The 288,358-nt window shown below is 39.9% G+C and overlaps 2 protein-coding genes, 2 long non-coding RNA genes and 1 other non-coding gene across 12 annotated transcripts; 2 read left to right on the top strand and 3 right to left on the bottom strand.

Annotated features, from left to right (window-relative positions):
* Nucleotides 1–2,208: 2,208 nt before the first annotated feature.
* DCDC2 (doublecortin domain containing 2) lies at nucleotides 2,209–57,972 on the top strand. Of its 4 annotated transcripts, none has more exons than XM_064703403.1 (11): nucleotides 2,209–2,265; nucleotides 9,397–9,448; nucleotides 17,334–17,348; nucleotides 21,936–22,012; nucleotides 22,132–22,263; nucleotides 26,707–26,850; nucleotides 27,664–27,718; nucleotides 29,179–29,374; nucleotides 44,339–44,439; nucleotides 55,337–55,675; nucleotides 56,933–57,972. In XM_064703403.1, the coding sequence occupies exons 1-11, from the start codon at nucleotides 2,231–2,233 to the stop codon at nucleotides 57,038–57,040; spliced, it is 1,254 nt and encodes a 417-aa protein (XP_064559473.1). In that variant the 5' UTR covers nucleotides 2,209–2,230; the 3' UTR covers nucleotides 57,041–57,972. The 4 variants fall into 4 exon arrangements, with proteins under 4 accessions (XP_064559473.1, XP_064559475.1, XP_064559471.1 ...); XM_064703401.1 differs by lacking the exon at nucleotides 2,209–2,265 and adding an exon at nucleotides 4,762–5,077; XM_064703405.1 differs by lacking the exon at nucleotides 17,334–17,348 and having other exon boundaries at nucleotides 2,212–2,265.
* An 11,821-nt stretch (nucleotides 57,973–69,793) lies between these two features.
* On the bottom strand, nucleotides 69,794–78,180 carry NRSN1 (neurensin 1). 2 transcript variants are annotated; one of them, XM_064705170.1, is made up of 3 exons: nucleotides 77,943–78,180; nucleotides 72,382–72,579; nucleotides 69,794–71,382 (listed from the first exon to the last, which is right to left on the bottom strand). In XM_064705170.1, exons 2-3 carry the CDS (start codon nucleotides 72,568–72,570, stop codon nucleotides 70,984–70,986), a joined length of 588 nt encoding a protein of 195 aa, XP_064561240.1. In that variant the 5' UTR covers nucleotides 72,571–72,579; nucleotides 77,943–78,180; the 3' UTR covers nucleotides 69,794–70,983. The 2 variants fall into 2 exon arrangements, with proteins under 2 accessions (XP_064561240.1, XP_064561242.1); XM_064705172.1 differs by lacking the exon at nucleotides 77,943–78,180 and adding an exon at nucleotides 77,284–77,419.
* Nucleotides 78,181–110,288: 32,108 nt separating this feature from the next.
* LOC135444058 (uncharacterized) lies at nucleotides 110,289–237,629 on the top strand. Of its 4 annotated transcripts, XR_010439159.1 has the most exons (12): nucleotides 110,289–110,336; nucleotides 145,865–146,133; nucleotides 166,450–166,618; nucleotides 167,470–167,521; nucleotides 168,354–168,457; nucleotides 187,664–187,727; nucleotides 188,891–189,091; nucleotides 200,516–200,563; nucleotides 214,510–214,598; nucleotides 214,717–214,832; nucleotides 214,923–214,963; nucleotides 235,903–237,629. It is a non-coding gene; the product is annotated as an uncharacterized LOC135444058 (long non-coding RNA). The 4 variants fall into 4 exon arrangements; XR_010439157.1 differs by lacking the exon at nucleotides 214,510–214,598 and having other exon boundaries at nucleotides 167,470–167,525; XR_010439158.1 differs by lacking the exon at nucleotides 214,510–214,598 and having other exon boundaries at nucleotides 235,883–237,629.
* Nucleotides 172,842–177,380, bottom strand: LOC135444057 (uncharacterized). The gene is made up of 3 exons (XR_010439155.1): nucleotides 177,287–177,380; nucleotides 174,396–174,499; nucleotides 172,842–173,270 (listed from the first exon to the last, which is right to left on the bottom strand). It is a non-coding gene; the product is annotated as an uncharacterized LOC135444057 (long non-coding RNA).
* Nucleotides 204,427–204,499, bottom strand: TRNAK-CUU (transfer RNA lysine (anticodon CUU)). Its single transcript has one exon. It is a non-coding gene; the product is annotated as a tRNA-Lys (tRNA).
* Nucleotides 237,630–288,358: the final 50,729 nt, after the last annotated feature.

Below are 288,358 nucleotides of genomic sequence, written 5' to 3' on the forward strand. Positions count from 1 at the left end.
TAGTTATATAACTTCATTAATATTCCTACTCTAAGACAATCATTGATCATCTCTGCTGAGCTCTACTGAAAGGAATCCTTAACACTCAAATCAAGATGGGAAGGGTATGGGGTTTCCAAGCAGTGTAACTGGTGTGCATGATGGTCTCCACAGTTTCTTGAACAAAACATAAGAAATCCAGTGACTTCTTGGTGAAGTTTCTGTGGCTGCACATTTTAAACACAACACTCCTAACATTGCTGTACCTTATACTTTGCTTTTTTTCTAGCTGTAATCATAACTAACTCTTTTATATGGTTAAATCAATTATATTATCAGAATATTTATAACAGCTCCTTTTCTTTCCTGCGCAGATGACCCATGCATTTGTATGTTTGTGTGTACATACATACATTAACATACATAGATGAGCCTCTGTTCCAAGTGGATTGACATGCACAGAATCTGAAGGATGGTTTACACACACCTTGCATAAGGGTCACCGACCTCACAAGGAAGTAATTCAATGAAAAAGTTCCTATGCAGTTATGGACAGCATGGATATGTAGACTGAAGCCATCAGATGTTTTCAGTTAAAGGGTAACCACACCTGTCTGCAAATGTTGTCCCTATTCATACTTGAAAAAGCTGAAATCTACTCTAAATGGAATATTTTAGCTCTAGTTTTGGTTCATCTCAGCAGGTGGCAGTATGTGCAACACTAATTTAAACTCTAGGATGTCAGAGATACTTAAAATTTGTAAATAGCAGACAGCACAGAAAATACCTCAGGAAGGCAGGAAAACAGCGCACACTATTGCTGAAAATTAATGGCAGCTTATATTGGCTCTGCATGTTGGAATGCAAAAACTAGGGAAGCATCTAAAGGATAACTGCCAGAAATTCACATTTAATGAATGTGCAGTAAGTCTTACACAGCTGACATTTCACACTCTTCAATAGAAAGGGAAAAGCTGCTGGGCTGATCTATTTGTTTTCCTTTGCTCATCTGTTTTTCTGGCTGCTAAGACAACAGAAGTATTGGAAATAACATTATGTACTTCTCACTGAATCTCTACTGTTACAAACTCTGCACTGTACAATCCAGCAGGCCAAAGTACAGGTAAGCACTGGCATTGTGTCTCATCACAGCTGCATTATCAGCCACCACTGTGACTGTCTGGAAGGGCAGACAATAGCCAAGTGTCACCTCTGTCTTCAGAGGTGAAGGCAGCACATGGGTGTGCACTGGCAGCCCGGGACAAGTCATTAAGCACACACACAATGTCTGACTTTACACTGCTGCTGGCAAAAGATAACTGGAGATCTAGAATTGGCATCTATTTATTGTAGCTCTAAATACCAACAAGCTGCTTGTTGATTCCGCTGTCAGGTATCCATCCTGCAGTGCTGACCTTTGGGAGCTGTTTGCTGAATCTCATCAAAGAAATAGTGGGCCAAGCTCATCTGCTATCTGCTGTTTGTTGAAGAGCTCACTGACAAGGACGGGCATGATGGCTGTTCTTCATTCAGCCTAGAAGAAAGGATAGCTCCAGCACAGGCTTGCTTAGTCATGAAACTGCCATCCAAACCAGAAGCTATTTGTGAGGTTGAATGACACGAGCAACTAGTTGCACTGCCAGCTGAATGTCAGCGCAGACAGGGGACTGCTCTGATTGCAGCCAGGCTTTGTGCAAAGAAACACCAAGGAAACACCAAGGAAAAACACATTGAAAGAGAAGGAAAACACAGGTATCATCAGAAGGGTCCTTATAAATCTCTGCAATAGAAAAGCTCAGAGAACGTTTTGGTAAAATTATGGTAAAAAGGCATCTTGGTCTACAGACAATTCTCAGTTTATAACTTGTCCATTTGATCAATCTTTTTTTATATACAAATATATGCCTGTACCTATGACCTGTTTCTTCTCCTAAAAGAAATGTGCAATTTAATTCACATTGAGAAAAAAAATAAAAACCAGAACAACAAACAACAAGCCAGATTAACAAAACACCCTACAGTGTTTAGTGGATGATGAGGGCTACACAAGAAGAGAGAGATAGGAAAGACCCCATAGGAAGACTGCCAAAAAACCCCACTCAGCTTTACAGTAATTGCTCTCACATGAATGAATCAGGAATACCCAATTGATAATTTCAGGTCCCTTGATCAAAGGTAGCTACAGCAACACACTGAGAAATCTTTGCTTAATAAGGATGACTTCACTTCCATTACTCTATACCAAGACCACATGGAAGGTATCTTTCAACCTTTTCCTTTCTTAAGGTAACCCACTGGAATTTGTTGTTCCATGGAGAACCATTTCCTTCTGTTCCTCTAAAGGTTTGCTAAAGCCTTTTCACTGTGTAATCCTTCAGCATCTTGACTGCCTCAAGAATACTGTTGGACAAGACCTGTTTAGTCAAAAGCTGTGGCTTAAACTGTGATTGTCAAAAGTATTTTTTAAAGCAAAACTACTTGATCATGGTATTCTAAGGAGTTTTTGATCTGGCAATTGAACAAGTAAATGTATTTGCTACAACATGGGCTTTAAAATTCACAAATGCATCGGTATTTTACTTCTAGTGTGTGCATGTGAGCTGAACCACCTGGTATTTATGTGCTCTAAACTGCCAGTGCAGACAGTCTGGCTACTCCAGACTTACAGCTGGGAATAAAGTAGCTATGGCTTAGTCTGATTTTCTGATAAGCTGCACAGAGTTATTAAGTGTGATTCTCAGCACTGTGTGCAATAGAATAAGCTGAATTTTATTCTGTGTTTAAAAACATCATCCTTTTCCATTTTGTCCATTTTGTTGGTCTTTTCTTCAGCACTAGGACATTTCTGCCTTCATGACTTCATGTTTTGCTGTCACTGAGGATAGCTGGCAAGGCCCTGCAACAAGCTGCAAAATCTTTCCTGGTTCTGAAATAGCAGAGACCTCACGACATTCTGATGCAGAAAAAGTGCCCCTGTTTGATGTTACACTATGCCATGGCTCTACTCTCATCACATTTCCCAACATTACAGTACGTTATGCTCCTTGTGTGACCTCAGGGGATCCTGACACAGGACCTGACAGACTTCATGTCATGCACCAACCTCATGTAAGATGAGAGGTCTGGTGTTGCTCCATCATAAAGAGATTATGTGTCTCTGCATTTATCTTACTCATGCCAGTGGGTTCAGCAGCTTGACTCCTTGGTGTTGAGAATGTGATAGGAGATTGCATACCAGGTGAAACAATAGTGGGAATAAAAGGTCAGACCTTGGAAAAGCTAGGAGGAACAAATTGTCATGGTTCAAGGCACTGCTATTATGGACCTTTTCTTAGCTTTTGGTCAGTCATTGTACTTAGGTGAGATGGAAAACAAAGATTTTGTCCATCAATTTTAGGCTGTTTTAAGGCTAGCAATGCTTTGGTACCATTTAAGGGATATTTTTTTGCAATCTATAAAGTGATTGTAACTACTGTGGCCATAGGTAAAGACCAACAGTATTTTGAAGTATCAAAAGCGTCAAAATGGGCGCACCAATAAAATATTCAGTGTCTTGCTCCTATGTCAAAGATGTTGTGTGACTACTAATTGGACCTAAGATCACTGAATGTGGTAGAATCTGGTATAAAATAGCAGACAGTTGACATATCACTACTTGAATGCAGAGCAGTGTGAGGGTCATCAACATTTTTAGTTTTTACTCAAAAGCATATCTTTGATAACAAAAATTTCCTTCCAGGTTACAGTAGTTCAATGTTAAACAGCATTACTTCGAGGATGGTAAATGCTTGGTTCTCCCCGTTATTAGTCAGAAGGAGACCCGCAGCGAGTGGGGAACATTAGCTGTTAACCAATAACAGTAGCATGTTTGACTGCCCTCACCCTGAAATTGCTCTTTTTGTAATGGTTAACTGCTCTTTTGTAACTCACAGCAGGGGGGTAATTTTCCCATCAAAGGAGAGCTAAAATAAAAGGAAAGAAAATTCTTTCCGTCCCGAGTGTTAAAAACCCATTTGAAAAGACAATCATTACTGTACACTACAAAAATTCAGGTAGGAAGGTCTAATGCATTTTTAGACTCGAGGCTATCGGCGGGGGAAAGAGGTTGATTAAAGGAATTACATTTGAATTGAAGGCCCTTCTGTTTTACTTTCAGGTTTTACGGCTTCTTGTCCCCAGGGGGTGCCAGAGCGCGGGGCGGGCGCTGTGCCGCCAGGGCAGCTCGGCCGTTGGCCCGGCCCTTGTGGGAGCGGGCAGCGGTCGGGCAGGAGGAGGCCGAGCGGGGATTTCCCTGCCTCCCTCGTTCGGAACTCGTTCCCTCTGCCCCCGCGGTCCCCTCTGCCTCCTCTGGGCATGCCGCCCCTCTCCCTCCTTTCCCGGGGGCTCCGGGCCGGGCAGGCTCCCGCCAGGTTCCCGCCTGGCAGCCGGGCGGGGAGGCCGAGCACACTGGGTTAAGTTTCCCGAGGAAAGCCGGGCGGCAGGGCTTCCCGTCACGGCAGAGCCGGAGGATGAAGGGGCCCGAGGCTGCGGTCCCCGGCAGTCCGTGTCCCGGCTCGGGAACACGAGTGCTCCGCCCGGCTTGGCGTTTCCCACACCCGGCTCCCGGAGCACGGCGCTGGTTGCCGGGGAGGAGCCGCTGTGTACAGGCTCCGCGGGGCCGTGCCAGGCCCCGGCGGGCCGCGGTCGCTCCCGGGAGGTGTGCCCGTGTGGGCGGTGTCAGAGCCAGAGGGGTTCCCCGGCAGGAGCTCTCCCGAGCACACAGGTGCGGGCGGCTGGGGCGGCACAGGGCGCACGGAGCCAGCAGCATGGCCAGCCCTGGCACAAAGGCGTCGTGGCTCTCGCAGCCGAGCGTGAAGAGCGTGCTGGTGTATCGCAACGGGGACCCCTTCTTCCCGGGGCGCCGCATTGTCATCCACGAGAAAAAAGTGTCCAACTTCGATGTGTTCCTGAAAGAGGTGACGGGCGGGGTGCAGGCGCCCTTTGGAGCGGTGCGGAACATCTATACCCCCCGGGGTGGGCATCGTGTCCGGCAGCTGGACGAGCTCCAGAGCGGGGAGCAGTACGTGGCTGGTGGCAGGGAGGCCTTCAAGAAGCTCAAGTGAGTGGCTGAATGTAAGATTTATACAGACATGAGTATCAGCATTTGGGGTTTGGCACGGTGGCAGTGCTTCAGACGACCCCTCACCCTGTCCCTTTTATTTATTAGTCATTGAGGAAAGAGAGCTTAGAATCTGTGACCCAGGGCAAAAGGAAAAGAGCTTTAGAGGTGAGCCCCAGAAAGGGTATTCGTACCATGAGTCACGCAGTGGCAACTCCTTGACATGACGGTAGAAAAGGAGAAACAGCCCCTGAACCCGAAGGACATGCGGGAATGACATGTTGTTGTGATGTCTGTGCTTAGCTGAAGGGCCAGTATCTGTATTTGTGCTCAGGGGTAACGTGGTGAAAGCAGTAAAAGGTGGAGTGTTGACATTCCTGCCACAAAGTTGATGAGCTTGGGAATTCAATACCCAATGCTTCCTTTCTTGTTGATTTTTTAAAATTCTAAAGTATTCTACCCAGTTATCTGTGTCTCCATCACTTCTGTTCACTTTGGATACATATATAGCCTTTTAATGTTTCTCCTGTTATTTAAAAGATGACCATGTACATTCTTTTTCCTGTCTGGACCCCAGGAATTAAGCTGCCAGTTTGTCTGTTTTCTAGTGAGTCACTGGGAGAATAATGCGAAGGAGGTCTGGGCTTTTAGGTGTGTTTTCAGAGTGGCTCTGCGTGTGATCAGTAATTGTTCTTAATTCCATCAGTGAATGTCATGGTCTCAATAGACCATGCTGTCATTTTCTTTGTCTTTGTGGGCATTTTTCCTACAGTGGAATTTATGGAAATGAATCTCAAAATTAACATCCCCTTCCCAGAGATGTTTGAGAATTCATATCATCAACTAAAACCTTTATAGTGTCTTCCTCATCTTGGTTCTGTAGAGTTGAGGACATTATATTTTTCAAGAGAGCTCATTAGTGGCTCATTATGTTTCAGGACAAAATTCTCTGTGTAATGAACAGGATCTCTATCATCACCCTTACCATTTCTGTCACTGGCTGCTTCTAAAGATTTATTGAAGCTTCTTGCACTTCAGTAGGAAAGCCAGAGAGAAAGATGTATGACAGGCTAAATAGTACTTACTCTCTTCTGTGTCAAATGAAGTGCTCAACTCTAAGAGATATCTACCATTACTTTTTCATATTAAATCCTGTGATTCTGTGGATGGCTTAAAATTGTTAAGTTATCAGCACATCATGTTACACCTCCCTAAATGTGTTTTGTGTTGATAGGCTACAAATAAGTAAGTGTTTGGCATTAGCACTCACTGTTTAGAGAATTGAGCACTCTGGATTTGTGTAGGGAGAAGTATTTATTTTGGTCAGGCCACACTATATTGGTCAGAGTTTTATGTGAGAAACTTGAGAGAGAAAGACTTTTTCAGACTTTATGGCTGCAACATGTAACAAGGTACCTAGATATTTAAGGTCAACAAAGATGATATTGAAAGAAAAGCAAGCCTAAGGGACTGGGTAAAACCAGGCTGTTTTATATATCCCTTGATATTATGTCCTAGGCCTGTGCTGTAGAGAGGATAAATGGGATGACTTGAGATCCCTTCCATTTCTGCATTCAGAATTGGAGTTGTTCACTTATTAGTATTTGTTTACACAGTGCTGGAAATGTTGGCAGTGCTTTTATGAACATTAAAAAGAAGCTGAAGGGCTTAATGTTGAAGTTGTTCTTAACTGGGTTGTAGACAGAATGGTAATTAGGGAGATATCTTAGACAGAAAAGTCAGAGGACAGGAAGGGTTAATTGGAAGGAACAGTTTTCTGGAAGGAAGTGAAGGAATTAAAGAAAAATGTGTATGTTTGTGTAAAGTGCCACAGCTAAACAGTTACAGTGTGACAGACCAAAGCGTCTGCCTTAAGGGATCTGAATCTGGTCTGATGACAGCAAGAAGGGTTTTTTTGTTGTTGTTGTTTATTTGTTTGGGGTTTTTTTAATATTTCTTTTTATTTTCTCCCAATGATTCTTATTGGACATATTAATTGCTATGACAGACTATGCAGGGCTGAACTCTGAAATGAAGGCTTGTGGCACTGATGTGTAGGAGCTGTGGGAGTGTAATGGAGAAAGTATCCAAGGAGTAGCAGAAGTTGAAAGTGTCATTGTACAGCTTCAAGCAGTGCATTTGTTTCTTCTCAGATGCCTTACACTGAGAAGTGAATCTCTTTCTTTCTTGTTCACGGTGAATTCAAGAATAAACTGCGCTCACCTTTAGCACATGAGCCAAACCCTGACTCTTAACATTTTGAGGTTGATAGTTCTGAGGGAATATATTCTAGATAAACTGCTGAATATTTTTTTCAAATTAAAAAAAAAAAAAAAACAAAACAGTATTTAGAAATTCTGATTTTAGAAAAAAAAAAAAAGTAGGAATTTTCTTCAATGGAGGAATTTTCAGTCAATGTTGGCAATTTTTGTAACATATGACAAGTTTTCCAGCTTGTTTTGTTATTTAGTGGTGTCCTAAGTTTTCACACCCATTTTTGCTGTATATGTGGTAAGGTGTGTTGTTGGTATATTGGAGTTGTTGCAGTGGTGAGTGAGAATGCACACATAGGCTGCATCCCTGTGGAGTTCCTCTCCAGCTCTCAGCTCTCTGAAAGAAGACTGTCTATGCTAGAGCTGGTTTCGATTTTTAGCTTTTTTTCAGCATGCTACTCCTCCATCCCCCTTCTTTTGCCCATGTACTTGTACCTGTGCTCATTCATCAATGGTAGATTGTCCTCTTTCCAGCTGTGTCTTTCTAAGCAGTGCTGTAGTTTCAGTGCTGGCTTGGCTAGCCATGGGTTGGGAGCATTTCTGTTTTTTTAGTATGTGAGAATAAATTTGTAAAATTTTTGGTCTTAGTGGTTTTTTTTCAGTGTCATTATCAAAAAAAAAAAAATATATATATATATATAAAATAAAGCCTTTGCTCTTATTTAAAACTTTTCAGATTTGCAGGCCCTTGAAATTTGATGAATGAATGTCCAGACTTCTGCACAGTGAATTTACGCCTTTGACTAGATACTTGCTTTGCTTTTTCACTTTTCTTAGTTTTTGGTGAAGTAATTCACAGGTGCTTTGAAAACAACAATCACAGTCAGCAGATACTGGAATCATTTTGCCTGAGGCACTTATTTCTTTTCAATCTTGCAGGCTGTAAGATTTCTTGGTTTTGGTCTAAAGAGAACTTGTTCCTTTTTCTACCGAGAGCTTGGAACAGTTGTTATTATTACTTGCTTCTAAACATGAGGCTTGTAAAAATGTTATCCTATGTTGCTACACTTACCTCTTTCAAAGCATTGGCATGCGCTTTCAAGCATGGCCTGGCAGCTTTGCTGTGTCTTAACTGCCCCCTCGCAAGGAAGTCTTCAAATCCCTGTGACCATTCTGTGTACCCTGATAAATGATTGCTATTCCTTCAAAGAAAGGAGGATGTTTTTTCTTTGTTTTTTTTTTCCTGGTTTTGCCCCTTCATTCAAGTCCCATGAATGCTTAACTTTGGCCAAGTAGGAATGTTTCTTCTGGCAAATGAATCTAATCCCAGTCATTAACTATAGAGAATGATATTACTGAAGGGCTGCAGATGTTGTGAGATCTGAGGTGTTATGGTGAACTTGCACTGGTGCTTGGCTTTAGGTATACCTGACTTCTCAAATAAGGTCTTCTAGTCTGAAACTCGTGGTAAAGCACCTTCCCACTGGAAGTGAGATCAGGGAACATCACAAGGAGAACATAATATTGTCCAAATAGATGTATTTTTTTGCTTGTACAGTTGAGGCATGTATTTTATCCATAAAATAATTATGACGCTATTATTGGTTCATCCAGCCATGAGAAACAAGTGTTTAGATATGCCCACATTCTATTGAAACCCAAATGGTATAGATCCTTTTAAACTTCAGCTGATGCCCTGAGTTAAGAGGTGTGCAGGCTAGCCTTCAATCTATCAGAGACTTACTGTGAGAAACCAAGAGGCAAGATGATGACTTTGAAAACTCTGGTAAGGTGATACTGTGCTGAGAATTATTGATCCACCTCACAGCTGTATATGAGCTTCTTTCTGACAAGAGGGTCATTGATGGTCTGTTCTAATCACCAGTGACTTGAAGGTAGGTGGTTTGTTCTCCCTTGTCTTTTACATTAGCCCAGAGAGTTAGCCTGAAGATTTATATTGTGTTAGTTAATATTAATAATTACTTACTTTTTCTGTTATTTTGAAGCATAAGCTTTAAAATCTTCATGTGTGAAAAAAGTATAGAATATTGGTATTGTGTAAGTCAGATGATCCTGTAAATAATCAAACCTGTTTTCTTTCTGCAGCTATTTGGACATTGGAGAAACAAAGAAAAAGCCTGCTGAAGTCAATAATGAGGTAGGATGGCTGAAATACTGAAGAAATAAACCTGAAGTTTATGTTAGTGACAGATCTGAATTCAAACCTGATTTTTTAATATACATTTATTCTATTTAATTTTATAATAATACAGTTATCTACCATTCTGCACATATTTCTTCAGTGCTTATTACTCTGGTTGCTCTGAGCATGATATATTGACTGTCTTCTGCTCAGCTTTCTAAATTGCCACATCTAGCTAAAAACTCAGTAAGAAAAAAGATCTCCTGTTGTCTTTCTTGAATCTGGTCATAAACCTAAGGGAGATTTGTAATTGCAGAAAAAATGGCAGGAATCAGAATTTTAGGAGTTTTGGGCCAGGAAATTTTCTTCAAAACTTGGTATTTCCTCTGAAGAAGAGACATTTTTGTTTGAAAAATGCCAGTGTAAACTTTTAACTAGATCTAGTCCATAATTTGCCAAGCTCAGTTGTTTTCTTCACCAGTGCTTATGCTGTAGTTGAAGGAGATAACTGCAAGCTTCAAAAAGCATCATGAGGATGTGTGTGAGATGCATGGCTCTGCATTATTTTTACTGTTTCATTGTGTGTGGAGGTAGCAGTGACTCCCAACAAACATTTGAGTTCCAGCTTCTGCCTCACAAGAAGCATCAGCCTCTTTGTCAAATTCTTTTGCCTTGTGCTCTTGGGCCACGTTTGCAGCAATTTATGATTTGTAAGCAGGTATCTTCAGACAGTAGGACACTAGAAGATCCTCAAAATTGCTCTAATGACCTTTAGTGTGATACTCAGGTACTTCTTTTTCAGAAGATATGCAATACAGCGCTTTTTAAATTTAGCATAACGTGTCACCTGTATTTTTTTGAATGGGCTCACTAAAGAGGAAGATCAAGTTGAAGATTTGATATGCTGCTGCTACAGCTACCCTGTAAATTTATTCTTAGTTGAATACTTATCAGTACAACTACAGCCTTGCTTTTTAAAGGCTGGTTTTAAGGCTGATTATTTTGCTGCAAATCCTTAGAAGATTTTTGATATAACAGAAAGTCCGTGCAGTTGTAGAAGTAGTTGTAGAAGTTGTGAGGTTTTTTTTACTTACAGTTGCATGTTTGATAAAAGAGGCTTTTATTATTTTGTCTGGAATCAGTGCTCATTGTATATTATCTTAACACTTTCAGCCATGTCTTGGGGCTTTGAAGTAATCCAGTATAAAACCCTCCATTATCTCAGCTTTCTTCTCCATATTTGACTTATGTTTGCGATCTCCACTGTCTCCCTGTGGAGAGCTTAAATCCCTGTGCTGAATTTAACTTAAACATGATTGATTTATTTGGGGAGAGGAGTCATAAAAATGCGATGAAACATATTGGTAGTCTACAGATTTTTATCTGGGCTTATGAATAACACAGTTGTCTTTATGCCCTAAGAATTTAATCGTGGTAGGGAACTTTCAGGGGACTAGTAACAGAAGTTTTAATGCCCAAATTAGTTTTTAAAATTATATGAGGCAGCAAGCCCCTAGTTACTTTTCTTTTCAGATGTTCACTTAGAAATCAAAACCCTAGATTTGTTGTAGGACCAAGAGAGGCAGCACTATTTCTATCATGCTTAACTACAAGGGTATAAAATCTGATTGCTTCAAGCACGTGTAATTTGGCATTTTGTCCACTAAAACAATTGCAAATACCTGATTCTGGTTAGTGTTCAGGGAGTCAAAATGAAGAAAACTTTATGCAGCAGCTGTACACTGTGTATTTGTATGCAGCTGTGTTTCTTTTGTGTTAGTTAAACTGCCAAATGCTTGACATCTGCTTTTGGGAGCACTTTAATGTTGTTCTTGCAAGGCAACATCTCCATTACTTTAAATTTGCAAACAAGAAAATGTGTGTCAAACTAGAATTAAGCAAAAAAAAATTATGTTCAAGATATGGTGTAAATCCTCTGGCAGAGCCATCATGCTTTAATAAAACATCTCAAAATTTTAATGGTTGTGTTACTGGTAGGCAAAATAGTAAAAAGATTTCATCCTGACCCAAGCAAAAGCTTTGTTGCAAACTCTTTCTTAGGTGTGCTTCCATCCCTCACTTCTTTTGGCAGCTGAGCTTCTTGTTTTTCAAGAGAGATCCCTTTTGTACCAAAGCTGATGTGCAAGTCCAAATGCACGTTAAATGATGTGCTTGAGGAATCTAACAATTGATCTCTTGGGAAAATACAGATCAACAGAGTTACCAGTTGTTTATTATAAGCTTAATTGTTTTTAAAAGGTACCGAATGTTATTTTCCAATTATATGAGGAAAGCCTGAACATTTGTATTTCTCTACGCACTGTTTGATCTAAATGGTCTCTCCCTCTGCACTCAAAAGATGAATTTTACTTGCCATTGGTGCTGGGCAAGCTGAAGAAAAATCAACTTTCATATTTGCAAATCCTGTAGGCAGCTATTTATTTTAAACTCTCTTTGCTTCATAAAAATAAGTTCAGCTGGAGCCTCCTTTCTTCTTTGATTTCTTCTGATCAGCTACTCTTTGAACACACTGCAGTAATGAACTTTGCCCTGTGATACTGTAACAGCGAAGAATTACAGGTACCCAAGAAAAGCAGAAGTGTTTTGATATTGAAGAACCAGTCTCTCGCAGCTGAGAGAAAAAAGGAAGGTTCTACTGTCTGTATGAAACAGCATCTGTTATCAGAAGGCCATAGCAGGCCTGCAGTAAGCTACTCTGCTGTTGATACCCTTGCCCTTGGTTGATCTTAGGTAGTAAGATCATTGAATTTTTTTGTCTGCACTTCACTTTTTCTCCTGGACTTCTAGGACAAGGTGATTTTGTGGGCTGCTCTGACACAACTATGTCACATTTTCCCAGTTTTCCCAATTACTTTTTCACTGTTTTACCTTATTTTATTGTTCCATAACTCCTTTTTGATCGCAACTTCTTGTTTTATAATTTGGTTTAGGTGTGGTCACATTTATAGGAGTATTTGTTAAATGGAATAATCAATGTTTTTATGAATGATTCTTCAGAGGACTAGTAAAGATTCCTCAAAGCTATCCTACATGTATGACCTGCATATTTGTATCTGTAACACCTCCAGAATGTCTCTCCCAGTGAAAACACTTACTAATCACAAGGACTTGAGTGAATGTCTAAACATTTTTATAATTTTAAATTTATTTTTCTGATCCAACTGCCTATCACTTCTCTCATTGGTCGCATTCTGGAAGACACAGACATGGGCTAGGACATGGAGTAAAGTGCTTTTGCTTTCTAGGGAGCTTCACAGAACGCGTTTGTGCCTGTGATGAAGTGTGACTGCACAGTGAAAATGTGACTGGCAGAATGTCTTCTACCAGTGGTCTCCAGGTCCAGCCCATCCCTCAGCAGCTGCTGGGGGGTCTTGTGGACCAGGCATAGCTGATTGGCAAATCTCAGTGTAGTGGTGGCCACTACATTCTTGGTGAGGTCCTGGTCGCTGTTGTCCAGTGCTGACAGAAGAGACAAGCACCATGACAGGGGAGTATGAGGTAGAAAATACAATTGTTGAGACTTGGTAGATATGAATTTAGCAGTGACATTTTCCCCAAAAGCATTTAAGATGATGCTATAAAACTATTTTGAAGACTTGCAAATCCTGCATTTCCCTCTGTTCCTCCATGTTTCAAAATTAAATTATTCTAGTATCATTTATGGCAATTGTTTTTCCTTATCATTTGTTGCTTGACAAAGTCACCACTCATCTCTCAGCAGTGGTATGATTGCACTTATCTGCAAAAAATACATTTTGAAAGTCTATGATGTTATCTTGGTTTCACAAATTATTTTGGTATATTCATGCTGGGTATACCTTGTATCTAATTTGATGTGAGTCATTCATTTTCAAGTACCTTCTCATGAAAAATCACAGTAGTTATAATTATTTTTTATTTTAAAACTACTGTTTATCATGTTTGACAACATACATGTTTAATCATCAGGAAAATCTTGTTATTTTTCAATTATTGGGTTCTTGATTCACTTTAACATCTAACTGTCAGTTAGAAATGACTGTTGGATATTTTCTCTGTACAAAAGATAGTTTTGTAAAAGGGACTAAATAGATACTAGAAATTATCCCAGGCTGTGCAAATTACAGCTTTTTGATGTCAAAACAATGTAACTACATAAGATATTCTTTCCAGATTCTTTCCTAAGGATTAAAAAAACTCAAACATTATTTGTGCTACCCAATATTGCTAAACACAAAATACTGTTTGGCTGGTAACAAGTCATGTATAAAGGTTCACTTTATATTCGTTTGCCAGAATGCAAAACTATAGGTTATAGGTTGGATATTAGGCAAAAGATTTTTATGGAAAGAGTGATAAAGTTCTGGAATGGTCTGCCCAGGGAAGTGGTGGAGTCACCATCCCTGGATGTGTTTAAAAAAAGACTGGATGTGGGACTCAGTGACCTGGTTTAGTTGAGGTGTTAGGGCATGGGTTGGACTCGATGATCTTGAAGGTCTCTTCCAATTCTCTAAACCCTCTTGCTAATCCATATTTGACCCATTTGATTTCTTCTACTGCTGGCATCACAGACTGGGCAAGATTTTTTTTTATTTCCTCATGCTAAATTAATTAATAATTCTCCTGTAAGTGTATTTTAAGGAATAAGACTATTAAAATGTGAAGTTTAAAAAAATGTGATCTATATCTTTAATCTCCTTAGCAACATCTTTAATGGTTAAATGTGATATGCCATTGTTTGGTATTTAGTATCCTGGTAACATAATTAGCACAACAAGGCATACAAAACAAGTACCCTTCCTGAGTGTTCACAGCCTAATACCAGGAGGAATTAAAGACGAACTGCCCAGACATCCAGTTAGAACATAAGCTGTGCCCTTTTCTTCCTTACTTGGACTATGAATGAATAAAACTTCTCTTTATATACTTTTATATTACCTGAACTGGGCAGTTTCAAGTATTTTGACTAGCAGCTTGCTTATTTAATTTTATTAAATTTATTGAATTTTTGAGCAGCAGAAAGACTTTGGTTCATGGTACAGGAGAATTCCATGGTCTGTATTGAGTTTGATCTGAAACTTGAAAGTTATTCTCTTCCTTGATTAAGACCTGCCTTGTTTAGTTGAGTAGCCAGTCTTCCTGGCCTGTAAGGAGGCCAGGAGCAAGTGAGGAGGTGCCAATACTGAAGATTTTAATGAGGCATGTGTTAGTCTCATTAATATTTGTTGCTGTATTTTAAATTGACTAACTTGAAACATTAACAGCTTTCACCTTTTATTAAAAATGGTGAAGAAAAAAACAAAGATTTTTTGGGGGAGTTTTGTTTTGTTCTTCAGCTATTTGACTGTTCCTAGCTTCATCAGAAGGACCTGAACTTTTGATTTAATTAGTCTAAGGAATCTGGGGAAAAGACAAAATGTGAAAGGCAAGACCAGCCACAATCATCACTATCAGGTCAGAGTCACAAATTAATATCAGGCTCTATTTTACTTGAATAAAGTCTCTTACTGATCCCATCATTGTGTGTGTTGTAAGCAGTGTGAATACAGCATCATGCAACTCAGAGAAGAAGTGGGAGCTATTCTTGGGATCCAGAGGGAATGCAGATATGATCTATTTTGGAGCATTGCATAGGCTGTGTTCTGGGCAGATAAGGCCATGCCATTGTTTGACTTGTCCCAGCTGAATATTTGGCCACTGGTCCAATGTCCCAAAGTCATGGCAGATCCAGACTGATTTTTTTTTTTCCCTAGGGCTTAAACAGCTGAGGTGAGATGTACAGAGAATATAAACTCCATTTCACTTACTGTGCCTGAAAAGGAGGACAATTTTCCTTGGAGGTGAATGGTTGGCTTTAAACACTCTGGGAATTTTGTAGGAACTTTGCAGGCTAAAAGGCTCCCTTAGTCACTACACAACTGTCTGCTGTGGAATAGCTCATTTCCAGCTCATCTGGGTTTTATGCATGCTGAGAAGTTTGTGTGCAGTTTGAGCATTGCTTTATATCCACAGCAGTAGAAAGGTTGGTAGTTTCTGGCCCAAGGCTGGTTTGTACTATCCAGAGCACCATCTAGCAGTGCAAAGTAGCCAGGGAAGTGTGGATTATCCAGGTTAGCTACTGCATAGGATGACTGAAATGGTTTGGCTAGTACAAAACACCTCAGTGAGTTTGACTCTGAAACTTGAGTCAATGTGTAAAAAATGTCCATTAAAAAAAAGTCAAGTTTCTATGAAAAAGATAACATGTTTCCTGTGTTGTAATAGCTTTAGGAAACTTATTGTTCTAGTTTGGTTTTGATCACTGAACCTTGAACATTCCTTTCTTTTACATCACATGGTGGTGATGGTGTGTATCAGTGGGGTTTTGGTTCTTTTGACCCCAGTTCTACCTCAGGGAGATGTAAATATTTGTTCTCAATTTTCCTGGGCACATTGATTAACAAACAGGCCATTGTAACAAACTGGCAAGGCCATGGCTCATTGCATGAGCTGATAAATTTGGAATGTGACACTGTGTTGAAATACTTAAAGCTTTGAAAGGTTAGTTATAAAGTGACGTGATTAATGACTGAGATGTTCATAGCACCCAGGACCACATTGGTAGCCATAAGAAAGGCCAGCTTTTAAGCCTGCACAAATCAAAGGAGCACAGAGCATCTACTTCAGACACATTAAATTTTTTTACTCTTGCTTTGTTGCTGTCCAGTGTGGCTTTGTAAATACATGTTATCCTGCAAATCATGCAGCTGTTTAATTGCCCCCTTTGATGGGGGGACATTCCTGGTAAGGAAAGGCAGTAGTGATACCATTTCTTAGCTATGAGTAACTGGTGTATGTATTCATGGCAGCACTGTGAAAGTGCTGCCAGATGCCTGTATTTAGCATATGTCTAATTATTTAATGACCACTGAAAGGAAAAGTGAAGATAAGAACAGCACCTTTCTATTTGAACCTATCCTCAAGTGCATAAAAATCACCTTTTTAGAAACTGAGTATGTAGACTGGTGTGCAAGAGGCCAGTTAAAATACTAATTTATTAACTACATCCTTTTCTTGTATACAAGGGTTGACTCTGTGAAGTGTCATGTGCCTCTTGCAAGTCCCAAGTAGCCAAGAGGAGATTGGGTAGTTTTCAGAGTCTGTCCCACTTTCCAGTCTACATTTTTATAATAAGTGTTGAGAGGTATAGTGCAGCATTCATAGAAGCAAAAACTCTATGTGTGGGGATCAGCAAATAAGTTCACACCAACCAAAACAAATAAACTTAATTTTGATACATCTTTATGTTAGAGATTAATGTTTATTATCTTTTACTGGTTAGCATGTGTCTGAAGAAAGAAGTGAAACCCATTAATTTTTATCTGTATACTTCAAACCAATGTGTGCATTGCTCAGAGTCTTTACATGAATAGCCATTCTCAATGATGATTTCCATTTAATGCCATATGTGTGACATTCTTTCCCAATGTCATACTTCTTGGAGTTAGAAAGATTGCATAAGCAAACCCATTCCTAGTGTTCTAAAAAGGAACACTAGGAATGGGTTTAGTTATTTAATGAGTTTGACTCTGCATCTTTTGTCGTTGTGTATAAAAACGCCTGTAAAAAAATGTAATGTATCTATGAAACAGATCTTTCCTGTGCTATAATGGCTTTAGAAAACTTACTCTTGTAATTTGTTTTCATGTAGTGAGCTAAACATAAACGTAAAAGAATTTTTAAAATTAAAACTGTGTTAAAGTGTGTATATATTTATGCATACATACATATTATATTCAAAAGTACTTGTGGATATGCACAGGCTAATTCAAAATGGTTTTCCTATAAAAATATGACAGTATACCTGAGGTAATGGTTTGGCTGCTCATCATTAACTTTGTTTTTGGTTTTTTTCCAACAGTCAACACTGGAAGATGTAAGTATCAAAAGTGGATTGTGCAATGTGTTGTATGTGTTTCTTTAGTGTTGTGTTTGTATTTGTTAAATTTTGTAAATATTTAGAAAATAGCTATGTTCAGCATAAAAGTGAAAAATATATAAGATGTTGTTTAAACCAAACATCTGTGAGGGCATGGATTTTATTACCTGGCTTCAGTTGGATGCTGATGTGCTGTGTGTTTGTATTTACAAAAGGCTGTTAGGAGACACTCAGAGCTAATCACACGTTCAACCCCAGGGTGTTATGACCGATGAGGAAAGCTGGATTCCCAAGAGACTGTAAAAAGTGTTCTGAGATTCAAGTGTTTACAGAGTTCTCCAACACTGCACAATGATTCCCATTCCCAGAGCCTAACCTGTGCTGAGTTTAGTTGTTTTGTTTTCCCCAGACTTTACAAAGTGCTTTGCAAAGTCATTTCACAGATGGTAATTCCTCTCTCAAGTAAGGAAAATCCATTCTGCTGTAAGAGGCTCTGTGTGAAATATCTTTTGTTTAAAGAATAGAAAACTAAAAATTGTAGTGGTTTTGAGTGTCTGTGATCCCATGGTGTATTTCCAACTGTGTAACTCTTGTTGCCTTGCAAATTGTCATTGGATTGATTGCTTCCAGCTTACATAAAATTTTCTCTGAGTTCCTCCTTCCTCCCCTGGACACTTTGTGCTGCTGTGTGTTGTCGTGTAATACCTCAGATAAGCATCTCATCACAAATTATGAATTGTTGGCAATGTTTGTCAGTGGGAAACGGAAGCTGCCCTTAAATGAGTCTTTCCAAACAAACTGAAAATGTACAAAATTTAAAGATAAAATCATAATGGGGTCAGACCACTGATTGATGTAAATCTGCTTGCAGTTGCTGACGTAAATAGGAGAGTGCTGATGTACATCATCAGAGAATGTGGCTGGTGAAATGAAAAGAAAATAAAGGGGTTAGGGGGCTAGTGATGCTGGTCTCTTAATGTAAGCACAAACTTTCACCCAGGACCACTTTGTTGTTAATATGTAACTCTGCAGTGCCAGAGGGGTCAGGATATTCCAGACACTGCAACAATGTGGTGCCTCCTACAAACATAATAGGAGCAGAACTATGTATTCTTTAATTAACCCCTGGACCAGGTTCTTCCACTGGCATGGTTTCGTGGAACTCCATATATCTCAAAGGAAATAAATTGATTTACTGTGGCTGGGCACTTAGTCTTTTATTAATGTATACTTCTGTGTTTTGAAGTTAGGTGCTGAGCTTTTCATGACCATAAATAGTTTAACATTGATCAGCCAGAAGTTATCCTAAACTCTACAAACAGAACAGTCAGATTAATGAAAAGAAACTTTTATAGAATAGGAACTAGTGGGTTTTTTCTTACCTTTTTTTTTTTCCTTTTTTAATCACAGTGTAGTGTGATCTTTATAAAATATGACTTCAGAGCATACATCCTTGCACTGATTTTTGTAGTTTCACTTTATCACATGTATTATTGCACTAACATATTATCTTCATTTTTTTTTTAATACAGAAGGTACATTGATTTAAACGGGCTTAGGTAAATAGTGCAAGTTTATATTTTGTTGTAGTTTAGGCCATGCTTAGGTAGAACAGACAAATATTTAGTCTTGGCCCAAGCTGGTCCCATGTTATAATCCCCTGCAGTTTATTTGTTTAATAACAAGCCTAAACTAGTAAGGGGCAGAAGGCTGCCAGAAATACTAGCGATCTTCAGAGAGCAACTCAAAATACAAACTTCCAAGCTGATGCTTCAGTACCTACCGGGGCAGAAATACAATTCTTCAAATAATAAATGGGCTTGTAACATCTGCCAGGTTATTGTTTTCTCCAGGGTCTGGTGACTGTGCTATGTGCAATCACTTGATGCCTTCTGAGGAGCCTACACCAAAATTAATGGTTTCATCAGCCTGCAGGAGCAACCAAGTAATAGGACACCCCTAGGACTATCCTAAAGGGCTTCTTTATGCTTAGCGAATGCTTTCTAACTGTTCCAGTGAAATGTGGAGCATTGGAACCTGAGTGTTGCAGACTGCATCAGAGAACTTAATTTGATGGACTGTGTGGAGAGACTGAGGGAGAGCTTGAGCAGCATAAGTGAGCATCAGGAATGGATGTGAAATCAACTTTTAGACAAAGTGATTTATAATTTTACTATTTATGTATTGGATATTTTATAGGGGATTATCCTGGCAACCTACCAGCTACAAAGAAAGGTGTAAGGGCATCCAAGGTTTAGTAACTCTCATTTTGTGTTTGGAGCCTAAACATTAGGATCTGATGCTATGGAAATAAATCAGTATTGTCTTAGCCTCCAGTAGCATAACCTTTAGAAAGTTACTTTTTTCCCCCTGAAAAAAGCTGAAACTCATTATTAGATAACTTACGCTGAGAAAACAACCCTTTAATGGCTGACAGCAGCAATAGAAATGTTTTCAGATGTTGCAGTTTAAAGTTTATTTTCATTTTTTTCCAGTAAATTTTCATTTCAAATTTTGGTGACATAAATGACCAGCTATGCTCTGAAGAGTATGCTTCTAATGTTTCTGCAAGCATGGCTGAGCTCCTAAGTTACTTTGCAGTTCTCAAGACGTCTTTGTCTCCCCTAATGAGATATATGATAGCAACTTCTTACTCTCTTTCCTAGCCTGTAGTAGTAGGTGTGAATCTTTCACCTGATTCAGATCACACTGGAATTGACAGCAAGACTGTGAACTACAATTACCTTAAGCATTAGTGCATGTACAGTCTAGTACAAAATTTCTCTTTGAATGAGGCCAAAACAAACATGCATCTACAAAACAGGTCTGAATAAATACAAATGGCTTGTGAATTTCTTGCTTAAAGGGAAGGTCCCCAGCCATGCCAGGAGTCTGCTTCCTAGTCTGGTCCGCAAGCAATGCTGGCACAATGCTGTAGTAACATCTTCCTTGCTGTCCCTCCTCTTGTACATGTCTCTGGCCAAAATATCCCTTTGCACTGACTTTCAAATCACCATGCCTTTGTGGGTCTGGTTGCTTCTGTTTAGTCTTTTTAGTCTTTGGAGCTCTGCAAAGGTTGATTCTGCCTTTCTCCATCCATAACCACTGTGGAATTTTATGTCCTCTGAGTCTCTCAAAACACAAATGTTTGAGAGGGCTACACAGCTCACAAGGGCCTTTGAAAAACACAACAAGTTGAAGTGAGTTGAATTCAGAATAAATATGCTTCTTTCTCAGCAGACATTGAAAACAGATTTTGTTCAACAGACTTACCTGCTACTGTATTTTACTGGAAATGATTGTACGATAAGGAGTGCCATTACTGCTTTTGTTTTGTTGGTTCCCTTTCTCCTAAGTTTGCTGTCTCACCTCCAGAATTTACATGCTTGGTGCAGAATTTGCTGTGTGACATTCTTTGACCCATGTGGGAAGTCAGATTTCATTACTTTAATAATAATTTTTAGCCCATTGGGAGTATCTACTAGGTTGAGCACCTTTGTTTTCAGTGCATGCCCAAGAAAGGACTGGAAAGCATTCTAGTCGTTACTAAATGAGTTTGTGTGAAAATCCAAGCAAAGACTAAAAGCCCTGGAGTTCAGACCATTTCCCACAAATTAAATGAGAAGCACTGGTTAAGTTAGCACAGAGTGTGATAAAACTGCAACATACTGTGTCATTAGACTGCTTTACATGGTGATTGGAAAATTGCCAGTTTAAATAAACTTTGTACATCTATTTGAAAGCATGTCTCTCTGCACAACAGCTATTTAATCCTTTAAGCTTCTATGTTTTTTTTTTTTTTTTAGAAATGTAGTGAACTTGTAAATGCATGTACTATAACTTTTGAATATTTGTTTGGATTTAACACCTTATTTTGATTTGTTAATGATGAAGAATTAAAAAGAAATCTTCCTGATTTTTGAAAGGCTTTATCCTTTTCTTCTTCTTAATTTTCTGTTCAGAATAACAACGTTAATGTTGATCTCAATGCAGTGTCTGTTCAAAAGAGTATAGGGCATAATTCTGGGAATTAAATAGCCTATGTATTATTCTGAAGGCTAAAACATGCAGTTCACCTCACTTTTGAGTCATTGCTCTAAAATGAGCAAAGAATTCAGGAATCTTTATGAATTACTGACAGATTTGGATTAAAGGCCTATACAAGACCAAAAGTAGTTATTATAATAGCAGAGGGATCTAGCAATGTCATTTACTGCTAAAAAGAGGAGATAATTAAATTGCCTGCACCATGGTTACAAGCAATAAAGACTAAGGCAGCAAGAACAGCATTTGGGAGTATTTCTTTGGGTCTGTAGAACACCAGAGATGTCCATACAATTCTGTCACCTCAGTGCCAACCATGTGTTGTGCCATGGTGCACTGTGGGGTGCTGTGCTGTGGTTGTTACTGGGAACATATATAAACCTGCAGCAGTCATTATGTGTGCTATGTAGAAGGGGAGGCTGGAATGGAATAAAATGCATTCTTTATAGACATGCTGTCCCACTTGCTGATGGTGGTCAGGGTAAACTTTTTCTGACTATGAGGACTGTGTAACTTCTAATTCTTCTTTTGTTCTTGAAGGTCAAGCCAGTTACTCACAGTAGGATCACTGTGTCAGCACGGTTTCGAAAGCCTCTCCAGGAGCCCTACACTATTTTGTAAGTAGAATTTTCACTTAGTGGATTGCCATTTCAGGGGTGGTGGTGCTACTGTGTTCACTTCAGGTGAGCTTTGTTTAAAATGCTCCTCCAAGTTATTTTACTTTGCTTTATTTCAGCCTGATTGCTAATGGAGACCTTATTAGCCCTGCAGTGCGCCTCCTCATTCCCAGGAAAACACTGAATCACTGGGACCATATTCTTGAAATGGCAACAGGAAAAGTTACTCTCAGAAGTGGAGCTGTTCACAGGTATAAGGAAGACAAATACTTGCAAGATACATTTTATATGCCTAAATGTGTTTCTAAAACTCCATAGGTAGATATAATGGGTCATTCCTATTTTATCGGAAATTTCACTGTAAGAAAATTGAAATACATCAGAAGGCCACAAAGTGGAAATACGTTGACTCTAAGTAACCTTCACATTTCATTTCTACTGCTAATTATAAAAAGAATAACTGCAATTTGCTTGAACTGTTATATATTTAAAATTAATATTTATTAATTTATTTAATTAGCAGGCCAGTAATAATACAATAATATTGCAACACATTTAGTACTAATAAATAAGTTATGTGTCATAATGAAATAAATGAGCATGGTAAAGTTGGTGAAGATGTTTGGAATGTGAGGTACGTGATGTGTGTTACTTTTAAATTTTGATAGTTCTTTAAATTCATTGGGGCAAACAATTTCAAGAAGAATATTATAGATTCTCTGGGGTTTGCATATCTGGGGCAAGACAAGGATGTGCTTCATATTCAGCCCTCAGCCTCTTAATAAAAACCAAGGCCAAAGTTGTTGTTGGGGTTTGTCAGTTCCAGTATCTCAGCTGGTCTGAGTTGTTGAGGTATCCAAGGAATAGGAGGTGACCTCTTGCATAGGCAGGTTTCAGTCCCTTAAGGCTTTTACAATGTAAAATAAGTTACCTAAAATGTAGTAGTTTTTATAAGTTTTAGAGCCAAATGATAGATGTGATGTCCGTGAGAAACATTGCAGTTTAACTGTGCTCTCAAGGTGTGCAAGCAAATTATCAACGTTCCAGCGTGGCCCCATGCAGAGCACATTAGAAATCTCTTCATCAGGTGGGAAAGGACCTTTTGTGGAAAATCATTCTTCACAGCCTATGCAATGTCTGAGGCTAAGCTTGCAAAATCTTTCTCAAAACAGTGCAGATAAGGTAGTCTTTTAGTTCTTCTGCTTGCTTTCCCGTTTGATAAGGGTGAGAGAAGGTTAAGGTAATGCTGTTGAATATTAGCTCTCATCAAGCTTGTTCTCTCGGCCCTGAACTTCTTTGCTCCTATTAGCTAGCTGCTAAGGATTTTCACTTGCTGTAAAGTAAACCTGCATGTGTTGAAGCTTTCTGGGTCTGTTTCTCCACTAGTGTAATTCAGAAGTGAACAAAGCAAGAGAAGACATTTACAACATACCGATTCTTTCTGCTCTCAGGTTGTTTAGCCATTTAGAAATCTTTCACATTTTATTTTCATTACTTGGTGTCACTCTGGTGAAACTGAATGTTGTACATGAAAGCATTCAATATTTAACTAAGATTCCTTTTGCAAAGTTCTCTTCAGTGCTCATCTTTAATCCTTCAAAAATAAGATAATGTACATGACATTTTAAATTATTTAATGTTCTCCCCTTGCTGGTTTTCTTTTAACTCAGTTTTCATTTTCTTTTAAAATATTAGAAATACATATTAAATCCATTAGTAAAGTGATCATAGTTCTCTAGTAAGTTACACATTACTTGCTGGGGTTTACTGAAACTATGTTAGCATTAGGGGAGATCTGGTAAAACCACTGACGCTGGAAAGATGTAATTTCTCATTAAAGAAGCATAAGTGGACTTACAAGAACCTGCATTATATACAGGGCAGCTTTTTCTTTTCTATGTTATTAAAAGACTTAAAAAGCTACCAAGTCTCACAGTTTCACATGGGGCTTTTCAAAAAAGAAATTATTGATCACCCTGATCAGAATAGAGATGCAAGCATGAAATATGAGAGGGGAGATGATGGGAAAGCAGCTTTTCTGCTGTCAGATTGTTGATGGGGAGGGGGTGCAGCAATCTGATGGGCAGATACTTGGTGCATCAGCAGCTGGGAATTTGGGGATATTATCCCAGAATTGTGTCTTTGCTGCCTTTCTCAGCCTGTATGCTTGCTTTCTTTTGGCTGTCACTTTTTACCTTGGATTCAGGATGGAAAGTGGAAGTCCATTGACATCTCACAAGGCAAACTTAGGTCATTCTCAGAAGTAGTGACCATTTTTGTTACATAATACAAGCCAGAGAGAGCCTAGCTGGTTTGTGAATGGTTGTGGCAAAGTGGGTGGGTGAAAATTGTGGCTTCAAAATTCCAAAATTGTAAAAAAGTAGCTTCAGAAATTTGTGTCACAAAATTGTGTGTGCTTGTTAAGGCCATTTAATTAGTTATTTGTTTCAAGATCCATTTTTGAAAAAAATACATTTTTGATTTTGCTTTCATCTTCAGAGACTGATTATGTTTGATTTTGCTATTGTGATTATAATTTTCAGGGTGAGGAATGCAATTAAAGATTAAACTTGTGCACTTTAAATATAACATTAAAACACAAGCAAAATTAAAGATCAGGAACATAAAAACCCCCATTATTTTGTATGTACCCCTCTATATCTGCAGCCCCATACAAATATATAAGCAATTCTTAAACTGTGGTACACTGATTTGCTGGTTTTTCCCCTGAGTTCCCAAAGTGAAGTGCAATCTAGCAGAACACAGTGAGATTAATTCAGAAATAGGCTTCCTGCTGATTTTCTGATAGCTTGTTTTATTTTCATTGTTTGTGTGTAACTGATGTTGACTCAGTGGTAGTGAAACATAAATTGCTCTTTGAATTGCTGGCGTGCCTGTAGAACGTTTGTTCTATGAAATAAATATGAGTAACACAAACGAGGTGCTCCAGAGTTAGCATACCTCTTCTCAAGGAAGCAGCAATGTGATCTAGATTTAAAATAGCTGCAATTTCACCTTCCAAAATTTTCAGTGTTAGCACTTGGAAATGTGTTCCCATATGGCAGAAGACACACAAAAAATTAGGGTACTTTTATGAGGGTAATGTAAGAAAGAAATGGATATGCAGGAACAAGTGCAGCAAAGGGCCACAGAGAGGAAGGGCCTGAAGATACTTATAGTGTGAGGAGAGCTGGGACTCTGCAGCGTGAGGAAGAGAAGGCTCAGGGGGATCTTTTAAATGTGTGTATATACCTGGTAGGAATGAGTGTAGAAGACAGAGCCAGGCTTTTCTCACTGGTGCGCAGTGATAGGACAAGAGGCAATGGGCACAAAATGAGAGAAGGAAATTTCACTTGAACAGAAGAAAAAAAACTTACAGTAATGGTCATTATATATTGGAACGTGTTTCCTATAGAGGCACTGGAGTCTCCATCCTTGCAGGTGTTCAAAACATAACTAGACACAGTTCTGAACAACCTACTCTAGTTGCTCTTGCTCTGCAAGGCCTGATTGGACTGGGTGGTCCCCAGACGTCTTGTTCAACCTCAGATATTCTGTGATTCCTGGTTCAGTAAAGTGCATGATTTTCTTCTGTGTTTATTCAAGGTTATGCCACTACATGTATCAATTTTAAAAGTTCTTTCTCTTTTAAACTGAAAATTTTTGCACATTATAAGTCAAGGGTGTATTCAAGGTAGCCTCCTGATATTCTTCCCCAAATGTTCATATTATGGTTGTGTGTATTTTTTTACATCTCCTTGCATTGTGTTGAAATTTATGACTATAAATTCGTACATAGTATAGCTCTAGTATAGCTAGAAGGCTTCTAGAAGGGCAGTTAAGATAGCCATTCAACATTCCTGCAGTTAAGACTTTAATGAAAGTTGTTATTGCTGACTTTTAAATTAAATATAAATATTGTTGAGTTTTGAACCATGCTTTGTAGGAAAGAGCTAATTTATTATTGATTGTTCCTCCTTACTCACTGTTTTGACTGTGCTAAAATAAAATCAAAAATTTGACAAGGAAATAAATTCCCCCCAGCAGTCCCAGATGCATTTCTTTCTTCTCAAAAAGAAGTCATTATGGTAAAAATCCACCTGTTGTAATAGACATAGTCATTATTGATATGTGCCCAGGATACATGGCTTCTTGTTTTAATATAGTGCTGTATTTCCTATTGTTCCTGTCAGGTTCCAACCTTCTGATCTACACAATGTAACAATATAAATGCAATGTTATTGGCATGGTCTGTGTTAGGAGGACAGGACTTTCAGTCATGTTCTTCCCGGGCTACTGCATAGTTCCCTGAACACACATAGAAGGTGGAACTTGGTAGGAGAGGGGGTCAGGAACTCATGGAATGGATTCCTTCCAAAATGACAGGGAAAAGGTATTGAAGACCTTAGAAATACAAAGAAATTTATTTTTTTCCAGAAATTAAGTATTTCCTCTATTATAGCACTTCATACTTCATTAGTTTAAGTAATTTTTTTTTCTTTTTTTCCTTGGTTGGGTTTTTTTTAAAAACTGTGTTGCTGATCATTTTATGGTGTCTGCTGTACTTTATTGGGTTTCATATCTGGAAACTCAACATATATTTAGTGAGTTTAGATTAACATAGCTTTCAGTGCTCTTAATGCAGCTAACTGAATGTTAAGGTTTATTATAATAAGCCTTTTCATATTTTTCAGACTCTACACTGTAGATGGAAAACTTGTTCAGAATGGGTCAGACTTGGAGAATGGGCAAATTTATGTTGCAGTGGGTAGAGAAAAGTTTAAGAAATTGCCATATGGTGATCTGCTGTCCAAAGCTACAATGAGAAGGCCACAGGGGTAAGTTCTAAAAGTGTGTGATACACTCCTGTGTGTTTGTGTGTGTCAATAGTAAAGTAAAAAATTCTTATTCTAAGAATGATGCATGAGTTAGTATGGATGCAAAACTTCACTGTCAGCTTCTGAGAAAGCTGAGATAAAAATAACAAAAGCAGAAATAGAAATTCAGGAGAACAGTTCATCTCATAAGCATTCCCTTGATCATGTATCACAAAATTAGCATCCAAGAAAAATTAATACAAGTCAAAGGAATACTAATTTTTTTTCCTTAGAATACAAGTGTACAGCTGAATGAGATTAGGTGCAGCTACAGCAGTTTAGGTCTACTCTTGGTTAGTAATGTTTTGTGCAATATATACTCCCTTAAGTAAGATTGTTTTATGTTTGGGTCTATTTTTTGTAGGCTAGAACAATCACATAATAGAGTGCTAAATTGAGTGTGTGTAAGGAGAGACTTGTGCTTTTTGTACCTTTGGAAAACATGAGAATTTGGAACCATTTCATTGAAATAAGAGGAAAGAAATGAAAATTGTAAGGAGAATTCACATAGTAATGCACTGGATACTGCTCTGCAAGGTTTTGGTATATAAAGTATGCATTGTGGGGTAATGCACTTGTTGAATAAGTTAATGATTATGCATTTAAACATAGTCTAGTAAACAGAACAAGTGATGCTTAGTGAAAACACACAGTGAAAAAAGCAATTATCTCTGTTGCCATAGACATCTTGGTGTTATCTGCCTTGATTATAGATACATAGTGTCTGTGCCAGGGACAGGTCACACAATTCTAATATATGGCTTATTCCTGCAGTTCCAAAACCTCTGTACTACCTCCAGTTGTGGGATCTCGAAAGTCTAAAGGCAGCGTAAGTATCAAATTTCTAATTCAGCTAAAATCTGGCAGATGGAAAATCCCTGTCCTTTGTGTCTTAATTAAATCTGAAGAGAAAAAAATTCACAGCCACGTGGTGGCATGTTTATTAAAGCCTGATGAATCTGTAGCTATTTGCAGTGTCAATTAGACAGAAGAAATCTGAGAAAATATTGTTGTGATTAGGGCTGCTTTGTTTTTGATAAAAGCCTTCATAGCAAAGATTAGCTGCTGGGTTGAGGTCTTTCCTATAAACCTGATAATTTGTACATTTATTTATTTATTCATTCGTTCATTCAAGTTATATACCTTAAGGAAAAAACACAGAACCTTTCACAAAGGTTGATATGTTTTGATATGTTTTGATATGTTTTATTCTAGGTAACCACTACAGACAGAGCTTGATCCTTCACTGCTTTGTATCCTGTTTAGCTATTTATATGTGTACAAAATGAGTCATCCAACCATTAAGGTTGGAAAAGACCCCCAAGGTCATCGAGTTCAATCTCTGACCTATCACCACCGTGTCGAGTAAACCATAGCACCAAGTGCCACATCCAGTTGTTTCCTAAATACTTTCAGGAATGGTGATTCCACCACTTCTCTGGGCAGCCTGTTCTAATGCTTAATCACTGCTTTAGTGAAGGAATCCTTCCTTATGTCCAACCTGACTCACCCTGGCATATCTTGAGGCCCTTTCTTCTTGTCCTGTTGCTTGTTGACTGGGAGAAGAGCCTAACCCCACATTGCTACAGGAAGAGTCCTCTGTGGATTTAATTTTAGTGCCAAAACAGAATATAAATATCTGTTTTCACCAGTTCTCCACAAGTGCAGTTTGCTGTACAAGACAGCAGGGAATCAGACTCACAGTCTGTCATTATAATTGTGGTAGTTGATCATGTCTGTTCACTCTTTACAAAACAAAACAAAACAAGTCTCTGGAGCCACTAAAAAGAAGTAAGCAATAAAACATACAAGTTTCTGTTCACATTCCACTGAATGTGTGACTGCCCTGTGAAGGCTGTCATTCTCCTCCAGCTTCTCTTGACACTTAGAATAATGCCCAGGTTTCATTTACACAGAAAGTGATATATTAACAAGTCCTATTAATGTGTTATATCTTGTGGCTGTCTACACTTATGGATGAGAGATAGCTGCATATAATATGCATGCATGCATAGATTCATCTAGCCATTCTTTTCATTAAATGAAACAATATTTTCTTATAATAAATATGTGATTTTTTCTCCTGGAAGCTATTGAAAAGGTAATTGGTCAGATCATACAGTAAGTTCATAAGATAGTTATACTTCTCTGGATAATTTAAGGTATCACTTAAATGTACTAATTGTAAATTATTACAGATCCTTAACACCTGATACCAGTCCTTAATGAAATTTAAAAAAATAAGCTTTTTAATTTGCACCACTGATAATTATGTCCTCTTCTTTTTAGGGAAATGGTGGGCAGTCTAAGTCTACAATTGGATCTGGTGACCAGGGAGAAAACAGTTCCTCGCCTCAGCTTCCCAAAAGGAAAGACAAAAAAAGCCAGAATCCAGAGAATTCTGTGTTCAGACGACACTTTTCTAACCATTCTACAAAAGTAAAACAGACAGTAAAAGCTTCCCCAGGAATCCTTCAGGATAATGGTCAGTACTAAGATAAACACTGTTGTGGTAAAGTGGCTTTTGGTCATCAGTTAAACCAGTGAAATAGTAGAATAACATGCTTGAATAGTTATTGAATTGTCCATTTACTCTGGGAAACTGGAATCGCCAAAGTTCTTTCTGCTTAGGAAATGCACCTGAGCATCACCACTGCATTCCTGGCTTCATTTGCAGAGCACAAGAGGCAGTGTATGATTTTTAATATACCTTGGAAGTTAAGCTCATATGGTTCTATCATTATGTTTTTGGTAAAGGAAAATAAATATATTTTCACCATTTTCCCACTGTTCTGCCCTGCAATAAGCTGAAGAAAAGGAGCTGGTGTTCTCAAAGGACCCCTCGCTGTCCCTGAAAATCCCTGATTGCCTGCCTGGCTCTGTGTAACAAAACAGCTGGAGCCTGGGGGAGGAACACAGACAGAAGCTCCAGTTAGCTGGCAGCTTCTGTGACTAATCCTGCAGCAGAGCTGCTGGAGGCCCTTTCAGAATTTGCCCTTCTCTGTGCTGTAACAGCAGTGGCAGCAGTTTGCAAATTTAGGCAAAAACATCCTCTTTGAGAAACTGTTATTCTTATCATATAGTGTGATATTCCCTTTCCCCTCATTTCTCTAAAGAGCTAGAATATATTAAAAAAATTATATATGTATGTATGTACAGCCATATTTGATAGATAGAACATGAATAGAGAAATATTTATGTCTCTGTATGTAATGCTGTTGCTGCTCCACCTGCTGACAGAATTGGTTGGAAAGCCTCTAAGTTTATTGAAGGACTGTTTGCTTCTTGCTTCAGCTTTTCTATGCTTTGTGGGTCTTGTGTAACTAGTTGAAGCTCTTCAAGGCAGTGGATTGTCTAGTATGAGCTCAAGTGTACTTTTGGAGAAGCTCTGTGATCCTCTATTTTACCTCCATATATAAAGACCTGTTAGTAAAAGTGGGAATGGACAGCTGTAGCCAGGTGTGGTTCAATCTCTTCTCTGAGGTAAGAAGTAACAGGACAAAAGGAAGTGGCCTCAAGTTGCACCAGGGGAGGCATAGATTGGCTATTAGGAAAAAATTTCATCACAGAAAGGATTGTAAAACATTGAACCTGCTGTCCAGAGAAGTGGTGGAGTCACCATTCCTGGAAATATTAAAAAAAAGTAAGGATATGGTACTAGAGAACAAGGTTTAACGGTGAACATGATGGTGGTACTGGGTTGACAGTTAGACTTGATGATCTTAAAGGTCTTTTCCAACCCTAATTGTTCTATGATTCTAACTCTTGAGAAATTAAAGACTTTTCACTCACCTCTGACTCAGTCACTCAGTGGAGTGTGGGAGCTCCACTGCAGTCAGAGCTTTGGCAGCTTGTAGGGAAGTGGTTAAAAGAAAAGGTCCTACAGTGACTCTGAATGGTCACCTCCTGCAAAGCTGTTGTCTTTTGTGCATTCTGTTCTGATCACACCTCAAGATGGAGTGACCTGAAGCTCAGGCCAGGCAGGCTGTAGGAGCTGTGAGCCATGCTGCTGTGGGAGTATCCCTTGCCCTGCCAACCCTCATTGTCAAAGACTGCCCTTGACAGAAAGCCAGCATTGCAAAAGTCCTCATTACACCATGGTCCTTGTCGTTTGTCTATCTCATATAATACAGAGGGAAGCCTTTTATCCCATCCAGATGCATGAAGTGTAAAGAAGCTTATCAACAAATCATCACATGTTTCACCATCTTGTTTGCTTGGGGATAATAAAATTAATAATTTCATAATAATATGAAAAATTCCTTTTTTACCCTCCTTTCTGTCCCAGTGCTGTACCATCATGCTGGTCAGGAGTAATCCATCATCAATTTGTGTGTAATCTGGAACAGGAAGACTGGAAAAGCAGTTATAGAGCCCTGAAATAGCAGCTTTGGCATTAGTATACCTGCTTTTAATGACAGCTAACAGTCCAGATACCAATTTCATTCCTGTCAGTTCATGTTTAAAACCATTTGATGTTGAATAAATTTTCTCATTCTTTTCAGGCCTCTTTTTGTGGGCCTGAATGATCAAATATTCCCATCAGGCAGTTGCCAAACTTCTCCTTTAAAGATATTGTATCCTGAAGTATTTTCTCCCTGTTCTGTGACTGCAAGAGTGCGTGAGGTCCATTGTCTTTCCCCAAGTAAACATAAACAAACTTTGGCAGTAAAACATAAATTACTTTGTCCATTAAATTCTGGTGCGTGGGCCCCATTTCTTTTAAAATGTATTGCCTAATTTCTCAGCATCCATTGGGGTGTTCAGTGAAATTTGAGCTCCTGTATCAATCATGTATTTCAAAGGGTGTTTTCTAGGCCTACTGGTAAGTAAATTGATAAGCTATAATGCACCAGGTGATAAAGCCTAAAGTTCTCCCAGCACTTAGTGACATTTTTTCTTTCTCTTTTCCTCTCCTCAAATGGTTGCAGGTATGTTTTTTTCTGTGAAAGCTTTTGTTTTTTTCACATGTCCCCCTTGCACTCTTTTCACTAAGTGTTCTCTGGTTGTTGCCTGAGAGCTGCATAGGGAGTACCTAAAGCTACTGCTGTCCTCCACAGCTCATTTTGTATTGAAGATGGAGGGAGAAGACCCACCTTTCATTGATCCGCATCAACTCCGGTTTATTCATCAATCAGTCACTTTTTATAACCATGCTAATTAAGTTCATGCATATTGCAAAATCTGAGCTCACAATAGGTCAGAGATAACATACCAACTCCTCCTTATGTTTTCAATACCAAGATTTGGGTTCTCAAAATTATTTTTGCTTTCCCAAAACAGCCAAAGATAGAACATCCACTTGTTATGAGAAAGCTGCCTGAGAACTCTGATATGCAATGTTCTCAAAATGTTTGTCACTTTTACTTGTAATTAAAAACAACCTGAGAACCTCTGCTGTTTACAGAAACAGGCTGTGAGAACCTGTCCCCCACAGCTGCCTTCCAAGCCATCCCTGAAAAAATCTCCAACAATTTTGCTTCAGGGGTGTTTTGATCCTTCTTCTGTCTCAGGCAAAGTATGTTTAAAAGTCCTCACCCAGCACTCAGGAAGTCTTTGCACTTGAGTTTTTGGGCCCCTCTGAAAGACCCAAGTTTGTTCTCCAGGATGGAGTTTCCCAGCCCATTTCCCTAGCATGGTTTACTGTGTCATGAAAGAGTCTTGCCCAAGAGGAAAGGTCATCTTGGGGATCTTGTAACACTTCACTATGTGTTACATCTCCTCTTTGTCTTGTCTTTGTCTTCTCTATTTGGTCTTGTTACCCTACTGAAAAACATTTTAATGTTATCAGGGCTTCTTTCAATAGAGGTCTTAACATAGTAGGATTGACTTCTGCGGAGATTGGGATGAATCCGTATTGTGTCCATACATTACCTTGTAATAGGGGTGAATATTTCATGAGATGACCACGTGGGTATAGAAGCTGGTCCTGCACTTTCCATGACCTCTGTTCCTCCTGCCCAAAATGCAGCCCTGCACATTATTGAATGGGGTTGATTGATAGGCTCAGTCCTAGGTTCAATAAGACTCCTGGCTCCCAGTATCTAGCCTTATGGAATGATTTTATCTAGCATTCAAAGACTACTGAGCTCTAGATGGACATATTTTAACAGAATGTTCCTTATGATACAGTGAGTAGTGGTCTAAATTAAGGGGATGGTGTGTGCAAATTTCAGCATATGGAAGTAGTAAATTACATATTTTGGTCCTTTTCTCATGTAGAAATTTAGGTTGTAGGAAAGGAGAGAAGTTGAAAGAAGATTTTATTAAGACTCTGAGAGACCAAGCATGCCTTTTAACGGAAATAAAATTAAAAATATAGCAACCTTGCAATATTCAGGAAAATTTAATAAAATCAATGTAATAGTTATACTTGTGCCTTTCCCTACTTGAATGTTTATGCCTCTGTATGCAATATCTGTTTTATCAAGTTGAATTACATCAGTGTATGAAAATGTTGTCAGGGAGTCAATATTTTACCATACGACGTCCTTTCTTTGCAGAATTTCTTAGTTCTCTATCTTCTCCTACTCCTTCTCATCTTCAGCCCTGAATTATCTGGTAAAGTGATTTTTATCAGGAAAGGACAGCCCAAGAAAATTGAGAATTTTTAGAGTAAAATATCTCTTATGATTAATTTTTCCCCAGGAGGATTTTCCTAGATCCCCCAGTAACATCACAGGGAAAAGGAGTCTCCCTCTTCTCTTCTAGTTGGCAAAAATGGACAGACAGTGCATTTTTCACTGATCCATACCTTCACTTCCATCCAGCAATATTCTACTTGCTCCTGAGAGACTTACTCTCAACAAATCCTCAGTCTCTGACTTCTCTGGTTTTCATCCATATTTTTCCTGTATGTTTGCCACTTGCAAGGCATCCAGGGAGTAGTTCTGACCATCGTTTTTTTCTGACCTCCTTGAGGTCCTTTGAACACTTCAGTCTTAATTACGGGTATAATTTTTAATTCTAGAACCTCTTCCTTTTTAGAGGAGGACCTAGAGGTTCAGTCATTTCATCAGAGACTTATTCTCCCTCATCAGCATTTTCATCAGGGTTTTCCCAAATACCACCACTTCAATCCTCAGGTGATTCATTTTTGTATTTTTCTAACAGCTGGGGGATTGGTGAGTTTTAATGTCAGCTCTGATTTTTTCCCCCAAGGTTTTTTGCTTTCCTTTGGATTCTTTTAGCTGTTGTTTTACCTTGTCATTTTGATACCATAAAGACAATTTTTCTTTCCTTTATTTACTAGCTCAGATGCTTAGTTCATTTCATAATTTGTTCACCTTATTGCCATGCAGCCTTTAAGCATAGCCTGCACAACTGTAGTGTGCTTAGTATTAAAATTATGGAAGTGTGTTGAGAACTCAACAGAGCAAAGAATATTGGTTTGGGTTTTTTTTTTTTTTGTCTTTTTTTTGTATTTTAAGCATTCATTACAAGTTAATGTGAATGCTGTGCTACAGCTGTGGAACAAGAATCTTTAATTTAGTTAAAAGGAAAGAAAACCAACAGGAGAGAAAGCCAACAGGCAAACTGGACAAATCTTGTTAAAAAACAAAGAGCTGTTTCATTTCTAACAAAAAAAAACCTCCACTGAAGTTAATGTTTAAAGATATTGGGCCTCTGGGTTTCAGAATACAAATAAGTGGGCATGGCTTCCTCTGGCAGCGAGACATGGTGTGTGCATACTTGTACTTACCCTGTGCCTTTATGCTTTGTTTGCATGTCTGCTGAGGACCTGCCACACTTCCCTTCGGGTTTGGAAGGACTTATGCTGCTGGGACAGTGTGTTGGGATCCAAAGGACAGGCGAAGGGTGCATTCCCTTTTCTGGGGGCACTGCTTCACCTGTTGTTTTCAGTACTTCTCCATACACTGGAGAGCTGCACTAACACCCAGTGCAGCTTGAAAGGGCAGAATACAGGCTGTTGAAGCTTCTCCTAATGTGTGCTTTTAGTGCTCTGAAAGTCTCCCTGTCAGCAGAGAATCTCCCTTGCTCTGTCCTGGTTTGTCATCTTGTCTTGGGGTGAGACAGACCCCCTCAGTGGCTGTGTGACTAGTGGGGCTGCTGATGAAAATACCTTACAAGCTGGTATTCAGGTTGGTTTGTTCTCTCAGCTGACAGTGAAATTAGAAATCTAGTTTAGACTGGGTGCTGAAGTACTGGATATATGAAGTAGGTATGTAATTGCTGCCTTGCTGCCTTGAATGATGACATTTTCAGGTTCATTTTAGTGTGAGGAGTCTTATTCTGAAATGGAGATTTACTCTTCGTGGAGAACCCGAAGTCAGCTCCAGGAACACAGTGATAATGGTGACACCCAAATGTTGTTTTGATCAGTACAGCTCCACTGTCTATTCTGAAGGCTCATTGCAATTCCTAAATTGGCTTTGAAGTTTATTCCAAAACAGTCCTTCAAACTCAAAGGTTTTGAATTGAGTAAGGGAAGCATTTGTCACTATCTTGGGAATTTTATTTGATTTTTATTATAATTTTATTTTTTCCTGATGGACAGTAAAAAAGACTTTGGCATTTTAGCTGGCTGCATTTGGCTGTCACTGATAAGTGATTAATTAATTTTAATCTGACACCAATAAACTGCATAGTGAGTTTACACATGCATATTTTGGGGTGTATGGAAATAGATAAAAAGAAGACGTTCATAGTAGCAAATGTATCCCATATTCTTTGCTGTCCTTTCCCCTTCCAATTTAGCATTGCATGGATTCTCTCTTGAGTGTTAGACTGTTTGAAAGTGATTGTTTCCTGGTTCTTAATTCTTCTGAAGAATTATGCCCAGTGTATTTAAGTCTTAACCTAATCTTCCAACTGAGTTTAGTTGGGCTAGCTGTATATTTATTTGAATTTATTTTTTTAATACACTGAGAATTTCACCAGCATGACATTTATATTACAACTGATCCATTTCATAATCCTCTTCAATCAAGATGATTAAAGAATTTCTTAGAGTTGAAAGCTCTGTGCAAGACTTACATTCACCCCTTCTCAGGGCAAATCCAGTAGATTGTGAGCTGATGCTTTGTGTTTGTAACCTATGAGGAACAACATTAATGCTATGATCAGGTTTCCACTGCACTCACAGGCACCTTAATAACATTAAATATATTGTATGCAACAGCAATTGCAATTAGAAATGTGAGATTTAGAGCTTAGACTAGTGAATCTGGTTCAGAATTCAGCAGAATCTGAGTTTATGAAAGTGACACCAAAGGTGTATTTAATTATCAGCAGCTTGTTTTGAGGTTTAAAAAAGACAGCAAACCACCAAAAAAAACCCCAACCTATTAATTTTTTTGTTTGTGCCACATCCTGTAAAGAGTATGTGTAGGAAGTTGATCAGGAAAGTAGCAAATTCAGAAGTGTAGCAGAAAATTTTTGGTGGGGAGAGCCCTTATTTAAAGCCTGTTCCATTCAAATGCAATAGTTTAATTGTGGTCACATGGCTTGTGAAGTAACTCTCTACGTAAACTATAAAAGAACTTAGAGAGTTTGAAGTTCTAGAGGTTGAGATGGAGTTTGAGTTTTTTCTTTGATTTGGACAAGTCATAGAGTGGGCATGGGCTGACCCATTCCACAGTTTTTCAGATCTATTTTTGAGTATTATGAGGTCTTAGAAGTTAGTTGTCATCTCAGTTTCCTGGGTTTGTTACTGGCTAAGGAAAAGGAAGAAAAAGGCCAACCCTTATTTATAAGGAAAGCTGCACAGAATCCCAGGTATTGCTGTCCTGCTCTGAATTGGTTTCAGTAAAATTATGAACTTGCCAAAGAGTACAAACCTGGGCTGCTGAATATCCACTCTGCATTGTGAGCTGAAACTGTTGTCTGTGTTTTCCGGCTGACAATTTTTAAGATTAAAAACCTATCTGCCATTAAAACACAGACCATATCATTCTGGTATTGTCAAAGCAGATGAAAAGACTGCTGAAGAAAGAGAGAGCTCCTCATTTGCAGAGATTTTACAAGACCTGCTGGCTTATTCCTTGCATAGTAGGAGATAAATCTGTATGAAGAAATGAGAACCCTTTTTGCTGTAGGTGTGTGTTGTTACAGTGCTGGATCGTGGTAGCCAGAGCATTCTAATGCCAGTGTGGAATTAAGATGATGATAAACCTTGCAGTCATTTTATTCAAACACACAAGTTTCTTTGGGTTTGCTTTTAGGGAAGTGAATACTTCACAAAATGTTAAATAGGGAAATACAGATTTATCAGCAGGAAAGCATGCTGCTTAATTCCTGGTAGGAGGGTGTAAACGTTTGGAATGATGGGACCAGGACAGACATTTCAGGGCTTTTGCATTTGTTTAGTGACAGTTTAGCCCCTAGCACTCAACTGTACTCAAGAGAAGGCTGAGTTATGTAACAGGCATGGAATTTGTAAAATGTGGCTGAATGACAACTGCTTTCTTAATTTAAAAATGCAAATGGCCTTCCTTAATGATCTATAATTTAAATCAATTAATACATTGGATGCTTAGAAACATGGAGAGTAAGTGGGATGAAGGGCCAAAACATGGAAAGGGAAGAAAAAATCCTTATATTATGACAGTCAGTCCTTTATTTTTGTAGCTGTTGATGTGTAAAGATGACTGAGCTATGGCAGCTTTTCCCTTGCTCCAGCATTACCATATTTCCTATCAGTAAGGGAGAGTGCTGCATACAAGGGCAACGCCTAGAAGCACCTTTTGCAGTTTCTGTTGAGGTAATCAGATGTCAGCATTCTCTAATGGCACCAAATTATACTACAGATTTAAAATTTTCAAAAGAGAGGAAGCAATTGCTTAAAAACTTGAGGCCGCAATAGTATCAAGGAAAGAAAACTATGTACTTTTTAATATTCTCAACAGTTTCATATGTATATTGCTAGCAGGTTGTTTTCAATTCCATTGCATTTTGATGACAGGAGTCACAGGCATGAAGACACATGCAGAACTATCATGATGGCAGTGGCTCCTTGTTGGAAATGGATCTTGTTCAACAGAGATACTTTTAAATTAAATAAACCCCAAAACACACACAAAACAAGAATATAAAATTATGTTGTATGCAGGCATAAACAGATGTCCTCCTTTTTGCTCACAGCAAACTATTCAATTTTATGAGCCACTTTTTTATTTTTTACATTTTGTTTTTAATTTTACTGCTTTTATGATGCAGCCTCTGTTGTAAGTCACATTATTTTTTTTTATGGTCACATTAACTTCCTTCCTTACCTATAGGGCTTGCACATAGTAAATGCCTCAGATTTCCACAAAATATTCAGGGCAGATTATTATTACAATGACTTTTAAAATTTCTACTACTAAATTTCAATCAGTTTAAAATTTGAAATGCATTAATATCGCTATATTTTTGTAATTTTTGCTGCAATAAATTCTTCATAGTTAATGATGTTTATGAAAGGAGCTTAAATAAAAGCTATTTATCCCTGTGCTTAATTATTTTAAAAGTACAGATTTCTTATCAGCTAGTTTAATATATCATTTAATTGGTGTTTAATAAAGTCATATAACCTTGTTTATCAAAGTGTAGAAAAAGAATTCCAGCTGAAATACTGAATAGCATCAAACAGAAAATGATCTTCCCATTTTAGCCAGGACTTGCTTGCTTATACATGCACCAATTTGTGGTTTCTTTCTCTACATGCTGAACTGAATGCACAATACACTGAACACTTCTGTGTTGAGACAACCACTAAAATGTGACCAATGAAATGTTGCTAGTCGAAATCTTTTGGGCATTTATAAATTTGCTCTTACTGGTAACTTACATGTTCTGTACCTATCAGGAGATCAGGAAGTAGAAAAGATCTAGAAAATAGCTGGAAAATTCTCCTGAATGGGCAGCAGAATCCCTTTCACACAAATGAATTCCCCAGGGCTGCAAAGCCAGCAAGAGCTGGCATGGGTAAGGGCCAGGACAGAGTAGGTAACTCTCAAAATGAAGATCTTTGACTTTTAAGAGTCATTAGGAAGTCTTGAAATTGTCTTAAATTGAATCCTAAATTGAATGAATTGGTTTTATCAGTCCATTTGCAACAAAGAACTGAAAAGCTCTGCAGGAATACAGTACCACCTTCTATCCTTGTTGAAAGCAGCTGAGCACTGAGCTGCTTACTTTGAGATAGACCTTGGCCAAGTACAAACTCAGAAACCTCACCCCCTGTTTCCAGCCATTATCCTTTCCAAGGTTCTCATCCAAACCTGACCACAGTGCCTTCCTCTCACCTGTAGCCTCTGGACCTGATTACTAAAAACTAAGTGTAGAGGTAACATCCTGCTCCTGTAATTTCACTGCCTTTTTCAGCTGGAAATTTCTCTTGTTCGTACTCTGTGTGGCTTCCTTGCTCCCAGCCGTAGCAGTTGGCCATAAAGTAGGTGCCAGTGTTCCAACACCTGTATCATTTCAACTTACTTGGGGCAGGTTGAGTTGGTCCACGGCTGTTTTGAGGCAGTAGTTACCTTTCCTTGGCAGGGCTGTTACCAGGCTCCAAATGTTCCTTTTTCCTGGTAACACTGACAAAACTTCAAGGAATTCAGAGCTTTAAGCCATCTGGATCCCCCTGAGATTTCATCATTCTTTCTCTCTGTGGGATTATGGAGCTGGAGAAGAGGCAGGAGAGAGCACAACTCTTGAAGATACTCTGTAGGAGGGCACTTATGGTTGCAGTTTTTGTTCATCTCTTCAGCGTGAAACCAAAAAATCCTGTAAGAACTCTTTCCACTCTCCAGAGTCTTAATAAGTATTCCTTGTTGAAGAAATAAATATGAACAAAAAATCAGTAAAAATATCTGCCTGAAAACAAGGAGCATTTTTTCATTGCTGTTTTTTTTTGCTGCACTTCTGTGTGCGTGGTAACATCGGAATACAGACATTCAATACCAGGTAGTAGTCCAACAGCATTCCTCTTTGCAGGTTTTCCTGAAGGAAGATTCTTTTAGGAAGCTTAAATTGGCTTGGATACCTGCTGACTTGGTATATTCCTCTCCTCTCATTCTTTCAAGCTTCTACTCTTCTACTCCCTAAAAGCCATTTTTCTGCCTTCCAGTCAGTGCATCGGACCCTGTTGCTTCCCTTTTTCTCACCAGTATTTCCTCATCTTTCTATTTTCTCTTACACAGTTCCTCATTCCACATATTTTTTCTAACATCATTGTGCCTTCATCATCTCCATCAGTGTCTCTATCCTCCAGTCTCTGCATATTCTCTCTCCACCTGGCTGCTCCTTTTGAATGATCTGTTTTTTGCCCTTCTGCAGGTTCTTCTTCCCCCTTTTTACCTCAATTGCTGAATATGACCCTACTTTAAGATAATCAGAAATAACAGGAGATGTTTTGGTTACCTAGCTCTCTTTGTTTAGGGTATAAAAAATAGTGCTGATTTTTGGCTCAAGGTAGTCTATTGACACTCAGTGACTGACAAAACTTGAAAAACTCCAGTGTCTTCTTTTTGTCTGGACACCATGGAAAAATATCCCCACAAAAGATCACGAAACTTTCAGTAATATTTTGCTTGGCCTCTTGACAGAAGCTGCACGTGTTGTGGCATGGAGAAGCGAGGACCTAACTGAAATAAATCCTCTGTTTATACTTACCAGCAATGCCATGGGGAGACACACCTTCCTTTCTTACCCCCTTTCAGAGCTCTTCTGCCCCAGTGTTGCCATGGCCCTGTCTGTGGTCAGTTCTCAGGTAGTTTGAGGCACAAGAAAATCAGAGCTGACTCATAAAAGAGGAGCATGTTTAATCTACAATTTTTTAGGAACTGTTTGGAGTAGTCATAAATGTCCCATTTAATGGAAGTCCTGGAATTTTTTTTGGCAGGGTACACCACATATTTCTGCTTCAATAGAGATTGCAATAGAAGCCCATAACAATAGAGGATGAAGACTTGCAGAAATGGTTCTTCATGTAATTTATGGCATTTTCTAAAATACTTTCTTGTTTTTTCTCACTTAGAGACATGTGAAGAAACTGACTAATGATTCAGACACAGAGATGTGAAATATTGCATCAATAAGATTTTTTTCATAGTTTTTTTTCCTAAACCAAAAAGCATTATCTATAAAATATGAGGCAAAGTTACCCAACTGAAAACATTTCCTTGGAAGTAACTCAGAGCACCGATAATTGTGATTAATGTGGCCTGCAAACTCCTGTTGACAAGATCTTGACACGGAATCAAACAAACAAGAAATGTGTTGGTCTTTCACTAATCTTCCATCCTCCAGATATTTGTAACTTCACATGCAGAAAGTGTAAATACTTCTGGCTGTAGCTTAGCAATGCTAATAATGTTAACATTTTAAGTTATTTTTATAATGCTCCATTTATTCAAATTAATTTTAGGTAAATTATTTTGCAATTTTTGTCTTTCACTTTTTATAGCATAAGACAACTCTGTGTGTCCTAATGTAAGCCTAATTGCATTCATTGCCATTTCCTTTGGAATTTTTGGTTCAAGTATTACAACTTCCCCATTTTTCAGTTAGTGTAATTTTTTTCTTCATCTGTTTTGGCACATTTCAGACCTAAGTATTTTAATTCTTTCCCTGACCGTACATGTATTTTGGACATCTGTCTTCTATTCTCTTATGTTTGTGCAGAGGTAAATAATTAATTTCACTTTTTTTGCAAATGTTCTATTTTCCTTAAATAATATTTTCAGTCTGTGGAAGAACAGGAGTGCTGTTTCTCTTGAGAATGCTTTCTGTGCAAGACAATGAACAGTGGTATCCCCGAGAGATGCTGCAGTATTATGCAGAGCTGTTTTCAACTAATATGTTTTCATTTCTGACCAGCTTTCTGAGCAAACACCTGCTAGAAAGTGCTTGGAGGAAATTCCATGGAGATTTCAGATTTTGCTTATTGAAATCCTGCTGTTACTACCTTTTTGGACACTCTCTTTTAAATGAGAAATATGATTCCTTACTGAAACTTACAGTCTTCTTTCCTCTCTCTTGCTCCCTCCTGGTTACATGAGTAAGTTTTTTCAAAATACTGTGTAAGTGTGTCCCTTGGGTTATTCAGCATAGCCCTGAGCCTGATCTGCTCTTCTAAGAAGAGGTGCTTTAAAATTGAGAATCCTCAGCTCTTGAGTGGATTTGGCCTCCAGGGGTAACACATGTTCATCTTCCTTGTACTCCTCCTTTTGCCCTGGAGTAAAAACCTGATGAAAATTGCCCCTGCACCCAAATCCTTTTTACCTCTAGAGGCCACACAGTCCCCATTTTGGTTGAAATACTTGGGGACCTTGAAGGCAAAGGTGTTATTACAGAGCCTAAATGGAAGGATAGTGATATTAAATACAGCTCTTTCAGACACTGAGTTGACTTTCTGTAGTTCAGTGAGCCAAGGAATCTAGGGCAAGGCTATTTTCTTACACACTTAAGGGAAAGCCTTGAAATAGGAGAGTCTTCATAGTGGCTTTTAGGGAACACATCACGTTTTCCTCTCAGAATATGGTGTAAATCTATAACTCAAGTGCCTGTGATGAGAGGCAGCAATGATAATACCAGGTAAGAGAAACAGAACATTCTGTCTCTTAGAGAGCTCAGAAAAATGGGAAATGTGAAGTGCATTGATTCTTTGAAAAAGTACAAGTAGCATCTGTTCAGATGCATTTTCTTGTTATCCTCAGCCACTCCATGTTTTTATTGCTGATTTTGTCAGAAAACCCATACAAGTCTTGTGTCAAAGGGGATTTGTAATGAGATATATACAGGTATATTGTCCAAGATTTATCATACTGCTATCAAGTATTGAATGTCCTTTATTGGTTTCAATGGAACATACATGCACATGCATCGTATTTAGTAAATCCCAAAAAAAGGAAGCCAGAAAAGAAAATTATTATTTTCATGTGAATTACAAAAATGAGGTCTTGAAAAATATGTGTGAGTTATTTAGGATAGGAATCCAAGCAATGATGCTAAGACCCCTCTGGTATTTCCAACAGGGATACTTTCAGAGGACGTAGTAGTATGGACCTTTTGGTAGGGTGGGGAGGTTCCAGCAGGATTGATGCCTGGGTATTCAAGGTGCTCTGTCCATCAGGAAATCTTTCTCCTAAGATGCACCCAGCAGTACCACTTTGGAATTTCACTGTGATGTGACATAGAAACCCCCATTTCTGCCCCTTCATTTCTGGGAGAATGGCCTTCACTTCTGGTCCTCTGGGCAGTGGCTGTCAGGCCACTGTCCAAGGCCATGTGGCACTCCCCTCCAGTCAGCCATTTGCAGCAGTATGGTGCCTCAGAACTTGTTCCCAGGGCAAACTCTTCCCTTGGCTCTCACAGTGATGAAAAAGTAACTGAAAAACTACTGGAGTAGTCAGTGCTGACTTTTTACATGGATGGACTCTGGATTTCCCTAGGTTTTGGGATTTTATTAATTCCTTTTCCACCAAAGTGGCTCTGTGCTACACTAAAGCTGTTCATTTAGCAGCATGCAGCAATGCAGATCAATTTGCATGGCCAGTTGACATTAGCAAGGAAGAACTAGGAGGCAGTCAGAAACAGTGGAAATACTTTTTTGTCTTTCTTACTGTGGTTACATATTATGTTGGATATGGGCACATCATATTTCCTAGATCAATGGAGAGAGATGATTTGGAGTAACTTGTGCCTGGCCTTTAGTTTCTGGCCTTTAGTTTAGTTTTCAGTTCAGGGGACAATACAGACGATCGTGCATCACTTGGAAATTGTTTTCTGTATGTACCTATATTCACTTTCCGAATTAGCTGATATCATAAGACTTGTGCTGGAAACTTCAAAGACCCCTAGTTGCTTCTTATACTCAGGGAAAAGAAATTACTTAAACTAAATGGTGTGAAACCTCTGCAAAATGTAACTGTTAATCCTTATTTTCCAGGAGTACATGCCTTTTAATGTGGATGTGGAGTTTCAGCCATAGCTCTACATGCATGTGCCCAGAGTTGAGGAGTAGAGCTAATCCAACTGTTTCTCTTAATTTTTTAACCCTAACCCAATTCAGCATGTTTGTCTTTGATTCAGAGACTGAAATTTTTGATAGATGTATTTTGTAATGCTTATTATTAAAGGATACTATAATTGGCTGTAGAAACAGAAGTATTATGTTGTTGTTGTAATGTACCTAGTTCAGATTCACTCTTGACCTTTGCCCAGAGTGAAGGAACTTCAGATCCAGGACTTTGTTCAGCTCCCTTTCCCTTTGGCTTTTCTCCTCCCTTCCCCAAGTGGCGTGGTATATAAGTATTTGTTGTTAAAAGGAAAGAAAAACCAATTGACAGTAATGGGAGACTGAAGACTTGAAAGAACTGTATGGGGAATGATGGGTCAGCTCAGAAAGCTGTTCTCAAGAGCAAAATTGAATGTGCAGTTCAGCAGTTGAGCCACACTGTGTCACTATTGGACTTCACTTCCTTCCACTTTATCTTTCCCATTATAGGTGAAGATATTTACAAAGCCAGAGAAGAGGGGTCTGAAATGTGGGGGGCAATTGAAGTGCAAGAAGATGAAGATACTCTTGTGGAAGTTCCACTGGACCAGGTAGTGATCAAGTTTTAAATAAATGGTTTTGCTTTTTTTTGTTTTTAAGGATTACAGATTGTGTGTTGTTTCTCTTTCCTCCATTTCTTTCAAGTGTACAGCATAATTCTGTGGGGATGACTGTAAGCTCAACAATACTGCTTCTTTTATGGCAGCTTCAGCAAATCTCCCTTTCTGTATTAATGTGTCAAATGTCAGTTACCTTTTCATGAGCTTCAGAACTGTTCTGAGAGCTCTGACAGAGCCTTAGAGAATCAGACTCCCCACTGTTACATCCTACCAAATAAGTTCACCTGAATTGCAGTCTCTTTATACTGGTAGAGCAGTATTCCTCCAGTCCTGGACCACAACAGGTGCAGATTTATCTGATTTTTGTTAAAGCTGACAGCATTTTGTTCTGTTGGAGCAACATGGTGCTTTGTTGGCCAATTTTTTAATCCTAAGATTTATGTGCAATAAATGGGTCTTGATAACTTAATATAAGATTATATCTCCCTTTTTGTACTTTGTACTCCTGTGGACTGAAATAATACAAGGACTAGGTAAATTGAATCTAACAGTAACAGCAGTTACTGTCCTTCATCTTGCTTTCAGTGTAGACTTCTGTATTTGTGTAGGAGAAATTGGAAGAAGTGTGGTAAGTATGGGGAGGAAAATATCCTTAATGAGGGTGGAGACTGGATTTGTGGGCTAAAAGGTAGGTAAAAAACCTGCTGGTTTGGTGAGATTGAAAAGGTCAGCTGGTTGAGATTTAACTGGCACCTATTTACAGATGCTGGTCCTCATGGTTCGATACTGTATCTGAGACACTATAATATGTTCATGGGTCACACAGATGATGGCATGGGACACAGCCTTAGCCAGGCCCAGCTGTTGTTATCAGGTGAAGGCAGGGCTGTCTTTCAGAGCAATCTCAGCAGCTTGAGGGAATAGGGTGACTTGAGCCTCAGAAGTTCGAGAGGTACAAAGTTGGGCACCTGTAGTGCAGTTAACTCTCAGTGCAGTCTGGAGACAGGTGGGCTAGAAAGGAGCTGCAGAAATGCCATGGAGCTCCTGTGGCTGCCTAATTGAGTTGGTGGTGCTCCCTGTGGGGATGAGGTGGACTGTGCAGGCTGGGCTAGTAAAAGCACAGCCAGCACATCAAGGTCACTGATTATCTTTCTTGACTTGCCATCTCTGAGGTTGCATCTAGAGTATTTGTCCAGCTTTGAGTCCTTCTCAGCAGAAGAGAGGTATTTAGAAGATATTTTGGAGAGATATTTAGGAGAAAGTTCAGCACAGTGACAAACGAAAAAGTTTATGGGCTAGAGCTTATGACAATATTTAATTGCTTACTGAATAGTGTTTACTATTTATCTGGCTGATTTTTTAAAAAATTATTTGTATTGTGTAAAAGAATACTAGACATATATACCTTTAGCTTGTGTTCTGCTTTTAAACACAATACCTGAGGGGAAATAGATGCTGTATGAACTTATTTGCCACTTGGAAGACCGACACGATACCATCTAAAAAATTTTATCTTAGGCTCCTGTTGCTAAGAAGGATCATTCTCATTATTTATTCACTTCAATGGGAAGGAACATTGCTCAGCTATTTTATAGGCATTGTTCTTGAAAACCCATGAATCTGGTGATCAAGGCAACAAGAACAAGACTGTCTTGGTCCCTGATAGAAGGAATGCTACAGCTGTGTCTTCTCACAGCACATACCTGCCCCAGCCTCAGAGTCTTATAGGATGAACATCATAGGGCTCATCAGCCCTGTTAATTTGGTTGTCCTGGTGAGGTGCAGTGATAATTAGGATGTGTTGTGTAATATTGATAGCAGTGACATTGGGGAAGAACATGCCAGCTGTTGTCTTAATCTTTGTTTCTTATGACATCCTGAAGCACATCCTACTCTGGTCTTGACAGTGTAATAATCAAATTCAGAAATTATTAGCCTGTTTATTGGCCTCTGGAGGTGTGTAAAGAATTCCTCTGGGTAGTGTAGAACATTTGGCTGTGTAAATTGGGTTGTCAGGCCTTAGTTTTTAGGCTGACTGCAATTCATATGAAATCCAACCCTGGAACCAGCTGCCTTACTTCTCCACAGAGATCCTATAGCACAGGCAGTAGCTCTGTGTGTCTCCCCAGTTTGCCTCTGCCTGTGGGTGGTGACCATCCGTAGGGAGGGGAAAAACTCTCTACTACCACTCCTCTGTTTGGCAGTAGAACTGTTCACATAGCTGCCAGTGAGCATCAGATGTGCTGGCAAGCTAGCGATGCTAGGAACTTGCTGAATACCTCTGAGATCATCTACCAAGGTCCATTCATCATGTTCAGATGGAAATATTTTTCTACCAACAGATTTTGCTATCTGGACAAGGAATTGCAAGCAGTTGTATTCGAGGGGGAAAAATATTTAAAAATCAGTCATGCACGCTACAAACAATCTGATTTTCATGTTTCTGTAAAAGCCAAGCAAAGCACCAACATTTATTGCAAAACAAGCCATGGTTTATATATAATGTTAAAACTTCATGTATAGTTTCCTTGGCAATCTCACAAGAAGCCATGTCCTTCTGAGTATCACAGAGTACTTTTTATTCCCAGATAACTAAGGTCACTCTAACCTTAGAAGCATTCAGCATTTTGCATGTTCAGGTTCATATTAATGACCATTTAAAATTGTTTTAAATTCTGTCATGTAAAGCTTTTTAGCTTTTTCTTATCTGCACTGCAGTGTCTGTTATTGCTAGAAATATGGGAAAGGACAGCCAGCCAGGGCTTGACTATCTTGCATAATGCATAAATATTTACATGCCAGCTTTCACTAGAATGCTGACACTTGTGATAGGCTATCATTTCCATCAGCCACATAAATGAGGTGGTGAAGATAGAGCTTAATATTTTTTTTCTTTTTATGCACCTACTCTGTCTTGCTGTTTGAAATACACAGTTGAACAAATGCCAGATTAGCCATTAACTAAACCTAGTGTTATACTGGCTAGACTCTCACTTATGTCCTGTTCTGTAAAATGCTGTCTGCCAGCTGAAAACACATTAAAAGAACAGGGTTTGCTTTACTGCAGACTAGCTGACAGTTGTAATTGAACATCAAGGAAGAAAAAATGAATATTTTGCCTTAAACCAAACCAGACCTTTCTGTTCTATATTCTTTACCAAGACTTCAGCTCCCAAATACAAAATTATTAGTTTCTTCTTTTGACATGCAGGCTTACTCCAAGTTGGTTGTTTGCATCACTGTGTCAACATTCATAGGGATTGATGACAGACTATGAAATCAGTTGTGCAAATAGCAAGGGAACAAGGTGGTTCTTGACAGGGAGGCAGCAAAACAATAGTAGTTTCTTATTGGAGATAGTAATTAAGTGTGTTACTTTGAATTTGATGGTAATAATGCAAATATATTCAAAGTAACTTTGAGAGAAAAATTTCTAACTTTTAAAGCTTTCAGAAAAACCTATTCTTTTTCTTTCTTTCTCTATAAGTTCTAAAATACAAAAGCAGCAGTTTCTAGTGATAATACTGAAATAACACTGCAAGTTTGCACTTGCAGTGCAAAACAGTTTATCCATTTCCATAAGCATGGTTGTTCTTCTCCCATGCTGAGCCCTTGGGAGGTGGAGAAAGCAGGAGAGTTATGAGACCTGAAGTTATCCAGTGCATGACCCCAGAAGCAATTCAGGCATGTTGTTGTGCCAGCCTGCTTTGCCATGGGGTATATGATACTGGCTATTAAGATGTGATGTGGAAAGAACTCCATTTGGGTTTTGGTTTGTTCTTTGGGTTATTTTCCCCCTCCAGATTCATCATCCCCATCTGCTTCTCTCCTGTGTTTATTTGTAAAAATTACTTGGTGATAAATTTATCTAATAGGCACTGGTTTGGAGTTTTTCTGTAGATGTTCACATTCTTGGTTCTTTCATTATCCATTTGCTTTTCAATTTTACAGACATGTCCACTGATTAATGCAGTGCTCCACTCATCATTTCCCATTTCCTGGGCTTTGATGTGATGAGAGATTGTATCTCTCCTAGGTGAGCTGGAGCTGGAGTATATCATCAGTAGCAGAAAATTTTCACCTTTCATTTGCAGTTTTCATTATAGAATACACATTTTGCTTTAGAGACCCAAGATTCACCTCAGTGAGCAGAATAAAATGTTTATCTTCCCCATGGCCAAAGGCAAAATGTTAAAGTTTATGTTGATTCAACATTACAACAGACCGACTGCTTGAAGAGACATTCTTTGATTAAAAAGGCTACAACTTTTCACAAGAAAACATTTTGCACTACATCAGTAAGGATTTCAAAATGCCTTTTGGAAAGAACACATGCAGAACTTCTTAAGCTCAAATTTCACTACAAATGATGCAGCTGTAAGTTAAACCTTATGAATTTTGAGTGCTGACAAGCCAGCAGATAATATTTTCCACTGCATGTTCTTCTTTCAGCTCCACTGATTTACACTTAATGTTGTTATTGTTTGCCTGTGTGAGACAAGGAAACTTACTCTGAATGGTTCCTTGCAGTTCAGAATGAGAAGGGAGATCCTTCCTCGGTTTCTGTGGTGCCTTGAGAAGACTGACCTAGAACAGAGGCTAGACAGAGTTAAAGAATAACGTTTTTGTTAAAAGACCTTAATGGATACACCTTGGGCAGTACAAGAGCACCTTCTCAAGGCATCATCTGCATTGGGTAGCTGTGATTTATGAAGCTGTAGTAGCAATGCCTGACCTTGTCTTTAGAGGCCTCTGTGGCCAACAGTTGAGGGCTTTCACTTCTGAGAGAAGCTTGGGAGTGTAAACCTCTTGTAAAACTAGTTTTGACACCACTTTGAAAAAAGTTTCCTCTGTGTAACCCTGTTGTCAAAAATTTCAGCAATCCTAGAGTAGGCAGTTTCTGAAATTGCATAACTTACTTGCTTTAATTTGTATTTTTGCAGTCTCAGTAGGACATTTTTTAAAATGCTTAACAATTTTCTCATTATCTGCAGGTATGCTCAGCAGATCATACTATATTATAGGAAGTGAAGTTTAGGCAAATTTTATTGAAAATTTTGCATACAAAATATTGTGGGAAAAAATAAACATTAAGTGTCACTGAAGTAGATGGAAAAAGGTATTTTTGGCTTAGTAACATATTAGAAAATATTTTTCTAATTTTATTGTAAGATTATCAAATCTTTGAATACTTTAGGTTGAAAAGGACCTTAAAAATCATCTCAACCCCTCTACCACAGGCAGGGACACCTTTCACTAGCCCAGGTTGCTCTGAGCCTCATTATCCTGGTCTGGAACACTTCCAAGGATGGGGCATCCACAGCTTTTCTGGGCAACCTGTTCAAATTTGTCACCACCCTCACAGTAAAGATCTTCTTCCTAACAGCCAATACAGCCCTGGCCTCTGTCAGTTTGAAGTCATTCCCCTTGGTCCTGTCACTACATGCCCTGCTAAAAGGATCCTCTCCAGATTTCACAGAGCCCCCCTTCAGGCCCTGGGAGGTGCTGTGAGGGGTCTCTGCAACCCTCTGAGCCTGTCTTCATAGGAGAGGTCCATGTCCCTCTCATGCTGGGGGCCCCAGAGGGCAGTGCTCAAAGATGCTGGCTTCTCTATCATGGCTGCATTATGATTAAGGAAGGAAGTATGCTTCCAGTCAGTAGACAATGAAACCAATGAAGGGAGCTTGAAAAGCTGGTTTTTTTCTACACCTCAAGTTCTTTAGTTTCCATTCATTCTGGATGCTGTGACATTATGAAAAATTAGGCACTGTGGATTCAGGTGCTGTATGTGTTGTAAAAAAAAAAAGTAACGGCACTCATCTCATGAAAAAGTTGGAGTTTAAATGTTGTAGGGATAAATACTCTTTGCTTTCAGGAACAGTGCATTTTGTGCAAATGTAGGAACTATGTGGGAAGTGTAAGACAGTTGAACCTTAACTATTCATTTGCTTGTTTTCAAGAGCCTGGGTTTTGTAAATGATGTGGAAGAGAAGAGGGCTGCTGTCACTTAGCAACACTTTCTGGTTCAGGAACAAAATGTTTCGCTGTTGGAATCTATGCAGTGCTGCTACAAAATATTCCTGAGTAGGAGCAGGGGAGCTCTGTTCTGAGAGCTTTGGTGCAATTGAAGTCAAGTGTTCCTGCTGCTGCATTTCTGAGATGTATTCATGCTGCTCTTCATGACCATTAAGATTTTTGTTGTGTACCTCATTGTTTGTCTGCTGTGACCATTAGCCAAGTAAACATTTCCAAACGACTTCAATAACACAAAATTATGTTTTATATTAATGGTACAAAATAATTTCTGCCTTAAATGATTTTTTCATACTGCACTTTTCAGTATCAGTCATGTACAAACCTTTTGAGAGGTTTGCATTAGCATCCCTAGAGGAAAATAAGCCAAATGCTTCAATGTCTGAAGATTTCCTGACTTACTGCTGTTGAGTGATGATGGCATTTGGTAATGTAGCTCTTAATGAATGATAGCATGATGAGTGTAATTAGAATATGTCTTTCTTTTTTAAACACTCTGTTTTTGCTGAGATTAAAAAGACTGTCAAGCAATTCTTGAATGCAAAATGAAATTGGCTCTGTTTCTCATCAACCTGTTAGTTAAGTCAGGAGGTTTCCAGAAGGTGAGCTGGGTCTGTATTTCCAGCAAGAAGCTGAGAACTGCCTCAGTTTTTCTGCATGCCCTTGGTTGAATATGCTTTTCAATGCACATATACAAGTCTTTTGCCAGTGACTCTTTTTATTGCTAGTCCATGACAAGCAAAGAACTCTTCTCACATTCACACAGGTATGGTTTCAAAAATAGTTATTTTAAGTGATGTGCTTTCAAGCATGAAACTGCAAAACTATCACCTTTGCTTAGAAGATGAATCCAGCAATGCAAAAAGGAAGGTTACTTCCTATTTTCTTTGAACTATGCAAAAGGCAAAATTACAAACCTTATTATGGTTAGTTCTGGCTATAGGAGGAATGGGGATAATCTAGCACAGTGACTGGAAAAGCTCCCTGCTCTAGAATTCACTTGACTGTGAAAATTACCTTAAGGAATAGGAATGCTTCTCCAGTCCAAGTTCAAGTTTTGCTGTTGTTTTTTGAGGTGTGTAGACGGGAATAAACTAATGCAGGAACATTTATTCTGTAGTTCATTACAGTATCCATGTTCAGTTACACTGGGCTACAACTGGCTGGCTGCTTCCAACATGAATTTTTGATGTGACTGTTGTTCTCTGTTACAATCCTTGATATCCTTTATGAGAACTGTGTTACATAGAGGTGATAGAGACCCTCAGACCTGGAGATATATCCAGAGCTGTTTCTCTGGATTTGAGATGCCCTGAGCTTTTACAGGAACCACAGGTGTGAGGGACAGTTCCTGTGAGCCAACACAATGGCTGAAGGCTGAACTCTTGGCTTCTGAGCAACAAAAAGAGCAGCCTCACCTCTGTCTGGGATACCAATCCAATTCATTCCATACAGGAAGTTCTGACTGAGAATATTTTGATTATTTAAAAGGTGACTGATGAAAAGCTAAAAACTAAGATGGGAAAAGTCACTGCTTCCTCATTAGTATACGAGGTCGGTGCTGACTTGAGTCTGACAATTTCTGCAAGGATAGGTAGGTCTCATTCAGCATACCTGTTTTGCTTTCAGTGTGCCCATCCTGGTTTATTCTGACCGAGGGAGCACAGTTTGTGGTAATTTTGGTGCATATATAATACGCAATTTGTGCGGTCGTAGGTGGAGGTATGGCTGGACTGCATCGAATTCAATGAAAAGGTTCCCAATGACTCCAGGGGACTTTAAATTACACCCTGACCTACCAAGTACTTTAATGTAAGCTTTAGTTCAAAATTTCAGGATCACTGCTATCACTGAAACTGTTCAAGAAGGTAAAGTTAAGCATGTACAGCGTTTACAGGCTTTGCACTATTAAGACCTCTGGTTTTCTCACTTTTTCTGTTTTCTCCCCTGCATGTATATATACAGATAAACATTCTCTTTCCCTAAATATGAAAAATCCAAAATTTTCTTAGTATACCTCTTTCTCAGTGAAGAAAGTGTACTTAAAATAGAGAATACTAATTTATGCATAGTGAGTAGGTCAGTAAGATCTCAGTAGAAAGTATCACACTTTTTTAATGTAAAGAGCAATATCCTATTTGGTGGGTGATTTTGGCCTTCAGTTTCCTCCCTATAGTCCTGTCTTAGGTCTGCTGTGCAGTCTGAAATGCACAGTCAGTGGTCATATCCACATTTGAAAGGCTACCTTTGACTCTGCATGCAGAGGGAACTGTACTACATTTCAGATTACCTTGTGAAAAGTAATGAATACTCTTGTATAACTACACAATTACCTTGTGAAAAGTAATGAATCAATGTTGATTTTTAACTTGTTTGAAATGTCCATTCTTATGTAGTGTAGCTTGAAAGGAGATTTAAATTAAGAATGTCTTTTGCTTTCCAATTAGCTGAAAACATGGCTTTTTATTTTTGTCTGTAATAATAATGACATTGTAGTAATATGCTCAGCTAACTTGAAATTTTCAGTTACTATAAGAACATTATACTTGCACTGATGGGAGTTGTTCTACTCATCTTGGTTTCTACTATTATTTTTCCTGTAATTTAGCTTGATTGATCAAGTTAAATTAGTTGGAATTGGAATGTTATTTCATGCCAGTACTATTCTCTGTGAGCTTTCAGTGAGTTTCTGGGCACAGAAATGCTGAGTTTATATTCTATGTTGCTCAGATTTAACTCTTCAAAAATTTGCATCCACATCTATTTGAGATAGATAAGGTGAAATGAATCTAGCTAGCATAGCACTTTAGGAAATCACTGTCCCTCAAATGTCCACTGTGCATCCATGCCAAAGATTGCTTCCACAGAGTGAAACCAGTTAAAGCATTGGGATGCATATGTTTACAGCATGGCATAAAGCTTACACACTTCTACAGTCCAGAACGAGCCACCATACTAAAGCCATGCAGGCAAGAGCATACATTCACTTCTGCTTGTACCCACTACCAAAAAGCTGGAATTGTAATGTCTTGGATGACTCCAACAGTTAACTGAGAAAGTATGTGTTGACTTTTCTCATCCTCTCTTCATTTAGTGTGTGTAATGCCATGGCAAGCAGATGTCATTAAGTAAAATGAAACACATTTTTAGTTAGTGGTGTCTGGTAATTTGTCCCACGCTCTCCTGTTTCTGGTCAGAATTCAGAGCTGCTAATTTCCTTAGCAGAATGAAAAAAAATTAGTAGATAACATGTCTAAGAGCATCAGGTAACTTCTGAGAATTTATGGATCTACAGATTCTTTGCTATTTTTGTGTGCTGCAAGTTATGAAGGTTGGATCAAGTTTGCTTTAGATGGTACCTTCTTTGAAGGTTTCTGTAAAGACTTGGCTTGTTAAAGTTTTATTTTAGTGGTAATAAGGACAGTTTGATGTTACTAGATGAAAGAGAGTCAGAAAGGCTTGAATAAAAAACACATAGAAATGACTGTACTTCAAAAATCACATATGGAGCCACTGTTTACTTGGTTGTGTACCCACGTAGTATTCCTGGTAATTCCATATTCTGTGAATTATTGCAACACAATAACTTGTTCATTTTGCAGCTGTGCCAATAGGGCATTGTGCACTGGCATAATAAAGTTGTCTGATGTTGCTACTTAGATATCAAAGGAACATCAAGATGTTTCATCAAGAGGCATCAATAAATTCTTGATCTTACTGAACTGGCTCTTATTAATACGTTGAAGGTGATGAGAGAATTCTTTTGAAATGTTATGATTAATGAGAAAAAGAAATTTTTAGAAGACAACTTCTCTGTTGCAGATAGCTGCTTGCATAAAGGAGCTACTAAGGACAGTAAAATTCCAAACAGTTTTGATTAGGAGATATAATCTATTGCTTGTTTTCTTTTGATTTAGAGTCTGATGAGGCTGGGTGGGAGGCAGACATCTTGTCACTCCTGTGGGATTTTTTCACTTTATTTTTATTTATACTTCAGCTCAAGTGTGTAAGTAATCTTGGCAGATGGGAGCATTGGTAGACTGAATAGTCAGGTGAAAAAAAGCTGAAACTGGAAGGCAAATGACAAAGACCAGACAATTTGTGCATCCATCTCCCATGAGATGGATGCACAAATGTCATGAGATGATGCTGCCAGCAGCTTTATCCATAGTGAGTTCCTGACAACTCTTCTACAAGGTGAGGCAAGATCTTGTTTCTTCTGGCTGCTGGTTGAATTCTGTGTAGGAAAAAATTGCTGCCAAATGTCCCGCAAAACCTAATCAAGGCAATGTACACAGGGATCTGTGGGAAGGGAATGATGTCCTGGAAGTGACCAGTGGTAGGTCTACCTCATCTCTCTAACCACTTTTCTGTGTATTCAAAGAAGGCGAGACTGATGGTCATGGCATGGCCTGGTCCACAGGTAAAATGCTTCTAGGGGAACAGCTTATAGGCTTTTAATACATTATATTTTCTTGTCTTGACAGGACTTTATAAACAAGTATGTACTAGATACTAGAAAGTCAGAGAACCTGGAATAGATGGAACAGAGTAAGCTGTTTCTGTATCAATTAAATTTAGCTCATTCCAATTGTTTTGAGTGTAGTCAAATGGATTAAACTCTATGTAATAAATTAAAATCTCACCAACACATTTTGGAAATGAAGAATAAAATGGCATTATGGGGTGTAAGTACAGGAGTATAATTTGCTGTCCATGTAGACAAACCTCAAATTAGCATACTTACTTCTCAGTAATGATGTAATTGTGAATTTGATGTCCGTCATATTTTATAATTGCACGGAGCATTCTGGTTTAAAATGCCCCCTAATGCTTCTGTTTTTCCTTTCACCAGAGACCAGCAGAAACTGTAGATGAAGAAGAAAATGTAGAAGAGGAAGATGACAGGGGAGAGGAGGGATATGAAGGAGAATATCCAGAAATGAATGGAGAGGAAAGTGGGGAAACTGTTAAAGAAAAAATTGAAGTGGAAAAAAATGAAAATAAATTAAATGAAAATTATGAAGATGAGGCAAGAGAAACAGAGAATGTTGACCAAGGAGAGGAAAAGGAACTTATCCATTTAAATGGCAAAAACAATGAAGGAAATGGTGAGGGAATGGAGCATTTGAACTACCAAGGTGATCTTCAGCCTGAAGAAGAAATAAAAGAGGATTCTGGTAGTCAGAACCAGGTGAGTGTTTATTTTTTCAAACTTTCTTATGGTATTGTTCCTTATTCATCTCAGCCTTATAGTTCTTATCTGCTCTCTAAGTAGTGAGTTTCTGATAAAGTCCTGAGACCATTTATGAGAACTTTGGTTTGTGGAAAAGTTGTTTTTCATCTGTATAGATCAGCTACATCAGTAATTACATTATATGCCCTCTGACTGAGAAAGCAGATATTTCTCACTATTTGATGAATCTGCATCTCCTACTTTCCTTAGAATGCTGATTTTGAAAAAAAAGTAATGAAAAAAAATCTTGCAGTTTCCAGAAAAGCAAAATCATTATATATTTCTACACTACTTTGTCTTCTAGGACAGAGCAGAAAGGTGTGTTGATGACACCAGTGCCTCATTACTTTGATGAATTGACTTTCACAAAAGTTACATTTCATAAAGAGCTTTTGCCATTGTTTTGTGGAAGTTTCATCTCTTTTTCTTAGAAATTGAAAAATACAGTAGATATGAACAAGATCCTTCACAGAAAGGAGCTTTAGTCAGTTTAAAAGCAAATATCCAGTAATTTAGGATACCTGGTAACATGCTTAGATGGAGGGATGCAATCCACATAAATAAGAACTCCCCTGACTGTCAGATGAACTGACCAGCTCACAGAGTGTGGGAAACAAAGTGTTTTGTTTGATGGGGAGAATCCAGGTCTGGGAAGAGTGGGATTCATGAGTGTCAGAAGCAGAGCAAATTGCTGCACATTCCCCACCTACAGGCTGCTGAAAAAGAGTTTCTTCCTCTGCTTTCTGTGACACTGGGAGTGGTTTCTTGAACTTTGCAACTGGGCTTTCTTCTGTTCCTGTATGACACAAAAGAATATTTTTCAGTTCAGAGAGTTGAGTAACATGACATTTTCTTGGGCTCTGAATTTATTCTGTGCTTCATATATTTGAAACTTTTTTTTTGTTTTAGATAAGCTGAAGTTATTTATGGAAAGGGAGAAAGTGAGTGAGCATTCACTTTAAATGCATATGTGGGTAACTGGATGCTTAATGAAAAAACGGTAGGGGGGAACCTCTAATGTGAGTGCTTTCTCCTTTGGAAGATATATAAGTATAAAATAAATGAAAATTTTAACATGCTCACTCTTGGAAAATATGTTTTTCACATTAAGATTATCTTGTGGAAATTTTAATATGAGGTGCTGAATGCAGTATTGAAATGAAGTGAAATCTTTGGTACCCGATGACGGTAACAGTGCCTGTCCTTTTTCCCGAGGTTGATCCTGGTCTTGAAAAAGCATCCACAAGTCCAAGGGTGACAATCACCAGCCCACAAGAAAGTGAAAAGAACGACCAGAGCAATGACTGTGCAGCAGTTGCATAAAGAAGAAAAACATCATGAGCAGAAAATGAAAAAGGACAACACTTTAAATATAAAGCATGTAATTTTTTGTGATTGCTAAGGAAGGAGGGTTGAGTAATGAGTGGAGAGATGATGATGCTCTATGGACTGATGAAAAACAAGCATTTATATCTACTAGAAGAACATAGAATTATTTTTACAGGGTGAGATTTTCTGATAGGATTAAGGCGGGGGGGAAATACAAGAGAACTTTATAGTAGTATTAGAAATAAATGAACTATTCTGTGGTATCAGATAGTTAGCAGCAATAGACAAACCACAAAAATTACACTGTTCCAGGGAAAGGAAAAGAGACCCACCCAGATTCAATGTCAAAACTTCTTTGTCAATTTGTTCATGAAAAGAAACTATTTTTCACCTTTTAACTAAGACGTGTATTTTTTCCTCTAAAATTCCACATGATAGGTATAATTTCCAGGTATAACATTAGGATAGAACTAGAATATGTTCCGCACCTAATGGATTTATGCTCACAGAAAATGGTTTACTATAGAGAGGGACCAGTTCAATGTTACTAAATAGTCTATTTTCAGTGCATTAATTAGAATTATTACGTTTTGCATGCATAAACAGCACTTATTTAGCACTATGAATACATGTGGACAGCTTGCAATACTGCAGCTTGTTTCCATTTAAAACAGAAAATTTTGTTGATTATCCTGCACTGATTCACTAATAGTGAATTATTGTCATCATGAACAAAAAACGAAGAGTACATAGTATATTAGTTTTAAATTTTGAATTTGGATGGATTTGTAATTCAGTGAAAGAGAAGCTTAATTTCTTAATGAAATAAAAAAAAAAAAGAAAAAAACCACATGCCTAGATTTGGACTGAAATTTCCATGAAACCATTGCTGTTGTTGGAGCCATTTTAATATGTGAGACATCAGGATGAACCCACCCAGCTTTCTGTAAAAGTCAGGAATAATTATTGCATTTATGAACCCTTTGCATAGCCTTAATGGTTGGAAATGTGTCATCATCCTTTTGAGCAAGCTGTCTCCTGATAGGCTGTGGCTTAATATGCTTTAGTGAATAAGGCATTGATCCACAGTATTAATTCTCTTAATGACACTGATTCCATTGCTCTTATCATTTCTCTGTTAGTAATGGGAATAATTTGTAGTTCGTAGAAATACAGCCCTGAGCATAATTTTATTAATTATACAAAAGAAATAGTGGGTTTCCTTATCATTAATGCTAGTAAATTATTACTACAAGAAACTCAATGTCATTTTTGTTGATTTCATGCCATTAAGACAAGAATTACATTTATGAATAAATTGAAGTTGAAGCACTGTTTAAGGAATGTGAAGAGCCACTTGTCATAACAGAAACTCAAACAAACATCTTCCCTTCTTCTACTAGTTATTAAGTATATTTTTCCAATGTAATAGAAATTTGTGGAGATCCTTCAGCATATTTCTGTGTTTTGGCAGTGTAGGTATAAAAGACATGTTAAAAAATGTATGAACAGGGTTAGAACAGTTTGCCCTGTCACATCTCTGAATTGTCTGTGAAACCTTGAAACCTTCTGTCTGTGAAACCTGTAGCTTCTGTTGAGCTGTCTGACAAAGATCGAAGGGAATATTGCATTTGTGATCAGTTCAAAATAGGCTCCTCATTTAGCCAAGCTCTTAAGCAAAGTATGCATGCTTCTCTTTTTTTTTTTTTTTTTTTTTTTTGTGATAGCAATTAAGCCTATGCTCAAATAGATTTGATTTCTCTGGGATTTAAAAATACATTGTGGTGGTTTGACCAGGAAGGAGTGGGAATTCTGGGATGCTGTGGTCAAACCAATGGATGTTCTGATTTCATACTGACACCTGGTGTAGCCAGTGGGTTTGGACACACCTCAGAATACACAGGGGTTAAAAAAGCAGGGCTCTGCCCCTGGCAGGCTCTCTTGGGACGTCGCGGCGAAGAGGTCAGATCTCTCCCCCGCCAGCCGCTGCTGCTGGGCGGGGGAGAGGCAGCCACGTGGTAGGCCTGGGCCTGGACAGAGATGGGAGGTGAGGAGGCCTTCGAGGATGGAAGGGTGGAAAGATCCCAGAGAGTCAGCCCTCGGGCAGCCATTCCCCCCCCCCCCCCCCCAGAAGAGAGAGGGAGAGAGAGAGCTGGCGACACCGAATGTGATAGCAGCCGGCCCAGGAGGAGAAGGGGGGGGGGGAAGAGTGCCCGGCCGGAGCGGCAGCGTGTGGGCAGCGTGTGTGGGAGTGCCGCAGCTCCGGGACAGAGACTGAAAGTTTTAACCCCTTTCTTTCATGATTGGGGCCTTGCAAAAAATGCTAATCCTCCTCGAAGCTGAATAAGAAGGGAGATAAGAGATGAGATGAGACAAGGACCTGGCCCGAAGAACGTGGAGATGATTGAATGGGGAGAGATGATTTGGAGTGGCCTTCTGGCTGGACTTTTCTTGTGGCCATGGACTCAGTTGTTCCTGTGACACAGAGACTGCACTTAGGGGGAAGCAGTGGCTCAGAACCAGGAGGGTTCATCGTGAGGACCCCTCGGCCCCAGGGGGTTGGAAAAATATGGGGGGGACAGATGTCCCAAACCAGAGACTGTGCCTTTTTGGAGTGAGACAAGGCATCCTTGAAAGACAACCCTAAAAGCAGATTTGGTCCATGCGCGGTGGTGAGAGCACTGGGCATGGAAGGAAGATGTCACAAGCGGCAAAAGGACTTTTTTCCGGGCGGTGCCGAAGTTACAGGAAAGCACACGAGGTTTCAGTGTGTTTCCAGGGGAAGCCTATGGAACAAGAAGGACTCCTTTCCTCTTCATGAACTGAAGTTTGAGTATACTAAAGTGTGGTGCCAAGGCTGGGCAGTTGGTGATTTGGGAGAATGTATCGGACTGAGGAAGTCAGGTAGTGGGGAGGAGGAAAGTGGTTTTTTGTAAGGTTTTCAATTTTTTTCTTTTCCTTATAGTTTTTCCCTATTTTCCTGTAGTTTAGGTAATAAAGTGTTCTTTATGTTTAAGCTAAAGCCTGTTTTGCTTATTCCTGGTCACATCTCACAGCAGACACCAGGGTGAGGGCATTTTCATGGGGGGCACTGGCTCTGTGCCAGGCTCAAACCATGACATACATTTATAGTTAAGCAGATGTAAAAACTAACCAACTCTTCCTCCCCCCCTCACCAAAAGCCTGAAACAGAATGGATAAAATAACTGTGGATGATAGTGAGGTAAAATAACACAGGCACAGGTGCCTTTATTGTTGGTTTCTATTTATAGCTTCTGAGTGCCAATAGTTTCTGTCATTTCTTTCCCCAAAAGTTTGGTATTCTCCATGCTTAAAAGACTAACAGATATCAATAAGAATAATTTAAAGGATTAAAATAAATTCTAGGGAAATGTAATGTTATTATTTTTCTTCATAGGAACATGAAATTCCCATGAGTGTTACTCAACTTTGAAAATGTTTTCCCCTCTGTTCTATTGTAAGAAAGACAGGATATATTTCTTCAGAAAAGCAAATCAGACAGTTTGGAAATAGAGATATGACCATTTTATCATTCAACTTGCAACACTGACAACATGAATTTTGTATCAGGTTCTTTTATTTAGGGAAACTAGTTTATGCCTAACAAATAATTCTAGTAGAAATTAAACTGGAATGATACAGATGATCTTGCTAATAGTTTCTCTGTCGTGATCGGCTGTGTGTGATGGCTTACCTCAGTTTTACCTGAGAGATACATTATTTTGTAAAGTTTATGTAATGTTATTTTATTAAGCTTATGTACAACAATTATGAGGGTTTTTTAAAGAATTGTTTTCTTGTTTTGCTTTTATTTTTAAAAATAATTTGCTATTAAAGAGAACTGGTACAGATATTCCTGTGTTTTCTCTCACATCAAGGCCTGTTTGATGTTAAAACTGTCTTTGGGTTACTGACTTTATAAATTTGGTGATTTTGCATGCTTGCTCATGGGGATTAGACTTTTTCCCTACAAGAACCTTCCCCAAAAGTATGATTTTCTGTGGGGAAACTGAAGCAGAGGACAACTTGGATTAAGACAATATGAGACAATAGAAACAAAGTGTTATGGATGTCTGGGTACCTTTTTCTGGGCAACATAAGCCCGAAAAAGGACACTACAGGTTAATAGAGGATTAACCCTTAAAAACAATAAGCTGTTGTATATTCATACCCTTCATACATTATGCATAAATTCCATTCAAACACAGGATTCTGCCTAGTCAGTGTCAACTTCTTCCTCTGAATCCTGACGGCATCTTCAGGGCTGAATGAAGTGGGAAGGAGTTCATTTCTCCTGATAGGAGAACAATAAATTCTCTTTCTCTGAAAGATTTAGGTGTCCTGTGACTGCTATCTCGGTGCAAGTCCTCTGTTTAAAAAAAGGTATCTTACATAGCATAGTTTCTATTTTAACATTTTGTTATAACCTAAAACTATATTTAACACACTACTTAAGAAAATTAATATAGCATAACTTTCTAACATAACACATATAATATTCATTGTGATATTTGCAAGTAACCAATCATAAAATAGGCATTTTTCACACCTTGGTGAGACAAGGGCTAGGATTTGCATCCACTATTTAAAAGTAGTCTCCTTCTGCAGTGAAAGAGGCATGGGTAAAGACTATTTCTCCTTTTCATGCAGCACAAGGCCTAGTTCAAGATGAGCAAAGAGTTCATAGTTCAAAGTATCCTGACGCTGTGACTGTAGGTGGCTTATCCCAGGACAAGGAAGGCAAAGTAGCTGAGCCTCCTGGGTGCCTCTGGCTGGGGGCCTCACCCTCAGGCACATCTGATGCTTGCAGATGGTCCTGAGTGTGTACAAAGGGAGGCAGACATCTCTTGTAGTAGCATTGTGCTTGCTCATGGGGATTAGAGCCTTTCCCTGGAAGAACCTTCCCAAGTATGATTTTCTGTGGGGAAACTGGAGCAGAAGTTTTTTTGCATAAGGAGTGGGTTGTTTGTTTGTTAGTTTGTTTGTTTGTTTGTTTTGGTGGGGGGGTGAGTAGTTAATCTCAAAGGCCTTAATATTGGTGTTAAGACTTTTTTCACTCACTTGCACCTCTCTACACTTGGATGTTCTGCTGCTGTCCTGAGCTTGGCTGCTGGGGCTGGGCAGGTGCCAGCAGTTTCCTGGCTGGTGCGTGTGGGAAGCAGATCATGGTTTGCTGAATGACCTGGCGGAGCTTGCCACTGCTCTCAGACAAATGCCTGCTCCTCTGGAAGCTTCAGCAGGTGAAAAAACTACACCCAGCACTGCCTTGAGTGCTCCTGTACCAAAAGAAGTTGAGGTCACGTGTCAGTGGTGTATGTCTGTGGGTATTGGGCTCCTGTGGTGCTCCCAGCAGCTTTGCTTTTTTAACTGCTCATCCTGCATACAAGCAGGTCAGTAAACCATGGCTGGATTAGTTCCCTTACACACGGAATGCAGGCTACAGTCCTTGACACCTCTGTTCTCTGCACTTGCTGTGAGTGTGCCTCAGTACAGGCCTGATGTGCACAGGAAACGTGGCCAGCCGCCTCCCTTACAGAGCAGCTCTGGAGATACTTTGGTGTATCTTCTGCACTTTGAGTTTCTTCTACACCTGCCCCGGTTCCTTTGGGGCAATCCCCCTAAGCCCTATGCCCCCTGGTAGCAGCAGGCAGGCAAGGAGAGTCCAACAGCTTCTGAGGGTGCTGATTAGATGAGGGTTTATTGGGGTCCCACCCCCAGGAGCAGCATGGTTCCTGAGGGAGAAGGGGGAAAGGGGAAGGGAGGGGGACAGAGGGAGAGCCTTGGGAGAGAAGGGAGCAAGAGAAAAGCTTCTGTTTTCCGTTCTCCCTTGCACAGTTTATCAGGGAGATTCAAAGTGGGCGTTGTTATGAACAAAAATTCGGTTAATATTTTTTTTGTGAGAAAGAGTTACAGGGACGCAGCCAGATCTGTCTCTGCCAGGGTTCTTAGTGCTTTGTTATTGTAATACCGGGTCGTTGAGGCTTATCTCCTCTTTTGTATTAGTAAAAGGCCTGGCTGGGTGGGGTGATGGCCCTTCCCCGAGGCAGTGCGCTCTTCCAACATAGGGAAGACACCTGAGAGGGTGGGGGGGTTATGCAAAGCGACTCCAAAGACCAGAATGCTTTGTGGGACCCCGACTCCAAACCCACAGAGAAAAGCCCAAAAACAACGAGCCAAATAAGAATTGAGAGACTAAAGTGATGTCTGGACATGAGGAGCCAAGTGCTGAGCCTGCAGAGATGCGGAGCCCCTCTCGCCCTGAGCAGAGAGTCATCCCAACGCCGGGACCAGGCAGCTGAGACGCTGAGAAAAGCAACATCTGACGGGGACATCACGCCCCAGAGGCTCCCACGAGGACTGGATCCCCCGGCTCTGCCCCTAGTGGACAGAGCTGCGCATATCCTCCTCCTCTGAGTTGCCCTGGGAGACGCGACGGGGACTGCAGCCCTGCCGAGCCGCCCAATCCTGAGCTGATCACTTTTAATAAAGGCATTAAAAAGGAGAAGAAGTCTCCTGGCCCTGTTTATTTCAGGCGTGGAATAAGACTTGGGCCAACGGGATTACAGATCCATGGTACTGCAGGGGAGGATCACAAGGGAGGCTTGGAATAAACTGTACATTTTTGAGGGGTGAGACAGAGCATACCATTTAACTAAAATGTAACACTACATACACCAACATCTGTGTGATCCACAGCTGAGTGTTTTAAAGATGAGGACTCGATGGGCTGGTCTGCACTTCTCCTGGAGAGAGGTTTGGGACCTGCCCTGTGTATGCCTGCTTGCTGGCTTGCTCGCACACAGCCTGTGTGAGGAAACTTGGCAACACACCAGACAACTAAAGACCAGAGCCTTCTCTACACAGATGCCATGAATGCATCTGCAGAGACAAAACAATCTGGCTATCAGGTCTGGAGTTGCTTTTGTGCTGGGGCCTTCAAGGTTTATGCCAGTGGTTCAGGCAGGTGAACTTCTGTGCGAGCTGGAGAATGTTTTCCCATCATACTTTTGAATAAACACACATGGTGCCTGTAGAGCAGGAAGTTTAGTTCCCAGAGTCTTGCTGAGGCACTCCTCAGAGGGCAGCCACTTCCTCTGCTGCTGGAGGGGCAGAGGAAGAGCAGAGGACTCAGACAATGCTCCATGTCAGGGCAAAGATCTGTCTACATCTCATGTAAGACCTACGGTCAAACACAAGACACATTTAAACCAACAAACTCAATTTATCACTTTCCAGTTACATGATCACCTGGAGGTCAGAGCAAACTCTTTGCCATCCATTCTGTTGTGATTTTAAGCTAAAGACAGGCTGGCTGCATGTGCTGCAATCATTTATCTTTAACTGGTGCTCACTGCAAGGGACCAAGCTCTTACTGCTCCTCCTCTGGCATAAGATGGTGATGTCTCCTGTGGAATCCTCTGACTCCTCCCCCTCAGAGAAATCCCCAGGGCCCTGCCTTGGAAGGCTATGGTAGAGTTTTCCCCACCTAAGCTGATAGAGAGGACTTAACCCAATATGCTCTGCAGCACTACTGCCAATCTACAATAGATTGCCTCCCCCATTGGCCAGCTGACACTGATGTGAGAAACAACTACTCACTTTGAAAATTTGAAAGGTTTAATAAACCTTGACAAAAATACAACAAAAGGACCACATAAGGAAAACCTTACAGCACAGGGAACTGCCCTCCTGGATACCACCTCACCAGTTCCTCTTCAAGATGGATGCTCAGTCTTTTATACCTTTGGGGGGTTGCATCAGCCAGCCCTGGCCCCTCCCAAAGTCTGTCAGTCAGCTCTTCTTTGCCATTTATCAGTGGAGACTGCTTTCTTGTAATTTGATTGGAGATCAGGTATTGCCATGCAACACCCCCTAAGCGCCAAGCTTTTCCATTCCCAACTGCCCCAGGTAAGGGACACATGTGCAGCCTTCTCTCTACCTGTCCTAGACAACCCAGGCTGTCTGATGGCAGTGATACAGAATGGAGGGAAAAGGGAACCATGCGGAGAACAGAGGAATCTAAACTACAATAACATAACTATACATCATTAAAGTTTTTCTTAACATTCACACAATAGTCATCCCTTAATTGTGAGAGCAAATCATCTCACTGTCTACCTGTAACACTGCCCATCCCAATTGTTCATCCCTCATCCTCCCTAGAGGTTGCTGCCCTTTGCCCGCCCCTGTGCCCCCAGGTCATTGCTCACTGACCCCACACTTAGGTTGTGCAGAGCATATGGTCTGGTCTTTTGTCTCTGGTCCCTTGGGAGTGGTGGATGCAGTAAAACCCTCGCTGGAATATATCATGCAAAGCCCCTTCCTGTCTTTCCTCTGCTGAGCTATCTGTGGCGTGTGCATGGACTGGAAATGGCTGTTCCCGTGGCCTTTCTCTGAGCAGCTTCTGGAGGAGATGCCTCAAAGAAGGTTGCAGCATTTCTACCGCCCTGCCGAGCTGCACGAGTCTCCCTCTGGTGAAATCTTAGACCTCGGCTCTCAGGGCACAAGGGAGTTCACATGGCTGCTATGGTGATTTATGGAAGAGTGCCGGAGCTGCCTCTGCCCTAAAAGCTCAGCTACAGGTCAGCTAAAAGCTGTCACTGCCCTCTGTGGCTGTCCTGGGTCTCAGTGAATGCGTCTGCTCTGATTTGCATTGATGTGTGCCTTGCTCAGGGCTTTCTCAATCACCTCTGATATGCAAGGGGAAGTGCAGATGAACCCACTTATTTGTGACCTTAAAAAGCAGGGAGCCACAAACCCAGTCAGCCTGTACATGAGGGATACTGGGGCACCCTCTGATTTGTGCTCCCTAGAGACAGTGGCTCTGTTCAGCAGGCTTTGAAGTGAGGATTTTCGGCTGGGCACAAACTTGCTCCAATTTCAGAAGAAGTGCCTTTGCAAGGGGTCATTCAAGAGCTGAACCCATTCTGAGCAAAAGCTACCTGAAGAAATTTTTCTTGTCATAGTATCCTAAAGGGAAAAATGTGTCCTCGCGTTATAGATAATGCACTTGTCCAACAATAAGGTCCTCATGCTTGTCCTGCACTCGGGGCCCTCATGCTTTTCTGGCCCTGGGGGACAAAATATTGCTGTCAAAAGTTGACTTTGTTTTTTTTAAATATCTACTTCCATGGAGATTTTAGCCATTGCACCTATGTTTTTCTGGTCACAGGTTTTAGACCTGCAGCAAGTTTTTCTATGCTTTCAATATTTACTGTCTCTTCTGATATTCATTGACAGATGACTACAACAACACCAACACCAACAAACACATCCTTTCAGCCTCAGGCTGAAGGGTGTCTTTAGCAAGGAAATGGCCTGAAGTGATAAGTGCCATAAGTTTTTTGAAATTGCTCGAGCAGCATAACATACATTGTTAAATTGACTGGCTTATTAGCATTGTTTAAAACTGATGTCCCATCTATATTTGCAGAAGTCCACGAATGGAAAATTACAAGGAAAAATGAGTGCCTTCAAAAATCAGCTGTAAATAATTAGGAAAAAAACAATAAAAGAGGTCATTTGATGCTGGCTCTTTTCTCTGAAGGGCTGTTAGAAGTACTTGCTTCACCTACTGTCAATATGCAGGGATTATTTTCATCCCAATACCTCTGTAAATTATCTGACAGCAAAACTGAGTTTAATGTGCATCAAGTGAACTGATGCAGGAAATGCACACTGTGTGGTCTGCCACACATCCAGATAAGAACTGAAGAAAAATGAGGGGGTGGATGGATTGTTTGCCCAGAGACCAGAAGGCTCCAGAAGAATGACATATCATCTCTCAATATTGGAAACAGGAGAAAACTTGGTGGATCTTCCCATTTACAATTATTTTCCTCTGGGACAAACTGTCCCATGGGGATGAACTGGCAAAACACAAGCGTTGTTTCTCTAAGAGGGGCATGGCATTAACCCCAGATAACTGGTGCAGTGTAATGCTCTGTGGAGATGTTTCTTCCGTCAGCTGTGTGAGGGGTAGGACATGGAAAGGGTGAGACTGTGCCTCTACAGCCTGCTCATGCACCTTGTATTTTATTGTCTCTCTACCCCTGACATGCAGTGAGCGGAGAGGGCATCCTGCTGTGTAATGGCAGGATGACCAGTCACTGCTGAATAATCCCAGCTGCTAATTCCTTTCTTTTACCAAAATTGTTCCATTCTTAGCCCTTTTAGAAAGCTGCTGGGAAAGTGCATCCAGCTAAGGTACTTGCAGTCTTTTGCTGTCTCCTTTGCATTTCATGTCCTCAAGGGCTGAGTGGCCTCCCTGGTGTGCGGGTTGTGCTGCTCCCCCCCTGCCAAACCTCTCTCCCTGCAGCCTCCCCATTCTGCTGCTTCTGCTTTCATGAAGAGCTGTTTGTTTGTACTTGTGCATGATTAAAAGCCTCATACTTGGAAATGGCAGGCTGAGGCTGTACCTGAAACTGGGAATTAAATCTGCTTACAGGCAGCTCAAGAGGAGGAATGTTTCCATCTCTGCCTTTTGCCTGTGATTCACCATACACTAGGAAAAAATAGAAAATAAAGGGGTCAAGACAGCCTGGAGAGTGGGGGACAGAACAGATGCTAACAGAAGCCTTTTCTGCACAGTGTGCTGGAGAAGCAGAGCTAACCTTCGGAACATCTATTATCCAAAATGAAGCCAGTAATTGCCACTCAGACGAAAATTGTAATTTCTTTCACTACAATTGCAGAGAAAATGGTGTTGGGCTGGGAGGGATTGCACTGCTATTTCAAGCCAAATGTGGGTAGAAGAGGGGCAAGAAATAAGGTGAGCATGAAGAAACTGAAATCAGCCTCTGGAGCAGGGAGGTCAAAGGGTTGAAGAAAGAAGAACTTGGCTGCTTAAGCCATTTCATTTGCACTGGGATCTCCATTAATGTGTCCTTTGGAAAGCTGATGGCAGTCAGTGTTTGGAGGGGAAGTCCCAGGCAGTCCCATAGGCAAGTGTGTGCTGCAATTTAATGGGGATGGGAGGAGTGAAAAAGTTACCTGGTAGGGAAATTGATACGTGCAGGGACAGATTGCCCTCAACCTGACTAGAAATTTCCCAGGGAGCCTGACTGCCTCTTGCTAGTCCCCATCTGGAGGCCATGTCACAGGCATTTTCCATAAGAACAGCACACAGTACATTTCCACTGCCTTTTCCCAATGCTTCTGTTCCTCCACCAAAGACCGAAGGTTACAAGAAAATGGATCTTAAAAATGTTCCTAAGGTGTCCTAATTTTTCCAGTGTGTGGTTTCTTAATAGTAACAGAGCAATTTTCTGCTCAATATTTCTACAAAAGCTGTGTGTGGCACTGATTCTCTGCTGTGAAGGATTGCAGCCTCTGGAGGTCTCAGTTCCAGAAAAGCTCCAAGCAACCGAAACAAGGGTTTAATGAGATGAAACGCGTGTGGCAACGTTAGCCATGACAGCATTATCAGCTTTGCTGCTGCTGCTAAATCCCAAGTGCATTTCCTATCCCAGCAAGCTTCAGTAAAATCCTCAAGGGCATTTCTTTTCTCCTAGCACCTGGGTAATGCCATGCCATGACTCATCTGCTTTTGTACTGTCAAAGCATGTTCAGTTCTCTGCAATGTGACTGAGCACCTGATGTTTGGATCCGCTCTGTCAATTACCTGTTGGGTCATTTGTCCTCTGGATGAAAATTTTGTGACACTTGCACATGTGGTGGAGTGTGTTTTAAAGAGAACTGTGCACCCATATAGCTAGTTTGGGTGAACTACCCCAACCTCTGCTTTCTTTTCCAGCTGGATTTTCAGTCAAACTTCCAGTACACTGTTAACAAAATGCAAGTGAAGGGACTCGGCTACAAGAGCCCTCACGCTCATCTCCTTCTGTGAACTTCACTGTAAAACTTAAAATGTCACATTTCCTCCATGCACAATTAAAGAGTCTCAGTTGAAAAGGCCAGAACAGCTTGACTCTGCTGCCCACACACTGATAGCCTGACAGCAGTGAAAGCCAATGGCAGTAAACAACAGTCCTTGCAACTCGGTCAGGAAATGCTGGGGACCCTCTCTACCTGGAATAACATACAAACAGCAGCAGTGACAGCCTCTCCATGTGCTTTGTGAGTAATCAGTACCCCTCACCCCTGTGCTTGATGGCTTTCTTTATAAATATGCATCTCACCTTGCCAGTCTTACATTGTTTTCCTCTTTAGCACTGCTTCACCTACTTCTCCCCTGAGATTACAGTCTTATTTTGAAGTACTGGGTGCAACGTGCCTTTGCATTTCCAATATATGGGTGCCAGTGAATTGCCAGATGCCTTTACACCTTCTTTCTTCCATCCTCTGTGACCATGTGTGCATGTGAAGAGCTCTCGACAGTCCATCTTTTCAGTGCTAATGCTTGCACTCTGCAATTGTGTTGCCAAGACGGGAACTTTCTTTGCAGAAGGAAATTTTACTTCCCATGGTACTGTCAGCCATGATAATTACTGCGGATTCAGGCGAAATTTCCAAACACATACGATCTGGCTTATTGATGTTGTAAGCCTGAACTGAGTGTCACAGACCACAAAATGTTTTATGAGCAAGGGAAAGAGCACAGCTCTTATCAAATACCTGCCATTATTGTGGCAGAATCTCTTTGATTCAGCACCAGCTTCCTTGCTGCTGTAGACTGCATTAAGGGACCAGTGAGTTTCAACTGCTGATTTCTCCTCTAAGCAGTTCTCTTAAATTTTTCTTACTAGAAAGAAGCTTTTCACAAAATCCATGGGTGGCTCACGCCTAGAATTTTATTCAATCCATTCAAAAAATAGACAGAACTATAAGGTGGCACATATTGTCAGAGAGTACAAATGTCACATCTTTCTTTATACACTTTAATTTAAATTCATAGATTAAGACAGTAAAATAATTGCCCTGGGTGAGAAAATAATTAGGGGTCTTCCATGAAAGGACAAGTCTTTAGGTAAGCATTTACACAGATGCATCTGGTTAAGCATAACTTTTTCTATTCTCTATAAAAATATAAACAGCATTTCAAAATGTCTTTAGATATGTATGTTGAGATCATCTAACATGGCATTGATGTACTGACAGAATACAGGGCCTGGGCATGTCAAACCACATTTATTCACTCTCACCCAGACAGAACAAAAACATTCTGTATTAGCCTCAACATAATAATCTAATGAATGAAACAATATCAAAGCAAAGACACACAAGTATGATGTTCCTCCTCCCACAGGAATTCCTTAACTTTGTAGTTTTTGCTAGCACAGCAATGACTAAGACAGAAGTGGCACTTTAGCACAGGTTAGTTGTAACTCAGGATCAAGTATAACTTGCGTTTCCCAGGAAGTTACATTGCTGGGAAGTGCCAGGATCAAATTAAGAGCTCTCCCTGACACATATGTTTTACCTGTGCAGTATTACTTTGATACAGACTGTAGCATATGACAGGATGACAAGTGCAAATTACAAGGGCAGAATCTTGGCTTCCCAAGCAGCAGAACCAGGTGGAAAATGTAAGACTGAACAGTATTTTAAAGGCAAAAACCCATAAAAATTAAACAAATTAATGAAATTGAAAAAATAGCAAATTCATCTAAACTTTAAATAGTGGGATGTAGAGTGCTCCTGGTACAGCTTTAGTAAGTGCACCTTAGGTTTCCCAGGGATGCAATCTGATAAGCTAAACACCTAATAATTGTTGCAAGAACTTACTGTACCCACACAGATTAAAAGGTTCAAATGTACTGAATATATTAGTCACAGGTCTAATCACATAATTTCCTTTTTCCCAATCCTAAATTTTTACCAGAGCAGCTCCCCCATCAGCTGCATGTTTATACAGCAGAGCACTCGATGCTTTACTTGACTAGCACAGATGCCAACAAGGGCTGATATTTTCCTCTTAAAGTGATCTACAAGAGAAACAAAACCCAAGGGAAGGGTCAGGTTTCAGATGAAGGCTGGACATTTTGAACTCTGGACAAAGTGACAGGTATCTTTGATTCTCCTGGTGCTGGCGCTTTTGTGACTGGGTTTGCATGGGCTTTTATATCAGCTATTCTCTCTTTAAATCTTTGCTGGAGGTACTTCTCTTCTTTGGAGTAACTTTTAGCAAAAGCAGACATCAGCAGGCACGCTGCCACAGTGGACCCTCCAACACAGAACAAGATTGCTCCTGCCAGCTTGCATATATCGAGGGACCCATTGAACTGAACAGCACGGGTATCCACAACAACAAAATCATCCTTCCCAAGGGCTTCTATTTTTGGTGGCACAAGAAAACCCACTACAAGAACAGCTACACCTATCAGCATAAAAGCCGTCCCAGAGATGAGTCCGACCTGGAAAACAAACAAAGAAACAAACAAAACCCCAATTAATTTCCAGTTTTTCCATTTCCCTTTCCAGTTTTCAGTTGGGAAGTGCTCCTAGGAGGCATTTATCTTTCACTGTGTCTTGCAGATACAGTTCTCTCTCTTAGGAGAAAGTGGGTATTTTTCTTTTAGGATATATGAGGCCCTAATAGAAGTAGAATATATGGAAAAATGTTCCTTTTACAACTCATATTTATATAATTGAGAACTCACATTTCTGGAAACAATGGAATATGCATTACTATCTTTACACAGCATTTCATGTTGAAAGACCCCATCAGAGAGAGGATCAGAGTTCAACCCCAGTGCTGTGTAACTGATTATTTCTTTAGCTTTAGCTGGTGGTTAGCACCAACTGCTGGCAGTCTTGTCATATCCACCACTTGCTTTTACTTAATGTCATTCCGTTGCAGGGATTAGAAGGAAGTTGCTACTGCCATATGAGCAGATCACAGTGTTTATAGCACATTTCAAGTGTAAGTACAAAATTTGGTTCACCCAGAATGTTCCTGGGATAGGCATGATTGCGGGGTAGGGACTGCATGGCCTCACAGGCCCCACCCAATCTCTGCTCTTCTCCAGTTCTCTCAAATTCCCTGACCTTAATGGAGATTTTTTTGGTTTTCTTGATCCCTACATCACACTCTGCTCTTAACCTACCAGTCCTGTTCCCAACAATCTGGAAGGACTTCTATAGGTACAAAGCAGAGGTAAACTACACTTTAAAGATGTACAAGGGTTTCCCAGACAAGACTTTGGTGTTTCAGTGACACTGGCACAGAGAAACTACATGATCCAAGGACCCCAGGGAGCTGACATATTTGGTAAGAATGTTCTGCTTTCAGACATAGTTATTTGGCCACCTCAGGCAAAACAGAGCAACAAAAAAGGCCATTCTGGATGAATATTTAATACGAGTAATTACACAGGGAGTGTCTCTCTCGAGGAAAAAGCAACAGGCAGTACCTTCCAGAATACAGAGCTCCACCTGCTCGGCGATCTCTGGATCTGAAAATCATCCTCATACTCCCAAATTGAAGCTGTGCAGTCCTCATAGAACTGGTGCAGGTAGGACCGAACTCCATAGCGTTGGTACCCTCCCTCGGTGCTGCCCTGCGCCTGCTTGGAGCCGCAGATGTCAGCATAGGAGCTCATCCTTCCTACCTGCAACGAGAGGTTCCACACAAAGCAGATCATTATTGGTGTAGTGGGAAGACCAAAGATGGCTGCAAACTCTCCAGATGTGATGGGAAAAAAAAAAAAAAACAGCCCAGGAGAGAGCTTTCCTTCATTTTTTTCCCAACCGAGAAATGAGCTGGGCACAGCTGCATGCAGTGACTCAGCCTGACCGAAGCAGGGAACTCAGTGACTTGGCACAGCACAGCCCAGAGGTGCTGCAGGGAACACTCGCTCCCGTACACAGGGTGCTCATGCCCCATCTTTCACACTAATGTGCTACTGTGTTCCCATGGAGACTGAAAAAGGCAGGATGTGCCAGGTAACAAAATCCAGCATCCCTCAAGGGCTCATGTTGCCTCTCCAGAGACTGTCTCTGTCAGTCTCTAGAGTTTGCCACCCTATGAACTTTCCAAACTGCTGCATAAGAGAGGCTTGTTTAAAAACATTTTAAAATGTTTTTTTCTGAGCTTTTGAAGTGCAGGACTAAGCATTGATATACCATTCACAGCCATGGAAAACAGAGGCAAAATAAGTCCTAGACAGATTCAAAGAGTATATTAGTTGTATTTAAATAGGAATAATTTAAAAAAAGTAAAAATGGGATGCCTTAAAAGCATCAATCTGCTCACTGAGACCGAAATGGAAATACTAAGCTTACAGCCAAGTACTGCTCTCTTGAAGAAGTCAATGCCCAAGCTCCTGCTGACTTTATTAAAATCAGAAATTTGACTGCTATGAAAACTATCAACAAAGTTTCTTACTCTTTCCATTTCATGTAAGTTCTCCTAACACAAAAAATCCATATTTAACTATGCAAGTCCAAGGCCTGAACTTGCTTGTGCGAGCGTGGTGCTACTGAATTCACTGAGATAATACTAGCCCCTAAAAATAACTTGAGCAATAGCTCAATGTCACTTAGGCTCATTGGCTTCTCTTTAAAGAAGTTCAAAAAGCCTTAGTCCAAAGGGAACTGTTAATCAGAACTTGCACCTGAAAGTCATGGCTCAATTTATATCAGCTTCAAGCAGAATGTCAGATTTCTGCAGCAATTTCACTTAGAGGGAGGGAGGTTGGATGTGCTCATGGCAGCTGGGACCACCCAGTTTTGCAGCCCTACAGACCTTTGCCTTTGGGAATGAGTGATCCTGCTAAGTGTGAAATACCTGAGAATACAAACATTCAAATTAAGGGGAATCCAGCAAATATTGATGGGTATATAGCAACAGTCTGACTGAATCTTTTGGCGGGCTCTACTAGAAATCAGGGCTGGCATAAACACTGAACTTCCAGCCTCTGGGAATCTGTTTGTGTTCTTGGCTCAGGAATAGAGGGGGATTTGCTTTTTCTTCTTTACAGGAACCATTATCTTGGAGTTATATTTATTTTGTGTATCTAATATGCATTTAGTTTGGCATTTCATGACATCAACATCTTAGAGTTGCAAATATCTCTCACACAACCCAGCGATGAGGTTTCAAGGCTCTCACAGAAGCCATGGCCCAGTGGAGGAGGCAGCCCTGGGACACCTGCCAAGGGCCAGAGGGAACATTGCTGGTGACGGAGCTCTGCAGAGCAACAGGGGCAGCACCAAGCACAGCTACTGTCAGGAGCCCCTTCTATAAACTCCTAACTGCCTCTGTACTCCCTGCAAGTTTTAGGAAATTAAAGAAGTGCTCTCCAAGTCTGTGGATGGGCTTGCTCTCTGCTGATAGTACAGCACCAGTGTCCATCAGAGTGTGCTCAAGGTGCTGGCCTTCCAAGGAATGGTGGAAAAACAGGCATGGTGGAGAGAGACCTTGAGACAGCAGGAAACTACAGGGCAGCACCAGCTGCTCACCAGGTGAACTGGGAGAGCCTGGCCCTGGGGCCACTCTGTGTCCTGTTGTACACAGCTAACACTGATGTTTCAAACTACAGTCAATATACTGAAAAACATGGTTGTGTCATGGTTTAACCCAGATAAGCACCTTGCAGCCACTTGCTCATATCCACCCTCTACCCTTCCATCATAGTAGAATAGGAAGAAGAATCAAAAGCAAAGCTTGTAGGCTGAGATAAGAACAGTTTAATGATTGAAACAAAATAAATATATAAATTAATATAATATATATAAAAATAAAATATAATATTATTAATATTAAATAAAAAAGAGAGATAAAACCCAAGAAGTGATGCACAATACAGTTGCTCACCATCTCAACCAATGCCAAACCTTGTCCCCAAACTGCCATCATCCCCTTCCTGGTAACTCCCTAGTAACTGGTCATTATGGTCTATGGTGTGGAATACCCCTTTGGCTAGCTCACATCAGCTGTCCTGGCTGTTCTTCCTCCCACCTTTTTGTGCAGCTCCTCATTGGCAGAACATGAGACACTGAAAATGTCCTTCATTTAGGGCAAGCATGAAGCAACAACCAAAACATCAGCGTGTTATCAGCACTGTTCTCATAGTGAATCCCAAACACTGCACTGCAATGGCTGCTGAGAAAGAAGTGAACTCTATCCCAGTCGAAACCAGGCCAGTTTGTTGTGCTTTTTTTATCATGCTATGAAGTTTTGAACACTATCATTTTCTGAGGTACAAAAAAAAAAAAACAAAACTGTGATATGTATAAGTATATAATCTGGACTATTGTGGGGAAAAGCTGCAAGTTATTTTACTTTTGGAGACTCTTTTTGTTTCCCTAGGAAAACTGTTTATTCCCTACCCAAAGAAAGGGAACAAGAAGTCCTCTTTACTCACTGCCACCATTTCTTCAACAGCTGGCTGCCATGTTTAACAGCACAAGCACTGAGAAGTTCTCATAAAACCAGAGTTCTGCCCACCTCATAAACATACCTCAAGGGGAAAGGAGAAGAGGAAAAAATTGTGCAGTTGACCACAGCTGCTCCAGCTCTCTCATGCAGGGTCACACAGCCTATACCTAAATGTTAAGAACACTTTAAATCCAACCCCCTCAACCCATCTTTTGGTCAAGCAAAGATTCCATCTCACATATCAGAAACAGAATAAAGAAGTCAACTAAAGTTCTGCAGAAACTCATTCTCTTGGGTCCTTACTTAGATCTTTATTCTCACATCAACCCTACCTTCTTAATAAATTATGCTTAACTTCTGACTAACTTAAATCATCAAGGTAAGCAAATTTAGCTCCATGTAATGAGCAGAATGGTAGGTATTTTCCCCAGGTGTAAGTGCCTTCATAAGGTCAACTCAGGCAAGAACCAGAATTAACATGACTGGATAATGTGGCCTGCCAAAGCTTGCTTGTAATACTCCAGCTGCCACCAGCAGCATTCAGAAAGGAGGTGAAGCACTTTGCTGTGTCTGAACCAGCAACTTTAGTTATTGTGATAAATTTAAGAGAACTGAATGTGACATGACAGAGACCTGTATAAACATGATCTTGCTTGCATTCATTGCACTGTCTATAGGATTAGTCAAGAGAGAAAAAGGAGGATGCAGTGTTTCTAACAGCTTGATGAAGAACTACCTGTAAGGACCACACAGCTTGACACTTAGATTCTTTTTGCCACATGACACTTAGATTCTTTTTCTATAGCAATGTAAAAGGCTAATAGGTGGTTATGGTCAGGTATATGAGCAAAATGATAAATAAGAGCTGGGAGATGAAACAGAAAACAAAAGAATGATCTTATGCTTGAAAGAGTTGTGATACCATCAAGTAGTATGACCTTTTAAAATGGAAGGGGAAAAAAAAGGACTGTAGGAATCATTAATTCTTTTCAAGCACTGCATAATTTTAATTCTACTGAGCATTTCTTCATGATCAGACTCTTTCACTTATAAATAATCTATCTTTTGAAAAATATCTTGCCCCTTAAGAGAGAAGGCAGCTCCCCAGCCCTATATGAATCCAGGCTAAGATGGTCTCTTTTCTCAGCTGCAATGTAGATGTGATGTTCTTGCCACCTACAGATAGGGCACAAGAACTGAACAGTCAGAGAGAAAACAGTTCTCCGTAAGTGAGAAGCAAACGTGTGTCACAGCACCAATTTACATTGGATGAATAAATACTGCAGTAGCTATCATCTCTTGAGTGCTGATGTGTATTTGCATGCCTTGCCTTCAGGGCTGAGAAACTAAACACTGAAATGTTGAGAAACTTTTGCTAAAAAAGAGAGGCGCTGTTACGCAAATCTGTGTTATCCACAGTCTGAAAACATACATCCAGGCTGAAAGAAGCAGCTTAATCATCAAGTTTTTCAGTGCCTAAACCCAAGGTGCTCAGGAAAATGTGGGATGTAGGATCACAGCTTCAGAGAACACCACTGCGTAGTAGCAATCCATCCCCTAGCAACTTTTGTTTCCATGGCAAAAGCTGTCCTGTTTACTTTGAGCTTTACTATCCTCTGCTGATCTGGGGAGATGTGATTGGATTGGTGAGCAGACATATTAAAACATGAGCAAGCTCCACGAAAAAATACCCCCAAAATTTTCCAAATACTTTGCTTTATTGTACCAGGGTCGAACACATTAAATAAAAATTAAAACGTAAGGAATTGTCATTTAAGAAGCAGCACAAAAGGAAATATAGATGTGTCATTGCTCAGTGACACCACACTGCCACCGAATGATGACGGTTGGCACAGGTGAAGTCGCCCTCTCCATTCTTCAGATTTACACACTTTGACCCTTCTGTTTGAAGAGCCGTGTTTCCAGTCCTTACCTACAGAGAGCGTTCCTTGTCGGGGGGAACACTGGCATGTACAGCCCGCCTTTGACAGCAGTCTCCGGGCTGTCCTTTCCGATCCTCCCGAGCTCCGGCGCCTCCCGGGCCGGCGGCGGGGCCGAGCCGCGCTCCGCCCGTCCCGGCGCCCGTCCCTGGCTCGGGGCTGCGGCGCTGCCAGGGGCACCTGGGCCGCTTCCCTGGGGACAGCCGGCTCCAGCAGCCTCCGGCAGCCCGCTCTGCTCCCCGGCCCTGCACGGGGGGTGCGAGCAGCATCTTCGTCCGTGTTCCCGGGGGGCGGCCCCGCCCGCTCGGCCGCCGCCAGGGGCCGGAGCGGGATGCTCTCTCTCCATCTCCCGTTTCCCGGCCGAGCGGAAGAACTCCGCAGCGCCCGGACGCGGACGAGGTCTCGGCCCCCACGACCCTCCCGGCCCGGCGGTGTCCCGCTGGCAGCGGAAATCCCGGTCCGGCCAAGCCCTCCCCGACCCCGGCACTGGCGGCACCAGCCGCGTTCCCCCGAGCCGGGAGGAGAAGCCCGGGGCAGCCGGTGCCTTCCGCGGGACGCTCCGCGCCGTTCCCCCACCGGCGGCCACGGACGCCCCCGCCGAAGTGCCGAGCCCAAGTTTTCCGAGGGGCCGGAGCGGCGGCCCCGCGGTTACCTGTCCCTCCCGGCGCTGCCCTCGGCCGGCGAGCCCCCGCGCTGGCGGCGCTAGCTGCGGCTGTCCCGGCCCGGCCCCATCTCCGCTCTGCGCCGCGCCGGCCCCAGACACCACGTATTATGTACGGCCCGGAGCGCCGCTCGCTCGCTCGCTCCCGCGCCGTGCCTGCGCACTGAGCCGCCGCCGCCGGGCGCGGAGCGGCGCCGGGCCAGGCTCGCCAGGCCGCCCCCGCCTCGCCACGCCGCCTCCGCACAAGGGCGGCCGGAGCTGCCCGGCTGTCGGCCCTGCCCCGCTCCCGGCCCTGCCCCGCTCCCGGCGCTCGGGGTCCCGTCGGGCAGGCCCGCGGGTGCACGCCAAGGTCACGGCGGTGCCTCCGAGGGTGTCGGCGCTGAGGCCTCTGGTCGCGCCCCCCACACCTCCTGGCCCTTGCAGTCCGCATGGCAAACGCGGTGCTGTGCTGTCTGTGCGGCCGAGTGGATAGACGTGGCAGAAAGTGTCCTGCCAAGGACAGGGCGCTGAGATCTGGGGGTTGGGGTCTGGGAATCTCTGCTGGTCAGAATGACTTTGAGATGCATTAGAAAGTCTCTTTTCCCAGCTCAGCAGTCGAAGAAGGAGTCAGAACTCTTCTATTCTTGTTTTCAAGGTTGTTCATTGTTTCTTATCTATAAAATTCTTTTTCTGACTCACTGAGGTTTGTCTGGCAGGTTGGGTTGGGGCACACTGACCATCTCTGGGGTGGTGTTATCTTTTTGTACTAAAAGCTACATGTACACTATTTACAATAACTTCCTAATACCTATCACTTTTGTTAGACAGTGAATTTCTACTTTAAACCAATCTAAAAATGCTAACATCACCCAGAATATGGATGCTAGGAAGAAGATGGAAAAAGGACAAGGCATGCCCAAATGCTTCCATCTTGGGACTTCGAGCCCCTATTCTAAAAACTTCAAAAATCTATTTTTCACCCCATGACAAACTAACTATTATTCTACTTAAACTTTCTTGACTTGTAATTCTTCATACAAGGTTGATAATTGTTTTTTCCAAGGGCTAAATCAAAGGCACAGGCATCTTGGGCTTTGTGCCAAGGTCTCTAAGCCCCCCAGTCAGGGGCTCGAGCCCTCCAAGGCAGCCAGAGGAATTTCCTGGGTTCTGACATTGGGAAATGAATTGCTCGGCGTGAGACCCTGGGGGACTCCTCAGGGAGACACAGTGAGGCTGAGGGCCAAGGGTTGGCGTCTGCCCTGATAGCAACAGGTTGGTTGTTCAGTGGGAAAAGATTGCAAGAAAGCAAGTTTGGGGGCTAAGGAAGCTACTGAGGAAAGAGCATGACAAGACATCAAGAGCTGGAGATGCTAAAGTGAATCCCACAAAAGTGTAGTATGTAATTCCTCTGAAAAAATAATGAGAATGCAAAGGTCAAGAGTTCTAAATACTCATATCCGTATGGTGCACTAAAATGTGCACAGAAATAGAGTGTTGTTGCATGCAGAAGAAGTGCATTAAAGCAACATGGGGTAGTACTAGCCAAAGGAAAAACAAGGTATTTCCAAGGTGCCTTAATCGCTATAGTATATAAAGAAGAAGGTGAGAGTAATGGTTTCATTAATAGCCCTCTTTGGAAGCTTCTTTGGAAAAAGCCCTGCATTTCATGACGACAGTGAGTTTGGGTAGTTGCAAACTAGGAATCATAAAAATAGCTATTAAAAAGAGAGCAAGTAAGATGTTAGATTTGGAGGAAGAAATGTTGGTTTCAGCGCATTTCATCTTGTCCTTCCAAAACTGTTACGCCTCTCAGGCAATGAGTAATGCAAAAGTGTTCCCCTGACCTAGCAGAACTACTTCACAGCAGTGTGCTGTTCAGTGAGTATAATAAGCATACCCCAGCCCACAGCAGCTAGCACGTAATAAACTGACAACTATTTGTGAAAAAAACAGGAAGATACAGTGAGGTGATAAATGAGAAGCCAGATGGGCTATCAGTCTTAAAAGAGATTCTGTGATTAATTTTCCTGTTAAACTAACACCAGATTTACATGTAGTATCACAGTTACAACTGAATGGTGCTTTATCCCAGATCAGGAAGATGTCTTCTATAGAAAAAGCAATTAATCTACATGATGAGTCCTCCCTCTGTTTACAAAGCTTCTTTTGCTTACTTACCTATTAACAAAAGCAACAAATAAAAAGAACATTAAATACCTGTGTTGGCCCAGTTTTAACACAGAAGTTACATGCTCAGCTAACCAAGATAAATTAATGTTTTGGCAATGAAAACATTTGCAGTAATGTTGATCTGTGAACTCCAAATTCGTAACCTTAAAGGGGTTACCAAGGGATCAACATTGGTGGTATCATAGGTTGATTTTAGTGCATTAGGAAAACTTTAAACTCAGCCTGAAATCAGAGGTGTTCTTGAAGTGCAGCTGAGCTTGGTTATGAGAAACATTGAACAGAAGGGTGTAAATGCCCTGTTTAGCCTTGAAATAGGTAACATCAATGCAAAGATGTTTTAAAATAGCAGGACCTATAGGTCATTGTGGGATTCAGGGTTTGAGGTGCTGGTATATGAAGGAATATCCAAATGTAGGTCTTTCCTCCATTACCAGCTTTCAAAAAACTTAGACTATGTTTATCCTGAGGGCTTCAGCTGGTAGAGGCATGGAGAGGAAGTGCAATATTCTACCTCAAGCTGTATATATGGTTTATTTCCCCCTGTGGAAAGGAAACCCAAGTCTAGTGCTTTTTTTATCTTCCGTCTGCTGTTCTAAAGGTTTATAATGGACAGTAGTGAGCATGCCAAGGAAAAAAATCCTGTCAAGAACTTCTGTAGGTGGTGGTGTTGGTTGCCATAGAGTTTACAGGCTTCTCTTTTACTGAGAGTTGGAGTGATTTTATCAGCTGGTTTGATGCTCATGGTTTAGGTAGCTTCTGAGAGCCTGTGCTGAATTGGAAAAATTACAGCTCCTGTAAAATACATTTCTCCTGCAGCAAAATGCAGCAATTGGTATGAGACTCAAGTTCACTGAATTGCAGATGTCTGTTCCTATTTGCTTAATGGTGATGGCAAGGTTCCAGAGGCTGTTCTTGTGCTTCATGTGTTGTGGCCTGAATAGCTCTGCTGTAATGACATTATTGACACAGTTGCCTGTCCTTACTTTCCTAATGACTGGCTCACCTTCATCTGGAGAGCAAGGCCCATAAAGCTTCCACTTCTGGAAAACCTGCAGTTGACACAGATCCACAAGGAGCAGGACTAATGACTTATAGCTGTCTGCCCTTCTTCTGGCTTGGAGTCTCCTCAAGGAGCTGTCCTGCCATTAAGGGGGTGATCTTGAGAGGCCAGAAATACTGGGGAGGAATGTGGCAAAAAGGTGAGGGTCAGTTCAAGTCTGTAGTGCTGTTCTAGAGCTGGGAGGATGTATTATAAAGAGTATGTTATTTTTCAAAGCTTGTGATGCAGAGCATGGTTTATGAATCAAAGAGATGGCTTTTTCAGACTCCAGATATGCTGCCAGCTGCTGCATTCCTGTTTTACATGAGGTGGTTTGCTATTGTTCAGAAATCAGTGCCTGGCTACTTGTTTGTCAGACATTCCTTTCTCAGTGCTTTGTTCAAAGTGTTCTAGCTAGCAAAAATGATTAATTGTCATAATTTGTCACATTCTGCCATCACCATCTTTGGATATAGATTTGTTCTTGTCCCCTGAGCCAGAAATACAGAAGATGCTTTCTTGACAATCAAAATCATAAATCTAGGTGTCTTTTTTTTTTTCTGTCTTACACTGAAAATATATGGGCTGGGAATTGTTTGTTCTCTTTTTCATTCCTGTTGGCGTTTGGTGAATTTTAATATCATTATCCCTGGAAATATTTAGGAGCTTTGTAATCCAAAATGCACATACACAAGTGATAGAAGATGTGACAGGGACCTCACATGAGTCAGTGTGCATTTGCCTGTGAAGGGATGCTGAGTGAAGAGGAATAGGCAATAGGAATTAGAAGTATTTCAGTGACCCATCTTCACTCAGAGTCTGCTTCCATTCATCATGTTTGTGTTTCCAGTGTTCAGTAAGAAACTTTCATGCTCTCAGGCCTAGCTTTTTCCAAATAAGCTTTGCAATTGCAGTGTGTCAACATGGTTTAGAGGGAAAAAAGGCCTTAATTTTGACCCAAATGAAACAGCAAAATATCAAACCCACCATTTTCTGGAAGTGTCAAGTGTTGGACAGCAAATGTGTGCAGCAGAGAGTATTTTCTTTGCAGCAGCAGCTACTACTACCGCTAGACAGCCGTGTTGTTTTAAGATGAAGATCAGTGCCTGGGAGCTTGGGTTAATTTTTCAAATTTGGTTTCTTAAGGGAAGAGGAATTCAAAGCCATGGGCAGGGGAGGGGAAACTGTTCAGTCATTCTATGAAATTCAGTTTCTTCCTGAGGGTGTGTGGTGTAACGTTCAAGTACAGAGCACGCCTGCCAAGGGAAGACTTTGCAGAGTGCTCTGCTCCCAGTGGCACAGCCAGCCAGGGGCTGAGCTTCTCATCAGGTTGAGCTGTGGCTGCTGCCTGTGTGGGTTACTGTGTTTGAATGGGTTAGGACACATCAGATGATTTTCTCTCTCTTCTGTATTCCTGTGGGCCTGTGAGGAAAAATGTTTGAACCAAAAAGTCTTTTGGTAACTCTCACCTGCCTGTGCATTCTGCTCCCAGAGGTGAGGTTGCTGAAGTTGCTTCATATGCACCAAGTTCTTCTGTGTTTTGGTGCCCACATAGAAATGGGAGGAACCGAAAACTTGACCTCTGCTGTGAATGCTGAGAGTCATGAAAATGACATTAAAAACTGCTCTCAAAATGCCCTGGAGTCTTAATATTTTATCTGTCTGATTTCTGTTCCAGAAGCCATTATATTTTTTCCTATCATCTTTTATTAAACTGGGTGGCTTTTAAAAAGCAGCCATTGAAGTTTACAATGCAACTACTCTGGGGTTGGTCTCTTTTGCACCATTATGTGTAATACAAATCATAATGTAGGGCAGAATGAAGATAGTACACAAATACTGTGTAATCAACATAAAAACAGTTTTTAAAGACATATTTTGATTGCAAGAGCAAAGATGGGAAGGACAACACTGAGCTGGTGCTGTTGCCCACGTATACTGGCAGTGTCTGAGAGTGGCTACTGTCAGGCAGGAACCACGTTGCCTGGAGGATGCTGTGAAGACCTCTGTGCAAAGGCATCTTCTGGTTCAAGGAGTTCTTTGTTTTTGTTCACTGAAACAGTGCAGCCACAGTGTTTTTGTAATGTAATTAGCCATTATACCAAGCGTCAATTGCCAGGCTGTCACTGACTGTCTCTTAGTCCATATTTCTTCTTCAGAAAATGCTGCTAGATTTAAGCAATAAAAGTCTCTCCAAACAATTACTTCCCAGAGAGCAGTGAGAAGGGTAAGTGCCATCTCAGCTTTTGCAACCAACTATGTATTTATATACATATATACACTGATTGTTCCTATGATTTATACATGTTATGAGAAAATAAACATCTCGGATCTATCCAAGGTGTTTGAATAGAGACACAAGGAAAATGTTGTCTTCTTTGTAGCCAGTCCAACAGAAATTTCATTCCACCTTCGATCCCAATGCACTTTTAGAGGGCATGGGATTGGTGGGGTTGCAGGTAGGTGCCATCAAGAGACCATTCAAGAGAACACTCTTATTTCTGAACTAAAAAACAGCCAAAGTTCTGTGGTGACACTGTCCACCTTAATTCACTGATGATGTTCAAAAGCAAACAGACAACAGTCACAGGCAGACAAGTTCCACTCTCATGCACACCTGAGAGTGAGAAGTGTAATCTCTTTGATAAGCCAGCAAGGTTCCAGTGTCAATATCATCCTTTTGACATCATCCTCAGACTTCTGTGTGGGACAATGTTTTTATTGCTGCATTTGTGAACATGTACCAAGGACAGATTGGTGGATGCAAATCTTCTTCTTGTGCCTACAGAGTTTTAAAACCCTTTTGATTTGTATGACCATGTTTCACTGTGAGTGTGGTGCTCTGTAGTTGGTAGAGGTAATTCAGCAGAGCTCCTTTTCTCTCCAGGATCTTTGACCTCATAACAGTTGTGTGCAGACTTCATGAGGAAATAGCACACAACACCTACCAAAATATGTTTCATTGTCTGTTCTTCTGTTTGATTGCTTGGTGTTACATGATACTAGGTTCTCTGAAGAATGAATTTTTAACTGGGAATTAAGCCACTTTTTCATTCTATTCCCTTTTTTAATAGCTCAGGACATCTGATCGTTCTGGGTGTTTGGTGCTGAAAATATGGAAGATTAAGGGACAAATCTTCAAAACTGCATTGGGATCTAGTTATTCAGGCAGTAGTATCTCATTTAAAAGAGCTAAGCTGTTTTAAATCAATGAGATGTAGTTATCTAAATAATATATTTGAATGCCTTTTATTTAATCCGAGGAAATTAATGTGGTTTTTATTGGGTTTGTTTGTTTGTTTGGGGTATTGTTTGTTTATTTTTGTTAGGTTTTTTTTTTTTTACCAATCCATACTTTAAAGTGAATTATCCCCAGTGATTTTTTTACTTGATGGTAAGATGATCATGGTGTAACTGACATGGTTTGGTGGGTACTGACAAAGGCTGGAAGTTTCACTGGCTCACCAACTATGCCTTCTTATTAGGGGTTTTGAGTGCAATTTGTATGCTCTGCAGCTAGAAGTGGAAAAATTAGGATCTTCCATTCAAGATCAATATACCCAGCATACAAAGAACGTTCTCTAATTCTTTTTGCCTTGGTTATTTATTTCAAGGCTGAAAGATACCATTATACTGGGCTATTCAACATCTCTCATACCAAGTGCAATAATTCTGTTCTCCAACTCAAGAATTATTTTTACCTATTCTATAAATGAGGATGTTATTTTATTTTGGCAGATTGTAAATTCACTGAAAAAAATTCTTCAAGAAGATTGGAGAAAGAAAATTTCTTTTTGTTTGGTTCAATGGAGAAAGGAAAACATGGAAGGAGAGCCGAAAGATTTTGAAAAAAGCATTTTGTTAAAGCACTTGTCAAAATCAAATATTTTGAATAACAATTGAAATATCAAAGTATTTCTAGTTTGAACCTTAATCCTTTGATTCTTCCATTAAAAAGAGTTTGGTTTGGTTTTGTTTAATAAATGGACCAAGACAGAGAGAGAAAAGGTAATACAAAGAAATGTATTAGTCTCAAATGAAACAAAACATCTAATTTTGTTTCAGTCCAAAATAAATGTTTGTGTTTTGTAATGGAACCCAAAACCCCTTTTTTCTCCAGCTATAGTGGGGTTAATGAATTTCCTGGTTACTCATTCCAGTGATTAAATGGTTTTGCTGTTGTTAGGGTGCATCTTGATCATAACCTGTTTAATTACATTGGATAGACTATGGTGTTTATAGGGGAGAATTTCAGCTGATTTATAGCATTTTCATTGCTGTAATCAACACTGTGGCTGTTGTAGTAGAGGCAATTTCTGGTAGTTAATAACTGTAATTTTAGAGAAAATAATGTATTGTGATAAAGGTGCTCAAAATTAATGCAGTGCTAATGCAGGCTAGAAATGAGGAACATGGTTCTTACTGTAACTAATTGTTTAGCAAATTGCTTAGGAGTTTGCTAGATTCTTCTCTGTCCAATTTCATAATCAAGATTGGCAGTCTTTTTGGAAGATGCCCGAGTCCACAAGAAATAACAGGCTTCATTCAGAAGCTGTCTGAAATGGTATTATTATTGTATTTTCTGAATCATGCAGAAGACAAGAAGACACTTTTATGCTTTTAAGTGTTATCTTAAGAGACAGTAACAACTCTTATTACCTCCTGGGCAACAGTATAGTTCCATTGGAGTCAATGGCAAAGTTCCCCACAATGTCAATAGAGTTCACATTTCACCACTGACTCAACCTAAAGTGCTTCCTTTAGCTTAGGTGGCTGTGTGGAATAAAACCTTTCTTTGAACCTTAATTGTGTAGGTGAGATGATAAAAGTGTTTTGCCAAGAAATTGGGCTTCCTTCCTGAGTATTGTAGTAATGGCATCTAAATGCAATTGCAGTTCAGTTATGAGGAAGAATAGCATTGCAGCACTCCTCAGTCTCAGACTCCTTCAAGCCTAAGGCCAGGGGCATTTTCAAATGCCTCCAGTACCTGTTGTGCTGAGGGAGCTTACTGTAATGCATTTAGAATTGCTGCACAGAGATTAGGTGAAGTGAGGAGGCATTCCAGACTTCCCTTGGCAGAGATGTTAGATAGTTTCTTCAGACCCTTCCCTTAACCACAGCAGGGTTTTGGTGGTTGGGGAGGTATTTTTGATTCATTTTTGGGGTTTTCTTGTTTCTTTTTGTTCGCTTGTTTGTTTAAATAATCTTAGGCTACATAATAAAGTAGCATTTCAAAATAAGACTAGTTTGTTTCTTCCTAAATCACAAAAGAGGAATTGTCTCAACAGAAAACCCAATTAAAACATACTACTACCATGGCTCAAGCTGCTGAATGCACAGTGAATACTCTAGTGCCCTTTGACTTCTAGTTAGTAGGTATTTAATCTATTACTCTCTTTAAACCCAGCTTCAGGAATGCTCCATAATGATGATTGCTCACATGTGTTGTGTGGCCTATAAAAGGAAGAGAAACTCAACTTCTTTTTTGGCCAAGTCAAAGGGAGGGCTGTAGACTGCAAACTAGTGAGTGTGAGATTGTTGGTAGCAGCTCTTTCTGTTCTTTGGTGTGTATTGACTTCTCAAGCCTTGGCTTAAATTGCATGTTGCCAAACAAAAGTAAAGTTACTTACAAGAGCAAGCTTAGTCCCTGAGGATGCTGTAAGGAAGGAAGCTCATCTGCTGGTTGTGTGAGTTGGCTATAAAGTACTGCTGCACCCTGTTTGTTCACTTTACAATGGTCCCCCCGTCAAGAGAATTTTATTTTATTGCAAGTTGACCATTATGTTCATATGCTCAACTCCAAAAAAAAAAATTTTCTCAAAAATGCCAGAGGAGAGAACAGGGCCTTGCCAGCATCTTTAATGTTTACTGCTGCCTCCATCTGCTGCTGCTATGATTTCCTCTCTTGAGATCCTGTTTGTTTTGACTCTTATTCCCCTTGTATGTTAATTATATTCATGCTGTGCTCTTATTGATGAGGAAAAATTGATATATGAAGGTCAGCAAAGAACTTGCTCTTTTTTATTTGTATCTGCTTTAGTAAGCGGGGGCATTTTTCTGTTTTAATTTTTGCATGTTTCTCTGTGATCTTGACCTTGGTAACTATGAGGTAAATTAGGAAATGCCTTTACTGAGTTCCATTAATGCTAAGCCAAGTTGGAGTTTGCTATCAGTTTTTATTTAATTGGACCAGATATTTGTATACTTCTGGTGTCCTCTGTCCGCAGAACACATTACCTGTTAGATTGTATGCTTACTTAACAAGGCTTAAAGGTGTTTTGAAAGAGATATTGGGTTCTGTGCTCTGAAGCAGTGGGGGGCAAAAATAATCTGAGGTGCTTGACATTGATGCCTTACTGTTTTGATTGCTTTGTTTGTTAGAGGCACATCTTTGAGGGAAGGGGCTCTCATACCCACGGTTCGTGCATCTGAGAACTGTGGAATTAACTGAGGGAATTAATGTACTTCTCAAGAAGGAAGATTTTTTCCTAACTATGTGTTCATACATCACAGTAGACATTTGACTCACTAAATAGCCATAGGTAGGGTACTCACTGACTTGGGATTACAAATTGGGAAAAGATGCAGCTATTAGATCTTATTTCTTAACATTTTGGGTGCCTTAGCACATGTCCTTCAAAAATACATTCCATCCTTTTGTAGTTTGTGGCATACAAATATACTCAGCGTCTGGTACATTTTGAGTGAGATGGAGCTGGAAATTAATAGAGACAGTGATAGAAATAGGACTAAGTGGTTGGATACCCATGGATTTGGAGACCTGAATTGATCTACCCTTTGTTAAAGTACCTGATTGCATACTGTAGTGATTTATCATTACATGTTAGTAACTGTACAGCTTTATAGAAATGTGTGTATGTTATTCTGCAGATATGAGAAACACTGTCCAAAGCTGAAGTTTTAAATGTTTCGAAATCCATGGAAATAACTCAAGATTTTTATATTCTCAGTCCAGGCAGTGACTGAAGGAGTGGAAAATGGCTGGTAGGTTTATCAAGGTCATCTGAGGTGACAGTTATTATAAGTGGCATGATTTATGTTCAGCGTTACACAGGCTTAATCAATTCTGTTCCTAAGAAATTATTCTAGTCTGCTTAACACTGACATTGAAGGTTTATGGTCAGTTTTGGTAATCCAAACTTCCATTCAAACCTATTGCTGCATTCTAGTGAGACACAGCTGTCTTCAAAGTATTTGGAATGTACTTGTTTCACTTCTATGTTCAAAAACAGTTCTGCAAGACACGTTTCAGGGTTTGGTGATCACATTTTTATATTCAGAGCATTCCTTTTCCTGGGTTTGTAGATGCCTTGCAAAAAAGGAAACTGCCTACATTCTATAACTCATTACACAAAAATTGCTCTCAAATGTTAGTGAAGGTATTTTCAGCTTGGTGCTTTTAAGGAGAAGTGTGTAAGGATACCCAGCAAGTTAAGCATACAATGATGTCCTAATACTAGAATCTTTGTAGCTAACTCTTAAAAACATATTTTTTTTTCATGTCTGTTTCATCAGGGAGGAGTCCAGAAGTACTCATTTGTATCATATGCCTCTTTTGAGTAAATTGATGGGTATGCTTGAAGTTAGTAGAACTGTGATGAATCTCATCTTCTGGGACCTGTCGTAAAGCCAGAAATTCACTGAAATTTGAATTGCATAGCAATACCCTTCATCTTGCAGAGAGGCTTATGATTCAAGGTGATTGGACTTTGAGTATTGCTTCAGAAAAACATAGGCAGCCAGGGATTGTCTTGGACTACTATGTAATTGTTACATCTCACAGAACTAAAATACAGCCAAAAGTTAGGAAAGACCCGTAGTTAAACAAAATTTTCAGAACATGACGTCGATGTTGAGTGTGTGTGTAGCATTAAGTATCCTGTTTGGAATGCCTACCCAGGAAGCCTTTGCTAGGGAAAGCTTGAAATGATTGAGAGAATATGCTTTTAGTAAGAGACTTCCCTAAAAATGGTAGAGTGTGACAATACAGACAGCTACCCGTTTGGTCACTTTGTTCTTGTTCCAGCTGTACCCCAAGCAGTCTTAACCACATCAGAAAGTTTGTGGAAGTCATCTCATCTCATACCAAACAAAATACTGCTTCCCTCGCTGTTGGAACACTCCAGGGACCTCATAAGGAAGGGCTGGGGATGGGCAATGCTGTTTGACTGATGTGGCTCATCACAAGCAATGCCATCTCTGTGAAGGAGGAACCCTTGATCAAATTTTCTTCTTGCTGTGTCCTCTGGTACAAGGCACTATATTTGGGAATTGCCTTTCCTATCTGCTGACTCATCCATGTCAAAAATAAAAGGACGTTAGGCTTTTATTAGACCAAGGAGACCATTATAATTTTTATAGAACTTGTCATCTCTTAGTAACAGAAGCAATTGTCTCTGCAGTTCCTAGCCATTCTATAAGGTAGTATAATGCCCTTCCAACCCTGTTCATTCACAGGTACATGTTTATCAGTAAATAAAATGGTCCAGGTCCTTTACTGTGTGGTCTTGAGGGCAACTTGGCCTGGCTTTTGTCTATAGGGCTACATGCATGTCTATCCCTATTTTCCCCCACTATTCATGCTGCATGTGAGAAGCATGTCTGTGTCCTTATATTTTCTGGGTGATTCCAAATGGGGTCAGTGTGACAACAAGCAGTGCCATGTCATCAGAACATGAGAAGGTGTTCATATCCTTGCTCTATCACTGTTATAGACCTAGCTGTGGCGGGATGGCAATGATGTTCCAGGTTCATGCTCCAGAGCCCTTTGTTCAGTGACATCCCCTTTCTGCTGTTTTCTGTATTCACATCCACATCTTCTGTCTGAATCAGAAGGAACTTGACTTTCTCTGAGCCCTGAGCCTAGAGGAACTTATCCATCAGCTGTAGCTGGAGAAGATAGCCCTTGTGGTCAGAGGGTATTGGAAGGAGTCTTGAAGGGCTCCAACACTTTTTTGTTTGATGAAATGTTGGCCAAATGAAGGAGGAGGATGGTTTGTCTCTTTGCATACTTTATTTCTTTACCAGTTAAACAGAGGAGGTGACCTTTGCCTCCTTAAGATGCTTACAAATGAATCCTGGTCTGAATTAATAGACCTGAACACAACTTACTATGTTATGTACTCCTCAATTTTCTCACTTTGTAGAAACCCACACTTTTGAATTTTCTTCTGTCTCTTGTGCTTGTTAAATTCATTGCTAATTGAGAAATAAATTGCCTAATTACACCAAGATTCTGCCTGAGTCCTGAAAGTATTGAAGTTGTAAATTATCTGGTCCAGGCCACTGTGAAGTTATAATTGCATTTTAAGAGCTCAGTAGTTTACCACAGAAATGTCTTTTGTTAGGCATTAACACCTTCCTCAGGTGGTGAGGTCACAACAGGGCATTTCTCATTGCTTTCCTCTGTCTTTGCTAGCTGCTCTTAGATTCTGTGCACTTGAATTTTTCATATGGGCTAATGCATGTACAGGCATACCCATTTACTAATCTTAAATAATATGCAAGAAATGTAGTTTTCTTTTGACATTACCTATACTGGGTTGTGTTAACTTTTTTCTCCCCTAGATGTGAGAGAAGAATATCTAAGAACATTCACCCTGTGGCTTAGTGCTTATCTTATGTTTTGTGTGGTTCAGTCATGACTACAGACCTTACCTGGGCTAATGTGGAAGTTCCCATTTCCAATGGTTCAGGAGATATGTGGCAAAATCTGGGAGCTAAGTATTGTAGTGTTTGTACATCAGGAAGGGTGTGTAGCCATGGTCACTGAGGACCTCGTTTCCAAGACATGAAGCTGATGCCAGTGAGCCTTGATAAGAACAGGGTGGCTAGTCAAAAACTGGGAAACTGAGATGGATAACCAGGGTTGTGTCTGGCTTGAGTGTACTTGTATGACTGCAGTCACACCTTGGGATTGTAATGGAGCATCTACCATGGAATAACTCTGTTCTCAGAAGTGTTTTTTCAAGGATAGCTGCTTTTCAAAAGGCCAAATCAAGTTCCTTCAAACTCAAATATTTTCATATTTGAGTGGGCAAAGAGTGAGTCAAAGTAGGTCTCGTACCATTAGCAGCTACCTCATAAAGATTATAAGAGGATGGGTGTCATCTCAGAGAACAGACAAAGCATGTGTTTGAGGCCTGATTTTTGAACAGTTGAATAAAACTGAAGAGAAAATGAAAATAGAGAACCTGGAAGAGAGCTAACACAGACAAAGCCATAACTAATCAGTATGATGTTCTTTCACAGGGAAAATGCCATTCCAAAGCATCTGCACCGTAGAGGTATGTAAAAGATAATATTCCTCTTGGCAATATTGGGGCACTGCTGAATTCTTATGATTATCCTGGAAATATCCAGAGTGAGTGTGCTGGAAATTCAGAAGTAGTAAAACTAAAGCCTAAATATGTCCTTCAAGGGAAGTGTGGAGGAATTTTTCTCTGTTTAAAGCAGTAACTGAAGCTGGGACATAAGATTTCAAGACTGTTACAAAAATGGGGAAAATCAGCTGCCTGCTAAGACTGCAGAGAACAGGACATAACTGCAGAGCAAGAGTTTGTCTTTAGTTAAATATAGTTGTTCTTAAAATTATTATTCCAAAGAAAATCTTTTACATAGACCCCCTTTGTCAGGTTTTATTCTATAATTAGTCCTGTCCTACATTTGTTTTTCATGACTAACTCACACAGGAGCTATTGGGAGGAAGGCATGCTTGAAAATCCCCTGAATTACATGCTGAGCTGCTGATCTGTGAAAGCTCATACATGATAATGGGATTTAAATGCTTAAGATACCCCTGAGAAATCTGAGTGTGAGGCCTTCCAAGGTTTTAGAACAATTACTGAAGAGCCCTGAATTTGAGCATAAATTGCTCCTTTGTTTTCTGAAAATGGAATTCATAAAATACTGAATATCTCAACAGGCTATTCTAGCCCCTTGAGATCCACCTCTATCTCCTCAGACACTGTCCTTCCTGAGGCACAGGTGCCCAAATGTCTGATATGAGGTTCTCAGTCCCATGTGCTGGAATAAATTGATGTATGAACTCCGAAAAGTATAAAATTTAAGATTTGTTGATTGTTATACCTCATGGGTGCCTTCTGAAAATATTTTCTTATTCCTTCTCACAGTGAATTTTAGCAGAACAGTCAAGGACTCTCCAGTTCCTGCTCAGACTGGACTAGTTTTGAAAATACTGGTTTTCTATAAGATTATTGTCCTGTTCTTTTGGTTAGTCAGCTTTTAGAAACGTGTCCTGCAGTAAGAAGTTTTTTCTGCTCACAGCAAAGATTTTCTTGAGTTGATATTCAAGCACGTTAGTATTTAAATCTTGTGGGTTTTCTTTATTCTCATTATTCTCAATAAAGGCTTTTAGGAACAACATTTTTCTCAATAAAGGCTATTAGGAACATCACCAATGCCCTTTTAATACCAGAGACCCACTGCATTTCAGTACTTGCATACAACTTGCTCAGCCTTCTATGTAAATCTTCCCAACCCTCCCAGCTGCTCTGCATCAGAAGATTAATTATTTCCACCACAGAGTGAATGGCTTTGTGATACAGGAATGAGACCTACAAATCTGAAGGCTTTTGATTTTGAGCTTGGAAATCTGTAGTGTAAGAAATTAGGTTGCACACAGCTTTACTGTGATGGTTTTAGGGCTCACTGGACCTGGAGAAGGATGGATGTTGCTCTACCAGCACTCCATGACCTCTCTTGCACACTGAGCCCCTGTGGACCAGGGAGTTGTACTTCTCTCTGTTCCTTTTCTGTGAGACACTTGAAACAATGTAAGTGAAATATGGAAACAGGCCTTGTACAAATCAGTTGATAGAAGGCTATATGGATATGAGGGTATCAGTAGTAGCAGTCCCTCAAAAGCCATGCTTCCTTTCCTGCTTTTCATGCTTTAAGCAACTGGCTTCCCCCTTCTCAGGTGATAGAAGAAAAATGTGAATTTTAGTAACTGTAAGTGGCTACAGATCTGTGGCCTTTTGAAAATTTAAGCACTGAAATCTGGCAGTGCCTGACCTTGATCACTGTGAAGAGAATTTTGAGACAAGCTTTAAAAGTGAAAGGAGAATGCAGTTTTCCTCAGCAAAGGAAACGTAAGGCTTTTGTGGGCGTTCAGGTGTTTACAGCTACAATGCCTTTGGGATAAAAGATGCCAAAAATGATGTGATGGATGCTGCAGTGAAGGTAGGCACAGCTTAGTCTTGAACTGCTTGAGGCTGGGTTTAAGATTTCTCATGGAGCAATACTCTCTGTGGCATAAACCATGCTGTCTCCATCCCAGTAGTTTGGAGGTGTGTCCATGTTTCACCTCAAGTGCACGGTAAGGAGTGTGCACATCCTCCATCAAAGTCATCTGGCTGGTAGCCTCTATGTTCTTGGTGATTAATCAGTCTTGTGTGCAGCAGGGCCTGCCTCAATCCCGGACATTTTCTATTGAAGAGGCTTTTAATGGAAAAGGTGTTAACAGGAAAGGGCAGAAACAGGAAAGGTGTTTACTTGCAATTTTGTGTTTTGAAAGTCAATGGGACACATGCTTCTGCTGTATTCGCAGGAAAAACAATTAATAAAGTAACCAAAATCAATTATCTACATGATAGCTGTTCCTTAAGTTCGAGGTTAAGTGGACCACTTTCTAAATGTAAAACAAATGCATGCAGCCTAACCCTGATGAAAGGGTAGGTTGCAGACTGCACAGTATATCAAGAACTTGTAATTGACTTGTTTTACATAAAATAACACTTAAAATCCAAGTCCAGATGGTTAAAAGTGCTACTGAGTTTGTGTTTGCTTTTATATAGATATACACATGATATATAAATATATATAAATGAATTTAGGAGTTATACTGAATTCCCAACTGCTTTTGAGAAAGAATACCCAGGAGCAATTTTTTTTAAGTACTGCATCTTATTCCAAGGATGTTGGTTTTATAGAAACCAGTGCTGCTTCTATATTTTTAAGATATTTAATTCACTAGGATAATTTTCAGTTTCATTGCTAGCTTTGAAAAATGCAATCATAAGGCCTTCTCTTTCAAGCCCAGTAGTGAAACTCTGTTGCCCTTTATTGCTGCTTTCTCTTCTTGGAACTTGTAGAGTATAAGATTAATTTTTGTCATGATATTCTGGTTCTGTTACATAGTGAAAATCTCATCTGACTGCTAGGCTTTGTTCTGTAAAATCATAAGAGGCTAGATTCTTGGAAAAGCATGAAATTGATATTTTAATTATATCTTTTAAATTGTACTTGGATATTACCCCCCCCACACTCCAAAACGGCTAAAGAGATTTCATGTTCTTAGAGTCTTTATGCTCTTCAAGGAAAATGCTGCAGTAACATTAAGCTGTGTAAAAAGGTTCTGCTTCATTACCTAGACAGTAATTAGGGAAGTGCTAGTAACTACTTTTTTGCTCCCTTGACACTACAGATTCTACAACTGTTTCTAAGATGGTGGTGCCCATCTCACTGAGCATTTGGAGGAAACCAGTGTGGTTTATGTGAAGCTTGTAAGTTGAGGCAGTGGTGTGGTTAGGACCCCTGTGCTCTGCCTCTACTTGCTTTCCTCTCACAGCTGTAGCAGCAGTGAATGAAATAGAAGTTATATTTAGTTCTCCTTGGTGAGTCAGAGGCTGTTAAGAATGGCTTGAAGGAAAATAGCTGAGAATATTGAATTGCTGACCGAGCACAAACTGGTTATAGTCCTGTGACTTTACAGCACTATAAAGAATGACTGACTGTCACAGGACTGACAATACAAGTGAAACCACTGCTCTGCTACTGAAGCCCTCTCTATCATTTCACTTTCAGGATAAACTCTGTATATTGGCTTGGAAGAGAGCACACCACCTTTCTGTGATGCTGTGTTGGAGCTTTTTACATCCTAGTCAGAAGTTATATGTCCTGGAAAACATGCAATGAGATAGTCAGTTTTTCTTTTTTGAAGTGTGACAATGCTGTGGATTGGATAAATGCCAGCACCTCACATTTTGTGATGGAAAATCTCCTAATTTCCACTGAGCAATGACTTGATGCTTCTCACAAGGAGGGGCTGATGGGGAATGTGAAACTCAAGGGGAGCCTTTTCTGTAGTGACCATGAGATAGTGGAGTTTGAGATCCTTAGGGCAGCAAAGAGGGCACATAGCAAGCTCACTATGCTGGAATTCAGGAGAGGAGACTGGCCTTCTGAGGGATCTGTTTGCTGGAGTACCATGGGATAAAGCCCTGGAGGGAAGAGAGGACCAGGAGGACCACTTTGGATGCTTTTGCATCTCCCAACAGGTGAAGGATTGGGCCTCGAGGAGTGAGGTATTGGCCTAGAACACTTTGTCTTTTGGCAATCCTCCAGGTACAGCAAACCTGAGGGTTTGCTGGCTCTGAGAGGTGTCCTACTCAGAGGAGGTTTGCTGGATGCAGCCCACTGCAGTCCAGGAGAGCTCAAAGGGAAATGTTGGACTACTGTTTATAGGGTTGCAAGAGAGTGGGCTTTGGTCATAATAATGTCTCATTCTAGCCAAAGTTTGGGTGAGCACTTTGAAGGTATGAGAACAGGAACATTATGCCATTCAGGCAAGAGGAATATTTTGTGAGGCTGGTCATAGGAAAACAGCTGCTTGTTCTGGGAGCAGACAGTGTTTCTGATAAGCTTGGAACGAGCTGAGTCTGGGTGTTGTTTTCAAGGCCAAAGCCTTACAAGCATTTCTCAGATCAAACTGCAGCCTGGAGAGGAGCAAGGGGGAGTGTACCAGTGCAGTTGGTGACAGCCAACACAATTTCACTAAGGACAAGTTATGACTGACAGGTTTGGTGGCCTTCATTGATGAGGTGACAGCATTAGTGTATAATGTAAGAAAAACTGACATCACCTACCTGGGCCTGTACAAAGCATTTGACACTGAACCTCATGTCATTGTCTGCAAACTGGAAGAGCATGGATTTGATGGTGTCATAGTTTGACACTGGCCAAATGCTAGGCACCCATGACAGCCACTCACCTTCCCCTGCTGCAGCTGGGCTGAGGAGAGAAAAGAAAAAATTAATGAAGGGTTCATGAGTTGAGATAAGGGCTGGGAGAAAACACTCCAAGGGCAAAACAGATTAAACTCAGAGGTACAAAGCGAGTCTACTACTAACAAAATCAGGGGAGGATAATGAGAAGTAAAATAAGCCTTATAAAACACCTTTTGTTCCCACCAACCCCTCCCCTTTCCCACCGACAGCTCAAGGAGACAGGGCATAGGGGTTTTGGTCAGTTTGTCATCTGAGCTTTTCTTCTACTGCTCAGGGAGAGGAATCCTTCCCCTGTGAGACTGTTGGGTCCCTCCCATGGGACACAGCTCTCTGTGAACCTCTCTAATCTGGTTCCAATCTCAAGAGCAGCAGTCATCCCAAAACTGCTGCAATGTAAGTCCTCCCATGGGCAAACAGCTCTCCCAAAACTGCTGTGGTATGGATCACTCTTCCAGGGGTGCAGTCCTCCAAGGACAGGCTGCTCCACCCTGGAAACAGGGACCCCCTCTTTCCCACTGGGTCTCCCACTGGATTGCAGCTTCCTCCAGGAATGCACCTGCTCTGGCATGGGCACCTCCCCCATGGGCTGCAGGTGAATCTCTGCATTCCCTGTGGATCCCCATGGGCTGCAGGGGCACAGCTGCTTCACCATGGTCGTTAATCACCACGGCCTGCAGAGGAATCTGGAGCACCTCCTCCCCTTGTTCTTCACTGACCTTGGTGTCTCCATGTTGTTTCCCTCACATGTTCTCACCTCCTCCTCTTCTCTAGCTGGAATTAAAACTGCACCCCCTTTGTTTTGATTTTCTCCTTGATTACCACAGAGGTGTTTACCATCACCTCCAATGGGCTAAGGCTTGCCAGGGACATGTCCATCTTCAGAGCCATCAGGAATTGGCTCTGCCAGACATGGTGGAAACTTCTAGCAGCTTCTCACAGAAGGCACCTTTGTGGCCCCCCACCACCAAAAACCAGGCTGTGCTAAAGCAATGCAGATAGATGGACCACGCAATGTCTAAGGAATTGGCTGGGTGGCTGTGCTCAAAGAATTGTGGTAAATGGCTCCAGGGTGGTGCCAAGTTGCATTCCTTAGGAGTTTGTGTGGAGACCAGTGCTGTGTAACATCTTTGTTGGCAGTATGGACAGTAGGAATGAATTCATCTGGCAGCAAGTTTGTTGATGACACCAAGCTGTTTGTTGCAGTTGACATGTGTTGCGGTGTTGTTGTGGGTCCCAGAACAAGTTGAGAGATGAGAATTTACTCCAAGTTCTTAGAAGGCTGATTTATTATGATATGATATGATATGATATGATATGATATGATATGATATGATATGAAAATGATATCCTAAAATTATACTAAAGAAAGAGAAAGGCAATCAGAAGGCTGGAAAGGAATGAATAATAAAAACTCATGACTGACCAGCTGGACTGGGATTGGTCATTAAGTTAAAACAATTCACATGGAACTAATCAAAGATGCACCTGTTGGTAAGCAACCTCCAAACCACATTCCAAGCAATGAGATAATTATTGATTACATTTAATTTCTGAGGCTTCTCAGCTTCTCAGGAAAAAAATCCTGGTGAAGGGTTTTTTCATAAAATATCAGTGACAGACATGTTAGAGGGAAAGGATGCCATCCAGAGGGATCTTGACAGGCCTGAAAGGTGGGCCCATGCAAACCTCATGAAGTTCCAATGAGACCAAGTGCAAGGTCTTCCACTTGGGTCGGGGCAATCTCATGCACAAATACAGGTTGGGCAAAGAATGGATTGAGAGCAGCCCTGAGGAACAGGACTTGGGCATGTTGGGAGATACAAAGCTCAACATGAGACAGCAGTGTGCACTCACAGCCCAGAAAACTAGCTGGAACCCCCAAAACTCCCTTTTATGGATTCTACATTCTACCTGGAGTACTGCTTTCAGCTTTCAGGTCCCTAACATAAGCATGTGGTCCTGTGGAGCAAGTCCAGAGGAGGGCCATGTAAACAATCAGAGAGCTGAAGCATCTTTCCTATGAAGACCAGGCTGAAGGATTTGGGGTTACTCAGCTATGAGGAGATCTTATTGCAGCCTTCCAGTACTTAAGAGGGACCTACAAGAGAGCTGAAGAGGAACTTTTTACAAGGATGTGAAGTGATAGGATGTGGACGAGGGAAGTGGCTTCAAACTGAAAGAGGGTGCATTTAGATTAGAGGGTGCATTGGTGCATTTAGATTTTGGGAAGAAGAGGGTGCATTTAGATTTTGGGAAGAAATCCTTTGCTGTGGACCAGATTCTCCTTAGAAGTTATGGATGCCCCGTCCCTAGAATTGCTCAAAGCCTGTCTGGATGGGGCATTGAGCAACATGGTCTAGTGAAAGGTATCCCTGCCTATAGCAGGGAGGTTGGAACTAGGTGAATGTTAAGGTCCTTTGGTCCTTTCCAACCAAAACCATTCTACTATATGAGCAATTACATAGATGTAGATAGATTAGATAGCTCTACCCAACCCTATGTGAAAAATTAATGGGAAAATGTAGTTTTAGGTATGTGTGCAAGTTTTACACTGTTGTGCTATACCAGTTTAAATTCATACCTTGGATTATACAAACCATGTTTATCTTGCATGTTTTGGGGAGCTGAAAATAAAGCCTCCTAAGTATTGGTGATACTGTCAGCTATGGTAATCATCTTGTTCTGGTGAGCAGTCTTGAATGCAGTAATGTTGAAACACAGCCATTAGCAAGTCTCTGTGATAAAAGCTTTTGTACAAAGCTTGATGCATCCACAGGCTAATAACCTATAAATTGGTAGGGATTTAGAAAGGAGAAGTATTTTTACAGGTGACCAAGCATTCCAGGTAATAGTAGAAAGCATTCAGATGAAAATAAGTAACATGAAGGCAAAGGCTTTTCAATGGCAGCAGAGGTTAAGTTAGGGATGTGAATCTCTGTGTTTTGGGGAAAAGCTATCTTAAACTAATTGAAGGAGAGGAGAAACTGTGTAGTTGAGCATGAACATGTAGTTGAGCTCAATGAAGTCCATGCCTGTAGCAGCCAGGCATGGACTTCATTGAGCATTTCTCTAAAGTGCATGTAGATCTGGACTTGATTCCCATGCACATCAGGCTATTTCTCTGCTGCATGCCAAATGTTTCTCTGTCCCTGTGTGGAACCTCCTAACAGCATGCATATCTGTGTTTTATTGCATTCAATGTTTTCTAGTCCAATTATAGTTTCATTGCTTCCCAAATAAGTCTGGCTCTGCTACTCATTCTGATTCACCACTGTAAACTTAATTATTTGATGTTCTCAGTAAACAGACACTCTGGGAGACAATTGGTGATTGTTTTAAAAGAAATCACTGCAGGATTTCAAGCTATCAACATTATTTCTATGGAATATGATTGTGTCATCCTTCATCCCAATTTCATACCTAAAGTTACTTAAAAATTTACAAGTAATCCCCCTACACCCAGATTTCGTACTGGTAACTGCTGCAAGTTTGAAATATCCAGCATGCATCTTCAAAATTTTCTAGTGTGAAACAGTTTGTGTGTATTCTTCATCACGAGGCAGACTGTTTGTTGTACATATTTATCACAGTCGCATCTTTGACAGCAACGTGACCCACATGTTATTTGATGGCTACAAAACAGGTAACTATTTTGTCTAATTTATAGTCTTAGAATCTTTGAGCATGCCATTAAAGGCCATTCATATGCTTATAAATATAAAAAGGCAAGACAGGCAGTTTGCCATGTTTACAAATTGCTCTGGCTACCACAACGTGCCAAGGATCTGCAAAAGAGTTAAAGAAGAGCTGTTGTGCTTTTTACTTCTGTGGAACATCTTATATTTGTGATAAATGTTGGCAGGTTTCCATGGTTAGGGAGCTGTTCACGGCCACTGTCTAGCCCAGAGCTAATTCTATGGATGTTACCATGGGCACTGGTGGAAGAAAATTCATATTGAATGAAAGAGAATCATGGAAAAAAGGCAGGAGGCAGAAAAGGAGTGACAATTATAATTGTGTTAGAGGTCAGGAAGGTCTTGTAACTGTGCAAGAGCTGTGAAACTGTGTTGGCATCATATAGTACAGAAATATTCAATGTATGTATGCTGTGGCTATGGAATGTATCAGGAAATTATGCTTCCAGCCCAAGAGCAAGACTATGGCTGTTGTCCTAATCACCTAGGAGCTGTGACTCTTAAGCTCACAGTGCTAGAATAAAAAAAAAAACACAACCCTTTTGTTCTCTGTAGACAGTGCAGAGTGAATGTGTGTCCCTAATTCTCTCCTTTAGGAATATGCTGCCCATATAGATTATCACATTTAAGCAAGGCATGGAGCATGTCATCTTGGAAGCATTACAACACCCAGGCAACTTCATTGATGTGAGCAGCTGTCTTGGCTGAGATATGGACAGCACATTTCTAAATAAGAAATAAGATTAAAAAACCCCAAAACCACTCCCTCCCCCTGCAGCCCTCCCCACCTCCCCCAAACCAAACCAACCCTATAAGACCCAACACCACACACACACACACACAAAATCCATATTCTTGCACATTCCTTTGATCCTGATGCTGCTATGTGTTTTTGATTTCCCAATATAATTTAAACCACAGAGTTCTCCCAGTATTTGGGGTATAAGGCATCGAATCCTTATGGCATTGGACCTTGGCAATTCCCTTGGGCACCAGAGATTCTCTTGGGATTGGGTGTTATTGAGAGGATTAAAGCCACTGAATAGGGTTTCTGATGTGCTCATTTTCAAGGGAAAAATTCACATCAGCAAGTTTTAGTTCCAAACTGTCTCTGTCTTTCATGGCCAGCGTCTCTTGTGCCATCGGCTTTTCCAGTGCTCTCTTCCTTGTTTCCTGACTCAAAATCAGTTTGCAGTTTTTTGAGGTGTCAGGAATAAGAGCTACTTTTAATTCTTCCTTCTTGAGCACCTGAGTTAAGTTGCTGTGAAGAACATGAGATATCCAATGAAGAATGCTGGAAGCACCTGCCAGCGTGGGTGATGTACATGAGGAAAAGCTGGCATGAGATCCAGACACTATATGTTGGGAAGAGTTTGAAAATTATGTTCTGCGGGGGAGAAGTGGCAGATGGCCATCCTTCACCCTCATGCATTTTCACACTTCAACCACCTTCCTTTTGTTCACAATGGAGGAACCTGAGTGGTGTCCTGACTCCTGTTTTCCTTCTGAACACCTTATAAACCTCATTGTGTGAACTGAGTGGGCCTTGTTTGTTGGGAGTTCTTGGACACTTGACTCTGTCTCCTGCCTTTTCACCAGTGGCGGTTGACCTACTGCCAAAGGCCTGATGAAAGACTTGGCAGGGGGTAATTAATGAAATGATTTGCAATGCTCTGAAAAGTAATGTTGAGGGACTAAAAGTTGAAGTTTTCCAATATCTTTCTGCATATGCCAAAATTATTTCCCCAGCTTTTCAATACATCTTCCCTACAAGAGGAATCGTGTCTTCTTTAATAAATATTGCTTTAATTTGAAAGTTTAATGTTTTAATATGAAATCACAACAACTTTTGCACCCTTCAGTGTAGCATCTTTTTGTTTATTTCTTTTTTGTCTTGATAAGAAGTATTTTTGGCATGCTGCCCGTCTTTGAAGTTTCCAGTAGTAGGAGCTAGTCAGTATGGACAAGTGCAATGTTTTCCTGATGAAATCAAGTCATGGCTTTTTCTCTAATTTATGTTGAGAAAAAGAAAGGGGAGAAAAGATTGTTCTTCTAGTTGTAAACTTTATTGTGGCATCTTAATGGGCCAAAGGAAATCAAAATAACATTTGTGTTTACTTTTCTTGTCTGAGTTTTCTCAAGAAATAAAATGATTTAGAACTCTTCTGTTCAACAAGTATCATTCTGTCTGCACATTGGGACAATGAATGCATTTTCTGCTACATTTCAGTCCAAGGGAAACTGGGGAAAGTGAATAATTTTGCCTTGAGAGGTGTGAAGTGCCACTGTAGCAAGTCTCAGAGCTGTAAAATGAGGTAGTTATTCTCAAGGTTGTTTTCAGGAGAACTACAGACTTCTCATGTTAAGTGTTTTTCTTTGGTTTGTTTTTACTTTTGGTTTGATTTTACTTCACTTCATCTTTCTTTATTGCCTCTTGTTTTTCCTGTCATATATGCTCATTGTCCCCTGTATAAAACTGAATTTTGAGATCAAGCTGCCGTTCTCAAGTCACAAAAATATGTGGAAGGAGAAAAGAGCCCAGATGTGTGTCTGAGTGCATGTGCAAGAAGTGAGAAAGTGACATTCTTATGATTTCTTTTCACACCAAGACACTTGTATCTGCAGACCAGTAAGAGCTGGGGCACTAAATATTTCCCTCTACGTGGGAAAACCAGTCAATGAAGTCCAGTGCTCTGTGTACGCAAATGCACCAGTTACTGGATGATCTGTGATGTGGGCAGCAATTCCAACCTCTTGGGTCCTAGGCCATGGAACATTGGGAACCCTCTGGGAAGTTTCTGTTCTGCCCCATCACTTTTAGCACTTCATCCCACATTGAGGTTGGAGATTAGTCCTGGCAATTTGCAACTTACAGTGGGAAGCAATAACTGCAAACATGTAATATGCTCCAAATTTTATATGTTTTCAAAAGAAGTAGGCTGCTGGGGTGGGGGCCGCTCTATCCCTTGTTCCAGCTCCCACAAAGGAACTTCCCCCTCCGCTCAGGTGAGGCTCTGCAACTCACAATGGATGGAAGGATTTGCTAGGAAGACTTCGGGGTGGGAAAAGTTTTGTTATATGATGCTTTGATATAAGATGCTTCATATGCAACTTATAGAAACATCTTTTAATAAGTAATAAAGGCCTCTGACAAGAGGGAATCAGAAGAACCTTCTTAAAGGATATGTTTTTAAGCTAACTTATCTGCCAATTGGTTTGACCATTGACGAGGAAGTACCATGCCCTGGTGTCCCTTTCCCCTTGGGCAGGTCAGTACCATTTCCTCAATGGGTTGTGGCTTCTTCCTCGTCAGGGGGGGATAATGGGCTCCTATGTTGGAGCCTGGATGTTGGGCAATGTCCTGCAAAGCAACTGTCCTGAGACTGTAATGACTTCCTAATTCATAGTTTCCATATTCAGGCAAGATTAGTGATTTACCTATCCACCTATCTATGTTGAAAACTGCACTCCCAAAACTTCACACAGACCATGGCAGCTTTGGTTTTTTTCCCCCTCATTTATTCACTTATTTAAGAGGGGCTTAAACTTTAACAAGACTTTGGACTCACTGACTCAAAGCAGTTTCCAGACCTTTGTTGCTAGAAATGTCAGATCTCTTGTTTTTCTTGCTTTGTTGTGTGCTGAAATATGAATTAATATTTCCGTTGGTTTTGGCTGATAAAATAATTATTGGAATTGTAATCAATTCCAATAGGTAGGGAGTAACTAGATACCTTTTTTCTAAATTATTATTTTTTCTATTTGGATTTATAAGGGCCATAATTGTTTTAATGAGTCCTTCATGTGATCTGCTTCTGGGTCTGAGATTTCATTGTGTTCAACATCAGAGGGAATGGTAACTACAAAAGATGCTGTATGTGCTGCTGGAAGAGGTGCTAAACACTTGGAAAATGTGTAGAGATGTTCTCTTAGTATTGGAAATACAAGTAAATATGTTTTCTTTTTTTCCTTTGATTCTGTAAGTGTAGAGCCATATGTTATCCATTTTCTGCCTCCTACAAATTAATTAGAGCATGACTGTTTCCTGACTAATGGGGCAAACACTCTCATTTAGGTTGTTATGTGGAAAGGTTTCTGTCACTGTACAGATTTTTACATGGCAGCAATAGCATAGAAGGAGCTGCATTAAGATCAGCAAGTAATACACAGTGCTAAACAGGCCTAATTGAGCATTAGAGGTTTTGTAAACACAAACTCATTTACCTGGTGGTGCACTTCTGTTGTTACTGGAATGTGCTGTGATGTTGGATCTTGGGTTTTGTTTATTTGCTTATTTTGTTGCTGGTTTGTTTTGTTTGTTTGTTTTGAATGAGAAATCTTGATATGTTTGTCTTTTTTATTTTCTGTCCAGGATCTACTAAATATAGACTGCTCTGACGGGCAGCCCTTATATACAGGCCTCTTAAAACTTGTGGATTCAGAATGCAGGTTAAAAGGACTGCAGAATATTCCTTTCCTTTACTATCTGCCTTTTTTTGATGTCCCAAGCTTCTTGGGAAGAGAGGCTTTTGTCTTACTTTCATAAATGGAGATCAGCTGCAGTGGCCCTGGAGCTGGCAGTACAGGGATGTTCTCAATTGTGGTGGACTAATATTGTTTGGTTTGCAAAGGCCACACTGCAGAAACTGCTTCATGCTACCCTTATGGAAGGTAGATGTACACATGGTACATTTTCAGAGGACATGTGATGTATTTGTTGGTTTTTTTTTCCTTTCTTTCCACAACACTTCCCAGTAGTTTGGCCTGGGACAATAGCTTTGGGAAAATGACTTCATTTTCCTTTTACAGTATCAAAATTTTCTTTTTAAATGTGTCTGTGAAATATTTTGTTTGTGCTTTTATGGTTGTATCTGTGGGACAGTGCACTGTTGCTCTCTGTGTTGTGAGCCAGCCTAGGTGCTGTCAGCTTCTCATTCCAAAGCACACTGTCCCCTGGAAATGGCCTCAAGTGGCACCACATCATACACCTCTGAATTTTGGCAGGTCCAAGAGAGTTGGTTTATACTTGAGCATCACTTCCTCCAAGGTCAAGACTGCTTGATTCCTTACTCATAGGCATGCACAAATGGGGTAGAAAACCTGTGTGACTTGGAAATGAGATCATGGAAGGACAAAGGAAGTTTACAAAATGTGGAAAAAGAGGCAAACAACTTAGGAGAAATACAGTAATATTGTCAGGGTGTGCAGGGATGTGACAAGGACAACAAGAGAAGCTCCTTTAAGTGCATTGGTAGCAAAATAAAGAGTAGGCAAAATGACAACCTCCTGCTGAATAAAGTGAGTGCCCTGGCAACACAGGAGATAGGGAAGACAGAGTTACTGAATGCCTTCTTTGTCTCAGTCTTTACTGCTGAGGCTGGCCCTTGTGAATCCCAGACTCTGGAGGGAAGGGAGAAAGTCTGGAGAAAGGAAGACCTTCCCTTGTTTGAGGAGAATCAGGTTAGAGGTCATTTAGGCCATTAGACCTGACCACCACAAATCTATGGGCCCCAATGGGACCCACAAATCCACATGCCCCAAAGGGATACACCCATGAGAGCTGAGCAGATGTTATTGCTAAACCATTCTTTATCATCTTTGACAGGTCATGGAGAACTGAAGAGGTGTCTGAGGACTGAAGAAAAGCCAGTGTCACTCCAGTCTTCAAAATGCAAGAGGAGGACTCAGGAAACTACAGGTCAGTCAGCCTCGCCTTCATCATGGTCAGGAAAGGTGATGGAGCTAATTATGGATGTCATCTCTAGACAAGTAGAGGAAAAGATTGTCAAGGTCAGTCAGCATGGATTCACCAGGAAAAGTCATGCTTGATTTCTCTGAAAGCCTTCTAGGATGAAATGACCGGCTGGGTAGATGGGGAAGAGCAGTGCGTGTTGTCTACCCTGACTCCACCAAGGCTTTCCACACTGTCTCCTGTAACATCCTCATGGGTAAGCTCAGGAAGTGTGGGGTGGGTTAGTGGACAGTGAGGTGGAGTGAGAAGTGGCTGAATGGCAGAGCTCAGAGCGTTGTGAGCAGAGGATGCAAAACTGGGAGTAGTGTCTGACACACCGGAGTGCTGCACTCTCATTCAGTGGGACCTGGACAGGCTGGAGAGTTGGTGGAGAGAAACCAAATGAAGTTCAACAAAGGCAAGTGCAGGGTCCTGCATCTGAGGGAGGACCAACCCCAGGTGCCATGACAGGTTGGGGTCTGACCTGCTGGAAAACAGCTCTGTGGAGGCAGACCTGGGGGTCTCAGTGAACAACAAGCTGTCCATGAGCCAGCAGTGCCCTGGGGGCCAAGAAATCCAATGGCATCCTGGGGTACATTAGGAAGAGCATTGCCAGCAGGATGAGGGAGGTGAATCCTGACCGTCTTTTTGCCCTAGAGAGGCCACATCTGAGTTCTGTCTCCAGTTCTGAGCTTCCCAGTTCAGGGAAGAGAAGAAACTACCGGAGCAGGTCCAGCAAAGGACTGTAGGATGGGGGACTGGAGCATCTCTCTTATGAGGAAAAGCTGAAGGAACTGGGCCAGTTTGTCTGGAGAAGACATGACCAAAAGCGTGGTATTCACATATTCTTTGAACAGAGAGAGACACAGACTTTCCTCAGCATTTTCCTGGGGAAAGTCTGTGAAAAAGCTCAGACAAAGAAGAAAAACAATTCTTATCTTCACTTGCTGCATCTGTTGTTTGGCACATGTGGAATGTGTTATGGAGATTGATTACCAAAAGGGATTTCTTAACTGGACATTGGTGATGGTGTTTTGGATTGATTGACCAATTAGATCAAAGCTGTGTTGTGACTGTCTGTAAGGGTCATGGGTTTTTCTTTAGCATAGAAGAAAATACATATACATACAAGTATTAGTGTAGTATGTAGTATGATATAGTATAGATTATTAAAGTTTTTCAGCCTTTCATTTGTTCAGCCTTCTGCAGTCATGGAGTCAAGGCTCTTTATTCTCACGTTGGGGATGCCCTGCCACAATACAAAAGGGGATCTTATCAGTGCTTATAAATATCCTAAGGGTGGGTTTCAAGAAGAGGGGATCAGGCTCTTTCCAGTGGTGCCCAGTGATAGGACAAGGGGCATAAACTGAAACCCATTTTCCTGTGAGAGTGACAGAATCTGGAACAGGCTGCCCTGAGAGGTGGTAGTCTCCTCTGGAGATACTAAAAGCTCACCTGGATGTGAAACTGCTTTAGCAGGGGGGTTGGACTAGATGCTCTCCGGAGGTCCCTTCCAACCTCAACCATTCCGTATTTCCATGATCACACTTGGTTAGCCAACATGGTCTTTCAGCAGGCTCTGTTTTTACAGTGTGTCTGGCAATACCCCAGCTTGCCTCATCAAATTTAGGATGATAGCTTTTGACATTTGTCTTTCAAAAACACAGTGATCTCTTCAGCTACTGTTCTTTTTTTCCCCATGTGCTTGGCTTATGTTTCTCCCTGTTTGTGACTTTTTCAGATGTCTCTTTTATATCTCCTATTTAGCAGTACTTTCCAGCTACCCTCTTAACATATTAAAAGGGAATAAAACCATCTATATAACAGAGAGGAAAGTTACAGTTAATGCCCCTGACAGGTGTACTTGCTTTTTCCTCCCCCCTATCTCACCTGGCACCCTCAGTCACCACTGTGTGACACTGCTTCCTAGGACAAACCCTGGCTGTGTTCCCTGAAAGCTTTGATTAGTTAAAGAATAATCCATGGAGAAGTGTGCAAAGTGCTTCTGTGAGAGAGTCCTTTGGTGCTGCCACAGAGCTTTCTTGTGGAGAGGGAAATGCGTCACAGAGGCTTTTGGCAGACTGGAAACCTTTTCACCTGATGGCAATGAAGAGTACTGGGCTTTGATGTGCCATTTGACTCAGATCTGTCAAATAAAAGTGCAGTCAGAGAGAGTGTCTGTATCCCCTTCCAGTACATCTAGTGGAAAGCAGCTACCACAGAGGTCTCATCCTTTTCTGCACTCTCTGGGAGATGAGGATTGTCAAATTGAACAGAAGAATCATAAAATAGTAGAGAATACAGTTAATTGGGAAGATTTATAGGCTTGTTAGCTGGAATGTTTCTTAATTTAAAATGTCATGTATTCCCTGAAGGGAGACATTACTTCTAGTTGAAGCCTTAATTGGAATGGGCTAATTTTCAGTGCTGGGACTACTACTACTACTGAAAAACCCTTTAATCTTGAACAGAGAGAGAGCTATTTAAATTTCACAAGCTGTAAAAGTGTCAGGAGCACCAGTTTTAGCTTTCTCTCCTGAGGCCACAGAGGAGACTAAAAGGTGAACAGCAGCACTGGGCAGTTGTGAGAAGATGTTTTCTTCAAATGGTTTTGCCTAGAGCTGACTTGGAAATGTCACAACTTTTTTTCCCCTTTTCACTTACATGGTGATGCTCATGGTCTCATACTGGAATTGCTTTGAATAAGTGTATCTTGGTAGGTTGCAGTTCTAATGCTTACAGGCTGGGCAAAACTGAGATATCTTTCTGAAAATTGAATTGTCTACTTGTATGAAGAATAATCAGTAGTATTATTTTTTTAAAATGTTTTCAGATATCACCTAGGGTCAATGTCTGCAACCAGGTCATGCCGAGGGAAGTACTCTATATGACTTTAATGCCCTGCATTTGTTGTGATGGTATAATGTACTCTTTTCTCGTATTTCTTCCAATACAATTTCAGATTCTTATGTTATCTAACTTATTTTAGGCACTTGTTCCTATCTGCTCTACTAGGAAAGAACAATATTTTTCATGTGTAAATAGATGTATGATCCTGAAGTGGAGAGTCTAAAGTAGAAGCATAGGTGCCACAGAGGAAAAAAAGAGGAATAATTGTCGCCCATTATGCAGAGATTTTCAGCTGCAGAGATTTTGCAAAAAGCATCTAAAGCGTCATGGTTTTGTTTTAGGTAGTCCTGCAAAGATCAGGGAGTTTGACTCTGATCTCTATGGGTCTCTTCAAACTCAAGAGATTCTGTGATTGTGAGCTCAGGTGGAGTGTATGCTTCCCTGTGCCTCTCAACATTTTCGTGGGGTTGGTGTTTTAGGAGGAGTCTTTTGGAGATTTTATATTGCTTTGTTCTGGATGCACCTTATGAGCTGTCACTGAATTGTCTCAGTGATTTGCTCTCCCATGAGAATGAGTAGTCCTCGGATATTATTTCTCTTTCCTTTCTTCAGGAACAAATTATTGTTATTTATTGTTAATTCCTACTCTCTCACTAGCATGGGAAGACACTAGTTTCTCTGTTTACTTCTTTGTTATTAAGCAATGAAACACAACTTTGGAGGTCTGAGTCCATGAGAATGTAAAGTGGCAGAAGATGTTCAGTCAAGTATCATAATCTTAAAAAATAACTTTTCTTGACCTTCCTATGGCTTGGAAGTGCCAGACAGGGTTAAATGTGCTCCAATCCTGCTAGCAGCTGCTGCCTGCCCAAAATGAGGGACCCAGGGAAGCTGTGACAAGCAGGGATCACCGGGGATGCAAAGGAGGATCTGGGATGGGAGCAAGGCAGAAAATGGTGTTGCGAGATTTCCATGGCAACAAGGTGTCTGACAATGGGTCATCTGTGACTCCAGTGCAGAAATAACTCCTCAAGCCTTCTGTAAATAAATAAGTGCCTGGAGCTTGATCCTTCACTGGTATAAGTTCAGACTTGTGTGGTTGCTTTTGATAGATGACTCATGCTGTGAACATATAGCTTGTGGAAAGAGAAAAAATAACTTACAGTTCCCTGGTGCTTTTTTAATGCTTTTAGAAAGTCTGTCTCTTTTTAGTGTAGATTATTTTTTAAAAAATATAAGCATAGGTTCCTGAAAATATTATAATTTTTATAACAACAGTTTGGTTTATGATGTCTGCTAAGTCTTCTATGAAAATCATCCATAACTCTACAGTTCATAAGAGCAAAGGTAGAAGCTTATAAAGCCCAATGGTTTTGATTCAAAAATTCTGTCCTCTGGAGAACATTCCCAAAGTCAAATCCTATTTTGCATAATTTGTGATGCTTTAAAAACATCCTGGACTCCCCTGCTTAGAATTAGAATGAATGTGTTTGAGCTAACTGCTGTGTTTTGAAATAAAGCTAGAAAAATGACTATAAAGTGGTGTTGACAACCAAACCAAGCATAAAGCTATAAGTATCTGATAAAAAATAAAATGTCAGTGGTAAGACAAAAAGGAATAAATTCTATCTAGTTCTCTTTTCTGTACTAAGGCCTGACGTAGATTTTAACTAACTTGTGGCACCATCTTTTCATGGCAAATGTTTCTGAAGGTTCCCAGTGTCATAAATAGTATCCATTAGCATCATCCCTTTGGTTTCCTTAGCAACTGAGACAATCAATTCTATGATAGTTTTATCTGCACAGAAAAGCACCAGCTGCCAGAGTTATGGACAGAAGTACATAAAGCAGGTAGGCTGGAATCTATTTGTCTACAGACAAGCTTTATTTCTTTCTTTGCTTCTTTCTGTTTTATGAATTGCAAGTCTTTAATCACAAATTAAGCACAAATCTCTTCAAACTGTGCTGTGCTTGTGCGTCAGTGATGGTTGATGCTGACTCTAAGGGATTCTCAAATCCATTCAGCTCAGCTGCAAGAAGCTTGATATTTTACCTTCACAGCCTGAAAACCTTCTTCGTTTTCATATTATGGATTGGGTGTGAATATATCACTTTTTTTTTCAAGTATTAATTAGAAAATTGCAACATTAAGGCCGTGCTGGGACTTGTTTCAGTGGGTAAAGGAAAGGGGCCTGGTTGCTGCTGCTGTTTTCTTCATTCCTTTCCAGTACAAAAGGGGTCACATGCAGTTGGTGTTTTCTGTCATTCATATCCATTCTGAAGAAGAAATTCGAAAGCAAAAGGCATAAATTGTTCTTCAGACTCCACTTGTAAAGGATGATATGGCTGGGAGAGGTATTCCTTTAAAATATATATTATAAATATTTTTATTTTCTGGAGTAGCTTCTTTAATGTCCTGCTGAAGCTTCAGTCCAACTCTGTATGATTCTGTCTGCAAAAAGGCTTTCTTCTGTTAATTTGCACTGCATTGTCAGTACCAAATATCAATAGGGAGGCAAATAGTGCTATGATTGTGAGTTATTGGAAAAACTCTATACTATTTACAGAAAAGGTAATTTTTTTCTCCTTCTTTAATTTTTCTTCATTTCTTCAGAGTCTGACAGCTGGATGTATTCTGAAGAAATACAGCACCTTAGATGAAAACATTACTGTGTCAACTGCTGTTCCTGAAACACAGACAAAAGTGCTGTCTTGTTACTTTTGTTCATTTAGATACTTAATTATTAAAAACAAAGTTAATATCAAGCCTCTTGAAGTAGGTGCAGAAGGTCCCTTTGGTTCCTGTGGGGACTTCCCAAGCTAACCATGAAACATAAAAATTTATTAAACAATAAATTCACTGCATGCCTGCTTAGTTCTGATGACTGCTGCTCCTAAACTCCAACAGTTTCTGTAACAGTTCTACCAATGCCTAAGCCCACTGTCATGAGTAAGATTCCATGCAGGTTTCTGAGTTTAGTGTTGGAAAAAATCAGGTGGCCGAGTCAGGCTTGCTCACTGTCATGTGTACTGGGAATAGTGCTCACCCCCTGAAGTAATGGGACACAGTAGGATGACTCACTGGCTTTTTTGGGATTCTGCTTCCCCTCAGACACTTTGTGATTCAGTTCCTATAGTTGCCATGAAAGAGCTGCGACAAGTTCAGACTGATGGCCACAGAGAACTGTATTCCAACTTAACTGAGGCCATGAACTTTTTTAGAATGTAAGAATATCTTCATAGTTTCACTAATGTAGGGCTTGGAAGCTGCTCAGCAGTCTTTCAGCACCATTCCCTTTTTTCCAGTGGAACTTCAATGTGGCACTTGCCTGTTAGGATTCCAGTGAGGATATAAGCTCATTTGATCTGAGTGGAGGAGGAAAAAGTCATGGCCTCTTGGACATTTTGGAGTTGTTGCTTGATATCTCATGTGAGTGCTGGCATTTGTCATCAGTTTTGGTTTGGCCATGGTGTAAGGTAGAAGTACTCAGTGTGCATGCAGACTTTTTTTCCCCCTCCCTGCATATAACAGATGAATTTGCATCTAGCTGTCATGACCATGTGTCCCTTTTGGGACTGTGTAAGCATTTTTCCCACACACACCTTCTTTTTTTCTTCATCTCCCACCTTTTTTTTTAATCACCTTGATATTGTTGTCAGAACTCAGCACAACAGATCTGAGTTCACTTCTTCCTGCTGGTCAGCACTGGGATGAGCAGCAGTCGCTCAGGGTATTGCATATTATGGATTTGATGTTTGTATGTTCAATGAACATGTTAAGTGCAATTGCAAACAGGTTAATAGTGTGGATCCTTGGCTGACAAATACAGGTATCCCCCTACTAATTACCATTCCCAGAATTAGATTTTTGGCTTTTGCAAAATCCCAAGATGCATTTGCAGATCTGATACTTAAAACTGTTATTATTTACTCGATTCACAGTGTGTTTGGTGGGGGTGTGGAGAAAATGCAATTTCAACACTAAACTAAGTGGGGTGTGAACACAGATATATAGGAACATTTGAAAATTTGTTCATGGACAAACTGCCAGGTACTTGAAAGACCCCAAATAATATTTGGCTGAGCCACTTTCTGAGCAGTCTCTCAAAATTCAGGGAAACTGCCAAAACCTAATAATTATTTTGAGATGAGATGTCCTTATCTCCATGAGCTTTAACCAAAGCATGGTAGCCACCAGTGACACTTTGGGTTTCTGCACTGTCCCTCTTCCATGGTGACAGGGAAGTGCAATTTATAAACAGTTGATGGAACAAGGTAATATTGATGAAAGCAGTCAATATATGTTTTCACTGGGCATACAGATACCATAATGATGGTACTGTTCAATGGTTGGCCTAAAAAATTGTTAGGTATGACTTAAAACAGGTCTTGAGCTTCAGTGCAATCCATATGCTCAGTTAATACTTTTTAATTGCTAATGCAAGTAGAGGGTGAAAGTGTGAGCAGCATAGGAGCAAGCAAGTCATTCTCTATTGACCAAGTGACTTGGGAATGTGTGTGTATATCTTTGTGAAAATAAAGGCTACAGAAAAAACTTACAACCAAATCAATTAAACTAATTTTTTTTTCTTCATTCTTTTCAAGAAGTGGTTCATGAATCAACTATTGCAATACTCAGGACTTCTGATAATTAGGACAACCATGGGAGTTCTGCTGTGTTTAGATAGCTACTGACCTGGAAAAGAATTCAAAGGATCCAAGCAGAAATGAAGTTTAACGGACCCTCAGGGCAGGAGAAAGAGGAGAATTTCCAGAAATGCTTGTGAAAACAGCCAGGACAATTTCAAATGTGATGGTCCCAAGTCAAAAGCACTTTTGGAAAACAGGAGGAAAAATTTCTGCTGAAGAATTGATTGAACTGTTTGACTTTCATAATTAATGCTTGAAAACATCTTCTCTGTAGAAGCTTTGTACAATATTTTATTGCCCTACATTATAAATATTTATTATATAAACAACTACATACCACATAAAATCAGGGCATATGCAGTAAACCATTTTTCAGGTGGTTTTCCCTCAAGGAAATAAAATGAAATAATATTATGACACATAAATATTACTAAGGATATGTTAGGTGTGCAAGGCCTTCAAGAATTGAAAGTACATTTTCAAAATGAAATCTTTACCCAGCAAATTAATCTGCAAGCACAGTTACATTTGCTGTAACTAAAATGCTGTGTGAAAGCATCCTATTTAGAAATACTGCATCAAGAGATTTCATTGGCATTTCAGAAACAGGAGGAATGTTGTTATTAGGTTTCATGTCTTGTTCCACTCCACCAGCCTTTGTAAGCTACTTTGTATGGCACTACTTGTGTCAAACACCTCAATATAGATTTGGTATTAAAGCAACATCAGCCTAAGTGCTTTCAGCAGTCATCCTTATCGTGAGAGGATCTGTTAACTATCCCGTGAAATGGGCTTGTTGGAAGCCAACAGCCTGGAATAGGGAATGAATTACTTGCCTGCCATCAGCCCTCCTTTGACAGTGTACTCAGACTGAGTTCTAGTCTGGCAAAGTGTGATAGAAATATACAGCTTGCTCATGTAAAAGTGTTCACAGCCACTCTTCTATGCAAACAGCTCTGGTGGGGAACAGCAGAGCAATGATCCTGCAAACAGCTCTTTTCTTGTAAGGCATCTCCCATGTTCATCTAGAAAACAGTTTCACTAAAAAAAGTTTAAAAAGTGCAGTGCATTTAAAAATAACAAGAAACAACCCCCTTTTTTTTTTCCCTACTAGGAAGCCATTACCTGGCAAAAATGGGAGTCATTGCATTCCTGCTGTTAAGAGCCTGAAACATATTCTGCTGCCAGGTGAATGAGCTGTGCCCAGGTATCAGCAGACATATCTTCTTATTCCTGTGCTCTCCAGGGGTGGCTGTCTTGCAGTAAGACAGTAATTTTCTGGGATGTGTCTGCTTATAGCTTTCATGGCTTCCATTCTATTCATCCTGAGTCTGAGTAAAGGTTTCCATATACCACCCTGATGTGCTTGGGGAAGGACCAACTTTTCTTCTCCGCTGTCTCCCTCCTCCCTGTGGAACATAGTATCTGACACTTTTACAAGCACAGAGAAAACAGAGCCAGGACAGTCCCTTGTTTCAACTTGTCTTGCTGTCAAAATGGGTTTTAAAATACCCTGTCAATTAATCTCACTGAAATGACTAGTGAAGGTTCTAACTCTATCCTTGCAGCTGTGTGATTAATTCATTTTTGATTTGGAGATAGGTTAGTAGAAGTGGCAGTGGCAGATTGCCCTCCTATCACTGCAACAGAAGTTAAAATTAGATGATGCCCCATATACTGCAAGCTAGGTAGTCTTCTGCTAAAGAGAAAACAGGATACTTTAAATTAGTGTTTTGTCCCTTGAAATCTGCATGCCGTATTAACAGGGTGATTTCATTGCCGTCTATACACCACCAGCCTGGTCTGGAGTTGATTACTCATTTGACTGGCTATTTGACTGGCAGGAACTGAGCAGGGAGACTTTCCTTATATAATATTGGAAAAAAAGATGACATTGGTGAAGCATTCAGGCTGCTAATCCAATACTTAGTCATTGCAAGAATCATCTGTTTTGGTTCCAGAGACCCTGGTTTCCTATGATACTGCTGAATTTAGCATTCAGCCTAATTCCATTTTCATTCACCTTCAGCCCCCAGTGAAATATCATTGCCCACCTACAGGTTAATTTGACAGCATGAAACAGCAAAATGATCCCTTTTCAGAGTAAGTATTTTAATTTTAGATTGCTAATAACCATAGCACAGTCATGATGTGGTGATGTGGAAGTGCCTGTGGTCTCAGCAAGACACAGAAGCCATCAGTGTTTTATGAGTTTATCAGAGTGCTAACCTTTCCATAGGAATTTCCTGCTCCCTTCTTAGAATGGGATTTCAAAGAAGACAGGTACTAATATTCAGAAACAGCCTGAGAATGAAATGTTCTTTCTTGGGCTGTACCAGGGTTCATTCATGCTTGTGAACATCAGGGGCTTGGTTTGCAGAGTAACTTGAATGAAATGAGGCTTTTCCCAACAGAGCTTCCTAACAGTCCTTTCTGAAATAAATGGAGTGGCTGATGGCTCTCAGAGCTGCAGATGGTACAGAGATACAGTGTGCTTTAGCTAATGCAGTGATGGGGCTTGCCTTTTTTTCTACCACAGATTATCATCACACTGAAGTATTTTGCCAAGAAATACTTAACAAGTTTCACAAACACTGTTTAATCTCCCCACCTTTCTAAAGAAGCTTATATTTGTTGTGGTTGTAAAGAGTGGCACTTGAACTGGCTGATGTGCATGGATGTTTTTGACTAACAGAAGAAACTTTTTTTTATTGACCATTCTTCTTTAGCTTTCTCCACCACAGAACCTAAGATGTGTCTACATGGAAACTTTCTGTGAATGTAATATGCACTTTTAGAAAAAGGAACTGGTAGCCACCTCTTGGCAATTGCCTTTTTTAGTGTTGAATTAATTATCTAACCTCAAGTCAATTTCAGAGCATTTTTCAAGAGTATTAAACCTTGCGTTGCAAGCAGTTGCATAAGTGCACCCTTGGAAAAACAACATCTGTTGCCCTTTGTTTTGTTGCCTGTACATCTGTAGCACCCAAGAGGCAAAGGTGTCTCCTGAGGGCCATCTGACAATGCACTATCACAGGCATGCACAAACATGACACCCTCGCTGTGCATTTCCTCATGGCGTTAGACACAACACTAGAGCCTGAAGAATGAAGACACTTCTAATAAAATAAAGTATCTTTTTTTGGTCAGAGATGTGGGAGATGATGTGTACACTTCTGTTAACTTTTATTCTTGATACAGAGCTTTGTATTATTTATGTAAAACCTAGAAAACTCAGTTCCTAAAGGCTCTGATTCCACTGCACCACGAATTTGGGTTACAGTTGGTTTCCATATAGTTCCTGCATGTATTACCTCTGTTTGTGCATTTGACATCAGGTTGGTAGCCAGGAAATCAAAACAAGATAAAATGCAACCTGGTAGGTCGTACAGGAAGTGCCTCAGTGTATGGGAGGGCCAAACCATATCCTGTTGGACAACACTGTATTTCATTGTGAATCTCTTTCCCCACCTCGAATTTGAGGTTAAGAGGACAGGTCTCTTTTGTGAAGTACTGATTAATATCTACTAATGAAAGAAATAGGATAACACATAGGCTGCTATAAACTTAGGAGTGAAATTGTGCCTCACATTAGAAGTGTTTCTGTTGACTTACTTGCCTAAGTATACCAGTTGGTTCTGCTGAGGCATAAGCATCTTTCAAGGAATAGATATGATAGATCATTAATTGCAAAATTGAATGTCCCTGTTCAAATTTTTTTTTCCATTAGCCAAGCACCTAGTAAACAACCAAAATGTCTTCTTGAACAAATGAGTTCTTGGAAATTTTCATGTTGCAGTCAATGGATTTGTACTTTATTTCAGAAAGGAACAGCAAATTGCATCTCCTGAGGCTGGAAAAAAAAAAAAAGCAGAAAAAAACCCTCTTTAATTGTTTGTTTGGTGTTGGACTTCAGTCTTTTTTCATGGTGTAAAAAATGGCCCTAAATATTCTTTAGGAAAATTTTTACTTTGTGTCAGAATAAACAGAATCTTGATCTCCTATATAATTGTGGTGGTTTTATTTTTATTTATTTGTGGGTTTCCTGTCTGTACTTGGAGGCTTTTTGGTTTGTTTTATTTTTTAAAGCATAAAAGAATTGGAGTAAATGATATTTTAATGCACAGAAAATGGAATTTTAAATACTAGGTTGTCATAAACAAATAATATGAAAGAGGAGTCCTCATGTTTCCATCAGAAATCTTGACTGACCTAAGCCCTTATTTCTTTAGAGATGTTGGAAATTAAGTTATAATTAAGCACTCATAATGTTATGCCTGTGAATTGTATCTGATGGAATAATTTACAGGTGAACAGTCTTTAGTAAAAATAGCTACAGAGAATTGTAGTTAGAGTAGCTGAGAGGTAAGAATTTTTTTCTACTAGAGCTGTTAGGGACAAAAAGAAATCAGATTAAACATGCTTATAATAAGACTTTCATCAGTGTTTTTATAAAGCTACAGCAAGCAATGCAAGTGTGACACAAAATCACAGCCATTTCAGGTTGCTTATGCAGGAGCTCTGAGCAAATGCAAACTTGGAATGCTTATTATCAGGGCTTATTAGAGGTTAATTAATGTTAAAGTAGATGGATGACTTGTTTTTCTTTTGTAGGTTAAAGAAGCACAAATACTGACTTAGGTCTTATTGCAATGTTAGGGTTTTGTGTAGCATTGCTGATCTGTTTTTGTGTATCAAGTATTATTGTTTTCAGGCATTTCCAAGGAAAGATTTGATCTACAAGTGATGTTTGGAGGATATGTAAATTCTGATGTCCTTAATGACACTTGTTTAGCTCTGTTCATTCTTTCTGCATTCCACCAGCCTCTGTTTCAATATAGTATTTTAATATATAGTGGGTAACCCCCCTACCTCTGCCTCATCTAACCACAATCTGAACTGCACTTTAATCACTCAATGCCTGATAAAACTTGACAGTATGTTGGAAAGTTTTTCTTTGAGTTTTCATGTTATTACTTAGTGAAGTGTTCAATTCTCTTTGCTGTTAAGCAATGGTAATAGTAGAAGACTTAAAGTTAAGAAACTACTCCAATTATTTTTGGAGCATTCTGGGTCCATTATATATAGAGGATATAAGATTGTTAGATTCTTTATAGCATAATATCTTTTCCCATCAGAAGCTCTGGAAAATAGGACAGTTCTGGCAGTGCACATCTTGCACTGAGAAACTGTGAGGATATAGAAAAGAATTGTTCAGAAAATGGTACCTAATTTTAAAAAATGTAATATTTTTCCCCTAGGCTCTTGTAATGGTATCTCCAGGAACCAGATTTTTTTCTTAACCCTTTTTCCCCTATTCTTTCTCTACTTTGATGTTTTTTGCGAGTGTTGTTTTAGACAAAGTTCTCAGTCATAAACAAGTCACTTTTTAATGTAGTTTTGCTATTTAGGTTTCCAAAAGTGATTCATTTTTTGTCAAGACCCCAAATATTCTCCCTATGTCAGAGGGCTTGCACTCTAGATGTTTCACTTTTTGGGGGTTTTTTTTTTGGTGTTTTGTTTTGTTATTTTTTTGTTTCCTTTTTTTGATTTTTGGTTTTTTTTGTGGTTTTGGTTTTGGTCTTTTGCTTGGTTTTTAGTGTTTTTTTGCAGTTTTTTGAGAGGCTGGAGAAGGGGGAGGAATTTCATTAAGCTCTCTCTTCAGATAAATCAGGGAAAAAGAGACAATCTTGTAATGTTGCCCCATAAAATGGGATCTGGATGTTCTAACTCATTTTGAACCCTTAATTAGCAGTAATTTGATGAGGATTAGTTGCCATAAACAGACTTTAGGATTTTCTTATTTATCTTTTCTTTGGGTGGTATCTTTTCAAACATTATAGCCAGAACTGACTGATTAAATGAACCCAGTTGTCCCAAACATTTGGCCCCATCCTAATCTATGACCAACATTACACTAACAAAAGCATAATTAATTTTGGTTTCTATCTCTTTGGAATAAGGGATAAAATATTCTCATGGCCATTTAGTAAATGGCAGGACAAAGATAGTAACATAAATGTACTATCTTATGTTATAAATATAGTGATAACTGTGGTGTGTGGGAGACCCTGAATGGGAAGAGGACACCACTGAAGAGGTATATCTTGGCTTAAATTAGGTGTCTACATGTTTGGTTCACAATGACCAGACTCTTGGTTTACTTTCTGGGTTTTGGATGTCTTATTAGATAGCATGCATTAATCCTTTCTATTCAAGTGTGAAATGTTTGTGGTTTTCTTTTTTGGTGTGTATTGTTTCTGGGGTTTTTTTTGGTTGCTGTTTTTGGTTTGGTTTTTATTTTTTTTTTCTTTTTGGTGTGTGGTTGTTTTGCCTTTTTTTTTTTTTCCTTAGGAGAATTTTTTCCTTGGCACCTAATTCTTCAAAGATTATGCCTATTCCAGCTAAGAGGGTAAAAATGTTATGGGCTGGGGTGCTACTCTTGAAAAGTATTTTTAGGCTTCTGGCATGGAAACAGTTAATTATTCAAAACCAGAATTTCACTGAAGAAATTCAGATAGAATATTTTATTTACTAACCCAGATTTCCACAGCTCTAACTTTTTGGAGTTAAAGTAAGAAACTGGGGAAAAATGAGAAGCCAGGGTTTGAGATCATTGCAAAGCAATGATAGTGCAAGATCATCCTTGTTACCTTATTTTTATTGTGCTGGGAACAATCTGTTCAGTTATCAGCATCAGGTTGGCTGTGATCTGTCATGAAAGTAAAATTGATACAGCTGATAGGACACCTCTGTGCTTCAGAGTTAGAGACATGCACAGCTTAGTGCTAAGCATCCACTGGTCTGCTTTTGTGAGCTGAGCTGGAAATTCTGCCCCTTGCTCTTCTGTGTCCTGTAGAACAACTTGCTCCCAGAGTACCCACAAAGACAGGGCTTTGTGGTGCAGCAAAATTAATCTAAATGCAATTTAGAAAAAACAAAAAAAACCCCAAAAAACAACAACAACAACAAAAAAAACCCTGAAAGAAAACATGGTTTCTTGTTTTTAGGGGTTTTTTTGTTGTTGTTTTTGGTTTTGGTTTTTTTTTTTTTTTTAATACAAAACAGGCTGCAGTAAGCCTGCTAAACCAGAGAAAACTTAGATTTGTATGCATGAGCAGTATCTGCCATTTAGCTTCCAGCCTGTAGAAAGGAGATAATGAGAATCTGTGGCCGAGGGGGAGGATGGGAGAGCAAGGCCCCTTTTCATGGCTTAATGCTACTAGACTGTCAGGTAGAGGTAAAAAAAATTGCAGCTTATCTTCTTATCTTGGTGCTTTCTCCATCCTCTGTCTCTTAGCAGCTCTGACACGTCATGCTCCAAGAAGGTCACAAACTGAGGAACTGGCCTTGGAGCAGGGCTTTGTTTTTGGGGGTTCTTTATTATTATTTTTATTATTTTCACAATGCCAGTTTTATCCTCATACAATTCTTGCATGATTTAGGGGTGTGTGTGTATCAGAACTGTATGATAAAGTGCAGGCTGTGGGACTACATGATGATTGTCTTCCTGGTAGCAAACTTTGTCAGGGAGAGTTCCAATACACATGTGGATATGTTGTGGTTTAGGAATGGTATTGCCTAATTTAGTGTTCCCATTGAAACCATTCCAAATTACACACCGGCTGCTCATGCCCCACTTCCTTTCCCTCCTCTCTCTGGCACAAAAGGTAAAAATCACGAGTTGCTGTAAGAACAATTTACTGGAAGCAGCAAGCAGCAATGAGATAAAAAACCAAATAGGAACAGCGACAATATTAGTGACCTAAGTGTACAAAATGCAAATTTTGTACTCACCACAATGCCATGCAGAGCCTGACAATTCCTGACTGCTTCCATGTACCCTCACCTGTGCTCCCAGAAAATGATATGAGATGGTGTTGAAAACCACTGGTTCTTACCACCCTCCTGGCTACTGGAAAAACTAATGATCCTGGCTGGAACCAGGACAGGATATTATTTTTCTGCAAATAGATACATAACCTTGCCTGATCTACTAGGTTGTCTGAAATTGCCATATCTAGTGTCACCAGGGTTACATTAGAAAAGGCTGGCTGGCAGACTTCTGTTTCCAGAATCATAGAATATTCTGAGTTAGAAGGGACCCGTAAGGATCACCAACTCCAATTCTTATGTGAATGCCCCATATGGAGGCCAAATCTGTGATCCTGGTGTTATTAGCACTATGCTCTGACCAGCTGAGCTGATCTCAGGGTCAGCTTTCTCCTTTCCAGCCCAAACCATTATGTGATTCTATCATTCTGTAACAGCTTGGAGTCAGAAAAATCTGGGCTTCTCTTTGCTCTTAAAAAGAGCCTTAATGTCTTAAAAAAAATCTGATTTCCACTGTTCCCTGGTGGTGATAGCTTAGAAAGCTTTCTCAGAAATGCTCTGTATTGGGGTTGCTGAGCAGCGATTCCCACAGCTCAGCAATGACCACCCCCTCACTTTAGGGAGATGGGAAAACTGGCTTAGTTTCTTTTATGGTTCAACCAGTAAAAACCTCCTGTCATGTGCAGTATCGGGTAAAGTCCCCCCAAGAAATGTGAATACAGAGCTATGGAATTTATGCTCACAGTCAGGGAAGGGAACTTTATTTGCTACAATGCCAAGATCTGTAATTGTTCTGTATCCCTGAGAGTATCCCAGGAGCAATGCTATTGACTTTATGGTCCTGATCTGGGAGCTGGCCTTTCATTTTGGAACAGCTGTTTGTTTCCCTCACCTTCATGAGAGCTATAGGTGTGCAGAGAAAGTTACACCAGAACTGTGCAAACCAGAGAAAAATAGGGGCCGATGTCTAAAGAGGGGGGGTAAAAAGCTCAATCCCCCTTGCCAACTTCTCCTCAGATTTTCCTTAAATTGTTTGTTTTTCTGATTGTCTTCAGTCAGAATGGAAAAAAGGCTCCAGCTGCGGGAAGAACTGGGGATTTCTAGGCATTTTATACCAGCTGAGCTCATGATGCTGTTTTAATAGCCTGTTGGAGATGACTCAGCCAGCTCAGACTGTGTAAAATCATCAATTATTTATTTCTAATTTTTGTGCATTGCTGGTCTGTGGAGATCATTAATGTCTGGATAAAAAATTACTGGAGAGAAGTGGTGCCTTGCTCTCTTGCAGCATCACCAAAATTTTCAAGTAAAGGCTGTAAACAAGGATGCTTCTCTAAAGCAATTGCAATATGGGCATTTAAGGGACTATTCCTAATTTAGTATTCTGTGTTCTTTCTCTCTGCTTACCTAGCCAAAGAGCAGAGCTTGCTGTCGCAGTTGAAAAGACCTAAATTCATCCACACGTAAATTTTTGTGCTGCGTATTACGGTGGCTTGGTTTCCTTAATGATTCTTCCCTGCTGCTGCACAAAATCATGTTACTCATCTATGACTCACTGGATAGCTGTTCACGTGTCATTCTGCTATTAGAACTTAATTGGGATAAAATGGGGCATTCTCTCTCCTATCCTCTGGTCCAGGCACTGTTGTGATTTGCAGTTTTTAAGAGATGATATTTTTTTTTTCTTATTTTGGTAGAGATTTTGCAGTTGCAGATGTGATGTGTTTGGTTAGGGGTTTGTAAAAGTGTTACACTTTTATTTAGCTAACTGATGCAGTTGCAGAAGCCAGTACTCTGTTTTCTGGGTGCACTGAGTCGTTCTACAGCATCCACAAAAGCCACAATGTAGGTGTTAGTAGCTGCAGAGTTTTCTTTCGCTGACAAAATTCATTCAAGCCTAGAACCTCTAAAATGAAATCCATATATGCAGGAAGTATATGTGATATCTGTCTCTGTGTTCTTATCTGCAGCTCTTTTTTTGTGTAATTTTGCTTTTAACAGAGCAAAAATCTCATGTGTAAATGCAGGTAGAAATTTGATTTTAATTAAATGGGAAGCAATCTACTTAGTGATACCCAGTCTGTGCCAGATCTTGGCATTACAGCTAGGTCTTCAGAAACATCATCTGCAGTCCTTTACAGAACTGTTTTATCATTAGTTCTTGCACTCCTACCAAAGATTTTAGTTTGTCTCTAACATTCATATTGTAGCAGGCAAAAATACAACAGTACCCAAAAATTATGCTCATGGTTTCAGGATGGTACAGAATCTAAAGCTATGCTTCAGTAATATCACCATGTGGGACAAAAGGAAAATGAATTTAAAAAATCCTAAATTGGAGATCTGGCTTATTTTTGACTATATCCAAGATGAGTAGTAGATAACTCAGCCATCAGGATGTATTTTATTAATTTGGACGCTAAGTTTGGGGCCAAATTCCATTCCCATTATGTAGCATTAAAATGATACTTTGCCTGTGCTACTTGTGGATGTTTGTAAAAAAGAAGCTGTCTAGAGGATTTTATAGTACCCTGAGATTGAGAGACGTCTAAATAGGGGTATGTGACTGATGGATTTGAAATATGAAGGTATTTGAGCTGTAAACTGGTAATGCTAATGCCTGGAGTGATTTCTCGTGTACTCTTAGTGTGCTCCTAAAAGGAAAAGGCTTTGTGCTCTACAGCAACTTTATAGCTTCAGTCAGGCTTGCCAGAATGCATCTTGGTATTGTCCAGGGTTGGTGAATGTTATAAGTGATTTCAACCCTACCTTTGAATTTTGACACTGGGAGTTTGACTCTCCAAAATTTATCTTGGATAAACTGTGAGGCTTTTTCACAGAGAATAAATCTGACTGTTCACCTTCCCCTTTTCCCTCCCTCCTTAACTTACACTACTGAACTTAAAAGCAATTCATATATGGCAGAAGCTGAAAGACAGTAATAAAAAACTGATTATCCTAAAATGAATGGAGGGACTTGTGAAGGTGAGAATAACAATGTCAGAGAGGAGGTATTTACTTTCTGTGTATCTGCTTTTTTCCCAAGCCTCCACAGTGAAAAAAGCTCATCAAAATGTGCATAATCAAGCACTTCCAATGAATCATCAAATGCCATGAAACGTCATAGTAAAAAATTATTCTTGGGCCACTTGCTGAAAGTGCTATGCCTATTGATTTCCATGGGTAGGCATGAGGCAGGACAGAAACATGATGTGGAACTGCAGAAAATGGAATTCTACCTTGTGTGACTTCTGCTTCCCCTCACTTACATCTTCCAAGGCATTACTGTCTAACAGGAAGAAGGTGGTGCTGTCATAACTTGTTCTTTCACTCTGCATCACTGACCCTTCAGGAAGGCAGAGAAGGATCCCAGAACTGGGATCCTCTTAAACTGATTTGTAGGAGAAGTTGAGTATTAATACTTTTACACTGATGCAAGATTGATGATGTTTCACGTCATGGCCCAGATGCATAGGTTGTTGCTAATAATTCACAAAAGGTTCACTTATTAGCAAAGCAAAATATTTCTTCAGTGACTTACAGAAAGCTCCATGTCATTACCTGCCATATTGCTCCCGTTGTCATATTTAAAATCAAAGTAATTTCAGCAGAATGTACCATGTATGTGATTTCAAGGTCTCTCCATTTAAGTTGCATTTTGCTTGATTATAAATAAGACTTACCCTATGACACAATTCATTGTTTGCTTTTCTCTTATTGGAAAAACAAAACCTCAACACTAAATGTAATCTAGCCAGAAGGTCAAGGATTAGGAACATCAAGGAAGAATATAGAGGGGACAAACTATGAAGATGGTTTGTTGGTCCAGCATGGGCAAAATTGATTTTCCTGGGGCTTTGCTGCTGGAATTTCTCATCTTGTTCTCTTTGTCTTTTTGTGCTTAAACTAGTCCTCAGAGACCTGTGTACTTGTACAGTGAGTGGCACATGTGCCATGATCTCCAATATTGTCAAGTTTTTTGCAGTGCTGTGTGTTTAAAGAATAGAGTTTTCCTTAAGTGCTGCAGCGTGGCAAAGAAACAGGGCTGTGAAGGGAGAGTGGAAACCATGAGAGTGGAAAGCAGCAGAGTGACATTTTTCGTTTTCATCATCTTTGACAGCTGCTTCATAGTGAGAGCAAATAGGAGTACCAATGGCAGTATTTCTAGCTAATCCAAGTGTGGCAGCTACTTTGGGGGAAGTTCTGCATCACAGTTGTTCTTCTGCGAGTTTTCTCCCCTCAGACAATCAATAAACAAGTGATACAGAGGGAGGTACCTCATACCTCTCTAAATCTGACAGCTTTACAAATGTAAAGCAACACCTGTGTGTTCAAAGAAACCATACACATCCTCCAAATCTTTGTGAAATCCAGGCTGTGTACATAAATGCCCAAGTAAAATGGCTTTGCTTGCAGTGTCCAAACCTCCCTGTACCTGTGCTCTCTCTGATCACCAGTGCCTGACCCTGCTGCCTGAGGCAGGTGCTGGCAGAGGAGCTGACTGGGCAGCCTGGAGCCTGCTGGAGAGCAGCTGCATTTTATCTTCTCTGTGTTGCCTCTTGCTTCAGCTGCTGCAGCATTTTAAAAGGCCAGGCTTAATGAGCTGTAAGGGGGGGGTGATATTCAGGCAAATCTTGGTAATACGCTTTGATTAATTCAAGAGCTGAAGGTAGCTGAAAAACCTTTTTTTTTTCCTTCCCTCAGAGTGGGTATAAAAACAAGCAAGCAAAATACCCAGCATAAACCAGTTGATTTTCCATTATAATCAGTTTGGGAATTGGGTGCTTTCCTGAGGTTTATAAGCTCAAAGGGAATTCAATTGTGTCAAGTATTTTTTTCCATGTAATGTTAAAAAGTACATTAACCACCCTCACCAGTTCCAGTAAGAAATTAACTGTTACCTTTCATTTTCTCTTTCCTGTTCCATCCTCCATTATAATTTCTTGCTTATTTTTTTGAAGTGGTGAGGTACACTTTTCCCTTCTCTCAGTAGGCCAAATCCAGAGACAAATGGGAAAAAATGAGCCCACATTTCTCTGTGACATTATATACTTTTATTTCACTCTGGGATGACTTCTTTTCAAACTTGGTCAGACACAGAATTGCTCTTACTCCTCTTGTACTGTGTGAGTAGACTAAAATATTTCTGGATCTATATGTCCAAGTCTTGTTTGTGGGACCAATGTTTTTAGTGATTTTTTTGTTTAGGGATGGCTGGGTGTCTGTTTGTTTCTCTTGGGTGCTGGGCAGTACCCTTCTATTTCCAGTAGTAATAGCAAAGCAGAAGATTCCTCCTGCAATCTGAATGTCACCACAGTGGCTTTAATTTGTTTTTGTCTTGGTCAGTCTTTTCCCCTTCATTTCTGTTGGGTTTTTTGGCTTAACCTATTTGGCTTTTTGGTGTTGCTTCAGTCAGTAGCTTTGTATAATCTGAATGAGGGTTCAATTTTTGTTCTTTAAAATACTTAATATTATATTACTTAATTATTACTTAATACTAAAAAGAAAGCAAGCTGCAATGAACTATTTTAAGGTACTTATAAACTGTGGAGCCATGTGATGTCAGCTTGCCCATGCTGGCCAATTGGCAAGCTGCTGATTTTTGTCTCTGAGCAGTCGTTGCCTTCCAAGCAATTATTGCCAATATAAATGCTGACCCTTGCTGCTCTCATTCTGCATGGCCATGTATAATTCCTCCTTTGCTTTGAGAGCTCTGCTAGAGAGAGGCAGGGATATGTGACCATAGAAATTGTGTTAAAGCTCAGATTATGTTATTTTTGAAAAAGCTTGATGCTTTAGTGGAATTAAATGTAGCCAATTATGAGACAGAGTCATCTGAATTTTTTCTGGATTTTTTTCAGAGGTTCACTCATGCCCTGAATAATATGAACATTTCTGCACTTTTCCCCAGCTACTGAATGCAGTTTTGTGTATTCTTATTATAGTTATATAACTTAACTGAAATCTTCTAATTCTTGACTTCATTGATATATTTTGATTTATCACCATTTTTTTAGATAAATTGCACAACTTTCCACCTTGAAAAAATCAGAGATAAATGATTGTTATATTTCAGCAAGCTTATTCTTCATGCTTGCTTGAATCCTGTAATGCCATTTTTTGGAACTGTATCATGTCAATTTTCTATCAACATTTAGAAAGCCATAATTTTTCTCCTTTATGTGTTTGTGGAGCATGTGGGGTTTTCTGTGTTGAACTCTATACTTTGAAGAGAATTTGTGTAGAAAATGTGTTTCTAGCCAATTGCTAGGCTAGGCACAAGACGTTGCATTTGCCTTCAGTCAGTAGCTTAATGTGTGTCCTGGCAATGTCTCAATCTGTCTATACCCAAATAACACAAAAATCTTTAATGTGTATTTATATTCAGTCCTGTGGGAGGAGAGCTTTAAAGCAGGTATTTTGGTTAATGAAAAAGTCTGTGTTATCTGGGTTCTGTGGAAGGATGATTTGACTTTAAAACTCAAAGGAAAAATTAGCACACCAGAAAAAGTGGGTCCAAAATCTACACCTCTGGGATTGAATCCCAGCAAATAATGCTGAATTAATGTATTTGAGTCTGCAAACTGACTCAGGCAGTCCACTCTCCAGCTGGTGGCAATGCTATATGGAAAAATGTATGCCTACCTTCAAATTGCTGTAAAAACCTGAGGATGAAGGTACCATGGGAGTTTAGTTGAGCTACATTGGCTGTTTTCAGAGCTCATAATATCTCAAGGGTAGACTTGTTGAACAGAGTATCCATGACAGAGATTGTGTCAACATGCAGCTACAACAACAGGAGGTGGTGAGAGGGAGGGATGCATCCCTCAGTTCTGATGTTCTCCTTGGATTTGCAGTTACCTTTACTGTAGGGATGCCCTTCACTTCATAATAAACTAGCATGCCAGAATTAAAAGCAATGTGGATTTTATTTTTTTTTTTGACTGTAACAGTCCAAAGCTACTGCCTTTGGGTGGAATGCTTTCAGGTACAGTGAGAGACTGTATACCCTGGTTTGCATAGTTAAAAGAAAACAGCAAATTTCACGGTGGGTGCCTGTCAAGTTTCTCATCCATATTTATTTAAATATCAGAAATTAAAACTTCGTCTAACAAGTATTTCAGAACATTAATTAACTCAGGCCATGGTTTTCAAGTAAATATTTACAGATAAATCGTGCTATGGTATTATGTTATGCCCCTGAAGGGTTTCTGTACTAGTGCCATCTGGTGACCAAAAGTTACTATGGAGCCTTCCCTCCTGCAGATGGAGGGGTGCAGGATGGATTTGGCCAAGGATTGAATTCGAGAATCAGGAGAAACTCCTCAAGAAGATGCCTTGGATCTTTGCATGGGGGTTATTGTCCACTTCTGGTAAAAACAGTGCTGAGACTGACACTTAGAGAGGCTGCGACTTAATTTTAATGCTTGAATGATTATCTGAACTACTGCAGCTCATGATTTGTCAGAACTGAATAAGCTGGCTTCAAGGTAATTTGGGCTGAGGCAGCAATACAGTTTTGTAATCAGTGGTCATCACCTTGAATTTCAGCCTTTTGCTGTAAGGCACAAGGTTTAAAGAATGGATTCCTTGCTACACATTTGCAGTATGTTTTTGCCATAGGAGACAACTCTCCAAGCCCTTTCAGACTCCTTCCTTCACTTGTCAGTTATTAATGTACTGTCCTTTTAGTCAATGGCACTTAGATATGTTTTTCTCACTAGCTCTTTGCTAAAGTCATTTTAGGGTTTTGAAGAAAAATTTTGAAGAACAGTTCTTTCCAGAACATGGTCCAGGAATGGTTTGAAATAGTTTTAAAACAGGAGGCAAACAAAATCTCCAGTTTCCCATCCTCTATACTAAAATGCTGTCTTATATATTTTTTCCCCTTAAGTACTTGTTGCAGAAAATAGTGTTCTGTCATCACATTGCAGTGATGGCTTGGCTCATGGCACTTCAGCATGCCCACTAATTGAACCTGTGATTCCTTAGTGTTGTTCTTTCTGTCTTTTCCTGCATTTTCCTGCATAAAGGCCGGGGAAGAAGAGAAAAAGGTACCTGGTGAATTAACAGTCTAGCAGGAAATGAAGAACATTATACATTGAGAGGGAAAACAGTAACATCTTCCTTCATTTCCAGCGGTGGAGTTTCATGCCATATCCTTTGTCACAGTGCTCAACTAACAGCACTGGTGGTCAGTTCTTGCACTCTTGAAACCCAGAATTGCCCCTTCAAAGGTGCTAAGAGAAGTAATCTTTGGGCTAATTTTACCTGGTTTGGGTCTGAAGTTGAAACTGGGTGCAAAAAACCAAACCAGCTTGTTTTCACAGGATAACTGAAACCCTGCACGCTTTGCTGGACAAATAAGAGACTGGGGTTTATTCCAGCTGCTTTGTTAATCCCTTCTTATTGTCTAGAAGGAAAATAACTGATTTTGACAGCTCCAGGAAAATAAAATATATACGTGGAAGATATACATATACACACAGATATGAGTGTATGTGATAAAATGCTGATAAGAAGTATCTGCTTTATTACTGTGAAACTTAACAATATATAGCAAGAAGTGACATCTCTCTCCATTAAAATTTTGAGAATAGCAATTTCTTCCTGAAAAAGTACTAGTGACTTTATAGGTGTGTGTTGTGCAAGTCCATGCATGACTATGTGTGTGTATGGACACACACAGACTCCTAGAGAAAGCGCAGAGTTTCTCAGAAGAAATCATGGCCTCACTTGTCAAGTGTGGATGCTCAGTGCTTTTTGTAAACTGCTTCTTTAAGTCACTCAAGCTGAAGAGTCTTGGTCTGCAAGCACTCACAATCCCTGTGCATCTGTGGAAATTTATGGCTACATATCCATAGGGTCTGTGCCAGAAGAGAAATTTTGAAAACCATACATAGAATGGTTTGAGTATGAGTAGTTATGTGTTGCTTCAGCAATATGGAACCAAAATGGAGCCTGGAAAAGGTGTTGACTGAAGAGGATTCTCCCTTGTGTGCTGAGTTCAAAATTAGAAATGTTCATTTCCAAATCTAGGTTGACTGTAGCCTGGGATAATGCTATGACTGCACTAGGTTTCCTGAATTTTAAAATCATTTTATGCTAAAATTCAAAAGAGGTTTCTATTAGTTTTGTATGGTGTTTTTAATAAATTTTAGCAAATGAGTGAGAATGCCACTTATCCAAGAGTAATAGACTAAGTTTCTTAGTTACAAAAGAGAATACTTCTCTTCAGAAGTATGTAATCTTCCATAAACAGGGCTTACTGGATTTAATCAAAAAGCATGACTTAAACAATGCATTCAAGTGTGCTGGTTAAGGGATTATAGTAGAACTTTTATTACACACTCTATATCTCTGCTTTGTCTGGTCTTAATTTGTTTGTCCTCCTGGCTTTTTTGGATTGAAGAGAGATAGAGTCATCAGGGCTTGAATTTTGGGAGTTATTAACTGTTGTGTTAGCCATACACAGCATTTGTTTTTCAAATGTACCTCAGTTCATCTTCACAGAGGCAAAGAAGATGTAAAAGTGGGAGAAAGGCTGTTGTTCCCACAGAGGCAGCCACCCCTGAAGCACCATTAATCATACCCACTATCTCCCAGTGGTGGCCACCAGAGCTGGCTCCAGCTCTCCATGCAGTCTTGATGGGCAAAAACAGTTCCGGGGCTTGTTCTTCAGACAATGGCCCAAGCAGAAGAGTAAGCTGCTTCCAGGGTAGTGGAATTATTGTGGAGGCAAGCCTGTGCAGATGCACAGTCCTTAAGATAAAGTCAGCTACAGCTAAATAAGGTTAACAAAGGGAAGAAAAATACATGTTTAGCCATACTGATATGCCTGAGACCTCCCTCATACTCCCACACCCTCAGCACTTAAACCGTGGAGACTCCAAATTCACAAGATTATTTAAATGCAAGTCATTAGGCACAGGCTGGGCTGTCTAAATTTGGGCTTTTGTGCAAATGCATCTGTTCCCTTCAAAAAATATAGGAATTTCTTGGCTGATGGCCAGAGTTGAAGACAAAGGACAGCACCAAGTACCTGTGACATTTTGGATTCAGCTGTGAGATTCACCTGCCAGCCTTTGGGCAGGGATCAGTGGAAATGCTACTGAAGTCCAGAGCTGCTCCCTTTCTTAGCCTTTGCATCTGGACCATGGTGTTCTTGAGGGTAAGTAACTACCTGTTTATCCAAATAACAAATCTCCAAGACGGTGTGTGGAAATGGTCATGAGCAACACTTCCTCGTGTCTTTTGAAGAGGAGTGGGCAAAATCTTCAACTTGCTTTTATCCAGACTGTTTGAACCTTACTAGTGGAGAACAAACAAGCAAACAATTTTTTTAAAAGGCAGCCTCCTCAGCATTGTTAACTTTTTAAAATGTCTTTGTCAGGCTGACAAATACGTGTGACTACCATAAGTATGAGTGCAAAGGAGTGACTCATTAGACCCCAACATCTTGTGGGTCAGACTAGATGAGCTGTATTTTCAAAGCATTTTCTTAGAGCCGTCTTTTTTTTTTTATACAGGCCTAAGACTTGAAAACTCAGACATTGAATCAGAGGATAGTTTGGGTTGGAAGGGACCTTAAAGATCATCTAGAAAGTTTTATGCATTTGTTTATTTCTAGTTTAGTGCTTGATGACATCTTCATTCAGACAGGCTTGAACTTTACTTGTGTGTTGTGTGTGTGAATGGAGCTGCTGAAAATGACAGTCAGGAGCAAGAGAGTATGCTGCAACTATGAACTTTTCTTAGCTGGCACATCTAACAAGGGGGAAATTCTTTACTCAGAGTTTGCCCAGCAGTTTGTAAGTTATTTTCCATGGCCATTTTATGAAGTAGGGACTTAGGATGTTGATAGCCTTGTGTGAACATTTCACTTGAATGGGCTATATCCCTCATGCTTCCAAAGGTTCTTTGGGAGGAGAGGAAGGTGCTTGGCTATGCAATCATACAGTTGTAGACTCAAGGTCCATATTTTAACCCAGCAAACTGGGAGGTAGGATGTTATTTTAAACCATATATGGATAGGATGCTGCCTACTGGAATAACCATTCTCTGACACTTATCTTACATATAAAAACCAATTTTCCTCTTGCACAAATGAAGACCATGCCTTTTACACAGGGCTTCCTTTTGCTGTGGATCACCTATCGGATCAAGATGACCCCGTGGCAGGGAGAAATGATGAGGAGGACTCCATCTTATCAGAAGGTTAATTAATTACTTTATTATACTATATTATTCTATACTATATTACACTACATCTAAACTGAGTCTGCCAAGCACTCAACTGCACTCCCCTGCACAGAATCTTGTTATTGTCTGCTGACAGTCCCAACGCACCCACATGGATTCAATTGGTCAGTGAATCAAAACACTCACAACAGAATCCAATTACCCATTCTCTTCAGGTAAACAATCTTCCACAATGCATTCCACTTGTGAACAAACACAGATGCAGCAAATGAGATAAGAATTGTTTTTCCTTTCTCTGAAGTTCAGAAAATATGAATCCCAGAAATTTCTTGGGAAGTTGTGTCTTGCTTTTCTCTGTGAAGAGAAATGTGACAACAATTACCTTGTTCCCATCTGCAACTGCCTAAAAATAAATAAAGTGGAGAACTCTTTACATCAAAAATGAGTTGCTTGTGAAAGGAAATGGACTGAGGATATACAGAAAGCTGTACTTGATTACTGATAAAGGCTAATTATGTATAAGGTACTTTCCTTTATTTTTTCTGTCCCCCCTTCCAACCCCTTCCCACTGCAGGATTTACAGTCATTCTAATATTATGTGTCTTCTTACTGACCGTGGATGAATGCAGAGGATGCCCTTTCCCTTGTGCACCTCTCAGCCACTACATTTTGCTTTTATTAGGCTGTGTTTGCTGTGGCAACATGGGATGCAGCCTGTGTCTGTCAGATGAATTTCCTTCACGGTTCCCTGAGGAACCATCAGGTCAGAGTGAGCATCTGTAACACTGCCATCCCTGCCGCGCTGACTCACCCCCACTGCTCGTCAATGGAGAGCTTCAATGACAGTCAAAGGGGCATGGGGAGCTCTTGCTATTTTTAAATATTTGCAGTATAAGTGAAATGTATGAATAAATCAATTTTTATACAAAGAAAGAATGAGAGCAAGAGTTTCAACCCCCCAGTATTGTATGTATGTCCCATCCTGGATTTATTCTTCCTTTTATCTGTGCATAGCCAAATAACAACAAGGGGAGAAGCTCCAACAGACAAGAATGAAAGACACTTTCTGCCTGACTCTGGGCAGGTGTAGAGAAAAGTTTTCTGTGGTTAAAATGCTGAAGTTTAATCCTGTTGCCTTTATCTTGAGGGCCAAGGGGTTTGAATTTCCCAATGCTTCTTGGTGATTCTCCTCTGTGTTACTAGGTGTAGGGCTGCCTCTCATACCTGATAGGATATTTTGACCAAAGACTCCTTTAAATCCAGAACACAGGAGACTTTTGTTTTTGGCTGAAGCCTTCAGTGGGTTTCAGCAAAATGTGTAGCTGGATAGAATCCTCCAGCCTTTCTGAAAGGATAACTAGATCTGTAAGTCTACAGACAAATTCTGCCTTCTCATAAAAGAACAAGTTTCAGCTTAAATTCAGAAATATGTTGTTTGAAAGGGCTGGTTTTTAATCTGTTAAAAAAGTATAGTTTTATGATGATTAACTCAGATCTACTTCAGAGCAATTTCAAAAGAGGCAGAGTGTGGGCAGGTACCAATTACCTGTCACAATTAGTGTGCATCTTATTGTACATATTTAAGAAATTAATGACAGTAGGTGGTTAGAGCTGTCTCATTGCTACTAATTAATGTGATAAATCTTTAGTAGGCCATTGGCAAAATAAGATTACCAATTAAATGTGATGTCAATAATTATTAATTATAGGAGAACAGATATACTTCAAGTCCAGTAACAATAGTGGGAAGCTGTTCTTTCTTTCAGAGACATTTCAGTGCATCTACTACTTGAAAAGCAGTGTATACTTTATCTTAAATATTTATTTAATGGAAATCATGCCTAAGAAGTGCATTCAGTTGTCCTTGAATACTAGAAATTGAAATTTTGTGTCTGCTCGATAACTTTCTCATCATCCTTCTTGTTTTTGCACCCATTTAATGTTGTTACCAATAGGATGGAATAGCTCGTATGGAGAGTTTGTGTGCCTAAGTGTCTAGTTGATATAGACTAAAGATAATGTTTCTCAGTAATGATCTCATCTTCTTAGTACTTATCTCCTTTTTCCCTAGAGTAACAGCTATTCAGGGTGGAAGGAACAGACAGTTCTTCATGTGGACTTCTGGAAAAGTATTGTCGCAATATGACATGAAATGAACGATATTCACACACTGAGATGTTCAAGGCAAATAAGAGTGTGTGTATTTTTTGACTTTGATATTTATAGAATTCCAAAGGTGACCATGGATTGGAGGATGAAATTGCTATCTCTCCAACCACACTGGTCAAACTAACAGTCTATCAATTTGCTTTTCTTCCAGAAAGGAATGCAAAACAATTATTATTTACATGAAAAGTGTGTGAGAAACTCCATTACAAAAATGTAAACATCAGAAGGCTTAGAAGAATTTTAGAAGAACAGGGCAACAGAGTATAAATACAGATTATATAAATTGACCAAATATGATGAAATTAGTACAGAAATATTTTAAAAAAGAGTAAGAACAAGGATGCTAGAAAAAAGACATCTGCCTGATGTTTACTATTGGTTCCAGTTTGCACTTGCTTAACCAAACCTGGTGGTTTGAGTCTGCTTGATACGATGGGACTCAGCATGGTGTCAGGCACTCCTACTCAGGAGGAGTGTCACAGGGTAAAGTCTCCAGTGTTTGCTGGAGCACTGCCCTGGAGTTAGGGCATGAAGCCCAAAGGAGCTCCAAAGGAAGGACACAGCCCTACAGGGTTTGGGACAGAGAGCTGCCCAGGGCCTCCAGCTGAAGCCAGGGCAGAGGGAGATGCTGTCCCTGCCTACACAAGGTGTGCACTGATAGAGGACATGTGTCACTACTCTGAGGTCAGTCTGGAGGAGGTCAGCTAATGTGCACCATCAGGGAAGAAGTAAAAAGAAATTGAAGGGATCCTCAGAGACCCTGCAGAGAGGAGAGCCTGAACTCCCAACTGCACAGAGGAGAGGCAGCCAGAAACCACATGGTTTGATGGAGAAAACAGGAAGCTAAATCCTTTGTTTTTGCAGCAGGAGAGTGGCTGGTTCTCCAGCTACAGGTCTGCAAGTAGTAGACACTGCAGGGTAGTTCCCATGTCCTGCTGGCTAAGGGGAGGTAGAAAGTCACATCTCAGTAAGTACTGAAGTCACCTGAGACTGAGCCAGGCAGAGAGGCAAGCACTGCCAGTAGATTGAGGGAAGTGGTTACCCCTCTCTATCAGCATTTGTTAGGCAAAACCTGGAGTCCTGTATACCTGCTGCACCTCAGATATAAGAAAGATACTGAGGAACTGGAGCAAATTTAGCAGGTGGTCCTCAAGGTGCTGGAGCACTTGTCCTGTGTGGCCTGATAAAGAGAGGACTTCATGAGGACTCATAGCAGCCTGTCAGTACATCTGAAGAGCTTATCAAGAGGATGGACACAGGATCTTCTGTAGTGAGTCACAGAAGGACAATAAAGAAGGATGTAAACTGACTGGAGACCTCCTGATATCTCTTCTGATCTTAATTTCCACAATTCATTTTCTATCATCATAATGAACTTCCCCTCACTGCAATGACCCATCCTTGATGTAGTGTGAGTTTTTAACTGAGCCTTGTGCTGATGTACAGTGAGCAATGGTGGCTTTGACAGTGTAAAGGTAACTGCTGGTTTGGGACAAAGGAGGAGAAATGTCAAGGCAGGAACAGAAGGGTGAAATATGCTGTTGTAGGGAAAGAACTTTCAAAGTGTTCAGGAGTGGAGTAGTTGAAAGCCATCCAACAAGGGAAGTGTTCACAGAATTCTCTGGGTTGGAAGGGGTTCACAAGGATCATCAAATACGACTCTGAAGTAACTAGTCTGTAGAGGGACTGAGCCCACAACCTGGCTTTGTTAGCACCATGCTTTAACCAACAGAGCTAATCCAAATGTTTCCTTTTGAGGAGTAAATACTGCCAAGAAATCCTTTGGTCTATGTGAGGGTCATAATAATGTCAATTTTAATATGTGAGACTGCATTATTAGTATTCTGCTGGATGCAAGTGATTGAACATGAAAGAAATAACTCCAAATAATATTTCCTGATGGAGGAGGAGAAGCTGCCCATAGAGCTGTATTCTGGATGGCCTTCCAGATTTTATGGGGGTGTTTTTTCACATAATGGGGAGACTTTGGGATTTTGTCAGCTTACTTTGTAATTTTGTTTTCATGCAAGAACCTTCCATTTAGCTTGGTAGCAGACTAACAACCTTTCCACTTGGGTTTCTTTCTGCATGTGGTCTTGAATGCTGCTGCTCAAATGCTGCTGCCTCTTGTATAGAAGAGATTTCTGCTATGAGGGCAGACAAGGTGCTTTTTAGCATTTTATTAATTGTCAATCAGGGAAAAAACTGGTCTTTTTACAAGGGGGTCAATGTACCATTCCTTTTCTGTTTTAAATTACAGCAAATTGTTATTGAAAGAGGATCAACACTCTCCTCCCAACATCTCGAAAAATTTTCTTTACTGCTATGACCTCAACTACCACCCTGCATTTGAGAGATTTTAAATGATCAAGTTGTTGCACCACTTTGACTTCTGCTGTGTTGTCTTCAATTTGATGGCTGCAAACATTCCCAAACCCTTGTAACACAGCTGATGCAAGTGGTTTCAAGAGAGAGAAGCAGTGAAAACAAGACATGATTTATTTAGGGTACAAATTAGAGAAAAAGACAGATTATCTCTTCTTCCCGTGGCTGCCCTTGCCTGTCTGAGCTTCTGAATGTAGTTCAAATAAAGATATCAAAGGTGGAAAAGTATGGCATGGCAACTGTATCTTTTGGGATCACTGTGGAACTTCTTTCGTAGTGCATGTAGTGGGGTAGTATCAGGAAGCAAGGCTGGATGCACAGAAATTCAAGCAGAAAATCCAACTCAGCTGAAATTTTATCTTAGTGAAGACAGAAGCCAGTGGACAGCAGGACATGAAGCAGTCAGTGGACAGCAGGAGATGAACAGACTGAGACTCCAGAAAATATTGTGCTGTTGCTACTCTCTGGATCAGCTAGAAACCAAGCAATGTTTGCTGAAGTCTTTTGGCTTTTTTCCTTATTTCCTCTCTTCTCTTCCACATGCCTTCCTCCTCCTTTAACTAATCTGGTATTTTGAATTTCATATCCAAACAACACTTGGGTATGATTTTGAATGATTTAAGACATCGCTTTTGGGGTGATTAACAAATGTTCTTTTTTCATTAGAACTTTATTTTCTTGTCAGCTCAACCTCAAATACTTAGACTGAGCTTTAAACTGGCACTGAACTTGAAAGATGATAGCAAAAAAAAATAATTTGGGTAAGAACTTGGGCATGGTGAGTTGTTTTTTCTTTTCGGCTTCTTTGTTTTGTTGGTTTTCTTTGGCTGGTTTGGTTTAGGTTGGTTGTTCTTCTTAATTTTTTTTAACCCTCAAACTAGAGATTTGTGCTTGGAAATTTGATTTTGTCTTTAAATTATATATATGAAATTTTATTTTTGTTTAAATAGTCTCAAATAGTTTCTCCAGAGATTATATATCTCTGAACAATACTATCACATAGTAGGTTCAGAGATTATATATCTCTGAACATACTATCACCTAGATTAATAGGATTAATCTATTCTATATAATTTTAGTGTACATTTTTCTGCAACTCTTGTCTTATGAGTCTGCAGTGATAACTCTTCATGGTGTTCTTCAATTCACCCTTCCTCCCTTCGTCCTTACAGCTCAATGCATTTTCCAATCATACTTCATAGTCACTTGGGTAGACAACAATGTATTTGGGAAAGGGCATTTTTGTGTCAAGACTGTCAAATGCATTATAAGATGTTTCTGTGCAGTAATTTGGATGGGTAGCATAACTATTTCAATTTTTAACACTGTCTAATCACAGAAAATACCCAGTAGTATAAAGTCAGAGACAGTGGTACCAGGGAAATTCAAAAGAGGTCTTGGTTCTCTCTTGGAATTTTTTTCCAACTTTTTGGACAATAGTGTTTGGAATTTATGGCTCTTTTAAAAAAACTTTTATTAGGGAATTTAGCACCAAATGCAGTTACACAGACCCAGCAATTGTCTGGGCTTACATTAATTCACTGCCAGTGGGAGGAGAGTAGCTGGTAGCTTCCAGAATCTTTAAATATCAGACTTACTCAAGAAAGTGGAATTGTGACTGTGGCAACTGAGTCAGAAGAGGAACAGCTCCCCTGGGTTTGAAGGGAGCCAAAGCCTACAGATGTTACCAGTCAACATGTATCAAGCACACCTGCATGAGTGGCAATCAGGTTTTTATGTCCCTTTCCCTGGCCAGGGAAAGATGAGAAAAGCTTGTACTGAAGCCAAAGGAGAGGGAGGCTTGGCAAGTGACATGGGAACTTGTATTACTACAGATATGGAGACACCACTGTGTTATCACTCTGTAGAGCTGGCTGAAACAAACAGGATTTCTCTTCTGGGGAGGGGGATGATTTCAGGAAATGATTTCTAGTCTGGGAAGGTGAATGTGTGATAAGCATGTCTAGCTAAGTTCAAGGCCATACCTGGAGAAGTGAGAGAGATGCTTAGTGATGGGACAGGCTAGGGGAACATCTTCTTTTCTGCTTGAGGAGAAAGAATGAGATCAGCTTCTCCTAGCAGCTGGCAAGCTTGAGATCTTGAAAAATGATGGGGAGTCTGGTATAGACACAGGTGCTCCTGAAAAATGAGAAAACTGTTTGCATATTAATGCCACTCACAACTCAATCCCAATTCACTGCAGATGGTTCTTTGAAATTTGAAACTTGTTTTTATGCTTTCCCTCTTCTCTGTAGTTTAACAGATACTCAGGATGAACTTGTAGGATAGTTACTTTAAGAAGAACTTTTCCTTCTCTGTTTCTGGCTCAGAGTGGGAGGTCTGCCAGTCTGTTGTATTAGTGCAACTACAGCTTCTAAAGAGTGTTTGTCATGCTGTATGAAAACTGTACCAGAACAACATTGGTACCACCAGGCTTAGCTTCCCTGGGCAGCTCTGCTCTGTGCTGCATTTGTCACTCTGCTCCATTTGTCACTCTGCTCCACAGTCCCACCTTGGCTTTGTCTCCCTGCATCTTTCCTGCCTTTTGATTTTCACTGTACCTGCTTGAGCTACAAAGACTGCAGACACAGCAATGCTACAGGGTACTTAGTCCTTCTTGTTGCCTGGAGCAGCAGAATTTTCTCTACAGTATTAAAAAATCATCTGTGTGTGTGAACAACCCACACAAGTAATGTCTAGTGCTGGCAGGACCTTGACCTCCTGTCAGGACATGTGCACACACAAACTCTGGGTCAATTGTGAGCCTCTCCTAGAGAGATCCTTCTAAGAGGACTTCAATGAATGTATTTAATGAAACTTTTTCTAGCACTACACAGTATTTTCCCTTATTCATTAATTAAATACTTGCTGCCATCTACCTTTCGTCACCGGGTTTCTTAATTTCCTGGTATTTGCTCATATAAGTCAGTTTGAGCTCTGTTCTGTTGTGTGAATTATCTTCAAATTATTGTAAAGCCTTTCCTGTGTCTGCATTTCTTCTGCTTTCTCAGAAGGTTATTCTGTTTATAGGCTGAGTTCTTAGAAGTTGCCAATGCTCAGTCTGACTTGAGCTTTCAGTATTTTGATTCTTAATAAAGTCAAGCCCACGCTAAATGTCTAGCTAACTTGTCCAGTGATGCATTATATTTTCCATTTTATAATGTAATCCAGAAGCCTTTAATCTATTTAGCTATTTGTACTGATAGCCAGTAAAAGATATCCCTGGTTTGCCTTTTTCTCAATCTTTGCCTCCCTACACAGTCTCGTTACTCTCACTGAATTGCAGTGCTGAGACTCTGAATGCTTTTGATCCTTGCATCCTATTATTTTGTGCTTGGATGAAGCTATTTCTTTCTTAATTTTCTGGGTGATTAAAATAAAATATTAGGCTGGCATAAAAATGGAATCATTATGTTAACATTAGCAGTAAAAAATCAGTTTTTAAAAAGCTTTAGAATACCTAGTGAGTTTGATTGCAGGGAAGTAGATGACATTATTGGCTAAAACTTGGAAACTTCAAGTGCCTTACCTTTGGCCTGCACATCTAGTGCTTGCCTGAAATTCCTGAGTACCTGATAGGACATAAGAAACTTAATCCACTACAGTCTCTTTTCAACAGCACTGTACTCCAAGTGTTGGAATAAATTTGAAGATTAATCTAAAAAGCATTAGTATTCTGCATGATATTAGCTAGTTAGTGTTGTTGTCAAATCCTTCTGTATCTTTTGGTTGTTCTTTTGGCATCGCATTCTGTTCAGAAGCTCTTTTAACTTCTCCCAACTCAAAATGTTCTGTGAAGGGCAAAACCTCTCATATCCTGGGCTTAACACTCCCCTCAGCAATTATTCACTGAGCAACTCTTGCGATGGGGATTGGGGTTAAAAAAGCACTTAAACATTATTCATATGCTTGACTGCTTTCCAAAACAAAAGCTCTCATCATGAGCATCTGAGCTGAGAAGATAATCTTTGGTTTGCTGTCAGCTGTCAGCGCTCCATCAGCGCCCCGGCTGTGAGGGGTGTAGCTGGATGCACGGTTGTGTGCTGCTGGCTGGGGAAGGTGCAGCCTGGCAGCTGCCTCCTTTCACTCCCCAGGCTCACAAATATTCGCTGGTGCTAACTTGAATGATGGCAGACATGGCAGACGTGGCAGAGAGCTTGGCCCTCTGCTTGCTGCTGGGAATTCATCAAGGCACATCTGAGCTCAGTGGTGACTGATTTGCCCAAGTGATCCTGCTGAGTTGGAGGGGAGAGGCAGGGGTGTTATCTCCATGCTGACAACACTGAAGCCAGGACCAAGTGTGTGTAACTGGTTATTGGATTCATATGGGTGCAGAACACAATGCTTGACAAGATTAAAGTGCTCTGTTCCTGGAAGGCAGCTGCTCTTAGTACAGATATCAGAATCAGCCAATTTAACCTTTTCTTAGGGAGTAAGACCTGCAAATGTGGACAAGTCAACTAGAAATCCACTTCACAGGTGATTACATATTTGTCATTGTGAATCACTGGTATTTGTGGCTTCCTGAAATGATAGAAGACTGCTGGAGTCACTGTATCATTGCCAGCCATTTTTAAGAATTATACTGTAGACATACATATATTAAAATTCAATGTCCAAATTATCTTCATCTGGTGCTGTTACTTTTCCCCCTCCTCTTTCCTTTTATTTTGTTCCCTAGGAAGAAGTATGAAGTTCCCAGAAAAGTAGAATGAGATCAGGGATAGGGCAAATCAAATTCACTCTTTTAATCAGGAGATGTCAGTCGCTTCTGTATAATGTCCTCTCTTTTTAAAGCTAAGATTATTAAGTGCTAAAGTTTTCTAGACTCTTCTAACTTGGTGCATACTCTTTCTAGACTGAAAATAAATAACAGACAAAGAACACAGTCTTCATGCACATGATTGACCTCTATTTGGTGTTAATTAAAACTGGTGACTCAGCTATTGAAATACTATAGCTTATAGTAGCTTATATGTTTATATAAGATTATATAACTATAAACAGATATATTAGCTTTAAAATATATGCTTATATCAGATAACAGCTTATAACAATTATTGTGAATTAAGTATATAGTTAATTCCATTAATCTGTTTACACTAATAACTTTGACTTCTATACTCATAAGAGGGCAGAAACAATTAAACTTCTGCATAAATAGTAGCAATTTCTATGTGAGCACATATACAAATTGTACAATAGAAGTTGTGTTAATTCTGTGTGCTTTTAAAAAAATCTTAACCTAGGAAACTTTGTACAGTAGAATGGGTGAGTTGTGACTGAATGCCTTTCTACCTTTATTGTGGCATCCACAGATACTTATTCCTCATAATAATAGCATTTCTTGCACAATATTCCTGATATATATTCAAAAGTACTAGAGGAAAAATGATTGTTGTTCTGCCACATAAGTATTACTAAATAAACAACAAACAAAACACAAAAAAAAAAAGGAGGAGGAAAATACAATGTTGTTAAAGTAGATGAAATATCTGCTTCGATAGATTAGAGAGCCAATAACCTTTCCAAATGAAATTATGTTCCTTGTTCTGGTATATTGCACCCAACTTGACTCACAAAGGAATTTGAAGAAAATCTTCTGCCTGGCAAGCATTTGCAAGATGGCTGGGGAGGCATGACAGAAAATGGTGGCTGCTGTTGCTATTTTGACAGGAGGAGCTTAATATTAACCAAAATCCATGGCAGCTCTGGGCCAGGAATGGCTTAGTGGCAGTACATAGTTTGCTGAAGGTCTCTTTGCTCCTGACATGTACTGTACATGCTGAAAAAATAGAATTCTGTTTCAAGGGAGCCTTTAGCTCTGACTTCTCAGTTCTTTTATTTGTCTTTTTCCCTACTAAAAGCACAGAGGAGGAGAGGTGGCAAGAAGGCTGCAGGCATTCAGGGAGAAGCTCCTTTGGCTCACCCTCCTGCAGAGGACATTGTGTTTAGAAGTATTGCAGTCTGTGACTTTCATTGAGAGCTTTGTCCTTGAGCAATCCAAATACACCTTTCTGTTGTTTGAAGTAGTACAGAAAACTGTTCAAAGTACGCTTTCTTACCCAAAATATGTTTTTCTACCAGGGCATATAGTCTTTTATTAGTGTCTGTTTGTAAGTGACATAAGGCATTTGTTTTTACTGGAGGCATCCAGAACATGATTTTTTTTAAAGCATCTACTCCTGTAACAGTAATTCCCCTGTGTGCTATATAACTCTTGTTTAGGAGAGATGGAAAGAATGTAAAGTTACCATGGCAGAGAAACCCAGCCTTTCCTTTGTTCAAAAAGAATGTGCTTGTTCTCCAGGTGGTGCTGCTTGGGATAGATCTGCATGTTTGTGGCTGCCTACCCCATCTTTGTCCCAAAACGTTGCTTCCCTTGTGTAGTGAGGGTGGAACTAAAGTTTAATCACTTTTGTTTCTCAGATTTTGAAAACTATGTTTTATTGCTCTGGGGACTGAACTTCTTCAGAGACCAAGCCTGAAAAAAAACCAGCAACTGGAATTGCTGCATAAATCAGAGAGAACTAGTTTTGTTCTCATGCCTCAGTGTACTTCTTGGTAACCTTTTTTTTTTTTTTTTTGTAATTTCACCTTTTCTCATATTTTACTTCTTCTATTCTGCAATTCTCTGTTATGTTTTTTTTTTGTGGCCTCATGCCTTTCTTACTCAGACCATTTATCTTACCCTTCAATATTAGAAGGAGGCTGCATATTGTTTGGGTATATTTGAGCATATATGAAATGACAGATGTCTGCAGAGACAGACTCTATCATATGGGAGGACTTAGCAGAGCATCACACTTGCCCCCCAACTTTTATTCCCCACCCTTACCTTCCCTTTCAGTGTCACTGCTACTGCTGGTGGTACTTGTCCACACATTTGGGATTAACTAAAACCTTTAATTTTACTTTAAGGCTTTGCCACAAGCCACTTCCATTATAGCAGTGTTAAGTTTCTTCAATCTGGCATTTCTTTAAGCACACCATGTGTGCTGATGGAGCTAGTGGAATAACTCAGGCTTCATTCTCTTTATTGTACCAGATATGACATGCTTGTTTGACTTGCCTTGTCATGCTCAGGTCTAATTGGATGCCATTTTAGAGTCCTCCTCCAGCTTCAGTACAGCCTCTGTGGCTTCTGTTACTCAAATTACAGTTATATGGTCATGTGTTAAAAGTTGGAGTTTCAGAGTGATTCCCCTGCCAGGTCTGCCATGATGGGAGCTTCTCCTGCTCATCCCTTTTCCTCACTCCCTTTTGCACTTGTGAGACAGGCTTCTAAGCTCTATAACATTTTGTGTCTGTTTTGTTCTTATCTGCTTTGTGTCTCCTGCAAAATGATTAGTTTTCTTATAGTGTGCAGTACTCAAATTCCTGTAATTCTGCTGCATAGTTTTTTACCTCTTGCCTGGCTTGAAAAGCTATTGAGATAAACAAGACAGAGCAGGCTTTATGCACCAGCTACTATCAGAAATTAATTTATCTTGGTTTTGTTTTTCTTCCTGCTTAAGGACACAGCACTGCTCTCAATCTGTTTCTGTTGTCCTGCATGCTTTCAGAGACCTTCGACTCTCATGAAGCATTTTACTGCTCAATTACTCTAATCAAGCTGTTTCCCTGGCTGTGCCTAGACTCTGCAGCAGGAATATCCCTCAGAATCTGCCTCTCAAAGGGAGCCTGGTGACATGACATCCTTGGCCTGGAACAGGAGCTTTTCCCAGCTCTGAAAATAAAGAACTGGGGAGAGGAAGATATCACCCACTCCTGAAGGCGAGGGTAGCTGAGGTTGTTGGTTAATAGATCCCTTGAGGGGCAGATTAGAATGAAATAACACTGAATTACCTGTGTTTGTGTATTTATATATGTATATATATATAAGTGTATATATATATAGAGGAAAGAAAGAGAAAGGAAGGAAAAGAGTGGCTAGCAGAGAGGAAAGACACCACCACCTTCTGTTGGACTGAGTGATGAGCCAATGGTTGTCATTTTCAAGTCTGTTGGTTGAACCAATGGTTGCAGTCTTGCTCTGTCTCGGATGAGGGAGGCCCATGAAACATAGAAATCTACAGGTTAATATAGGTTCCCATTCAGGTGGGAATGCCCAGGTTCCTCCCCTGGCAGGGGCGGTGTGTGTTTAACACTCTTGCAGCATTGTAGTTCATGCACAGTCCTCTGGCAGAAGGCCCCAGCAATAAGTCTGGGTGTGCTTTGGAGCTTTTTGATGGTTTAGGACATCATCAGTTGTCTATCTACATCTAGGATGTGCAATTTACCCCCATCCTTCCTGCAGCAGCCCTTGTGCTCCCTGGATCCCTTGCTGACCTAATCTGACTTGCTGAAAGGGCAGGAAAAATACCTCTTTTTCCTCTTCCTCACAGCTCAGTTGTAATTAAACCAACTGCTGAGTGGAAAGAGAGGGGATGATGAGTAATGCGCTATCACCATATCTTGCATCCTCTGCAGAGAGTTTCATTTCCAAAGAAGTGAAGAACAGTGAGAAAGCATATGCACATAATGGCATAGAAATTTTTTTTAGGTTATGAGACCAGTTTTCCAAGAGTTGTGGTATTTAAAGTGGTTTAGCCTAAATTTCAAAATTTTTCTCACTTGTGTGTTTGCAGTGACAAAATTCTGTGGTCATGTACCTTGTATTCTGAGGCCTGCTGTCTCCTTCAGTGCATAGAACAGGCTGGGTGAAAGAGAACCATGGTACTGCTGCTCTTCCTACTGTAGTATCTTCCTGCTGGGTATGTTTTTGCAGACTAAAGGTAGATTCAGTGCAGCGTGTGAACAGAAAATATTACCAATTCTCCTTACTTGCATATAATTTGCTAGTGTATAATTCTGTTAATAAATAAATAATGTGTTAGAAATGATCAAAAGCAAACTTGACATTTGAATGGTAAAGGCCTTTTACAGATGTTTTGTATTTCCTATTTTCCATAAGATCATTTTTATATGAATGTGATATGTGTAAGTATTTCAAAATTCTTGAATAAGGTTCATTCAATGTCTCTGCTGTTTCTAGTTCTTATGCAGTTTTCCAAAAGGAATGAACACGTTTGATGTTGTGGTGTATTCAGGCTTGATTCTTCTGCTTTCTCTTCTTATTTTCATGGTTTGCCTTTTAGGTGTCTGCCTTCAGAAATCATGGCCCAATGCCAAATGTCTGTTTTGGTTCCTTCCCCACTGCTCTTGTGGACCCTTTTGCTGGCAGTGACAGAATCAGCTACAGAGATTACTTCACATCTGCCCTGGAGGCCTGGTCATTTCCATTTTCTGTGAATGCTTCCTGCATGGGAGCTGCTCCAAGCCATGTGTTACATTGATGCTCAGAGTGACTCTACCAGAGCACACCTTTAAAATTTAGGTATAAAAGTTACCTGAATCTAGAACACAGGTAAGAGACAAGTTCTCTCTCTCTCTCTTCCTAACTCTCTGACTTGCTGCTGTTATTCTTCATTTCCCACCAGACAACTTCTGGCCCTGTTCCTCCTATATCCAAAGCAACAGGAGGAGGAACAGGTCAGGCCTTGATCTCCCATGATGTCCTCTTTGCTTTTCTGTCCCCAGCCTCCCAGCAAAGTGCTGTTGCTGTGCCTGGATCAGCAGCAATGCCACAATCTGATGTTTTAGTTGAGTCAGGGATGCTGTGTAGAAGATTGGAAGCAGTCTGTGGCTGCTTCCAAACCATGGGGGACCGCTGGGGATTTATTACTTCCTTTTGCTAAGCAGAAGCTCCTGGTGCCAGAGACTCCATCGTTTCCTCACTGGCCTCCTGCAATGCATCCATGGATGTTGCACACTGCTACTGGAATTGGGCAGCAGGTGCTGAATTAAAGGATTCATCTGCCAAGAAGAAAAAAAATGTTAGGTGTTTTTTTTTTTTTCCCCTATTCCTTTGTGTTTGGTGAGAAGATGCAGCAGGTGCTAAAACCACTGTTGCTGCCTTGGGGCCTCTCATCCTGCTTCTGTTCCGGCCTCTCTGTTGTCACCTTGTTCCTGCTGCTTATACAGCAGGGCCTTGTGCTTTGCTAGGAAACAGTCTAACACATATTTGGGGGTGGAGAGCTGACAGTATTTTGAAGCTGACTAAAAGGCAAGAAGGGTGGTGGCCTTCCCTTGTTTCTGTTCTTTTTTGGGAGTTTTTTTGTGTTATTTTGTATTTCTTTTCCCCCATATGCTTCCTCTTTTTGCTTTTATTGTCACCAGACTGTCTCACACTGTCCTTAGCCAAATTCACGTTCTCTTAAGATTTATCCATCCAGACATAGTAATGCAACTGAGAAAGGATTCTTTATAATATATTCTGCTTTCTCTCTGAATTGATATCTAAATGCTAATATCAATGCTGATGTTAGATTAAAAAATTAAATTCTCTGTTTTTCACTTCCTCTTCAATGCATGCTTCTGCCAATGTTCCCCAATATTCCAAATGCTGTTTCTCTTTTCCTTTTTCATCTCTGATTAAGCTAATGGTTAAATTTCTGAATTCCTTCCTATCCAAGCATCTCCACTCAGTAAGAAGACTGTCCAATTATTTTGGCTGGTGATAGTTATAATTATATTCTGTGGTCACAAGCAAGTGTAATTAGGTTTCTAGTTTCATGGTATAAGTTCATCACCACAGCAATGAGGGAAGACTTCCTATGTGTAGGGTGCTAGGACATTGATTAGAGTACTATTTTATTAAATATTTAAATGTGACAGATCCTGTCCTGTTGTTATAGCTGTGCACACATTTATGTTACATTGTCAGATGCAATAAAGTTTGTGGTAGCATAGTCTCCAGCACCATTTTGGAACCCCTTTAATTGCTACCAATCATTTTGGATCGGGATTTTAGGCTTTGCATTAATTGATGTCTTTCTAACATCATCTTTCACAGGACTTTATCTCTGATTAGTAGCCCGTAGAGAAGAAACAAAGTATATGTGTGGGTCTGGAGCAGAAAGATGGAAAATGACAGGAACTTACATATCCTTTGTACTGTACAAGCACAACTTTTCCCTTGTGCAAAGACAGTCTGGACTTGACACAGCCCTGTAGGCCTCAAAAATATAATGCGGAATTAAATCAGACCTTCAAATAATTCAATAGTTCTAGGATTGTTCTAGATTTGCACATCAAAATCCCAGTGATAATCACATGAAGGATTCAGCTTTTTGAGTCTAAGGACAGCACTCAAAAGCAGTTGGTCGAGTTCTTTTTAAAATTAAAAGTAAAATGTAATAGCTTTGTAAGAACACTATTTTTTTTCCCTGTCTTTGTTCTAAGTGTACCTTTGCACAACACAGCCCTTGCTTTTCTTCCACTAATTTGAGACTAAAATATCCTTTGAAACATCAGGGGAACTTTTCTAGTCTTCATCCAATGGAAAGACAGAGGAAATATTTCTGAGCCCTCCAGCTTAAATGCAAGGCAGTCTGAAAAGGGGTAATATATACAAAATATTTCATTTATTTTAGATTTGTTCTTGTTTTAGTGACAGAAGTTTTTAAACTTAGGAAAGTGTAAAATTAGCCCTGAGAAAAATAAGACCTCTGTTTCTCTGGTGGGATGAAATTTCATGTTTTTTTTGGCATTGGTTTTACCAAGGTAATTGTTCTCTGTGTAGCTGTGTGATGGTAAAATGAGGAACCTGAAGCCCTGCCTCTGGAGGCTGGTGAGCCTGGGGATTTCCTCCTATTGCAGTGATATTGTTTCTTATCTATTCCTGGTATAATTCTTCAGAGCTTTAGCGTGCCAATGGTAGTGAAATTAATGGCTAATGACAAATTGTATGCATGAAGGATTTGTAAAGCCCTAGAGCATGATTAGACAGATTGTTAATTTTAAGAATACAAAGTGATCTCTTGATATAAATCTACCTTCCACTGAGAGGATCAGTGAAAGTAAAATACCTTTTGGCTTAATTGTAACCAGTTATACCCAGAGGAAATTAAAAAAGAAAAAAAAAAAGAAAAAAGAAAAGTCATTATGAGAGCCCCTGTGGATCTGTGCCTGAGTACTGGGGTCTGCTTCAGCATTGCTCCATGCTTTCTGAACAAGATAGATGCCAAGATGTGGGGACAACGGCAAGAACTGCTCCTCCTTTGCCTTGCTCCAAGCTACCTTGACCAGCTTTGCTTTAGTGGATTCAGGGAAGGAGGTGCTTAGTTTGGTTTAGCAGGTCTGCTCTTTAGCTGTGTGCACTCTTCAGCTTAGTGCACATTTCCCTTTACCCACTTACCCAGTTGTCCTGGTTTAGGGCAAATTTGGGAGAAAGCCTCCAAAGGGGGCCCCTTCAGAAAGCAAACCCACACCTCCCCTCCTCTCAACCAGTTTGGGAAGGATTCCTTGGAGACAAGTGGAAATATCCTGTTTATTTAACAGGCACAGCACTCCCCAGCACACAAAATGAGCAATTCCAGATGACACCACTCTTTCACTGCTCTGAAAAAGACAACAAATTCAGAAAGTCTCTCTTGGGGGTGGTTGCTGTGTTATCAGTCCCTCTGGTGCTAGGGCAGAGTCAAAGTGCAAACTCTCGGCGTTCCCAGGTCCCAGTCTGGAGCAGGTTCAAGTGGTTCCAAAAAAGGGAAAGGAGAAATAGTCCAGGAAAAAATTCAGACTGCTTAGTTAAGCTAACTAATGAGCAGGAGCAAAATACAGGAGCAAAACAAGAGCAAAGCAAAAAGCCAAGCAAAAAGCAAAAGCAGCACTATGTACTGCCTCGTCTCTGTGTCCCACCAACCGTGGGGGACCAGGATGATAACAAAACCAAAACTAAAACAAAAACAAAAGTTTCACTCTTCAGAGCCAGTCTTGAAGACACAGAACATAATATCCGGCATAAACGGAACACACAAATGGGGATACAAGCATCATAACGTCACCCTAGGACACTAGTGGATAAAGGCAAGTGTTGATTCCCATCTTCCCTCCTGATGCTTGCAATTGTGCAAGTTCCGTGGTGCTGCTGGTGGCTGGAGATCTGTTCCCATGGGCACTGGATGAGGGAAGGTCACCTTGAGGGAACTCCTCCTGCGTGCAGAGAGAGCGCAGAACAAAACAGAGTACAAAGCAGCCACAAAGAAATCACTTCATCAGAAAAGAACATTTTGATTCAAGAGTTTTCAATGGTCTGCCATTGAAAAACCTTCCAACAGTACTGAGCTCATCCACACGTGCTGAGGATGGCATTTATCCTCGAGGGTCAGAAGTTTTCATAAAACCTAAAAAGTATGTGGATCATATCAGTCCAAGGAATAGGAATCTATGACAAGTTCTCAGAAAAAAATGTCTTTTGTTGTAAGCTTAATATTTTTAAACAGTTTCTAGGAAGATTTTTTTATTTTAGATTTTTGTTGAGAGTGGAAAGAGAAAGGTCTTTTAGGCTATTCATCTGCACACCTGTGACAAGGAGATATCAAAAAAAGCTGATTCATTCAAACATGGTGGTGATGTGGGATGAATAAACAAAAGAATCATCCAACTACAGGAAGACATATTTGGTTTTGTGGTAAATATTCAGTATTTTCTCCTGATTAAATATGTTATTCCTCCTGATGTAATTTTATGTAAAAACAATAAGCTGGAGTTAGCCCCATGTTAAATAAACTAAACTACAGAGTCAAAGAGAAACAAATCAAATATAAAAGATATAAAATTACTTTAGCCACCTCTCAGTAGAGGTAAACTTATCATCAAGGAATAAAATTCCTTAAGAAGTCACTTTTGATTGATTAAGACACTTGCAATTTTATGTGCTACTGTAACAAAATTTAAGAGCACAATAGATTGTAAGGAACAGATTGTTGTTCAGTTTGTTGGCAGTTCTGAAAAAGAGAAAAAAACATTCCGGAAATGAATATTTCAAGTGCATTGCAATTTGTTTCAGGTCCATCACCACTTCTTTTGATCTGACATTAATTTTTTTTATTCTGATTTTTCTCTTGAGCACTTCTAAAAACAAAAAATGAGGTGCCTGATGTGAAGAATTTCATTTTTTTGACTGCTTTTCTTTTTTTATATGGATGATTGAACAGAATACTTGAACTGTTTACTTTTCTCTATTCAAGTGTATAAATGTATTCTCTGTTCATTTGCTTCTGTGAAGGAAAAAGGTGAAGTCCAAGTGAACGTGACGTAGTGGTGCTTCATAGCAAGTGTTCATGGATGATTAATTTATTCTGTGATGGCTGTGTAAAAAAAAAAAAAGACAACAAACAAGAAAAAAAGTATTCTTAGGGGTTTTTTTGACCTGTATGAGGGCTGTTAAACAATGCCATGTGAGGATATATTGAAAGGATCAAAGTAAGAAAGATAGACAAAGACGACTGTGAAAGAACTCAAGGGTTTTAACAATGCCAGAGGGAAATCGTCTCACTAGGACAGTGGTTGTCACCATCATATTTTCTGAAAAATCTCTTTGCCCAGGATTTTTCTCCTGGGAAGCTGAGAAGCCTCAGAGAAAAAGGAAAACAATATTGTCTCATTTGCTTCTCCTGCTTTGGAATGTGCTTGGAGATTGTTTATCCAACAGGTAATTGTTTCATTGGTTTCATGTGAATTGTTTTGACTTAATGACTGATCACAGTCAAGCTGTGTCAGGACTCTGGAAGGAATCACAAGTTTTCATTACTATCTTTCTAGGCTTCTGTAAGTATCCTCTCTGTATTCTTTAGTATGGTTTAGCATGGTATTCTTTATTATAATATAGAATCATAAAATAATAAATTAGCCTTCTAAGAACATGGAGTCAGTTTCCTTCATTCCTTCCTTCATCTGGGAAGCCTGCAAATACAAGACAGTTGTCACTAGTGTTAGGTTTGCAGGTTAGTGTTTGGCAGCCAGGGAATTTGGTGTTTGCTCCTGAAATAATTTGAGACAGCAATCTTTTACTGGTGAATGAAACGACAACAGTCATATTTGTGTATATGTAACAATTCAGCTTATTTATACTGCTTTGGTTTTAGTTCGGCTTAAAAAACCTCAAACAAACCATTCGTTTTCTTGGCTTACACCCTCTTTGCTTATGGATGTCTGTGGACCCTCTGTGCTTATGGATTTTCTGAGACCTCCAACGAAGGAAGGAAAGAATGAATCTGACTCCATGTTCTTAGAAGGCTAATTTATTATTTCATGACCTATATTATATTAAAGAATACTATACTAAACTATACTAAAGAATACAGAATGGATACAGACAAAAGGCTAAAAGATATTACTGAAAAATTTGTGACTCTCCTCAGAGTCTGACACAACTTGGACGTAATTGGTCAAAACAATTCACACGAAACCAATCAAACAATCACCTGTTGGCAAACAGTGTCCAAACCACGTTCCAAAGCAGCAAAACAAAGGAAAAGCGAATCAGATAATTATTGTTTTAATTTTTCTCTGAGGCTTCTCAGCTTCCCAGGAGAAAATCCTGGGCAAACAGCTTTTTCAGAAAATATGGCAGTGACAGATGTCCCATTTCTCAGCTAGACTGCCCAGGTTAACTGTTCCTGAGCTGTGAGTGCCATGGATGTACCTGTAGCAAATTTACTTCAGAGCTAGAAGGGTGTGCAAAATAAAGTCAGTAACATTCACCGAAGTATCCATAATCTATTGGAAAAATATTTTCTGTAGTTTGTAAGACAGAAAATGCATTCCTACATGGGTTATAAGAAGGACATGTTGATAACCTCTTTGTATGATTTGCCTGTTTTGCTCATGCCTGTAGCACTTGTGTCTTATTAAGCAATGGTGAGTCATCCTGTTCCACATGGCCATTAATTACATCTTCGGAGAGCTGTGCTCTGTTACAAGAGCCATCTAAAATATGAACAGCTGTATGACTCCTTCACAGAGCCTACCTTAGAAGCAAAAATAGTCAGGTTAGCATAAGTTATGTAAAAAGAAAAAAAATATATGGAATATGGTGGAAACTTTGGTAAGTCTAAGTGGTCTTAATTTCACTTGACATATCCATTTGGATAAAATGAAATCTCAGCTGTAGCTTTGAGTATATCTCTTCACATCTCTCTGGAAGACAGAGGAGGAGAAGAAATTAATCTCCCAGAATGTCTGCTCAATGAAGAAAAGGAGGAGGAATTGGTGGATTTGTAATTGTCCTGTCCCTAAAGGGTGCTCATATTGCACAAGTTAGCCTGCATGAGCACATTTATACATATTCACACAGAGTCACCCTTGGTATATATATTTAAAAATGTACTTCAATTTATTCCATTTAAAAATAAACCATTTTTACAACATGATTTCAAACAGGCGAATTATACTTCATTGTGTTCAGTATGTCAAGTAGAAAATCATGGAAGTCTTCTGATATGTCAATGTTACCAGTAGTACATAATTTCTCCAAGGAATTTGTGATTTCAGATGCAGGCGTTGGGAAGAGGGGGATCTTTCACTGGGATTCTAGGGACAATCTTGTGCAACACTTTTAGAAAAGAAGGAAAAAAAGGATCATCCCACTGTGTTTCCTACACTATCCTTTATTTAAAGGTACTTGCAGATAGTTAATCATTGATATGTATTGTTTTAAAACAATATGTAATACATGTACTGAAAGCTGTTTTTTCTCAACTATATTCTGTGACATTTAATTTAGAAACAATTTCAGTATAATTATTACAGATGTTTAAAGTATATCCCTTGCAAAATTGAGAACAGATACAAGAAAATGAAGTTAAGTACTGCTATTGCATTTTCCATTTGGTTGAAACTTAGCTGTGTGCATTACTCCCATGGGAGCACAGTAAATGGAGTGGAATTTTCATTTCATTTGTTATGAAAGACAATCAGTTCCTCAGATACTTTTCAGTCTACAATGTCTTTTGTTTTACCAGTTGGAGCTACTTCGTTTCTAGAAATAGTGTATTTCTTTTGTACTGTGCAATGCAAAAATCATACTTGAGGTCAAACACACCACTGCTGAAATGATGTTTCTCTTAAAATCCATTCTCATAATGAATCCTCTTTCTCCCACAGGGTTTTAAACAAAAGCTTTAGAACAATTTTGCCCTGAAAGTTGAGAAATTTCCCTACCTGGCTTTTGCCATGACAGCCTCAATTCCAAAGAAGACAACTCTGTATTAGCAGGATGAGCATTTGTCCTTTTTTGTCAGGCTTTAAGTTTAAATTGTGAAGTTAAATAAGAATGTTGTTGCATTGGGAAGAAATGCTGGCAGTTACAGAATTTATTACCTTCGTTACTCTAAGTGGTACATAGCCTCTATAAAATGGATTCACACTCCAGCTACCTTTGTGTGCTCTAATAGCTCAGATGAAGTGGCATTGTATAGATGCTGTACCATTGCAGGAACAAAGCACTTTCCAGAGACAATATTATTCTGTACTAATGGAAAAGTTCTCAAAATTCAATGGGAAACCTTTCTGAAAGGTTATTTTGTAACCAATCTTTTGACTGAGCAGAGGATTTTATCTTTTCCGTGGAAGGGCTCCAAAGATTTTTTTAAAAGGAATGAATTCTGCATAAAATGCTTAACCCTTGGTTAATACTTTTATCCCAGTGGAACTTCATTGTCTTCAGTGGAGTTATTTGTTATTTATGTTGTGATAGGGATAACATTCTCAGAAACCTTTCATTTCTGTGCAAGGTGATTAGTTACCTCTTTGTAAAACTTGCAGGGCTTTTCCCTAAGGTGTGGAGAAAAGGAGAAGGAGAGGACATTAGTAACTCTCTCTCACACTTGCACTATTAAGATATGATACTCTCAAGAATATAAAAGAAACATGTTCTGCATGTCTTCTCTGCCTCAGAAAAGAACAACTTCCTCTGCCTGGCTGACTGTGACTTGCCTGGGTCAACAATAGCAAGAAAGGACTGATGGACCTGGATAGATAGACAGACAGACTGGCATGATGGCATTTTAACTGCCTTGAAATATAGACATTTTATTTCCATTTTGTGTAGAGAGTGTCTGGATGCAAAATGAAAATAATTTGGCTGATACCTCTTTGGTGTTCTGGCATGTCAGTGGTGTTAGTTTTTAATGTGAGAAAGGGAAAGATAGTGATCACAGGAAATGGGTGCAGCCTGATAGAGTCCCTCACTGTCCATCTGACAGACAGTGCAGGAGAGCTTGCTGCCTTGCAATGTGCTTTTTTGGCTCAGGTTTGTTTCTGATCAGTCACTGACCTCTCCCATCATTTTCCTAGTGAAGAATAATTTAACAAGCTGAAATCAGTGGGAGCACAGAGAGAAAATGGGCTGGAAGGCAACTCAGTGGCTCCTGGGTAGGACTCCTGAATTTGCAAACTGTGGTTTTAAAGCAACTGTCCCTTATCATTTGCTCTGTTTGCTATGCCTTAACCTCACTGGAAGAACCACAAGCTGGGCAGGGTAACAAATCTTAAAGCATAGAGTGCTGTAATTCTGGGTTGTGATAAAGAGAAGATGATGATGATGGTGTGCACTGCCTTACTATCCTGGAAGCTTCCTGCTGTTTCCTTTTCCCTCCAGCTCTCCTGCTATTCCCCCATATGAGAAAAGATCCTTCATGGGCATTTCTCTGTGCTCTGCTGGCCATCAGCAGCTAAGGCGAGCTGTGGGGATGGGGGAGGGAAAGGGATGAGTTTAAAAGGACATCTGTTCTTGGACAGTTGCATCCAAAAGTGAAGAAGATAAAGGGAGGACAAATGGCACAACTGTTGTGGCCCAGGTGTGGCAGTTATTTTTGAGGATTCAAAAGATGCTGCTGTTGGGAATCCATGAATTAACATGCTTCTCACTGGAAAACAGCACTCGTGGTGGAGGCAATTGAGTATGGAAACATCATTACTTATTGCTATGCCTTGGGCAAGATGCCCTTTAAAGAGGGACTTCTGAGGCCTGAACCCAGGCACCTGTTACCGTAAACATCTTCCAGTGCTTTACTATGAGGACTAATGATAACTTGAGGCAAATAAATATCTTTGTGAAATAATTTAAAAATGTTTTGTTCTAATGTGGGAGCTGAGAAAAAACTAGGAAAAATAGTAAGGTGTTAAGAAACTGTGGCCTCATAGGAAAGATAAAGAGAATGGGGTTTGTTACTTAATAGCTCCTTAGCTATTTCTAGCCATTTATATAGATTATATAACAAGATGCAATACTCAGTCTTTCTTACTGCTTATGAGAGGGAGAAATTATCCTATATTTATACAGTGGAAACTAATAAGTTTCCATTTAGTTCTGATAGCAGGAAAGAAAACTTTCTACCTGCTAGCGTGATGAAACAGTTGGGCTCCATGGGGAGTGTTTGGTGGATATCCAAAAAAAATTAAGGATCAGGTCAGACAAATAATTTCTGTATGCTGGATGCTCCCTCAGAGCAGATGGGGGCTTGGGTCATGCTTGAAAGCTTTTCCATTTCACTGAGACTTTCTTTGCCATCTTCTTTGCTAGCTTGAAGTGGTTAAATTATACTCACTTGACAGCTGTGGCTTTTACCTTCCATAACAATTTGGCTGAAGGCAGAAAGAGCTGTGTAGAAAGTCTTATAGACAAGACACAAGAAATTAATTCAAACCACAAAACCTGAATAATCAAGCAGAGTCTTAAGATCAGACTTCTCCATCTGAACTGCTGTTTTGTTTGGGATACACTTCTGCCAGATAAAACATAATTAGTGACATTTTCCTCACAAAGTTAAGTAAAAAAACAGGGTCTGTGTAACATTTTTTTCCCTTTCCAACAAAATTTAGATGAAATTTGGATTAGTCTCCGTTTCTAGTCTTTCTCTGTATCCAACTAATTGGGCTATCTGACTTGTTTGCCAGATGGTGAAAAAGAGGCAGATTGTGGGCTTAAACTCATGCATTAAAAAAAAAAAAAAAAAGAAAAAAACCCCAACCAAACAAAAAAACATAGAAAGAGAAAGGACATTATCTGGTTTCTCAAGAAGACAAAGTAATATTAAAAAAAGCCACTTGCCTATTAGTTTTGAAAGGTGAGTGCCTCACACCTTCCTGGCAGATAAAGTTTGATAATGAGTTGTATCTAAGGTGCCTTTGGCAAGGCTGCCTTGGCAAGATTAGCCCCAGGTATCAGATGGCCTGCACATTCAGTATTGTGCAGATCCCTGGGGACATGATAGGACACCTGGGAATGCTGTCAGTGCGGGCACTGCCCATGGTGGCAGAAGAAGGGGTGGGAGAAGGGTTACAGGCAGAAATGGGGCAAAAAAGGACGTAATGATAATTCTGTGCAGAGGCTTCAGGTAACTCAGTGGAGTTTGGATAAAAACTGAAGAAGGAAAATTGCCAGTTCTCTGGAAGCAAAACAACATTTTGAAGAGGCTGCTGGGATACAGTCTGACATGAGTAAATTGCAAGCTGAGATAAATATGTCTGGAACTATCAAAAAGAGTGCTGTACAACATGCACAAGGTATGATTAGCCATCCATTACAATTCATGACAGTCCTGCTGGTGTAAGTACTGGAACTGCAAGAAGGGCATGCTGCTTTTGCAGTCAGTCTTGTTATGGGGAGCAAAATATAAGTGGATGCTTAGTTAGTAATTTTAGCCTCCATCTATGTTAAAAAATACAAGAGTTTTCTACAGTGTTGGCAATAAGGCAATACTTATTCAGGAAAACACAAGTGCCTTTTGTTCACAATGTTGAAAACAGCAAGAGAATATAGTTCATACTTTGATTTGAAATACCTGTGCCCTGACAGGGCCAGATTAAACAGATGAACTTTTAGAGCAGCACATAAAGCTTGTACTGTTTACATAAAATATGACCATTTATTATAGAGTGCATCATTCTGGCATAAGTATCTGGAAAATATTTGGATTAAAGTGATTACTTCCACAGCTTTGTAATCAAAAGCAAATGGACTCACAAAAACAAATTGCAGAAAAGTCTTTTACTGTTTCATTATATGCCTAAAAGATCACGGCCCACTCTTCACCACAGTGTGGGTTATGGTGGAAGGAGAATCTTGGGGATTGTTCCTGCAAAAGTGAGTGCTGGAAAAAAATTAATGGAGTAGAAAAAGCAACAACTGTCATCTTAAGGGAAGCTGCGCCATTTTTCAGCCTGAAATACATTTCTGCCCAGACATGATACCAACTAGACTGAGTGAATTGTGGCCAATTGTAGTGTTTTTAATGATCAGTCCCCCAGATTCTTTTCAGTACAAAAGGATCCAAATCCCACAGCACAGCAAAGTGTGGAGCAGGTCTTCTTGCAAGCCCCTGGCAGGGGAGCCGGAAGATTATTTAATTTCATTGCTCTGCAAAAGTCTCTCTTGTTTACTCCCTCTTTTAAATACCCAAATCTGTACTTTGAGCAGGAACTTCATTTGCTGTGCGCAGCCAGATTAAATAATGTTTTTTGCTGTGAATACCATCAGCTCTTCCAATGGCCAGCAGGACAAATCCAAGGTGAGGATCAAAGATGGCAGACTAGGAATCATGAGAATTCAGGAGAATGGAGCCAGATTGATGGCAGGCTGCAGATTATTGCTGAGTTGTTACTGAAAGTTGTTAATAACGTTCAAGTGTTTGGCAAATAAATCACTGTCTGGAAAATCCTCTTGTTGTGTATTGCTGCTTGTAGAGAAGGAAAGGAATCTGAAATAATCTAGACCCAGTGCCTTACACAGGTTGTAAATCTTCTCCTGCCAGATGAAGGAAAGGTTTTTCAGGTTCCCTCAGATACAGTAACCAGATGCTTTGGTCTCTAGACAGAACAACTCAATTTTTATGCTAACAGCTTGGGGATGTTTATTTTTCTATTTCATGCATTAGTTAGATCTGAAGAAAAATTAAGATTATGATTTGTGCGCGAAGAATATAGTAAATAATTTTTCTCTTAATTTATGGAAAAACAGATTCTTAATTTTTTTCCAATCTGATGCATACAAATCTCAGGCTATATATTGCTTTTGATGCAGTCTCTTATCTTTTGCTTGACCCTTTGTGTTTGGAAAGCATTGCCTGGAACAAACATTAAGAATTTAAGCTTCTTTTGCACTAGAAGAGTGATATCTTGGCAGCAGTGGATTAAAAAACACTTGATTTCCAAAGGCTTAAGGAATTCTCAGGGTTTTGGGATCACTCCAGTGTGTGTACAGTTAACCATCAGTGAAGCAGCAATCACTTCATTTTATGCAGGTGCAGGTGAGATGCATGTCCTTGCCTCTCAGGAGCTGATACACAGGGAGTTGTTGACTCTGGCAGAGCTACTTTTACATTATCTAAGTGGCTGAGTGCCTTCCCATGTTTATCCCATGCTTTAAATGTCTAATGTTTCACAAGTTTCCTTCAGTCTGGTTCATGGAGCTGAAAGTGGAATAGCAGGATAAGTGAGATCCAAATATAGTCTCTTTTTGACCTTTCCAGTACATTTATATGAAGCACTGGAAAAAGCAATGAGGACTGACACAGTTCTCGTGCTTTGTCATATGGCTGTCCTTAGTCATGTTAGCAGTCAGCCACTGTAGGTGCTACTGTAGCCTGTCTTAACACTCTAATCCTGAAATAAGAGTTGCCATATGTTGCCTTTCCTTTAAATAGCAATCATTCATAAATGTAAGGCATATTTTTCTCAGTTCACACAATCCAGTGCTGGCTGAGATGATATTCATATCTATGGCCCTTCTGAGAAATGTTGTCTTTATTTTAAGCAAAATTTTGCAATGTGAACACATTGCTATTCACTTCCTAAGGCAGGATGCTGACTTCTTTCTTCAGAGCCCTGTGCTCTATTTATTGCAACTTTAGGAGAACTGAGCTCTGAGGAATCTCATGTGGCAAATCTGTGAGAACAAATTTTCTACTTTGCAAGGGTCCTGCTTCCTCCTCTGTAAAATGGTGTTGCAAATGAGATGCTGACTTTGTGGTCAAGCCCTGTGGTGGTCTCTAGTAGAAGGGATGAATTCTCTGGTAAGCATGGATTTCTCAGGGCATCCATGCAATGCTATTAACTGTAGCTGTTTGGTGGTGTTGGTGGTTGTTTTGTTACAAGGGCTACGGGATCCAGGTTATAAATAAAAAAAGTCAAGTTTTCCCTGTTATAGTTGTAGCCAGTTGTAGCAGGGTTTCAACCAGAGTGCAAGCCTGCACTTCAGTCTTTTAACAGCCTGGGGAGTCCTGGAATTCCTTGGTAGTCACTTGTGCAGAGGAGGTAATGCATGGTCTGGGATACTAAAATGATTTGAAACTTACTCATTGACTGAAGTACTAGATGTCTTCACAGCTAAGTATTTGACTTTACTTGGAGTACTATTTGACCAAATATTTGGGGCTTTCCAAGTGGACATTTCAGACTTTCCCAAAGATTTTCCCCAGGTGGCTGTTCCTGCATTTTGACCAGTTTCTTTGCTTAAATACAATTATTAACATGCTGAGTGAAGAATCTGGGTGTCCCAGTGGCACCCAGGTGGTTCCTGCTGCAAGACAGACCAAGGTAAGATGCATTTGTAAGATGCTTGTGAATCAGTAGAAGCTGTTCCTACAGATGCAGAAATGGCCATGAAGTGCAGTATTCTTCAGGCAGGTCAGATGGGTAGGGGATGTTTTCTATGAAATTTGAGACAATAGCAAGGGATCATTCATGTACTAGAGGGGCTGTCTAGGCTATGGAGCAGCTGGATAGAAGGAATCTGCAGAGCCACAGTCTGGAGAGTCTCACCTGACCCAGGTGGAGATGTCACTTGCAACAGACTCCAATCACTGGGACTCCCATTGCTGTCCAAAGCAACTGACCAGCACCTTTGACAAATTCAAATCCCCAGGTGTGGGTTATCCTATATCAGTAGTAAACTGTTTTTACCCCTAATGAAACAGTCTCTGGGAATATGAGTAACAGTTTATTTTTTTCAGTGTCCTTAAATTTCTTAAATTTGCATCAAATTCACAGTTTACAAATTTGGGGCTATTTTTTCATCCTCTGTTCTTCAAGAGAATTTTCAGCTGTTTTTCATCAGCTTCAAAGTAGCACTGAATTTTTTTATGCTTCAGGTAGAGAGTAATTTAAGGAGCAACATTGCAGAAATATCTCAGAGAAGAGAGAAGAGAAGATATAAAAAGAAGATAGTCACTGTTTGTTTATAGAAATGCTTGTTTAAGTATTCAGATATACAGGTGGCTTCATAAAAAGCATGAAGAATATGAATCCACTTCATAAGCATGATTATTATGCTCACTGTTGCAGAGATAAACATGAGGGCCTAGAGATAAAAGAGGAATTTTCATATCTACAATGAATTTTGTACCTAGACTTTAGGGTATGTGTTTCATGGTTTTTGTGAATTTTTGTTCTTATTTAATTTATTGCAATATTAGCTTTTAAAATTTGTAAATACATCTCTGTCCACTTTTAAGATCTTCTATATCTTCCTTATATTCTCAGAGTTTAGGAAACTCTGTATCATTTTAACTAAAGCCCTACCATTCAAGCCAGTTTAGGGTATATTCTTATTTTGGTTAAAACATCATTTCCATTTGTCCCATTGTAGAATTATAGATCCTGAACATTAATTATTTCTAATGACTCTAAACATGACAGAATTAGTCATTATAATGGTGATTGGCAAAGTCACCTGGATTTTAGATGGAGAAACCCTGGAGAATATACAATCCCATGTCTGCCCCTGGGATTTGCTGTTCTTGCAGCAAAAAAGGAACCTTTATGTTTTTGGCTTTTGCTAACCTTGGATGAATTCACAATGACGGGAGGAAAGACTCAGAAAAGGTTTAGGTTTTGCTTTAATTTTCAAAGCTATAAGCTGTGAAAATAGGGTACAGCTCAAATGGGGTGCAGTGTCTTTGGCTAGAGTAGTCAAGGACTTTGTGTAGGGGTCGGAGGTAAGGGCAGGACTGTGCTGGGAACTGTAAATCATGTTTCTGTGTCTTTTCTTACTGTTCTTATACTCAGTTGTTGAGGCACTTTCAGTAATGTTCTGATAATAACACTTGCCTCCAAACTGTACACTTATCCTATTCTGTTTACCAAAGTCCTTCTGACAAAAGCATTTGAAATAAATTGCAAAGAGATTAAGGTATTTTTAGAATGTTTTTCTATGTGAATTGTTTGTAGACAGGCTCCCAGCATTCCTGCACAGCAATCATCAAGAAAATGTGCACTAGAATTTTTTCATCTTTTTTCGTATTTTTTAACCATATCAAATCTCTGCTATGATTTAAAATTAATCACTATTTGCATAATTCTATAAGGTAGGTTTTGCTCCATAATGGGAATATCTAACTTTTAAAAGAGTACAAATTGCTAATCTAAACCAAAACATCTCCACAGAGGTTTAAATGTAAGAAATGGACATGTTTCATTCCTGAATTTATTAGTAGGCATGTTGTTATAAAAAGCCCATGCAGTTTTCAACCAAATCAATTTTTTTTAATAGGAAAGTATTCATATTAATAAAATATTTTTACAACTGCTGTGGCTGATTCAGTGTTGATAACTACCTGAGACAAGAAGTCTTTTCTTATCAGGTAAAGATGGCATCTTACCAAAGGAAGCAGAAACATAGCAGCATCTTTTCTTGGAATTCTTTCATCATGAGGCTGGATCATGAAAAACCTACTGCAAGTGCTAACTTTGGAAAGGGATTCCTTCCTTTCAGCCAGTCCTGCTGAACAATTTACTGGTAGTGTAAGCTGCATCATTTAATGCTCAGACTAGTCAGGCATTGACTCAGGGTGAGCCAAAATGATCAAGTCCTTGGATCTGATGTCTCACATGGGATTTATTACTTGCAACTTTTCAAATACAGGAATTTTTATTAAGTACTATCTCTTTTTAGCAATTCCTTAGAGATTCTTATTCTGTAGTATAACCTTATCAACACACAGTGAAATTATCTAACTCTGTGTAAAACACAAGGACAAAGAAAAAGAAATATAGTTCCTACATGTAGTTTTGCCTCTTCTAAAATATTTTTATTCCTAAAGTGGAATTTCAAATCTTTTCTTTTTAATCATCTGAAAAGAGCTGAAAAATATGACGGAAAAGGATTTCAGAATAGGAAGACAGTAATATTACTCAGCCCAAATGATCTGTTTTCAATAGAAATTAATGCTGGATGCTTTGGAAAGAGTCTATAAACTGGACCAGTATATGATAACAATTAATTGATATATTCTACCAGTCTCACTTTAGCTCCAAATCCAGATTTATTTCTATTTGTTACATGCTCTACTATCTCTGCTCTGACAAGTGATATCTGATATCTTGATAAGGAATGCATCCCGAATCCAATAATACTGTTTGGAATAGTCCAGTAGGACTTCAGGTTCAATATTTTTAAATATTTTTCTTTCAGTTGAAGTGGATATTTTTTGGGGTTGGTTATTAACAAATATTTTGAATTAAGGATCTAAGATAGAAGCATTCTTAAATATAAGGGTGTCTGTTGGTGGATTCACTGTTTCCTCTGTGGTACTGCCATGCATTTAAGGTGTTTTTTGAGCCTTCAGTTTGACTATGTGATTATCTTGCAGTGCATTGATTTATTGCTTGCAGCCCTGGGCAAAGCATTCCCCCAGACTTGGTCTTCATTCTATTATGCCAGTTCTATTTACTTATTCATTTAAAAATCATTAGTGTTTGCAAAATGCTTGGAAGGATGGAGTGCTCTGAGCTGAAAGTCAGAGGCAAGCAAGGGCTCTGTTGGTGGTGTGCAAATGCTCTGCTATACATGACAGGAGTGCGTGGTATAACTTAGTGTGTGGTATAACTTAGTGTGTGGTATAACTTGGTGTGTGGTATAACTTGGTGGTGCCAGAATTGCTCTGAGCCTCATGCTGATTTGCCTTTGCATGTTTCTGCACAGCTCAGCAAAAGCATCCTGGGAAGGGAGGAGTCCCCACCTTTCTTACTCCCTCAGTTAGAAAGACTGAAAAATGCTGCTTCCACTGGCTGTATCTGTGTCCAAAATGCGAGATTTCTGCTGCCGGCAGTGCAATTCCCACAGAAAGGCTATCCTGTGGGAGTTTCTTTTTCTAGTTCCTTGATGTGGCAGTTACATTTACTTCATTACTTTTTATAAAGGATTTTGGTAAATAACAATTATAAACTCATTAGTCTCATTATTCTAAATGGAGCAGATAAGTGCATATTTCTTCTGACAAGGATGCATGTAGTAAATGACTGATAAATGGAGTTTAGGAAAGGTTTTGGTTGAGATATTTCATAGTAATTAGTCTACTCAAGAAAATAATACACTCAGTCATATTGATGGGAAATTGGAACCTTCCATTCTAATAATCTATTATGTAATACACTTAGGCATGCTGATTGTGATATTTTGCTTTGAGTGTTTTCTCTAAGCATCTATGATTAAATTGTGCAGTAATGGGCTTAATGACAGCCATTGAAAGAGATGACCTTTTGCAGGCCAGTAAACAGAATGTTTTAACAATCTGAGTCTCTCAGCTCTTGCAAAATTAGCAGAAACTGGTTCATGCAACCTACATGAGTAAAGGGATGTGTAAAAAATAGGGGGCATAAAGTCTCTTGTGAAATATGAATCTCTCTTTTCTTGAACTGTGCTGGATTTTAATGGCTTTGGATAGGCCCGAAGGACAATCTTCTCTTATTTTGATAATTCTTCATCCTTTTAAAACACACCACAGCATCACCTCTGGGAAGTGTAAAGTCATGTCTAATCAAAGAACAGACACACAGTAAACAGGAGTGATAAAGAATTTTGCAAAATATCCAGCCAGCAGGGAGCCAGCTGTTGACAAGGATGGAAAATATTTTTGAGGGAAAAATAGTAGAGAGACAATTTGAACAAACAGGCATAGGGAGTGGTCAGCAGCGGATTTAACCCCATTTCCTTCCATTATCTGTTGAGTATGGAATACACATTCCTTTACCACATATTGTAAGCATGTCCCTGTAGGTCCAATATGTAGATATATTGATCTTGCTTTTAAGGATGAGCCTTTTGGTTGATGATTTGGTTGATTTGAAATGGAAGTATTTATATAGGCTTTGCATGAATGGAAAATTTAGGCTTCAGTAATAAAAAATTTCTTGAATTTACATGCAGGCTTTCCATTTATTTTAATGGGATTGCTGAAAATGGTTTATACTGGGAATGAAGTCCATGAAGCAGAAAACAAGATGCATATTTACACTGAGGCAAGCAGTTTTCTATCTTAGCTTTCTTTCATGGGTACACGTGGAGGTAAAAGTCTTTTCCATGGTTCAGTGGAGTATTTGGGCTTCAGTATGGTATGAAAGGTGGAATCTGGAAATGGCCTGGAAATCTAGACTTGGTGCTTTACTGGCTGTCTAACAGAAACCCAGACAGTCTGACTCCATCCCCTCACACTGGAGAATGGTGTGGATGATCCAGTCAGCCTCTGGCTTCCTTGGGTGGGGCTGTACATTAGTGTCGGACTGGGGCTGCTGTGGGCAGCTAGGAGCTCAGGCTGTAAAGAGACTGAACAGTTGAACATGTGAGAAGACTTTGCAAAATGAGGAAAATGAATATAAATAATAGATTGTAACCAAAATAAAACCCCCCCTGGTTTTATTCCTAATAGATTGTCTCAGGATCTCTAGCTGGTCAGAGTGACCGCAAGATAAGTTAGAAAGTCTCTTTTCCCAGCTTGGCACTCGAAGAAGGAGTCAGAGCTCTTCATTTCTCAGTCTCAAGGTTGTTTATTGTATCTTATCTATAAAATTCTTTCTCCTGACCTGCTGAGGTCCACTCAGCGGACAGTCAGAGACATTCTGCCTGCCCCTGGGGTGGTGTTATGTCTTTATGTCACTAAAAACTACGTGTACAATATTTGCAATTACTTTCCAATACCTATCACCTATGTTAGACAATGAGCTTCTACTCTAAACCAATCTAAAAGTGCCACCATCACAGCAGAAGATGGAGGCCAAGAAGAAGAAGAAGGAGTAAGGCTGGACACACCCAGATTCCTCCATCTTCGTCCCTGCACCTCCATTCTAAAAACCCCAAAAAATCTATTTGTCACCCCATGATAAATTCACTATCATTCTACTTAAACTTTCATGGCTTGTAATTCTTCATGTAAGGTTGGTAATTGTTTTTTCCAAGGGCTAAATCAAAGGCACAGGGGTCTTAGGCTCTGTGCCAAGGTCTCTGAGCCCCCTGGGCAGGGGCTCGAGCCATCCAGGGCAGCCAGAGGAATTTCCTGGGTTCCCACAAGATTGCTGTGTCCCAAAGGAGGGGGAAAAGGGAGGCTCACCTGTTCCATGGGAGACAACCCAGGGGCAGGATGTTGGGTGCTGGATATTGGGGAGTGCTGACCTCTGGGAGTGCCATGGAAAGTGTTCCGAATTCACTCCTCGGGGACAGAGAGCAGGGAGAGAGAGCTGCGCCTATCTCTGGAAGCAGATGTTTAAGTTTAAAACCCTGTCTTGAACGACAGAGTGAAGTTCATGCCAAGCTTGGAATTTCTGGGGAGATTCATGGAGCAAGAAGGCAGCAAAAACTCAAGTTGCAGACACAACCTGGATGTGCTGTATGAGCACGTACTGCTAAAGGCACAGCCAAAACAAAGGCTCACAAACGTGCTAAATTTTCCTAAACAGCTCAGTGCGTTCATCTTGCACGCATGTGTTTTGAGTGGCAGTGTTATGCAAAATCACTTTACCCTAAGATAAATAAACAACCACCTTTTTCCCTAAAATTTGAATATTGCTGACCTTTACTGAAAGTGCATGTGCTTGTTCAAAAGGATTGGTTTTGCTCTTCCCACTCCAGAGACAACAACACTGGCTATGTAACTACATGCTTGTACACAATTTCTTGACATGGAGCAGATATCTTCAAGCTTTAACAAAGTGATGGAAAGATCTCCAAAGCCCTAATGGATTGTGAAAACCTATATAACTCAAACTATATCTCATGGACTGCAGACTTTTGTCCTCGAGTAAGTTATTGAATAATATTAAATATTCCTAGGGAAAAAAAAATTCAGTCTTCTATAACATGTGAGCAGACTGTATGTCTTTCAGTCTGAGAAACTTGTAATTTCTGAGTGCTGGAAAAATAATTCTAGATGACAGAAAAGGAAGTATTTTGTATTAAAAATTGGAGATTTTTTTCTTTTCTATTTACATAAATAAAATTAGACATTTGAATTTTTAGTAAATTTTTTGTACAGTTCTCTTTAGATCATTCTAGGGAAATAAAATCAGGGTTTTTCAAATGCATCAGCTAGAAAAAATGTTTGCCTGTAAGTGAGCTGAATTCAGTAATGAATAATCAATGTGCTTGGCAGGATCCTTAGAATCATCGTACCTTTGATTTGAGATAATTATGTCGGCAGTGAAATTCAGAGTCCCAGCAAGTCTTAAAATTGCATCTCCTGCACCCCCGTTGCTGCTTCTCTGCTCTGGGAAGATAAATTGGGGGTCTTGCTCTCCAGACCCTCACAACTCTCAGTCTCTGGAATTCTTTCTGGGAATGCCGCTGGATGGCAGCATTTTTCCGTGCAACTCTGCAGAGAGGCAGGCGGGGAAAGGATCATTAAAAGGAAAAAAGCGATTAAAGGAAAAAAAGTAAAGTGAGCGGGGAAGGAAAACGAAGCCAAGTTGAAGGTTGCTACTTTGAAGACCAGCATGCATCTCTGCTTCAGTGTAACTTATGCAAATCTCCAGTATTTGCCTCTCTTCTTTTAATTCCCTGGCAGATAGGATACTTAAATTGAAATGAAGAATTCAACGGAAGGATCTGACTTTTTTTTTTCTTTTTCCTCTTTTGGTACTTTTCTGCTTACAGGAATCTATTCTGAAATGGGAAGGTGGCTCCTGTTTCTGAGAAGACGAGCAGGGTTTGTGAGTTTTCTCCATTCTCTTTCTTTACTCTTAGAGCCAATACATTTTTGGCTATTTATGCTTGTGCTTCAGAAAGCATGTGGACTGCTTGTGTTGTGGTTTGCTCAGGCACCTCTATGCACACCTCCAAACAAGCAACTGAGTTCATTTCCATCAGTGCTTGGGCTTACCTTGTGAATGATGTGAGACCTTCTCTCCCATCTTGGCACATATGGAGGGCATGATGGTCCTCTTCTTTTTTTCTCTGTGCTTTGGGAACAAATATCTTCACTATGTCCTGCTTCTAGCATCCCCTTGGATATTTCACAAGCTGTTACCAAAGATGACCCAAACTCCTGACTTTGGGTCCATGGCAGCAGTTCCTTTGTGGCTGATTCCTGGTTTGCCTTCCAAAGCTGACCCAGCTTCTGCCCAGCTGTGTTTAGCTTTTCTGTAAGCTTCCCATCAGGTTATGAGTTGGAAGGCAGCATACAAACTAGGACAGAGCTCAAGCTAGTAAGCTTAACAACGGATCAGGAAAATAGCTTGTCATAAACTCTGTGGTATTATATTCCACTGAAGATTTATGCAGAGAGATATATAAAACCTACTGTTGTGTCTGTTTTATATATATATACATGTGTAAATACACACATCCATCCATCCATCTATCTATCTATCCATCTATCCGCCGGTGTGTCTGTATAACTCAAAAACAATGGATCACATATCCTTTGCCAACTAGGCAATGGGAAAATAAGTAGCCTCATGAGGAGTCAGCAAAGTTTCATGCTTTAGTGGTTATATATATATACATATACATTTTTTTTTCTGTGTATCTTCTTGTAGTTAAGAAGTTGGCATTTGCACTAGACCAGAGGGGAAAAAAGACAACAGTCAGATCAGTTCTGCTGGCCATGACACAAAGTGGAAATGGGTGTCCCTAATTATGGGTAAGTATTTCAGTATATATGGTCTTCGCTAGCTTAAACCCAAGCTAACTTGCTCCCAGATGCTTAGAACACAATTCACTTGCTTCTCTTTGGAGAGCTGGAGCTCATGGTCAGTACTACAGAAAGGGCTCTTACACTATTTCAAGGCTTGTTGTTTTGCTTTTGCTGTAGCTCCCTCCATCCCTCACCATGGCCTATGCTTGGAAAAAATTTGATGCTAGATAATGTGGTTTCATTTGAGAAAGGTTAGTGGTTTAGAGGAATGCCACTGTTTACTTCTTCAAGGAGTATTAAAAGGTCAGAGAGGGGAAATAAATTGTCCTTCCATGCAAAACTTTTAATTTGATTTTTATCAATTTTACTGTGTTCCTGTAAGTTAGCTTTGCATAGCCAGTCTCTGGTACTGGAAGTCTCCACTACTGACTGGTGTCTGCCAAATGCTCACCCCTTCACCATCTCAGAAAGGCTCTGTTTCTTCATCATGGATACCTACCCTAATTTTAAACAAAGCTCTGCACATATTACTGGTTTCCAATTTATGCTACTTTGTCTCTTGTGGGGGTACCACTGTCAGCATTACTGCTGAGTGTTTAAGACCGTCAGCTTAGATTCTTGAGCTCCTTTTGTTTTCTCGTCATCCTCTAGCAAGTATTTAGTCTCATTTCTTTTCTGCTCTCCTTGACCTTCCCTCCATAGATATTCACATTGAGCTGGCCACATGTTATTCTGCTCTGACCTTATCTGGGCAGCTCTAGAATCACAAATAGCAGAGAGAGATCAAGCTGCAAATGCCCTTGACAGAGTGCCTCTTGATCCTTAGCATGAAAGGAGAAATGGGTAACAGAAGAATATGGGTATACTCTAAAAGGAACAGCACTGCAATGCATATCAGGTCTTTCAAATGTAAAGAACAGCCTGGGCATTTTAAAAATGTTTATTTTTATTTTTTTATTTTTAATAGAAATATCCCCTGATAATAGGGAAGCCTTTGAATGATGTGTCTGCTGTGCTGCCCAACAACAATACTGAGAGCTGGATGACACTGTTGGTGACCTTCAGCTCCTAAAGCACTGCTGGCCAAACAAATACTGTTTACAAGGCTGTTCCTGTGCCACAATATGCCCTGACTATTTCATGGCTTGACTTGCTTTCTGAAACACCAACCAGCTGATTTCTGAGGGAAGCAATGAGAAGCTGTCAAGTCTGGGGCTTTAAGACAGCTTAATGTGTCCTTGGCTTGCTACACCCTTAGAGCAGGGTGGGCTGCTAGAGGCAAAATTAATGGTGTTTTGGCTGGGCCATTTACAGAAGTGGGGTTTGTGGTGAGAATAAAGTAGCAAATTAGTAAGAAAAGTAAAGCTGTAGAGTTAAAAATCTATTTGTCTGTATAGTGCAAACCTGGTCTGTGAGGTGAAAATAAAAAGTACTGATACATACATGTGTTAAAGGTTGTGGTTGATGTTTAGGGATCAAAATTATAAACCAGTATACTGGACATTTCAAGAGAAAAATAAATTATGCTCTGTAGATGAATAGAACATTATTTCTATCCTCCATGATGCTTTATAAAACAGGTAAATTTGCTCTCAGTTGTTTAAAGATGGCTCCCCCTCTCCTCATCTCCCACCTGTTATGTTAGGGAAGTGCATATTGCTGCCTTGCTTGCAAGGCTACTCAGGAAAACTCTGAGTGTAAAAGCAAGTGACTTCAAAAGACTGTAGGCTTTAATTATAGCAGCACAGCTTCAGGTCTCAGAGAGCTGTCCCTGGGAGGATGCATGCAGTCAATACTGTCTAGACACTGTACACTAAGTACAAGTGTGATATGGTTAATATTTCTGAAGCAGGCTCCTCTGCTGTTGGTGATCTGCTTTCCACACCATGGTTAAGCCAGAGTTAGTGACATGTACTGAGTGTTCCCTGCTGGACTGGATTATAGTTGTCTAGTTTGGTGTCATATTCATAGTCTGATGGTGCACAACACTTTGGAGCAGGGCAAAACCCTGTCTGTGCCCCCTGTGAGCAGGAGCCACTGAGCAGTGTAGTGTCTTGGCAAGTTTAGGTTTATGGCACTGGATATTGTGTCATTTGCACCCTGGTTTATCAGCCAGGAAATCATGCATGGGATAATGTCTCCTGTTATGAGGCAGTGTGGGGTAGTTCCCTTGCTTTTTCCAGATTAGCTATCAGTCAAGGTGTGTGTGTGTGTTGGTATTTAGGCAGAAACTTGTAAAGCACTTGTATTTGCTTTATTTTTGTTTTCTATGTGTTTTGTTTTTCTCAATTGTGTGAGATAGAAGATAGAAGCAGAAGAGACAAGTATTCTTAAATGGTAGAAAAATGTAAACAGGAAAGAAATCCATATGTTAAAAAAATCCAATATAACCATAATTTTACTTCCTATTTGTCTTTCTTGTTTTTATGTATAAGTATTTAATTATCTGCATCTAAGCATATCCACCTTCTAAAGGTTTTCTGGAGTAGAAATCCTATTTACTGATCTTTAACATCTCTCCACTCCTGTTTTAATAGACAGGTATGCTAGCAAACATCCTAACATGCAAACATTGCAACTAGGATTTACAAAGTCATTAGCATAATAGAGATGAGAAATATAAAGTCTGAGCAGGGAAGGCAGTGTTACAGCATTTACAACTTGCTTCCCCTCATATTCCCTGATATATTTTAAATTACAAATAAAACAAAACAAAAGCAAAACAAAAAAAAACCCAAACCAAAAAATCCTGATGATTCTGATGAGGCCTGGCTCATGACTTTAACTAAGCAAAGTAAACTACACTGGAGCAGGGAGGAGGGTTTCTCATAGCATCCCTGTTCCTGGGGCCCAGGTGTCCTTGTCTGTCAAGGACTCTGCTCTCCCCTTGCAGCCGCCTTGGGCCAAATTGCAGAGCCTGGCAGCCCCCAGAACCCTTCACAGTGTGCAGCAGAAGTGATGTTACAAAAACAATGCCTAGTGTTCCTTCTCTTAGTGCTAGATGATGCTCTTTGCACCTAACACATTTTTCTTCATTTCATAACCTTTTTGGAAGCATAAAGTCAGTCAAAAAAGTACTGAAGTGACAGCTGACCTCTGTGGTTTTATGCAAAGGCAGAGGTGTCTTGTGTGGCCCCTTTACAGTTCAGCTGCAGTCTGTGCCAGAGAGTAAATCAATAAAGGCTCAGATGTAGTAGCAGAGCAGGCACAAATACTGTCACTCATTTTCAATTTCTGTTTGCAGAAAATTCCTGTAATAGTCAATTTTCCCAACCCCACTGGCCTCCCTCCTTCACTCCCTTTCTGAAAAACTGAAGAGAGGGGTTTGGAGCTTGCTGAGAAAGATTTGTTGGAGGGGAAAATGTCTGTGGCCAGTGTCTGGGAAGCAAGTACAAGTGGGGGCTTGCTGCTCTCTGTGCAGAGGTGCAGCCACTGTGCAGCTCTTCAGAAGCTGGAGATAGCACTACAAGATGAAATATCTGTCAGACTCACTTGGGCTCCTAAGCCTGCAATAGCTGTCGGCGACTAGTGAGAGACAAATTACATGTTTTTCCAGTGCTGTCCTTTATAACAATTATGCCTTAATAGTGGGAGGAAAGGGGATAGTTGGAAGTAGGTTTAATCCCAAAGGGTTGGTTCATTTCCTCTAACTACCACACTCGCCAGTAGCTCTGTTCTCCTTCCCTCGGCCTCCCTCCCTCTTCCTTTCTCCTTCCCCTCTCCCCATTCCTTGGCAAAGTTACCTTTGGCGTCATGGCCTGCTCATGGCAAGGATTAATGGTTTATTGGAATTTGCAAGCCTTACAGTAGTGGGGCACATATTCCTATGAAGTTTATTGCAATGCACCACAGTATATAATTTCATTAAGCTGCACATGTCATGGTTATTTGCCATTAATCCCAAGCCCTTTATGTGCAGTTTTATCAGTCTCAAATGGCAACAAAATAAAAAATGAAATAAAATAGAATAATGCCTAAATACATGCAGAGAGGTCAAGGGACCCGATATGCTGACTACAACAACAAATTTATCATTTCATTTATGGGTGGGCAGGGAAAGGGAGCAATTTCTTCACTGTATTTTAATTAACTGTGTTTCACTGCACGGTAGTAAAGATAATAACCATAACATTAGTGCAACTACTACACTATCAAATGCTTGTCACAGCCTAATATTCTCCAACAATATAGCTTCACAATGGAAACATGCACAACAAAAGAGCAGCTTGATTTGTTAGTTTACTGGGGCTCTGTGTTTTTGGAAGGCCTGTATATATTTCTGCTAGCCTGATTAAAATAGAAAGAAGTGTACATAGTGGAGAATAATATTTTTACTGGTGTGGGATTCATTTAACAAAAGTGTTCCTTCAGGAAAACAGAACCAAGATGCTAATGTTATACCTCATTTATTGCCAGCATATTCAGTGACATTTCATAATGTACATCTGTCAGCCAGAGATATAAATGAATGAGGTGAACCATGCAATTTACCCTCAGGAAGTTCCATTAGAGCCCCCAAAGTATAATATTTATGAGGTCAGAATCAATTAATCAGATAGCTGTATTTGCTTTTCAGCTCAGCATGCTCTTCTGCACCAAGCTGTTGCATTGAGAAAGTCTTTCCTATTTGATAAGAGGAGTCAGTTTGTATGTGCTGCATGTAGTCTGTTCTGTAAATCAGTTGCTTTCCTCACGCAACTTATACTCTTTACAAATACAAACTGTAAATTAAGAGACTGAAAAACAAGTCTCTCTCAAAATGCGCCCCAGAACAGAAGAGTTGTGTGTTTCCTGCTCCTTGCTGTAGCCTCTTGCAAATCTGTTGAAAATGAGGAAAAAAACTGGGAGTAAATGGTGTACTTTAACCAAACATGCTTCCAGTGAGCAGAGTGTCTTGTGGGGAAAGTAAGCAATAGTTAATTTTTAAAACCCTAAAACTGTTGTTTTGATCTAAGGAACTCACTCAACTTTATGAAGAAAGTTGAGTGAGTTCCATCTCACTCAGATGGAACTGAGATGTGTTACCAACATGGTTTTGCTTTGTTAGATTTAAACAATCTAACTTCTTAGTTAGATTGACCATTGGTTTGTCCCTGTGAAAATGTGTGTTCTATCATTTTTGTTATAAATTGCAATCATGCCCTGAGCTATTTTCAGGTGTATTGGGTTTTCCTGGCACTCTGACACCAGTGGAGGAGCAGCCTCATGGCTGCCAGAGCTCCTGAGAGGTGCAGGTGCAGCCTGGTCACCACTCCAGGTGTGAACTCCTGATTCCTAAATGGAGCCTTTCTTGTAAAGAGATTTTTAAAAACTTAACTGTAATTTTGATCTTTTTGTCGCTTTCTTTTTCTTTCTTCCCCCCCCCCTTTTTTTTTGTAGGCAACAGATGCAAAATATAAATTTTGATAGCAAAATCTGTGTCAATGTGTTTGCACTGTCATAAATGATGCCAAGATATGATCCAGCATTTCTTTGTTCCTTTGAAAATAAGTTTAAGATGGTTCAGAAATTGCCTGTTATCTAATAAAACTACTTTTCTATGAACATTCTTCAATGTTCATTTTCACTTTCAAGGATGAAAGTGAAAGCAGGAAGGGCACATCTGAAATCACTTGTAGAATTATTACAAGCAAAGAATTAACTGGTAAAAAGTCCTTGAACAATGCTTTGCCTTCACAGTTTATGATTAATATCCATAACAATTAACATTTTGTACTTAAAGCCTCTCATTTTGTGGGGGTTGAATAGCTCATACTTCAGATTTGGCCTTTTGCTCTTGAAGAATGTGGATGGTAAGGCAAAATGTTTTTTTTTTTTACCAAAACTACTGTCAGAAAGTGCTGATACATCCCAAAACCAATACCTCCCAGAGCAGGTGATCTGAGCAACAGAGGAAGGAGGGATGAGGTCCCTGTATGTCACATAACCCCGTGTATGTACTCACTTCAGAAATAAGGAACAATGCCCAACATCCATCAGAAAGCCAGGAGACTGGTTTGGAAGAGGAGCTGATCCTAAACACTGTGGGTAAGTGCGCTGAATTCATCTCTGGCCAAAGGGAGAGTGGGAGGGAAGAAGTGGATCAGTTTCAGTAGCTGAGTGTTACAGAGTTATCAGCCACAGAAAAGATCAGTGAGCTGATTTATCAGGAGCATATAAAAATGAGTTTGAATACTTATTTTATTGACATTGATACCTGTGACTTTAATGCTGCTGCTTCCATTCCCAAGTGAGCATCCCAACCATCACTTAGGGAGTTTCCCATTTCTTTCTGGACTCTTGAGCATCATAATGAAACAAATGAGAAAACCCTGAAGCCCAAATCTGCCTGCCTGTGTGGCAGCAGAAAGCAGAGCTAGCTGTCAAGGCATTCTCCACTGGGGTAGATGTGACTCTGTCTTTATGAAGCAGCCAGCTTATCAGGAAATGCAGTATTTTTATAAGCGTGGTGTGTGCAGAGTCTGATTTGTGTATATTTATTCTCACTACCTAGTTGTATCAAGGCACTGTGAACATCATTGTGTTTTTGTTTGCTTGTTTTTATTGTCTCTGGGCTAGTGAGCATTATTGGTAGGATATCACTGACCAGCTGGAATTCATGATATTTTTCTGCTGTGTGATTTTGCTACTGAAGCTTTGTAAACAGAGGGCAAACACTTCTGGAACGAGAGTGAATACCCTTGTTTGCATATGAATGAGTATTTGTATGGACCCTTATTCTCAGCATTTATGCAAACTCATACATGTGAAGGGGTGTGGAAAAGCGAACAAAAAACCAGAATCAAAATGAGAGGCTGGATTCATGGAAATGTTTGTTTTCCATTATTTGTCCTGTTCCCTTCATTTTTTCTATTGTACAGGGTTTCAAAATGGCCCACACCATGTGCAAGAGTGTTTTTGGTATAAGGCTTTCTGATTTAACCAGATAGCAGAAGGAAAGGATAGCTCATCTGAATGGAGGAAATGTCAGGCAATGGTTTCCAGTCAATACTCCTAGTTTTCCTGATCTCCTACCATTGCAGGGCAACTAGGGGGACCAAAATCAGTGATGATTTTAGAAAAAGATGAGGAGGTAATAGCTTCTTGTCATGGCAAGTTATTACAAGCTTCTCTATGTTAATGGATAAGGTAGTTTAGATTTTGCCCTCTTTTCCTGAAAGTGCATAGTAAATGATCTTTTATCTGTGCAGGGGAACTCTTCTGCAAGCAGCCAGGGCTAACTCATCTTGCTGTCCATTCATACAGTCCCTGTTATACACCATCCTGCTGGGACACTGCAGGCTGGCTAAGGTTCAGACTGCAGGGTCAGGGGGAAATGTGCTTGATAAACTGTTTTTGCTGGTAACTGTTCTCCCAAAGTAGAGCAAGAGCAACAGAATTCTCAATTTGCAAAGGAATAAGAGAAGCTACAACTGCCTACGTCTGGTGTTTACACAGTGCTTTGCGGCAAGACCTGAAGTGAGCAAGGTAAAGTTCTGCCTCTTAATTTAGTAGAGTTCCTTCAACTCCCACAGGACCCTCTCTAGGAAGCCCCTTTTAGGTAGTTTATATGTGCCTCCCTTGGGTTTTGCACATTTATTATGGAAGCATTTAGCTTTTCTTATCCAGGCCTTCCTTTCAGGGTTCTGCTTTTAAAATTTTATCTGGTTTAAATTTTCATGTTAACATGGGCTGCCATTACTTACTGAGATTCTGTGGGATTCCATCCAGTAAATGAATATATGCTTCCTCTGTTTAGATTTATTCCCCTTTACCATGTCAGAATCCCCTGTTTACACTTGGTATGTCCTGTGACTGGGGATCAGATGTCCATTACTCGTGTGCCATGACCCCTTTTAACACTTAGAATTGCTGGTTAGCTGCCTGTGTTAAAGCAAAAACGAGGATGCAGTCACCTTCCCGAATGTCCTCCAGAATCCCTCCTGCATACTGTGAGCAGCTCCTCATGGTTCCTGCATGCCCTCTCAAGCCATATCTTACACTAATATTTGACTTATGAATGACAAAGAGGAGAGGCAGAAATGAAACCTCTGTAGAGGGGGAGGAAAAAGGGAAAATCTGATCATGGCACACTCTTTAAACAAGACCCCAGAAAAGTTAAAAGACTGTGTTTTTGTTGGCTAAGAAGATTTATGATCTTTTTTGTGAAAGGAAATCTAGAGAAGACCTTGGAAGTTAGGTTAGAATAGTATTGCTGGTTCTATTTCACTCTGAAAAAAGAGGATGGTGCTAGAAAGTTTGTGAAGATAAGAAAAAGAAAAATACAGCAACAAAGTTATTGCAAATGAACATTTTTTTTTGCCATCTGGAATGGGGAATGGTATCACAGAAAAGGAGTATCTGAAGATTGAAATTCAAATAGTATATGACAGCCAGCTGAAAAGAGGAGTCAGGGAATTGTAAAGAACAATGAAGCAAAACAAGGAAATCTAGTTGCTGCATACAGAGAAGTAGACTGAACAAACAAAGAAAAAAGATACTACTCAAAGGTTCTTTTAAATGAGAGTAACAAAAACCTCCTTTCTACATCTAAGGGAGTGTACAGTGAGCACTAGAGAGATGAACAGGGAAATTCTTCAATGAATAAGTAAAGAAAGATAAACTCTATTAACAGAAAGGTCTACCAATACCATTGTGGGGAAGATAATTCTTCCGACTGCTCAAAAATCAAACATAATTATAGCTTGAGGGAGTATGCCACCTCTTAATGTTACTGAGAATGGTTTGGGGGGGTTCTAAAAAACAAAACAAAATAAAAACATGGGAAAGAACACATAGTCTGTGTAAATTCATAAACATGAGGGATATTGTATTCATATTTCTAGAGTCCCATACCTTCTCTCAGTGGTACTTCTTGGGGGCAGTTCTTCACAGCACAGACTTCTGCTTGCTACTGCTTCTTAGTCAGGACTCCTTCCAGACTCTCCCTGACAGGCCAACCCACTCCCCCTTTTATCCCAGTTATCTTCATTAGCCACAGCTGCCATCCAATTAAGGACATCACAGCTGCAGCCCATCAAGAACAACTGGGACCTACCGGGGCAAGGCCTATATACAGATATTCAAGTACTATATTTCCCCTTTTCCTTTTACTTACAGATATTCAAGTACTATACAGATATTCAAGTACTATAGAGGGAAAGACCATAGGTTTACTTTCTCTGTGTGGTTTGGTGGAGAAATCAAAAGGCAGGAGAAAGCCTTTCCATTTCAGTGAGCCTGGCAAAGGCACATGAAGCTGCAGAGAGGGGAAATGAAAGAATTAATCAAGTAAAACTAACCTAAATGTTGTTAACACTGTGCTAAGAACTAGAGGGACATATCTGGAGAATAGTGCTGCACTGACATAGCTCTAATAGCAGGGCTTCTGTAGTGCAGGCAATATGGACCTGGCACAGAGTACACTTTGTCTGCATCTACAATCTGCAAAAGGCTGAATGGATAAATGTACCTGTATTTATCTAAGATAATTCTGAGAGCAAATTACAAGAGAAGCTCTATGGAAGTTGTGCAGGAAGTTTGTGTCTATTTTAAGCTTAACAAAACTTATTGAAATCAGTCAAAAATCTAGTGTAAAGAGATTAGCTTATTATATCATAAACTGAAGTAAATTTCTTCCTTATACTGATTTATTTGAATTGGGATGTAGATAGAGTAAGGTGTATTCTATACAGAGAGGTGAGTTGATTCACCTGTAGTTTGAATTTATTTCATGCTTTTTACTAATTTGCTAAAAAAATCACCTTATTCCAAACCATCTTAATTCTCTGAGGTGCTTCCACAGCTAAAAAAGCTTGAATTTGATTCAGTACTTACTTTTTTTAAATTAAATATTTATGAGAATTTCACTTGTAAGGGATCAGAGCAAGATCCTGAACAATGAGCTGATTTATTGCTGCTCTTCCAGTTGGAGATAATGTGAAAGGATCTTGGCAGCCTAATGAAGTTTTTTATAAAGACACAGCTTAAAGCCCATAAAAAAGTGTCATTATGTGATAGCTGGTTGAATGCATTTATTGTCCTGTAAATATAATTGTTTGTTAAGCAATCAGCTGGGTTTTCTGAGTGCTATCAGCAACGACTTTTCTTTGAAATCATGTTGGATTTAATGTATATTCCTATTCCAGGACTAACTCTCTTCTAGTTTTTTTAATGTTTACAGCAGCAGAAACTCCACTGAAATCTAACAAGTCTCTGTATTTAATCTGATGCAACTAGCAGGATAGCACTGGGCTTGACATTGTGATGTGTGCATCATCCAAGCCCTATACTACAACTCACACCATTGTGTAATACATCAAAATTCATCAGAATGTTGGTACTCCTCCTCTCTCTCACAGTATTTTAATAGAGAAGTTGATATCTGAGCAATGATGTCTTAATTAAAAGGACAGTTAATTATTTGTGATGAAGACAGGGGAATGGGGAAGCTTCACTGCAAATGATTTTTTGCATGTTTGGATTCTGCTGAAATCGTGATCTCTCTCTCTGTTTGTATAATGCTCCTGCATGAATAATGCAGTTAGTATCAACACTTATTGGCCACTGAAACTTTTTTAAAAATGTAAACTGCTTAGAAAAGTTTTCAGAATAAATGTCTTCTGAGAGTTATTCTATACTATTAATTGACTGGTTTGGTTTTAATTTCTGGGTTCTTTACTTCTTATCATATTTTAAACCATTTCTTAAATAAAACTATCATGTCCTGTACAAGAAGCTTCTCCTTTAACTTGACTTGTAATATATATTTTTATATGCTGCTATATGTTTCTATTTCTTTCACAAACAGAAACAATTCCCTTGGCTTTCTAATACAAGTGGAGATCTTAAGTAGATGCAGCTTAGATACTTGAAATCACTGGGACTCGAGGTGTGGATTCTGCCAAGCTGAATCTTCAAGTGTTGATTTAAACTCTTTACACATTGTGGCTTCACCTTGAAGCTGAGGTGTAGTTTGTAATCCTTGTCTCCAGTTCATGAATGGAGCCTGGTTCTTGTTCTCTCTCCATTTACCTATATTGAGGTGTGCGCAACACCTCCCTGATTTCAAAAGTGACTGTATGCAAAACAAAGCAGATTATTCTTTCTGCAGTCCAGTGGGATGAGACTGTTGGTGATTTAGTTTTTGTCCACCTGCCTGCTTCAGGCTCTGGAGCCTGGGATGCCACAGCAGGACACAGTTAAACTGAAATGGGACAGGCAGCTCTGGGTGTGCTGCAGTGATACCAACAACTGTGGGTCGTTCCGTGGTCTCTGTACCTTGAGAGAAAGCAACACATTGCCCTCTTTGTGTTGAGGAGGAGAGTAACACAGAAGCTGAGAGGTAGTGGGTGTAGGAAGGATTTCCTGCAAGCTTTTCAATCTGGGCTGTGTGCTGAAGCCTGGGAAGAGAAGTAAATTGCCAGATGGCACACTTGTCACCATCTTGTCCTGCTTACCGTCTGACAGGAAGCCTTTGCAGCTCCTTGCTTCCTTGATGACAGGCTCTTTTGATTTGATCCAGCCTGTTTTAAGGGAGGAGAATATCTGGGAGGTGGGTGTGCATGCCTGTGAACTGGATTTTAGAGAACCCTACCATTATGGGAGTATGTGTGTGCAGTGCCTTTGCACCTTGAACAGCAGCCTGCACAGAGGTTTGGTGATGCATTGCTTTTGTCATCTAGATAGGATCAATTTCAAATATCAATGTTTCAGTATTTATTCAGTGTAGCTTCTGAAGCTTGCTTTGTGGAAGTATCCTTTTACCCTCTTTAGCTCTCTGTGATTTTAAGAGAAATATTATCCCAAATGGCTCGCTCTCTGAGGGAATTGGGGGGTCTGCTTTGGAGGGGCAAAGGCATAAATTAAAACCTCATTCTTTCTGCTGCTAAGAAGCAGAATAGAGCTTAATTAAGTTTGAGGCATGACACTTGATTCAGAGGAATGTACAGCAGATAGGTGAATCTCTTTGTTGTTCAGGGACTAGCTCTGCTGAGGCATGCTGTGTGGGGACGTGCTGTTGCTGTAAAACAGCTCTTGAATTCATGGTCAGGAGGTGGTAGCACCTTACAGAAGCTTGCTAGGCTTTAGGTGGGGCTGAGGGGCTGTTATCTCCACATCCCTTGGCAGCTGGGGCTCACTGATCCTCCTGTGAACATCTCAGTGCCCCATCTCCTGCTTGCTGCCCTGCACTTTCACGGCATTTAGGCTAAAATGGGTAGGTCCTGCTTAATCAGACATGGAGAAGGAAAGAGCTAGAAGCAAGCTGAACTTCTTGATCAAGCCTTACTGCAGAGGGTCATGGAACCTTGGCACCTAAAATAAATTATATGAATGCTGTGAGTGGTCTCCAGCCTTTCTAAACTTACTGGAATAAAGGTTTGTGTGTGCAGTGGCTAGGGGAGGGGGTCCTCATTCCTGGCTCAGTCTGCTGTAATGCAAACAAGAGATATTAATCACAGACCAGCCAGGCTGGATGTGTTTCAGACACACATCTCGCCCATCCCTCACTAACCAATTCATAAAGCTCCCTGGTGATGGGGATTCCACATGTCAGACAGGAGTCTATAGTCAGGCCCTGGATCATCTGCCCTCCTTGCTACTTTAGCTTCCCATCTTTTGGCATACCTGTTAATTTTTGCTTGTCAGTATTTTTTGCAAATATTGTTGATTTTTCTCATTCACTAGCAGGGCTATTTGATCTGTGTCTGATTTGATCTGTGTCTGCAGACCCAGTGTACATGCTTTATAGTGTGAACAGCTCAGTGCACTTTAGTGCTCAAGATCATAGAGCTCTTTTGTAAACAGAGAGAAAAAAAGAAAGAAAGAAAATACCCTCACAACTCTTTTTTATTTCCTTGAAATGTGCCCTTAAAAGCATAATAATGCTCTCAATGCTCATATAGATACCTTAAAAAAAGTAAAAAGAAAACACATTCTTTCTAATCCCTACTACATCCTTGGAGTTGGATGATGAGTATTTCAAAGTGTGTTCTGTCAAAGCTTTTCTGACAAGCAGTGATTTTTTTCTGTGAATCTTAAACTTCAAAAGATAGGAGTATTTAGTAAATGAATTCATTTCAAAGGATTAGACTTTCACTGCGGATGTTTTTGTCTGCTTTATTTCCCTTGAATCTTATAATTGCATCTCTCTCCTGTACCTGCAACAGATTAATAATCTTCCTTTGCTTTCATCACACTCCAGTGGCTTTGGTTTGTTTTTATCAGCTGCTTCTAATAGTTTTGATTTTCTTTACTTAAATCTGAAATGGAAGCATCAGTGGCAAGGTAATATGGTAAGTGATAATAATATGCAATGATGCCTTCAATCTCCTTTTTTCTCACCTCCCCCCCTCACTCTAATGACATTCACACGATGGCAAAAGTAAACAAAGAGCACATGTATACAAAAAGGGAGAAAGGTCTTTATTTTGCTGAAATAGAAAGTTCTATATTTTGCTGAGCTTTTATATTGCTGAAATGCTAAATTGATGCTGGTCTCTGTGTACGGGCCCATGGCATGAGGTGTAAAATCTATGGATTAAGGGCTGCAGTACAATGCTAGCAGTCTGTGGTCTGACTGACCATATAGCTGAGATTATATTGACATTTCTGCACCAGCCTGGAGAAGGTGGTAACTGGGAGCATGTGTCACATATTTCAGAGCTTTCTTTTCTAGGTTCTCCTTCTGGAGAGGCCAGATGCAGTCACCACCAGGCCACTTGCAGTGCCCCTGCTGAGCAAACGTGCTGCAGCAGGAGAGGGAACCCCAGTGAAGGTGGGCTGTGTTTTGTGCCAGAGGAACTGGCAAAGCTGTGCCACAGAAAGAGCAGCAGCTCCCTTTACCAAAGAGCACCTCAGAGGGTCCACAGGGACTCTGGGCCACTTCTGGGACCTGGATGAGTCCTTGATTTCTCCTTTAGTTTTGCTGCTATTGCCTTCAGTTTGGCTTCTCCTTTCTGTTTGTCTTTTGTGAATTCTCTGGTGAATTCAGTGAATGGGTTTCTTTCCCTTGAGAAAAGGGAAGGTACCTCCCATTTTCCAGCCACCAGGAGATATGGGTCATTTAATAGGAACACAATAAAGCCAACTATCACAATAACCTGGTGTGGGGGTCCCAGTTGTTGGTTTCTCTGGGTCTGGATTGAAGGCACTTGAGACAGGAGTTCATGTTTGGACTCAAGTGTTTATTATTTCTCATCAGTAAAACAGTCTCATGACTGTGAGTTCGGATTTTCATTGGAAGGCACAAAATGGCTAACAGTCTCTTGTTACAAGGTCTTTTAAGACTAAACTATCCAATTAAGTACTGACATCTAAATTATTTTCCCTTTTAATCCAATAACTGATCCTAAAAAGCCCACAATGCAGGCTTTTCTGCCCAATTACAAAATGCCACCCAAACCCATGAAGAGGAAGGAAGAAGAAGCATGAAGAAGAAACTCAGGATGACACCCTGTGCCCTCCATCTTGCTTCCATCCACAACATACTAAAAATCCCAAAACCTAAATTTCTCAACAAGTGATACACATTCACTACTCTCTATAATCTATTTCACACTTTAGTGGATTCTAGTCCGTCTTGAAGTCTAGGAAACTTTCTCCATGGGTCAGGGCACCCCAGAGCAGACAAAGAAATATTCCCAGTGCCCTGGGTTTCCACAACCTGTGCTAGTTATAGGCAAGGATGTTACAGCCCTTGATCTTATTAGTGTATGTGTGTAAGGGTTTAGGGATGGTGCTCCAAGATTTAGTATTCTCACAAAAAACCCCCTGCCTCTCTGCTACAGGATTTTCTTTGAAGCTTTGCTTTGGCAACTGCTATTACCTGTCCCAGGAAAGAAGGAATAAAGGCAGACTTCTTTCCACAGGCAATTCCAAAACTCTTATTTATAAATGATCCCATTATTTATTCCTGCTGTTTTTATTGCTGCAGTTCCTAGAAGCTTGTGTCATTCAAAATTAATTTAAATTTAAAGAGAAGTGTTTTAATATCTAGTTCCAAACCCACTGAAATCAGTGTAAAAACTGTTTGTAATTTGGATGGGAATTTGTATCTTAAATCCAGACCAAGCTGACATGATGGACATGATTTATGTACTCAGTCTGTGCCTTTATCAGCTATCTAAAGTTATGGAGAGGTGGAACATTTTCAGTTTGGGGGCTTGAGGAGAGAATAGAGTTACATTGTAAATAGCAGGATATTATTACTGACTCAACAATGCTCTGACAATGTTTCATAAAAAGTTTTCATGGCCACCATAAAATTTAATTTTTCCTCCTGTTTTGTGGTGGTGCAATATTCTGTCTCTGAATGCTTTGTGCTCTTTTGTTTGTCTGGGTATTTGTGTTTAAACCAATACACAGGCTCAGTCTGTTTTACATGTACAATGTGTTGAGCAGTTAATGTCAGCATTAGGATAAACTATTTACAGTATATCTGCATGGATTTTTACACTATTTAATTAGGGAAGAGATTTTTTTATCTAAGATACAGGGTGTGCATTGCTCCTATTGCGTTGTTAAGGAGTGGATTGAAAGTTTTTCTGTGATCTCTCAGATAATTTTTTTGTCTTTCTCTGGAAAGTGGCCTTTCCTCCACAGAGAGCATAATGACAAAAATATATCCCTTAAGATTTAACATGAGGAGAGAGAAAGAGAAACAAAGGTCATTGGTCTTTGAAGACAGGTGGAATATAAAAGACATGTCTCCTGTGCCGCTGTACAGACAACTTAATTGTGTGGATTTTTCAGTGTTAAATAATGGATGCTATGATCTGTCATGGGGCAGTTTTTTAAGGTTTGTATGTTACACAGTGGATTGACTTAGACAATTTTTTAGCTAATAAGTGCACATGAACTACAGAGAGAACTCATGGGAATATCAGTTTTCCTCTTTTTAGTATGCTGTAGGAGGTCTGAAGCTGAGCATGCAGTGGAATGTTATTTTTATTATGATGCCGTTCTCTCAAATATATCACAACAACAACCACAAAATCAAGAAAGCACATTGTGGACTTTGTTTTTTCTCTGTGTTCCCTCTGACTGGGCTTGAAGACTTCGGCTTTCAAGGCCATGAACAGGAATGTTACGGAAACGCGCGACTAATTTAAAATTCAAAGATGTTTCAAAAGATGAATAAACACATTTGATCAGATCATCCTGTGTTCCTGAAGGTTCTCTTTTCGTCCTTCAGAACTCTATAGTGATCCAGGCAGAGGTACAGCCTGCACACACGATCTGAGTGCCCACTGTAGATGCAGGGAGCTGGGCTGGCTCTGGGCTGTTTATCAGTCTTGCCCAAGCCTCAGTGTGATGGATCTCTTGGGGCACTGACTGCAGGCAGTGGTCTGCAGTGCTCCATCACTCCAGGGCTTTGAGAGTCTGCTGCTGTATTGTGTGCAAATGAAGCCTTTTGTTCGATGAGATTGACAGACATGTTTGGGCAAATAAAACATCTAATTTGAGTGATCTAATTGCTGACTCTAAAATGCTGTTTGCACATTACACTGTTTAATTACTTCAGTCTAGTAGTTGTCTAGCAGTGTCTCAATCTGTTATATCTGCCAGAATTAAAGTGGGGGAAAGGAATTTATTTGGGTGTCATTCACTGTGCAACAATTGTACAAAACCTTAAATGGAGAAGCAATGTTTGTCCATTTTAATACTTTTTGTTACAGTGCCACAATAGCATAAAATAAGAAAAAAAAAATCTATGCGGCTTCTCTCCAAGGTTTTGTGGTTCTTGACAGCAGTAAAATGTAGTCTGAGAATGCAGTTCACAAAATGAATGCCAACAAAATGCAAACTAGCATAGTCTTTACATTTTTCCAACACAGCTCTTAAGATGAAATGAAATTATATGTGAGTATAATGGGAAGAATAAATGCAATTAGCCACATTGTGCACTCCGCTCTATTTAATTCAAATTGTGAGAGCACAACTTGTATTAGCTTTATATATAGCTCCATGTAACTCACAGCTCTCAGCAATCTTACCACAGTTATGTACATTCTTTACAAGGGATGAAAAAGTAACAAAGCTGGCTATCTTTTCAGAACATCACATTGCCTTCTAAACATGTGCTTGCATATTTGTAATCTGTTGTCCTCTTGGTAAAGCTTGTCTAAGAAAAGTGCTGGAGTGGGAATGGAATCTCTATATGCAGCTGCACATCACAGTAGTTTTAAATCAAAGACTACCCCACCTCGTGGAGAAAATACACATCATTGCTGCAGTATTTTCCCTTTGCTATCCTCTTGGTTATGAGTATTGCATTTATTACTTTGATCATTTCTATTGGTTCACATTTGTGGCAACCTGTGTCTTCTGCAAAGGTTGCATGAGGCATTGTACAGTGCCTCAAAGTTTACCGGGTTTGGTTATGAGGGGGAGCACTGATTCCCTAAAGAATGCTTTCTTGGGGAGCAGTATCTCCCACAGGCCAAGAAGCTATGAAACAGGATTTGCCTGGAGTGCCCTTTTGCTGTCTTCTGCCATTTAATGTGATCAGCATTCAGATAAACACAAAGAGAACCAAAAAGAAGTAGTTCTTTTTTTAACACTGAGTTGGGCCTTGGTGTCACACCCTTCTCTGCACATCTGACTTCTGTAACTCCTTGGGAACTTTGAATATGAGACTATAAATGCAGAGGCAAAGCCGTTATTTATATATTTAAGAGTGCCATGTGGCACTGGCTTGTTTTGAAAGAACTGCATGTGTAAGGTAAGCATCTGACTGACCTTTCTGTAATTTCTCAAACTTTGACTTTTTCCCCCTCCTTCCCAAACCTCATCTGCTCACAGCTGCAATCCTACTCTTTGCTACGAGTCACAGTCTGTGTTTGTTTCTGAGGGATCTTTCCTGTGTTGCAAGATGGGAACCAGCAGAGATGTAAGCACTGTAGTATATTCCCTGAAGCTTCTCTAAAATGTTTATGCCAGTGGCAAAGATCCTGTTTGACATTTCAGCACAATAGGGTTGAACGCAAGAGCTTCAGGGACTGCTGTGCACTCTGCTGACATTCACTTGCCTGCAGTGGTTGGAGGAAAAGTCCCATTGCACTTGGTTTCTGCTCCTAACTTATCAGTCTCTTGTCTTTGTTAGGCTCTGCTCTTAAATTGAAACTGCTTCTTCACATCACTTAGGCTGCACCTCAGGTAGCAGACATGTAGGCACATCTGGGTCAATTACTTGACTGCTGCTGGCCCTTCCTGAGTATATCTAAATCCCTTCTAAGTCTCCCCTGGATGAATCATCTCTTAACCTGTGTATGGGGGGTATTTTCAGTTTGAGATGGCTGCTCAGCCCATGGGAACAAACTGATGTTTGAGTTGGCGCTGTTAGCAGCTACTGGTGTGACCACTCCATTCCATATATTATCCATGTTCCTTCCTCCTAAGATGTTTTTGAAAACTGTGGATAGCCTTAGAGCTAAAAGTAAAATATGTGCTGGTCATATTGCCTCTTCATCTCACCTCTAAATAATTTTTGAAAGCTCTAGAAGTGTTTAATTGGCAGAGAAGCTGAAAAAATTAAAATCCCAGATCAGACCATGACTTTTCAGACATGAAAATACCATGTCTTGGTTCTTATTCTATGAAAGACTTGGAGTCTTTTTGCAATAGTAATTCTGATAAAGGTGTAAATTCCAGTATTGATTTTGGACTTTACTATTTTTTTGTGTACTTACATATTACTAGGAATCTGTTTTATAATCACACTCATAGACTCTTGGTGTTGCACGGAATTGTGGTTGACTGTATTCATTTTTATTGCAGTATTAGGGCTATTCTGATTGGTTAAACATACTACAAAAAAAAATACAGGATTGTACTTGAAATGAAAATAAGTTTTAAAGTTTCCTGTTGTTTGTGATATACTTTTGCTTTTCTACTGAGCATAATTTTAGTAAATCTCTTTGTAATTTAAGATTTTAATAAGGATCTAAGATATTTTCCAGTCTAACTAGGTTAATTCTGAGTTCTCATATTCATTATCAGCAGTTCTCCTATAGCTCTGGTGGTGTACAAAGAAAGCAGATATCAGAAACTCTTTATTTAGGTGTTTTTAAGGGGGTACCAGTAATGATGAGTAGAACAGTCTGGACAAACTATAAGCTGCTTTGTCTTTATGTCTTACTGCCTTTTAGCTTCTCCCCAGCTATTTTAGAAACTTCAACATTTGTTAGTCTTTTGCTTTTATTTAATTCTGTGCTCCTTCTATTCTTTTAGAATTCAAAGAATCCAAGTTCTCCACAGCAACTGCTTTCACAAACTCAAGATTTGAAGATTTAAGGTAGGTTCTGAAATTGATTTGATATTTGTCACATCCATCAAGACAATGAAAGTAATACTAGTAGTGGTGATATTATTAATGATTTGCCATTCCATGTCTTAGATGAATCAAATGTGAGAAAATGTTTACAACAGATTTATGAAAAAGAAATGTTGAGCAAAAGAACACATTTCATTGCAAATGTTGCAGAAAATTTCCAAAAACTGGAGTGTTTAATTTTATTTAATTAGACACTGTGGAAACACATATCTTTTCCATTTTCTATAAATAGATTGTCTTCCTGATTAAATTATTAGTACTGAGCAAACATAGGAGAGAAAGGGGAACAAGCAGTGACTGATAAAGACAAGTCACAGATGTTTATTTATCTAATTCATGCAGCAGTTTTAATCTGCTGATAGATTCTTTGAAAGTTTTGATCAGTTTAGTGGGATTATGAGATAAAACAGACAAAATTCAATAAAAACATTAAAAATAGAGAAGATTTGATTGGATTTCATTATTAGCTGTTTTGGTTGGTTGTGGGGTTTTTTGTCTGGTTGGTTTTTTTTTTTTTGTTAGGAAAAGTAAGGTTTGTGACATATGGAAAGATGGTGGCTTAGGAATGTTAGATCATAAATTTTCAGTTGGATAGACTTGATAGAATTTTCTATTAATTGAATTTAACTACCATTACCTGCTCCTAAGTCTTCCTTTTAGCTGATAAATTAAAAATAATCCATTTAAAATGTTTTATTTTTGTGCTTATTTTAGGGATATATCTAAAGGAAACCCCCATACTTAGGCCTTTCCTGTACAGCATTGCAATTTCTTTCATATTTCTCAGAGTTAAAAGCAACCCAGGATGAACATTTTAAACTTATCTACATGTATACTGCATGCTAAAGAAGCTGTGTGCTTTTTTTTTCAATAACTAATTTTATTAAATTACTATTACTACCTGCTTTTTATAAATATTTTGCTCTGTTTTGGGAGGGAAAAACTCAACATACATTAGTTTTTTATTACTTGTGTCACTTGGACTGTTTCTTCCTTAAGAGTGTAAGGCAATAATTTTAGAGATTAAAGAAATTTCCAGAAGTTTCAAGAAAATTTTGCCAAGTAGAGTCAGATATCTTGCAACATGACCTAGTTCTAATGAATTTCCTGCATTTGGGACACAGCCTTGGAGGGTGGAGCTGAATCCTGCGGCCATGGGTGGAAGGCATCCATCATCCCTGCAGCACACAGGCGCAATCAGCAGGTTGCTCTGGTGGTGGTGTGCTGGCCATTCAGCTTCCAAAGGTCCTGCTGTCCCCAAGCCGTCTGGGTGCTCCCTCTTGGGGCTGCTCCTGTTTTGGCTGCTGTGCTCCTGCTCCTGCCAGGTACAGATGCTCCTTTAATTGTCCCTCTTACTTTCACTTAGCAAAGTGGCTGAGCAAAATGGGTCTGGCTGTGAAAGCCAAGGTCTCACAAATTTCCTGGAGAGCAGCAAAGGTTTTTACACAGCTGGTTTGTATCCCTGGCTGTTCTAAGCCACAGAGCTGAGGGTTCAGCTTTGCTATCTTTAACCATTCACAAGATTGCTGAGCCAGGTTCTTCTATATTAAGCATGGAGAGAGACAGGCTCTTCTAGTGCCATGCTAAGAGGAATGAATCACCTTTTAACATGCCAGCCTGGTGCCTGATGCACAATCAGCAATGATGTTTAGCTGCTGAATGAAAGAAGTTTTGTAGGAGGACTCTTGTAAAGAAGGTTGTGCCTGCAGAAATGCATAGCAAATTCACTGTGCAAGTGAGCTCTGGTTTTCTTTTATTCTCCGTGTAACTGTTTGTGTTCAAGTGGAATGACAACAACATCAAGAAGTGCAAGTAAATCTTGGCATATGTTTGCCATCAGGTGACTTAAATGTGCCCCCCTCATCTTTCATACTTTGGCACATAAACAGAGTAATAGGTCAGAAAGTTAACTATTAGCCAAGTTTCAGATCCTGCTGATGAGTGATGGTTGGTGTTTCACTGGCCTGGCAGCTCTCTTGTGATGCTGGTGAGGCAGGTGTTCTAAGCCAGTCATCAGTATCAGATACAGCTTTTAAATAAACTCATCTATCACGAGTATTAACGTTTGGGCAGCAGTTGCCCAGCTGTGCTTAGGCTGTGGCACTGAGCATGTCAAGTGTCACCTTGCACAGACAAGGTCAGGAAAAGAGTTTCCCCAGGGCTGTTAATGTCCTTGTCAATGCAAGCCAACAGACATCTTCTGACAAAGTGTGGGCAGAGAGTGGGGGGAGGAAATGCACTGTGTGAACTAATATAAATTCAGGCTGTGCGAAATCCCTATGGGTTCCAAGGCAGAACCAGTGATTGAGGAGGATTGCAGGCAGTCCTGTGGTGATGGAGGATGAGAAGGATTCATATCTGACCAGGTATAAAGGGTGTAGCTGATCAAATGCTTTGCTTCTGTCAAACAAAAAGAAAACAAAAAGGGCTTTGAATTAAGAAAATACTTAATGAAGAAGCAAAGAGAACAGAAACATTAGCATTGAATCTCTGCCCCCTTACGAGGGGTTTGGAGCCTGTCTGTGTTCTTGCTTTATCTCTTCAGAGCAGATACAGGTTTTTTTTAATAGAAAAACTCCGGAGATGAGCCCTGACTGCATTAAAATGTCATCTCACAAAGCAGGGGCTTTAAAATAGGATTTTAACAGAGTATTGCCCAAGCAGGCCATGAATAGTAAGCAAAGATATAATGCAAAAGGAGACCATCTTACTTAAATGGGTTTTATTAGCCAACCTCTAAACACACTAGATATGGGTAGACTGAAGTTACATGTGGTATTCACAAGCTTGATTCTCCTAGTAGGTAATTTTGAGTTTTCTGCAACAGATTCACACTTAATGTGAAGTTTTCAGAATCACTGTAGCCTTAGAAGATGAAATATTCTTGAGGGGAAAATAAATAGTATTTAATTTAAAGGGAAGTATGTCTTATTGCTGTTAAAATATAAAAATCAAATTACTGTGCAGGAGATGAAAGTGGATCAAGGGAAATAAAAGTGGATCTTCAGTCAAACTTTCATTTAAACCACCTATATCTCGATGAATTTCATGCATAGTATTTCAGATAAGTTTTTGTGAGGTCTTTTTTGGGTTTTTTTTGCACAAAACCAGAAGTCTGCAGTTTGCAGTAGCTGCAAAAGTAGATTTCACCTGTTCTGCACTGGTTTCCAAACTGTTGCCTGTGGAGGGACTTGTTTCACTCTGTGCTCTTCCACAGACCCTATGCCCTGGCTTTATTTGAAGCTTTTGTGCTATAACATTCATGTTGCTAAGGATGTGGAAAATGTGAGGCTCAGAGGAAGGAAGAGAAGAATTGCACTACTTTACCAAGTGTACCGTGCTGTACAGAGGTAAATGTGCTTAGCTATCATCAGAGATTCCTTGTATAAAATTTTTCAAGTGAAAATCTGAAACTGAGCTTTGAACTTGTCTGTCAGTAGCCCTCTTCTATAGCTATTTGTCTGCTTTTCCTCTAGGTGAGTTTTTCTTTAGGATTTGTTTTCTTTTTTTTTTTTTTTTTTTAATGCTGGAACATTTGATCTATTATCTCCTTTTCACATAAGTATTTGCATGGAATATATAGTCCTGTGTCTCTAAAATACACCCAATCTGGGACCATCTAGGTCAGATCATGAGCAGTAAAGTTGTCCCCAGAATTTAAATCCAAATTTGGCATCAGATTGGAACACATTGCCAGAATAACACTCCCTAGACTTTAAAAAAAGCATGCTAACACATTCACATTATTTTGAATGGCAAGCCCTGTTTCTGTCCTTGGGCTGAGCCTTAAACCAATAGTGTGGCTAGGGGATTATTGTTAGTTGAAGAAAAAGTATTAGCTCCAGTTACACAGAAGACTGAGAACTGTGAAATCTAGAGGAAAAACTCAGTACAAGTATCATTTTGGAACAAAAGGGGAACAGGAAGAAAAAAAAAGCCATCAGCAATATTCATGGGTTCAGTGCATTATGCCACATATTTTGTTGGCTTCCAAAGGCTTTCTCAGATTCCTGCTGTTCCATGGCTTTCTCTTACCCATATGGGTGAGATCCTCTGACGTTCCTAACTTCAGTGATCAATTTTGATTTCACCAGTTGTCAGACAGCTGAGAAGCTGGCTCACATTACCTGTCTGAAGGTCTCTGTGGGTGACTGACTTCCATGGACTTTAGAGAAGATGAGAACTGTCTGCACCTGCTGGAGAGGCTAGAAAACAGAAGTCCTAGTTCTTCTTCTCTCTTGGTGCAAGCAAGACCAAGTTCCACTGAATTAGATGAATTAGCTGTTCTCTGGAGCTGCAGATGAAATGAGACTCAAAAGCAGCTATTTAGTAACAACATAGATAATGGCTAATTCAAAGTATGACAGAGGTCAATAAAGAGTGAAGTCTAATTGCACAGTCCCATGGAAATAATAACCTTTTGTGATAAATGCTCAAAGAAAGCACAGGGAGATAAGTTGCTTGCATGCTTGTTTAGATATTAAGATCTTTTATTGAAAGTGTAAAGACTGTAGATTCAGTGCGGTTTGCGTAATTGAAACAGCAGAGAGGATAAATTTTGTTTTAAGGAATTGGCAGTGATACAAATTGTTCAACCCTCAATGTTTAGAAGATCCTGAAATAGGCTTAAAAATGAGACTCAGCAAATAATCACTGTTTTCTTACATTTACTTTCTGAGCCATTAGATGTGGGTCACATTTTGTTTTCCCAGTTATATAATCCCTGGACTCTAGTCTTTGCAGCTTGAAAAATACCTGTTATTATCTGCCTGGCAATGAAACTCTGAGAGCTAACAATAGCCTAAAAGTGACACTGAGTCTTTAAAAGATCAAATCAAGTTTTGTAGTTTGTCAAACAAAACCGTTGCTCAAGTCAATGGGTCTGCAACAGAGCTGATGGTTAAAAAGGGGGAAAATTGTTTGATGTATGGAGACTGAATCTGATGCTTAGAAGCAGAGGTATAGGAAGATATTTCAGTCAGCTTTCAGCTGCAGTCTGCTTGCAGCCCATGTAATCCAGTAGCTGCCAATTCATTAGGATAGCCTCTGAGAGGATTAGTCTGTGTGAGGCTGTACAATGGCCAGGAGTGGCACTTGGTGCCTGCCAATGAAGGCAGAGTGGCTGCAGCTGGGGGGGTTTCCAGGGCACCCCGAGTGCGGGGCTGCTGCCTTGGCACCGAGCAGATCAGGCTTCCCTTTGTCTCCACAAGGGCTGCAGGCTGCCAGCATCACTCCAGGATGAAAAGCCTGGTACTGGGCCCTCCACAGAACGTGGTAGCGGAGTAAATGCTTGGGAGGCACCTGCTCACTCCTTTTGCATCCTGGCTCCACTGAGGACGGGCATCTCTGTTGCCACATTTCTCTTCACAGAGAAAAGCAAGGCACAATTCTTCCCAAGGATTTCTGAGATTCACAGTCTCTGAACCTCAGAGAAAAGGAAAACACAATTCTTGCCTCACTTGCTGTGCCTGTGTTGTGCTAAAGTAGAATGCAATATGGAGACTGTTTATCCAAAGTGAGGATGTTTTGTTCCCTTGGCCTGTCAGGGCCAAGAAGAGAATGTGTGTGTGTGTGTATGTGTGTGTCGGACTGTCACGGGACAGTCATGGGAGAATCAGAGATGAGTGCAGAGTGAGCAGTTGTGAGCAAGAGTGACTGCATGGCAGATTCAGTTTAGATGAAATGTACATAGTATAGTATAATAAAGTAATTAATTAGCCTTCTGAAATCAATGGAGTCAGATGCATCATTCTCTCACTAACCCAGAGTCACCTTTGACTTAAAATATATCTCTTCTCATCCCTCCCTCCATCTCTCAACCCTAACCCTCCCACATCTGCCCCCCTCCCCGGTTTTTTTTTTCTTTTGTTAAATTTGATTTAACCCTTCCAACATTTGTCCCAGCTTTTGGGGACTTGTGACAGATGGGAGTGAAAATACAGCCTTCCAATTGCAGCTAGACCAGGTGGAGAGCAAGGAATGGGTAATTAACTGAGAGCCACTGCATGAGTGCTGGGCAGGCAGCTGCAAAGCCCCTGTGCATGCACTGACCAAATCCTGCCTGAACTGTGTGGAAAAGGCAAGGATGTGCATTTGCAATGACAATCTCTTTGCAAGTCCTGGGCTAGATATTTTGCTCTCTGGGCATGTAGGTGGATTTCTCCAGACATGATTAAAATTTGATCCAACATCTTCAAGCCTAATCCCTCTAACTGTTTGAAGCCACTGCATTTTGTTCTCCCTGAGTCTATACCACACTCTTTTGGGTAGATGTAAGCTCGCTGCATTTCTGAAACATATTTCTGCTGCTTTGATGTGTCAGAAAGCAGCTGTTAAAGTTGATGAAGTGGGTGACCCAAAGTCACAGGGAGCCAGTTTTTCCCCAGCTGTTTTGCCCTTCTCCTGCTCCCCTTGTACAGGATAGCAGAGGGCCCTGCAGACACGGGGCTCCTTGTGTAGCTCCTGTACCAGCAGCACTGCATCCTTCTCTTCAGTCCAGCCAAGTCACTGAGCCAGCCATTGCTCCATCTCCTCCAGGCTGTTGTTGGCTGTTTAGTGCCTCACCAAGGGTACAGAGACAGCAGCTGATACTGATGTAGGTGGGAGTAAATTATCAAAACAGAGATGGAGGCAGATACAAGACATAGTGGTGTTTCTTTGTCTGTGGTGGCTGACAAACTGTGAGGAGAAATGAGGTTTTGAAGAGCACTCAAATAATTGGATTGAGGTTTTTCTTTGGGACATGGTGATAAAATGGGGAGAAAGGGAACTATGATTTAATGGCTTGCATGGGCATCATGGCAGGTCAGCTGTGGGGACAAGAGAAGCAAATATGTGCTGAGGGGGAAAAATGGGCAAGGAGACACTCATGAAATCTGATAACAAAGTGAGAAAGGCAGGCTTTGAAGAACAAATATACTGATGGTTTAAATCTGTCCAAGATGAGTGGTAAAGCCCTTTCACAGACGTTAACAGCTTTTCCAAAATTCAGTCTACTAGGACAGAAGGGACTTTCATTTTCATGTGAAATCATTAACTAGCTGAGTAATCCTCTGATTTCTCTGTTTTAAGGCTAACAGGGGTAAAGCTCAAGAGGGAAAGTTTTCAATCAAGTAATTGTTCTATTAATTGCAACGCACATTTAAGTGCCAGGGGCTCATGATGACTGCATCAAGTTGCAAAAATTCAGTGGCTGAGAGGAACTGTACAGTGAGAGGTAGATGCCTGATGGAAATGTAACTTTTTGTGTATTCTGCAGCACTGCGTAAATTAGGTATAGCAGAACAACATAATTTCTCAGAAAATATTCCTGTCAAGACATTGCTCCTTGTAAATCATCAGACAAGGTGACAAACAGATGCTTGTGTTGCTAAGACAGGCTGCACAGGTCCTGCTTAAGGAAAGAGTACTCTGAAACATCTTAACATGATGGGAGTTTCAGGTTTTTGCATCTTCTGCAATAAAGGCATAGAGTTTTGGGTGTGGTGCACTCTTGTACAAAATCATCGTCCTTCTCACCCTGGTGGGAATCTGGTGTCAGCATCTGTATGCTACCGCTGTACCCTTAGCATGGCTCTGGCAGGAGTCCCTGGCTCTGCTCAGATTCTTTCCATTCACTGATGCCCTTTTCCTGCTCTGGAAGAGGAGGTGTTTCCAGAAACAAGCTCTCCTTCCTCCAGTCCAGCCTTTCCTTGGTTGTCAGCCCTGTGCAATCCATAAACAAAACACAGCCTGCTGATTTCAAACCTGCTTTGTGCAGCACAGCAACAGACACCCTTGGTGCAAGATGTTTTAGCTCCAGCTGATAATTCTGCTCCATTGAATTTTACATTTTATTTGGGGAGAAGCACCAGCTGCACTACGTGTATCGTCTAGTTCCCATCAAGAGCAGTGAGAATGCTGGTGCCCAGCAGTGGTGGTTGTTGTGCCCTGTGCTTTTATACCTTTCTTTAATAATAAATTCATTTTCAGTAAAGAAAATAAATCTGTTAGGGCCCTGTTAATGGGTTTCCAATGGCCTTATAAAGCAGGGCATGTGTTTCTTGAATTCTTTTCACTCCAGTCCTCTCCAGCTCTTTCCCTAAGCTGTGATAGTAATTGTCTATTTGGGGTGCCTGTGATATCCATAGCATGAATATTCTTTCAACACAGGACTGCTCCCTCCCCTCTTGGCAGGATAAACCCAGGACTGAAGTGCCTTGACCACTGTCACAAGGTTGACCATCCAAGAACAATCGATTTCTAAATGTGCTTGAACCTTGGGTGACCTGAATTATAGCAGCAAGTATTACAAGCTGGGACATCTGGTGGACAATAAAATTTTTTTTATTTGTTTTTACATGAAGCAGCTGTACTTGAGCAGATGACCAGGGGCTGTGCAATCAAAGTGTGAATAGCTGAATTAGCAAATTATATTGGGCTTCTTAAGCACTTATTTGAATGCTGCATGCTCTTTTTTTAATTTTGCTTTATTAACATCTACCAAAAACGCAGCAGTGTTGGCATTATTGTTATTAGTGACTTATTTGCTTCATTAAAATTTACAGCACGTTTTACATTCACCATCTGGGACAGCTTCTCCCATATTTATGGTTAAAATGCAACTTAAACCCAGGCCTAATAGTCTAAAATAAAAGATTTTATAGATAAAACTCTTTCTTTGGATGCCAGTGTTACCTCGTTTTGCTAGTGTGCAAACAGAATTCTATTTTGCTCAGTTACTGTGGTACAACTTAGTGCTAGGATACAGAAAAATATTTCTGCTTTCATTAAAAGATGTTGCTGTACATAAGGCAAAGGTCAATCCTGCTATTACTTGGAAGGCTGCAGCTTTTGGGGTATGGCTGGGGTGGGAATTAGACAACTGAGAGAGACTTCAGACTAAAGGACCTTCTGGGTCACTGAGTCTAAACCCCTGCAATTGCAAGTAAGTATCTTGGATAATCCCTTTCCAAATATCTGGAGCAAGGATAAGCAGTGCAAGACAAACGTGAGTGTGGTGAGAGGCGGCACACAGGAGCACGCCTCTGAACCTGAGCTAGTGTTTCTGGATTTGTGATGCCTTGCTCCTAATCATTTCAAGGCATTGCGTATGCAAAGCTTTTAATTCTTCCTCTTTTCCTGTATGGCTTTACTGTTCAGCAGTGAGGATGGGATACCCTTTTTCTTATTTGTTCAACATGAGAATGTGGGAAGGATGTGTACTCTGAAGGCAAAATGGAGGGAGATGGAAAGGAGAATTTGAAATACTAGTACTAAGAACTTGTACTAAGAGTGTCTTCCCCACTTCTGAGTCTGAAAAAACCTCAAATTTGAAATTAAAATGAGTACTATTTTTTTTTATTGCTCTTTGGGAGTCCAAACATTGAAATATGTATTCACTCTCTTTTCCCTTCCCATCCCTCATATTTTTCATTCTGCAAATACTTCTCTTCTCCACAAAACAAAAGTCTGAAGTAAGCAAAAAATTAGTAAGAACTGTAGTCCTTAGCAGCTTTGTGAGCACACAGCCCCCTCATTGGGTCACAATGAGGGAACTACAGATACTTTTGGGTGTCTCAGGATCTAATGGGTTTACATGTGCTCTTGTGACTTTTTCCTTATTTCTGTATCTAGTATTTAGATGTGTAGCTCAGGTGCTGGAAGAATGACAATAATCTGGACATTATGGGCAGTCCATACCCTTGTTTTTTGTGATTTCCTACTGGTCCCTCATCATGAGAAATATTTGCAGACCCTTTAGATTTCAGCATTATCTGAGAAATGAAGTTATGTGAGTAGCCTTTTCTGCCTCTTCTGCTGTGACTTTCTCTAGGCTTCAGTGCAAATTCCATGCTGTTTCTTTTTGGTTTTAAAGCTGTTGTATCTAATAGATGGTTTTGTTTCCATTTTTCTGTTTTGCTTTGTATATCTTCAATTAATTGTTTGCAATTGGAGCTGCCTGGAAATACCTTAGAAAGGAGAAAATGATGAATACAATTGATTAATAATAATCTGATCAAAAATCCTGAAGCTTTTCTCTTTGAAGTGATTTCCTGTCTTTACTGCCCTTGAAAATTCTCTTTCCAGTATATACTGAATAAACAAGGATGAAGTGTAGAAAATACATGTAACATTGATTGTGGTGTATAAATTTAAATGGAGAACAGGTTTCAAATGTAACTTACACTTTTCTACCTGTCTTATAGATTGAATTCAGTTGGAAAATGGATGCTGAGAGTTTTTGGGAGTTTTTTCACCTGTAAATGTATTTTCGTATATTTAATTCTCCAATTATAATACTTGGTTACTCCCACTACCTAAAGACATGTCAGAGCTATTGCTGCTTTTTTATTTCTCTATCATTTTTATTGACTCTAAATTAGTATACATTCAATATTCTGCTTTAAAAATTTTTATTTGGATGAAATAAATGTCAACACCTTCAGCTTCTTGGTAGATGTGCTTTGTCTCTGCTTTTCCTCTCTTTAGATTGCTAAAAGTGATTCTCGAAATCCTAAGATAAGTGCAAAGCACTACTAGTTTGGGGGGCTCTTTTTTGGCCATTCTTTGTAGTCTTTTGCATGCATTTCTTGCCTTTTTTTGGAAGATTTCTTAGTTTCCCTCACATATGAATTTCTAGTGGTCCTGTTTGGTGCTCTGTTTTGGAATTCTTTATGTTTTACCCCTTCCTTTCTCTTTTACCTCTACCTACCCACAGTCTTTTCCTTCTCAGTGATTGCAATTACATCATGCAAAAGCCACCGCTCTTGTTTTCCTATTTCTGTTTTTTTGCAGATATTTTAATGCAATAGCCTTGGCAAACAAGGGCTGCCTATTTGAGTGCTGAGTTTGTTTGTGGGTGAGGTTGTTTTCTCTCTCTCTCTCCCATGCTGTGTTAGTCTCCACATTAACAGTTTATGGTTGAGCTGCTCAGGAGGTCTAAACCCTCTCATGAATAGAAAACCAAGATGAAAATGAGTTGTTACTACAAAATCATCTTTGAAAACATGATGAATATTTGATTTTTGGACATGCTGATTCTGAATAATGGAAGACAGGTGTGTGAAGATAAATGAAATTTTCTTTGCGTGTGATGTTAACTACTACAGATTGATAGATCAATACTTAGATGCAGTTACAGGCAGAGCTGAATGCCAAATTAAGTATAGGCTCCTGCGTGCTATAACATAGATGTTGCATTGTGGAAATTCAGTTCTAATATATTGAGCTACCTTCTGTACTCTTTAAAGCAATGTTGTTAAGCATATCTGTTTTAAATATCTGTGTTTCCCAGGCCTGGGCAACCCTCCTATATCAATATCATGACTCATAATTTGAGCCTCTGCCTTCAGTCATTTAGAACTGAAATTTGTGTGACTGCAGTTGAGTTATACAATGTCCTATTGCACAAGGAGATGGACAGTTCCTATGTAATACCTGTTTCAAAACAGTTATTAGAAGACTGGAAGCTATGAAGAAAGGGAGAAGAACACCCAAAAAGGGAAGCACATAGAAAGTCACTCACTATTTAGTATAACTTTTGCAAGTATTCTTTCTAAAAGTGAAATAGTTCCATGTGCCTGGTTCATACCCAGGACAAAAATTAAAGGCATTATGATTTTAAATGCAGGTTTAAAAGATCCCTCCAAAACAGAAAAAAAAGACAAAAAACCCAACCACAAAAGATATGAAGACTGAAGTTCTCAGCATAAACTGTTGTTCTGTTACTGGGATTTGGCAAATTAGACACTTGATGGAAGGAATGTAGGCTGGAGTGCAGTAAACTGTCATGCAAATGCTATGCTGGCAGGGTCTCATCTTGATTTCTGTTTCCATAATTCTTATAATAGAGATCAGCATCAATATACAGTGGTCTTTTTTATTCATATTAAATTTACAAACTTAAAACAATCAAGATGAGAGACTACATTAAATATAAATTTACAGTTTCATATATAAATAATCCCATCTCTTTTTATTGTGCCTTTAAGCAAATGTTTAAATTTCACTGTGTGATTCCATTGATCTCCTATAGCAAAATTATGTATATGTTAAATATTCATTGAATAATTGATATTGTTTGAGAAGCAATTATTTTTATCTTTCTCTTTTAGTATTTATAATGCTATGAATTTGTCACTATTTGCAAGTTCTGACTTTGTAAATAACTGAATATGGCAGACATCTCAAATATAGGCTTTACATCAGAATATATAGTGTTCACAAGCTCTAACATCCATCCATCTTTTCTCATGTGCGACTGTTTTCTTTGTCAAGTCCATCTCCCTTCTCTCTGAAGTGATATGTATTTTTTCCACTCAAAACTCACTTTTCAGTGAAAACTTTCATTTTTTTAGGAAATAAAGCATTAATTGTGTTTGGACATACATAAGCATAAAATTGAGGGGGGATAAGCATTTTATAATCCTTTAATCCCACTTTAGAATTACAGAAAGCACTGACTGATATATGTTACTTTTCTTCAAACAGCGTATTATCTACCTGTTGTTGCCCCAAACCCTTAAATTCCATGTTCACCTAAACACTAACATTTGGGGTAGGGTAGAAGCAGGAAGGAATGGCCATATGGAAAAATATCCTGACCCCTTCTCCTCTAGGTTTGGTGTACAGTAGAAGCCAGAAGATTTCACATTGATCTTGGACAAATAATTTTCTTTCTTAGCGCTTCTCTTGTCTTCCACTTTTTTGTGCTTCCTTTATTTGGACTGTGATTTCTTTGGTGAAGAGACATTGTGTATTTATTTCAGAATGACGTATGCACCGAGACAAAGTTTGTCCTCTCTCAAAGGGTACTGGTAAGTGTGCTGTTCTTCTTCCTCTACATGAAAGGTAAATGCATCTTATTCCTGTCATGACCTTCTGGCACATTCCTTCAGCTGTGATTGTCTTATTGCTTTTAAAAGGTCCAATGGGATTCTTTTTAAGACACATTTTAAGAAGTCTCTTCAGCCGATACATGAGTTTATAGTTATTATTAGTTTAAATAAATTTATTATTAGTTTATTTTCTTTTCTGGATTTTTATTTTCTTTTTTGGATGTTCCAGAGCTGTTCTGACACTGAACAGGTTAAGATAGAAGTTATGAGCATCTATTAAATCCAAATACTGAGGAATTGTAAGCAATATATTCTACAAAAGAAAAACACCCAATCCCCAGTGCCTTGGAAATATTATTCTTTTAGAAAGCATCAATAATTTTTAGTGATATTCAGAACTAAAATAAGAAACCACCATGACACAGAGGCTCTTGTGACTGTATCTAAGAAGACTTCAAGAGAAAGGCTGCTCAGCTTTCAGAAGTTCAAAGGACTCTAGAAGACAGCAGCCTGCAGGGTATGAGGTGGAATTCCAGCCAATTCCTACATTCCTCCTCTCAAGAGTCTATTCAAGCCAAGCCAATGAGAATTCGCAACAAAGAGGCAATTAAAAATCACTGTCATCCTTATCCAGGTTTTTTCTTAATGAGTTTTTTTTGTTGTTGTTGTACTTACCAACAGACTATATCGTCTAGCACCTAGGGAAAACATATTTGCCTATTAGATAACCACATTTTTCTTTGCCTTCTTCTCACTGCACCACAGATGACTATTTTCCTGTTATGTTTTTTTTTTTCCCCTTTCTTTCCCCCACTTCTGTGCTGCTGTAGGGTCTTTGAAATTGGATGGGGGAAAATAAATGGTGAGGTTCTTTGCCATTATTGTAAAATCAAATCTTGGAGAGCTTTATGGGGACTGCCCATAAAGGAATACTCCATAAAGGAGCTGTTAATGAGACTTTATTAACCTCAGACTATAGAGCATGAAATATTATGTTATAAATAAATGTGGTGCCAGGGCCAAGCTGCCTAATAAATGGCATGATAGAGGGGATCATGTGCCTAGGGAATTATGACATAGAGCATTTCCCTTCCAAGTCACTATTTTAAATTCACCATGGGCTGGCAGTGACTGAAGGCCATTATTACCCAGTGATTCTAAACAGGCTATGTGAAATAAATGGGAGGTCTTGGTTCATTTCCTTAGGGAAAGAGGTCTATGCTCCAGGTTACAGTAATTGTCATCTCAGTTCAAGGCTCAGCACAGGAACTGCACTTGGAAAGGCTGTGGCCAAGGAGTCACTCTTGTGCCTTGTCCCCTGCCTCAGCACTCTACAGCATTGCCATGCTGTGGTGTGAGAGTTAATACTGAGGGTTCCTGCAGAGGCTCATTCTTTGGATAAGCAGAAAGCTTTGTTTCAGACCATTACCAACAATATCCTCCAAGGGCTTCTTCCAGTAGCCCGCTCTGATAAATTAATTCTATATTTAATAGTACTCTTGGTACAAATAAATGAGATAACTTATGGAAATACGTATAGCTGTGGTGAATATAATAAGAATGAAGTCCTTTGTAATTACTAAATTCATTTAAAAGGAATAATGATTTATTATAAAGTCTTGCTTGGCAGCAAGGAAGAAGACAGGCAGTTTGAAAGTCTATTTCTAACTTATAAGTGGATTCTCATCATCTAGTCTAATTAAATTGCATGCTATTAGTTTTTAATAACCTGGGAAAATGGAATTACAGTTGTATAAACCATTGACTAATGATTTCTTCAGTAACCCCAAGAGAATTAAATGTAAAAACTTATACGAAAACTAGTTTAAATTTAAAAAGGAAGCAAACAGCAAGGTAAACTCATGAATGGACTCTATTCAAGAAACTAGAAGTAAAATGGAAATATTAGCAAAAAAAGAGAGTGTTTTCTCTCAAAAGTTTGTGATTTCTTTCTTTTCACTTGTGCTCACCTTTCTAATTTTGTTTCTTTTCTTTTTATTTCCAATTAGTCTATTGGCAAGGGGAAGAATAAGGAAAATTGGATTTGTAACATTGTGCTTGTGAACAGAAGCAGGTTTAAAGCTAATATGTCATTGAGTATGTAGATTTAAAAAAAATAATTCACAAATTTGCCATTGGAGCTTATTTTTTTCTTTTTTTTTTGTTTTTAACAGACAATTAACTTACATTAAAAGTATCAAGAAGCAGGAATATGTAGATCAATTTCACCATTAAAAAAAAAAAAAAGAAAGAAGGAAAGGGAAACAGCACAAGATGTGTAGAATTAGTCACCAAATTTACATATACCGCTCTGGGAACTGGAAGCAAAATAGTCACACAAGGTGCCTTGATGCTTAGTTCTGTGTTGCTATAGCCCTGTGTTGAATATTAGATATCCTTAGTACATGGAGATGTAGAGCAAGGTAATGGTGGAATTTTTCCTATGCTCTCACTTTTTGGCAGATCTTGAGCTATAATATAAAAAGTAAGCCTAACATCTATCAAGTCCTGGTGGACTTCAAGGTGAGTTAGGTTCTATGGAGTGAATGCAGTCAATTAATTTCAAAAAGGGAGAGCAGACAATTACAAGGTAAAAACAACCCACCAGCCTCTTCAAATAAAAATACCCATAAATACCTCCAAATATCTGGCAGTCCTTACATGGAAAGAAACTATTCTGTTCTTATTTATTTATTTATTTATTTGCCTCTCTCCCTTTGAAATCAAGACCATAGACCTGAACAGGAGACCTCAGCTGGGACTTAATTACAGGAGTTTGGACTGGGAAATGACAGTCTCAATACTATTATACTGCCATGCCCCAGCCTTACTTCTGTTTCTCCTGTGAATATAATTAATGCCCTGCACCTCTTCTTAATAGTGGCAGTAACTCTAGCGCAGAGACTTTATTGCTCCACGGCCCAAGGAGAATGCTGCTGCCTTTCTGGGCTCAGTGTCATCTGTCAGACAGATTGGCCCTGTCTCAGGGAAGGGCCATTACACACTCAGTTTAGGCGTTGTTCCCGCATGTCTTGTGGGAAAGCAGTCATTTATCAGACACATATCAGATGCATGGACTCTTTTTTGTTGTTGTTTTTCAGTGTTCTATTGCTCTTTCTCTTTCCCCATGTATTAACTGGTGTACCATTATAGCTTTCCTAGTTTCCTCAATGTCCTGGGTTGACTATATGATGCTTTTATCCCCAATCGTCTCATTCTGTTTATGTTGAATAATAATAAGTTTTGTACCTTTAAGAGTGTTACAGAGAGTGAAGGGGGAGAGAGAAGAAGCGCGCAGTTTGTTTTCAGACACTGCACTCCACTCCTCCACATTCCTGCTCCTGACTGTGTTGTCTGCGGACAGACAGCGGGACAGAGAGCTCTTCTTTTGCTTTTTAGTTAGTGTTAGCTAGCTGAGGCAAAGAAGTTCCCTGGACTGTTTTTTCCCTTTTTCTTTGGACCTCTTGGAACTGCTCTGGACTGAACACCCAGGAGAGCACCGGCAGCTGCAGCTGTGGCCCACCAGGCCGGCCCTGGCCTGCGACAATTCCAGCACTGAGAGACTGATCAGAGACTGAGTGAGCTGCTGCTTGAACCCGGGGTTTTCTCAGTTTGTCATCTCTTTTAGAGTGGCAAGGGGTCTCATTGTTTTGATACTGTTTTGGTCTTATTGTTTAATAAACAGGGGGGTTTTTTTCCACCCTTCTTCAAGGAGGTATTTTTCTTTCCTCCCGGACCAGTTGAGGGGGGAGGGGCCGATTGGATCTGCTTTTCCCACCGGAGCTCCTTTGGGGGGATTCTTCCCCAAACTTGCTCTAAACCTGGACAAATACATGAATTGGCGCCCAACGTGGGGCTCGAACCCACGACCCTGAGATTAAGAGTCTCATGCTCTACCGACTGAGCTAGCCGGGCTGATGAGACCCCTGACTCAGGAGTAAACCCTGGTGTGGAAAATCCTAAGTGGTGTGGGAAATGGGAGGATATGGGCGAAATCCTGAAGGAATTCTCTGACCCTATAGTGTGGGATTTTCCCCATGAACAAATTCAGAACCCAGCTGAGGTGGGGAAATATCTGAAAGAGAAGTACCAGGATGAGCCTAAGGAGAGGAAGGTCATTGCAGTGAGCTGGGCCCTGGCATATGCTTATCGCACACTGCTAGATAGTGTCGGGCAGCAGACAGAGGCAGGGGGGCAGGGAGATAAATCAGCAACTGTCCCGGTGGCTCAGGCTGCAGCTAACACTCCAGGCTCGAAGCCAGCAGCCAAACCCATGGCTGTTGCTACCAGCACTAGAAGTGGGAAATGCACAGCCAAGACCAATCGACCAGTGGATGATGATGATGATGATGATGAAGGAGAAGGAACCTCAGTGCCCCCTGACGTAAAGTCAGGAGTCAAAGCAGCAGATGCAAGATCAGATGCCAATACTGAGTCCTTCTCCCTGAAGGACCTTCGTGGCCTACGGAAGGATTACACTCGAAGGTCTGATGAATCCATAATTAGTTGGCTGGTCCGTCTCTGGGATGCTGCAGGCGAGGCTACCGTGTTGGATGGCACTGAAGCCAGGCATTTGGGATCCCTGTCACAGGATACTGTCATAGACCAAGGAATGATGAGGGGGGCTAACTCTCAGAGCCTCTGGAACGAGTCCTAAGAAGTGTAGCAGAAAGATACCTGTGTGCAGACGATCTCTATATGCAGCAGACTCAGTGGAAGACAATAGAGCAAGGGATCCAACGCCTGAGAGAAATGGCCGTGGTTGAGATTATCTTCTCAGATGATGTAACAACTAGGAACCCAGACTTAGTACCATGCACGTCTGTGATGTGGCGAAAACTCGTACGACTCGGGCCACAAGAATATGCTTCTGCCTTAGCCATCATGAAGAGGGATGAGAGGGGTGAGACTGTGCTTGACATGGCAAGGAAGCTCCGAGCATATGCAGATGCTGTACATGGCCCAACACATGCCAGAATCGCAGCGGTGGAAACACGTCTTCAAAAATTAGAGGACAAGATAGAGGAGGGTCACAAGAAACTGAGGGAGGAGATTAAAGAGAGCTTTCTCCAAATCTCGGCGGTACAGATCAGAGGTTCTGGTACCCAACGCAGACGTTCCCCAGACGGCGAGAGAAGGTACATCCCACGAGCTGAGCTGTGGTTCTATTTGCGTGATTGTGGAGAAGACATGAGGAGATGGCATAGACAACCTACCTCTGCTCTGGCACAACGGGTGAGACAACTGAAGATTCAGAGAGGAAGTTCCAAAAGGGAAGCAGCTCCAGTGGCCAGTAACCAAACTGTCCCATATGATGATAATGGCAATATTTTTGATTCCCTTGAAGGAACCTCAAAGACATATGCCCAGGGAAAGAAGGATAACCAGGCTTAGAGGGGCCCTCCCTCTAGCCAGTTAGAGGCTGGGGAAAACCGTGTTTTTTGGACTGTGTGGATTCCTTGGCCTGGCATATCTGAACCACAAGAATACAAAGCTTTGGTTGACACTGGTGCACAATGCACATTAATCCCATCGAGACATGTGAGGACAGAGTCTGTTTCTATTGCTGGTGTGACAGGGGGATCACAGGATTTTACTTTGGTGGAAGTTGAGGTGAGCCTGACTGGAAATGAGTGGAAGAGACTCTCTATTGCGACTGGCCCAGAGGCCCCATGTATTTTGGGCATAGACTACCTTCGAAGTGGGTATTTCAAAGACCCAGAGGGACTCAGATGGGCATTTGGAATAGCTGCTGTAGAGACTGAGGATGTCAAGCAGTTGAACAGCTTGCCTGGACTGTCAGACAGCCCAGCTGCAGTAGGTCTCCTGAAGGTGGAAGAGCAACGAGTGCCAGTTGCCGCCTCAACAGTGCACTGCCGACAATACCGAACGAATTGAGATGCTGTTACCCCATCCACAAAATGATCCAAGAGCTGGAGAGCCAAGGGGTGGTCAGCAAGACCCACTCACCCTTCAACAGTCCCATCTGGCCTGTGCATAAATGTGAAGTAGAATGGAGATTGACTGTGGACTATCGTGCATTGAATAAAGTGAGTCCACTGCTGAGCGCTGCTGTGCCGGACATGCTGGAACTCCAGTACCAGCTGGAGTCCAAGGCAGCAAGGTGGTACACCACTATAGACATTGCCAATGCATTTTTCTCCATTCCTCTGGCTGCAGAATGCAGGCCTCAGTTTGCTTTCACCTGGAGAGGCATGCAGTACACCTGGAACCGACTGCCCCAGGGGTGGAAGCACAGGCCCATCATCTGCCATGGACTGATCTAGACTGCACTGGAAAAGGGTGAGGCTCCAGAACATCTGCAATTTATTGATGACATCATTGTGTGGGGGAAGACAGCAGCAGAGGTGTTCGAGAAAGGGGAGAAAATCATCCAGATTCTCCTAAAAGCTGGCTTTGCCATCAAGAACAGAAAAGTGAAGGGACCTGCTCAAGAGATCCAGTTTCTGGGAGTGAAGTGGCGAGACGGATGGCGTCAGATTCCCACCGATGTCATCAACAAGATCACAGCAATGTCTCCACCCACCAATAAGAAAGAGACACAAGCTTTCCTAGGCGCCATAGGTTTTTGGAGGATGCATATTCCCGAATACAGTCAGATCGTGAGCCCTCTCTACCTGGTCACCCGTAAGAAGAACACTTTCCACTGGGGCCCAGAGCAGCAACAAGCCTTTGCACAGATCAAGCAGGAGATTGCTCATGCAGTAGCCCTTGGCCCAGTCAGGACAGGACCAGAGGTGAAGAATGTGCTCTACTCTGCAGCCGGGAACCATGGCTTGTCCTGGAGCCTTTGGCAGAAGGTGCCTGAGGAGACTCGGGGTCGACCACTGGGATTTTGGAGTCGAAGCTACAGAGGGTCTGAAGCCAACTATACTCCAACAGAGAAAGAAATCCTGGCTGCCTATGAAGGAGTCCAGGCTGCTTCGGAGGTAATAGGCACTGAAGCACAACTCCTCCTGGCACCCCGACTACCCGTGCTGGGGTGGATGTTCAAAGGCAAGGTTCCTTCCACTCACCATGCCACCAGTGCTACATGGAGCAAGTGGATTGCTCTCATCACTCAGCGCGCCCATATAGGTAAACTGAATCGCCCTGGGATTTTGGAGGTCATTACAAATTGGCCCGAAGGTGAAAACTTTGGTCTCTCTGATGAAGGGGAACAAGAAGAGACACGAGCTGAAGAAGCTCCACCATACAACCAACTGCCAGCAGAAGATACACAATACGCTCTCTTTACTGATGGGTCGTGCCGCATTGTGGGAATGAACCGGAAGTGGAAAGCAGCTGTATGGAGCCCCACACGGCAGGTGGCAGAGGCCACTGAAGGAGAAGGTGGATCAAGCCAACTTGCTGAACTCAAAGCTGTTCAACTGGCCCTGGACATTGCTGAGAGAGAGAAGTGGCCAAAGCTCTACCTTTATACTGATTCATGGATGGTAGCCAATGCTCTGTGGGGATGGCTGGAGAGGTGGAAAAAGGCTAACTGGCAACGTAGAGGAAAGCCAATTTGGGCTGCTGAAGAGTGGAAAGACATTGCTACCAGGGTAGGGAAGCTGCCTGTGAAGGTCCGCCATGTAGATGCCCATGTACCCAAGAGTAGAGCTAATGAGGAGCACCAAAACAATGATCAGGTAGACCAAGCCGCAAGGATAGGGGTGTCCAAAATAGACCTAGATTGGGAACATAAAGGAGAGTTATTCTTAGCTCGGTGGGCCCATGATGCCTCAGGCCACCAGGGCAGAGATGCCACCTATAAGTGGGCACGAGACCGAGGGGTGGATCTAACCATGTACAGTATCTCTCAGGTTATCCATGACTGTGAGACGTGTGCTGCCATCAAGCAGGCCAAGCGACTGAAGCCCCTCTGGTACGGTGGGCGGTGGTCCAAGTACAAGTATGGGGAGGCCTGGCAGATTGACTACATCACACTGCCCCAGACACGCCAGGGCAAGCGCTACGTGCTGACCATGGTGGAGGCCACCACTGGATGGCTGGAAACCTACCCTGTGCCTCATGCTACAGCCCGGAACACCATCCTGGGCCTGGAAAAGCAAGTTCTGTGGAGACATGGCACCCCTGAGAGGATTGAGTCAGACAATGAGACTCATTTCAAGAACAGCCTTGTCAACACCTGGGCTAGGGAACATGGCATTGAGTGAGTATACCATATCCCCTACCATGCACCAGCTGCAGGCAAAGTGGAGAGGTACAATGGACTGTTAAAAACCACATTGAAAGCATTAGGTGGGGGATCTTTCAAAAACTGAGATCAGCATCTGGCAAAAGCCACCTGGTTAGTTAACACCCGAGGCTCTACTAACCGAGTCGGCCCTGCCCAATCTGAGCCTTTGCAATGAGTAGATGGAGACAAAGTCCCAGTGGTACATGTCAGAGGTTTGTTAGAAAAGACTGTGTGGATCAATCCTGCCTCGAGTACAGACAAACCCATTCGTGGGGTTGTCTTTGCTCAGAGACCAAGTTGCACGTAGTAGATAATGCAAAAAGATAGAAGAACACGATGTGTACCTCAGAGAGACCTGATTGTTGCATAAAACCTGTATAAATATCACTGTTTCCTGAATGTTATTACCATTGTCTGTGTATAGTTGTATAATGGATGTATCATGTATGTACTTGTAGAGTTAGAATTTATATTAGTTTTAGTAGTAAGCAGACGATATGGGGATAAGGGGTGGAACTCACTCAGTCTAGTGAGTCATATAGTGGGTCATATAGTCAACCCAGGACACTCAGTGATCATGCAGAATCTTCTATTATGTATGATAGGCTACATTTTCTTCATCTGGAACACAGAAGGGAGGATATTTGCTTCCTGATGACAAGCAACGGCACCTGCTGAGCACCTGCCCAGACACAGTAAATGGCAATATGGCAAGGAATGGGATACCTCTAAAAGAGCAGAGTGTCTCTGTAAGACACTTTGGCACTGGTAAAGTAGCCATGAGGCTCTGAGCCTCATTTTCTGATTTGTCACTCACAAGAGGAACAAGAGAGGATGTATCTGTTACCTTCCTCCATTTCCCCTGATACAGCAGCAGTAATTGACTTTCAACAAGGAGGTCACCAGGATGGCTTGGTTGTTTGCATGTGTCTGCTTGGTTGGTTGGGCTTTTGTCACTTCCAAAAGATGTCTCCAGCTTTGGAAAGCCTTATAATGACAAGTAAGATCAGATGCCACAACTGCAGGTGTGAAGAGGTCTGGCAGAAGAGTGGAAGCTTTCATTATCAGTATGTGTGTTTTTTGAGACAACTGAAGTCAGTTCCTACTAGAGATGGGTAAATTGTTGTGGCCTGAGGGAGAGCAGGAGTATGTTCAGCTTCTAAGTCTATGGTTGGTGTAGCAAGAGCTAGGCTCAGAGAAGTAATGGGTGGCTGCTTGGGCAACATGTACCTACCAACAGTGAAGCAACGTACAAAAATGGATAAGGAACTGAAGAAATTCTCTTTGTTTAGCTTAATTGTTATCTGCACCCCTTCTCTACCTCAATGACTGTCCAAATTCTCACTGGAAGAGCAGGATTAATCACAGAGTCATAGAATAATCAAGGGTGGAAAAGACCGCTAAGATCATTGATTCCAGCCCTTTTACCCAGCACTGCCTCTTTACTACTTAATCAGATCCCCAGGTGCTACATCCCGATACCTTTTGAGCATTTCAAGGGATGGTAACTCCATAACTTCTCAGAGACCCCATTCCAGTGCCTGACTACCCTTTTAGTGAATAATTTTTTCCTAACAATTAATCTAAACCTCCCCTGGCACAACTTAAGTGCATTTCTCCTTGTCCTGACATTGCTTGCCTGGGAGAAGAGACCAACCCCCTCATGGCTCTTTGCTCCTTTCAGGCAGTTGTAGAGAGTGATAAAGTCTCCCTCGAGGCTCCTTTTCTCCAGGCTAAACACCCCCAGCTCCCTCATACAATTTGTGCCCAGACCCTTCTTCATCTTTGTTGACTCTGATTGGGCAAATTTGTTCTCCTTGGCTGGCTACCTCAATGTGTAATCAACATGTAAGCAGAGGTCATCCTGCCCAAAGAACCCTGGTGATAAGCATGTGTGGATGTAGACAGGAGACATTTGAAGATGATAGGGAAACTTGTACATTGCTTCTCTCTGAACTTTGAATAGGACAACCTTAAGATACTTTCCCATGTATTTCTTCTTGACTGTTGCACCAAAAGCTTGTCCTTTAGGATTTAGGATTCTTGGTAGAAATGCATGCTGTACTTGTACCAAAAAAAGTGTCAACACTTAGGCTAACTAAAACCTTTTTCTTCTATTACAGATCTATTTTTCTGTGCCTCTTGAAATACCTGGGAAGTAGGAACATAGTAGAAATTAGTCTTATATGATAAGCCAATACTTTCTTGTTCTGCTGATTTTCCAGGCAGTTTCTGGTGGAGTCATGTAAGGATATGACCCTTTGCTGCTCATCAGAGCAGCATTGATCAGTTCTTACTGCATATATGCTACACATGCTACTTTAATGGTCCATTGCTGCAACCTACTGGAAATCTTATTCAAAAGAATTATCTTTCTCCCAAAGAAACAGCATATAGCACAAACTTGTGTTCTTGCTGCTCTCATTTAATAAGAACATGCAAAATCTGAATTTTGCTTTTGGGCTGTGGTGTATATTCTTCTTCCCCAAATCCCAGGCATGATAAAGATGGTGTTTCAAAGCTAATAGTTAAGAAACCAAAGTAGTTTCTCATCAGTCTCTGAAGCAGAAGCAAGCTTCGGTTTTTGCAGGTCCATACTACAAGGACTCATATGCCCAAATGCGTACACGCCAAGGAGGTGACACTTTCACAAAGCAACCAAATTTGAGACTGAGAGGCCCTCAGAGATTTTTAATCATTAGCTTCTAGAAGGTACTGTTTGATGGATGTGAGGGAATATTTTTGTTTCTTTGTCCCTGTACATTCCCTTTACCACACACATGTAAAGCGTATTAAGAAGTTGCCTCCATGTTCTCATTTAAATGTGAATGTCATATGTTTGTACTGCTAATTCCTTCTTAAAGCTGCTTGATCTGCTCATGTTGATTTATATCTATATGTTTAATAAATAGTTTCTTTACATGTTCCCCATTGTTGATTCTCTGAATGAATGATTTTAACAGTACTGGGACTAAACTAATACGGAAAATTGCTTTTGAGGAAAAAAGGAGGAAAAATGGTCAGTAAATTAGTCTTCTGTGATCCCTGGTCAAAACAGAGTTTTGCCAAGTGACATTAAAAAACAACTGGGCAAGACAGAAACCTTGACAAATAAGCTTTCAAAGACTGTCCAGCTGTAATGCCTCTTCTACTCCATTAATAATGTTTCTAGAGTATTTACTTATGTGTTTTTCCTGGTATAATCACAAGATTCCTTTCAGCCTTCTATTAGGCCTGACTCAAAGCAGATTGCCACAAAATGCCTAAATTATTAGCTTTCATGTCTAGTAAAATTTGGCTGAAAATATGTGGTCAAACTCCTGGTTTTATTCTTTAGCACAGCCCAGAAAAGAGCAAGATATTTTTTCTCTGCTGAAGCAGTGGATTTCAGAGGTCTTGTCAAGACTCCTCACTCTGATGGATGTTGCTGCAGCCAGGTTTTAATATTAGTTTTCATCAGTGCCATATCCAAGCATTTTTGTGTTAAGTTTTTGTCTGTAGAACTGATCACTTGAAGTACCCTCCACTGTTAACAACTCAGTCTTTTCTTTAGGTGACTATATCCAAGTCATAAATCACTGTGAGCTTAGATTGCAGTGACCATAACAATTTTTTCCACCTCCTGTTCATTCCTATTCATCTTATAGCTTAGATTCTACCTTACATTCCTTGCATACTGCAGGAAAAGTATATCTGTATCAGAATGTACTGAATCAAATACATCCAGTGTGCATAGTAATCTATTAAATGGAATGCATACTGCATTTTTAAAGCTGGCTTCTCTGCTCCTTTTTTTTTGTTTAAATGAAGCATAAATTTAGATTTACAAACCTTGTAGAAACACTGCATGTTCTACAGTCTCACAGGTCACTGTAAAACTTTTTCAGTTTCCAAATACATGTGTTATTGGTGCATTCCTGTTGTATATTATTTACCAGTTGTATATTGGCCATATGAATACTATACATTTAAATTTCTTTTGATGTGACTGACCATAAAACATTTTTTAGACATTTTGTTTCCTTGATAGTGATGGTAAATTAAACATTTGGGCATTCTTTGTGCTGGTAGAGGCCTTTTGTTGCAATTTGGAAGAAAGCGTAGTCATCAGTTAATGAGTTTTTAAAACCATGTGTGTTTTTTCAGTGCTTGTCTCTTCACCTTGGAAGCAGGATAGGTTTTCTGTGCTAAATGAGAATGGAAGTACTGCATCAGTTCAAATTTAACACAATGTGCAGATGAGACTAAACTGTAGTATCTGGGAACACACTTTCAACACAGCACTCAGGGAGCTGCTGGAAAACCAACAGAATAAATGCAGCCAGAAAGGTAACCAACAATGTTGTTCCACTGAGCCCTGTGGTGCCTGTGCATTGCTGCTGCTAGAGGAGCACTCCTCTGAGATGTCACTGTCGTTTGGAGGAGCAGATTACCTTCACCAGCTGCTGCACGGAAATGATGGGTGTACAGCTCCCCCTGCAGCACCTTCCCTCCAAAAACCACGGGGAACAGAAGAATGGATGCTTCTGGCTTTTGATGACTTTGTCACTGGAAAAGATGTTTTGTACCTGAATCCTTTTCACCAGTGGGGACTTGTTTTTGTCTGTAATAAATTTCCAGATTGACATTGTTGCCCTCAAGTGCATTAGGATTCTGGTCTCAGCTGAGATCTTTGTTTTCCTGGCTTTTTTTTTTTTTTTTTTTTTGGTTAAAATGTCTCAAGACTGGCTCCCTACCTGCTGTTTCTGGAGCTCTCCTCAACAGGCCACCTCATGTTTTCCATAGATGAGTACATTTGTTAAAAGTAAAGTATGAAGATAACTACCCTTTCTCCTTTATTCTCTCTCTTCCTTCACCACAGTGTTCCCTCTGATTAGTTCAGTCTAACTGAAATAACACAGGGAGGATCCTCCTGGTTTTGCTTCCCACTGAAGTGACAGTGTACTTCTTTTACCTGTGTTTGCTTTCTGGCTACATTCCATTCCGTTAGTTTATGCCACCTTTCTGAAGATTATTTTTTTTATATGCATCTTTTTCCATGAGAAGAGTGTCTTAGAAAGTGGAGGTCAGAGACAGGCATGAAGAATTTGGGAGTTCAGTCCCCATACAGTGATATGACCCCCATACTGAGGGTCCAGGAAGCCATATTTGAATGGAAAATTGAAAGCAGTACTTTGTGTGCTTTGATTTTTTTCATCAACGAAACTGCCCTGATCCTGAACTTGCATGTATAGAAAAATTGTCTTGGATATTAATCCCTGGATCATAAGGGTTTGCCTGTGCAGACTAACAAAGATGTAAACTGAAGGTACCTTAGGTAAACCATACTACAGCCCTGTGAAACCATGTATTAAAAAAAAAAAAAAACAACAAAAACATGGCCTAATTTAATTTTGCTTAATTTTTTTCTGCAACATATTAAACTAAAACAAATTTAGGTTGCATTTATGCTAGGCTTTTAATGTGCTTCAGCTAATCCACTTGAAAGGATAATTCAGATGAATTTTCCTGAGTGGTGCCATGTGGATGAGACATGGCACACAGCACCATGCTGTCCAGATATATTCTCTCAGGAGATCAAAACATATAGCAATGAACAAGAAGTGACTACATTCAGATAAAAGATCAAAAGCAGTAGGAGCATTGGGAGGAAGTCAGAATCAGGAGAGGCAGAGGAACTGTTGTGGTGGGGGAATCACTCACATAATGGCCTCTCTTGCAGCTTTCAAGCTCACCAGAGGGACTGATTAGTGACCAGCATATAAAGCTTCTTGCTGGAAGGTGTCTCACCTGAGAGAAAGAGCCAAGAAAGTAAGGTTTTGGGAACAGATTCTGGAATCTTCATTTTGATCAAGGGAAATCACTTTGCACAGGAGAAGTAAAATTTGAAGGTTGATCCTGAGTCTGCATATGATATTGTCACTTCCAGGAGGAAGAAAGCAGTTTGACATCTCCACTTCCCATTTATCCTGCCAAGCTAGAGTGTGGAGAAGCCCTTAGGAGCACCATGTTTTGGTGACAAAGTTCTTGTACTTTCAGCTAAAGGTACTAAATGTAAACATCGTATTTGTGTATTGTGTGCAAAGCATTTTGACAGCATGGTTTTACTAATTATTGCTTGTTTCATATTTATAGATGGTTAACTCTGCTATGGAAAGGGAGCCATTTAAGCAAAGGTAAGTCACTCCTAAAAGAGGCAGCTACCATTTTGTGAGGACCTACTAGTGTGGCCTATCAGAGAATTATGAGAGTCACCCTGTTTACTTTTTGTCATATTTCTGGTAAGTCTTCATCACATCTGCCAAGTGGGATACACTAAGAGCAAAAGAGGAACGATTTCTGTCAGAGAAGCAGTTGGACATGCACTTGCAGTTAATCTCAGGGGGGTGAATGATTGGGATATCTTGCCTTGTACACCTTTTTAATTCCCAGTGAACAACCTCTACGATGGATGAAAGACCAGATTTTTTTTTCCCTCTCTGTCTAAACTGTATAAATTTTGTGCATCTTTTAGAGCTTTTGCTTTTCTAACAAAGGAAAAACAACAAAGGGCCAGAAGGTTTGCCAAACCTGTTGTGACAGCATCCAGGAAGCTCCCTGCTGGGGAGAGACGGGGGCAAGGATGACCTGTCTGACTGTGGGGTCTCCTGCTGCAGGTCAGCTGAAAGCCATTGCTTGCCCACTTGCCTATCGTGTGTGCTGGATTGAAATGGCTTTTAATTTGCACAGTGTCTTGGTTTGCTAAGACAGGTGTCTGGTAAGGAAGGCAGGAGCCTCCTCTGAAATGGAGAATGTAAACCCTCCCCACCCCTCCGAATTGGTATAAATTTTAAATTAAGGGGCTCTCAGGCAAAAATATGGGAGCAGGAAATAACAGTTCTTTAATAGGGAAGAAAAAAAAAAAAAGGATAAAATAATTAATGCAGTACACTAGAACAACACTGACAGAGTCAGAACCCAACCTGACACCCTGTGGGGTGTTGGTAGCAGTCTAACTGGAAATGTGGCTGCAGTCTTCATGAAGTGTCAGGTGTGGTTCTGTTGGAGCAAGGGGGTCCTGCAGAGAAGGATGTATTCTTCCTCTGAAGATCCAGTGGAAGAAGAGACAGCTGCTGTTTCTCTGGGGAATCCAGTGGAGAAAGCCGTGCTGGTGTCTCAAAAACCTCTGGATTATATCTGGGAATGCTTGGCTCCTCCCTCTGGGTGGAGCATCTCACAGTGGGATGCTGTAGTTCTTATCAGTCATGCAGTGACATTCAATAGCTATTATCAGCAGATGTCCCCTCCTGAGGGAGGTGTGAATGTGGTCACTCAAAGAGAGAGATAAAGCAAACTGCCCACTTGACACAGGTAATCTGCCATACAGATGGTAATGGAAAACATCTTGTCTGGCAATCTGGAACACACAGGTATGCTGAGTGGGAGCAAAAGTCTGCTTTCCCATAACTCTTGGTAATGAATAAAATAGAAAAGCAGGAGTTAGCCTTGCTTGCAAATAATGTGTAGCCGCAGATAGATCTTAGGAGGTGGATAAAGAATTCTCAGAGTATGTTTTCCCTTCAGCCTTAAGTGTAACAACGTAAGAAGACAAGACAAAGCTACACACATATATAATGCTAAAAATATCAAGTTAGAGTCCTCAAGCTTTGAGTCAGCTGTTCAATAGCAGCTGAAAGGAAATCCCCTCTAACACCCTACCCCATATTCTGTACCAATCACTTATACACATATACACAATGTGATGCCATGCCTTTTAGTTAGAGGGTATAAATCAAAGTCAATTGCCTTTCTCCAACCTGGCAAATTATTTTCAGTGAAGAATCTATTCAAAGAGGAAGTCATACAGTCCACCCTACACAATTAAGCAGATAAAAGTATAACAAATAAATGAAATTATATATGAAAGAAATAGAACCTCCCCCTCTTTAAAGCAAATACATTTTTGGTTTTTTTTTCATAACGCTAGAAATAAACTTGAAGGTAGGAAGGGCCTCAAGCACTAGGCTAATTGTATTAACCCCTCCAGCTTTTTACATTTTTCCATAAAACAAAAATCCCTTTTTTTTTTAATCTCTTCATTGGAATAAATAGCTGCATTTCTTTTCTCTACAGGCTGGAGATGGTGAATTTAAACAGCCATAATAAGAGTGGCAGCTAAAAACAAGGGCATTTACAAAGGATAATTATTGCTTAGATTATGAATATCGAATTTCTATTGACATGAAAAAATTACATCTTACAGACATATTATAAGCATTGTCATTCACAATGAAGTATGACAGAAAAGATTTTTCTCTCAGCTGCCTGTAGAATTAAGTCACATGAGCCATTCTTTCTTCAGAGAAATGTGAAGCCGAAACTTAGAAGGATGCATAGTTCTATGTAAAAATAGCATCATTCCTCTTCCTTGAATTTGGTTCAACACTAGCATGGAGAATTGCTACATAGGAAAGACAGGTGGGGAATGTAAAGTTCTCTGGGTGCGGAAAGAATTTCCAGTTCCCCACCCACTTGTTATCTTCAGCCCCATTTGATTGAGAGTGTCCCTGCCAGGGAAGTGGTTTGGAAACTTCCAAAACTCTTGCTCCAATGAGTGACTGAGATCCTAAATCTTTGATAGCATTTCAAGTGGCAGCAGCAGTAGCAACCTCAAAGTCTTAAGGACTGAGGAGGCAGAAGATGAACATGCTTTACAGTTCTATTGGGATAAGTAGATAAGTAATATACTATATCTTATAGGTATGGTGTATTGACTTCCCTTGTTTTTCTGAAAATGAAAATAATGCACTTCCTCTGTCCAAGGTGTACTTTAGTCTTGCTATCACTGCTTACATAAATCCAAACTTGTTCCAACCTTATAGATGTTTTTAAAACCTGTTAGTAAGAAAAAAAAGCTGAGTGTTTTCATCCTTAGAAATCACACACAAAATTTGTCAGAAGCTTTACAGCCCCTCTTTGTTTAAAATAGCATTTTTTGTGTGCTGTGGTCCACAAGGCATTATATAACTTGATTATCATGTCAAGAAAAAATCTTCCAGGAAATGTATAAGCTCAAGTTAAAAATAGAAACAGTAATCATTGAATATTCAAAACAGGGTCTAATTTTTCTTAAAGAATCAGAAGCAACATTACTGCTTAAGGTGGGATGTGGTCCTTCAAATAAAAATTGAAAAAATAATTTGTATTTTCTGCTTCTGGTGTAGCATATTTTAGCATTTCCTGTTCTCCAGGAAATTTAATGACATGGTAATTTTGAAGGCATATTCATTACTGGCAATTTGAAGCCGTCAAGAAATGGAGGTGCAGAAGTTTCTCTCCAGTTTGTTCTGTTCCACAGGTTCTGAATTTCTTCTCCACTACTCAGAAGCCTTTGGGGTACTTGGATGCCCAGGGCACAGAAACAACCAAGAATATATTTGATGTCTGTGTTTGGTGTGGTCCTGTTATTTAGGTTTCTTATATTTATCTTAACTAAATAGGAAATGCTTTTTGCCACCTCTAAACTATTTCAGCTCAGCTGCTATCTATAAAATTCACCTTAGCCCTTCTCGGGATTCCACGTGTGTCCAGCAGTAAGCGGGAATATTCTCACACACGTAAAGTGGGAGGCTGTGTCCTGGTGGAGGATAGCAGGATCCCCAGCATGTGTTTCTTTTCTGGCATAATGATTTAGAGTGCTGAAGACTGGCTTGGGAGAATTCAGGAGTGCAACTATAATTTTCCTCCTAAAGGCTGTTTGTTGCAACTCTGTTTCATAGATTAAATTTCCTTTTAATATGTATCTGTGATCTGTGATTTGAATTTCTGTAAAGGTCAGCAAATGCTTTTTCCATCCTATATATGGAACTAATTTTCTAGAATTCATGGCTATTAGCTGAAATTTCTCAGGATGTGATGGTTTAAATGTGGGACAAAGAGGATCTGCTTCTTTTGCCATATAATTAATTTCTCTTTCCCTCTTCATCATATGTATGCTTCTTTAAATGTGTTTAAACATTCTACCTTTGTGTTCTACCTGTTTAAGGTCTTTAGGGAGCAATCACTGTTTATTTGTGAATTTCTTCCAATGAAGATGTCTCTTCCAGTTTAGATTTTCATCATAATTTTTTAACCAACATATGTTAGGCCTGTGTCAACTTTACATTTTACATTCTTTAGGATGTTCACTTTCTTTGCTTTCTCTTGATTATTTTGTAAGGAAAAGATGAAGCAATTTCTTTCTGATGGAACATCACTGTATTGGGAATTGGTTTTGATGTTACTGTGCTTTTTTACTTAGCACAATTTATCACTGAAGGAATGGATGCTTACTGAGTTGCTGGAAGTTTTAAGCATGGGAATAATAGCATAAATTACCTGCCTGAGAAACATCAGTGAGAATGGATGATTAGAGGGAGTGAAAATGTCTGTTTTGATAAATTAAAGTTGAACAACCTCAGAAAAAAAAAAAAATCTGTCTATTTGTATTTTGGGCTGCATGCATAAATCTAGATGCATTAGTACTGTCAGTGGCATTTATCCACATTTCTGATGCATACCAAGGACACCATTGATCTCTGCATAATTAAGTACAACAGAACAGAGCTTATGGAAGATGACCTGTCTACTATTCTGAAACTTTGGTATTTGCCTGGATAATATTAGAAATACTTAAGCTCTGAAAAGAGATTTTTCCTGCTATGATGGGTAATTTTGATCATAAAAACACTGAAGTCAGGTTAAAAAAATAATTTGATGCTGGAAATAGTACAAGCCAATTGCCATAGGATCTCCCACATTACTCTTTAATTATAGATTGACAGATTTTTCTGGTAGAAAACTGATACACTAGAGTTCTTGAAGGATGAGTGTCAAAGGTATTTAAAATGTTCAAAGCATTGAAAGTAGAAGCAGTAGTTTTTATACTTATATAGTATAAGTATAGCAGTAGTTTTTATACTTAAAACTTATAAAGTTTTAACTTTAGGTACTTAGACTCTTGTATGGTTCTAAGAACAGTTGCACAAAGAAATTAAATAAATGAAATTGAAATGAAAAGTCAAGGCTACTATTTTAGGCAAATCAAATATTTTCACACTTATGTGCAACACTGTCTCTTTTTCTTCTCTTTCCACTGATGGTATTCCTTGCTGTCTCCCCACATATTTTCCTGAGATTATCTGGTACAAAAAGTATCTCATACACTTTGTGACAGGAGCCTCTCATATAAAGTTCTTTACTGCACATATTGTGACCACTGTGTGTGCACGCTCCAGCCTCTTTGCTCCTCCCTGAGTGAAACTGTAGATTTAAACAGATGGGGACAATTGTGCTGTGTTATAGCAGTTAGGCTCAAAAAATCTCCCTGCTTTCAACTACATCAGTCTCACTGGAAATGCATTTGAGCTGAGCTATATCTCCAGCAAATTATGAAAATGCTGAAATGTTGGATTGCATACAAACTTCTCCACACAAGTCTCCCTTTCAGTAAGCCAAGTACATAAATACATACTTTAAGGAGGGGGGATAGCTGTAGTGGAAAGACTTCTTAAAAGTCATTGAAATATATAAAAATGTTCAACACTGAAAATGTTGCCATGAAGGGCTCTAATACTTCACAATGAGAATTAATAGGTAAATTAATAATTTTATATTACCTAAAACTTAGCACAAATTCCTTCAAGGCTTATTTGTGGATTGATGGAAGCCTTATATTCTTCATAGTCCATGTTAATTTATAAAGCAAGAAAGGCTTCAATGCTTTTGGTAGCCTGTGGCTGAGGTTCTTGGTTGGTCTTTTCATGTGTGTTACTTCTGCTAAAAATTGATTGGTCTGGTTCAGTCTGCTGTTTGCCCTTAAGACTGTTCTGCAGAGCCTTGCATGGAGCTTCTCTGCCTGCACTGAGTGCAACCAGTCATGCCTGGTTCAAAAGTAACAAAGATTATTTATTTATTTATTTGTTTGTTTGTTTGTTTATTTATTTAACATTTATTTTAACTTTAAGAATCATGGCTATAAGGCATACTAGGCACTTCAATCTGGAGTCAGAAGTGCAAGTAGCAACAAGCAATATATATCAATCAGAATCCTCATTTTGCTGTACCACCTTGCAGATTTTGTTAGATCCAATCTTTGATTCATGTTTGAGTAATCACTCCAAAACACAACTTTCCAGTAATAAAACAATGGCTTTAAGGTCAAAGTCAGCTTCTGTTTCTTTCATGTGAATTTGAAATATCCTCATAGCATTGTGCCTGGCATTACAAAACACACCAGTGAATAATACAACATACAACAGATTCTTGAAACAAAGAACATCCTAAAATGAGATGGGAGCTTTCAGATCTGCATCAAATGCTTCCAAGAGGATAAAATCAGGTGCTGAGGAGCTACCTGTTCTTTGTTCTTGCTATGGAGAGATGTGCTATTTGTAATAGCTCATTTGTGGTGTCTGGAGAGACATAAAAATTGGTTTTAAAATAGCTGGTGAGCTTTTTCTCTCTTCAGGATCAATGATTAGCACTCTGTGGCTTCAGCCAGTCACTTGTTTAACAGACCATTTGTAGCTTCCTGAAAAAAGAAATCAGAACTGGTTTCTCTTGTTTCATGCCTTTTTTCCTGCCATTACAGAAACTACTGTCACTGTTTCTTTCAAATTCCTTTCTGAAATACATAAGTGAACCTCAGAAGTTTTGTGTTTAGAGAGGTGGATAGGTGGGATTGGCATGGTGTGCATCCTACTGATGTTGTGTGAAACAGGAAAAAGCTAACTGCAGGAGAAAGGTGATGGAGGATAAGGTTTTTCACCAAATGGGTTTCAAAGTTAATTGCCTCAAGCATGTTCGAGTAAAAAATAAAGAGTTTTCATGACTGAGAAACGCAAAAAGGTATTGACCTCCTCCTGTGTATTCCAAGTACCTATGAATCAAGGCTTTTCTAGGAATGGAGAGGAGGGTTATTTTAGTTGGATGTTTTGTATCCGGAAGATTTGTATCTAGGCCTCTAGCTACTGTAAAGCAGTGAAGTCCTGTTGGAGTGTTTTCAGGAAAGTTATACTGATTTATTGAAGCTGGGTACCTGACTTGATGTAGTCGATCAATGTAGCAGTGGCCTAGGCAAGTGTTAAACTTTCCTCTACTGAATGTCCACATTAAAGAATTATTTAACTCTACCAGAAAAATCACATCCTCAGAAAAAAATTTATCAGGAGAAATCTCTCTGTGAGCAATTGTATTCTGCCTTTTGGGACACACTTTGTTGCATGTATTCTTAAACTCTTCCAAAAAAATAAAGCAAAACCCTTCACAACTCCATTTTTTAACCACATAATAAAAGTAGTTCAGTCTTTCTTTGTCCCCTTTCTGAGAAAATAAACCCACGTTGATCTGCACAGGTTGAGCCTCATTAAAAAAAGAAAATAAAAATACCATGGAGGTTAGAATGGGATGAGATAATTAAGAAAACAGTTTTCTTTTCACTGGCATAATTTTCCAGACAACAGACTGCTTAATGTAGAACCTAGATATAAATGTCTTCTATCAGAATTTGAAATGTTGCTTTCTGCAAAGCTGGCATAAATAAAACCCCGCTTTGCAATCAAGTTTTCTGGACTAGATCTCAACCCTCCTGAACTTCAGTATGGGGTTTTTTTGTTTGTTTGTTTTTAAATTATTTTTTTAATACTGTGGAATGTCTTTAATTTGTGATTACAATTTTCTCAAGCAAAAGGAACTTCTGTCTTGCTAAAGAAATGGAATGGAAATACCAGGCAAATAAAAAGTCAAATCCTCCTGACAGAAAATCTATCAGAGCTGGACAGAACCTGAGGAGCTTTGGGAAGTTTACCTTTCCAGTTTTTCTGATTCTTTTTCTCTTCCCTGGAATGGATTTGAGATTGATACAGTCTTCAAATGAGAACTTAAATTTAAGATTGAACATAGGATTTCGGGTGTCTGAAAAGCATATTCCCTAAGTCCTACTCAATTGCCTCTGCAGCCAAGGAAGCAAATGTTTTATGTTAGTTACTTTATTTGTATTAAGGGAAGCCTTGGCCAACTTAAAATTTGGTTTCCTGTTGTGTCCAGAAACACCTTGATTAAGTGCTTCTATTTAGTGGGAAGGAAAGATGTTCCCTCCCACAATCTATCCTCCACACATGTAGTACATTCCCTCACTTTGGGAGATATGCATCAGTTCCCTGGGATAGAGAGGGAGCCCTGTGCCCTGTGTGCACCAGGCTGGAGTGTATTCTGTAAAACAAAATTTATCCTTTTAGGGAAGAAAGTATATGTGTGAGCATTTAGTTTGGTAACTTGTTTATGGACTTATTCTTTTTTGTGATGATGTGCTTTGGTGGTTTAGAGCAGAGTCTGCTTCCTTCACCTGGACTGCTGAAGAAATGTGCAAAAAATACACCACAGACCAGGACCTGACACAGGACCACCAATGAATATACAGCTCTACTCTATATACACCAATATATCAAATCCCTTAGCAACAGCAAAGGAGAGTGTGGCCTATGGTGACATTCTTGCTGTTAGTGCTCATGACAAGAAAAAATGTCATGCTCATCTCTCCTTGGAACTGCATCTCCCAAAATGTTCCGTGCCTAGATCTGAGTGCTGTCTTTCATTTGATCTTGCTCTCCTTTGTCAGGAAGGAGCTTTTAGCCTCCTGCTGAGTAAATGCTGTGGGTCTGATGTAATTCAGGAAGTTCTCTGTCTGATGTGTGTTGGATGAACACTGCTGCTGAGCACAGCAGTCAATTTGGGACCATTTGGTTTTGCATCTGTGCTTTGAGTTTTCCCTCAAGAAGAGAACACTGCAATCCATGCCCTGGAAGCTGAGTATAGATTGGAAAGCAACTCAAATGGTTGTCTTCTGTTCCTAGTTGTTCATCACCTTGTTTTAGAGCTGTGGGCAGTGATGAAAGTAGTGCATGAAGGAAATAATTTCCCCAGAACTATAATGAGGAGAAAACCTCCTTAAGCCAAGAATCCTTACTTTCTTCCTTTTTCTTACTTTTTATTGTTTAATTTGGCAGCATCTGCTTTAAAGTTTGTCAGACCAACTGTTGGAAAGTGAGATTTTTCTGAAATTTTGACTTGCAATATTGCAGTATAAATGCATTGTAAGGATGAATATTGAATTAATTGAAAAATCCATTTCTGATTATGAACCACAGTGCAAAGCTGTTTTCTTGCTTATGTATTTTGTTTCAGTGACCTAGTCTCAAGAGCTCACAGCCTTGCTTTCCAGATCTGAGTGGTGTTTGTTAACAATGAGAAGCGGGATACCAGCTTATATACAAATTCCCTTTCTTCTTCCCTTTCCATTGTACTGGATAAAGCTGTCTAAGCATAAACAAACACTGATACATTATATCCAGAAACTGCTATGATATCCATTTTGATAGGATACTTGTCAAAATTATATTGTGAATCTTACTTTTGAATGACTTTGTGTGACACACTTGAAGGTCAGATATATAAAATACAAGTGTAAAGTCAGATTCATTTACAGTTATCCCAGCTGTTGGAATTAATGCTAATTTAAAAAGTGGGTATTTTTTTCAGTTTTACATAGTAGAAATAAAATATTACCTTAAGGACTGAAGAAACATTGGAAGGCACTTAATGTAGAAATTTTTGAACTGTTTGTTGTGTATCTCTACTGACTAGTTTTTAGCAAAGCAGACACTGGATCTAGTGTTTAACCTACTGCTGTTCTGAGGGGGTATATAAACCTGGCAACTGGCATGATGATCTCTTTAAGTTCTCTAACAGGAACGAATTCAGTAGCATTAGAAAAGTCAGTTTGGCAACAATCCTATGATTTAGAAACAGTACTCAATTCTTTGGTAGACTTATTCCATGCTATGATATAACTTTGTAACTATTTGGAATATTTATCTTAAATTCTTTCATGAAAGTGGCCCATAAATTGTACTTATATAATTTCCATTGGAGTCCTTTGGGGTAGGTATTTCTTATTCCCATTTTATAGAAAGCAGCCATGAAATATTAACAGAAGAAAAAAGAAATCCTACTGGGTTTTGTGTCTCCTTTTTTCACCAAAATGAGAGTGGAGTGGAATCTCTGAGAGGCAAAACCTCTGCTTCAAGTCAAGAACGAAAATGTTCAAGATAGTTTTTGATGGAAAAACATTTTCTCCCCCCATCTCCCATTAGCACCATTTCCTCCTTGCCTTCCCTGATTGAAACAATTCCAGAATAAAAAAAGAAAAGGTCTAAAAGCCATAGAAAACAAACCATTGTTAAGACTTCTGATTATTTTTTGTAAAGATTTTTGTCCGTGTCTCATAAAGGATGATACTGTGCATTCCCAGTGATGAACTGTTCATTTCTTTCTGAGAAAAGCTAGAACACTTTTAGGTCATGCTTCTGCTGCCTTACACGCAGTGGCGATGACGATGGCTGTGGTACTCATTGTTCCCTCTGCTATGCACCACCACATCTAGTACTCAGAAATTATGTGGGCCCTGATTTATAACTGCTCTCAATTGTTATTAGTCCCAGTTGCTTCACAGTGACTCTTCAGTGTGTAAAAATAAACACATGGTTTTCTGCAGAATGAGGGTCTTAATATGTGGCTGCACAGGACTGAGTCTGGCCCTGACCTCATGAAGGAAAATAAACCATATGCAAGCACGGAGTTTGTTAATATTTTCTTGAGTCCTTTCACCCGGCTTCAGTCACTGTCACTAATTTGCTTTGCTTACAGTAAAATTTCAAGTGTTTGCATAGTTTTATTTTGTCTGAATGACTCCATGGGGTCTTGGTTATTTTATATTACCTTGACTGTCACAAGCAAAATCAGACGCTGATAAAATTATGTAAATGTAAATGTCAATAAAATAAATGGTTCTATTTTTGCAGATGTTCTTCATCTGGATTGAATTTGATTGTGGATGCTTTTCTTCATGCATAATAATCCAAAGCTAAAGGATGAAAGTGTTCTTGAAGCAAAGAAAACACATTCTGAATCTTTACTGTAAATTATACACTATACAAAATCAGTCCAAATTGTTCAAACCCTTGGACAATTACAATGTTATTCTACTCACCATGCTGAGTACTGTGTAATTATCATGGTTAGCAGCAGTTTGCTTGCTCTTAGTCCTGAAGGGAGATGCAAGCTTTACTGAACAAGAAATAAAAGCAGATGTTAGACCTTATTTTGTTTTCTGACTCAGCAACTGAAAATACCCGCAAAATTTGAAGGATTTTTTCCTACTTATTTAGTTCATGTAGCATTAACAAAACCGGCGCTATTGATCAAATATGCACTGTGCTGTACATAATGGATAGTGTGGTTAGTCGCATGATTAAAGAATTTGTGAAGTTGCAGCCCCCAGCTTCATTTGTAAAAGGGAATAAAAAAAATCAGAGATATTGTTCCCAGAGAAGGAAGATCCAATTAACAAGAAACACTTAATTGGTTTTCTAGTTTACAGGCTCGCCCATCTCCTATTAAGTCAATGATAGATTTGTTTGCATAGTTATTCATGAAGGAAACATACTTCACATTAAATCCATTTGTTTCATAGGGTTAGTTTACCCATCCTCTTCAAAAAGATGACCAGTCTCCCAGTCTTTCTTACTCAAAGCTTTCCAGTAGAATTAAATTCCAAGAACTTGCTTGGCTTATGGGCCAAGCTTTTGAACCTCAACAACTGTTGTGTAAATGTTCTGGTTTTGTAGCTTTTGTCCATCTTCAAGAACTTTTGTGTAAATTAGCTTGTAATCTAAATGCAAACTTTTGGTGGACCTCCTGTCCACTTACCATCAAAACTTGGAGCAAATGGGTCAGGAAACCAGTTGCTTGACCAGTTAGAGGAGGATGTGAGATTCCTGTTGCCTATTAGGCCTATTAGATTCCTGTTGTCAGGCTATTAGGTTTAGAAGATCGTAATTAATATTTTTTATGCCTCCATGTAATTTCTTCTTAATAAAATTTAAGAAGAATTTCTAATCTACCCACAAATACGCTATAAGGAGCAGTCTGAAAAATAGCAACTGCTCTTGTGCTTGGATGTCCTGTTAGATATCATAAAATCTTTCTTTCCCTGGAGAGTTAATCCCTGAATTAGAAGTACCCAAATGGGAAGTGTTAGCTAAATTTAGTCTCAGATAAGTTTATTAAAGTCTACCTGGGTCTTCTGGAATGTGTTACTGGGCAGAGAATGCTGCCATAGCTCGACACCTGGAAGCACAAGTCACTGTGCATATGCCCTTGTCTGAAGGTGGCAGCTGAACAAGGCAGAAAATAGGATTAGTTGCAGTCTTTCCTTTCCTTTGCATGGTACAATGCATGTCTTGAAGGAACTTGCAGAATCTTAATGTGTGGCCTGGAACTCCTTCTTGCTACAGACTCACCCTCAAAGGTATGTGAGGTTTGTAGTAGAACTTTTATTTCTCAATATTTAGGTGGCTGTGATTCCTCTTTAAAGTGTTTTCTTCTGGTTAAAGCAGTTGCAGCTTTGACTCTGTATTGGCACAGATGTGCTCACCTTTCTCATCTTGTTATTGTATTTAAACTGTTCAGTATCTCTTGGTGCTGGCTGCAAGTCCCAGAATCAAAAGATCTTTTTTCTTTATGGAATCCTTATTATTATAGGCATTTCACTGCTTTTCCATATCTGTCTTCCTAACTTCTAAACATGTGCAATAGTAGAGGTCTTTCTGCTCATGGATATTGTGTGTTCCCAACACCAATTATTTTGGTGGGTATTTCACCTTCTTATCTAGGATGGGAATAAAAAGGAGAACTTTCTATTAATTTCCATATACTTGGGCCAGTTGTTTGATTACTTATCCTTTTAATGTTTTCTGTAAATATGATTAGGCCATTCAATTGTTTTGGTTCACTTGAGGTCTCTGTGGGATTAATTTGAGCAAATCTTCTGTATGCCTATGCAAGCAAGAGGCAATTTAGGCTTTGTGGGTCACATTTTTATCTAGGTGTGTTTAAAAGGAGGAGGAGCACTCTTAAAAAAGGTTTTTTATTAGCAAGCTTTGTGCATTTTTAAACTATTGAATAATACTTATAGGCATATACCATAAGCAGTCTTGGCACCTAAAGATAAAAAAACACTCTATAAGAGTGTAGCATTACTATTGTAATAATTTTTCTATGAAGCCAAGTATTATTTTGGTTTATGATACTTAATTTTAGTTCACAAAAAATGGGGTTTTTCCTACCTTTAATACATTCTTTTGCCAAGCCAGTGAATAGGGGTGACTTAAACTCCATCCTCTATTGTTCTTTTCCTTTAATTTTTTCCTGCTTTTTGACTGAGGTTATAATTGCCTTCAGCTCAAAATCCTTAATTCTTTTTTTTACTCTATAATATTCTGTAAGTGCCAGAATAACCACAGTGCAAAGCTGTTTTCTTGCTTATGTATTTTGTTTCAGTGAAAATTCAGTCTGCAAGAGAACAAATATGCTTCCTGGAAGAATCAGTACCTTTGTGATATGCTCACTGTATTCTCTTTTGAGCTTTGTCTTGCTTGGAATGGAACACTCCAATTTTTTAAATGGATTTGTTTTTTTAACCAAAAAAACCCCCAAAACCAAAAAATAGCTAACATGACTGTGCTTATGTATGTTTTAGAAGAAATGGACTGAGCACACACTGCCACACACACTGAGTTGCTATTGTGTAGGATGTTTCCTTCAGAGTGCTGCAATTAATCCTGCTGAACAGAAAAATTAGCTTACCAAGTGCATGTTAATAATAAACAGAAAAAAGCATAGCTTTATTGCTAGGCTTTACTGGTGCAGTGAACAAAATCAGCTACAACTACTGCAGTTTAATACTTATTTAAAGTAAGTAGGCAGCAACCTCTTAGAGTCTTTTTTTCATGCAAAGGTCTTGAGTCATAACCTGAAAACTAGTCACTGGTCATGGGCTGTCTGTAGGAGAAGCCAGCCCCAAAAAATACACGTAAGATGATCAGGTGGGAGTCCTTTCTTCTGTGAGGAATAACCCTGGAGTCGAAGACTGCTAGGGAAGAAAAACAGCTCCTGTAAGCTACCTGAGTGTATTTTGTGTTTGAGAGGGGAGAATGTCCTGGACTCACAGCCTCTTTTGTATTCAGCACTCATCTGGCCAACACCATCACTCACTACGAGCAGCTCTTCTCCCTCACTTTTGGCAAAAATTGCTCAATTAAGTCAAAAAGAAAAGTGCAGAGAGCCTCACACACACAGGCAAGATTTCCTCCTAGGCTCTTAGCTCCTGCACAGCATAACTGCCCAGGGCATCCTGTACTTCAGGAAAAATACAATACAATATCTTGGCTACTGCTGGGCTTGGAGCCCATCTCCACCTTTTTTTAGCATAATGTCACTGAGGAGTTCACAGTACAGCAGAGTGTTCTGAAATGTAGGATGGAAAATTGCACTTCTTGTCCCATATTTTGGTTTTCTCTGGATGTGTGGTCAGCTGGTTGCTTTTGATATGGATTTAGAGGAGTCCTGTTGGAAGGTTAAGCTGAGTCTGAGCATTCACAGCTATGTAATCATGGAGGTGGCTGAGGAATCAAGCTCCACAGGTACAGAGTTCTTTTTTGTTCTAGTTTTGTAGCTTTTGTCCATCTTTAAAATCAAAAATCTGTAAATGCAGCAACCAACACAAGTTTCTGGTTTACTGTCAGAAAACCTCTTGGTGTCAAGTGGACCTCAGCTGACGGAGCTGTGGTAAAGTCTGGTACTAGTTTGCCATACCAAACTCTCAATTTTAGCTCTACTCACTTTCAGCCAGCTTTAATAAATTTGCCCAAACTCTGCCTTCTGAGAATTGCCTATGGTACTGTACTGCAACCCTGTGCTGCCCAACAAACACATTTCCTAAGCTGTGGGAATTATGGCATTTGGGACTGGAAATTTCAAACTGAACAAACTGCTTGTGCTTGAGCAGCAAAGCTTAAATTCAAACCACTTTTGAAGTCCTTTCTCCAACTGCTTGGTGCCTTCTCAAGTTGTCCACATGGAGTAGAGTGGGTTCCTGCAGAGGTATGGTTCTAAACCCAGAGATATACTCTACAGCCATACTGAGGGCTTGTTGTATTAACATTAAAGTAGATTCTATATTAAACCACTGAAAAGTTGACATTCGAACATCTGCTATTGCTAAGTAAATATTATTAATGAATAAGTAGTTCCTCAAAGACTTGTCAGTGCTTATTCTTTGTACTTTTATCAAACTTCTGTATATTTTTTTTCCATTCTTTCCTCCTATGAGAGGAAAATGTCTTCCTTCCCAGAACTGTGGGTAAGAGAAAAGCTCTGAGGAATCACATTAATAACCTTTCTCCCTGCATTAAATGGACAGGAACTTCTCTGTGGTCCACAGTTTTCCCAAGATAATTTTCTGTTTGTTTTCCATAGTACTATCTGGTGAATAAACATGACTGTTCCCCACTTCCCATCTCTCACAGCTCGCTGTAGGTGACCAGTCAGCCAGTTAGTGCCAGATTAATGACAGAAAACAGATTTTATTGTCCAAGTCATCTGTGAATGATGGGACTCTCTGTTAATTCCCATGAAAGCTAACTAATCTTCCAATTGAAATACTGCTTTTACAATCCAGGCTGTCATGGGGAGCAGATTTTCTTTTTTTTTAAGGAGCAAAATAAACCACACACATAATCCTTTTATTGATGGGGGGAAGGAGGGGGAAGGGGAGCTTCACCTCTTTTCTAGAATTCTATTCCACTGAGGCCACTTATATTCCATTGGAAATGTAAAAGCCCAGGGTCAGCCTTTCTTTGCATGGTCATGTGAAAGTCTCTGCTTTCTCCTTGTCATCTTCAGCAACAGCAAATTTAAAACTTAAAGAGGTGGTATGTTTTTTTAGCGAGAGACTGTGCAAAACTTACCCAAATGTTGGACTCAAAGTTGGAATTGTTATATCCTTGGCAAAAAGTATTACAAAATAATCTGTAAAAATTTCTAAAAAAAGTACCAAACTGTCAATCCAGTGACCTGCTACTATTTATCTTCATATCATGTATTAATTTTGTGGGATGAAATGATAGATAACTATGTATATAAAAATATACCTTTTGGAATATTACTCTGTTTCAAGAGTGAATGTTTGAAAGAAAGAAAGCGATGGTGCACTATTAATGCAACTCAGACTTATGGGAACCACTATTTGTTTATATCCCTTTTTTTTCTATATTGTCATATTTGGGCATTTTCTTTTAATTTAAGGCAAAGCAAAATAATAGTTTCCAGTGGGTGTGGGAGGGTATCTCAGGAAAACTGGTGGAATTGTTAGCCTTTTTTTTTAAGCATTTTTTTGAGAAGCAAAAACCTTTTATCAGTGACAGTGGAGTTTATTTGTCTTCCATGAGAACGGTTCTAGCCACAAGGCTATAATGGAGTCCAGCTGTTTTCTCCGAATCCATCCCTCAGCAGCACAAGAAGGTGAAGAAGGCAAATGGTGACTGCCTGAGAGGAGAAAGAGGGCAGCAGGGTGAGGGATGACTGCTTGCCATGGAGGAGCAGGAGCAGGAGCAGGAGCAGGAGCAGGAGCAGGGAAGTACGGCTCCCAGAGATGAGCAAGGTCAAGCTCGGCTGAAGGCTCAGGTACTACAAAAGGCATCAGCAGAGTACAAAGGGTTCTTCTAACAAGCAAAATCAGTTAATCAGATTAATATGTGAGATAAGCTCGCTTTCTATGTAATAACCTCAAAGCACATTATTGATAAATTTTTAATTAATCTATTATCAATGACTGAAGAGTTTGTAGAACACTTACATATTTAACAAGTTACAGATAATTAGCTCATAGAGATATACATATATATATATCATTAGATAGCAATAATTTAAATATAACTATAATTTAGGAAGACTGCTTATTGTCATATAAGTTTTAAAGTTATTATTTTTAACTGTCAATGCAATTATTTTATATTTCTCAACACTTCACTGCATATTTTTTATTAAAATAACTATAGGGGAAATTAATCTATAAACAAATGCAATACAATTATCCTTTTATCTTTAAGTTACAACTTGCTTATCCAAACCCAACTCAGTTGTGGCTACAATTTGTTGCTGCAAGACAATACTGGCAGAAGAACAAATGGATCGCATGAATAAATTCAGGCTGATAATTAGAAGACAGTTTTTAGCCATCTGGAAAAGAAGGCAAACTGCAGAAGGTTGTGGAACAGCCTTCAGAAGACTATTGGAATGGAATGGTTGAATTTTTTTGAAGATGAAGCTTGACAATCTTCTGCATTAAATTGTTCAGGATAATCATCTGCAACGATGGGGGTGGGGGCAGAAAAACAAAAGTTTGTGCTGTGGTGTTCATCCCTTTGTGCAATAGGAAGGAATGAGATGCTGTTCTATAAGGATGAACATCTGTGTTATGGAGTGCAGATGATGAATGTGGAGGCCAGGAGTGGGATGGACATGGATCACTTCTCCCCACTAAGCAGAGGTGAGCAGCTGCCCATCCCAGGCCTGCTTTGCTGCAGTTGCAAGGAATTTCCACTGACATCAGTGACACAAGAACACATAAGCCAAGAAGTGGCTTCTAAGAATGCCTAAATTTAAAGGCATATTTGAGAGCCTTTTCTAATGCTTATACTGGAACTGCTAGATGAAAATGGAAATTGGATTAACAGAGTTAACAGGAGTCTCTTTAGTCTCTCCTTCCACAGCGGAAGGCTCTATTTCCCAAAATGGGGTCTGGTAGACTGAGGGGCTGTATTCAGTTGAGGGAAGTTGCAATGGTTGGCATTTTCTATTCTGCCTCAAAATGTACTCGTTGCTTATTGGTTTTACTGCACGATTCCTCCCTCAAAATGGATTTCAAAAGAGGGCAGGCAAGTTCAGGGCAACTCAATCCACTGACAGCTGCTGTTCATTGCCCTGAATACAACTTTTGGCTCAGGAACACTTAAGCTGCTGATTAGGAAACATTAGAGGACAGACAGGCAAGGCATGAGTATGCTCACTAGCCATGCACTGCACTGTCTCTAACGATTCACTACTGCCACTTACCAGAACTGGGGCTCTGAAATTGGTAGTCTACAAGTCCCACTCACTATGAAGCCCCTATGTTCGCTCCCACTCCTCAAACAGATTTTTCCCTCTGAGTTTTTTGTTCCAAAAGAAATAGATTTGAAAAGTCAGTGTATCAATTTACGTTTTCAAAACCATAGTTTGTATTAACAAGAGCCATAAAGGAATATTCATCTTCCTCAGGAGCTTTTGCAGGAAACTTCCCAAGAAAAGAAATCCAATGGAAAAATCTATTAATATTTATTTTTGTTTATACAATTCATTTGTTCCATGGAATATACTGAGTTACTAAGAGTTTATGATGTGAACTTGTAATTTTGCCATATAAAATGAAGCAGTCCACCATAATCTTAGTTATGCTACTTCAACTAGGTAATAAACTCTCACTGATTTTAGCAACATCAGCATATTGTAAATCTGAATCCTTTATTTACCTAACAATCTTGATTGTTGACTGTCATTAGATCACTAAGTATACTTAAAATATTGTGGTTAGTACCATTTCTATATTTTTAATAATAGTGAAATGCTACTGAATCAACTACTCTCTTGATCTCCTGCATACCACAGACTATTACTTTTAACTAGAACTTCAAAAAGCTTGTTGAAGGTCAGAATGTTTTTGTTTCTTCTCCTCTTCCTGACTGCTTGAAGCTCCTTAGGTGATAGAAAACAGTGTAATATTTGTTCACACCCTTAAACCATTATTTGCTTCTGCTTTCAGCTACTTTCTAGAACTATTTCCTAAATATATCGCCTTCCCAAGCAAAGAAATATATTTAAACTGATTTGCTCATTTGAAGGGGATGTTTTTTTTGTAAAGAAAGCTCTTTACATGGAGAATTGCAGTGCGGGACTAAATATTTTTCTTTACAGCAGCATAAACTTGGAGGGGCAAATCCTGAGAGCAGTCATTTGTTTTCTCTGGGTTAATGGCTTTCAGCTGGATGTCTGTCTGCTGAATAATGACTGTACTGCTACATCAACCAGGCTCTTCCACTACAAAACATGTGTTCGGTTAATGGCATTGACATATTGGAGGCTGGAATGAGCCTCCCCACTTGAGTTGTTCAAACATGATACATCCTACTAGAATGAAATTAAATAAGGAGATGTGACAAAAGAGGAGGATTCAAGGAAGATGATATTGTGTTCTAAAAGTGCAGCATCAAAGACACTTTGGTTTTTGACATCACTTGTGCTGCTCGTTATTTAATCATTCCCATCCTGAGTATTTATTTTCTAAAGGGAAAAATTGTTTTTCAGATTTCAAGTCCTATGTTTTTGATCTTTAGTATATGCTTGTACTACTGAGTGATGTGGAAAAATAATAAACAGTACAAAGCTTGAAGCACTCTCTAGAAATGTTGAGAGCAAAATTTGAAAAGTACTTAAGCAGCACATAAAATGTCACATCCCTTTCCCATTTTGTCATAGGATTAAGTTATCCAAGTCACAGAGACAATTATAAAGAATTTCCTGGGTTTTCTATCATGAGGATCACACATGGGTGTAAAATAAGCACCCTGGCTGTACCATAAAGTATATAGGTTTGTGAAATCACTTTGATATTTTTGTGATTACAGGTGGGAAAATGCATTGTCAGCAGCTAAAAAGGAAACAAATTGCCTATAACAACTAAAGGATTGATTTGAAATAGTTATTGATTTGATATTGCCTTTCACCTGCATGAGAGAAGCTGATTATTCTTTGAAGACTGAAACTGGTTTGTTTTGATGCGATAGATTTCCATTTAGCCAGGCTGGCTTTTCTAGGTCCCTTTTGTTTCACCCCCATCTGGCAGCCTCCTAGGAGGGCAGAGTGCTCCAGGTAACTGAGCAGGGGCAGTAAGCAGGCAAAAAGTGGAAGTGGGAATTGGTGAGGTCCCATGTGAAGGTTCATTGGCCTCCCAGAACTGTGTTCCAGGAATGACAAAAGCCATCCATCTTGTGGGTGCAGACCCTTTGGATTTGCTGACAGTAATAATTCCACCCCTAACTCTCCAGTAACACATTAGCATTAACAGTAATTTTTGCCTCTAGACAGGCTCTGCAGTACAGCATGACGGTTCCTACCCTGTAATTGTAGGATCCTCATTAATCAGAAAGAATATTATGACATTGTGAGCTCACAAGAAAGACAATTCATGACTGACATAATAAAGGCCTAAATTATGCTGCTTTGATGATTGGAGGTGCAAATTTTTTTTCTCTTGTGAAAATAGGATTTAGCAGCTGTATGAAAAAAAATCTGTATAATGAAAGTAGGGAGCAATGAGAGGCAAGCAACACCAGCTTTATCTAGATGAGACCTTTATTTCAAAAGAAAATTAAAATTTCAAAGCTGGTAGTATTTTTTTTAATTGATAAACCAGAATTTAAATCAGGATCTTGAGGAAGAACTGTGTGAGAAGCTTATTGCTGCAGCACTGTATTTAGTATTTTGCTGCTGTTGCCCTTTAAAATTACAGAAATTTATATATTGTTTTGGCCAGCTTCCAAAATGTGTTTTGACATATATGAAATGATTAATACTGAAAGATATAGCATAAATTTAATGCAATTATATATAGACCTATATTAATTAGGAGCCAAAGACGGTAAATTATAAATGAAGAAGAGCAAAAAAGGAAAAGCTGCTAAATCCCAGCTTCTTGTTCCACTGAAGGTATGTGAACAAATTTGTTCAGTTCCTAGAGCCAACCTGAAGTCTCTTTGAAATAGCACTGCTTTCTGTGAAAGCAATCCAGTGGGAGCCCAGAATCCCTTAAGGACAGAGAATGGAGACTGAAGGGGTGCTGAGGAGGTGGTGGGCCCCAGAAGAGGGCCTTGCCTCGTGTGGCTGTTTGTGATGGGCTCAGTGTGCTCTGAGGTGCTGCAATTAACAGGGAAATTCATCAAAACTGGGGTTTTTCTTCAGGGATTCCTTCCTCCAGGAACAGGCTGGGTGTCTTTGTAAATACCATTAAGAAAATGTACTCAATATCTGATTTTTTTTTTTTTTTGTAAACAACTGTCATTTATTTATATCTCTAATTTTTGCAGTTGTATTTTTCTGCCTTCAGGACTGTACCATCTGGAGTGATCTTCAGCCGTTTCTTTAGCTCAAACTCTTTAGTTCATTCTTGGGGCTCCAGAAGTGCAGAGCACTTGGACTGTGGGACTTCTGTGCCTGTGTCAATGATCACATACAGATGGTATGAAAACACAGAGATCCAGCTGGTTCCCATGGCATTGAGACAAAATTATGTGGAGTGGAGAATTCCTTCTGAGAGACTAAAAAACATGGAGATGTTATGGACGAACGAGGCCAGACTTTCTTCAGAGGAAAAGGCTCTTGTTTATTTAAAAAGAGCTACAGGAGATGGAAGGCCTGAGATAGGCTCTGACCCCCATGCAACAAGTGAAAAAAAACCAGTGTGTCTACCCCACATGCACACTGGGTTCTCCAGGAAGCATTCCTGTTTTGAGGAACTCAAGTTCCTCAAAAGAGCTCCAAACTCCACTGAACTCCCATTTTTATAACGCCCTTCGGGTCCAGGATTGGTGAGTTTTGGATCCACGTGGTGATTGGTTTGTTTCTGGCGTTCCTATTGGTTGAATGATTGGTTAGGCCTTTCTCCCAAGCTCCTTCTGTGGCGCTGGTTTCGTTGCCCTGACTCTGTTCCTGGATGTTATTCTGCCCCTTTGGACCATGCCCCCAGTACATCCTGGACCCTTTAGAACTTGCGAAGAGCGTTGACTAACCCCCTTAAAACAATAACTCCCCTTCCCAAGGTTACAATAATCAACTCAAGCTTAACTCAATACAAACTGAATCTCACTTATAACAACTATGCTTCTATTAAAATATCAGACACCGATTTTTTTGTTACATTGGGCCTATCCTGGAAATTCATGAATCAGACTCTTGTGAGAGGCAGGCACTGTTGATTTTTCCAGCTCTTCTTGGAGGGAACTGTCATGTTTCATCACACTGACCCAGGGTCAAAGAAGAATAGGACAAAAAAATGTTCATATACAGCTTCACCTTGGAGAGTCTCATGGCAAAGACCTCATACTCAAAACTTTATCTAGAAAGGTGGATTTAATGAAGTACCATAGAAACAGTGGCATTTATTTTGAAGTTATCTTTAAAATGTCATGACATATTTTTATTAGTTTGAAAGATACTTAAAATTAAGCATGCATATATATTTAAAATATTTAAATCTCCAAAATGAAAAATTGTTTCTGTCATTGAAAATGACAAATTTTTCCTGTTGCCCAACTGTGCAGCCTTGCACAGTGTCATTAAAATAGCCCAAATGAAAACTTAAAATGATGCAGTTGTGTTGGTTTAGTTTTTTTCTCTGTTAGTGGAAATTGGTCTTCTCTGATCTCTTCAAATATATTGTATGCTGCTTAATGACCAGTATTACAGATGTTAGAGAGAGATTCACCAAAATGCTAAAAATCATACAAAAAGTGTAAGATTTCAAGCTGGAATGATTCATATTGGTTGGTGGTACCTGCATCTGTAAATATGTCTGTTCTGCCTACTTGCACTTCCATACACTGAAGTTCAAGCTATATTGATAAAACGTGGATTTTAATGATAATTTTGTTTTTAGGGATTGCACCTGTATGTGATCATGCTTTAGTAATAAGATTAATTCATTTTATTCATGTATTGTGATGCATAATATTAATTAATTAAATTATATTGTGTACTAATAAACATGCTAACAATAATCATATGCTTAAAATACTAGCTACTACAACAAAAAAGAGAAATAAAAGTAACAATAAAAAAAACACCAGAAAGACTGCTCAATGGTTTTTTTCAGCAGCTGGACAAGTACTTCTCTTCTAGGTCTTATCAGTAGTAAAGAGAAGTTAATGAAAACTTTTGCAGACTTACTGGTTGCAGGGAAGAAATTACTTCTATTATACGCTGAAGGATGAAATCCATTTAATCTCTTTTAACTCCTGACTGCTCAGAAACTTGGATGGGTTGAAGATTTCAATCTGCATACACAGTGCAGGTACTGTTCTTGGTTTCATTAAATGTTTCTTCTTTTCAGTAGACTCTGTCTACCTTGCCCAAAATTTAAAATTGGCTTTATGAAAACCACTGTCCTGATAGATATGCATCTGACAGGAAAGGGCATAATTTAACAATAATTCCCAATGATGTAAGTCTAGGAATACTAATGGAGGTAATTACTTGCCAATAGCCCTTATTAAAGCTTTAGTATATCAGTCTCCATAATTAGCCTCTCTGTACGAGGACAGCATCTGGCTCTTCAAATCTCTTTCCAAGAAAGGCACTGAGGTAGAAGTCCAGGTTTCTACAGACTGTTTTTTATGCTGTGCATACACTTTTTTGAAATTATAGTAGGACAAGTTTTTTCCTTGTTGTTTTTTAGATTTTTTTACGTTTGTATGGATCTCCTGATACTTTAGCTATGATATATTAGATATCCTAGCCTATTCTTACTTTTGTTTTTCTGTCCCAGTTCTCCCTTTTTCCCTGTCTTAGTAGGCTTTGTGACACAGATCCCAATTACAGCTAATCCTATTAAAAGCTCCAGTTATTTGAAAACATGTTCATTGGCAAAAACTTAAAAATATAGAGAGTCCTATCAGAACTCTGTGAAGTCCTTGCAGAGATTTTTTTCTCATTGGTCTATCATTAAAAATGATATCTAATAGAAGAGATTTTTGGATATTTCAACCAAAAGAGTGATAAATTTTTGTAAATAATTTTTTTGAGCTCTGTGAGGGCCAATATCTGGCAACAGCAACTGGACAGATGGGTCAAGTTTGACTGGCCTGTTCGTCACACTAAAGCAATACAGAAATAGTCAAACCATTCTCCTTTCAGCACAAGAATTGGTCCCTATATTTTCACAACTCAGCAGATTTGTGAAGTTTCTTTGCAAATCCAGACTCCACCGTGGTGTATTTTATCTTTACACAGCATTGCTAAGGACAAGAAAATTATCAATTTTCTTGTCCTTGGCAGTGGCAGAACTGGCAGTGAATTTAGCGCAACACATTGCAATACAGATCTCGCTTGCAGAAACCTGCCTTAGAAGCACTGTGGGACAATCACTGCCTTTTAGCCACATAATTACTGCTCCAGAAGCTTCATCATCTTGTTAACAATTTCTATTGTCCTTCTATTGCAAATATATATTTTTTGACGTGAGAAATGTATTTTATGAAATTTAATAATGGAGATGGCACTTCATCATGCAATAAAAGGTTTGGTAATATCAGGTCTTGCTGAAATAGCTAATTGTGTTGCATTATCATATTACATTAACAGCACTTGGGAATTTAAATAAAGAACTCTTGTCCGTACAGCAGTGGCTGTTATTCAGAATTAGTGTGGTGTCAGCTGGAATGCCTATTTAAATGGCTGAGCATAAATAATTTTATCATCTTTTCTTTGTTTCTCTCCCCCTTCTCAGATGTGACCTGGGTAGTGCCATGAAAAAATGCATTTGAGATCTGTCCTCCTGCTGCAGTTTGGAAAAGGAGTAAGACAGAAATGTTTTTCCCATATTTTCAGTTTAAGTTTTCCTTCCAGATTGTCAATCTGAAAGCACATCACATTTACTGATGTAGTCTTATCTAAAAGGTAAAATTAAAATCAAACTGCTCCCAAATTGCATATCTTTCTTTCATTCCATATTCTAAGTGTAAAGTGTTGTAAATTAGAAATGTTTTGCATAAACCACCCCCTCCCCCCACTTTCCTCCTCAAGTTTTTTAAAATTTAAATCCATTTTGGGACAATGATATATAGAAAAAAAAAAGTCTTAGATAATGAAATCCAAGCTCAATGATAGGGATAAAAATATAACAATTTTGAAGTTCTGAAACTCATAAAATTGCCACATCTAGTTTATTCTGCATTCCCCAGAGCATTAAGCAGTTTAGCACAAATCTAATTTCCCACCAAACAGCTCAAGGCGGTTAGTGCTCAGTTTGGTTCCAAAGAATTAAACACACTGTTATAAATCGTGATAGTCTGTGTAACTCTGTAGATAAACCCATTTTCCAATATAAGTGTATCAAGCATGAAAAAATAAGAGGCTGCTCTTGTATGAGGGGTGATTAGAATGGAAATAAAGGTAAAATTAAAGGAAAATTTGCTTCAAGGCGAATTAATGACAACTAGTAGGAAAGGAAGAACTTGTAGTACTCAGTGAGTAAAGGTTAAATCAAAAGAATTCACAGGTAAAGGATATTCAATGTCCTAACCATTGTGAGGTGTAAATCTTACCACAGAGTGCAGCAGACTATCCCTGTGAGTCTAAAATTTTCATGTCTTAGTAGTGTGGAGTGAAATGGATTTTCTGGGCCCCCTAATCTGCCACTATGTAAAGTCAGGAAAGGGGCTGTGGTAGTTTTGACTTTAGTGTATTAGTCTGGACAAAAGAAGATATATGAGCTAAGAAACTCAGTTCTGCAATTCTGCTACATATGCAGCAAAAATAAGTATCAGGGAGTCTGGAATCTGACTCGAATCGTACAGGATGTATGGCCAGAGAGATAAGAATTTCAATTTTCTAAATTCAAAGACAAAATGAGCCTGGGAGACCTGTGTGCCAATAACATGAAAATTGAAATGGAAGTTTTGACTCCAAACTGCATCCCCTGTACCCTTTAGGAGAGAGAAAAATAGTGAGAATAACACACTAGTATATGATAAGAAGCTACTGTATGTATTATATAGGTCACAGGTAAATTTAGCCAGCTTCACAGATACTTCCAAACCTACATTTCAGAAGGAAAAGTTAAAAAAAATAATCAGAAACTTGAAAACTAAAATCAACACTGCAACTTAGAAATGCCTTTGAGAAGTTGAGGAGAGTTTCATCACTGACTTATTAAAACCAGGCTTTTGCCCTTACTGTTTGTAATTGAAGCACTCTTTCACATTTCTGAGCTGTCTGTCTGAGAAGAATAAGCAGAGGGATTTTGGCTGTGGGACCGAGGGACCTCCAAAAGTCAAATGCCTGCTGACTGCCAGGATGCCCTTTTAAAAGGTTACCTGAGGGACAACTTTCTTCCCCCTGTCCCTCTCTTAGGGATGCCTCTGGTAAGCTCTGCTGGAGAAAGCTGTTTCATGACATTCTGCAACACACCTGTTTCCTCCCAATGACAGCCAGATATTTCTAGATTTGCTGAAGCTGTATCTTGTTTTTCCTAAAGGAAATACGTGCTTCACAGCAATAGGATACAGATTAAGAGTATCCTGCCTGTTTGAGGGAGGAGGAGCCATCCTAATCTCAAAAGATTTGGAGATGGCCTTAAAGAGTGATTGTACATACCTCCATTTTTATTTGTATTATCAATCCCTTGATATCAGAGCTGTACTGTGCTAGCCATAGGAGGAGATCATCTTTCTCTGGAGCTCCTAACTCAGGGAGGATGGATGAAAAGAGAGAGTGTCCCTGGGGTGGCATTACATGCCAGTGATGGAGCTGACAACTGAACCTTGTGCTGCAAAGTTCCAGGTTTAGTTCCTGACTTCACTGCTGTGCCTGCAGTGAAACTCTCCATGCTGCTTTTAGCCCTTGCAGGTTTAAGCTAGTTTTCAGCAAGTCCTGTGTTTTTTGGTACATGGGTAAAATTCCCTGCAGTGCTGAAAAGCATCTTGGGACAGAGAGACCATCAAAATCCCAGTGTTTGAATGTAAAAGTAGGTCAAACGTACGTTGGATGCTTTGCAAAAGGGGGAGTTTTGCAAATCCTGTGGGTCATGCTGTGTTCTTTGGATGCGTTCTTGTTCTCGAATTGTTTTTCCCCCTGAGTTGTTTCCTTTTCTGTGCTGTTCTTCCTTAGTTAACCTGAGGTGTCTAATGCAACTTAATGGAATTTATTAATCTGACAGGTAGGGAATGCAGTGCTTGGATTTTTACTATACATCTCATGTTTCTAATGAATCCAATGCTTTTCAGCTTAATGGAGCTGAATTACTAATATTAGCCACAGTAAGCAGCAGTGCTAGCGCCTTTCATTGCTGCTGCTGCTCCAGTGGCAAACTCCCTTGCAGGCCAGATGGCAATGGTGCATAGACTTCTACACCATACAGAGCAGCCAGATAGATAGCTCTTTTTGGGGTAGGTAAAATGGAAGAATGCTGAAATTAGGCCTTTAGACCTTGTTTCAGTTTGTACAGGAGTTTTCAATGGCAGTGTTCTAGATTTTGCATCAGAAATGACATGTCACAGAGAAGAGTGTAAGAAAAAGTCAAGATTTTGATGGACACAGATGGAACCAAGCTAAGAATTAGTTTAAGAATTAGTTTCCTGTTCCTTAATGTTTTTTGGGGTTGGTTATTTTTTTGGGTTTTTTTGGTTTTTTTGTTTGTTTTTTTTTTTTTTAATTCACTCTCCTCTAGAAGATTTTCTCATAAACTAATACTTCCTAGAAGGGAACCTCCATGTTGTACTGGGATATATGTCAAATGCCAAAGAAAATAAATATAAATCCCATTTTAAAGCTATCCCAGGATGTCATCTAAACTATTCACTGTATGGATTGCCATTGCTGGTGTCTTTGCATTTTTCTCAGTCTTGCCCTTTGGTAGGAACAAAAAAGCTAGTTGAAGGCTGAGTTCTGCTCTTTGTTGGTGTATTGTTCATAAAGCCAGAGAAGTAGTGAATCTTTCACTAAAAATAAACTTTTATTTTCTTAGTGATGCATTTTCTAAGTTATTTTTGACAACTATTATGTTGAAATGTCAATGTCTACTCCATTTTTCTACTATGCAGGCAGAATAAAAAAAATAGTGTCAGACTGCCTGATCACCAAATATTCTGCTTATAGTCAGAACTGAACAGCCCAATTTCCCCCGAATCCTTGCACTTCTGGGCTTTTACCAGTCAAGTACCTCTGGCATCTTGAAACAGCAATGAAACCCAGGTGGTATTTAGGGAATCTTATCATTACCCCAGTTACATTCCAATGAATGTAAGGTTTCCTGAATGCTGCCAAGGCGGAACAGTGCTGGGGTGGGGATAGGCGTGCTTGGGCTGGAAGGGTGCTGAGCAGCCAGCTCCAGCCAGGCGCGGTCACCAGGAAATACTTGAGTTTTAAGGGAACATGTCTGCTTCCAGCATGTTAGGGTAATGAATTAAGAAAACCAGGCACTTGGGAAGTGTGCCTTTGAAGTGCTCAGAACCCTTACTGCCAATGTGTATCGTGGCTCATTTTTGTTTAAACTGGGCTTCCTGCTAGTAGTGCTACATACTTGAGGGTAAACCATTGTTGCATTTTGCTGCCTGTAGCCTAAATGGAAAATATTGTCTTTTAGATGCCTGGTTACTTGCCTGAAGGTAGCCTTGTGTCTGTAAAGAGCTATGAGTACAAAGAAACAGAGCACATTTGTTTTAAACGCATTATTGTGAATGGAACAAGGTAAAGATATATGAAAAGAGACTCTGCTAAAACCTGGAGTCTATTGTTTTATAGTGTTATAATTAGAATAGAAATTTTGTCTCTTTCTTTCTGGAATGAGGAGGCCTTCTGAAAAGTAATTGTACAGGGTGGAAATTGAGATGAGGGAACAGGGGATCTTTTGGGGTGCTACTGTTCTCTGCATATATAGAGTACTCTTGGAAAATAAATCTATCAGCTTAGCACACGATAGGTTCTTTGACCTTTGCATTCAAAAGATCAGGCGTGACACAACAATAATACTAATAAAGCCTTTTGGAAATTCTCTTGAATTGCTAACTTTTATTAGCTATACTTAGATCTAAGTTGTTTAAGTCTCCCTCAGGGACCACTGCTTTATTCCACTTGATTAACCATGCTTTGTGCTTGCCTCCAAAGTATTCTTTTTTTAAAGAAGATATTACACAGTTCTGCTCAATAATATACTCCATGTGTTTTTACAGTAGATAGTATTAACTGGCCACAGTGTTAGTGACGTTTCTTAACAGCTCCTCTCCTGTGTTGGCTCTCTTTCCCTAGCAGGTAAATTTATCATTTCTACCACTCTGACATTTCCAGCTCTGCTTCCCAGGACCAGCTTCTTTCTCTCAGTAGCTTAGTTTGCATTCTTCAGGATTAAAAAGGTTTAAAAAGCAACAGGGAGTTGGCAGGAAGAGCATGAGTTTTTAGAAATGTCAAAAAGTGTCAAACTGGCAGCCATGTGGGGGACAGAAGCACTTTTCAATCAGTCTGTGCCAGAAATAGCATCACTAAGAAAGGATCAGGGGGCACCACAGAGATGGTAATAAAACTTTCTTCTGTTCTAGGCTGAGAAGGGAGAGAGATTTTCTCACTCCTTGAGGCAACCAAGGCCCAATAAATCAAGCAGCAGGGTTTACAATATAATAAATAGCCAAACTTGCTAAAATAGCTCCATAGGGGTGTCTAGAGAGGAGGACAGATATAGCAGGATAAGATGGCTCTTAGCTGGATGTTTGTTTTATTGCATTTCTTTTTACTGTCCTACCTTTCTATTTTCCTCTGCTTTTTTTTTTTAATTTTATTTTATTTATTTTTTTTTTTAGATCTCCTCCTTTTAGAAAGCATGTGAGGATTGCTCATGATGTTCTAAAATATAATACATGCCTCCTGTGGCAAAGATTAACAACAGAGCTGCTGCTTGGTGTGGGGCAACAAACAGCAGCATATCTTGACAGGCCTCAGAGTTAATCTCTTTGCACTTAGGCTTTAAGTATAAATTATTCCTAGAGGTGAGTTACATCCCCTGCCTCTGCTGTGTGATGTGTGTGCTGGTTGTGGCTCTTTTGTAGGTGCTAAACTGTGCACAGAATAGCTCATGGTACAGTGTGAGGGTGGCTTGGTGGGATAGAGAGAGAAGGGAAGAAAATCAATGAAGGGGCTGTGAAGGTCTCTAGAAAGTCAAATGGAAATCTAGGTTTTGCACTGAGGTGTAAAACCTAGATTTCCATTTGACTTTCCAGAGAATGCTTGCTTTTCTGGACCTGATTTCTCACAGCTCAGATGGCAAAAGGCCATTTCTGTCTGACAATCTGATGAGTCTACCAATAATTTTTCTTTTTCACTCCCTTTCACTCACTCCAGCACTCAATGACTTCATCCTCTGCCTGGTCCAGACAATGGTCCCATTATAGTAGAGAGCGATGCAACCATCATATGCACTTTGAGGGCAAAGTCTTGTTTATATTTAATCTCTAATTTGGAGTCACCTACTCCAGGTGTCTGGCAGAAGACCTGCCTTAAAATTTTTGCTCTGAAAGCAGTCCTCATTTTTTGTTTTTTAAAAACATTACTGCTCTGTCCAGGTTTTAGAATGGTTTTATTCTGGGTGAGTACCATCTGTTTTCAGCATGTTGTTTCAGTCTGATAAAGGTTTGGAAATAGTTTGCTTCAAATGTTATCATCTATAGTGTCTTATTCAGATAGGAATGTGATTTCTCACTCATGTTGGATAGAATAGAAACTATTGCTTGACTGGTTGATTTAGGGGAAGCTTGAATATTAGATTGTGGATTTTTATTAAATCTTTCCCGGGGAAAAATCTGATAGCTGTCAATGAAAAATGTCATGATTTTTCATCATTTTCTTTGGCCAGAAGGTAGTTGGTACTCACAGATATTTTTCTATAATATCATAGCAACTCTGCCTTAGCTGCTTTACTTAACAAAATACAGTGACAAGTCCTGCAAAGATCTACATAACTGCATAATCTTGTCATAAAGTTAATAGGTGCTAGGCTAAAGGCATGAGGCTAAATCTTCATAAGCTCTTCCAGGATCAGAGCACAAGACTAATTCCACATATATATATATAAAAGTAAATTCTTGGGCAGTATAAGAGCACTCTTATCCCCAGCATCTTAATGAGCTTGAGAAAAGAGGAATGAAACAGAAAAGAATATTTTCTTAGAAGACCCATTTTCCAAGTGCAAACCAAAAGATACACCTCTCTAAAACATCAGTCTCTGCATGGTTCAGACCTGTGAGTCACTCAGTGGGGAGTCCATAATGCAAGAGCAGAAGGCTGCTGGATGGCTTCACTTTGATCCAGGTTACAGAAAGTTTTGGACGACTGGAAGAACTCCTGAAAGACTTTAAGTCTCAAAGTTGGTGAGTGTTGTGGTTTAACCCCAGTCTAAAATCACTCAGCTGCTCACTCACTCACCTCATGGTGGGAGGGAGGAGAAAAATGGAAGAGTAAAAGTGAGGAAACTCCTGGGTTGAGATAAAGACACTTTAATATATAAAGCAAAAGCCATGAACACAAGCAAGCTAAACAAGATATAATTCACTGCTTCTCATGGATGGGCAGATGTTCAGCCAACCCCAGGGAAGCAGGGCTCCATCATGTGGGACTGTGGCTTGGGAAGGCAAACACCATCCCTCTGAACACCCTCACTTCCTCCTTCTTCTCTCAGCTTTATATACTGGAATGATGCCATATGGTATGGGATATCCCTCTGGCCAGTTGGGCTCAGCTGTCCTGCCTGTGTCCCTTCCCAGCTCCTTGCACACCCCTGGCCCCCTGGAGGAGCAGTAGGAGAAGCAGGAAAAGTGTTGATGCTGTATAAGTGCTGCTTAGCAATAACAAAAACTTCCCTGTGTTATCAACACTGTTTCCAATGCAGATCCAAAACCCAGCCCCATACAAGCTGCTATGGAGAAAATTGTCATTCCCACAGTGGAAACCAACACAATGAACCATGGATAGTAATTAAGAAACCACTCTAAGTGCTTTCTTTTTTAATCAGTTCTCAGACAATTTAGAAAGATACATTTTACAGTATCATCTTTAGGTCTTTCAGCATATTTAGGAAAATATGCCAAATGTTTGCATCATAAGATAACCATGTGTCTAGGACTCCCTGTGGAGGAACAGATTTGAAGTGCCATGGGTTGAAGCAGAGCTCTCAAACAAGCACTTCAAATGCTCAGACCTGTTACTTTCCTCTGTAGCTTTAATTCAATAGCTTCAAACATAACTTCCTTCCTGACTTTACACATTGAGATGCCATCCATTCATTCCCTTTCCCACACAGGTATATTTGGGCTTCTTTCTGGACTTTCCCATCTGCCTCTGTAGTGGGCCACTGAGTCCAGGAGAGAGGCCACAAGGAGGTGGTGTGTATGGGATGGCTTTGCAAGATTACAGTGTCCTCGTGTGATATGACAAGGAGCTCACCAAGACTGGTGCCTCTCTCCTGGGATATTCTGGTCCTCCAGTGCTGGGATAAGACATACAAATCACAAAGCTTTGGCAAGTGGAGGTGGTAGCTAGTGCACTTTGCATTTTGTTGGCTCTTGGTCTGCTTTTTATTCCTGATTGTTGCAGAGTGATCTAAAACTAAGTAGGAACTTGCTGTAGGTCAGAAAAGAGCTGCTTTGTGTGTGGAAAGAGTCCTTTGCTCCCTGTGGAAGTGGTCTGTGAAGGGAAGCTGCGTTTCAGTGCTACCTTTGTCAGGCAGCAGACTGTGTTCACAAGAGTTGGGGTCTCCTGTGACGATTCATACACTAGGCTCCAATCACTGTCATGTTCATAATTTGATCCTGAGTAAAGTATGGACTGATGGCTCCACATATTTTCTCTGAAGTGATAATGTTCAGGCATTAGCAGAATCTGATACAGCCTCACTGAACCATCCTAACAAACTGCTTCCACACAGGCTGTAACCTGTGGGAAACAAGCACTTTTGCTGTATGCCATGTTATCCTAGGGCTCAGCTTCCAGACTGCCCCTTGAATTCCAGAGTCGCACGATGCTGCCGGCGTTACCTGGAAAACGCGGACAGAAAGGTGTCCCCACACATTCCTTGCCGTGTGTGTTTGAATGTATATGTGTGTGTCCCTGGGCAGACGCACCTCACTAGATGGCAGCAGCACCCCGGCTTTAGGAAGTAGCCTCTGGGCATCCTTCTTCCCCTCCCCCAAAACGCTCCTGACTACAGCAGCAAGGTAACACACACACACACACAGACACAAAAAAAAAAAAAAAAAAAAAAAAAAAAAAAAAAAAAAAAAAATCCAATAAAATCCTTCTACTGTACACAGCTCAAATGGAAAAGCTGAAAAGCTGTGATATGCTGAATTCTGGGCAGCTTCATCATATCTCTCTGTCATGCTTATATATATATATACACACACATATGTAGGTATCTGTGTATGAATGTAACTATATATATATGTGTGTGTGTGTGTGCATGTGTGTATGTTTATATCTAGGCTTTTCTTATAATAAGGAACCTTATAGCCAGGAATGGCTTCCCCAGAGTCACAGGAGAGAGGAGTCAGAGCTGGGATGGGCCACCCTGTGCGGGCTGTCTCCCCAGTGGTGTCCCCCAGTGTCCTTTGTCACACTCTACTGCACTGCAGAGCAGCAGGCACTGATGACTCTCCTCCCCCACAAATCTGAAGGAAGCAGTCAGCCAGGAATGGGGCTCACTGCCTGCTCTGCTGGTGACACCATGAGGTAGCAACACCTGGTAAAGGAAAACTACTTATTTGGAAGATGCTGAAATTTGGCAGTGATTTCCTTCCTCAGAAACCCCCAGCCAGTTTCCTGGACCGGTTCACAGGCTGTCACAGCTGCAGCCAACTTCTGCTGTTGTAGGGTGGCTCGGCTAGTTAATAAACATCGTGCCATACATTTAATTGAGCCCAGGATTAAATGTCACATCAGTGTAAGAGAATGTCACTTTTCCTGCCAGCTGCTGGCCATGTCCTCATCTCTCTGTGGGCACCTGCATATGGTGAGTGTGATGCCCTGAACCTCCTGCAGCACACAAGCACAGGGGTGGAAGTGTCAGGGCAGACACAGAGGCTTGAAAGAAAAAATGTTCTTGTGTGTGTGCTTGGCAGGGGCAGTGCAAGGGCTGGAGGTTAAGCTTGGCAGGAAGGAAGGACAGCAAAATAATTCCTCTAAACAAGTTTATTGGCATCTCTAGTTCAATGTAGATAAAAATTTTAACTTTGGACAGCTTCAGCTCTTGAAGTTGCATGTAGCCCTCTACTCATGTATGCCTCTAAGTCTAATAGGTTTGAGTGAGAGCTATCATGTTCTGGACAAATCTATACTTGAAATTAGAAAATGGAGACTTTTGGTGGCCACAGTAGTTACCTATGTGCTGCAAAGGCTATTTGAAGCTAAGGAGGTGTAGTGCTGGGCCAATGAATCAGGGTTTTTTCCTGTCTTTTACTTAGCACTAAGCTATCCAAGACCTGCCAATCCTGCTTGTGTGAAGCCTGAAAGAAACAAGAAAAGGGCAATAGTCTGGAGAGTACCACCACAAAAACAAAGAAATTGTGGAGGTTTGTAGTGCAGCTGGCCTCTTTTAGAATAAAGATCCATCAGAACACTCGGGCTCGGAGGGATCCCTGGTCCGGGTGAAGCTGAGGATGCTGTGCTGAGGGGCCAGGCTCCCTCCCTGCCTTCAGTGCCACTGCCCACATTGACTGGGCACTTTGTCAGCAGCACCCAGCAGCTGCAACAGGGAATTGTGTTTCCCCAGTGCTCCTCAGGGCTCAAATCCACTGGTTTTATGTCTGGCTGGGACTAATTAATTTAATTTGGTAGCTGCAGTAGTGACAGTGCACTTTTATTTGACTGGGTACTGGCATAGAGAAGCATAAAGCCCTTTTTCATAATGTATTGTGCATTGTAATTTCATAATGTAAAGGTATTGTCTGGCACACACCACTCATCTCCAAGGCCTCTGTTACACTGTTCAGCTGAACATAACTTCTGTCGTCAGAAGACAAGGTGTATGACACTCACTGGTGTTTAAACTGGCTTATTTAAAGGTCAGGACTAAAGAACTGCATTCATGCTTGCTCACTATGTGTTAGGAAATTAAATATACTTTATGTACATACACTGTCCATGGACTCTGTGTCTACTGGAAGCATAATCAGCAGTGAAAGACCACTGATATTATAGCTAGAACTGTGCTTGCATTTGTATGGCATGACATTCCAGCTGAGGTGAGGAAGGTTAAGTTGCTGGAAACATTGATTATAAGTTTTTAAAATCAATTCCAAATTAGCATGTTTTGTAAGTTTTCTTCAATATCAAGTGTTAACTTACGGTTTAAAAGTAGTGTACTATTGGTAATGACTTCAAATTTATCTTTGATTAAAATGTCTATAATATCTGAGATATTTTCAGCTTCTCTGAGAATCAGATCGATTTTGTGTGATTCTTTGGTTATACAAGTATTTGTTTTGATAATTGAATTTAGTGTACATTAAATATTCTTTCTGATTCTAGCTTGGGAAAAATTCCTGTTTCTTATAGGGTGTCCCAACAGCAGGTTGGGATTGCTGTTCATGATGCAAGGTAGAATGTCCCTATCCTAGATAGCAATTAGCTTAAGAACTGTGGTGATAACTGTGTCACATTTTATCATCACTTCATGATTCAATGTCTACCTGAAGTCTACCTGTTGCTACCAACAGATGCACTTGTACCATACAATGAAGACCTTTGTTCTCTTACAGGAAGCAGAACCTAGAAAAGTGAATTAATATATTTGCATTTATCAAGAGATCCTGTTTATAGAGGATGGTTAAACACTTACTAAAATGTGCAAAAATCTGAAAAAAAGTACAGATCACTTAATCTTGGGGCCATCAATTTCCCTATGTAGAATTAGCTCTTGGTTATCCAGCATGGTTCTAAACTTATAGAGGTTTAAGGGTTATTTACTGCCCCTTAATTAATCCAAATGGCATTTTGGTAGCTGAGACAGTGTTTCTTCTCATGCCCACACAAAGCTCTCTATCGTGTATAAGACTGTGTGGTTTCTCTCACGATTTCACTTGAATTTCCCAGTGAAGAAGCTGGGACACATGCTGTGTATTGATAGGCACTGGAAAAAGCAGAGAAGTCTCTCCTGGCAACTTGTGCTGCTGATATGAAAATGGCAAGGAATCCTGGAAACTTTCCCAAAACTTCTTGTTTATAGATTATGACAACATGGGGATTCCTACAGTCCTGGGCTGTGTCTCTGTCACTTGTCCTGTGCCAGAAGGCCCTGGTTAGTGTCTCACTGGGATGACTCTTTCCATGTCTTGGCCCTTGATGATTTTGTGCTTCAAAAAACTCTAGCAGGTTGGTGGGAAACACATCCCAGCTGCTAAGACACTCCAAATTTGTCTTGGTTTCTAGGCACCAAAAGGATTCTTCTGTAACTGTGCATTATGTCAAGACTTTTTCTTTGGCACTTCTGGGAAAGAAAGGTGCCTTGTACTCACAGCATTGCTTGAAATCTTGCTCAAAACCAGAAGTAGTTTTTGGTGGGTTGTTGTTTTTTTTTTGGTTGGGATTTTTTTTAAACAAAAAAAAAATGTTCAGCAAGGGCATCAAAGAACTCAGCAATGAATGAACATTCTTCATAGCAAGAAGATGAAGATTCAGCAAGTATCTCAGGAATCTCCTGCTCTTGCTGACTCCAAGCACTGCTTCAGGACCCCTCTCAGATGTGGGAGTTGAAGAGACATCACTGCACTGCTGGTCTCCAGGGATGTCTCTTCTTGGGGACACCTCTGCTTCAAATGTGCTTTCTCAAATATGACACAAATTTCAAAGCTAAAAGCCAAATTCCCCTAGAATAATGTTGCTCAGTTTTGAGAGCTTTCTGGAGATGCAGAAAGCATTTCTGTGTCCCTCAGCCCCATGGAGGATGTTGTCTGAGACCTAATCTCAGGATGAGGGCATGGAAGTGGGGCTGAGAGGTGAAGGTGGCATCACAAGTTCACTGGAAGCCATAGGCAATTTGAGGAAAATCAGGGCCTCAAAGTTCCAATACCCAATCCTAGTTATGTAAGGACAAACAAAACCAAGCATTAAAATAGAAAGCCAGAGTTTGTTTAGCAAAGACAGAATGGCAGTAAAGAGGGAAATGAAATGTGATGAAAGGTTACCTATGGCAAAACAGTCTAAGAGGTGAGGAAAAATATTCCTCTTGATAGCCTCAAGTCTATAAAGAAATAAAAAAGAGAAAAGGGAGGTTTTACTGAGTAGTTGTCTATCATAAATCTATATTAAAACAAGGGAATTTCTATCACATCAGAAGGACCAGAATCTAGAAAAGTTATTCAATATCTCACTTTTAAGAGGACTCTTCACCTGTCAGGGATTGACCGTAGCTGAACAATAAGGATTGTTCAAAATTTTGTCAGACTGTGTTGGAATACACTTTTTTTTTATGGACAGAGAACAAAGAAATTAATGGGGAACTGTACCAAATTTGATTTTGACTAGGAAGTCTTGCAGGCAAGGTGAAGGGGAAAAGCAGCCACTAGGAAAGAATGGTTACAGAAAATCAGTTTCAAATAAGAAGACTTCAGTAAGTTGAGGGTTTGATTTCTATTAGTTTTTGGGAAAACCCTCTAACAGTGAGTTAGAGGTAGAGTGTCACGGAGAACTGTGGAGTGTCCATTGCTAGGAGGTTTGAATGAATGAGAAAGCTGGGATAAGGGGCTGCTAACACTGTACAGGAGCAGGTTGTCTGCTTGTGGTACTCTCTGTGCCTCTTCTTGATGGTCTGATGATAAAGAGATCAGATAAAGAAGTTACTGAGCATATAAAGTAAGCCATATCCCTGCTTATGCCTAATTGCCTATAATGATATTCTGTATTCCCATGAATGCAGCTATCTGCTTTCTAAAACACTTGGAATCATCAAATTACATGAAAAACATCATTAGCATGCAAGTTGCTCCTTCACAATAAACACCATTTAAAAAAGTAGTAAAGATGCCAACATTTTATGTGATATCCCTAAACTGTTTTTTCTTCCCCCACTGTACTCACCAACTGTTGTTTTTTCAGGCCACATTTGATGAAGAGACAAGTCTATATTAATATATTTGTATTTAAGGAAGGGATAAATCCATGTTAGAGCAGTTGAAGAAAAATGCACAGCATGCTAAGAGAACACCATAAAAGGTGGCCCAGAATAGTATGGAAATGCCTGACAAATGTGAGCCTGCTAACATGGAAGGACAGTTTTAATGCATTATTTATAGCTATTGGTTTACCACCACAAGCCATTGAGATCAAGGTCACCCAGTGAACTTCTGGGCAATGGGTCAAGACTTGAGAAGCAATATTGATAACAGCAGCTGTCAGTTTCTTGGATACAGCTGGTATTTTTCTAAGCAGCAGAGTTTTCTAACTTCTAATGAACAATGGAAATCTGTTTGCTGTGAAACTGCTCATGTCTGTCTTGGTCACAACTCATTAACTGTGGTCAGTCCCAGGCTTGGTGTAACTGCTCTCCCTCCTCCCTGCATCTTCCTCTAAATCAGCTAAGTGAATGCAGCTAATATCAAAATTCTAGGTGAGGCTATATTTTTTTGTTTTGTTTTATATTTCTGAGACCCTGTTTTTACTCTCTGCCTGTTCTCTGCCAGGCATTTGCATTTTCTAATATATTGAACTCCCAAAGCTGAGCGTTTTCAGTGTGCTGGGAACAACAATAATAAAATGTATGCTGTGACTGAGGAAAACATAAACAGTCTTTGTGACTCTCTGCATAAGATTTCTCTGTCTGTTTTAAAGGTTTCTACTTGCTTTATAATCTGTTCTTCATGATTTTCACGAATTGTGAAGTTTTGTTTTGGTTTAATGGAATATTTTTTGGGGCTTTTAGTTTTTTAGTTTTATATGCGGTTTGATTTTTCCTTAGTTCTATAAAACATAATTCCTTCTAAGGGGAAGCTGGAAGGAAAAGCAATTTTATACTCTTTAGTCAAATCACATTCTCATTCAGCAATCTAAGTCACATCTCAAGGTGAGCTGTGAGATTTTCTGCAAAAATGCTCTTGCCTGACAAGTACTTCTGAACTCCTGTAAAAGTTTTCCTCAGTCTTCTTGCCTGGAGACTCTTAATTTTTCCCTGGCCTGCTCCTATTCCTTCAAGTATTGCTTCCTATTGGTTTTCTGCTTCATTGGTTTACAGTTCAAACCACTTAGCAAACTGTTGGTGGAAGGCTTGATAAGCATTTTATTAAATTCCTTTTTTGTTCTTTTTTTTTTCTCTGTGTTTTTATCTTACAGCTACGTTTTCAGTGGTATTAAACTAACCATATTTATATGTTCATCTCATATTGGATAATACACCTTCCATTCCAGAACAATCCATCAGCTTTTATTAACATATATAATGATCTTCATTGAAAAAATGAGCAGCAGGTGACCTTTTTTCAAGAAGTGACTTGTGTATGTAGATAGTATTAACTTTTTTCTGAGTGACCAGACTGCAAACTAGCTCTCAACATCTAACTGAAGAAAGAAAAAATCTTGAAAATAAATTACCTCTTATAATCCCCATATTTCTTTAGGAGACTTTGGAAGGACTTCATTCAAAGTAAGAAATAATCCCTAAGAGCAACCCGAGTGAGGTGAAAATTGATGGATTCTCTCTGTACTTGCTTTAATCACTTGAAAAAAAACTACAAGATTATAGAGAGAAAGCTGAAAACTGGGCACTGCATCTGCCAGAATTACTGAGTTTCCATTAACTGCCAGCCATTGTGGCATATTTTTCTCCTAGAGATGGTGGTGTAAATTATTCTTATTGAAATTGAAGGAGTTGCACTGAAATTAATCTGGCATAATCCAGTGCAGACTTCCTCTCCTTCCTTTTCCAAAGCAATTTGGTTCACATTATGTATGTACAATAATTAATTTATACTAAGATGAAATAGGGCATTTATCCTTGAAAGGAGTTGGGATTTGAAGACTTCTAGTCCGATTTTCAGGAAGATTTCTGTTTATATGGAAAAACCATTTGCAAAAATAATCTAGGGTAGCAGAAAAAAAAGAAAGAAAAAAGCAGAAAGAAAACTCTACCAACCAAACTTTAAATACTTGTTTTGTAAAAGCTTGAGACAGAACCATTTAAAAAAAATTGAATAATTTCCTTTTATTAGTTTAAAAAAACAAAACAAAAACTGGTACTCTATGATGAAGGATGTGGCTCTAACTGCCAAAAATGACATGTCTATATAGTCTGCAGGCACTGATGTGTGCTGTGTTACTCATTAGTCCGTGACTTTTCATTGCTGCAAATAAGATCAATATTTGTCACTGGTAAAATGTGGCTTTTGATCCAATATTTCCATCAATTCAACGGCTAGTGGCCACATGTGCGTCTATTGCTTTAGTGGGGCAGTGGGGATCTGAGAGGGGAGGCACTGAGCATTTTGCTGCCACCCGGATTCCTTGGGGATTTAGTGCAGGGCCCCTTCAGTGTCTCTGTGATGAGACAGGCTGGGGGCAGCCAAGGATTTTGGTTCTGGGTGTGCAGGAACAGGGCTGGCTCCCCCAGAGCTCCTCCGGTGTGTCTGTGAGGATCCAGCTGTTGGTGAGCAGGACTTAATTACAGGTCCTCATGTGCTAATGTGTAAATTTCCAAGCCAGTGGTCACAAAATGCATTTTAGAGTGGCAGGTGAGAGGTAATGATGAGTAGCAGCTGCATCACACCAAAAAGGGCTCTACATGTGGCCTTGGAGGAAATCCTTGGCTTTCCTCACACACCTGTGCCAGGAGACTCCATCATCTGACATCAAGGGTTGTTCCTGTGGTGTTTCTTTCCTGTATTACATGGAAATCAAGTGTCTGCAAAACTGATGGAACCTACCCATGGAAATATTTCTCCTCCTGTTGCTTTCACAAGTGATTTCCATCCTAAAATTATGACACTTGAAAAGTTATTGGCAGAGAAAGGTGAACCTTTTGAGCTCCTTATTTACATCACAAAACAGGAACATATTCTTTGACAAGAGTTTAAAAGAATCTTGTTTAGTTTAATACTTACTTTTGATTTTGCTTTGACATTTGTATGAATTTTTCAATTTAATTTGGAAAACCTAGTTATCAGTCAGGACCGTATAGTGAATTTAGTGACTTTTTATGAGAAGTATTAAAGTCTCTTCACTGTTTGCAAGGTGATGCTCTCTTCCTTCTTTACCTGCCCACCACAAGCTTGCCAAGTATCTCTGCTAAACACTATGAGAAAAACATACGGATTAATTTTCGCTTTGCTTTGCTTTAATTGATTTTGTACAGTTTCCTGGGTATAATTACTTTTTCATAACCAAGTATTTCTTACACAATAATTACATATTAAATAAAAAAAAATGAAATAAATCCAAATTGTTGACTGAGTTGTCTATAAAACCTGAAATTTGAATTAACATATTAAAGCTGGAAGCATAAGGCTTACTTTCCAAACCCTTTGGAGCTATGTTCAGCTTCATATTGCTGTGGGGAAGAAAAGGCAGCTTTAAAATTATTTTATGCCTTTCTAATCCCAGGACCATCTGGGAATCTCCTTGGTTCCTGGCTACTTTGCAGTAATCTCTGGGCTCTCATTTATGTTGTTATTTATTTATACTGTTACTTATGATTCCCAGGAGGTTGATGTCTAGGAGAGGGATGTGGTATAACCAAGGTGTGGACTCTGGATCCTCTTTTTCCATTTGGTGATGTCTCTTGCAGTAAGGGCTAAAATAGAAATTTTGTGCTGCTGGAAGTCACTCATGTGCAAGGTGAGGTGTTCTCCAGTTGAGCTGGCTGCTTTAAACTCCTGGTAAAGCCCAGAGCACCTGGGACAGGGGGATGAGATTAAACCTCTGTGGCACTGCTGGGTGTATTAACTGAACATGAAACAGATTGCTGGACCCATGTGTTCCATGGGAGAACTCAGCCAGAATTCCTGATAAGGCACTGGTATGGCTGGCAATGGGAATGCAAGGAAAACTAGCTATGGCTTTCACTGAGTCTGAGTTCTGATGCTTAGCACCAAAAGTGTGGGTACAAAACCTTTACCTAAGTGCTCATTAAAGGTGTCACAGCTGGTGGAACTATTGTGCTAACCATGAGATGCTTCTCTCCGCTGTAAGCTGCTGACAGGTCTGGGTGGTGTGCCTCTACATGCTGAAAAGACTGGCTGTGGATAAATACACACAGAGAACTTCAAAACACCAAAATTCTAGAAAAGTTTGCACCTCCCTAAGGAACAGTTTCACTTGGAATGGGAATGAGTGGCACAGTTTTGCCTACAGTTTATGTGTGTGTGTGTGTTGGCCTTGGGTGGATAGGAGAGGAATGTGTGCGAGAAGATGGACTCCTTGCAATGGAAAAGGGTTGAGGCTGCAATAATTTTATCTGCTGAAGCTTCAGAGGAACAAATAGGGAGCAGAAGGCACTCTTGGGTACATTCCCCATCAATGCTTTCACATGAAGAATAATGGGATAATTCAGAGAACAGTGACTAAACTCCAGTTAAAAGCAGCTGGAGCACCTATTTTGATTATTATGCTAATAGTTAAGTTTAAGCCAGCTAAAGAATAGATGTTTGAGCAGGGACTGACATGATTGGCAGGACAGTTGTGAAGTTAGGATCACCTGACATTGGAAATAAGTAATCCATGCTTGTGGATTGGGTATGACAGAGGAAGGAAGCTCATTAAGCAAAGGATGGACAGAAGGGACCAAAGCAGGTTCAAGGTGCAGTGTCTCCAGTAGCATTCTGGAGAGAGCACAGTTGTGCCTGTGTTCAAGGTACCATTTCTCAAGGAGGGTGCAGGGGCAGGATGTGGTGTGAGAGGAGCTTCACCTCTGCAGCTACATGTGAGAAAAAAACTGCAGATGTTAGCACTAAGATTCAGATTACATTAATCACTGTGAGGCAGAACAGGCTGTTTTCAAAAGGGGCACCATACTGCTTGTTTCTCCCAATTTCATTAGTTCCTATGAAGCCATGCTGGCAGCAGGATTAGGGGGCTGATCCAGCTCAAACTTCACCCAGGAAAATTGAGTTATGCTTTTTGTGGCTGCTCATGCTTAGGCTGGCTTGAAACGATGGAAGCTGCCAGCTCAGACTGCTCTCCAAAGATGATGTCCATGCTGTGAGCCTGAGTGACAGGCAGAATAATGGCATTGTCTACACAGATTGAGAAACCAAGCTGGGGAGGGGGAATCACAATTCTGTTTTAACCACCCTGAACTTCAGCTGACAGCTAAACACCCGTGGGGAGATGTCAGAGAGACAGACACAGATCTTATCCTGTAAAGAAGGAGACAAGTCTGGAGCAGAGAGATGTCTATAGGTCATCAGGCTAGAGAGAGCAGATGAGTTTGGATTGGTGGATAAAATTACTTGCATATTTTTCTTGCCTTTATCAGAATTCTTTCCAATATGTCTGTTGATACATTTCTGTTAGAGAATGGCTTCACACTCAGCATATTGCAGCAGATTGATCTTCATCAAGATCGTGATGTGATGTCCTGTATCTGGAGATCTAAATCATGCTGGCCCCTCCTCTGAGTTTGGGCTATTGTAAATTCATGCTCTTTTCCACACTTCTGCTCTGTGATTTTATATTTTGGATTGTTTCTCTTCTACAAAACTGACTGATCATTTTCCAGGGTATGTTTTTTAATTTCTCCACAAGCTCTGAATTATTTCTTGTTATCCTTTCAGTGATGCATGCACAGCTCCTCATTGTGTGAGTGAAAGGAGGTTTGTAGAACCTCATGGTGTGTACACCTTGCAGCATCACCCTTGTGAGACTTATAACCTGAATAAACATAGAAGATAAAATGTTATTTTTCAGCAATCATGATCATCTGAGTATTTTGGATTATTTAATTTGCTGTTTAACCTGCCTGCTTTTCCTAGTCTCTGTTTCCTTCCCATATCTAGCTTGAGACATTGTAAGTGTTTAGTTCCTATTTCCTTGGTGGTAACAAATCTCATAGATTTTTGTATAAAAGTTTTGGGAAGTCAATGACATGTTTAAAACTATGCTGCCAGAATTGCAGTGACTTAAATGTCTTACAATGCATTTACAATACATTTAGGGGACATGTCAAATATATTATCAAGCGCCACAGATTACTGCAAAGATAGAGAGTATAATACTTTATAAAAATTGTCTTTTTCTATAAATGGCTCAGACATGCTCTGAAAAACATATTTAATGAGTTGCCTTTATCATTGAATAAAAGTAATTTTGCTGATGACTGATGAGTTATAAGTATTTAAAAAGACATTCAAAATAAATTAATCCATTTGTGGATAAACAAAGAACAACATAGAATGTTTGTAAAATGCTGTGCATTTGAGAGGGTATTTTTCTAACCAAATTAAAAATTGATACCTATTATGGAAGTTTCATCATTGTCTAAAAAGTATTTTGAAAAGAATTACCTTGAAATTTGTATATTACTTTGATCATACTTGAATATGTTGCAAACAAATAGAACCACTTGAAAATTATCAATGTGTTTGCAAACACTTCAGTAAAATATGAACATTTTAAAATTATTCTAGGGGTCTAATATTTAATAAAATATCTCCAAGCTTCCCATAAAGTTTTCAGTAGTGAAAACTACTCTATTTTAATCCACTGGAATAAGATATTTTATGAAATTAACTGAAATTTTATAGAAAAAATTACTCTCAGAAATAAAATATTGAAGTAGGGGAGTAATTTTTCTCATACACTGGAAGAAGGGTAAAAAGTCAATACATTGAAGATCTCCTCAGACAAACTGAGGAGTGAGAAACACCAGGGGAGAGAAGAGGAAAAGAGAGAGAGAACTTTTACATCTTAATTACAAAAGGTTTCCATTTTGATTGAACCCATTTTCCAGTCCAGACTCTTTTAATAGGAAAAATTTTAAGAGATGCTGCAAATAATGGATAGCCATCTTTCCTGAATATTAGGTTAACTATCTGCTATTTATTAATAAATGGAATTGAAAAATTATAAGTAATTTGCCTTTCTTGATTTAATTGTATTTATTAAAGGTACTTATTAGCTTTTCCAGGAAGAAATCAGAGGTGGATTTAGTTCCCAGTAATTGTTTTGTGCAGACTGATGAGAAAGGATGCTTCAGTTGGAGTGGGAGTTTGTGAGCTCAGACACACAAGGGCAGGCAGGGAAATCTGAATGACACACAAGGACAGGCAGGGAAATCTGTCCCAGCTGCTGCTAGAGCTGTCCTCAGGGAGCCTTCAGCCCCGTGGCAAAGATGAGTTTGTGGACAAGACTCACAGGAACACAGGGAAGAGCCCTTTGGGATTACATGAAAGTGATTATGGGATTTTTAGGGGAGTCACCAAAGGTGGGGAAAGGAAGGGAGTGACAAGGAGGGATATGGGAATAGCCTGGTTGTCTGGAGGGGAGCAGGGAAATGGCTGTGTGTGTTTGTGTGAGTGTTGAGCATGTCTGTGATGGTTTAGTGTGGCAGCAGCTCTCTGGCCACAGAAAGCAAGGCACAATTTTCCGAGGCATTGTCCTGGGGAAGGCTGAAAAGATCAGAGAAAAGAATGATAAACAATTCTTATCTTCACTTGCTGCCCCTCTTGTTGTGAACATGTGGAATGTGTTATGGAGATTTGTTTACCAAAGGGTGGTTTCTTGATTGGCCAACAGTGATGGCGTTTAGATTAAAGAACTTATTGGACCCACCTGTATTGTGGCTGTCTGTAAGAGCAATAAGTTTGTTAATAAGTACAGTATAATAAAGTAATTGATCAGCCTTCTAAGAGTCATAGAATCAATGCTAATTATTACCCAACTAGAGGCCTGTGGTGACAGTTTTTCTGCCCAGCTCTGCGTGTCTGCATCATACACAGGTATTTGCCTGGGCACCTGTGGGGAAGAGGTGCTCAGCCTGGCTCCTGGGTGGACCTGGGGTCATGTAGCTGTGGCAGCCTGGCCTTAATTGGCCTCCTGGGCTTGGTATTCCCTGTACACTGAGTACCCTGAAGGAATCTCTACATACATATAATACAATGCTCTACATCAAACATGAAAGTTTCACTTACCATAGCACTTTCTGTGTAGGTGTTCACTGACAATGAAAAGTCCTAGTGTGTTCTTTAGCTGAGGAAGCTCATAATCACACTAGTATTGCTCAACATATGTATATGTAGTATTGATATATTGTATATATGAATATTTTGTTTGAATATTGTACTGTCATTCTTTCCATGTTTCTAAACTGTGATTTAGAAAGTTAATATCCCATTACCCAGCAATGCATTTAGAGTCTTTCCCATTCCTTTTTGTGTGGTCTGGAATTACAGCACAGCAATGGTTCCTGGCTGAGAACTCCACTGTTTTAGAAATCTGATTGTGGGGGCTTCCTCTGTAGAAGGAATGCTGCTCTTTTGCCCTCCTGATATATGAATGAGATGCAGGTTTGCAAGCAGACCGCACTGAGACAAAATCCCCTCCATTAAATCAATTTATGCTGTTCCACTGGTGCACACCTTTGCTGAGAATGGGGGAAGACTGAGCAACCTCCATACCCTGAGAACATTCAGACATTCCCAGTGAACACTGTATTAGGATTGTGTATGTCCAGTGGAATCAAGTTTTGGCAGTTGGTTCCTCTTATTTTTGGGCCTCACATGCTGAAGCGCCCCAGGAACACTCAGAAACTAGATCTCTGAGTATGACATTTTTTGCCAATGTAGACAAACCTTAGGAAAAAAGCAAGATGAGCAGGAGGCTGAAGCATAATAGTTTCCCTATTTTTAGTTTAGTTTCCCTATTTTTATTTTCCCACCCCTAACCATGCCTACTAGGAGCTTGACTAATCTGACCCTGCCTGTATTTTACAATTCGAATTGTATAGACTAAGTCCTCCTATTTTTGGTAGGACCCTCACCTCCCGTAGTGAATGTCATCAGGAGCTGCTAAGTAATTTTGTGTGCCCTATGTATGTAAAGGTAAATTTCATATGCAAAAAAGGATGATAATATCTTAGAATTGACCTTGGGAATTGCTTTTTTTGTTTTGTTTTGCTCTGCTTGCTTTTTATTCTGTGCAGGTTCTGGGAGACAAAGGCAGCTCTCTGTTTTTAATTACTGTAAGTAGCTTGTAAGTAGCTGGAACAGCTTTTTATGCAACCTGATTTGAATATATTCCAGGCTGAAGATAGACACCTATTTTAAAGGCACAGCATGCTCATCGTGGCTCTCTGCCAATCAAGCAGTTGTCACTTGCTAGACAGTCCTAAACAACTTCTGCTCCTTCCTCAATTCGCTGTCTGTCTGACTGATGGAAGCGGCAGGGCTTCTCCCCTTCCCCCTCCCGTTCTCTCTTCCCCTGCACCAGTGTCGCCACATGGCAGCAGAATTCAGCCACTGCTGCTTAGAACAAGGCAATGCTTGTGCTGCTGGCCCCAGGGGCTTGGATAAGGACCCCTGAAAACGAGCAGGGGAGATTATCAGTGTAATTCCCCAAGAATCCTCTGCTTTCCACAGCTCCTTCGGGTGGATATGGAGGTGAAAAGGGCTTAGTTGGTTTTATTTTACTTTTCAAATTTCTCAAGCTCTCTCAAGACTGAAAGAAATGAAATCCAGATCTGTTTTTCTTCTGAATCCTTCCCAGCCAGATTATGTATAGATTGTGTGAGTATTGTGGTCTGGCCCTGTAACAATAACACTCAAAGACTTAATCTGAAGCAAACCTACACATGATAAGTGCATGGAAATATTTATTCTTCTGATTTATGTCCACAACACAGTTATGGGGAAGCTTTGCTACCATGTCAGATCAGCAGCAAAGCACCCAGGGCACCTCAGCAACTCAGAAGAGGGATCAACTGAACCTCAGTTTCTTTTGCTCCATCTCCTTCCTTACCTATTGAATTCCTTGCTTGTTTACTGGGGTATAAGCTCCAAACACTTCGAAGAAAGTCCTAGAAAAGTTCTCTCTGGACTACTGAAAATATTTTAACTTTTTGCTCCTGATTTTGAGAACTTGATTATTTGAGATACTTTATGGTTTTACGTACATTTTAAGGGCTTTTCTTTATCCAGTGACTTCAATTCCATCAAAATTTGGCTGATGGCCATCTGGGGCAAAAGTGCATACTGGTGTAAGTCCTGCAGTTTATGGCTCGTTATTATTTGTGATTTCTAGAATTTCTTCATATAAGCTTTTCATAGTCAGCTTTGATAAACTTTTAACACTGTGATGAATAAAAAAATATCTTAATTCTGATGGTTGTGATTCTTAGTTGTATTCTTAATATTGTTAAATATAAAATTAGTTTTTTCCCTTAGAAATAGGAATGTTATATATCTGGTCATCATTTCAGAGACTTTGAGTGCAAGGTACTGTTTCTAATCTCTTCATTGATCCTTTGCTTGGTTTAGGTAATAACACTGCTACTAAGTGATGAGGAGAAAGAAAAAAGAAAAGGAAAGGTTTCCCTTAATGTCTCCTTTCAACTAACTTACTGTATATTTTGTTCCTGACTGAGCGCTTTGGCAGAGCTCAAACTGCTGAAGGAGACTGTTCGTGGTTTCTCCCACATCCCTTTACTCACTTACTGCTGCTGGTTTCAGCTGCCTTTTCCCAGAACATTATAGTTTTTATTTAAATAATTGTCACTGTAATGACAGCCTGTCAACAATGTCTCTTCTGTGTCTATGGTGTCGCATGCATGGTATTCAGGTTCTTTATATTCTGGTCTCTGGATGGATAAATAAAAATCAGAAAATTCTGTTAGGCTGTTCACATTTCCTTACCAATATGGACATAGGATATTCTATACCTTTCCTTTATTTCCTATCAACTATATTCTTTACTATTTCCATTGTTTAATTTGTTTTCTGCTTAACTTTCTAGGTACCAAACATTAATGCAGTGTAGTTTAAACCATTCCAATTTTTCTACTCCTATTAATAAAATTGATATCATCCATAAAAACGTACTCTGTGTCTCGACTTCCTGCTGCCCTGTGACTGCAAGTCTCCTTAATCTGTTCTATGAGAGCATGTGTCTAGCTACAGAAATTCTCTCTGTGCTTGATGTTTATGCAGTTCAAATATGTTTAAACATCTATTTGTCTTTTCATCTTTGTCAAATGTTTGCCCTCAGATTTTTCAATTTTTTTTCCTTGCAAGGCAAGTTTTCCAGGCTCTATGACTTTGTGTTTGTTTTTGGCTTTTTCTCAGAAGTCACAATCTGTCAATGTTAGAGTTAGTTGGGAATTTTCCAGTGAAAAGGTTCTTTGTTTAGCTTTTTATTGAAAATGATTTTTTGTCTAAAACAAGAGACAATTCTCCTGCAGAAGGTATTTGCTTCTCCTCCCCTCACACATGTTTTATGTTGGTATGATCTGAATAGATACATTTAGTTTTCTGAAACCAAATGGCTGCATCTTGCTTCTGGTTAACTGGCCAAAATATCTAAACTACTCTTAAATATGTTTTCTGTGGAAGAATTCAGGCACTTAATCACACAACAGCCCCACATCTGGTTGAACCACTATATTGAAAAACAATAGCAGATCATGGGAGATATAAATTGACCAAGGCCAAGAAGGAAGAAAGGGATAATTACCAAACTAAGATGAATATCATTGATATTGCCTGCCTTTCCCAGAGTAGGTAGATTCTGCCTTACAGAGTAGGTAAATTTGGGTGACATTGAGTTTCAAACCCAGAAATGTTCTGAAGGAGTTCTCGTTGCTGCAGGTCAGCAGCAGGTTCATTCATTACAGTTATTACCGATTTCCCGGAAAGATGCACTTAATTAAGCTGGCTGCTACCATCACATGAATTTTAAGGCACACTGCTAATGTGAGCTATTTATTCCATGCACAATTGAACACACTGCCAGTACTGCCTATAATAATATAAAAATGTTGTTATTATTACTAAGAGTGTGTGCTAAAAGGCTGAAGACATTTTGTCACTTGGCATCCATGTTGGCCAGGGTTTAGCATTAAAAAAAAAAAAAACAAACCTAAAAAAAGAATAATTGTAACTAAAATATCTTGCCACTCCTGAACAAATTGTGTTGTATGAGAGCAACTGAGTAATTGTTCTAGTAGACTGTACCACGTCTTTCCAGGCACTGTGTTTTCTGTATGTCCCTCTTTTGCTCACACTTGGCTCATGTACATATATTTACTGCAACACAGGGTATGCTGAGACAAATCAAAGGAAAAAGAAAAGTGGGGGATGTAAATTCAAAGCCTTAGGATTAGCAATAAGAAATTCTCAATTATATTGTGATGTGTTTCTTCTGAAATCTCTTTTCACACATAAGGCTCCTTGAGTGAGCTCATTATCTCCTGATATGTAGAAATGAATTTTGCCATTCCTCAGCCAACACTAAGGTATTTATTATTCATCTGGTACTAGACCAGGCTTTAAGCTGTGTAATGCTTTCTTTACCATTTCTTTGTTTATTTGTTTATTTGTTTAAATGAATACCCATGAGCCAAAGTCTGAATATGGACCTGTTGTTTTACTCATGCTAGGCAGGAAAGACTTCAAAAGAAAATGTCTTTCCTTTTTTTTTCTGAGGTGCTAAACTCATAACTGGAAGTTATTTAAATGACAATATTATTTTTTCTCCTTTTCCAGATATTCATGTGAAAATACGCTGTAGCACTTAGCACTTTGCAAAATGGACCCTTTTTAACATTATTTTTTCACAAGATGATAAGACATAACCAGTCACCATGACAATCTTAGTTGATGGCTGCTTCAGTTCACTCCAGAAAATAAATACATCTGATCATTGCTAGTGTTTTTTAAATGACCAGATTTTAAATTAGTTGTTATCTCAAAAAACAATGCCTCTGAGAATGGTCAGAAAAAGACCCAATTGAACAGCTTATCCATATATGATGTTGGAGCTACAAGAGCCAATTCAGTCCTTAGAAACCAATGTACCGAATACCAAGAAATGAAAAGAATAAAAAGAAAGTAATTTTTCCTCTAGCTCACTCTAGTGAGACCTAAGTTGGGGAGTTTTATATACTGTTCCATAGTCATCTAGTGGAAAAAAAAAAGGGGGCAGGAAAATAGACAACCTGTTTCCCCATGGTATACATAAGTAAATTTATTCTGTTAACTTTTCACAAGAAAATAAGAGGAAGCTACAGCAATTTATTTTATCATACTCCAATATGCCAAAATGGGAAGAAGATTCTTGAAAAATAGAGGCTTGGTAGATTACAGTATAGGGTGATATAAAAAGAGTGAAGGTGTGGCTCCATAAATACAACCCCAAAAGCACAGGACTGTGCCATTTGCAGAAGTGACTTAGTGACGCTGACTCGTTCAGTCTTTCACCCAGTCTGCCAAAAGCCATCCACATGGCCTGGGATCTGCCTTTTGGTGTTGACTGGTCCAGGCACCATGTCCTGGTAAGGCTGTAGCTCTCTTCATGAGATCAGCCAGAACCAAGCAGGCTCCCTCCCTGCAGAATACACTGTGTCCCCTGCGCAGAAGCATGCCACTGGAAAATTTGGCTTCTTTGAACCTGAAGGTCTTACTGAAAAAATACACAACCAATTTCTTTTTCCATTTCTTGTGCAATCTGACTGACTGGGGCTCACAGTTGGAATCGAGTGGATTGTTTCTGTGTGAGCAGATGAAGTATCCCAAGTTTGGCCTATATTCAGCTACAAAAAGCTTAAAATAAAATATTGAGAGAAATCAGCAGGAGAATGGAAAAATCATGTTGTATAAGTCAGAACATATTCACTCTCTGCAAAGTTAAGGCTAATGATAATAGGCTTGCACATGGGTAAGAAACAATGGGGTTTATTTACAGTGTGTTAAGTTTCTGTTCTTGTAAGGCTGAAACGTATACAAGCATGTAAGTGTGGTAAAGTGACATGAGCCAGGCCAAACCTTGATAGGCATGTGAATTCTGCCAAAATGCTTCAGGATGACAACTGGAAAATGTAGAGGATGAGATTGGACTGAGGGAGGAATAAACAGTGGAGAAAGTACTGGAACTGCACTGTGCTCTGTAAAAAAAAATAAAAAAAATAAAGCAGCTTGTGCAGGATTTCCCACATTAATGTTCCTGTTGGGTCAAATTCCACTTCATTTTTGTAAAAGATCCTGTCAAAGACAGTCTTCTATTAAGACAAGAGACTCAAGAAATAATAATAATTAAGAAAGGATGCTGATGCTGACTAGATATTCTTAGGATAATGATCTCCCTGACTACATTTTTACTAATAAATAAAAAAAATTAGGAATTGTTCCCCAGCCTTCAGACTGGAGAATGAATATGACTTGTGTCCAGAGAGCTAGAAGTTTGTTCAAAATAGGCTGGATGGATCCAGGCTGTTTGTTGGCACTGGTCTTGGACTTGGGCCAACCTATGAAGCAAGCACAGCTCTTTTACAGGATTTCAGTCTTATCTTCTGGTTCACTTGGGCTTTTTGAGGAGCAGCAGAACAAAAGACCTGCTGTCCTTGGAGGGCTTAAAGTGAAAAGTAAAGCAGCTATGTGTAATTTTCCAAAAGGTCCACAGGATCGTTAAAAATACCATTTTCTTGACAAGAAAAAAGGAAAGTCTGCAATATCAGATACATGGAAAACAATGCAAGTATTTCTCCAGGAACACAAGGGAAATGAAGAGACCTGAACACGGCATCTGGGAGATGTTACCAAGGCTCATCACGGCAAGGAGCAGAGCAAATGGTGAGACTGCCACACTTGTTGTCACCATTCTGTGCTAGGTGACAGACAGAAGGTCCCTCCCAGGCACTTGCTTGGCCCAGGGGACAGAGCCCAGTGGAGGTTGTAAATGTCTGCTGTGCCCTGACACTCAGCACCTGCAAACAGGAGATGGCATCACTCTCACTCCACTCCTGCCCTGGCTCCCCATCCTGCTTGCACCACAGGAGGGGAAGACAGTCTTGGACACAGTCTTTGAGTGCTACCTTGTATGGTCAGCAAACTTTGACAAATAGTCTTCCTTAAAGAGAATGTATTTAAAAGGATCCTGCAATTTTTCTAAAGAGGCAAGTAATTCTGTGTGAAATGAGGATGGATCATTTAATGTAGATTTTTATTCACAGTTAAAATTGAGGTTTCAGAAAAATGAAACAGACACCTTTAAATGATTGCTAGTCATTTCCTACTGACCTCTGGATATTTCAGTCTTGCTTTGTAAAAATAGTAATTATTTTTTATGATTTTTTTTCTCAAGTGTCTTTTTAGTTAAACATGTTTTCATTTGTAAGATGGAAAACTTTTTTTAAATTTTTATTTTCAATAAAGTGCCAGGCTCTAGCAAAGAGAGAATGAAAAACTTAAATCAGTCATCCCCTTTTTCTTGCAAACACAAAAATATTTTGTTCTTAAACAGAAATTAAATGGGGGAGAAAAGAAATCCCAACCCCAGGACTTGAAAGAAAATGTAGCAATACTTATCCAGCTCTCTGTCTCTTTCCTTAGTCTTTAGAAGGCTCAATTCTATTTTCCTTTTTGGCATTAAGGTTGATAATTTTGCAGTTGTCTGTTTATTTTAAATAACTGGAAGACTGTGCCAGAGAAAGCAGCCGAGAGAGGGGGAGAAGGAAAAGATAGGAACTCATTACCTCTTGAAAACTGCTAATCATTGTAAATTGCCACAGAGGCCAGAGATGACTGCAGAAAATTACTATCAAGAGTGAAGGAATAAAAATACCCTAGACTATTTTACTGAAAAGAAAAAAAAAGGAAAAAAGTAAAGAAATCTTTATACTAAAGCAACTAAACTGGAAAGAGTAATGGAAATGAAGCACAGTGAGGGGTCCTGGCAAGTCCTGTAAGCAAAAAAATAAATAGGGAGGTAGGAAGTGGGGAAAGAAATAGACTTTATCATTATGTGCAGAACATATTGGCAGAACCCATCACTACATCAAGACAGTGCTCTTTGTCTTTTATTACCAGGGCTCCACAAAGCCTTGTTGGTTTTGGGTTTTTCATGTTATCTCCTTGTCTGTTCCCTCTCTCCTTCCTTCCCTGGCAGTGGGGACAGCATGCCTGCAGGAGCAGGAGCCTGAACCAAGGCAAATGGGCAGAGAGCATCTTCCTTGAAGGGAATGGCAGGCTCTTTAGGGAGGGAATGGCAGGTTCTTTAGGGAAGGAATGGCAGGTTCTTTAGGGAGGGAATGGCATGTTTAGGGAGGGAATGGCAGGTTTTTTTAGGGAGGGAATGGCAGGATCTATAGGGAGGGAATGGCAGGTTCTTTAGAGAGGGAATGGCAGGCTCTTTAGGGAGGGAATGGCATGTTTAGGGAGGGAATGGCACATTTAGGGAGGGAATGGGAGGTTCTTTAGGGAAGGAACGGCAGGTTCTTTAGGCTCTGGTGCTGACCTCCAGCTCCTTGCCCACGGCGATGCTCTTGAGGATTGATCAATATCAAGGATTACAAAAGAGGCTCGGCTGGATGCATACAGGAAGCTTCAGGCGTGGAAAGCAATATCCAAGTAGCAGCCTTTGCAGGCCTGGCTTCATGAATTGTGCACAGCACTGGCCCCAGAGGTCCCTGAGCCATTTAAAGGGTTTATTGCTTGCTCGGCAGCCCAGGCTAAAGCCGTGTTGCTACCAAGTGAATTCTGTACTAAATATTAGCACTGGAGCTAAGAAAGCTTTCCCTCTCTGGTCCTACCTCTATCAAAATAAAAGAAGATAAAAATAAGTCACGGAGGGGGAATGTTTCTCTTAGAATACAACAAAGAGGCCTGATGAATCAGAAAAGCATAATTTAAGAAGTTATATTAAAAAAAAAAAAAGACGTATCAGTGGAAACAAAAGAACAGTTTAGAAAAAGAGGCTGAGACTGCAGAAAAATTCTGTCCTTTAGCCTAGGCTTTTTTCCTCAATATTGTTTATATCTTTTTATATTTAGAGTGAAGTTACTTTCTGAGCTTGATTTTGACTGGATTTTCTTTTAGAAAACACTTAACTGATATAATATCACACAAATGATACTCACTGTCCTCACAAAGACAAGAGAAACAATTCCATTATCTAAAACCCCATGAAAATCTACATTAATTTTTATATTAGCAATCATCTAAATTTCCAAATTGAGTACCTACATTTCTATATTCAACCACTTTCATGTACAGATGTGGTTCATATGTACAAAAAATTAGAAATATCCAGTTTTCTGGGCACAGTGGAAAGATATATTGGTGTTTTGTTTTCATGAACATTCATTTGAAGAAAGAATCTTTTTATTTACAAAGAGAGTCACATGTTTTCAACCTAGCTAGTGTCTTAACTTTGACTCAGTTTAAGGCAGCAATGGGTTACACGAGACTCTGAGCTCAGCATTTGTTTGGGGTCTTTGTTACCCTCCTGATGGTGCCAAATCATGTGGATTCTGGATAATTCTCTATCTGTAATTCTGGATGAGAAAAGCAGAACTGTGGCCAAAGTGAAAGTCTCTGTAATTCCTTCCTGCTGCCATCCTGGAAGCAGCCTGACTGCTGTTCTCCTCATGGTTGCTGTGGCTGGCACTCAGAGCCTGAGGTGGATGGGTCTCTTGAGGGGGAGGATGTAATTAATTCTCCAGGTGTTATTTTGAATGGGTGTTAGGGGCATGGGTCCAACATGGGACTAACTTTTTAGAAAAAGTATTCTGAGGAATTTTTGATTCAATAGCAGATAAGTGTAGAGAAAACGTAGAAATGTCTTTCCAATTTAGTACACTGAAAGCCAGGATTTCTAAGCTACATCTTAGCAGAAGAGGTTTTTCCTGAAGTTTTTTCCCTCTCCCTGTGTTCTGTGTAGGGGTGGGCATGATCCACCCCTGATATCACACTGTGCTCTAACCATGTTCAGGGGCTCCTCATGGTGAAGTTTCTTCTGAAAGAACATGGAAAATGGAAGGACAATTGTGAGGATCTTGCTTTCTCTACACATGGCAAGCTAAAGTTAGGTGAGCACATCTTATGCTTAAGTTTATGTTATTGTGTCATAAAATAAAAGTCTCCTATGTGTTGCTGGATACAGAATCATGTCCAGCACCAGGATTTTGCCTAATTGTTTTGTGAAACATGGATGAAAAATATATTGTGTGAACACTTAATTTTGTATTATCTGGTTTGGCATAATGCTAGTTATAATTGTGAAATCTCTTGGGAAACGGGTAACAAAAATTAAATGGAGGCATTATTAGTACAGAATAATGGGAGAGCATTATTTGGATTTCCACTAATTCTTTATCTTTTGCCTATGGGAAAAGCACATATATCTTAGAAAACTGTGCATGTGTGTGATTTGGTGTCACTTTTTATACCAGAGGCCAGTTGTACATTATTCTCTTTAAGAGGCAGTTGATATATTTTTATAAGAAGAAGAAATGGAAAATAAGACAGCAGGGGAAGCACTGGGTCTCCCTCTGGGGACTGTTGGATCTGCATTACCATTCCAGGACTTGGATAAGTGATTCCTTATCAACACATATATATGTTAATCTAATGAAAACCATAAGAGCTTAATTCATCAACTGATGCTCAGTTTTAGGCCAAATTTATCAAATGTTGGACCTGACACTCTCCTTGGTCTGATTTTGCTTTTCATTAAAACAAACCTACAAGGTGTTCTGCTTATCAGAGCAACAGCACATCAGAAATCTCCCTGGACCTGTAGATACCCAGGTCAGGAACACTGACAGCATGCTTACCTGATCCTGCAGTGCATTTGCTAGCCCACATTTCTTTCATCTCCCTTCCTTTTTACTTCTAATTTCTCACCCTGTTGCCCCTATTATGTTTCTGGTTCCTTTCAGAAATGTGTCTGAATTGGAGCACTTTTTGCCAGTCCAAAAAGACAATAAAGAAACAGAAGAAGTACAACTCCATTGTAATTTTCTGCTTGTTACTTCATTGTGGCTCTACAGCCTGACATTTTCTTTCCTGAGAAAACATGAAAAAAAAAAATCAGAACGTGAGTATTTGCCATCAAGCCTGTAAATGTACAATCTGCTGCTTCATTCTGACTCTTGCAATCTCTTTTTTTTTTCTTCTTTATTTTTTTTTTAATCTGGCTGAGCTCACCTGGCTATTTTTTTTGTTTATTGCTGGTACAGATTTTCATTTACATCTTGCTATCTCTCCAGCATCTACTTCCACGTGCCCCGTGCACTGGTTATTATGTGCTCAGCACAGAATCCCAACCAAAGGAGAAAAACAATGCTCCATGGCAGCAGTGAGCAAGCAAATAGCTCTTGGCAAAATCCCCTGCTCTCTCTAGCAGGGAAAGGTCGGATAACTGCAGTCCCAGTGGCAATGATGAATGGGCTCTTTTCCAGTGTGCTGGAAATGAAGTGCCATGGCTTTCTTTTTGGAGAGCCGAGACAAGTCAGGACCTATGCAGCTGATCATCTCAGAGTCACCAAGCATATTTAACTGCTGATATATTAAGATGCAGATGATAAAATATGCATTGAGTAGTTCAGTTTTATTTTAATCAGTACAGAGCTCATTACAGATCATCTCAGATACAACTGGTGTTTTCCATGAGCCTGTTATTTGACAGTAATCTTTCTTTATTTTACATTTCTCAAGTTTCAAGACATTTTTTTAAACTCTGTTTCCCAAGAGAAGTCATGCTGAAGAGATGTGCAGCCTTGCCAGAGGTCTGCTTTATGTAAATTTTAAACTGACATTTCAGCCTCAACATTTCAGATCTGATATCGAATTTCCAAAAAAACAGAAAAAGAAGAAAGGAAAAGAAAATAGAAAAGGTATAGGTGGCCTTCAAGAGGATTCCACTCTGGTATGGTGCAGAGAACAAAAAAGAAGCAGTGTGGCCTTCTTTTAATCCTTCAAGAAAGTCAGTGTTTTCTTCCCATATTGTAAGCTTTCCACAAGTAGTAGTAATCTGGGGTGAGTATGTTTGCTTTAGAACCTGTGGGAGTCAAACACAATCATTATGAGAGCAGAAGTGCCGTGGTGTGTCCCTTGGCACAGACATCCAGACATTTATCTGAAGAGCCTGAGTTAGTGTCAGATGCCTTGTGTGTATTTCAGGAGTGGGTGCCCACCTGGTGAGGGTGACATGAGTCACAGCACTGTGGGTTGCTCATGGGGGTGGCCCGAGGCCCCGTGTGACACCTGGTGAGGGTGACACAAGTCACCGCACTGTGGATTGCTCATGGTGGAGCCCCAAGGCCCCGTGTGACACCTGATGAGGGTGACACAAGTCACAGCACTGTGGGTTGCTCACGGTGGTGGCCCGAGGCCCTGTGTGACACCTGGTGAGGGTGACATGAGTCACAGCACTGTGGGTTGCTCACGGTGGTGGCCCGAGGCCCGGTGTGACACCTGGTGAGGGTGACATGAGTCATAGCACTGTGGATTGCTCATGGTGGGGCCCCAAGGCCCTGTGTGACAACTGGTGAGGGTGACACGAGTCACAGCACTGTGGGTTGCTCACAGTGGAGCCCAAGGCCCTGTGTGACATCGATGGTGAAGATGTGGAGTACAGTGCTCAGAGCACAGCAGAGTCCTCTGTGCCAACTTCTGTGCAGGACCCTGGGACTGAGCTTGTATCACCAGCTGGAAAACCATGTCTTTTCCTTTCTTCTTCTCTCCAGAGTGTCCTCTGCATGGTCAGACCATTATTGCCCCTTCACTACATCTCCCTTTAATTTCATACCTCTGCACACAGTGCTTTTTTCAGCCAGACAGACTTAACTTGGCTCTCTGCGCTGTGAAGCACAGTGCTTTTTGGTGATCTGGAGAAATAGAAGAATGTCTGAGCTCTCTCACTCTCACTGGTGTGTGGAGAAAGGGAAATTGTAGTCAGCTATCAAACTCCTTTGTGCCAAGCAGCGGTTTAGTGCAGCACCATGAGTTTGCCAGGCAACTCACACATGCCTTGGTGGGAAAGTAAAAGGCAAATATGAACTTGTTCAATTTCCAAGACTCTTTGGGAGCCAATTGAATGAGCTGTAAGAGCTCCAGTAAATCTGAATTATTGTTTCATCTAATTATTCTAATAAACAATAAAGGATGCATGGTCCAATAGCAACAAAAGAATGGATGAGTCCCAAAAAGATGAAGCAAAACATGGATAAAATAATGTAGTCATAAAGTACATAATATTACCCTCCTATATATAGAATTTTCTTAGGACCTAGCCAAAAGAAAAAATGTGTTCTGGATAGACTGAATCCACATTTTAAAAATTAAGGGTGATTTTGCAGAAATGATTTTGTTCTGGGGAGAATGGAAAGATTAGATTTTTTTACCTAATGGTACTCTAGGTAACTGGCATTATGATTGCTCATCACAAAACATCTTACGAAAATATCTGAATCAGAAATTAAAGAGTTCAAATACTTCAGTCAATATCCACCAAGTGTTCATCCTGACTGCTTCACCAGATGCTTCAACTGAATATCTGTCACTTCTACAGGATCTGTTGGTAATATTTGTTGTCATCCTCCTCCATTTAGAAAGAAATATGTATTAGGCCTCTTTCAGAAAACAGCTTCTACTTTCACCCAGTTTTCAAACACTGGCTTCAAGTCAGCCTATAGATTTTGTTGTGTGTCTAGTTGATTTTTAGGGGAAGATATTTGTTTGCAGGGGACAAGCACAGTCCTCAGTGGAGTTATCCCACAAGTTTATTACACGTCTCATATGATGGCACAGGGTAACCCTGGCTGTGATGTGCTCTGCTGCACTGTGATGTGTCTGAGAAGGGTGAAGCATTACAGACTCCATGTTCTTTCCTTTTCCTTTAGACTCTTTTACACTATTGGACTCTTTATGCCTGCTCCATTTCACCCTCTTTCACTATCCTAGCATGGAGTCGGAGAGGGTCAGAGCCAATATCGTTCAAAGACAGATTGTACATAAGGAGAAAACAGTGTGGGACGGAAAAGGAGGGAAGAGAGCAAAGGAAAACTAGCTCCTCTTGGTGAAAAGCAAATATTGGTAGTTTCTGATTTTCTACACTTTGTAATGCCAGGACAGATCTTTTCAGAGGAAATGAAATTATGATTTCTGATTTGTTGTCATAAAATTTTCATATATATCTGGCAAGGCAGATAGTTTCCTGCACTCTTAGGAAATTCAGACCTGCCATACAAGGCATGATTGTGACCCAAATGAAACCAATTGGTATGTTATACCATTTTATCCTATAAGAAAATGAGGATATGGTACAAAGCACTGATATTATCTCCATCAGCATAGTAAAGTGTCAGTGGACTCAGACTTTCTGAAACAAGGAGATCTCAAAGTGAGTATTATTCTTTGAAAACAGTGAAGCAGCACAGTCTGTGAAGGAAAGTGCACCATGCTTCAAAGACATGGATCAAAGTATTTGTTCACAATAAAAATAATGCTTGTGTAGCCCTGTGGGAGAGGAGGACTGAAACCCGTAGGATTCTAATTTTTATTTTACATTTTTGTTTTGCTTTTGCCCTCCAGAAACCCCAGCAATTTTCAGAAATGCAGGACTCCACACTACATTATTGAAACATAGCATGTGGATTACTCGACTGTGATATCTGCATATAATATGTTGTGATTGAAAGAAATCATAATTTTGTGCATGACAAACATTTCTTGATATATATTTGCCACACAATCTCATCTGAAGAGCACCAGAATTTGTACAAAATGCTCATCAGCGTGCCCAGAGGAGTAGACTGAGAACGTAAAAACAGTCTTTGGTATTCCTTTTAGGAAGATGTCACCTTAACTACCATGTCATGGTTCACAATGGTTAAACTGACCTTCTGTCCAGTGAGACTCATCTTTTAGTTCCATCCCATTTAGAGATTCAAACATGTGTTGAACTAGCGATGAGTTAAGTATGTGCTTGCCATGTCCCTCTTCTAAGAACAACTTGGGCACTTAGGTAATCACACAACTTACATTACTACAGATTTTCTCATGTTTTTTCTTAGCACTGAGCCACAGTGATAGACATTTTACCATAGATAGTTAGATATATTGCTCTATGTAGGAATAATAATTATGAAATGGAGCTGGAGGTAGTAAACGAGTAGGTGGCAGGCAGATGATGCCTCATGTTCACTGCAAAATTAGCAAAGCAAAATTAGACTTTATTTTAAATTATTTTGAACAACAAAAACCAGGTGTTCAGATAGTACTCATGAAAAATTAAGTCAGATAGGGTACATCTTAATCACAACTGTAATAGAGATAGTCTGGAGACTAATACACAATTTTCAGCCCCTATAAAATGTTTATCATCAGCAAAATTAGACAAACAATGGCAATACAAGCCATTTTTTTTCCCTCCATTTGCTAAAAAACAGCAGGGATCTAGGAAGATAACCTCAGTCTAATAGCTACCACTAAACTAGGTTTTTATTAAATGTTGTTCTGTCTGATTTATTTCTGTTAATTTAATCATTTAAACTAGATATAGTTGGTAACAAAGTTTAACCAGTACCTGCAAAGCCAGTCTGATAAACCACATCTTAACTTGTCAGTTTTGCCCAGACCTGTGTCCATCTCACTTGATGGAGACATTCCACATTCTTTTTTACCCAGACATAATTTAGAACCAGAGTGGTATCATAGTCTCATCTCTGAACATAATCTGATTTCTCTGATCCTACTTGACAACCTACAGACTTAATCAATACATCTTACATATTGGTGATAACTCATTAGAAAGGGTCCATCTGCATTGAGATTTGAACAACTTATAATTTCATCTTCATGCATGCCAAGAGAAATACATCTATCTTTCTGAAGCATCATTTTCACAGACTAGGTTAATACTGATTTAATTTACTTTAACAGTAATCTAAATTAAATGTCTTCAAGCAAATGAAGAATCAGAGAGACTTGTGATGAAATCCAGTCAGATTCCTGTTGTTTTAGTACAGCTGTCTCAAATGGTGGGTGGTGAGCAATATTGCTTCCTTCTGTCCATACTGGTAGCTTGGGGAGAACATTACTTTCCTGAGCTGGGCTGAAGTTAATGGCACAAACAGCAAGTATTTGAATTATATGTTTTGGTCCAGTACCCAGGATCTACACTCACCTGGTTGGGAACAGATAGACTCATACAAATGTAGACACAGATATATATATAGGCAGACATATTTATCTGTCTGGATCTATCTGTCTGGACACTTGTCTAGGCAGATATTTGCAGATCTAGATAGGCAATTATATAGGTCTAGAGATAGATAGATAGATAGATAGATAGATAGATAGATAGATAGATAGATAGATAGATAGATAATTGAATCAGTCTACTCCTTTGGGCACACTGATGAGCATGTTGTACAAATTCTGGTGCTCTTCAGATGACATTGTGTGGCAAATATAGATCAAGAAGTGTTTGTCATGCACATACCTGAGTGAGTATCAGATCTGACCAAGGTATTGGTTTTTCACAGCTTTTTTTGGCAGCAGGGTGGGCTGTAGAGGAGGCTTTTGTGAGAAGCTGCTGGAAGCTTCCACCATGCCCAGCAGAGTCAATTCCTGATGGCTCTGAAGGTGGACATGTTGCTAACAAAGCCTGGGCCAATTAGAGAGGTTGATAATGTCTCTGTAATGACATATTTAAGAAGAAAATCAAAACAAAGGGCACAAAATTTTTCTTCTCGTCAGAGAGGAGAAGGAGGAGAGAACATGTGAGACAGCAAGGTCGATGAGGAAGGAGGGCAGGAGGTGCTCCAGGTGCCAGAGCCAAGATTCCTCTTCAAGACATGGTGATGGCCGTGGTGAAGCAGCTGTGCCCCTGCAGCCCATGGGGATCCATGGGGGATGCAGAGATCCACCCACAGCCCCTGGGGGAGGTGCCCAAGCCAAAGCAGGTGGATTTTTGGAAGAGGCTGCGATCCAGCGGGAGACCCAACGGAGAGAGGGGGGCCCTGCTTCCAGGCTGGAGCAGCCTGTCCTTGGAGGACTGCACCCCTGGAAGAGTGATCCACTCCAAAGCAGTTTTGGAGGACTTTTTGCTCACGGGGGGAGTTTATATTGCAGCAGGTGCAGTAGGGTTGCTGCTCATGAGATTGCAACCATTCCAGTTGAAGTTCACGGAGAGCTGTCTCCCGTGGGAGGGACCCCACAGTTTCACAGGGCAAGGATTCCTCTCTCCTGGAGTAGCGGTGAGCATCACCCCCAAAAATCTGGGGTGACAAACTGATCAAAAGCCCCATTCCCTGTTTCCCTGCGCTACTGGTGGGAAAAAAAGGAGGGGCTGAGAAGAAAAAGATGTTTTAAGAACTTATTTTACTTCTCATTATTCTCCTCTTATTTTGGTAGTAATAAAGTTACTTTGCAACTTAAGTTGAGCCTGTTTTGCCCCTGAAAAGTGTTCTCCCATTCCTTATCTCAACTCATGAACCCTTTGTTAATTGCTTTTTCCCTCCTTTGCCCAGCTGTGGCAGGGGAGCGTGAGCAAGCAACTCTTGTGGGTGCCTGGTGTTGGGCCACTGTTGAACCATGACAGATAGAGAGATAGATAGTCTATATCCTGATGACTTTATCTATCTAGATACACAGATATAGATATCTGGATAGAGCCAGCTAGTTAGATACCTGTGTATCTATCTACTAGGAGGAGAGGATCCCTATATTCACCAGTATCTACCTACACCTAGACACAAAAGGTGGTTAGGTAGCTGCACATCCACATTGCATGCACATAACATCATCAACACCAGCTGGAGGTGTGCATGCAGGTATGACTGCAGGAGTAACAGCTTGCTGTAAGTGCTGGAAAATGGAATTCCTTGCAACATTCTCTGGCAGAATGCTTCATTTGCCTTAAACCAAAAACATCAAAACAGTGGATTATTTATTTAATATGGTTAGTTCAAAAGGATGGTGACTTTCAGTACACTGAAGGGACAGGCTTTCAGTGTAAAAACAGAATATTCTTTAAAGCGTTATTAGTGCAAAACAACCCTAAAGCATATCTAAAATATTATACACAGCTAGCTTAGCAAATGTGCACACAGATACAATTCATAATGAATTCTGTGGTTTACTGCACATGTTCCAGGCATGCACTGTCTCCTCCCTCTGCTAATTTGCTTGATTGTCCTCTTCTTTTTTCTGTGTAGAAAAACCATCTGATCAACATAATCTTAACATTGGCTTTGTAGCTGAAACCCTCAGGCTTAGAAAGCAGTTTCCCTGTTTAGCCTGAATACAGTTTTATCTTTTCACTATCATGCTATCATGCTGCAGTGCTCATTTCTTACTGCTCTTGTTCTTCAGTGTTGTGAAGAATAATGGTATACACATTGGATGTTTGTGACAGCACTGCAAATAGCCCTCTTAACCTCCTTATTTCCAAATCTGAATGGCCTAAGTCCACAAAGAGTGTATGTAAAATAAATAGTATTTTTCTTCAGCATATCTCTGCTTTAAGATTCACTTGTGTCTTAGGGTGACTATATGATGCTTTTATCCCCCATTGTCTATTCTTTTTATGCTGGATATAAAGTTCTGCAGCTTTAAGACTGGTTCTGAGAATGAAGGGAGGGAGATGCTGCTCAGTTTTTTATCATAAACTGCTCTTGCTCCCCTTTATCCTTCTCACAGACTGTGTAGTCTGCAACAGAGACAGCAGGACAGAGCTCTCCTTTGCTTTTAGTTAGTTTTTACCTAGCTGAGGCAAAGAAGTTCCCTGGACTGTGCTTTTCTCTTTTTTGGAACTGTCCAAACCTGCTCTGGACTCAAAAACCCAGAAAAACACTGGGAGCTCACACCTGTGGCCCACCGGGGCCTGGCACTGGAGAAACTGATAAGAGAGTGAGCGAGCCAAGCTACACCCCAGGACAAGGACTTTCTGAACTTGACATCTCTTCAGAACAGCAAGAGATTTCATTGTTTAATATTATTCTTTTTTTTTTTTTTTTCATCTTGCAAATACTTTGCTTGTTAAATAAACAGCTTTTTCCACTTTTCTCCTAGGAAATCTTTTTCTGGACCAGTTCGGGGAGGGCCGCTTGAATTTGCTTTCTAGAGCGACCCGATTAGGAAGTTTCCTCCCAAATTTTCCCAAAGCCAGGACAGCCTGTCAGGCAATGGCAAGGAGGAGCAGGAGGAGCAGAGCAGAGCAGGGGGTGAGCCAGGCTGGCAGGACTCAGCCCTACCATACCTGAGCAAGGTGACCACAGGGCAGCTGCCCTCCAGCCAGCCCCTGGGAGGAAGCACAATGTCCCTGCCTTGCAGGCTGGCCACAGAGCAACACATGTACTGTGCACTCAGAAAGCCCATAGGGAGTACACATTCCCTCAGTGACAGATAACAATCCTGCAATGGCACAGCCTCCAAGAAAAATCCCTTTACAATCAAATCTTGTGCTGTGTACTGCAGTTGCAGTGTTTTAAAATCCTCTGCCTGATGCCTTCTCTTGGAAAGTAAAGTCATTTAACAGAACTGAAATAAGGATAAATAAACAGTTTTATTACATTTTTCTAATCCATCCTTGTTTTTTAGTTTTTATGACACTGGGCAGCTGAAGCAGGCTTGCTCCATGGCCCAGCTGGCTGCACTGTGTTCACCTTCCTTCCCCACAATGGGGTGACTTGGCTTTTCTTCTCAGTCTTTACCTCTCAAATTTATTAGGTCTCCTTTCTTTGAAAATTGCAGTGGTTTGGCCTTGCTTAGCTACCAAAAATAGCAGTGCCTGACTGGGTGACCTTGAGAGGAGCTGGCTGGCTTCTTACCAATATAGAGTCTATTACCTTCATTGCTCGGACAGTGTGGAAAGTCAGAGGCACTTTTAATTTTGAACTAGTCAACATGATGAGTCAGTTATTACTTCTTGTAATAAAGCTGGTTTTGCAAGGTCATTCTAAAGGAGGAAGATAAAATTGTTTACGTCATGAGTGCATTTGCACATATCCCATATTGAACTCAACTAAACATTTATTTTCATAGGTATAATATTGAACAACTGTTTTATTTTCAGCTCCCCTTTTGTACTGAAATGTTGCTTCTGGAAAGAAATTGAAGAATAAACATTCTGTGATACACTGGATATTTTAAAGTGAAAATTAACAAAAACCTTGGAAAATGGTTTTTGGTTTCTTTTTATGGTGGGGCTCAGATATCATTTCCAATTGTTTGCACGAAACACTGTGTATGTGGGAAATTTATATCAAAAATCCTTATAGCATTAGATAACATTTAACATATCAAGTAAATAAGTGTGATCCATCTAGTCTAATTTATAAAAAGCATATCTCTTTGCTAATCTATTTTATTGACTGGACAAAAATGTTTTTAAACAAACTAAATTTAAAAAAATTGCTGATGAATTCCTCTAGTTCTCCATAGATATGGTGCATGATAATTGTTAGGGAGAGAGGTTGCAGGACAAAGGCTGGACAGTCTGAAATACAGGAGTAGTACAAAAGCATCCATTCCTACCTCAGTAAGAAAGGCTGTACACTCATCCTCTAAGGCTGGCTGGAAATTAGTTCCATCCATTTGTTTAATGAAGCATCAAGAACAAAGATATTTTAATTTAATTTAGCTAATTAAAAAACCTCAACAATAAAAAGTATAACAATGATCTAATTTGGAGGGCAGTGATCAATATGTAAGATCAGCTAGAGTGTAGCCAAAGATACCATCAAAACCTACTGAAGAGATGAAATATTTCCAACAGAGTTTGGATAATGCCTTGTGGTATTTGCCTGTAACTTAGGAAAGATTAGTGTGCAATTATCAACAAATAAGTCTTTTATTAATAAGTTATGCTTTGGAATGATAAATTCTGTGCTTGACCACTGTGTTCTTTCCCTGGCACAGAGGAAGAAGGAAGGAAAAACCATCCTTTAACAGGCATGGGTCATTGACAAGTCACCCTGTAAGCTGTACTTCCCCCCTAAAACTTCCACAGTTAAAGCTGAATATGTATGATGGATTGTGGTTAAGTGAATTTGGTATAAATATTTATACTACACATTCATATTATACATTTTTCATATAGTACATGGGCAAAATGTCCCAATAAAGAACATTTTGCTATAAGGTGCCATGAAAGACTAAGTGTAACTGTTTTTCAAGTTTAAATGTTGCTGTATCTCAGTCAGATGTAAACAATGCATGATGTAATTTTTGGGGGTTGTGTACAGAACTCGTTTGAGGGTTGTTAAACCTAATCAGACAAAGGTAGAAAAACACTTAACTCTGCACTGAGTCTTCTACTCGAGTAATGATTTACTATGGACACTCTAAGCAGAGCTTTGTTTTTAATATGTGGCTTCTACATCTATGTAATATCCCTAGGTTATCTCAACTATCCCATTAAATTCATAAGTGTTGATGACCATGAATTTGGACTTGAAAATAAGGTGGAGAAACTTTGGAAAATAAGGTGGAGAAGCAGATTGCCTGTGAATGGAGAAATTCATCATAATGTCACTGAATACCTGGGGAGTGGACTTCAAGCTGATTTATTACAACATTATTTTTCATTTTTACTGGACACTGATCAGGCCTAGGCCCAAGCAATCTCATTGTGATGTCCATTCAGGCAGTGAGAGTGACAATGTTACTTCATAAGCACATTTTTTATAGGTTTTGTGCTGCTGCCTGGTAGCATGCATCTTTTTGAGGGTGTCAGCTCTGTTGGTATATATTGCACAGCATCCAGAGCTGTGAGAATGCAGCTGAAGCCACAGCAGAGAGATGTCTTGGGAATTCTAGTATGTGTCTGCTTACAGGATGATGTAGGCTGCATCATGAGCAGACACTGCCATGCATTCAGAGGTACTGGGGCAGATCCTCTCTGCTGATGAGACATGTTTAGAAATGTGAGATTTTCAACAACAACAAGTAAGGATATTTCCCAGCTTCCAAATACCAAAATGTCACCCAAGTGGAAAAAATGCAATAGAGTAGCAAAACTGCAGACACACAGAACTCGTTCCTTCCAGAAAGCTATGTGGGGAAATTCCATAGCAGATGTCAAATAAGGGGGAGAAAAGCCCATCCTTCAGGCTTTTTGTCTCACCCCAGCCACCACTTTGACTGGGGGTCTGAAGGCTGGGCAGCAGGGACAAGGGACAGGCAGCCAGAAAGAGTTGCTGGGCAGGGATGCCACTGAAGGAGTCAGGAGGGACTGGGATGTGACTCCAGCTCAGCCATAGCAGCTGAGCATGGTGGGAGTCAGCAGAAGTGGGTGGTCATGTACTGTCTGCTTTTTCTTGGGAGCAATAAAGCATTATGGAAAGATGCTGACTCTTACAAAATAAACTAGAAGGATATTTTAAATGTACACCAAAGAAGGAACAGGAATGGAAGGTACTTTCCCAGTAGTGTTTGCAAAAAAATTTAGGGAATAAGACTCTAGTTGTACCATAGATTTTTCTTCCTCATAGCCAAAAAGAAAAAACCCTTTTTGTTTGAGCTTTCTTTTTAAACCTTGGGAAAGACAGGTGATGGGAGCTAAGTAAGAATGGGATGTGTCTCCTCCACACCTCCATGCATGACTCCAGAGAGCAGCTCCAGCTGGAGCTGGTGGCAGGTAGTGGTCCATTCCCTTTTGCACCACAGGATGTGCCTGGCCATAGGCAGGAGCAAAACTCTTCCATGTAATTTCTGATATTTCCCTCACACAGAGCCCCTTTCTTATCAGAGTCTGCAGTTACTGTTTTTCTTTCTGATTAAAATATGCTCTTGGGAATACAGGCTATTTGTGCTGTGCTCTTAGTAACCTTTCTACCGCATGGCGGGGGTGAAATGTCAAGACTGATAAATACCATGAAGTGAAGTGAACCCCTGAAAGACAGGCTTGGATACTGCATCATTATTTTTGCCAGCCAGAGTAGTTTGGCAAACCCTCAGAGAATTGATTCCTACAAATTCACTGCAACTTATGTAAGTATGTGTGTGTGTATGCTTGTCCAATGTTAGATCTATTTCTTTAAAAAAACCAGAACATTGCATGTTCCTTACCTTAAATTAGGTGCATTTGTAAGAACTTTAAATTGTAAGAATTTTTTTTCTGTATTACTTAGATATTGTTTCTTACTGTCATTGAAAGGATAATATTTTCTTAATAATTTGACTAGATTTTCTCAGCACTTAAATTTCGAAATGAATGTGGAGGATAGATTTATTCTAGTAACAAAAGTGAATATTTTTTTTCATGCTAAAATTTAGCAATTTTTCTGCTTTTTAGTGAAAAAATTAGAGATGCTAAGAGATTTGGAAGACAGGAAAAAACTGATGGGTGAAGGAAAAACAACAGAGTGGAAATGAGAAACAAACATAACTGAATTAGTACTAATAAAAAGGCTACATCCTATTGAAATTCAGAGGGCTGTATATACAAGCTGAGAAAACTGGCTGAAATGATGAATTCATATCATGCTACTAATTGCATTAGAACTGTAAGGCTGTAACACACCTGGGGTTTATTTTGGTTTTGTTTTTTTTGCTTAGCAATGAAATTAAGTGGGTGTGATCACTTGTTGGACCTGGCTTCCCCTTTGTCTGTCTTATGAAAAGTATAAAAATAATTTTCATCAAGAGCCACAGCTCTGGGAAACTTGCATCATTTACCCATCTCCAGGATATGAATAAAACACTGAAACCAAGTTTTATGGAGATTAGGCATCATTGTTTAATGCAACAGTCTGGTTGGAAAGTCTTTGGATATAAGTACAGGCTGTTAAGTCAGTTCAGATCTTACAGTCCATAAAATATTAGTAAAAGCATTAAGAACATGGTCTTTTAGAAAAGATGTGTGGTTTCTTCAAAGAGAAATCCTGCCTCAGTAGCCTGATCAAGCTCTTGGAGTCAGTGAGCACACGGATAAAGGATTTCCCTGGGGACATAACATGGAATTTCCAAAATCCCCTAAGGTTCATAACCAGAAGTTATCATGGGAGCTTTTGGAGGAAAAGATCATTTATTGACTGAAACCCGGTAAAAGGACAGAAAACAGATGACTTTCCTTCATGGATGAATCAGTAGTTTTTTCCCTCAGAACTGGTGCTAAACCCAGTTTTACTCAAGACCTTCATCAGTGCTGTGGTGGTGGGAGCTCACTGTGCAATCTCCAAGGCTGCAGTTGGCACCAAGTTCTCTCACACAGCCACGTGCCATCCCAATGGCAAGGAACTTCACAAGGACCTCAGAAAACTAACTGTGGGGGCAAAAATGGGGCCAAGAAGTACTGATGCAGATAAATATGACCAAACGCATCTGGAAATAAAATCATCTAGACGGGTCTACTGCATGGGAATAAACACAGAGATGGCAGTGACTGCCCAGGAAAGAGTTTTCAGTTGCTGCTGAAGTCATCAGCTCAGCATGCAGCAGCAGCCAAAAAAAGGCTGGGCGTTGTCAGGAAGAAGGAAGGAGGGAATTATATAAAAGAAGGGCTCACGTCTTGATGTGGTGTGTACCTCTGATCTCCACAACTCAGGAAGGATACTGCAGCTGGTGTGGAGGACGACAACAAAATGTTTGAGGATTTGCAGCAGCTACTTCACCACCACACAGTAATAAGCTTGGGACTGTCCAGTTTGAACAGACAGCTGCGTTAGGGGAGATAAGATCAAGGTTTATGAAATCCTATGACAGTCAGCAGATAAGTCAGATGCAAAACTTCTCTCTGCCACACTCTGCAATGGCTGGACTTGAGAGCATTTGAAGCTGATAGAAAATTGGTTTTAAACAGGTGAAAGGGTGTCTTCACAGAGGGCATCATGAGCTTTCACAGCCTATAGCCATTTGAACCAGTGGATTAGGTTTGGAAAAGAATTAGAGAAATTAATGGACAGCAGATTTGCTGTAAAACCAGAGTGAAGTAGAGATGAATATATCCTGGAACGCCTTTAAAAGCCTCTTTCTGGATGCTTAGGGAGTATGAGAAGAACAGACCACAAAATGTGGCCAAGCTTACATACTTTTCCCTAAATTGTACTGTCCTTTTGGTGGTGTTTGATATAATTAGCTTTTTTTTATTTTCTTAGAAATAAAAATTACAACACATAATTGGGATGCAAAGAATTATTCAAAGTTGCTCTGCTATTCTTCTGGACTAATGGCCCTCAGTTTTAATGGCAGACTGGAAATTATTGTAGAAAAAATATATGTCAACTTTATAATGCTGTGCATTATCAAGAAACAATACTTCCATGCTCTTTCTATCAACAAAACTCTTCCCAGATGTTTATGTAAGATTTTACTATCCAAGGCCACATTAAATTTCATTTGGAACATTAGTCCCTTCTGGTTTTGAATGAAGCCCAGAATTAAAACCCAAAGAGATTCAAAGATTGAGCTTTTCCTTCAACCTTGAATTTCAAGGACAAGAGGTATTCAGTTTTAAGGCTATGATTCAGACTAGTTTCCAACAAACTCCTTCCAGTCCTTTTTAAAAGTGAATCACACATATTTTAACACAAAATCCACTCTCATTTGAAACAGCTTTTGCCCATTTATTTTTTCAATTAGAAGAAAGAGCAACAATATGCAAGCAAATGTACTGATTACATGGCAACCACAACATCAGCTAAGGTTTATTACACTATCCCAGCATTTCATAACAGAGGTTTTCTCTTGCTCCTCTTCCTTCTTGCAGCTAAACTGCTATAGGCATCCACAAGTACAGAACAGGGTCTTGAACTTCTAGTAAAGTTAAGACAATGAGAAAAAAGATGTGAAGAAGGACACCAAGGTGTCTTTGAGAACATTTATTCAGCAGCTCATGGAGTAAGCTCAAACACAAAATCAGTACAAAAAACCTGTCATAAGGGATTAAATGTGTCAGAAAAGATGATTTCAAGGAGGGGATGAATTGTGGAGCATCTTGGAAGTTTAACCAAGGGTATAATGGAGAGAAGGAAGCCATTGGAAGAATGTGAAAAGAGGTTTGATGCAGTCAAGCCCACAAGCTAAGAGAAGGGACAGCCACTTTTCTAACAAAGACTGCTTTGTTAAGGGCAAGGGAAAGAACAACACTGCAGTATTCAAGATAGGGAATGAGAATTTCTGCTCTGAAGGAAAGGCTTTAAAAGCTTTTAAGCAGAAAATACTAAAATAACTTTTATCAAGACAGAGCCCAGAGCTTCTTCAGCAGGAAGCTTGAATGAGAGATGTCCTGCAGACAGAGGAACCAACAACAGGCCAGTGGTAATGGTGGTTTCTTTAGTGGTGAAAGAAGGTGACCTAAGGAGGGCTGGAAGGAGAAATCAGATTTTTGCAGTAATGCTGAACTTGGGCTGATGCAGCACATCCCCAAAGAAGAATTAAGGACACCAACTCAGATGTAGGCTAGCATATTTGAGGTATTTCCTGTTTAAATATGTTTGCTTTTGGCAAACTAAGCTATGTTAACATAATGATGTAGGCAATGTTTTGCACAAGTCCTTAAATTCCTATTTTCCTATCACTCACTTTTAACTCTTAGCTGATGTGCTGTTTACAGCCCTGACTTTGCAGGATGTTCTCAAAGCTTCACACCTCAAGGTGTTGGAGATGCAGCTCAGGAAAACAAGTGTTTAATAGTTTCCAGACAATTTTTAAAATACCATGCAGTTCCTTAATGAAGCAAATGTTTAATGTACACAGAAAATATTGTAAACTGCAACATTAAATTGTGTTTTGAATATCCTCAAGAAATTTTAAACAAAATTTACTGGAACATTTGTTTGTATTCCTTCTGCAGTCCACCCCTCTCTGTTGCTGTTTTATAACCAAACATAAGGTTCTGAGCACTTTTTATTGCATACAAAGGCATCTTCTCATCTTATTCCCAAGGCAGTTCTTGAAATTTATAGCATAACCACAGTATGTGTGTGGAAATGTCATCCATGCTTAGACTATGAGAAGACTGTCCCTCACACAGCATTTCCTCACTGCTCACTGGCTTTCTGAAGTCTGTCAGGAACTTTCTGGGGTGCCTGACTTTTCTCTCAGCAGTTTTTGTCTAAATTGAAACTGATAAAGTTCTGGGACTTGGCCCTGACAGGAGACATATCTCTTGGTTCTTAGTCAGGCTCAGGGTAGCCCTTAACTTTCACTTTTACAAATAATTTCTCATTGAACAACTATGGGTGACCTGCCAGATGGCTTTCCCACAATGGAAAATTTTTTAAAGCTTCAGAAACAGTTACCAAACATCTGAGCATATTTAGTATGTGCATTATTGCATGTCTACACATTTCTTTGTAATCTACCCGAGTTGCTCTATCCCACAGTTTTCAAATATTTGGAGATCAAATTTGATTCCGTATACTGTTCACTGGCTTGTTTCCATTTTCTTGAGACAGAAAGAGCAAGTGTGACAATGCAGGATATGTGACTTCCCCCACTTTTTCAAAATTTGGCATGTTCATATTTGCCTTACTCTCCGGCAGGTGCAGGCCTATGGGCCTTCCACCATCACACAAGTGTTCATAGATCTGAAGTCTCCTTTCAGTGTAAAAAGAATGATTTTCCTTTGCATTTGCAGTGGAATATATTCACCCCTGAGTAAAAAACAAAGTCTTATCTTCCTTTTCTGCAGTTTTTGTCTCTTGATCCAGGAAAGTGAAACTTGGGTTATCTCAGTGTGTGGAAAAAATAGAAAAGTTGCATTGCATCCATGATCTTTTGGTACTGAATTTTCTTATTTAAATTAACAAAAAGTCAGAATTAAGATTAGGGGGATTATCCACACATAAAGAGTCTAGAAAAACACATCTTAACTTACTCAATTGTATCATTGTATCAAAACAGATTGTTTTATTCTTTCCTACAGGTGCAAGGAGAAAGGCATGTATTTGA

The sequence above is a fragment of the Zonotrichia leucophrys genome, chromosome 2 (assembly GCF_028769735.1).
Source record: "Zonotrichia leucophrys gambelii isolate GWCS_2022_RI chromosome 2, RI_Zleu_2.0, whole genome shotgun sequence".
In the NCBI taxonomy this organism is placed as follows: domain Eukaryota; kingdom Metazoa; phylum Chordata; class Aves; order Passeriformes; family Passerellidae; genus Zonotrichia; species Zonotrichia leucophrys.

What these genes read in the sequence shown, in the direction of transcription:
- DCDC2 (XM_064703401.1), top strand. Translation starts at nt 4,785, where the DNA reads ATGGCCAGCCCTGGCACAAAGGCGTCGTGGCTCTCGCAGCCGAGCGTG. An exon ending in CTCGAAAGTCTAAAGGCAGC is followed by an intron (nt 27,719 to 29,178) that starts GTAAGTATCAAA and finishes TCTTCTTTTTAG; the next exon opens with GGAAATGGTGGGCAGTCTAA. An exon ending in ATTCTGGTAGTCAGAACCAG is followed by an intron (nt 55,676 to 56,932) that starts GTGAGTGTTTAT and finishes CTTTTTCCCGAG; the next exon opens with GTTGATCCTGGTCTTGAAAA.
- NRSN1 (XM_064705170.1), bottom strand. Translation starts at nt 72,570, where the DNA reads ATGAGCTCCTATGCTGACATCTGCGGCTCCAAGCAGGCGCAGGGCAGC. An exon ending in GGAGCTCTGTATTCTGGAAG is followed by an intron (nt 71,383 to 72,381) that starts GTACTGCCTGTT and finishes TTTGTTTTCCAG; the next exon opens with GTCGGACTCATCTCTGGGAC.